Source organism: Hypanus sabinus, chromosome 2 (genome assembly GCF_030144855.1).
Source record: "Hypanus sabinus isolate sHypSab1 chromosome 2, sHypSab1.hap1, whole genome shotgun sequence".
Taxonomy (NCBI): Eukaryota; Metazoa; Chordata; class Chondrichthyes; order Myliobatiformes; family Dasyatidae; genus Hypanus; species Hypanus sabinus.
This window is the reverse complement of record NC_082707.1, coordinates 38,598,425-38,842,217: the sequence shown is the minus strand read 5'-3', so window position 1 is coordinate 38,842,217 and position 243,793 is coordinate 38,598,425. Positions and strand designations below refer to the sequence as shown.

General features: G+C 38.5%; 1 protein-coding gene and 2 long non-coding RNA genes across 3 annotated transcripts; all 3 read left to right on the top strand.

The window, feature by feature from the left end:
- Positions 1 to 3,193: 3,193 nt before the first annotated feature.
- Positions 3,194 to 193,686, top strand: LOC132403417 (mucin-3B-like). Its single transcript, XM_059986826.1, has 110 exons — positions 3,194 to 3,386; positions 6,120 to 6,287; positions 7,645 to 7,824; positions 10,635 to 10,841; positions 15,216 to 15,392; positions 16,740 to 16,943; positions 17,201 to 17,256; positions 17,396 to 17,570; positions 20,907 to 21,083; positions 27,546 to 27,722; positions 29,601 to 29,777; positions 31,685 to 31,843; positions 33,721 to 33,897; positions 41,322 to 41,498; positions 44,980 to 45,114; positions 49,490 to 49,556; positions 51,981 to 52,357; positions 54,066 to 54,242; positions 58,489 to 58,665; positions 60,559 to 60,735; positions 62,657 to 62,833; positions 65,565 to 65,741; positions 67,658 to 67,834; positions 70,947 to 71,123; positions 73,034 to 73,210; positions 75,135 to 75,311; positions 77,220 to 77,396; positions 79,307 to 79,483; positions 81,408 to 81,584; positions 83,495 to 83,671; positions 85,596 to 85,772; positions 87,681 to 87,857; positions 89,784 to 89,960; positions 91,885 to 92,061; positions 93,972 to 94,148; positions 96,059 to 96,235; positions 98,144 to 98,320; positions 100,231 to 100,407; positions 102,318 to 102,494; positions 104,403 to 104,579; positions 106,490 to 106,666; positions 108,575 to 108,751; positions 110,662 to 110,838; positions 113,584 to 113,760; positions 129,018 to 129,148; positions 129,929 to 130,006; positions 130,568 to 130,693; positions 131,207 to 131,332; positions 133,334 to 133,459; positions 147,847 to 147,972; positions 149,141 to 149,266; positions 150,709 to 150,834; positions 151,350 to 151,475; positions 151,988 to 152,113; positions 152,539 to 152,664; positions 153,182 to 153,307; positions 153,819 to 153,944; positions 154,460 to 154,585; positions 155,098 to 155,223; positions 155,649 to 155,774; positions 156,292 to 156,417; positions 156,929 to 157,054; positions 157,585 to 157,710; positions 158,227 to 158,352; positions 158,864 to 158,989; positions 159,519 to 159,644; positions 160,163 to 160,288; positions 160,800 to 160,925; positions 161,448 to 161,573; positions 162,091 to 162,216; positions 162,732 to 162,857; positions 163,380 to 163,505; positions 164,938 to 165,063; positions 165,579 to 165,704; positions 166,235 to 166,360; positions 166,878 to 167,003; positions 167,515 to 167,640; positions 168,170 to 168,295; positions 168,813 to 168,938; positions 169,454 to 169,579; positions 171,581 to 171,706; positions 172,229 to 172,354; positions 172,871 to 172,996; positions 174,157 to 174,282; positions 174,805 to 174,930; positions 175,447 to 175,572; positions 176,733 to 176,858; positions 177,376 to 177,501; positions 178,662 to 178,787; positions 179,317 to 179,442; positions 179,959 to 180,084; positions 180,602 to 180,727; positions 181,245 to 181,370; positions 181,899 to 182,024; positions 183,185 to 183,310; positions 183,840 to 183,965; positions 184,484 to 184,609; positions 185,128 to 185,253; positions 185,771 to 185,896; positions 186,414 to 186,539; positions 187,068 to 187,193; positions 187,713 to 187,838; positions 188,356 to 188,481; positions 188,999 to 189,124; positions 189,644 to 189,769; positions 190,927 to 191,052; positions 191,570 to 191,695; positions 192,213 to 192,338; positions 192,856 to 192,981; positions 193,507 to 193,686. Exons 1-110 carry the CDS (start codon positions 3,194 to 3,196, stop codon positions 193,684 to 193,686), a joined length of 16,089 nt encoding a protein of 5,362 aa, XP_059842809.1.
- Positions 193,687 to 202,334: 8,648 nt separating this feature from the next.
- On the top strand, positions 202,335 to 204,723 carry LOC132404598 (uncharacterized). Its single transcript, XR_009515594.1, has 3 exons — positions 202,335 to 202,448; positions 203,090 to 203,215; positions 204,682 to 204,723. It is a non-coding gene; the product is annotated as an uncharacterized LOC132404598 (long non-coding RNA).
- Positions 204,724 to 206,208: 1,485 nt separating this feature from the next.
- On the top strand, positions 206,209 to 216,365 carry LOC132404594 (uncharacterized). Its single transcript, XR_009515590.1, has 3 exons — positions 206,209 to 206,327; positions 213,879 to 214,008; positions 215,096 to 216,365. It is a non-coding gene; the product is annotated as an uncharacterized LOC132404594 (long non-coding RNA).
- Positions 216,366 to 243,793: the final 27,428 nt, after the last annotated feature.

The following is a 243,793-nucleotide window of genomic DNA, read 5'->3' as shown; positions in this document are numbered from 1 at the left end:
TGTGCTTCAGTTAGGGGTCAATTTTGATTTCTTCCTTTTAAAATTCTGCGAACTAAATGATCTCTTGCTGCATCATTAAACCCATCACTGAACTGATGATGCTCAGATAACTTCTTCAGTTCAGCCACGAATGTGGAAATGGACTCCTCTTCTTTTTGATTCTGCTTACAAAACCTAAAGCATTCTGCAACAATGTCTTTGGTTCTAAGTGTTCCTCTGTTGCTTTGACAATAACAGAAAAGCTCACTTCTGATGGTTTGGTTGGAGCAATCAAACTTCAAAGCAAACTGTATGCCTCTAAACCTAATGAAATGAGTGAAATTGGCACCAGCTATTCATTTGCTTCAAAGTGTTGTTGCAAGTACTCTTCAATCCTGCTTTTGCCAAAATACAGGCAGAAGCTGAACAAGAGGCAGCCATAGTTAAAACTGTCCACTGTTGGTCCAACCAATCTGTCTCCATGCTGCAAGACTGCTTCAATGACCTCGACTGGAATGTCTTCCATGATGAGGTTGTCTACAAGTTCACAGATGGAGTCACATGCTTTATCCAGAAGTGCATCAATGTTGTTCCCCAGAAGTTGGTCTTCCAGATTCAGAAACCTTAGAACAATAGTTTCATGCAACACAATGCTTACACTGCTGGCAATCAGCAGGAGCTCAAGAAAAGCAGCTACGATCGGCATAGTTTTCAGGCTGCGAAACAAAAATACAGGGACAAGTTTGAGTCAAGATTCACAACGAGTATCACACATGACTTGTTGCGACTTGCATACCATCACAGACTTCAAAGCCAAACATAGTGGTGCCACCAACATTGCAACCTCTCTCCCAGATGAGCTCAATCGCTTTTACACTTGATAACTCTGAGGAAAGCCTGTGCTACAACCTGCAACCTGGTCATCTCTGAGGCTGAGGTGTGCAGATGTTTCCAATGAGTGGACAGACACAAGGCTGCAGGACTGAATGCCCTCCCAGAGCGAGTCCTCAGGATGCGCTCAGCAGAACTGGCAGGCGTGTTTACAGACATTTTTTATCTCCCCCTCTCCCAGGGTAGAGTGCCCTCCTGCTCCAAATTATCCCTGAACCAAAAAGGCCGCAGTAACATGCCTGAATGACTGGTGTCCTGTTGCACTCACCTCAGTAATAAGCAAATGCTTTAAGAGGCTGGTCAAGGTCTACATCTGCAGCATGCTACCACTCAGACTGGACCCCCTACAATTCGCCTACTGACACAACCAATCAACAGGTGATGCAATAGTCACTGCTTTAGACACTTATGTGAGAATGCTGTTTTTGGACTACCATTCAGCATTCAACACCGTAATTCCCTCCAGGCTCAACAGGAAGCTCAGAGACCTTGGCCTTGACCCTGCCTTCAATTAGTTAACTAATATTCTGTCCATTCTAATAAATCACCCCCAACTCTATGCAGCCTTATCTAATGGAAAAATCTTTTAAGTGCCACCTTATTGAATGCCTTCTGGAAAACCAAGTAAATAATGTCCATCTGTTCCCCTCTATCCACTGCACTCATTATATCCTCGAAGAACTCCAGTAATTGTGTCAAACAGGACCTGACTTTGCTGAGCCCAAGTTGCATCTGCCTGATGAATCCATTTCTTTCCAAATAGCTGCTATTTCATTTTGAATGATAGCTTTAATTATTTTCCCAACTATAGATGTTAAACTAACTGGCCGAGAGTTAGCTGCCTTTTGCCTACATCCTTTTTTGAACAATGGCATGACATTTGCCATCTTCCAATCTGCTGGGACCTGCCCAGAGTCCAGTGAATTTTGGTAAATCATCACAAAAGCCTCTATTATAACTTCTGCCATTTCTTTTAGTACCCTGCGATGCATTCCATCAGGACCAGGGGACTTACCTATCTTCAGGCCCACGTGTTTGTTCAGCACTACCTTTTCAGTGATAGATATTGTATTGAGGTCCTAATTGTTGTGTTCTTTATTCGTACCGTGGGTTTCTAATAGCAAAACATATTCCGGAAGAATAGAACTAGAACTTTTATTTAACAGCAAACAGCAACCACGTTTTAACATACAAGCTTCTCGATCATTCTGTCATTTCTGCGCATGCTCCAAACTCTGTCCAATCACGTTCTTACATGTGACACATGATATCACCACATCTTCCTTTCCTTAAAAAGAAAAACAACTAGCAACATTAATCAAAACAAATGCATAATTTAACATGTCTCTATCAGTCTCTGGGGGTTTACGAACATGAGTAGACCTTCTAAGTGGTTCACACAGTTCTTGTGTTTCGTTGTTATTTTCATGTTTTGTCTGGTCTGCATCAGTTTATGGAAACTCTGAAGTTGGCTCTTTCTTGAGGTCTTTGCGAAGAAATCACAATTCATTCTTTAACTGTGTAATCTCTTTTTTACGCTGAGACTTCATCATTTCAATAAAACTTCTCAATTCCTTCACTTGTGCTTTCACTTCAATTGGATCCTGATTCTTGACACTCTTTGCCTTGAGATCAGCATTGTACTGTACTGGCAAGTTTGGTTTTGGTGACAATGCTTTGTCAGATGCTGGTAACAAAGGGATGGGTCTGGGAATTTTCTTTATGACTTCTTTTACTGTTGCTGCATTGGAATCAAATTCTGTTCTCTCTCTTTCTTTCATCAAGCCACTGTATTCTGAATCTGTCTCTCTATCCAGGACTCATACTCTTTTCAGCAAATTCAGTCTCTCACAGGCAGATAAACCCAGTATTGATTGTACACTTTTTGGCATTACTACAAATGAAAATATGTGCTCAATATTTTTGTGTGATACTTTGCCACACATGTTCCTTTAACTGGAATGTCTGCACATTAATACTGGAATAGTCCAGTCATTCTTACTTTGCTTGTTTTCACAAAGCACATCGATATAAAACTCCTCATGTTCATTTTCAAACACTGCACTGACTTGTTTTATTTTCTTTCTACTTCTGCAACAGTGTGAAAAATAATTACTCTTACTGCAGCAGTTGCACGTTTTCCCGTATACTGGACACATTTTTGGCTGATGTTGCCACCCACAGCGATCACAAAGTTTTTTTTCTTTTAGATGACATCTTGCTCTCTGTCAGTTTCGTTGTTGCTTCTTCATTTTTTCTAATAGGTTCGCACTTTACAGCATCTACGTAGCTCTCAATAAAAAGCTCTTTAGCCTGCGACGCCATGGTCTCCAAAGCTTTGCAGAGAATCAAAGCTTTTTCCAAATCTACGTCTGGTTTTCTCATTATCCAGAATGCTGCAAACAATTCTGTCTTTAATGAGAGAGTCCATCAGTTCTGCAAACTTGCATGTTTTGCTGCAGTTTCTCAATTCTGTAACAAATTGAACAATTGTTTCACCAGCTCTCTGCATACAGGTAAAGAATTGGTACCTCTCATAAGTCCAATTGTGTTTCAGTAAACAAAGTGCTTCAAACTTGTCGATTATCGCTTTTAGATTCAAATTATCTCCATTCTCAAAAGTAAAATGGTTGTATACCTCAAATACATTGTCCCCTATTATGTGGAGTAGAATAGCAGATATCATGTTTTCCATTTTATTTTCTGCTCCGATCACCGATAAATAAATTTCAAAACGCTGTTTGAATTTTCTCCAGTTTTCAGCTATGTTCCCAGTCAGCTGAAGTCTTTTCGGAGGTTGTAACCCTCCCATTTGTAAAGCTGTTAGCAAAAACTAAAAAAGTTCATGCTCTTTTTTTCGATTACCTTTACTTCTCCCATGTTTAGCGAATGTATTATTCTTCCAGACCGACTTCTGACACCATGTTGTGTTCTTTATACGTACTGTGGGTTTCTAATAATGAAACATATTCTGGAAGAATAGAAGTAGAACTTTTATTTAACAGCAAACAGCAACCACGTTTTAACATACAAGCCTCTCGATCATTCTGTCATTTCTGCGCATGCTCCGAACTCTGTACAATCACGTTCTTACACGTGACATGTGATATCACCACACTAATATTTTCTGCTGTACTGAAACTAAGACAGGAAATGTATTATTTACATTGCTACTCAACCAGCATTTGTTCAGGTGACCAGACAGTAAATGGTACAAGTCAAGATTCTTCATTTGAATTGAAGGGAGCTGAGGGGAGAAAGTCAATTCCTTTAGGTGCAGATTCAACATCCATCATATCTTCTGTCACCTTTCCTTTCTCATTCTTACCTCTATCACAGATCAATTCTAGCAACACTGATGATCCATTTGGAAGTAAAATTCTAGCTGGTAGACGACAACCTGACAAGAATAGACTAGAATCTAAACGAGAGAGCAATTGTAACTGCAATCGCAGACTGAACCAAAGTTGAGATGATGATTGAGCACTGAACCTGAGTTCAGACGCTCTTTGGCACAGATGAAAGAGTGGCTGAGAAGATGGTGCAGGGGGCAGTGTTTCAAGTTTTTGGATGATTGGAACATTTTTTGGGGGATGGGTTGCACCTGAATTGGAGGGGATCCAATACCCTCGGAGGGATGTTTGCCAATGCTATTGGGGAGGGTTTAAACTACATTTGTAGGGCAGTGGGAACCAAATTAAAGAGGCAGAGAGTGTGTCAGTTGGTGCAAAAGTAGAGACAGCTTGCAGGAAGTTTGTGACAAAGGATAGCAGATGATAGACCAAAGATGCAGTTGGTCAGCTGGTTTGAGATTTGTCTATTTTAATGCAAGAGGTGTCATATAAAAAGCATATGAACTTAGTAATTAATACAAGGATTAATACAATTAGGATTAATACAAGTTGTTGGAGAAGATCCTGAGAGGCAGGATTTATGTGCATTTGGAGAGAGACAATTTGATTAGGGATAGTCAGCAGAGCTTGGTCAAAGGCAGGTTGTTCCTTATGTATCTGACTGAATTCTTTGAGGATGTAACAAAACACATTGATGAAGTTAGAGCAGTGGATGTGGTGTATATGGTTTTCAGTTAAGGCATTTGATAGAGTTCCCTATGCAAAGTTCATTCAGAAAGTAAGGAGTCATGGGATCCAAGGGGACCTTGCTTTAGGATCCAGAATTGGCTTTCACACAGAGGCAAGGGGTGGTTGTAGATGGTTTGTATAATGCATAGAGTTCAGTGACCGGTGGTGTTCTGCAGGGATCGGTTCTGGGACCCCTCCTGTTTGTGATTTTTATAAATGATCTGGATGAAGAAGTAGCAGGGTGGGTTAGTAAGTTTGCTGACGACACAAATGTTGGGGTTGTTGTGGATAGTCTGGAGGGTTGTCAGAAGTTACAGTGGGATATCAATTGTATACAGCACTGGGCTGAGAAGTGGCAGATGAGTTCAACCCAGATAAATATGAAGTTGTTCATTTTGGTAGGTCAAATTTGAAGACACAATATAATATTAATGGTAAGACTGTTGGCATTATGGAAGATCAGAGCGATCTTAGCATCCATGCCCATAGGGCATTCAAAGCTGCTGCACAGGGTCAGTGTCGTTACAAAAGTGAATGGTGTGTTGACTGAACGACGTTTTCTCCTTGGAGCAACTGAGGATGAGAGGTTACCTGATAGATGTGTATAAGATGATGAGAGGTAGTGATTGTGTGGATAGCCAGAGGCTTTTCCCAAGGTTGAAATGGCAAACACGAGGGGGCATAGTTTTAAGGTGCTTGGAGGTAGATACAGAGGGGATATCAAGGGTAAATTATTCACACAGAGAGTGGTGTGTGTTTGAAATGCACTGCAAGAGAAGGTGGTAGAGTTGAATAAAGTAGGTTCTGTTAAGAGATTCTTAGATAGGTGGAGCTTAAAAAGAAGTGTTGTGCGATAGGGAAATTCTAAGCACTTTATAGAAAAGGCTGCATGGTTGGCACAACGTTGTGGGCTGAAAGGCATATGAAGTGCTGTATATTTCTATGTTATTTATACATCCAAATCTTGGCAGCTGATCATGGCCACTGAATAGCTTTGCAGGCTTGAATCCTTAAAGGGACCTCGCCAGTGATGGACACTCCGGAGAATCGGAACATCTAAAACCTGGAGTCCGGTGAGGTTGGATGCACACTGTAACAGCGTGAAGAAGCAACAATGGTATTTGTTTAATGATTTCTTAGACTTTAAGTGCCTCTGTTTGATTGCAGCTACAATAGGGCCTACTATAACTCCTCCTGCTACTACAACTTCATCAGCATTACCAACCACTTCAGAGACAACAACGCCAGCTTCAACAACACAGAACTTGACTACAGGTATAACAATTGAATCAAGTACACTGATAACAACTGCTCCAAGCTCCACACCAGAGCTCTGTAAGTATCCAAGGCTCTGCCCACAGCAATGTGCATTGTATTTCTCATTGTTCGGTAAACAAAGTGGGGTGAATCATTAGTAGAGTGGCAACACCTGGACTGAATGAAGGAGCAATAAAATCAGGAGTCATTAATGGAATCATTTAGCTCCACAGACAGAACACGTGGATAGAGATCTGAGAATGATTCATGTTTCTGAGACCTGTAGTCTGAGACAATCTTATAATTTCTGCAATTGCAGCGACTCCTGTACCAGAACTACACCCACTACACCCACCATTAACACTCCGGTACAGCATCTGCTCCAGTTATAACTACTGCTGTTGCAATTCCTGCTCTTTCAAACTCCATTCACCTCAGATTTAGAATCAGAATCAGGATTAATATTACTGGCAAACATAATTTGTTTTGGTGACCAGATAGTAAACAGTTTGGGTCAATATGCTTCATCTGAACTGAAAAGAGCTGAGTGGAGAAAGTCAGTTCCTCCAGTTGTTTGATGTCCGGCTTCAGATACATCAACCATCGTTTCTAGTGTCGACTTTCCTTTCTCATTATTACCTTCAATTGTAACACAGATCAATTCCAGCAGCAGTGATGATCCATTTTGAAGGCAAATTCTGACCAAAATCAATATGTGCAAACATCTGCTCCTTTTGTAAGTTCTGCTGATCCACTGTTTCCATTTTAATCAAACTATTTATGACCAGTACTGCTGCAAATTTTTCTGCTGATCTTCATCTGATGCAACTAATCGTTATACACCTGTTGCTGTTTCATCTGCACCATTTTCAGCTGCTCCTGTTGCTACATCCCTCACAGATAAAAAATGATACATTTCCCTTGGTGTAAACAATTTTGAATGAAATGGTGAAAAGTATTGACCTCAGAAAGCATTGCTTCCTGAAGAGTTCTATCATAAATATTTTTTTCCTACACATTGTGTGTATGTGTGATGAGAGGTATAGGTCAGGATGGGTCAGGACCCAGTGCTAAAGTATCCAAGAATAGAACCGATAGAAGATTTTGAGACAGAGTCAAGAACACTGTTCTGGAGTAGCTGGTAGACGAGAACCTGTCAAGAATAGTCTAGATTCCAATCGAGTGAGCAATGTAACTGCAATCGGAGAGTGAACCAAAGTTGAGACAATGACTGAGCACTGAACCTGAGTTCAGATGCTCTTTAAATATCCAAATCTTGGCAGCTGAACATCACCCTGATTGGCATAGTGGGCTTTAATATTTAGAGACTGCGCCAGCGATCTACACTCTGAAGAATATGAACATCTAAAACCAAAAGTCTATCAAGAACAGATGTGTACAGAATGATATCTTAGATGTTTGTGCTTGAATGCAGCAACAACAGGGCCTATTACAACTCCTGCTCCTTCTACTACAACTTCAACAGCATTACCAGCCACTTCAGAGCCAACAGGCACATCAACACCAGCCTCAACAACACAGAGCTCGACTACAGATCTAACAAGTGGATCAAGTACACTGATAACAACTGCTCCAAGCTCCACACCAGAGCTCTGTAAGTATCCAAGACTCTGCCCATGACAATGTGCATTGTATTTCTCATTGATCTGTAAAAAAAAGTAATAGATCAAGTTGATTGTATCTCATTTTGCCATTAGTAGAGTGGAAATACCTGGATTAAACAAACAATTAATAAGGTGAGGAGACACTGATGGGTTTGTTTAGCTGTGCAGACAGAACACATGGAAGGAGAATCACTGAATATTTCATGTCCTTAACCAGTAGTCTAAAACAACATTATAACTTCTGAAATTGCAGCAACTCGTGTACCAGAATTAGTTTCCATCACACCTACCATTAACACTCTGGTACAGCAACTGTTCATCTTAGACAAAGTAAATACTGCTGTTGCAATTCCCGCTGTTTCAAACTCCATTCACCTCAGATTTAGAATCAGAAGCAGAATCAGGCAAATTTCATGAAATTTATTGTTTTGTGCAGGTAGTTTTAAGACTCCCAGTGTTAACTGAGAAAAGTCTTTCTGTCGATAACTTCTATAATTCTCTTGCCTGTGTCATATGAGTGAAGTGGAAGAAATATTTTCAATTTACTATGACACCCCATTCCAAGTGTCGTGGTTTTTAAGGGAGCTACAACCATTTCTCCAACTGCATCTCCCCCAGAACGACCACAGCTATGAAATCAATTGGTTATTCTGCAACCATAAGTTAGTCAGAAACAGCATTTTGCAATTTGTGTTTTTGTCTATATTGAAGGTGAGACAGGGTATGCATTATTCACAGTGTCACTCAACCAATGCTTGTTCTAATGACCAGACAATAAACAGCACAGGTCAGGATGCTTCATCTGAGTTGAAAATAGCTGGGGGGAGAAAGTCAGTTCCTTCAGGTGTTTGATGTCTTGCTGCAGATTCCTCATTCATCATCTCTTGTGTCAACTTTCCTTTCTCAATGATACCTTAGACTGTAACACAAATAAGTCTAGCAGTACTGATGATCCATTTGGAAAGTAAATTCAACCAAATCAAAAATTATAATCATCTGCTCCTTTTGTAAATTCTGCTCATCCACTGTTCCCGTATTCACCAAACAATTTCCAACCAGGACTGCTCCAAGCGCGTCTGCTGATCTTTGCCGGAGACGACAAATTTTACACATCCTTTGCTGTTTCACCTGCTCCTATTGCTGCTACATCTCTCACAGATACAACTTATACATTTCTCTTTGCTTAAACAATCATGAATAAAAAGATGAAAAACATTGTTCCTTGCAAAGCTCAATTTCATATATTTTTGACCACACACTGTGTCTGTGTGTCCAGAGGAGGAGAGCAGGATGGTCAGGACCCAAGTGCTGGAAGAGTAGAATAGAACCATAGAGCTTTTTGAAACGGAATTGAGAACAGGATTCTGGAGCAGCTGAGCAACGAAACACTGAAATAACAAGGGTAGAATCCAAATGAGAGAGTAATTGTTACTGCAATTGCAAAGTTGAGCTGATGATTGAGCATGGAACCAGAGTTGATGTGCGTTTCACATACCCGAATCTTGGCAGCTAAATCATGCTGCTAATTAGAATAGTCGGCTAGAGTCTTTAAAGGGGCAGAATCAACAATCCACACTCTGGAGAATAAGAGCCTCTAAAACCTGGAGACTGGCATGGGGGTGTGTACCCAAACAGTGTATAGAAGTGTATTTGTTTAACGATTCTTAGATCCTAAGTGTCTGTGTTTGAATGCAGCTACAACAGGGCCTATTACAACTCCTCCTGCCACTACAACTTCAACAGCATTACCAAGCACCTCAGAGACAACAGGGACATTAACACCAGCCTCAACAACATAGCTTGACTATAGATCTAACAAGTGAATCGAATGCACTGATAACAAGGGCTCTGAGCTCCACACCAGTGCTCTAAATATCCAAGGCTTTGTCCATGGCAATGTGCATTGTACTTCTCATTGTTCTGCTAAAATAAAGTAACAGATTATGTGGATTGGACATCATGTCACTAGAAAGGTGGAAATAGCTGTAATGATTGTAACACAGTTCAGTTCTAGCAGAACTGATGATCTATTCGGAATGTAAATACTGACCTAAAATCGAATATTGCAACCATCTGCTGCTTTTGTAATTTCTGGTAATCCACTGTTCCATTTCTAACCATTCAATTTTCAGCCAGTACTGCTGCAAGCATATTTGCTGATCTTCGCCTGATACAAAGAATCGGTACACACTTACTGCTGTTTCATCTGCACCATTTTCAGCTGCTCCTGTTGCTGCTACATCCCTCACAGATACAACATATACATTTCCCTTGGAGTAAACAACTTTGAATGAAGTGATGAAAAGTATTGATGTCAGAAATCATTGCTTCCCAGAAAGTTCTATCATGTATTCCTTTCCTACACATTGTGTGCTTGTGTGATGAGAGGTGAAGGTCAGGATGGGTTAGGATCCAATCGCTAAAGTATCTAAGAATAGAACCAATAGAAGATTTTGTGACAGAGTCAAGAACAGTGTTCTGGTGTAGCTGGTAGACAAGAACCTGTCAGGAGTATTCTAAATTTCAATCGAGTGAGCAATGCAATTGCAATCGGAGAGTGAACCAAAGTTGAGACGACAACCGAACACCGAACCTGAGTTCAGATGCTCTTTAAATATCCAAATCTTGGCAGTTGAACATGACCCCGATTGGCATAGTGGGCTAGAATACTTAAAGGGACTGCAACAGTAATCCACACTCCAGAGGATCAGAACATCTAAAACCAGGAGTCTATCGAGGTCAGATGTGTACATAAACAGCATGAAGCAGAAACAATGGTAATTGTTTCATGATTTTTTAGATATTAAGTGTTTGTGCTTGAATGCAGCAACAACAGGGCCTATTACACTTCCTCCTCCTACTACTACAACTTCAACAGCATTACCAGCCACTTCAGAGACAACAAGCACGTCAACACCAGTCTCAACAACACAGAGCTTGACCACAGACCTAACAAGTGGATCAAGTACACTGATAACAACTGCTCCAAGCTCCACACCAGAGCTCTGTAAGTACCCGAGGCTCCGTCCACGACAATGTGCATTGTATTTCTCATTGATCTGTAAACAAAGTAACTAATCAAGTGGATCGAATCTCATGTCATTAGTAGAGTGGAAATACCTGGATTAAAGAAACAGTCAATAAGGTGAGGAGACACTGCTGGGTTTGTTTAGCTCCGCAGACAGAACACATGGATGGACAATCACTGAATATTTCATGTCCATGACCCATCGTCTGAAACAATGTTAGAACTTCTGCAATCACAGCAACTCCTGTACCAGAATTGGTCACCTACCATTAACACTCTGGTACAGCAACTGCTCCTGATATAAATACTTCTGTTTACAATTGCCACTGTTTCAAACTCCATTCACCTCAGATTTAGAATCAGAAGTAGAATCAGGTTTTATATCACTGGCATATCTCATGAAATTTATTGTTCTGTGGTGGCAGTTTTAAGCCTCATAGTGTTAACTGAGAAAAGCCTTTCTATCAATAACCTCTATTATTCTCTTGCCTGTGTCATAGAAACATAGAAAACCTACAACACAATACAGGTCCTTTGGCCCACAAGCTGTGTCAAATGTGTCCTTACCTGAGAAATTACTTAGGGTAATTCCTGTATACCCCCTATATTCTGAGCTCCATATACCTGTTCAAGAATCTCTTAAAAGTCCCTATCATATCTGGCTCCACCACCGTCGCCAGCAGCCCATTCGATGCACTCACCACTCTCTGCATAATTTAAAAAAAGTTACCCCTGATATTGCCTCTGTACCTACGAGGGGTGATTGATAAGTAGAAGGAGATGAGTGACTAAATTCAAACTTTTTGCATAATCACCTAAAGAGCTAAACTGCATGTGCATGTAATGAGAGCTGTATAACTCACCTCTTTCTACCTTAGGCCATGAACTTATCAATCACCCCCCCGCTGTGGACCACTTCTGGAGGTCCAAGACGTGACTTCTACAAAGAAGGGGTCCATTTTGCTCCATGACCGCTTGACTAAGTGTGTAAGTGTAGGAGGGGACGATGTTGAAAAATACATGTGCTAGGTTTTCTAAAATTGACTCCTTCTACCTTAGGCCACGAACTTATCAATCACCTCTTGTACTTCAAGCACGTTAAAACTGTGCCCTCTCATGTTAGCCATTTCAGCCCTGGGAAAAAGCCTCTGACTATCCACATGATCAATGCCTCTCATCATCTTATACACCTCTCTCAGATCACCTCTCATCCTCTGTTGCTCCAAGGAGAAAAGGCTATGTTCACTCAACCTGTTTTCATAAGGCATGCTCCCCAATCCAGGCAACATCCTTGTAAATCTCCTTTGCACCCTCTCTAAGGTTTCCACATCCTTCGTGTAGTGAGGTGACCAGAACTGAGCACAGTACTCCAAGTGGGGTATGACCAGGGTCTTATATAGCTGTAACATTTATCCTGGCTCCTAAACTCAATCCCACAATTGATGAAGGCCAATGCACCATATGCTTTCTTAACCCCAGAGTCAACCTGCACAGCAGCTTTGAGTGTCCTGTGGACTCGGTCCCAAAGATCCCTCTGATCCTCCACACTGCCAAGAGTCTTACCATTAATACTATATTGTGTCATCATATTTGACCTACCAAAATGAACCACCTCACATTTATCTGAGTTGAACTCCATCTGCCACTTCTCAGTCCAGTTTGGTATCCTATCAAAGTCCCACTGTAACTTCTGACAGCTCTCCACACTATCCACAGCACTTCCAGCCTTTGTGTCATCAGCAAATTTATTAACCCATCCCTCCAATTCTTCATCCAGGTCATTTAAAAAAATCATGAAGAGTAGGGGTCCCAAAACAGATCCCTAAGGCACACTAGTGGTGACCGACTTCCATGCAGAATATGACCCACCTACAACCACTCTTTGCCTTCTGTGGGCAAGCCAGTTCTGGATCCACAGAGGAAGGTCCCCTTGGATCTCATGCCCCCTTACTTTTTCAATAAGCCTTGCATGGGGTACCTTGTCAAATGCCTTACTGAAATCCACATACACTACATCTACGGGCTCTACCTTCATCGATGTGCTTAGTCACATCCTCAAAAAATTCAATCTGGCTCATAAGGCATGACCTGCCTTTCACAAAGCCATGCTGACTATTCCTAATCATATTATGCCTCTTCAAATGTTCATAAATCCTGCCTTTCAGGATCTTCTCCATCAACTTACCAACCACTGAACTAAGACTCACTGGTCTGTAAAATCCTGGGCTATCTCTACTCCCTTTCTTGAATAAGGGAGCAACATCCGCAACCCTCCAATCCTTTGGAACCTCTCCCGTCCCCATTGATGATGCAAAGATCATTGCCAGAGGCTCAGCAATCTCCTCCCTCGCTTCCCACAGTAGCCTGGGGTACATCTTGTCCCATCCCAGTGACTTATTGAACTTGATGCTTTCCAAAAGTTGCAGCACATCCTCTTTCTTAATATCTACATGCTCCAGATTTTTTGTCTGATGTAAGTCATCCCTACAATCTCCAAGTGTCATTTGAGTGAAGTGGAAGAAATCTTTTCAATTTATTGCAACACCCCATTCCAAGTGTCAAGGTTTTTAAGAGAGCTATAACCATTCCTCCAACTGCATCTCCCCAATGAATTACTGCAGCAATGAAATTCATTGGTGGTTCTGCAACCATAGAATTAGTCAGAAATGGCATTTTGCAATTGAGATTTTATTCTGTATTGAAAGCAAGACAGGATATGCATCATTCACATTGCCTCACAACCAATGTTTGTTCTGGTGACTAGACAGTAAACGATTCATCTGAGCTGAAAAGAGCTGGGGGGAGAAAGTCAGTTCCTTCAGGTGTTTGATGTCTTGCTGCAGATTCATCAACCATTGTCTATTGTGTCAATTTTCCTTTCTCAATGTTACCTTACAATGTTATCAATGTTAACATAGATAAGTCTAGCAGCACTGATGATCCAATTAGAAGGTAGATTCTGACCAAAGTCAAACTATACGATTATCTGATCCTTTTATAAATTCAGCTGATCCACTGCTAAAGATTGTGTGTGTGTGTGTGTGTGTGTGTGTGTGGCCTCTGTTGGTCATGGTTGACCATGGGTACTGTGCCTCTGGTAGTCACTGGAGTGTAGTCTCTCCAGTTCACAAGCCAGGGCAGAGTTGATATGGAGATCCGTCTGTTGCCCATGCAGTGGGACCCCCTCTCCGTGCTGACGACAGGTCCAAAGGAATGATGAAAGTCAATACAGTTTGCTGCCAGCAGCATCACAGGAGTTGCTATGCCGGTGCTGAGTACAGCAGTCAGCCGGCTTCGGGACACCGACTCCGGATTTCCCCTCAGGGGTTACTCCCAAAGCCTTTCTCATGAGCGGGTATAGCCGCAAGGCAGCAGAGGTTTGAAATCAGAGTTTTCCCTCTCCTAGGTTGCTTGAAATAATTTTCAACAAGTACTGCTCCAAGTGTGTCGAGCTAGGTGCACCTGATACAACTAACCTTTAAGTACCTATTGCTGTTTTATCTGCACCACTTTCAACTGCTCCTATTACAGCAACATCTCTCACAGACACAACTTGTATATTTCTCTTGGTGTAAACAATTTGAATAAAAAGATGAAAAGTATTGATCTCAGAAAGGTCTATCACCAATTCCTTGCCCACACATTGCTGAACCATCTTCATCTGATACAACTAATCGTTACACACCAATTGCAGTCTTTTCTGCACCACTTTCATCTGCTCTTATTACAGTGACATCTCTCATGGACGCAATGAGTATATTTCTCTTGGTGTAAACAATTTTGAATGAAAAGATAGAGAACATTGACCTCAGAAAGCATTGTTTCACCAGTTCCTTGCCCACACATTGTGTGCGTATGTTGAGAGACATAGGGCCGTATAGTCACAACACAAGTTGTGGATTATCCAAGATTAGAACAGAGAGAAAATATTGAGACTTGAGTCAAGAACAATATTCTCCACTCAGTCTCAAAATCTTCTCACAGTTCTACTCTTGTCAGGGTCTTGACTGGTGGGTAGGTGAGAACCTGACAAGAATAGGTAAGAATTCAATCGAGAGAGCAATCGTAACTGCAATCACAGACTGAGCCAAAGTTGCGTTGACGATTGACAACCGAATCTGAGTTCAGCTGATACTTACATATCCAAATCTTGGCAGCTAAACATGGCTGTCGATTACCCTTATGGGCATGAATCTTTAAACGGACCGTGTCAGTGATCCACACTCCGGAGAATGTGAACATATAAAACCCGAGTCTGGCGAGTTTAGATGTGTACCATAACAGCATGAAGAAGAAACAAATCGTATTTGTTTAATGATTTCTTAGGTCCAAAGTGTTTCTGTTTGATTGCAGCTACAACAGGGCCTATTACACCTCCTCCTGCTATCACAACTTCTACAACATTACCAACTATTTCAGAGACAACAACTACATCTACACCAGCCTCAGTAACACAGAGCTTGACTGCACAACTAACAAGTGAATCAACTACATTGCAAACAACTGTTACCAGCTTCACACTGGAGTTCTGTAAGTATCCAAGGCTCTGCCCATGGTGATGTCCATTGTATATATCCTTGTTCTGAAAACAAAGTAACTGATCAAGTGGATTGAATCTCATTATGTCATTCATAGGGTGAAAATACCTGCATTGAATAAAGGATCAGTAAGGTGAGGAGACACTGTTGGAATCATTTAGCTCCACAGACAGAACATGTGCAGAGAGAATCAGTGAATGATTCATGTTCCTGACCTGTAGTCTGAGGCAATGTTATAATTTCTGCAGTTGCAGCGACTCCTGTAGCAAAATTACTCTCCACTGTTCCTACTATTAACACTCTGGTACAGCAATTGTTCCTGTTATAAATACTGCTGCTTCAAACTCCATTCACCTCAGATTTAGAATCAGAATCAGGTTTAATATTACTGGCATACATCATTTTGGTTTTGGTGACCAGACAGTAAACATTTCGGGTCAATATGCTTCATCTGGACTGAAGAGAGCTGAGTGGAGAAAGTCAGTTCCTCCAGTTGTTTGATGTCCGGCTTCAGATACATCAACCATCGTTTCTAGTGTCGACTTTCCTTTCTCATTATTACCTTCAATTGTAACACAGATCAATTCCAGCAGCAGTGATGATCCATTCTGAAGGCAAATTCTGACCAAAATCAATATGTGCAAACATCTGCTCCTTTTGTAAGTTCTGCTGATCCACTGTTTCCATTGTAATCCAACTATTTTCAACCAGTACTGCTGCAAATTTTTCTGCTGATCTTCATCTGATGCAACTAATCGTTATACACCTGTTGCTGTTTCATCTGCACCATTTTCAGCGCTCCTTTTGCTGCTACATCCCTCACAGATACAACGTATACATTTCCCGTGGAGTAAGGAATTTTGATGAAAAGTATTGATCTCAGAAATCATTGTTTCCCAGAAAGTTCTATTACGTATTCCTTTCTGACATATTGTGTGTGTGTGATGAGAGGTATAGGTCAGGATGCGTCAGGACCCAGTGCTAAAGTATCAAAGAATAGAACTGATAGAACATTGTTCTGGAGTAGCTGGTAGACGAGAACCTGACAAGAATAGTCTAGATTCCAATCGAGTGAACAACGTAACTGCAAACAGAGAGTGAACCAAAGTTGAGCCAATGACAGAGCACCAAAACTGAGTTCAGATGCTCTTCAAGTATCCAAATCTTGGCAGCGAAACATGACCCCGATTAGCATAGTGCGCTAGAATACATTAGAGACTGCGCCAACGATCCACACTCCGGAGGATCAGAACTTCTAAAGCCGGGAGTCTGTCGGGGTCAGATGTGTACCGAAACAGCATGAAGAAGAAACAATGGTAATTGTTTCATGATTTTTTAGACGTTAAGTGTTTGTGCTTGAATGCAACAACAGGGCCTATTACACCTACTCCTCCTCCTACTACAACTTCAACAACATTACCAAGCACTTCAGAGCCAACAGGCACATCAACACCAGCCTCAAGAACACAGAGCCCGACTACAGATCTAACAAATGAATCAAGTACGTTGAAAACAACTGCTCCAAGCTCCACACCAGAGCTCTGTAAGTATCCAAGGCTCCGTCCATGACAATGTGCATTGTATTTCTCATTACTCTGTAAACAGTGTAACAGGTCAAGTGGATTGAAAATCAGTACATCCTCAGTTGAGTGGATAGGACCTACAGTGAATAAAAGATCATAAAGTTGAGGAGACACTGCTGGAATCGTTTAGCTCTGCAGACAGTACACATGCAGAGAGAATTAGTGAATGATTCCTGTCCTTGACATGTAGTCTGAGTAAATGTTATAATTTCTGCAGTTGCAGTGACTCCTTTACCAGAATTAGTCTCCACTACACCTACCATTAACACTCTGGTACAGCAACTGCTCCTGTTATAAATACTGCTGTTGCAATTCCTGCTGTTTCAAACTCCATTCACCTCCAATTTAGAATCAGAGGCAGAACCAGGACGTACTGATTATCAATGCACTTGACCTGTTACTTTGTTTACAGATCAATGAGAAATACAATGCACATTGTCGTGGACAGAGCCTTGGGTACTTACAGAGCTCTGGTGTGGAGCTTGGAGCAGTTGTTATCAGTGTACTTGATCCACTTGTTAGGTCTGTGGTCAAGCTCTGTGTTGTTGAGACTGGTGTAGATGTGCTTGTTGTCTCTGAAGTGCTTGGTAATGTTGTTGGAGTTGTGGTAGCAGGAGGAGTTGTAATAGGCTCTGTTGTAGCTGCAATCAAACACAGACACTTAATATCTAAAAAAATCATGTAACAATTACCATTGTTTCTGCTTCATGCTGTTTATGTACACGTCTGACCTCAATACACTCCCGGTTTTAGATATTCTGATCCTCTGGAGTGTGGATTACTGTTGCAGTCCCTTTAAGTATTCTAGCCCACTATGCCAATCGGGGTCATGTTCAACTGCCAAGATTTGGATATTTAAAGAGCAGCTGAACTCAGGTTTGGTGTTCGGTTGTCGTCTCAACTTTGGTTCACTCTCTGATTGCAGTTACGTTGCTCACTCGATTGGAATCTAGTCTATTCTTGACAGGTTCTCGTTTACCAGCTACTCCAGAACAGTGTTCTTGACTCTGTCTCAAAATCTTCTATCGGTTCTATTCTTGGATACTTTAACACTGGGTCCTGATCATCCTGACCAAACACCTTTCATCACACACGCACTCTATGTGCAGGAAATGAATACGTAATAGAACTTTCCGGGAAGCAATGATTTCTGAGGTCAATACTTTTCATCAAAATTCTTTACTCCAAGGGAAATGTATATGTTGTATCTGTGAGGGATGTAGCAGCAACAGGAATGGCTGAAAATGGTGCAGATGAAACAGCAACAGGTGTATAACAATTAGTTGCATCAGATGAAGATCAGCAGATAAACTTGCAGCAGTACTTATACATTTCCCTTGGTGTAAGTGCACTATCATTAAATGCTTGCCCATACACTTATGAGTGTGTGACGAGAGGCATAGGTCAGAAAGGTCAGGACCCAAGTGCTGGAGCATGGAAGAATAGACATGGAGACCTTTTCGAGACTGTTGAGAGCAGAGTCCTTGACGAGCTGCCAGACAAGAACCTGACCAGACTTAGAGATTTGCAAACGAGAGAGCAATCGTAAATGTAATTGCAGACTGAACCAATGTTTGATCTTTGATGATTGAGCAACAAACTTAAGTTCAGGTGATCTTTACATATCCAAATTTGGCCAAATAAGCATGGCTGCCAATTAGCATAGCGGTCCAGAATCTTTAAAGGGACAGAGTCAATGAACCAAAGTCTGGAGAGCAGGAATGTCTGAAACACAAATGTTGGCACAGTCTGGTGTGTATCATAATAGTGTGAAGAAGAAATAAAGCTATATGTTTGCAAATATCTTCAAACCTTAGAGTCTGTATTTCAATACAGTTACAACAGGACCTATTACAACTTCTCCTGCTACCATAACTTCAACAGTGTTACCAACCACTTCAGAGACAACAAGCACATCAACTCCAGCCTCAACAAAACAAAACTTAACTGTACAACTAACAAGTGAATCAAGTACACTGAGAACAACTGTTACCAGCTTCACACTGGAGCTCTGTAAGTATCCAAGGCTCTGCCCATGGCGATGTCCATTGTATTTCTCATTATTCTGTAAACGAAGTGACTAATCAAGTGGATCAAATCTCAGTTTGTCATTAGTGGAGTAGAAATAACTGCATTGAATGAAGGATCAGTAAGGTGAGGAGACAAAGATGGAATCATTTAGCTCTGCGGACAGAACACGTGGAGAGAGTCAGTGAATGATTCATGATCCTGACTGGTAGTCTGAGATGTTGTTATAATTACTGCTGTTGCAATAACTCCTGTACCAGAAATAGTATCCATTACACCTGCCATTAACACTCTGGTACAGCAACTGTTCCCGTTATAAATACTACTGTTGCAATTCTTGGTGTTTCAGACTTTTTTCACCTCAGATATAATATCAGAATCAGAATCAGGTTTAATATACTGGCATACATCATGAAATGTATTGCTTTTTTGGCAGTAGTTTGTTGCAATACAAATAATAATAAAAAAAGTTATGAATTAGAAAATATAAAAACATTAACTTAAATAGGAACTGCAAAAATACAAAAATGTCTAGTGAGTTAGTTTTGATTGGTTTATTGCCCATACAGAAATCTCAGGACAGAGTGGAAGAATCTGTTCCCCAAATAAAGAACTTCCTCCTGTTCAAAATAATACTGATGTAGAAACAAAATTCTCAAGTATTTTCACCTCTACTCATGTTCTCAAAGCCACTTCTGAAGCAAACCTCTTGTGTGTCCAAGTGTCAAGGTTTTTAGCGGAGCAATAATCACTGTGCCACCTGCATCACCTCCATGATTTACCACAGCTATGAAATCTATTGGTTGTTCGACAACCATGGAATTTATTCAGAATTGGCATTTTACAATTCTTGTTTTCTTCTGCATTGAATGCGAGGCAGGATATGTATTACTCATAGTGTCGGTCAAACAGCATTTGTTCTGGTGACCAGACAGTAAACAGTACAGCTTCATCTGAACTGAATGGAGATGAGGGGAAAACGTCAGTTCCTCCAGTAATTTGATGTCTTGCTGCAGATTCATCATCCATTGGGTGTTGTGTCACATTTGCTTTCTCATTGTCAACTTAGATTGCAACACAGATCAATTCTAGCAGCGCTGATGATCCATCTGGAAGGTAAATTCTGACCGAAATCACGAATGGTGATCATCTGATCCTGTTATAAATACATCTGATCCACTGCTACCAGTTTCTCAAAACAATTTTCGATCAGTACTGCTGCAGGTGTATTGGCTGATCTTTCTCTCATACAACTACTCGTTAAACACCTATTACTGTTTCATCTCCACCATTTCCAGCTGCTCCAATTACTGCTGCATCCCTCACAGGCACAACGTGTATATTTCTCTAGGGGAAAACAATTTGGAATAAAAAGATGGAAGTCATTGACATCAGAAAACATTGTTTGCTGGAATGTTATATCACCAAATCCTTGCCCACAAGAGGCATAGTGTCAAGAGGCATAGGTCTGGACAGTTGGGGCCCATGGGCTGGAAAATCCAAGTATGGAACCAAGGGATGATTTTGAGACTGAGTCAAGAAAAATGTTCTTGATTAGCTACCAGACGAGAACCTGATAAGACTTGGGGATTCTACAAAAGAGAGAGAGCAATCATAAATGCAATTGCAGACTGAACCAATTTTGAGATGATGATTGAGCTCCACACTTGAGTTCAGGGGTTATTTAAATATTCAAATCTAGGCAGCTGAATGTGGCTGCCAGTGAGCAGATCAGTCTAGAAACTTTAAAAGGACAGCATTGACAATCCAGAGAATTGGAACATCTAAAACCTAAAGGTTAGCCTGGTCGAGTGTGTACCATAACTGAGTGAAGAAGGAACACAGATATTTGTTTAATATTTTCTTCAATGCTAAGTGTCTGTGTTTGATTGCAGCTACAACAGAGCCTATTACAACTCCTCCTGCTACCACAACTCCAACAATATTACCAAGCACTTCAGAGACAACAAGCACATCTACACCAGTCTCAACAACACAGAGCTTGACCACAGACCTAACAAGTGGATCAAGTACACTGATAACAACTGCTCCAAGCTCCACACCAGAGCTCTGTAAGTATCCAAGGCTCTGTCCACGACAATGTGCATTGTATTTCTCATTGATCTGTAAACAAAGTAACAGATCATGTGGATCGAATCTCATCGAAGCTATGAGTCATTTTAAGTAATTATGAAATATTAAATTAAATAATACTGCAAAAAGAGAGATAAATGTCCAGTGAATTAGAGTTGGTTGGCTCATGGACCATTTAGAAATCTCAGGACAGAGTGGAAGAATCTGTTCCTCACATAAAGAACTTCCTCCTGCTGAAAATAATACTGATGTACAAACAAAATTCTCAAGTATTTTCACCTCAACTCTTGTTCTCAAAGCCACATCTGAAGCAAAGACTCTTGATTTTAGCCTCCAAGTGTCGAGGTTTTTTACGGAGCAACATTCATTATGCCACTTGCATCACCTCCATGATGTGCCACAGCTATGAAATCTATTGATTGTTCAACAACCATGGAATTTAGTCAGAATAAGCATTTTACAATTCTTGTAGTCTTCTGTGTTGAAGGTGAGGCAGGATATGTACTACTCACATTGTCCCTCAAACAGCATTTCTTCTTGTGTCCAGAGAGTAAACAGTGCATCTTCATCCAAACTGAATGGAGGTGTGGATAAAATGTCAGTTCCTCCAATAATTTGTTCTTTTCTTTCTAAATCTTTTTATTAGTATTAATAATATGGACAGAATACAAATGATATATTGATAAAGAAATTAACAACATAGACATTCCATTACATATGAAAAAAACATACATAAAAATTACAATATATATGAGTTTACCAAGACCTAAGCCATAAGATATATGTATGGACATAGTAAATCGAAATATTTCATAATGTATAATATAAAGAAAACCGAAAAGAAAAGAAAAAAAAACAAAAAAAATTATAATGCAAAACTAACTAATCTAATAACTATAACTAATAAGTAATAAAAAAAGAAACAAAAAAAAGAGAAGGAAAAAAAAGGGGGGCTGTTTATAATATCTCACAAAAATAAGTATTCATCAATGCCGTCACTTCTGGTCCTCTCAAAATACATAAGCTAAAAGCTGGGAAATCAAATGAACTTGGCACAGGGTCATATTACATCATATGAAAATGTTGAATAAGTGGTCTCCATAACTTTTCAAATTTAATAGAAGTCTCAAAAGACCCACTTCTAATTTTTTCTAAATTTAAACATAACATAGTTTGAGAGAACCAATTAAATACAGTGGGAGGATTAATTTCCTTCCAATTCAACAATATAGATCTTCTAGCCATCAGAGTTAGAAATGCAATCATTCGACGGGCAGAAGAAGATAAATGCAGTGAGTCTAACATTGGTAAACCAAAAATTACAGTAATAGGATGAGGTTGTAAATCGATATTCAAAACCGCAGAAATAATATCAAAAATATCTTTCCAATATTTCTCCAAAAATGAACACGACCAAAACATATGAGTTAAAGACGCAATTTCAGAATGACATCTATCACAAATAGGACTTATATGAGAGTAAAAATGAGCTAATTTATCCTTGGACATATGGGCCCTATGTACGACCTTAAATTGTATTAGTGAATGTTTGGCACATAATGATGATGTATTAACTAATTGAAGAATTCTATCCCAATTCTCACTAGAAATACTAAAACTAAGCTCTCTTTCCCAATCCTTTTTAGTCTTATAAAGAGGCTCTGAACGTATCTTCATAATTATATTATAAAGTTTTGAAATAAGCCCTTTTTGAAAAGGGTCAATTCAAATAAACTCTCCAAGGTATCTGAAGGCACAAAATTTGGAAACGTAGGGATTACAGAACTTAAAAAATGTCTAGTCTGTAAATATCTAAAAAAATGAAATCTCGGCAAGTTATATTTGTTGGATAATTGCTCAAAAGACATGAAACAATTATCTAAAAATAAATCAGAAAATCTTAGTAATCCCTTAGTTTTCCAAGCCGAATAAGCTTGATCTATAATGGAAGGGTGAAAAAAACAATTAGATACAATAGGACTATTTAAAACGAATTGAGTCAACCCAAAAAATCTCCGAAATTGAAACCATATACGCAAAGTATGTTTAACTATCGGGTTGTCAATTCGTTTCGGCAATTTAGAAAGAGCAAAAGGGAGAGAAGTCCCTAAAATAGACCCCAGAGCATAAGCTGATACCGATTTAGTTTCTAGACTCACCCAACAAGGGCCAAAAGATCCACCCCCATCTTTCAACCAACATAACAAATATCTAATATTAACTGCCCAATAGTAAAATCTGAAATTAGGTAATGCTAACCTGCCTTCCTTTTTTGTCTTCTGTAAATATGTTTTACCTAACCTGGGATTTTTATTCTGCCATATATATGAAGAAATTTTAGAGTCAACATTAGTAAAAAAAGATTTCGGGATAAAAATTGGTATCGCTTGAAAAATATATAAAAACTTAGGTAAAATAACCATCTTAATAGCATTAATCCTACCTATTAGGGATAAAGACAGAGGTGACCACCTAGTAAACAAACCTTTAATCTGATCAATTAAGGGTAAAAAATTAAATCTAAAAAAATCTTTATGGTTTTTTGTGATTTTGATCCCTAAATAAGTAAAAAAGTCATTAACTAATTTAAAAGGTAAATTTCCATAAATTGGGACCCATTTATTCAATGGAAACAATTCACTTTTATTAAGATTTAACCTATACCCAGAAAACTCACTAAATTGAGCCAATAATGATAAAACTGCTGGAATGGATTTCTCCGGGTTAGAAATGAATAGTAATAAATCATCTGCATACAAAGATAACTTATGAATATCTGTCCCACGATTAATACCCAAAATATCCTGTGATTGTCTGATGGCAATTGCCAAAGGTTCTAAGGCAATGTTAAATAGTAATAGACTAAGAGGACATCCCTGTCTAGTGCCCCAAAACAGGCAAAAAAAGGGAGATCTTTGATTATTGGTAAACACGGAGGCTACTGGAGTATGATAAATCAATTTAATCCATGATATAAATATCGGACTAAAATTAAACTTCTCCAACACATTAAATAAGTAAGGCCATTCAACTCTGTCAAATGCTTTCTCCGCATCTAATGAAATCACGCATTCTGAAGTATCATGTGAGGGAGTATAAACAATATTCAACAATCTCCTAATGTTAAAAAAAGAATAACGATTTTTAATAAAGCCAGTTTGATCATCTGAAATAATTTTGGGTAATACCTTCTCCAATCTAGATGCCAGTAACTTGGAAAAAATCTTGGAGTCTACATTCAATAAAGATATAGGTCTATAAGAAGCACAGTTAGTAGGGTCTTTATCTTTCTTCAATATTAAAGAAATGGAAGCTGTATAAAAAGATTGTGGCAAATTCCCTAATCTAATGGCTTCCTCAAAAACCTTACCTAACCAAGGGGAAAGAGTAGCGGAAAAAAATTTAAAAAATTCAACTGTATAACCATCTGGACCCGGTGCTTTCCCAGAATTCATTGAGGAAATAGCCCCTTTAATTTCTACATCCGTAATAGGAGTATCCAATATCAAAAGATCATCAGATGATAACCTTGGAAAATTCAATTTTCCAAGAAAATCAGACATGGTATTATAATCTTGAGGAAATTCAGATTGATACAGGGAGGTATAGAAATCTTGAAATGCCTTATTTATCTCATCATGATTAACTGTCAGATTCCCATTCTGCTGACCAATCTTAGTGATTTGACATTTAACCAAAGCATTCTTCAATTGACTAGCTAACAGTTTACCAGATTTATCACTATGTATATAAAAATCAGATTTAGTTTTCATTAATTGATTTTCAATCGAGGATGTAAGTAATAAACTATGTTCCATTTGAAGTTCAACCCTTTGTTTGTAAAGCTCCTTACTAGGAGCAATCGAATATTTCTTATCAATCTCTTTAATTTTATCAACCAATAAAAGAGTTTCCATCTTGATACGTTTCCTCAAACCAACAGAATAAGAAATAATCTGTCCACGTATATAAGCTTTAAAAGTGTCCCAAAGTGTTCCACAGGAAATATCATCTGTAGAATTAGTTGAGAAGAAAAAGTCGATCTGCTCCTCCATAAATTTTATAAACGCAGAGTCTTGCAACAAGGTAGAGTCAAATCGCCATTGTCTAGCATTAGAAGCTGTATCCGTAAATTTCATAGAAAGTAATAATGGAGCATGATCAGAGATAGCTATAATATCATATTTACAACTGATTACCAATGGAATAAAACAAGAGTCTACAAAAACATAATCAATTCTTGAATAAGAGTGATAAACATGTGAGAAAAAAGAAAATTCTTTATCATTAGGATACCGGAATCTCCAAATATCAAAAACTCCATTGTCAGTCAAAAAAGAGTTAATACAAGTGGCCGACTTATTAGGTAAAGTCTGAATAGATAAAGATTTATCCATCAGAGGATTTAAACAACAATTAAAGTCACCACCCATTATTAACTTATATTCGTTTAGATTGGGTAAAGAAGTAAATAAAGATTTAAAAAAGTCAGGACAATCCACATTTGGAGCATAAACATTAACCAAAGCAACCTTTTTATTACAAAGTAAACACATAATTAACAAAAATCTGCCATTCGGATCCGAAAAAATATCATGTTGAACAAATGAAATAGAGGAGTCAATAAAAATTGAAACTCCTTTTACTTCAGCATTCGAATTTGCGTGATTATGTTGACCCCGCCAAAATCTAAAAAAACGAAATTTGTCCTCCTTCCTCACATGAGTTTCTTGTACAAAAATGATATGAGCATTAAGTCTTTGGAATACTTTGAAAATCTTCTTTCGTTTAATTGGATGATTTAAACCATTAGTATTCCAAGACACAAAATTAATGGTCTGAGCCATAATTCTATAATCAACCCTTTGGTATAAAAAGGGTTAACCAACTTATAAACTCATGCACCCGGAAGAGGAACAAAAGTAGTGAGAAGATCCAGAAGTGACGACAACACAGACATATTTGAAGTTCAAAAACAGCCCAAATAAAAAAACTAACACAAACTGGTACAAAAAAAAAATAGAATTAGAAAACAGACCATCCCCCCACCCCCCGAGAAAAAGAGAAAAAGCCAAAATATGACTGAAAAAGAGAAAAAGTAAGACTAATCCTACCCCCATGTCAGCTGAAGAACACTCCATATAAAAAGGATATATATAAAAGAATCACCCCAACTTTAAAAATTAAAATCGCTCTAATAAAAACCATATTTCTAAGTATAGTTAGTTGTAAAAAGAATAAAAATATAATCACTAAAAAAAAACTTATAAATCGGGCTCTGGCCCAGACAAAACAAAAAATACTTAAGCTAAGATAAGCGATGCATTGTACGAAAGAAACACGAAAAATATAAACATAACGCCATCTTAAGCAAAACCAAAAATCTTTTCCAAAAAACCACCATCTTAATCAAGGAAAAATTCACCTTCAAAGAATTAAAAATATACCTTCGAAGGAACAAAGTTAATAGACAAATATGTAGTTAAATGATTAAAGTGTATAAGGCAAAACAATTAATATTACACAAACACAATTTCCTCCAATAATTTGATGTCTTCCTGCATATTCACCATTCATTTTGTGTTCTGTCACATTTACTTTCTCATTGTCACCTTAGATGGTAACACAAATCAGTTCTAGCAGCGCTGAAGATCTATTGGGAAGAAAGATGCTGTCCAAATTCACAATTAGCAATCATCTGATGCTTTCATAAATACATCTGATCCACTGCTACTGGTTTCTTGAAGCAATTTTCAACCAGTACTGCTGCAAGTATATCTTCTGATTTTCGTTTGATACAACTACTCATTACACACCTATTACTGTATCATCTTCAAATTTCCAGCTGCTCCAATGACTGCTAAATTCCTCACAGACGCAATGTGTATATTTCTCTATGGGTAAACAATTTTGAATAAAAAGATGAAAGTCAATGACAGCAGAAAACCTTGTTTGCTAGAATATGCTATCACCAATTCCTTGTGCACACCTTGTCCATGTGACGAGAGGCACATGTCTGAATGGTCAGGGCCCATGGCCTGGAAAATCCAAGTATAGAAACAAGAGACTTTTTTGAGACTGAGTCGAGAACAGTGTTCTGGATTAGCTACCTGATGTGAACCTGCCAAGACTTGGAGATTCTCGAAACGAGAGAGCAATTGTAAATGCAATTGCAGACTGAACCATTGTGGAGGTGATGATTGAGCACCGAACTTGGGTTATTTAAAATTTCAAATCTTGGCAGCTGAACGTGGCCACCAGTGAGTTGATCGGACAGGAAACTTTAAAAGGGCTGCGCCACCAAACCGCACTCCAGAGAATTGGAACATCTAAAATGTGAAAGCTCTCATGCTTGTCAGTGTACAGTAACTGCAGGAAGAAGGAACAAAGATACTTGTTTAATGATTTCTTCAAACCTAAGTGTCTGTGTTTGATTGCAGCTACAGCAGAGACTATTACAACTCCTCCTGCTACCACAACTCCAACAACATTACCAAGCACTTCAGAGACAACAAGCACATCTACACCAGTCTCAACAACACAGAGCTTGACCACAGACCTAACAAGTGGATCAAGTACACTGATAACAACTGCTCCAAGCTCCACACCAGAGCTCTGTAAGTACCCGAGGCTCCGTCCACGACAATGTGCATTGTATTTCTCATTGATCTGTAAACAAAGTAACTGAACAAGTGGATCGAATCTCATTTGGTTATTATGGGGTAGAAATACCTTCATTGAATATAGGGCCAAGAAGTTGAGAACACACTGATGGAATCATTTAGCTCTGCGGACAGAACACGTGCAGAGAAAATCAGTGAATGATTCATGTCCCTGACCTGTAGTCTGAGATACTGTTATAACTTCTGCTTGAAACAGAATTCATCTCTACTACACCTACCATTAGCAGTCCAGTAGAGCAACTGTTCCTGTTATAAAGCCTGCTGCTGGAATTCCTGCTGCTTGAAACTGCATTCAGCTCAGGTTTAGAAGCAGAAGCTGGAGTAGAATCAGGTTTAATATCCCTAATTTATGTTTTGAAATGTATTGATTTGGGATAGCTTTACTTTGCTATATTTAACAATAATAAAAAAGCTATGAGTCATTTTAAGTAATTATGAAATATTAAATTAAATAATACTGCAAAAAGAGAGATAAATGTCCAGTGAATTAGAGTTGGTTGGCTCATGGACCATTTAGAAATCTCAGGACGGAGTGGAAGAATCTGTTCCTCACATAAAGAACTTCCTCCTGCTGAAAATAATACTGATGTACAAACAAAATTCTCAAGTACTTTCACCTCTACTCTTGTTCTCAAAGCCACATCTGAAGCAAAGGCTCTTGTTTTTAGCCTCCAAGTGTCAAAGTTTTTTATGGAGCTACATTCATTATGCCACCAGCATCACCTCCATGAATTTCCACAGCTATGAAACCTTTTGGTTGTTCGACAACCATGGAATTTAGCCAGTATTGGCATTTTACAATTCTTGTCGTCTTCTGTATTCAATGCGAGGCAGGATATGTATTACTCGTAGTGTCGGTCAAACAGCATTTGTTCTGGTGACCAGACAGTAAACAGTACAGCTTCATCTGAACTGAATGGAGCTGAGCGGAAAATGTCAGTTCCTCCAGTAATTTGATGTCTTGCTGCAGATTCATCATCAATTGGGTGTTGTGTCACATTTGCCTTCTCATTGTGAACTTAGATTGTAGCACAGATCAGTTCTAGCAGCACTGACAATCCATCTGGAAGGTAAATTCTGACCAAAATCACGATTACCGGTTTCTCGAAACAATTTCCAATCAGTACTACTGCAATACTATCTGATGATCTTTGTCGGATACAATTACTCGTTACACACCTATTGCTGTTTCATCTGCACCATTTCCAGCTGCTCCAATTACTGCTAAATCCCTCACAGACACAACGTGTATATTTCTCCAGAGTTAAACAATTTTGAATAAAAAGATGAAAGTCAATGACACCAGAAAACCTTGTTTGCTAGAATGTTCTATCACCAATTCCTTGTGCACACCTCGTCCATGTGACGAGAGGCACATGTCTGAACGGTCAGGGCCCATAGCCTGGAAAATCCAAGTATAGAACCAAGAGACTTATTGGAGACTGAGTCGAGAACAGTGTTCTGGATTAGCTACCTGACGTGAACCTGCCAAGACTTGGAGATTCTCGAAACGAGAGAGCAATTGTAAATGCAATTGCAGACTGAACCATTGTGGAGGTGATGATTGAGCACCAAACTTGAGTTGAGGGGTTATTTAAAATTTCAAATCTTGGCAAATGAACGTGGCCACCAGTGAGTTGATCGGACAGGAAACTTTAAAAGGCCTGCGCCAGCAAACCGCACTCCAGAGAATTGGAACATCTAAAATGTGAAAGCTCTCATGCTTGTCAGTGTACAGTAACTGCAGGAAGAAGGAACAAAGATACTTGTTTAATATTTTCTTCAATCCGAAGTGTCTGTGTTTGATTGCAGCTACAACAGAGCCTATTACAACTCCTCCTGCTACCACAACTCCAACAACATTACCAAGCACTTCAGAGACAACAAGCACATCTACACCAGTCTCAACAACACAGAGCTTGACCACAGACCTAACAAGTGGATCAAGTACACTGATAACAACTGCTCCAAGCTCCACACCAGAGCTCTGTAAGTATCCAAGACTCTGTCCACGACAATGTGCATTGTATTTCTCATTGATCCGTAAACAAAGTAACTGATCATGTGGATCGAATCTCATTTGGTTATTATGGGGTAGAAATACCTTCATTGAATATAGGGCCAAGAAGTTAAGAACACACTGATGGAATCATTTAGCTCTGCGGACAGAACACGTGCAGAGAAAATCAGTGAATGATTCATGTCCCTGACCTGTAGTCTGAGATACTGTTATAACTTCTGCTTGAAACAGAATTCATCTCTACTACACCTACCATTAGCAGTCCAGTAGAGCAACTGTTCCTGTTATAAAGCCTGCTGCTGGAATTCCTGCTGCTTGAAACTGCATTCAGCTCAGGTTTAGAAGCAGAAGCTGGAGTAGAATCAGGTTTAATATCCCTAATTTATGTTTTGAAATTTATTGATTTGGGATAGCTTTACTTTGCTATATTTAACAATAATAAAAAAGCTATGAGTCATTTTAAGTAATTATGAAATATTAAATTAAATAATACCGCAAAAAGAGAGATAAATGTCCAGTGAATTAGAGTTGGTTGGCTCATGGACCATTTAGAAATCTCAGGATGGAGTGGAAGAATCTGTTCCTCACATAAAGAACCTCCTCCTGCTGAAAATAATACTGATGTACAAACAAAATTCTCAAGCATTTTCACCTCTACTCTTGTTCTCGAAGCCACGTCTGAAGCAAAGACTCTTGTTATTAGCCTCCAAGTGCCAAGGTTTTAAACAGAGCAACAACCATTATGTCACCTGCATCACCTCCATGATTTGCCACAGCTATGAAATCTATTGGTTGTTCAACAAGCATGAAATTTATTCAGAATAAGCATTTTACAATTCTTGCAGTTTTATGTGTTGAAAGTGAGGCAGGATATGTAATATTCACTTTGTCTGTCAAACACCACTTGTTCTGGTGTCCAGAAATAAACACTTCAGCTTCATCTGAACTGAATGGAAAATGACAGTACCTCCAGTAAATTGATGTCTTGCTGCAGATTCATCATCAATTGTATGTTGTATCACATTTCTTTTCTACTGACACCTGAGATTGTATCACAGATCAATTCCAGCAGCACTGATAATCCATTTGGAAGGTACATTCTGACCAAAATCACTATTAGCGATCATCTGATCCTTTCATAAATACATCTGATCCACTGCTACCGGTTTCTCGAAACAATTTTCAATCAGTACTACTGCAATAATATCTCTGATCTTCATCTGATATAACTACTCGTTACACACCTATTACAGTTTCATCTGCACCACTTCCAGCTGCTCCAATTACAGCGAAAACCCTCACAGACACAACGCGTATATTTCTCCAGAGTTAAACAATTTTGAATAAAAAGATGAAAGTCAATGACACCAGAAAACCTTGTTTGCTAGAATGTTCTATCACCAATTCCTTGAGCACACCTTGTCCATGTGACGAGAGGCCCATGTCTGAACGGTCAGGGCCCATGTCCTGGAAAATCCAGGTATAGAACCAAGAGACTTTTTTGAGACTGAGTCGAGAACAGTGTTCTGGATTAGCTACCTGACGTGAACATGCCAAGACTTGGAGATTCTCGAAATGAGAGAGCAATTGTAAATGCAATTGCAGACTGAACCATTGTGGGGGTGATGATTGAGCACCGAACTTGAGTTGAGGAGTTATTTAAATTTCAAATCTTGGCAGCTGAAAGTGGCCACCAGTGAGTTGATCGGACAGGAAACTTTAAAAGGGCTGTGCCAGCAAACCGCACTCCAGAGAATTGGAACATTTAAGATGTGAAAGCTCTCATGCTTGTCAGTGTACAGTAACTGCAGGAAGAAGGAACAAAGATACTTGTTTAATAATTTCTTCAAACCTAAGTGTCTCTGTTTGATTACAGCTACAGCAGAGACTACTACAACTCCAACAACATTACCAAGCACTTCAGAGACAACAAGCACATCCACACCAGTCTCAACAACACAGAGCTTGACCACAGACCTAACAAGTGGATCAAGTACACTGATAACAACTGCTCCAAGCTCCACACCAGAGCTCTGTAAGTACCCGAGGCTCCGTCCACGACAATGTGCATTGTATTTCTCATTGATCTGTAAACAAAGTAACTGAACAAGTCGATCGAATCTCATTTGGTTATTATGGGGTAGAAATACCTTCATTGAATATAGGGCCAAGAAGTTGAGAACACACTGATGGAATCATTTAGCTCTGCGGACAGAACACGTGCAGAGAAAATCAATGAATGATTCATGTCCCTGACCTGTAGTCTGAGATACTGTTATAACTTCTGCTTGAAACAGAATTCATCTCTACTACACCTACCATTAGCAGTCCAGTAGAGCAACTGTTCCTGTTATAAAGCCTGCTGCTGGAATTCCTGCTGCTTGAAACTGCATTCAGCTCAGGTTTAGAAGCAGAAGCTGGAGTAGAATCAGGTTTAATATCCCTAATTTATGTTTTGAAATTTATTGATTTGGGATAGCTTTACTTTGCTATATTTAACAATAATAAAAAAGCTATGAGTCATTTTAAGTAATTATGAAATATTAAATTAAATAATACCGCAAAAAGAGAGATAAATGTCCAGTGAATTAGAGTTGGTTGGCTCATGGACCATTTAGAAATCTCAGGACAGAGTGGAAGAATCAGTTCCTCACATAAAGAACTTCCTCCTGTTGAAAATAATACTGATGTACAAACAAAATTCTCAAGTATTTTCACCTCTACTCTTGTTCTCAAAGCCACATCTGAAGCAAAGACTCTTGTTTTTAGCCTCCAAGTGTCAAAGTTTTTTATGGAGCTACATTCATTATGCCACCAGCATCACCTCCATGAATTTCCACAGCTATGAAACCTTTTGGTTGTTCGACAACCATGGAATTTAGCCAGTATTGGCATTTTACAATTCTTGTCGTCTTCTGTATTCAATGCGAGGCAGGATATGTATTACTCGTAGTGTCGGTCAAACAGCATTTGTTCTGCTGACCAGACAGTAAACAGTACAGCTTCATCTGAACTGAATGGAGCTGAGTGGAAAATGTCAGTTCCTCCAGTAATTTGATGTCTTGCTGCAGATTCATCATCAATTGGGTGTTGTGTCACATTTGCCTTCTCATTGTGAACTTAGATTGTAGCACAGATCAGTTCTAGCAGCACTGACAATCCATCTGGAAGGTAAATTCTGACCAAAATCACGATTACCGGTTTCTCGAAACAATTTCCAATCAGTACTACTGCAATACTATCTGATGATCTTTGTCGGATACAATTACTCGTTACACACCTATTGCTGTTTCATCTGCACCATTTCCAGCTGCTCCAATTACTGCTAAATCCCTCACAGACACAACGTGTATATTTCTCCAGAGTTAAACAATTTTGAATAAAAAGATGAAAGTCAATGACACCAGAAAACCTTGTTTGCTAGAATGTTCTATCACCAATTCCTTGTGCACACCTCGTCCATGTGACGAGAGGCACATGTCTGAACGGTCAGGGCCCATGGCCTGGAAAATCCAAGTATAGAACCAAGAGACTTATTGGAGACTGAGTCGAGAACAGTGTTCTGGATTAGCTACCTGACGTGAACCTGCCAAGACTTGGAGATTCTCGAAACGAGAGAGCAATTGTAAATGCAATTGCAGACTGAACCATTGTGGAGGTGATGATTAAGCACCGGACTTGACCTGAGGGGTTATTTAAATTTCAAATCTTGGCAGCTGAAAGTGGCCACCAGTGAGTTGATCGGACAGGAAACTTTAAAAGGGCTGCGCCAGCAAACCGCACTCCAGAGAATTGGAACATCTAAAATGTGAAAGCTCTCATGCTTGTCAGTGTACAGTAACTGCGTGAAGAAGGAATACAGATATTTGTTTAATGATTTCTTCAATCCTAAGTGTCTGTGTTTGATTACAGCTACAGCAGAGACTATTACAACTCCTCCTGCTACCACAACTCCAACAACATTACCAAGCACTTCAGAAACAACAAGCACATCTGCACCAGTCTCAACAACACAGAGCTTGACCACAGACCTAACAAGTGGATCAAGTACACTGATAACAACTGCTCCAAGCTCCACACCAGAGCCCTGTAAGTATCCAAGGCTCTGCCCACGACAATGTGCATTGTATTTCTCATTGATCTGTAAACAAAGTAACAGATCATGTGGATCGAATCTCATTTTCTCCTTAGTGGCATAGAAATACTTGCAGTGAATAAAGGATCAATAAGGTGAGGAGTCACTGATGGAATCATTTATCTCTGCGGACAGAACACGTGCAGAGAGAATTAGTGACTGATTCATGTTCCTGACCTGTAGTCTGAGATTATGTTATAATTTCTGCCTGAAGCCGAGTGCATCTCCACTGCACCTACCATTAGAACTCTAGTACAGCAACTGTTCCTGTTATAAACCCTGCTGTTTCAAGCTCCATTCACCGCAAATTTAGAATCAGAAGCCGCAGTAGAATCAGGTTCAATATCACTAGAATATGTCTTGAATTTTATTATTTTGTGGTAGTGCTACATTGCAATATATAACAATAAAAAAACAATGAATTATGCTAAGTGATTATAAAACATTACATTTAAAAATACTGCAAAAAGTGAGCTAAATGTCCAGTGAATTAGAGTTGGTTGTCTTATTGTCCATTCAAATATCTCATGATGAAGTGGAAGAATCTGTTCCCCAAATAAATAAGTACCTCCTCTTGAAAATAACACAAAAAAATTTTTAAGTATTTTCACCTCTACTCTTGTTCTCAAAGCCACATCTGAAGCAAAGACTATTGTTTTTAGCCTCCAAGTGTCAAGGTTTTTAATGGAGTAAAAACCATTTTGCCACCTGCATCACTTCCATGAATTACCACAGCTATGAAATCAATCAGTTGTTTGACAACCATAGAATTTAGTCAGTAATGGCATTTTACAATTCTTGCTTTGTTCTATGCTGAATGCGAGGCAGGATATGTTCCGGAATTCGGAACAAGGAGACCGCAGGAATGCACCTAAGGATTTCCAGCGGGAAGACATTTTGAATTCTCGGGGGAAGAGAGAGACAAATTGCACAGGCACGTAATGTCAGCTAGTTGAATGCAAACAGTTTAAAAAGAAGGCAGTCATATCTAGCGGGTAGCGTTGGGAGCGGGCAGCGGAGTGAGAGGCAGCAGAGTGAAAGGGCTTTGGTTCCACGGGCTTCGGCGGTAACGGGACGAGGTGAGGCAGTTGTTGACTGCTAAAGGAGGTAGTATGTGTGTGAGGCCAGTTTTCTGTGATCAGTGTCAGATGTGTGAGGTCCTGGAGTCTCCCGGCATCCCGGACGGCCACATCTGTACCCGATGCATCGAGATGCAACTCTTAAGGGACTGTGTTAGGGAACTGGAGCTGCAGCTCGATGACCTTCGTCTGGTCAGGGAGAGTGAGGAGGTGATAGAGAGGAGTGACAAGGCAGGTGGTCACTCTGGGGCCACGGAGGACAGAGAAATGGGTCACCATCAGGAGAGGGAAGGGGAATAGTCAGGTACTAGAGAGTACCCCCGTGGCTGTACCCCTTGACAATAAGTACTCCTGTTTGAGTACTGTTGGGGGGGACATCCTGGGGGAAGCGACAGTGGCCGTGCCTCTGGCACAGAGTCTGGCCCTGTGACTCAGAAGGGTAGGGAAAGGAAGAGGAAGGCAGTAGTGATAGGGGACTCTATAGTCAGGGGTTCAGACAGGCAATTTTGTGGATGCAGGAAAGAAACTCAGATGGTAGTTTGTCTCCCAGGTGCCAGGGTCTGGGATGTTTCTGATCACGTCCAAGATATCCTGCAGTGGCAGGGAGAACAGACAGAGGTCGTGGTACATATTGGTACCAATGACATAGGTAGGAAAAGGGAAGAGGTCCTGAAAGAAGACTACAGGGAGTTAGGAAGGAAGTTGAAAAGCAGGACCTCAAAGGTAGTAATCTCGGGATTACTGCCTGTGCCACGTGACAGTGAGTATAGGAATAGAATGAGGTGGAGGATAAATGTGTGGCTGAGGGATTGGAGCAGGGGGCAGTGATTCAGATTTCTGGATCATTGGGACCTCTTTTGGGGTGGATGTGACCTGTACAAAAAGGACGGGTTGCACTTGAATCCCAGGGGGACCAATATTCTGGTGGACATGTTTGATAGAGCTGTTGGGGAGGGCTTAAACTAGTTTGGCAGGGGGGTGGGAATCAGAATGTGAGTTCAGGGATTAAGGTAAAAGGACAAGGGCGTGATACTAAGAGTTCTGAGTTGATGAGGAAGGACAGGCAGGGGACAGAACATAATTGTAGCCAGTTAAAGGGGTTGAAATGTGTCTATTTCAACGCTAGGAGTATTAGGAACAAGGAGGATGAACTTAGAGCATGGATTAGTACATGAAACTACGATGTTGTGGCTGTTACTGAAACTTGGTTGGAGGAAGGGCAGAATTGGATGATGCAGGTCCCAGGGTTCAGGTGTTTTAAAAGGAATAGGATGAGAGGTAGAAAAGTGGGGGGAGTGGCATTTCTGGTCAGGGATAGTATCACGGCTATAGAAAGGAGTGTCTGGGTGGAAATCAGAAGTAGGAAGAGATCAATCACTGTAGTAATCTATAGGCTCCCAAATAGCCCTCAGGACACTGAGGAGCAGATAAGCAGGCAGATTTTAGAATGGTACAGGAAATACAGGGCAGTAGCTATGGGTGATTTCAACTTCCCTCATATTGACTGGCACCTCCTGAGAGCAAGGGAGATAGATGGGGCTGAATTTGTCAGGTGTGTTCAAGAAGGATTCCTGACACAGTATGTGAACTGGCCAATGAGAGGAGAGGCTATACTGGATCTAGTTCTGGGTAATGAACCTGGCCAGGTGACAGACCTCTTGCCTCCCTTAGCTTCAGCATAGCTATGGAAAGAGATAAAATCAGATGAAATGGTAAAGTGCTTAACTGGGGAAGGGCTAACTTTGAAGGGATGAGGCAGGAACTGGTGAGAGTAAATTGGAAACAGATGTTCAAAGGGGAAAGCACAGAAGTAATGTGAAGGAAGTTTAGGGACCACTTGAGCTGGGTTCAGGATAGGTTTGTCTCACTGAGGCAAGGAAAAAATGGTAGGAAAAGGGAACCCTGGCTGACGATACATGTGAGGCAACTCGTCAAGAGGAAAAAGTAAGCATACTGTTAGATATAAGAAGCAGGAAGTAGGAGGGGCTCATGAGAAATATAGGGTAGCCAGGAAGGAGCTAAAGAAAGCTCGAAGGGGGCATGGGAAGGCCTTGGCATGTAGGATTAAGGAGAACCCCAAGATGTTCTATGTGTATGTGAAGAATAGGAGGATGATAAGAATGAAGGTGGGACTGCTAAAGGATAGAGGGCAACGTGTGCCTGGAGGCGGAGGAGGTTGGGAAGCTCCTAAATGAATACTTTGCTTCAGTATTCACAATTGAAAAGGATCTTGATCAGGATGAGGTTGAAGTCGAGTGGGCCTGTGTGCTGGACAATGTGGAGATTAAGGAAGAAGAAGTGCTGGATCTTCTTAAAAACATCAAGATTGATAAATCCCCAGGGCCGGATTTGATACACCGCAGGTTGTTGTGGGAATTGAGAGAAGAGATCTCAGGAGCATTAGCTATGATCTTTCAATCCTCTTTGGCTGCAGTGGAAGTGCCGGAGGACTGGAGAATGGCAAATGTAGTTCTCTTGTTTAAAAAAGGTAATAAGGAGAAACCTGGGACCTATAGACCAGTGAGTCTTATGTTGGCGGTATGCAACCTACTGGAAAGGATTCTTAAGAATAGGATCTACAAGCATTTGGAGAAGTACAGTCTATTCATGGAGAGTCAACATGGCTTTGTGAACAGAAGATCGTGGCTCACGAGTTTTTTGAAGAGGTAACAAAGGAAATTTATGAGGGTAGGGCAGTGAATGTGGTCTACATGGACTTTAGCAAAGCATTTGACAAGATCCTTCATGAGAGACTCATCCAGGAAGTCATGAGGCATGGGATAAGTGGAACCTTGGCTGTTTGGATAAAAAAATTGTCTTAAAGGAAGAAAGCAGAGGGTAGTTGTGGAAGGAAAGTATTCTGCCTGGAGGTCGGTGACTAGTGGAGTGCCGCAGGGATCTGTCCTGGGACCCCTGCTATTTGTTATTTATATAAATGTCCTGGATGTCGAAGGATGGGTGAATAAGTTTGCGGGTGACACAAAGATTAGAGGAGCTGCAGGTTGTCGAAGGTTACAAGAGGATATTGACAGGCTGTAGAGCTGGGTAGAAAAATGGCAGATGGATTTCAATCCAGACAAATGTGCGGTGATGCATTTTGGAAGGATAAACCAGAAGACTGAGTACAGGATTAATGGTCAGTTACTTAAGAGTGTGGATGAACAAAGGGACCTTGGGGTTCAAATCCATACATCCCTCAAGGTCACTGCACAGGTTGATAGGGTAGTTAAGAAGGTCTATAGGTTGCTAGGCTTCATTAACAGGGGGATTGAGTTCAAGAGTAGAGAGGTCATGTTGCAACTCTACAAATGTCTGGTGAGACCACACTTCAAGTATTGAGTTAAATTCTGGTCACCTCATTATAGGAAGGATGTGGAAGCTAAGGAGAGGGTGCAGAGGAGATTTACCAGGATGTTGCCTGAATTGGAGAACAAGTCATATGAAGCAAGTTAGCTGAGCTGGGACTTTTCTCTTTGGAGCGTAGGAGAATGAGAGGGGACTTGATAGAGGTCTACAAGATTACAAAAGGCATAGATAGGGTGGATAGTCAGTACCTGTTTCCCAGGGCACCAATAACAAACACCAGAGGGCATATGTACAAAATTAAGGGAGGGAAGTTTAGGGGAGACATCAAGGGTAAGTTTTTTTACACAGAGGGTTGTGAGTGCCTAAAATGTCTAGCCAGGGATGGTGATGGAGGCTAAAACATTAGGGGTATTTATAAGCCTCTTAGACAGGCACATAGATGAAAGAAAAATGGACGGTTATGGGATAGTGTGGGTTTAGTACTTTTTTAAGGATTATATGGGTCAGTACAACATGGAGGGCTGAAGGGCCTGTACTGTGCTGTAGTGTTCTATGGTTCTATGTATTATTCACATTGTCCCTCAAACAGCTTTTGTTCTGGTGACCAGACAGTAAACAGTACAGTTTCGTCTGGACTGAATTGAACTTAGGGGAAAATGTCAGTTCCTCCAGTAATTTGATGTCTTGCTGCAGATTCATCATCAATTGTATGTTGTATCACATTTCCTTTCTCATTGTCATCTTAGATTGTATCACAGATCAATTCTAGCAGCATTGATGATCCAGTTGAAAGGTAAATTCTGACCAAAATCATGATTAGCGATCATCTGATGCTATTATAAATATACCTGATCCACTACTACCAGTTTCTCAAAACAATTTTCAATCAGTACTACTGCAAGAATATCTGCTGATCTTTGTCTGATATTACTACTCGTTACACACCTATTGCTGTTTCATCTGCACCATTTCCAGCTGCTCCAATTACTGCTAAATCCCTCACAGGCACAACGTGTATATGTCTCCAGGGGTAAACAATTTTGAATAAAAGGATGAAAGTCATTGACATCAGTAAACATGGAATAAATGAACAATAAGGTGAGGAGACACTGATGGAATCATTTAGCTCTGTGGACAGGACACGTGCAGAGTGAATCAGTGATTGATCCATATTCCTTACTGTAGTCTGAGATAATGTTATAATTTCTGCCTGAAGCAGAATTCGTCTCCACTACACCTACCATTATCACTCCGGTACAGCGACTGTTCCTGTTATAAATACTGCTGCTGCAATTCCTGCTGTTTCAAACTCCATTCACCTCAGAGTTAGAATCAGAAGCAGGAGTAGAATCAGGTTCAATATCACTAAAATATGCCGTGAAGTTTATTGTTTTGTGGTAGCGCTACATTACAATATATAACAATATATAAAGCTATGAATTAATCTAAGTTATTATAAAACAATAAATTAAATGATACTGCATAAAGTGAACTAAATGTCCAGTGAATTAGAGTTGGTTGGCTCATCGTCCAATCAGAAATCTCATGATGGAGTGGAAGAATCTGTTCCTCAAATAAAGAACTGCCTCCTGTTGAAAATAATACTGATGTACAAAAAAATTCTCAAGTATTTTCACCTCTACTCTTGTTCTCAAAACCAGTTCTGAAGCAAAGACTCCTGTTTTTAGCCTCCTAGTGTCAAGGTTTTTAATGGACTAACAACCATTATGCCACCTGCATCACCTCCATGAATTACCACAGCTATGAAATCTATCAGTTGTTTGACAGCCATGCAATCTAGTTAGTAATGGCACAATTCATGTTTTCTTATATGCTGAATGCGAGGCAGGATATGTATTATTCATATTGTCCCTCAAACAGCATTTGGTCTGGTGACCAGACAGTAAACAGTACAGCTTCATCTGAACTGAATGGAGCCGAGTGGAAAATGTCAGTTCCTCCAGTAATTTGATGTCTTGCTGCAGATTCATCATCAATTGTATGTTGTGTCACATGATTGTCACCTTAGACTGTATCACAGATCAATTCTATCAGCACTAACAATGCATTTGTAAGGTAAATTCTGACCAAAATCACGACCAGCGATCATCTGATGGTATTATAAATACATCTGATCCACAGCTACCGGTTTCTCAAAACAATTTTCAATCAGTACTACTGCAATAATATCTGCTGATCTTCGTCTGATATAACTACTCATTACACACCTATTGCTGTTTCATCTGCACCATTTCCAGCTGCTTCAATTACAGCGAAAACCCTCACAGACACAACGTGTATATTTCTCCAGAGGTAAACAATTTTGAATAAGATGATGTAAGTCATTGATCTTAGAAAACATTGTTTGCTGGAATGTTTTTTCACCAATTCCTTGCCCACTCCTTGTGCCTATGTGATGAGAGGCAGATGTCCGGACAGTCAGGGCCCATGGGCTGGAAAATCCAAGTATGGAACCAAGAGTCGAATTCGAAACTGAGTCAGGTACAGTGTTCTTGATCAGCTGCGAGAAGAGAGCCTGACAAGCCTTGGAGTTTCTCCAAACGAGAGAGGAATCGTAAATGCAATTGCAGATTGAACCAATGTTGAGGTGATGATTGAGCACCAAACTTGAGTTCAGGGGTGATTTAAATATTGAAATCTAGGCAATGGAACATGGCCGCCAGTGATCAGAGCGGTCTCGAAACTTTAAAAGGACTGCGACAGTACTCCGTGCTCCAGAGAATTGGAACATCTAAAATACAAAGGCTAACATGCTTGTCAGTGTACAGTAACCACGTAAAGAAGGAACAAAGATACTTGGTTAATAATTTCTTCAAACCTAAGTTTGCGCCAGGAATCCATACTCCAGAGAATTGGTACATCTGAAGCCCAAAGGCTGGCACAGTTGAGTGTGCATCGTAACTGCATGAAGAAGGAACAGAGATAATTGTTTAATGATTTCTTCAATCCTAAGTGTCTGTGTTTGATTGCAGCTACAACAGAGCCTATTACAACTCCTCCTGCTACCACAACTCCAACAACGTTACCAAGCACTTCAGAGACAGCAAGCACATCTACACCAGTCTCAACAACACAGAGCTTGACCACAGACCTAACAAGTGGATCAAGTACACCGATAACAACTGCTCCAAGCTCCACACCAGAGCTCTGTAAGTATCCAAGACTCTGTCCACGACAATGTGCATTGTATTTCTCATTGATCTGTAAACAAAGTAACTGATCAAATGGATGGAATCTCATTTTCTCATTAGTGGGGTCAAAGTACCTGCATTGAATAAAGTATTAATAAGTTGAGGAGACACTGATGGAATCATTTAGCTCTGCAGACAGAACACATGCAGAGAGAATCAGTGATTGATCCATATTCCTTACTATAGTCTGAGATAATGTTATAATTTTTGCCTGAAGCAGAATTCGACTCCACTACACCTACCATTATCACTCCGGTACAGCAACTGGTCCTGTTATAAATACTGCTGCTGCAATTCCTGCTGTTTCAAACTCCATTCACCTCAGATTTTGAATCAGAAGCCGGAGTAGAATCAGGTTCAAAATCACTAAAATATGCCGTGAAATTTATTGTTTTGTGGTAGCGCTACATTGCAATGCATAGCAGTAAAAAAAAGCTATGAAATATGCTGTAATTATAAAACATTAAATTAAATGAAACTGCATAAAGTGAGCTAATTGTCCAGTGAATTAGAGTTGGATGGCTCATTGTCCATTCAGAAGTCTCATGATGAAGTGGAAGGATCTGTTCCCAAAATAAAGAAGTACCTCCTGTTGAAAATAATACTGATATACAAACAAAATTTTCAAGTATTTTCACCTTTACTCTTGTTCTCAAGACAACTTCTGAGGCAAAGACTCTTGTTTTTAGCCTCAAATTGTTAAGGTTTTTGATGGAATAACAACCATTATGCCACCTGCATCACCTCCATGAATTACCACAGCTATGATATCTATCAGTTGTTTGACAACCATGGAATTTAGCCAGTATTGGCATTTTACAATTCTTGTTGTCTTCTGTATTCAATGCGAGGCAGGATATGTACTACTCATAGTGTCGGTCAAACAGCATTTGTTCTGGTGACCAGACAGTAAACAGTACAGCATCATCTTAACTGAATGGAGCTGAGGGGAAAATGTCAGGGTCTTGACAGAGTATTCCCTCAGATCTTGAAGGAGACTAGTGTTTCAACTAGTGTTTGAAATTGCACGAGCCCTGGCAGAAATATTTAAAATGTTGATGTCCATGGGTCAGTTGCCGGAGGATTGGATTTGTTTCATTGTTTAAAAAAGGCTCAAAAATTAAGCCGGGAAATTATAGGCCGGTAAGTTTGACATCAGTAGTAGGTAAATTATTGGAAGGAATACTAAGAGATAGGATCTACAAGTATTCAGATAGACAGAGACTTATTAGAAAAACTCAACATGGCTTTGTGTGTGGTAGGTCATGTTTAACCAATCTATTAGAGATTTTTGAGAAAGTTACCAGGAAAGTGGATGAAGGGAAGGCATTAGATGTTGTATACATGGACTTCAGTAAGGCCTTTGACAAGGTCCTGTATGGGAGGTTAGTTAGGAAGATTCAGTTGCTAGTTGTACATGGAGAGGTAGTAAAATGGATTAGACATTAGCTCAATGGAAGAAGCCAGAGAATGGTAGTGGAGGATTGCTACTCTGAGTGGAGGCATGTGACTAGTGGTGTGCCACAGGGATCAGTGCTGGGTCCATTGTTATTTGTCATCTATATATATATCAATGATCTGGATGTTAATGTGGCAAATTGGATCAGCAAATTTGCTGATGATACAAAGATTGGAGGTGTAGTGGACAGTGAGGAAGGTTTTGAAAGCTTGCTGAGGGATTTAGACCAGTTGGAGGAATGGGCTGAAAAATGGCAGATGGAGTTTAATGTGTGTGAGGTATTGCACTTCGGAAGGTCAAACCAAGGTAGAACATACGAGGTAAATGATAGGACACTGAGGAGTGCAGTAGAACAGAGGGATCTGGGAGTACAGATACATAATTCCCTAAAAGTGGCGTCACAAGTAGATAGGTTCGTAAAGAGAGCTTTTGGTACATTTGCCTTTATAAATCAAAGTATTGAGTATAAGAGTTGGAATGTAATGGTGAGGTTGTATAAGACATTGGTGAGACCGAATTTGGAGTGTTGTGTACAGTTTTGGTCACCTAATTACAGGAAGGATATTAATAAGGTTGAAAGAGTGCAGAGAAGGTTTACAAGGACGTTGCCGGGACTTGAGAAACTGAGTTACAGAGAAAGGTTGAATAGGTTAGGACTTTATTCCCTGGAGCGTAGGAGAATGAGGGGTGATTTGATAGAGGTGTATAAAATTATGATGGGTATAGATAGTGAATGCAAGCAGGCTTTTTCCACTGAGGTTAGGGGAGAAAAAAAACAGAGGTCATGGGTTAAGGGTGAAGGTGGAAAAGTTTAAATGGAACATTGAGGGGTCTTCTTCACTCATAAAGTTGTGGGTGTGTGGAATGAGCTGCCAGATGAAGAGGTGAATGCGGGCTCACTTTTGACATTTAAGAAAAACTTGGACAGGTATATGGATGAGAGGGGTTTGGAGGGACATGGCCCAGGTGCAGGTCAGTGGGACTAGGCAGAAAAATGATTCGGCACAGCCAAGAAGGGCCAAAAGGCCTGTTATTGTGCTATAATGTTCTTTGGTTCTAGGAACAGTTCCTCCAGTAATTTGAAATCTTCCTGCAGATTCATCATCCATTGTGTGTTGCGTCACATTTCCATTCTCATTGTCACCTTAGATTGTATCACAGCTCAATTCTTTCAGCACTGACAATCCATTTGGAAGGCAAATTCTGACCAAAATCACGATTAGCAATCATCTGATGCTATTATAAATACATCTGATCCACTGCTACCAGTTTCTCAAAGCAATTTTCAATCAGTACTACTGCAAGAATATCTGCTGATCTTCGTCTGATACAACTACTCGTTACACACCTATTGCTGTTTCATCTGCACCATTTCCAGCTGCTCCAATTACAGCTAAATCCTTCACAGACACAATGTGTATATTTCTCCAGAGTTAAACAATTTTGAATAAAAGGATGAAAGTCATTGACATCAGAACACATTGTTTGCTGGAATGGTCTGTCAATTCCTTGCCCACACCTAGTGTCTATGCAATGAGAGGCATAATTCTGAACGGTCAGGGCCCTTGGGCTGGAAACTCCAAGTATGGAACCAAGAGACGATTTCAAGACAGAGTCAAGCACAGCGTTCTTGATCAGCTGCCAAATGAGAACCTGATGAGCCTTGGAGTTTCTCCAGATGAGAGCACAATCATAAATGCAATTGCAGATTGAACCAATGTTGAGGTGATGATTGTGCACCAAACTTGAGTTCAGGGGTGATTTTAATATTCAAATCTAGGCAGCTGAACATGGCCGTCAGATTGCAGAGCGATCTAGAAACTTTAAAAGGACTGTGCCAGTAATCTGCACTCCACAGCATTAGAACATCGAAAACATGAAGGCTAACACGGTCAAGTGTGTACAGTAACCGCAAGAAGAAGGTACAAAGATATTTGTTTAATGATTTCTTCAATCCGAAGTGTCTGTGTTTGATTGCAGCTACAACAGAGCCTATTACGACTCCTCCTGCTACCACAACTCCAACAACATTACCAAGCACTTCAGAGACAACAAGCACATCTACACCAGTCTCAACAACACAGAGCTTGACCACAGACCTAACAAGTGGATCAAGTACACTGATAACAACTGCTCCAAGCTCCACACCAGAGCTCTGTAAGTATCCAAGGCTCTGTCCACGACAATGTGCATTGTATTTCTAATTGATCTGTAAACAAAGTAACAGATCAAGGTGATCGGATCTCATTTTGTCATTAGTAGGGTAGAAATACCTGCACCGCATAAAGGATCATTAAGGTGAGGAGACACCGATGGAATCATTTATCTCCACAGACAGAACACATACAGAGAGAATTAGTGACTGATTCGTGTTCCTGACCTGTAGTCTGAGATAATGTTATAATTTCTGCCTGAAACAGAATTCATCTCCACTGCACCTACCATTATCACTCCAGTACAGCAACTGTTCCTGTTATAAATACTGCTGCTGCAATTCCTGCCATTTCTTTTTTTAGTAATTTATTTAAGTCCATCATCAAACAAACATTTCCATAAGATGTATTTCAGATATTGTATGTATACATACATGCCACAAGTCATACATGCCACAAATCTCCACATAATTTTTATCTGAGGTATACACTTATAGAAAAGAGAGGAAAGGAAGAATATGCAATAGGGGAAAACTATCTACAAGTAGGGAGTGATCTTTTTTTTCAAATGTATTCATTGATTCGTGAGAATAAAATCAGGTCTATGAGGTGTTATGTAATTAAACCATATTCCAAGTATGAATCAAATTGTTCCAATTTATGATTAACAGATGCTGTTATCTTCTCCATTTTGTAAATGTCCTTTGTAATTTTGATCTATGCATTTAAGGTTGGGCTGTCCTGTGATATACATTTCCTAGTAAGAGTCTTTTTACCAGCCACCAACAGTACATTCATTAAATACTTATCTCTTTTCAACCATTCTTGAGGTATATACACAAAATAAATGGTCTTACTTTCAAAGGGTATTTCACATTTAAATATGTCTTGTAGGGCATTGTGTATCCCACTCCAATAGTCTTTGATAACGGGGCGTTCCCAGAAAATATGATAATGGTTTGCATTTTGATTTCCACAATTTCTCCAGCAAACAGTGAGGTTACTATCATAATGGGATTTCTGAGAGGGTGTAATAAAATATATTATCAAGTTTTTCCATCCAAACTACCTCTATTTCTGTGAACTGGTACACTCCCATTGATACCTCCATATTATTGTCCATTCTTCCTCAGATATAATTATCCCTCCTTCCTTCTCCCATTTTGTTTTAATGTATGAAGTTGAATGTGTTTTAAGATTTGACAAACACTTATACATGCTAGAAATGATTCTACTACCATTATCTGAATTAAGTGCTTTTCTAAATAGCTCTTATCAAGCATGTACTTGCCTTGGTTACATTTTTAACCGTCCTATTAACATATTGTCACATCTTTAAATACCGATAAAAGTCTTGTTTTACTAGAAGTTTTTCTCTTTAGTCATTTCAAAACTGAACAACGTTCCTTTTTTCATTATATTGCAAGGAATTGTTATTCCTTTAGTGGTCCAGTCCTTAAAGCTAACATCCAGTTTATTCAGCGTAAAATCCAACTCATATGCACACCATTTAAGAATTGCAATATTTCCATCTAGTTTATATTATAATAGTTTTCCATATTTTAAGAGTTCATTTCACCCATGGGTTATCAATAATAGTTATGTACCTTTGGTCTAAATGACAACATTCCATTTTATCCTTGCCTTCTTTCGTTATAGCTGAGATCATCGCTTCCTTCCACCTGGGTGGCATTTGTGCCTTTTTTAGAGCCCAGTTCTGTGTGGGGAGTAAGACAGGGATTAACTCATTTTTAAATTCTTTGTACCAGTCTGCCGTGTACCCATCTGATTCTGGTGATTTGCTTAATTTAAGCCCACAAATTGCAGCTTTTTGTTCAACTTCAGCTATGTCAGCAGTCATCGTTCTATTTTGTTCTTCACTTAAAGTGGGTAACTCTAGAGAATTCAGAAAGGTGTCAGTTTGTGTTATGCTTCCCCCTGGAACTTTGGAATATAGAATTTTGTAAAACACTACAAATCTTCTTGAATTTCATTTAACTTATTCTTTTAATAATTTTTGTTCTTGGATTCCTAATTCTTTGAATTGTATTTTCTGCTATCTTTTTGTTTCAATTTCCATGCCAGTATTTTCATAGACTTAGACCCACTTTCATAATGTCTCTGTTTCAGAAACATTAAAATTTTCTTGATTTCTTGCATAGCCAAACTATTAATTCTATTCCTAATTTTTTAAATTTCCTCTAATGTATCCAGTGCCAAATTCAATTTGTGTTTTTTTTTCTAGTTCCTTCAGCCTCTAATGTTTTATTCCTCTTTTTTTTATATGAAGATATCGCTATAATGTTCCCTCTTAAAACAGCCTTCAGTGTATCCCAAAAAATGGGAGGTGAAACGTCTCCTTTATCATTGAATTCTAAGTTAAGACCAAATTCTCTTTTAATTTGTTCCATAAAATAGGGATCATTGAGTAAACTTGAAGTTAATTTCCAAATAGTATTCTTTGGTTGTAGGTCAAAATCAACAGATAAATATATAGGTGTATGGTCACTTACATCTATTGTCCCAATTCCACAGGTGTTTATTTTGTCTTTGTCTTTTCCAAATGTTATGAAATAGTCTATTCTTGTATATACAGAATGGGATGGGTCTCCCCATTTATCAGGAGACTTTCTGTTTCTGTTACCATAATATTAGTAATTTTCTGCAAGAAACTAATATCACTTCCTGGGGGTGTGTATATATTCAATAGAGTAACTGAATTTCCATCTATATTCCCTCTTACCAGAATATGTCTGCCCTCCTTATCTCCTATTTCGAATACTTTTTCAAAATTTAGCTTGCTTGAGATACGAAGAGCAACTCCTCTCCTATGTCCTGATTTATATGAGGAGAAAAACAAATTAGTGACACCCGTTCTCTTTAGTTTTCCATGCTCATTATCACTTAAGTGAATTTCCTGTAAATATACTACGTTTGTACATGGGCTTGTTCTTTTATCATTTTGGATAGGATTTAATAGACCATTGACATTAAAAGAAATGAATTTTACTTTGTCCTTAGCCATGTGTATTTATCTGTCAATATATCATTGAAATTAGCAAAATAAAGCTTTATCGATGTACTCCCTGAACAAAAAAGAACCATGAAACGCGAATAATACAAAAAGGCAACGATTGTCTGATTCCAAGGTTGAGGTCTCTAGTAGATGACCATAGGTTGAGCTAGAGGAAACGTCTAGCCATGGAGGATAGCCCCTCCTACCTCCTACTATTCCTCCCCCATTGCAGTATTCATAAAAGTAAGTGAACAAATCTATGTCCATTACACAGAAAAAAATTTCCCTATATATTCCTCCCACATATATATTCTCACTTAGGTGGGAAAAGGAGTGAGTGAATGAATAAAAAAGAATAGTTGCGTAATATAAAATCCACATTATAATAAGTATTTCTTGAGATAGGTATAATACTGTCTACTTTTGCTTCCGTTTAGCTTCTCAACACTTTTAATGTTAGTCAAACCTTATGACTCTTCTGGAGGGGGGGGTGAGGGCTGTCTTCGGAAAACTCACAGTCTCTTCCTGATATATTTCCCTCGCCTTCCTTTTGTCCCCTGCTTTCTCGTTTCTCTCACTATTTCCCAAGCAGAGTGGGATTACTGCTCAGCCAGGCTTTCCCTAGGTTTGACCAAGCCAACCGGCAACCCTCTGGCCTTCATGTCTGTAGTCGCCTCTTCCACTATCTGATATAGTTGTATCCCATCTTCATAAACACTCACAGTTTAGCAGGGTATGGAGTTTGAAATCTAACCCATCCTGGCTTTAATATTCACTTTACTTCAGAGTATTCTTTACATCTCTGCAGGAGCGCTGGTGGGTAATTTTGATCGAAATATATTAATTTGCCGTCTAAAAACACCTTACCCAAGGCCCTTCGTAGTATCTCTGCCTTGGTATTGTATCGAAGGAATCTAACTACTATTCAACGTGGCTTATCTTCACTGCCTCCAGTAGGCCACGGGTGATCGCATGATGTGTCCTCTCAATTTCAAGCTCCATTGTCGAAGAAATCTCCAGTGCGTACGGCAGCAACTTTTGTACAAATTCCATCATACAAAAATTCTCCACTCCTTCAGGAACATTGTATATCCTGTTATTTTTCCATTGTGATCTTCCCTCCTGGTCAAGCAGTTTACTTTCTTGTTGATTTAATATTTTTATTGTCTTATTAGCATCTGTTCCACATTTTGCACACCATCTTCCACATTCTCAATTTGTGTCTCTGCCAATGCTATTTTTTGATTGACATTGGCAAGCTCTGACTTGATATCATTTATTTGCTGTTTATGTCTGTTTGGAATCCTTGTATCTCTTCCAGAATTTTTATCGTATTTGCCACTTCGCCTGAACGAGTCCCATCACCAGCCTCGCTACCGTGCATTCGGGTAGGAAATCCGCACGATGCACCCCTCTCGTTCATAGGCTCCGCAGTGACGCTTTTTTTATCTCCATTCTTTTTCCCCATTCTTGACCCCCTTATCAATTCAGATATTGTCGAAAGATCTTATATTTGATGGATAAACAGGGCAAAATATGTGTTTTTCTGGATGAGCTATTGACTTAAGCTACCATTCTGGACGATGATGTCACTGGAATCCCCCAGTTCCTGCTGTTTCAAACTCCATTCCGCTCAGATTTAGAATCAAAAGCCACAGCAGAATGAGGTTCAATATCACTAAAATATGTCAGGAAATTTATTGTTTTGTGGTAGCGATACATTGCAATACATAACAATAATAAAAAAAGCTATGAATTAGGCTAAGTAATTTGAAAATATTAAATTAAATAATATTGCAAAAAGAGAGCCAAATGTCCAGTGAATTAGAGTTAGTTGGCTCATTGTCCATTCAGTAATCTCATGATGAAGTGGAAGAAGTATTTCATGAAATAAAGAACCTCCTCCTGTTGAAAACAATAATGATGTACAAACAAAATTCTCAAGTATTTTTAACTCTATTCTTGCTCTCAAAGCCACTTCCACCTCAAATTTTCTTATTTTTACCCTCCAAGTGTCATGGTTTTAATGGAACAACAACCATTATGGCATCTGCATCACTTCCATGAATTGCCACTGTTACGTATCCTGTAACTGGATAACTTACCAGCAAAGATAGAGAGGTCCGTTGAAGTCTGATGTCACTATTTTCAAACATTTTTATTTATAAAGGGGCACAAAAGTAAAGGTTAATACAAACATTCAGATAATGCACGTCACCAATATTCAATCTAAAGTGCGGGTATAGTAATAATCATCATTAAGAAGTAATCTCGGCTGTTGTCTAGGGGATAATATTTTTGTCCGTTGGAAATATAAAAGTCACTCAGAAGTCTGCAGACTTTAGCCTTTCGAGGAATCGTTGGGTTTCACGTGTTTTAGAGGGATCGGTGAAAACGAAAAGAAAACTTGCCCGGGTCTTTATGAAGCCACTCCGTTAAATCAGGGGAGTGTTGTTTTCCCCGTTGTTAGTTCGAAGTCCTTCTCGGTAGTACCAGCCACCCACTCCCCAGGCAAAGGGGTTAGGAGCACACGTGGCGTTGAGTGGCTTCCAGCTCTCCTGGGAGTGTTGAGCGAGCAAGTTCCTCTGGTGCATCGCTACGGTAACGCCTCCTGCAGTCTGCTTTTATCTTTACTTGCAGAGTTGTAGATGTCCATCAAAGTAGGGTGATGCAATCCCCACCCCCACATTGCCCGAGGGTGTCCATATCCCTGGTAGCTGTCACGTAGCAGGGACATGCACGTCACACAGGTGCCTCTAAGAACAATGGTCAAAACCGTTGCATTGTCTCTCACTTCCGAGACCCGAATTAATAGCGATCTTGCGATTCTCCAGAAGGAGGGGGCTGCTCCCGCTCCTTCGGCCCCTCAGAGCTGTGGTACCTTCATAACACCACAGATATGAAATCTATTAGTTGTTCGACAAACATGGAAACTAGTCAGTATTGGCATTTAACAATTTTTGTTTTCTTTTGAATTGAATGTGAGGCAGGATATGTATTATTCACCTAGTCCCTCAAACAGCATTTATTCTGATGACCAGAGAGTAAACAGTACATCTTCATCTGAACTGATTGGAGCTGAGGGGAAAACGTCAGTTCCACCAGTAATCTGATGTTTTGCTGCAGATTCATCATCCATCGTGTGGGCGTCACATTTCCATTGTCATTGTAACCTTAGATGGTAACACAGATCAAGTCTAGCAGCACAGATGATCCACTTGGAAGGTAAATTCTGATCAAAATAACAATTAGCGATCATCTGATGCTATCATAAATACATCTGATCCACTGCTACCGGTTTCTCGAAACTATTTTCAATCAGTACTACTGCAAGAATATCTGCTAATCTTCATCTGGTATAACTACTTGTTACACACATATTGCTGTAGCACCTGCACCATTTCCAGCAGCTCCAATTACTGCTAAATCCCTCACAGACACAACGTGTATATTTCTTCAGTTGTAAGCAATTTTGAATAAAAAGATGAAATTGACTGACATCAGAGAACATTGTTTGCTGGAATGTTCTATCACCAATTCCTTGGCCACACCTTGTCCCTGTGTGACAAGAGGCATAGGTCCAGATGGTCAGGGCCCATGAGCTGGAAGATCCAAGTATGGAACCAAGAGTCGAATTCGAGACTGAGTCAGGTACAGTGTTCTTGATCAGCTGCCAGTCGAGAACCTGACAAGACTTGGAGATTCTCCAGATGGGAGAGCAATCATAAATGCAAGTACTGACTGAACCAATGTTGAGCAGATGATTGAGCACCAAAGTTGAGTTGAGCAGTTATTTAAATATTCAAATCTAGGCAGCTGAACGTGGCCACCAGTGAGCAGAGCGGTCTAGAACCTTTAAAAGGACTGTGGCAGTACTCCATGCTCCAAAGAATTAGAACATCTGAAACCCAAAGGCTAGCATGGTCGAGTTTGTACCGTGACCGCATGAAGAAGGAACGAAGATATTTGTTTAATTATTTCTTCAATCCTATGTGCCTGTGTTTGATTGCAGCTACAACAGTTCCTATTACAACTCCTCCTGCTACCACAACTCCAACAACATTACCAAGCACTTCAGAGACAACAAGCACATCTACACCAGTCTCAACAACACAGAGCTTGACCACAGACCTAACAAGTGGATCAAGTACACTGATAACAACTGCTCCAAGCTCCACACCAGAGCTTTGTAAGTACCCGAGGCTCCGTCCACGACAATGTGCATTGTATTTCTGATTGATCTGTAAACAAAGTAACAGATCATGTGGATCGAATCTCATTTGGTTATTCTGGGATAGAAATACCTGAATTGAATATAGGGCCAAGGTGAGATCACACTGATGGAAACTTTTATCTCTGCGGACAGAACACGTGCAGAGAGAATCAGTGAATGATTCATGTCCCTGACCTGTATTCTGAGATAATGTTGCAATTTCTGCCTGAAGCAGAATTCATCTCTACTATACCTACCATTAACAGTCTAGTACAGCAACTGTTCCTGTTATAAATCCTGCTGCTGGAAACTCCATTCACCTCAGCTTTAGAATCAGAAGCCGGAGTAGAATCAAGTTTAGTATCACTCGAATATGTTGTGAAATTTATTGATCTGTGCTAGTGTTACTTTGCATTACATAACAATAATAAAAAAAATTATGAATTATGCTAAGCAATTATAAAATATTAAATAATACTGCAAAAACAGAGCTAAATGTCTAGTGAATTAGAGTCAGTTTGTTCATTGTGCACTCAGAAATCTCATGATGGAGTTGAGGAATCTATTCTTCAAATAACAATCTTCCAACTATTGAAAACTATACAGATGTACAAACAAAATTCTCAAGTATTTTCACCTCTACTCTTGCTCTCAAAGCCACGTCTGAAGCAAAGACGCTTGTTTTTAGCCTGCAAGTGTTAAAGTTTTTAATGGAGCAACAACCATTATGCCACCTACATCACCTCCATGATTTGCCATGATACTGTTGATCTATTGGGAAGAAAAATGCTGACCAAAATCACAATTAGCGATCATCTGATCCTTTCATAAATACATCTGATCCACTGCTACCGGTTTCTTGAAGCAATTTTCAACCAGTACTGCTGCAAGTATATCTTCTGATTTTCATCTGATAAAACTACTCATTACACACCTATTACTGTATCATCTGCACATTTCCAGCTGCTCCAATTACAGCTAAATCCCTCACAGACACAACGTGTATATTTCTCCAGGGGTAAACAATTTTGAATAGAATGATGAAAGTCATTGACATCAGAAAACCTTGTTTGGGCTGGAATGTTCTATCAACAATTCCTTGCTCACACCTTGTCCCTGTGTGACGAGAGGCATAGGTCCGGATGGTCGGGGCCCATGGCCTGGAAAATCCAAGCATAGAACCAAGAGACGATCTTGAGACTGAGTCAAGCACAGTGTTCTGGTTTAGCTACCTGATGAGAACCTGACAAGACTTGGAGAATCTCCAAATGAGAGAGCAATCGTAAATGCAATTGCAGACTGAACCAATGTTGAGCAGATGATTGAGCTCCACACTTGAGTTCAGGGGTTATTTAAATATTCAAATATTAAATATTCAAATCTATTTAAATATTATTTAAATATTATTTATATTTAATTATATTTAAATATTATTTAAATATTATTTATATTTAAATATTCAAATATTAAATATTCAAATCTAGGCAGCTGAACGTGGCCGCCAGTGAACAGAGCGGTCTAGAAACTTTAAAAGGACTGCACCAGCAATCCGTACTCCACAGCATTGGGACATCTAAAACATGAAGGCTAGCACGGTCGAGTGTGTACCGTAACCATGTGAAGAAGGAACGAAGATATTTGTGTAATAATTTCTTCAATCCTAAGTGTCTGTGTTTGATTGCAGCTACAACAGAGACTATTACGACTCCTCCTGCTACCACAACTCCAACAACATTACCAAGCACTTCAGAGACAACAAGCACATCTACACCAGTCTCAACAACACAGAACTTGACCACAGACCTAACAAGCGGATCAAGTACACTGATAACAACTGCTCCAAGCTCCACACCAGAGCTCTGTAAGTATCCAAGGCTCTGTCCACGACAATGTGCATTGTATTTCTCATTGATCTGTAAACAAAGTAACAGATCAAATAGATTGATCTCATATTCTCATTAGTGGTGTAGAATTATCTGCAGTGAAGAAAGGATCAATAAGTTGAAGAGACACTGCTGGAAGCATTTAGCTCTGCAGATATATCATGTGCAGAGATAATCAGTGAATGATTCATATTTCTGACTGGTAGTCTGATATAATGTTATAATTTCTGCCTGAAGAGTTGTAGAGTGCCTACGGGATGCATTCATGGAACAGCTTGTACGAGAGCCGACCAGGGACAAGGCTATTCTGGATTTAGTGTTGTGTAGTGAACAGGATTTGATTAGCGATCTTGAAGTAAAGGAGCCATTAGGAGGTAGTGACCATAATAAGTTTTTATCTGCAATTTGAGAAGGATAAGGGCAGGTCAGAGGTGTCAGTGTTGCAGTTGAACAAAGGAGACTATGGAGCCATGAGGGAGGAGCTGGCCAAAGTTAAATGGACGGATATCCTAGCAGAAAAGACAGTGGAACAGGAATGGCAGGTATTCTTGGGAATAATGTACAAGGTGCAAAATCAGTTCATCCCCCGGAGAAGGAAGGATTCTAAGGGGGGAAAGGGGCCACAGTGGTTGACAAAGGAAGTCAGAGATTGTGTAGCATTAAAAAAAAGAAGTATGACAGAGCTAAGGTGAGTGGGAAGACAGATGATTGGGAAATTTTTAAGGAACAACAGAACTTAACTAAAAAGGCAATACTGGGAGAAAAAAATGAGGTACGAAAGCAAGCTAGCCAGGAATATAAAGGAGGATAGCAAAAGCTTTTTTAGGTATGTGAAGAGAAAGAAGATAGTTAAGAACAATGTTGTGCCCTTGAAGAATGAATCGGGTGAAATTGTTATGGGAAACAGAGAAATGGCAGAAGAATTTAATAAGTACTTTAGATCTGTCTTCACTAGGGAAGACACAAGCAATCTCCCAGATGTATGGATGGATATAGGGTAACAGAGGAAATGAAACAGATTGACATTAGGAAGGAAACAGTGATGAGTGGACTGATGGGACTGAAGGCTAATAAATCCCCAGGTCCAGATGGTCTGCATCCTAGTGTACTAAAGGAGTTGGCTCTGGAAATTGCGGATGCATTGGTAATCATTTTCCAATGTTCCTTAGATTCAGGATCAGTTCCTGAGGATTGGAGAATGGCTAATGTTATCCCACTTTTTAAGAAAGGAGGGAGGGAGAAAACAGAGAACTATCGTCCTGTCAGCCTAACATCAGTAGTGGGAAAGATGATAGAGTCCATTATTAAAGATGAAATAGTCGCATATCTAGATAGCAGTGATAGGATTGGGCCGAGCCAGCATGGATTTACCAAGGGCAAATCATGCTCGACTAATCTATTGGGGTTTTTCGAGCATGTAACCAGGAAGTTAGACAAGAGTGATCTAGTGGATGTAGTGTACCTCGATTTTCAGAAGGCATTTGATAAGGTCCCACATAGGAAATTGGTGGGTAAAATCAGAGCTCATGGCATCGGGGGGAAGATATTGACATGGATAGAAAACTGGTTGGCAGATAGAAAGCAAAGGATAGCGGTGAAGGGCTGTTTCTCGGAATGGTAGGTGGTGACTAGTGGGGTGCCACCGGGCTCAGTATTGGGACCACAGCTGTTTATGATTTACATCAACGATTTAGATGAAGGCATTGAGAATAACATCAGCAAGTTTGCTGATGATACTAAGCTGGGTGGCAGTGTGACATGTGATGAGGATGTTAGGAGAATTCAGGGTGACTTGGATAGCCTGGGTGAGTGGGCAGATACTTGGCAGATGACGTTTAATGTGAGTAAGTGTGAGGTTATCCACTTTGGGAGTAAGAACAGGAAGGCAGATTATTATCTGAATGGTGTAGAGTTAGGTAAGGGAGAAATACAAACAGATCTAGGAGTCCTTGTTCATCAGTCACTGAAGGTGAATGAGCAAGTGCAGCAGGCAGTGAAGAAGGCTAATGGAATGTTGGCCTTTATTACAAAGGGAATTGAGTACAAGAGCAAGGAAATGCTTTTGCATTTGTACTGAGCCCTGGTAAGACCACACCTGGAGTATTGTGTACAGTTTTGGTCTCCAGGGTTAAGGAAGGACATCCTGGCTGTAGAGGAAGTGCAGTGTAGATTCACAAGGTTAATTCCTGGGATGTCCAGACTGTCTTACGCAGAGAGGTTAGAGAGAATGGGCTTGTACACGCTGGAATTAAGGAGATTGAAAGGGGATCTGATAGCAACATATAATATTATTAAGGGATTGGACAAGATAGAGGCAGGAAATACGTTCAAGATGCTGGGAGAGTCCAGTACCAGAGGGCATGGTTTAAGAATAAGGGGTAGGCATTTAGGACAGAGTTAAGGAAAAACCTTCTCTCACAGAGTTGTGGGGGTCTGGAATGCACTGCCTCGGAAGGCAGTGGAGGTCAATTCTCTGGATGCTTTCAAGAAGGAGCTAGATAGGTATCTTATGGATAGGGGAATCAAGAGATATGGAGACAAGGCAGGAACTGGGTATTGATAGTAGATGATCAGCCATGATCTCAGAATGGTGATGCAGGCTCAAAGGGCAGAATGGTCTACTTCTGCACCTATTGTCTACCATTATCACTCCAGTACAGCAACTGGTCCTGTTATAAATACCGCTGCTGCAATTCCTGCTGTTTCAAACTCCATTCACCTCAGATTTATAATCAGAAGCTGGAGCAGAATCAGGTTGAATATCACTAAAATATGTTGTGAAACGTATTGATATTGATGCATTTCAATATATAACAGTAATAAAAAAGCAATGACTTAGGCTAAGTAGTTATAAAATATTAAGTAAAATAATACTCCAAAAAAGAGCTAAATGTCTGGTGGATTAGAGTTAGTTTGTTCATTGTGCATTTCAAAATCTCATAATGGAGTGAAGGAATCTGTTCTTTAAATAACGATCTTCCAAATATTGAAAATATTACTAATGTACAAACAAAATTCTCAAGTATTTTCACCTCTACTCTTGTTCTCAAAGCCATGTCTGAAGCAAAGACTTGTTTTTAGCGTGCAAGTGTCAAGGATTTTAACAGAGCAACAACCATTATGCCACCTGCATCACCTCCATGATGTGCCACAGCTATGAAATCTATTGATTGTTCAACAACCATGGAATTTAGTCAGAATAAGCATTTTACAATTCTTGTAGTCTTCTGTGTTGAAGGTGAGGCAGGATGTGTATTATTCACCTTGTCCGTCAAACAGCATTTGTTCTGATGAACAGACATAAACAGTACAGCTTCATCTGAACTGAATTGAGCTGACAGGAAAATGTCAGTTCCTCCAGTAATTTGATGTCTTGCTGCAGATTTATCATGCATTGTGTGTTACGTCACATTTCCTTTCTCATTGTCACCTTAGATTGTAACACAGATCAATTCTGGCAGCACAGATGATCCAGCTGGAAGGCAAATTCTGACCAAATTCATGATTATCGATTCTAGAAAAAAATTTCTATCAGTACTGCTGCAAGAATATCGGCTAATCTTTGTCTGATACAACTACTCGTTACACACCTATTACTGTTTCATCTGCACCATTCCCAGCTGCTCCAATTACAGCGAAATCCCTCACAGACACAACGTGTATATTTCTTCAGTTGTAAACAATTTTGAATAAAAAGATGAAATTGACTGACATCAGAGAACATTGTTTGCTGGAATGTTCTTTCACCAATTCCTTGGCCACACCTTGTCCCTGTGTGACAAGAGGCATAGGTCCGGACGGTCAGGGCCCATGGCCTGGAAAATCCAAGCATAGAACCAAGAGACAATTTCGAGAATGAGTTAAAAACAGTGTTCTTGATCAGCTGCCAGATGAGAACCCGACAAGACTTGGAGATTCTCCAAATGAGAGAGCAATCATAAATGCAATTGCAGACAGAACAAATATTGAGCAGATGATTGAGCACAATACTTGAGTTAAGGAGGTATTTAAATATTCAAATATTGGCAGCTGAACATGGCCGCCAGTGAGCAGAATGGTCTAGAACCTGTGAAAGGAATGCGACAGTACTACGTGCTCCAGAGAATTGGAACATCTAAAATACAAAGGCTTACATGCTTGTCAATTTACAGTAACCGCGTAAAGAAGGAACAAAGATACTTACTTAATAATTTCTTCAAACTAAGTGTCTGTGTTTGATTGCAGCTACAACAGAGCCTATTACAACTCCTCCTGCTACCACAACTCCAACAACATTACCAAGCACTTCAGAGACAACAAGCACATCTGCACCAGTCTCAACAACACAGAGCTTGACCACAGACCTAACAAGTGGATCAGGTACACTGATAACAACTGCCCCAAGCTCCACACCAGAGCTCTGTAAGTATCCAAGGCTCAGTCCACGACAATGTGCATTGTATTTCTCATTGATCTGTAAACAAAGTAACAGATCAAGTGGATTGAATCTCATTTGGTAATTCTGGGATAGAAATACCTGCATTGAATTTAGGGCCAAGTAGGTGAGAACACACGGATGGAATCATTTAGCTCTGTGGACAGAACACATGCAGAGAGAATCAGTGAATGATTCATCTCCCTGACCTGTAGTCTGAGATAATGTTATAATTTCCGCCTGAAGCAGAATTCGTCTCCATTACACCTACCATTATCACTCCAGTAGAGCAACTGTTCCTGTTATAAAGCCTGCTGCTGGAATTCCTGCTGCTTGAAACTGCATTCAGCTCAGGTTTCGAATCAGAAGCTGGAGTAGAATCAGCTTTAGTATAACTAAAATATGTTGTGAAATTTATTGATTTGGGCCGGTTACTTTGCTATATTTAACAATAATAAAAAAGCTATGAATTATGTTAAGTAATTATGAAATATAAAAATAAATAATACTGCAAAAAGAGAGCTAAATGTCCAGAGAATTAGAGTTGGTTGGCTCATGGACCATTCAGAAATCGCAGGACGGAGTGGAAGAATCCGTACCTCACATAAAGAACTTCCTCCTGCTGAAAATAATACTGATGTACAAACATTTTCACCTCTACTCTTGTTCCCAAAGCCACGTCTGAAGCAAAGACTCTTGTTATTAGCCTCCAAGTGCCAAGGTTTTAAACAGAGCAACAACCATTATGTCACCTGCATCACCTCCATGATTTGCCACAGCTATGAAATCTATTGGTTGTTCAACAACCATGAAATTTATGCAGAATAAGCATTTTACAATTCTTGCAGTTTTATGTGTTGAAAGTGAGGCAGGATATGTAATATTCACTTTGTCTGTCAAACACCACTTGTTCTGGTGTCCAGAAATAAACACTTCAGCTTCATCTGAACTGAATGGAAAATGACAGTACCTCCAGTAAATTGATGTCTTGCTGCAGATTCATCATCAATTGTATGTTGTATCACATTTCATTTCTAGTGACACCTGAGATTGTATCACAGATCAATTCCAGCTGCACTGATAATCCATTTGGAAGGTACATTCTGACCAAAATCACTATTAGCGATCATCTGATCCTTTCATAAATACATCTGATCTACGGCTACCGGTTTCTCGAAACAATTTTCAATCAGTACTACTGCAATAATATCTGCTGATCTTCATCTGATATAACTACTCGTTACACACCTATTGCTGTTTCATCTGCACCATTTCCAGCTGCTCCAATTACAGTGAAATCCCTCACAGACACAACATGTATATTACTCCAGAGTTAAACAATTTTGAATAAAACGATGAAAGTCATTGACTTCAGAAAACCTTCTTTGCTAGAATGTTCTATCACCAATTCCTTGCCCACACCATGTCCATGTGACGAGAGGCACATGTCTGAACGGTCAGGGCCCATGGCCTGGAAAATCCAAGTTTAGAACCAAGAGACTTTTTTGAGACTTAGTCGAGAACAGTGTTCTGGATTAGCTACCTGACATGAACCTGCCAAGACTTGGAGATACTCGAAATGAGAGAGCAATTGTAAATGCAATTGCAGACTGAACCATTGTGGAGGTGATGATTAAGCATTGAACTTGAGTTGAGGGGTTATTTAAATTTCAAATCTTGGCAGCTGAAAGTGGCCACCAGTGAGTTGATCGGACAGTAAACTTTAAAAGGGCTGCGCCAGCAAACCGCACTCCAGAGAATTGGAACATCTAAAATGTGAAAGCTCTCATGCTTGTCAGTGTACAGTAACTGCAGGAAGAAGGAACAAAGATACTTGGTTAATAATTTCTTCAAACCTAAGTGTCTGTGTTTGATTGCAGCTATAACAGAGCCTATTACAACTCCTCCTGCTACCACAACTCCAACAACATTACCAAGCACTTCAGAGACAACAAGCACATCTACACCAGTCTCAACAACACAGAGCTTGACCACAGACCTAACAAGTGGATCAAGTACACTGATAACAACTGCTCCAAGCTCCACACCAGAGCTCTGTAAGTATCCAAGACTCTGTCCACGACAATGTGCATTGTATTTCTGATTGATCTATACAGAAAGTAACAGATCAAGTGGATCGAATCTCATTTTGTCATTAGTGGTGTAGAGGTAGCATCTTTGAATAAAGGTTTGGTAAGATTAGGAGACACTGATGGAATCATTTAGATCTGCGGACAGAAGACGTGCAGAGAGAATCAGTGAATGATTCATGTTCCTAACCAGTAGTTTGAGATTAAGTTAAAAATTCTGCCTGAAGCAGAATTCGTCTCCAATACACCTGCCCTTAACACTTCGGTACAACAATTGTTCCTGTTATAAATACTGCTGCTGGAATTCCTGCTATTACAAACTGCATAACCTCAGATTTAGAATCAGAAAACGCAGCATAAAGACTTTCAACATCACTGCAAGATGTTGTGAAATTTATTGTTTTGTGCTAGCGATATATTTCAATATATAACAACAATAATAAGACGCTATGAATTATGTGAAGTAATTAGAAAATGCTAAATTAAATAATGCTGATAAAGGAGAGCTAAATTTCTAGTTAATTAGAGGCGGTTGTCTCATCGTCCAATCAGAAATCTCATGATAGAGTGGAAGAAGAAGTTTCTGAAATAAAGAACTTCCTCCTGCTGAAAATAATACTGATGTACAAACAAAATTCTCAAGTATTTTCACCTCTACTCTTGTTCTCAAAGCCACATCTGAAGCAAAGACTCTTGTTTTTAGCCTCCAAGTGTCAAGGTTTTTTACGGAGCAACATTCGTTATGCCACCTGCATCACCTCCATGAATTTCCACAGCTATGAAACCTTTTGGTTGTTCGACAACCAAGGAACTTAGCCAGTATTGGCATTTTACAATTCTTGTCGCCTTCTGTATTCAATGCGAGGCAGGATATGTATTACTCGTAGTGTCGATCAAACAGCATTTGTTCTGGTGACCAGACAGTAAACAGTACAGCTTCATCTGAACTGAATGGAGCTGAGTGGAAAATGTCAGTTCCTCCAGTAATTTGATGTCTTGCTGCAGATTCATCATCAATTGTATGTTGTATCACATTTCTTTTCTAGTGACACCTGAGATTGTATCACAGATCAATTCTAGCAGCACTGATAATCCATTTGGAAGGTACATTCTGACCAAAATCATGATTAGTGATCATCTGATCCTTTCATAAATACATCTGATCCACTGCTACAGGTTTCTCGAAACTATGTTCAATCAGTACTACTGCAATAATATCTCTGATCTTCGTCTGATATAACTACTCGTTACACACCTATTGCTGTTTCATCTGCACCATTTCCAGCTGCTCCAATTACTGCTAAATCCCTCACAGACACAACGTGTATATTTCTCCAGAGTTAAACAATTTTGAATAAAAAGGTGAAAGTCATTGACATCAGAAAACTTTGTTTGCTAGAATGTTCTATCACCAATTCCTTGCCCACACCATGTCCATGTGACGAGAGGCACATGTCTGAACGGTCAGGGCCCATGGCCTGGAAAATCCAAGTTTAGAACCAAGAGACTTTTTTGAGATTGAGTCGAGAACAGTGTTCTGGATTACCTGCCTGATGAGAACCTGCCAAGACTTGGAGATTCTTGAAACGAGAGAGCAATTGTAAATGCAATTGCAGACTGAACCATTGTGGGGGTGATGATTGAGCACCGAACTTGAGTTGAGGGGTTATTTAAAATTTCAAATCTTGGCAGCTGAAAGTGGCCACCAGTGAGTTGATCGTACGGGAAACTTTAAAAGGGCTGCGCCAGCAAACCGCACTCCAGAGAAGTGGAACATATACAATGTGAAAGCTCTCTTGCTTGTCAGTGTACAGTAACTGCAGGAAGAAGGAACAAAGATACTTGGTTAATGATTTCTTCAAACCTAAGTGTCTGTGTTTGATTGCAGCTACAACAGAGCCTATTACAACTCCTCCTGCTACCACAACTCCACCAACATTACCAAGCACTTCAGAGACAACAAGCACATCTACACCAGTCTCAACAACACAGAGCTTGACCACAGACCTAACAAGTGGATCAAGTACACTGATAACAACTGCTCCAAGCTCCACACCAGAGCTCTGTAAGTATCCAAGACTCTGTCCACGACAATGTGCATTGTATTTCTCATTGATCTGTAAACAAAGTAACTGAACAAGTGGATCGAATCTCATTTGGTTATGATGGGGTAGAAATACCTCCATTGAATATAGGGCCAAGGAAGTTGAGAACACACTGATGGAATCATTTAGCTCTGCAGACAGAAGACGTTCAGAGAAAATCAGTGAATGATTCATGTCCCTGACCTGTAGTCTGAGTTACTGTTATAATTTCTGCTTGAAACAGAATTCATCTCAACTACACCTACCATTAGCAGTCCAGTAGAGCAACTGTTCCTGTTATAAAGCCTGCTGCTGGAATTCCTGCTGCTTGTGTTACGTATCCCGTAACTGGATAACTTACCAGCAAAGATAGAGAGGTCCGTTGAAGTCTGATGGCACTATTTTCAAACGGTTTTATTTATGAAGGGGCACAAAAGTAAGGTTAATACAAACATTCAGATAATGCACATCGTCAATACTCAATCTAAAGCGCGGGTATAGTAATAATCATCATTAAGAAATAATCTCGACTGTTGTCTAGGGGATAATATATTGTCCGTTGGAGATATAAAAGTCACTCAGAAGTCTGCAGGCTTCAGTCTTTTGGGGAATCGCTGGGTTTCACGTGTTTTAGAGAGATTGGTGAGGAAAGGAAAAAACTTGCCCGGGTCTTTATGAAGCAACTCCGTTGAATCAGGGAAGCGTTGGTTCCCCGTTGTTAGTTCAAAGTCCTTTTCGGTGTTATCAGCCACCCGCTCCCCAGGCAAAGGAGAGGCGGAACGCACGTGGCTTTGTATAGCTTCCCGCTAGTATGGGAGCGCTGAGCGATGGTGTCCTTCTGGTGTGTCGCTGGGGTACTGCCTCCTGCCGTCCCCTTTTATCTTGACTTGCAGAGTTGTAGATGTCCATCAAAGTAGGGTGATGCAATCCCCACCCCCACATTGCCCGAGGGTGTCCATATCCGTGGTGGCTGTCACGTAGCAGGGACGTGTCTCTAAGAACAATGGCCAAAACCGTTGCATTGTCTCTGTATTCCTGGGTCCGAGACCCAAATTAATAGTGATCTTGCGATTCTCCGGAAGGAGGGGGCTGCTCCCGCCACTTCGGCCCCTCAGAGCTGTGGTACATTCATAACACTTGAAACTCCTTTCACCTCAGTATAGAAGCAGAAGCTGGAGTAGAATCAGGTTTAATGTCACTAATATATGTTTTGAAATTTATTGATTTGGGCTAGCATTACCTTGCTATATTTAACAATAATAAAAAAGCTATGAATCATTTTAAGTAATTATGAAATATTAAATTAAATAATACTGCAAAAAGAGAACTAAATGTCCATTGAATTAGAGTTGGTTGTCTCATGGACCATTTAGAAATCTCAGGACAGAGTGGAAGAATCTGTTCCTCACATAAAGAACTTCCTCCTGCTGAAAATAATACTGATGTACAAACAAAATTCTCAAGTATTTTCACCTCTGCTCTTGTTCTCAAACCCTCATCTGAAGCAAAGACTCTTGTATTTAGCCTGCAAGTGTCAAGGTTTTTAACAGAGCAACATCCATTATGCCACTTGCATCACCTCCATGATGTGCCACAGCTATGAAATCTATTGATTGTTCAACAACCATGGAATTTAGTCAGAATAAGCATTTTACAATTCTTGTAGTCTTCTGTGTTGAAGGTGAGGCAGGATATGTACTACTCACATTGTCCCTCAAACAGCATTTCTTCTTGTGTCCAGAGAGTAAACAGTGCATCTTCATCCAAACTGAATGGAGGTGTGGATAAAATGTCAGTTCCTCCAATAATTTGATGTTTTCTTGCATATTCACCATTCATTTTGTGTTGTGTCACATTTACTTTCTCATTGTCACCTTAGATGGTAACACAAATCAGTTCTAGCAGCGCTGAAGATCTATTGGGAAGAAAAATGCTGTCCAAATTCACAATTAGCAATCATCTGATCCTTTCATAAATACATCTGATCCACTGCTACTGGTTTCTTGAAGCAATTTTCAACCAGTACTGCTGCAAGTATATCTTCTGATTTTCGTTTGATACAACTACTCATTACACACCTATTACTGTATCATCTGCACATTTCCAGCTGCTCCAATGACTGCTAAATTCCTCACAGACGCAATGTGTATATTTCTTTATGGGTAAACAATTTTGAATAGAAAGATGAAAGTCATTGACATCAGAAAACCTTGTTTGCTGGAATGTTCTATCAGCAATTCCTTGCCCACACCTTGTCCCTGTGTGACGAGAGGCACAGGTCCGAATGGTCAGGGCCCATGGCCTGGAAAATCCAAGTATAGGACCAAGAGACTTTTTTGAGACTGTGTCAAGAACAGTGTTCTGGATTACCTGCCTGATGAGAACCTGCCAAGACTTGGAGATTCTCAAAAAGAGACAGCCATTTTAAATGCAATTGCAGACTGAACAAATATTGAGCAGATGATTGAGCACCAAATTTGAGTTGAGGGGTGATTTAAGTATTGAAATCTAGAAAGCTGAACGTGGCCACCAGTGTGCAGAGCAGTCTAGAAACTTTAAATGGTCTGCGCCAGCAATCCGTACTCCACAGCGTTGGAACATATAAAACATGAAGGCTAGCACGGTCGAGTGTATAACATAACCGTGTGAAAAATGAACAAAGATATTTGTTTAATATTTTCTTCAATCCGAAGTGTCTGTGTTTGATTGCAGCTACAACAGAGCCTATTACAACTCCTCCTGCTACCACAACTCCAACAACATTACCAAGCACTTCAGAGACAACAAGCACATCTGCACCAGTCTCAACAACACAGAGCTTGACCACAGACCTAACAAGTGGATCAAGTACACTGATAACAACTGCTCCAAGCTCCACACCAGAGCTCTGTAAGTATCCAAGACTCTGTCCACGACAATGTGCATTGTATTTCTCATTGATCTGTAAACAAAGTAACTGATCATGTGGATCGAACCTCATTTTGTCACTAGTGGGGTAGAGGTAGCATCTTTGAATATAGGTTTAGTAAGGTTAGGAGACACTGATGGAATCATTTAGATCTGCGGACAGAAGACGTGCAGAGAGAATCAGTGAATGATTCATGTTCCTAACCTGTAGTCTGAGATTAAGTTAAAATTTCTGCCTGAAGCAGAATTCGTCTTCACTACACCTGCCCTTAACACTTTCAGTACAGCATCTGTTCCTTTTATAAATACTGCTGCTGGAGTTCCTGCTGTTACAAACTGCATAACCTCAGATCTAGAATCAGAATCCGGAGCATAAAGACTTTCAACATCACTACAATATGTTGTGAAATTTATTGATTCGTGCTAGCGATATATCTCAATATATAACAACAATAATAAGATGCTCTGAATTATGTGAAGCAATTAGAAAATACTAAATTAATGCTGATAAAAGAGAGCTAAATGTCTAGTCAATTAGAGGCTGTTTTCTCATCGTCCAATCAGAAATCTCATGATAGAGTGGAAGAAGCAGTTTCTCAAATAAAGAACCTCCTCCTGCTGAACATAATACTGATGTACAAACAAAATTCTCAAGCATTTTCACCTCTACTCTTGTTCTCGAAGCCACGTCTGAAGCAAAGACTCTTGTTATTAGCCTCCAAGTGTCAAGGTTTTTTACGGAGCAACATTCATTATGCCACCTGCATCACCTCCATGAATTTCCACAGCTATGAAACCTTTTGGTTGTTCGACAACCAAGGAACTTAGCCAGTATTGGCATTTTACAATTCTTGTCGCCTTCTGTATTCAATGCGAGGCAGGATATGTATTACTCGTAGTGTCGATCAAACAGCATTTGTTCTGGTGACCAGACAGTAAACAGTACAGCTTCATCTGAACTGAATGGAGCTGAGTGGAAAATGTCAGTTCCTCCAGTAATTTGATGTCTTGCTGCAGATTCATCATCAATTGTATGTTGTATCACATTTCTTTTCTAGTGACACCTGAGATTGTATCACAGATCAATTCTCGCAGCACTGATAATCCATTTGGAAGGTACAATCTGACCAAAATCATGATTAGTGATCATCTGATCCTTTCATAAATACATCTGATCCACTGCTACCGGATTCTCGAAACTATTTTCAATCAGTACTACTGCAATAATATCTCTGATCTTCGTCTGATATAACTACTCGTTACACACCTATTGCTGTTTCATCTGCACCATCCAGCTGCTCCAATTACTGCTAAATCCCTCACAGACACAACGTGTATATTTCTCCAGAGTTAAACAATTTTGAATAAAAAGGTGAAAGTCATTGACATCAGAAAACTTTGTTTGCTAGAATGTTCTATCACCAATTCCTTGCCCACACCATGTCCATGTGACGAGAGGCACATGTCTGAACGGTCAGAGCCCATAGACTGGAAAATCCAAGTTTAGAACCAAGAGACTTTTTTGAGACTGAGTCGAGAACAGTGTTCTGGATTAGCTACCTGATGTGAACCTGCCAAGACTTGGAGATTCTCGAAACGAGAGAGCAATTGTAAATGCAATTGCAGACTGAACCATTGTGGGGGTGATGATTGAGCACCGAACTTGAGTTGAGGGGTTATTTAAAATTTCAAATCTTGGCAGCTGAACGTGGCCACCAGTGAGTTGATCGGACAGGAAACTTTAAAAGGGCTGCGCCAGCAAACCGCACTCCAGAGAATTGGAACATCTAAGATGTGAAAGCTCTCATGCTTGTCAGTGTACAGTAACTGCAGGAAGAAGGAACAAAGATATTTGGTTAATAATTTCTTCAAACCTAAGTGTCTGTGTTTGATTGCAGCTACAACAGAGCCTATTACAACTCCTCCTGCTACCACAACTCCAACAACATTACCAAGCACTTCAGAGACAACAAGCACATCTACACCAGTCTCAACAACACAGAGCTTGACCACAGACCTAACAAGTGGATCAAGTACACTGATAACAACTGCTCCAAGCTCCACACCAGAGCTCTGTAAGTATCCAAGGCTCTGTCCACGACAATGTGCATTGTATTTCTGATTGATCTATACAGAAAGTAACAGATCAAGTGGCTCGAATCTCATTTGGTTATTATGGGGTAGAAATACCTCCATTGAATATAGGGCCAAGAAGTTGAGAACAGACTGATGGAATCATTTAGCTCTGCGGACAGCACACGTGCAGAGAAAATCAGTGAATGATTCATGTCCCTGACCTGTAGTCTGAGATACTGTTATAACTTCTGCTTGAAACAGAATTCATCTCTACTACACCTACCATTAGCAGTCCAGTAGAGCAACTGTTCCTGTTATAAAGCCTGCTGCTGGAATTCCTGCTGCTTGTGTTACGTATCCCGTAACTGGATAACTTACCAGCAAAGAAAGAGAGGTCCGTTGAAGTCTGATGGCACAATTTTCAAACGTTTTTATTTATAAAGGGGCAAAAAAGTAAGGTTAATACAAACATTCAGATAATGCATGTCATCAATACTCAATCTAAAGCGCCGGTATAGTAATAATCATCATTAAGAAATAATCTCGACTGTTGTCTAGGGGATAATATATTGTCCGTTGGAGATATAAAAGTCACTCAGAAGTCTGCAGGCTTCTGCCTTCTGGGAACCGCTGGGTTTCACGTGTTTTAGAGAGATTGGTGAGGAAAGGAAAAAACTTGCCCGGGTCTTTATGAAGCAACTCCGTTGAATCAGGGGAGCATTGGTTCCCCGTTGTTAGTTCAAAGTCCTTTTCGGTGTTATCAGCCACCCGCTCCCCAGGCAAAGGAGAGGCGGAACGCACGTGGCTTTGTATAGCTTCCCGCTAGTATGGGAGCGCTGAGCGATGGTGTCCTTCTGGTGTGTCGCTGGGGTACCGCCTCCTGCAGTCCCCTTTTATCTTGACTTGCAGAGTTGTAGATGTCCATCAAAGTAGGGTGATGCAATCCCCACCCCCACATTGCCCGAGGGTGTCCATATCCGTGGTGGCTGTCACGTAGCAGGGACGTGCACTTCACACAGGTGTCTCTAAGAACAATGGCCAATACCGTTGCATTGTCTCTGTTTTCCTGGGTCCGAGACCCAAATTAATAGTGATCTTGCGATTCTCCGGAAGGAGGGGGCTGCTCCCGCCCCTTCGGCCCCTCAGAGCTGTGGTACATTCATAACACTTGAAGCTCCTTTCACCTCAGTATAGAAGCAGAAGCTGGAGTAGAATCAGGTTTAATGTCACTAATATATGTATTGATATTTATTGATTTGGGCTAGCATTACTTTGCTCTATTTAACAATAATAAAAAAGCTATGAATCATTTTAAGTAATGATGAAATATTAAATTAAATAATACTGTAAAAAGAGAACTAAATGTCCATTGAATTAGAGTTGGTTGTCTCATGGACCATTTAGAAATCTCAGGACAGAGTGGAAGAATCTGTTCCTCACATAAAGAACTTCCTCCTGCTGAAAATAATACTGATGTACAAACAAAATTCTCAAGTATTTTCACCTCTACTCTTGTTCTCAAAGCCACATCTGAAGCAAAGACTCTTGTATTTAGCCTGCAAGTGTCAAGGTTTTTAACAGAGCAACATCCATTATGCCACTTGCATCACATCCATGATGTTTTGTGCTAGCGATATATTTCAATATATAACAACAATAATAAGACGCTATGAATTATGTGCAGTAATTAGAAAATGCTAAATTAAATAATGCTGATAAAGGAGAGCTAAATTTCTAGTTAATTAGAGGCGGTTGTCTCATCGTCCAATCAGAAATCTCATGATAGAGTGGAAGAAGAAGTTTCTGAAATAAAGAACTTCCTCCTGCTGAAAATAATACTGCTGTACAAACAAAATTCTCAAGTATTTTCACCTCTACTCTTGTTCTCAAAGACACATCTGAAGCAAAGACTCTTGTATTTAGCGTGCAAGTGTCAAGGTTTTTAACAGAGCAACAACCATTATGCCACTTGCATCACCTCCATGATGTGCCACAGCTATGAAATCTATTGATTGTTCAACAACCATGGAATTTAGTCAGAATAAGCATTTTACAATTCTTGTAGTCTTCTGTGTTGAAGGTGAGGCAGGATATGTACTACTCACAATGTCCCTCAAACAGCATTTCTTCTTGTGTCCAGAGAGTAAACAGTGCATCTTCATCCAAACTGAATGGAGGTGTGGATAAAATGTCAGTTCCTCCAATAATTTGATGTCTTCCTGCATATTCACCATTCATTTTGTGTTGTGTCACATTTACTTTCTCATTGTCACCTTAGATGGTAACACAAATCAGTTCTAGCAGCGCTGAAGATCTATTGGGAAGAAAACTGCTGTCCAAATTCACAATTAGCAATCATCTGATGCTTTCATAAATACATCTGATCCACTGCTACTGGTTTCTTGAAGCAATTTTCAACCAGTACTGCTGCAAGTATATCTTCTGATTTTCGTTTGATACAACTACTCATTACACACCTATTACTGTATCATCTGCACATATCCAGCTGCTCCAATTACTGCTAGATTCCTCACAGACGCAATGTGTATATTTCTCTATGGGTAAACAATTTTGAATAGAAAGATGAAAGTCATTGACATCAGAAAACCTTGTTTGCTGGAATGTTCTATCAGCAATTCCTTGCCCACACCTTGTCCCTGTGTGACGAGAGGCACAGGTCCGAATGGTCAGGGCCCATGGCCTGGAAAATCCAAGTATAGGACCAAGAGACTTTTTTGAGACTGTGTCAAGAACAGTGTTCTGGATTACCTGCCTGATGAGAACCTGCCAAGACTTGGAGATTCTCGAAAAGAGACAGCCATTTTAAATGCAATTGCAGACTGAACAAATATTGAGCAGATGATTGAGCACCAAATTTGAGTTGAGGGGTGATTTAAGTATTGAAATCTAGAAAGCTGAACGTGGCCACCAGTGTGCAGAGCAGTCTAGAAACTTTAAATGGTCTGCGCCAGCAATCCGTACTCCACAGCGTTGGAACATCTAAAACATGAAGGCTAGCATGGTCGAGTGTGTAACATAACCGTGTGAAAAATGAACAAAGATATTTGTTTAATACTTTCTTCAATCCGAAGTGTCTGTGTTTGATTGCAGCTACAACAGAGCCTATTACAACTCCTCCTGCTACCACAACTCCAACAACGTTACCAAGCACTTCAGAGACAACAAGCGCATCTACACCAGTCTCAACAACACAGAGCTTGACCACAGACCTAACAAGTGGATCAAGTACACTGATAACAACTGCTCCAAGCTCCACACCAGAGCTCTGTAAGTATCCAAGGCTCTGTCCACGACAATGTGCATTGTATTTCTCATTGATCTATACAGAAGGTAAAAGATCAAGTGGATTGAATCTCATTTTGTCAATAGTGGGGTAGAGGTAGCATCTTTGAATATAGGTTTAGTAAGATTAGGAGACACTGATGGAATCATTTAGATCTGCGGACAGAAGACGTGCAGAGAGAATCAGTGAATGATTCATGTTCCTAACCTGTAGTCTGAGATTAAGTTAAAATTTCTGCCTGAAGCAGAATTCGTCTCCACTACACCTGCCCTTAACGCTTTGGTACAGCATCTGTTCCTTTTAAAAAATACTGCTGCTGGAATTCCTGCTGTTACAAACTGCATAACCTCAGATCTAGAATCAGAATCCGGAGCATAAAGACTTTCAACATCACTACAATATGTTGTGAAATTTATTGATTTGTGCTAGCGATATATCTCAATATATAACAACAATAATAAGATGCTTTGAATTATGTGAAGCAATTAGAAAATACTAAATTAATGCTGATAAAAGAGAGCTAAATGTCTAGTCAATTAGAAGCGGTTGTCTCATCGTCCAATCAGAAATCTCATGATAGAGTGGAAGAAGCAGTTTCTCAAATAAAGAACCTCCTCCTGCTGAACATAATACTGATGTACAAACAAAATTCTCAAGCATTTTCACCTCTACTCTTGTTCTCGAAGCCACGTCTGAAGCAAAGACTCTTGTTATTAGCCTCCAAGTGCCAAGGTTTTAAACAGAGCAACAACCATTATGTCACCTGCATCACCTCCATGATTTGCCACAGCTATGAAATCTATTGGTTGTTCAACAAGCATGAAATTTATTCAGAATAAGCATTTTACAATTCTTGCAGTTTTATGTGTTGAAAGTGAGGCAGGATATGTAATATTCACTTTGTCTGTCAAACAGCATTTGTTCTGGTGTCCAGAAATAAACACTTCAGCTTCATCTGAACTGAATGGAAAATGACAGTACCTCCAGTAAATTGATGTCTTGCTGCAGATTCATCATCAATTGTATGTTGTATCACATTTCATTTCTAGTGACACCTGAGATTGTATCACAGATCAATTCCAGCAGCACTGATAATCCATTTGGAAGGTACATTCTGACCAAAATCACTATTAGCGATCATCTGATCCTTTCATAAATACATCTGATCTACGGCTACCGGTTTCTCGAAACAATTTTCAATCAGTACTACTGCAATAATATCTGCTGATCTTCATCTGATATAACTACTCGTTACACACCTATTACAGTTTCATCTGCACCATTTCCAGCTGCTCCAATTACAGCGAAAACCCTCACAGACACAACATGTATATTACTCCAGAGTTAAACAATTTTGAATAAAAAGATGAAAGTCATTGACTTCAGAAAACCTTCTTTGCTAGAATGTTCTATCACCAATTCCTTGCCCACACCTTGTCCCTGTGTGACGAGAGGCACATGTCTGAACGGTCAGGGCCCATGGTCTGGAAAATCCAAGTATAGGACCAAGAGACTTTTTTGAGACTGTGTCAAGAACAGTGTTCTGGATTACCTGCCTGATGAGTACCTGCCAAGACTTGGAGATTCTCGAAAAGAGACAGCCATTTTAAATGCAATTGCAGACTGAACAAATATTGAGCAGATGATTGAGCACCAAATTTGAGTTGAGGGGTGATTTAAGTATTGAAATCTAGAAAGCTGAACGTGGCCACCAGTGTGCAGAGCAGTCTAGAAACTTTAAATGGTCTGCGCCAGCAATCCGTACTCCACAGCGTTGGAACATCTAAAACATGAAGGCTAGCATGGTCGAGTGTGTAACATAACCGTGTGAAAAATGAACAAAGATATTTGTTTAATACTTTCTTCAATCCGAAGTGTCTGTGTTTGATTGCAGCTACAACAGAGTCTATTACAACTCCTCCTGCTACCACAACTCCAACAACGTTACCAAGCACTTCAGAGACAACAAGCGCATCTACACCAGTCTCAACAATACAGAGCTTGACCACAGACCTAACAAGTGGATCAAGTACACTGATAACAACTGCTCCAAGCTCCACACCAGAGCTCTGTAAGTATCCAAGGCTCTGTCCACGACAATGTGCATTGTATTTCTCATTGATCTATACAGAAAGTAACAGATCAAGTGGATCGAATCTCATTTTGTCATTAGTGGTGTAGAGGTAGCATCTTTGAATAAAGGTTTGGTAAGATTAGGAGACACTGATGGAATCATTTAGATCTGCGGACAGAAGACGTGCAGAGAGAATCAGTGAGTGATTCATGTTCCTAACCAGTAGTTTGAGATTAAGTTAAAAATTCTGCCTGAAGCAGAATTCGTCTCCAATACACCTGCCCTTAACACTTCGGTACAGCAATTGTTCCTGTTATAAATACTGCTGCTGGAATTCCTGCTGTTACAAACTGCATAACCTCAGATTTAGAATCAGAAAACGCAGCATAAAGACTTTCAACATCACTGCAATATGTTGTGAAATTTATTGTTTTGTGCTAGCGATATATTTCAATCTATAACAACAATAATAAGACGCTATGAATTATGTGCAGTAATTAGAAAATGCTAAATTAAATAATGCTGATAAAGGAGAGCTAAATTTCTAGTTAATTAGAGGCGGTTGTCTCATCGTCCAATCAGAAATCTCATGATAGAGTGGAAGAAGAAGTTTCTGAAATAAAGAACTTCCTCCTGCTGAAAATAATACTGATGTACAAACAAAATTCTCAAGTATTTTCACCTCTACTCTTGTTCTCAAAGACACATCTGAAGCAAAGACTCTTGTATTTAGCGTGCAAGTGTCAAGGTTTTTAACAGAGCAACAACCATTATGCCACTTGCATCACCTCCATGATGTGCCACAGCTATGAAATCTATTGATTGTTCAACAACCATGGAATTTAGTCAGAATAAGCATTTTACAATTCTTGTAGTCTTCTGTGTTGAAGGTGAGGCAGGATATGTACTACTCACAATGTCCCTCAAACAGCATTTCTTCTTGTGTCCAGAGAGTAAACAGTGCATCTTCATCCAAACTGAATGGAGGTGTGGATAAAATGTCAGTTCCTCCAATAATTTGATGTCTTCCTGCATGTTCACCATTCATTTTGTGTTGTGTCACATTTACTTTCTCATTGTCACCTTAGATGGTAACACAAATCAGTTCTAGCAGCGCTGAAGATCTATTGGGAAGAAAACTGCTGTCCAAATTCACAATTAGCAATCATCTGATGCTTTCATAAATACATCTGATCCACTGCTACTGGTTTCTTGAAGCAATTTTCAACCAGTACTGCTGCAAGTATATCTTCTGATTTTCGTTTGATACAACTACTCATTACACACCTATTACTGTATCATCTGCACATTTCCAGCTGCTCCAATTACTGCTAGATTCCTCACAGACGCAATGTGTATATTTCTCTATGGGTAAACAATTTTGAATAGAAAGATGAAAGTCATTGACATCAGAAAACCTTGTTTGCTGGAATGTTCTATCACCAATTCCTTGCCCACACCTTGTCCCTGTGTGACGAGAGGCACATGTCTGAACGGTCAGGGCCCATGGCCTGGAAAATCCAAGTATAGGACCAAGAGACTTTTTTGAGACTGTGTCAAGAACAGTGTTCTGGATTACCTGCCTGATGAGAACCTGCCAAGACTTGGAGATTCTCGAAAAGAGACAGCCATTTTAAATGCAATTGCAGACTGAACAAATATTGAGCAGATGATTGAGCACCAAATTTGAGTTGAGGGGTGATTTAAGTATTGAAATCTAGAAAGCTGAACGTGGCCACCAGTGTGCAGAGCAGTCTAGAAACTTTAAATGGTCTGCGCCAGCAATCCGTACTCCACAGCGTTGGAACATCTAAAACATGAAGGCTAGCACGGTCGAGTGTGTAACATAACCGTGTGAAAAATGAACAAAGATATTTGTTTAATACTTTCTTCAATCCGAAGTGTCTGTGTTTGATTGCAGCTACAACAGAGCCTATTACAACTCCTCCTGCTACCACAACTCCAACAACGTTACCAAGCACTTCAGAGACAACAAGCGCATCTACACCAGTCTCAACAACACAGAGCTTGACCACAGACCTAACAAGTGGATCAAGTACACTGATAACAACTGCTCCAAGCTCCACACCAGAGCTCTGTAAGTATCCAAGGCTCTGTCCACGACAATGTGCATTGTATTTCTCATTGATCTATACAGAAGGTAAAAGATCAAGTGGATTGAATCTCATTTTGTCAATAGTGGGGTAGAGGTAGCATCTTTGAATATAGGTTTAGTAAGGTTAGGAGACACTGATGGAATCATTTAGATCTGCGGACAGAAGACGTGCAGAGAGAATCAGTGAATGATTCATGTTCCTAACCTGTAGTCTGAGATTAAGTTAAAATTTCTGCCTGAAGCAGAATTCGTCTCCACTACACCTGCCCTTAACGCTTTGGTACAGCATCTGTTCCTTTTAAAAAATACTGCTGCTGGAATTCCTGCTGTTACAAACTGCATAACCTCAGATCTAGAATCAGAATCCGGAGCATAAAGACTTTCAACATCACTACAATATGTTGTGAAATTTATTGATTTGTGCTAGCGATATATCTCAATATATAACAACAATAATAAGATGCTTTGAATTATGTGAAGCAATTAGAAAATACTAAATTAATGCTGATAAAAGAGAGCTAAATGTCTAGTCAATTAGAAGCGGTTGTCTCATCGTCCAATCAGAAATCTCATGATAGAGTGGAAGAAGCAGTTTCTCAAATAAAGAACCTCCTCCTGCTGAACATAATACTGATGTACAAACAAAATTCCCAAGCATTTTCACCTCTACTCTTGTTCTCGAAGCCACGTCTGAAGCAAAGACTCTTGTTATTAGCCTCCAAGTGCCAAGGTTTTAAACAGAGCAACAACCATTATGTCACCTGCATCACCTCCATGATTTGCCACAGCTATGAAATCTATTGGTTGTTCAACAAGCATGAAATTTATTCAGAATAAGCATTTTACAATTCTTGCAGTTTTATGTGTTGAAAGTGAGGCAGGATATGTAATATTCACTTTGTCTGTCAAACAGCATTTGTTCTGGTGTCCAGAAATAAACACTTCAGCTTCATCTGAACTGAATGGAAAATGACAGTACCTCCAGTAAATTGATGTCTTGCTGCAGATTCATCATCAATTGTATGTTGTATCACATTTCATTTCTAGTGACACCTGAGATTGTATCACAGATCAATTCCAGCAGCACTGATAATCCATTTGGAAGGTACATTCTGACCAAAATCACTATTAGCGATCATCTGATCCTTTCATAAATACATCTGATCTACGGCTACCGGTTTCTCGAAACAATTTTCAATCAGTACTACTGCAATAATATCTGCTGATCTTCATCTGATATAACTACTCGTTACACACCTATTACAGTTTCATCTGCACCACTTCCAGCTGCTCCAATTACAGCGAAAACCCTCACAGACACAACATGTATATTACTCCAGAGTTAAACAATTTTGAATAAAAAGATGAAAGTCATTGACTTCAGAAAACCTTCTTTGCTAGAATGTTCTATCACCAATTCCTTGCCCACACCATGTCCATGTGACGAGAGGCACATGTCTGAACGGTCAGGGCCCATGGCCTGGAAAATCCAAGTATAGGACCAAGAGACTTTTTTGAGACTGTGTCAAGAACAGTGTTCTGGATTACCTGCCTGATGAGAACCTGCCAAGACTTGGAGATTCTCGAAAAGAGACAGCCATTTTAAATGCAATTGCAGACTGAACAAATATTGAGCAGATGATTGAGCACCAAATTTGAGTTGAGGGGTGATTTAAGTATTGAAATCTAGAAAGCTGAACGTGGCCACCAGTGTGCAGAGCAGTCTAGAAACTTTAAATGGTCTGCGCCAGCAATCCGTACTCCACAGCGTTGGAACATCTAAAACATGAAGGCTAGCATGGTCGAGTGTGTAACATAACCGTGTGAAAAATGAACAAAGATATTTGTTTAATACTTTCTTCAATCCGAAGTGTCTGTGTTTGATTGCAGCTACAACAGAGCCTATTACAACTCCTCCTGCTACCACAACTCCAACAACGTTACCAAGCACTTCAGAGACAACAAGCGCATCTACACCAGTCTCAACAACACAGAGCTTGACCACAGACCTAACAAGTGGATCAAGTACACTGATAACAACTGCTCCAAGCTCCACACCAGAGCTCTGTAAGTATCCAAGGCTCTGTCCACGACAATGTGCATTGTATTTCTCATTGATCTATACAGAAAGTAAAAGATCAAGTGGATTGAATCTCATTTTGTCAATAGTGGGGTAGAGGTAGCATCTTTGAATATAGGTTTAGTAAGGTTAGGAGACACTGATGGAATCATTTAGATCTGCGGACAGAAGACGTGCAGAGAGAATCAGTGAATGATTCATGTTCCTAACCTGTAGTCTGAGATTAAGTTAAAATTTCTGCCTGAAGCAGAATTCGTCTCCACTACACCTGCCCTTAACGCTTTGGTACAGCATCTGTTCCTTTTAAAAAATACGGCTGCTGGAATTCCTGCTGTTACAAACTGCATAACCTCAGATCTAGAATCAGAATCCGGAGCATAAAGACTTTCAACATCAGTACAATATGTTGTGAAATTTATTGATTTGTGCTAGCGATATATCTCAATATATAACAACAATAATAAGATGCTTTGAATTATGTGAAGCAATTAGAAAATACTAAATTAATGCTGATAAAAGAGAGCTAAATGTCTAGTCAATTAGAAGCGGTTGTCTCATCGTCCAATCAGAAATCTCATGATAGAGTGGAAGAAGCAGTTTCTCAAATAAAGAACCTCCTCCTGCTGAACATAATACTGATGTACAAACAAAATTCTCAAGCATTTTCACCTCTACTCTTGTTCTCGAAGCCACGTCTGAAGCAAAGACTCTTGTTATTAGCCTCCAAGTGCCAAGGTTTTAAACAGAGCAACAACCATTATGTCACCTGCATCACCTCCATGATTTGCCACAGCTATGAAATCTATTGGTTTTTCAACAACCATGAAATTTATTCAGAATAAGCATTTTACAATTCTTGCAGTTTTATGTGTTGAAAGTGAGGCAGGATATGTAATATTCACTTTGTCTGTCAAACTGCATTTGTTCTGGTGTCCAGAAATAAACACTTCAGCTTCATCTGAACTGAATGGAAAATGACAGTACCTCCAGTAAATTAATGTCTTGCTGCAGATTCATCATCAATTGTATGTTGTATCACATTTCATTTCTAGTGACACCTGAGATTGTATCACAGATCAATTCCAGCAGCACTGATAATCCATTTGGAAGGTACATTCTGACCAAAATCACTATTAGCGATCATCTGATCCTTTCATAAATACATCTGATCTACGGCTACCGGTTTCTCGAAACAATTTTCAATCAGTACTACTGCAATAATATCTGCTGATCTTCATCTGATATAACTACTCGTTACACACCTATTACAGTTTCATCTGCACCATTTCCAGCTGCTCCAATTACAGCGAAATCCCTCACAGACACAACATGTATATTACTCCAGAGTTAAACAATTTTGAATAAAAAGATGAAAGTCATTGACTTCAGAAAACCTTCTTTGCTAGAATGTTCTATCACCAATTCCTTGCCCACACCTTGTCCCTGTGTGACGAGAGGCACATGTCTGAACGGTCAGGGCCCATGGTCTGGAAAATCCAAGTATAGGACCAAGAGACTTTTTTGAGACTGTGTCAAGAACAGTGTTCTGGATTACCTGCCTGATGAGAACCTGCCAAGACTTGGAGATTCTCGAAAAGAGACAGCCATTTTAAATGCAATTGCAGACTGAACAAATATTGAGCAGATGATTGAGCACCAAATTTGAGTTGAGGGGTGATTTAAGTATTGAAATCTAGAAAGCTGAACGTGGCCACCAGTGTGCAGAGCAGTCTAGAAACTTTAAATGGTCTGCGCCAGCAATCCGTACTCCACAGCGTTGGAACATCTAAAACATGAAGGCTAGCATGGTCGAGTGTGTAACATAACCGTGTGAAAAATGAACAAAGATATTTGTTTAATACTTTCTTCAATCCGAAGTGTCTGTGTTTGATTGCAGCTACAACAGAGCCTATTACAACTCCTCCTGCTACCACAACTCCAACAACGTTACCAAGCACTTCAGAGACAACAAGCGCATCTACACCAGTCTCAACAATACAGAGCTTGACCACAGACCTAACAAGTGGATCAAGTACACTGATAACAACTGCTCCAAGCTCCACACCAGAGCTCTGTAAGTATCCAAGGCTCTGTCCACGACAATGTGCATTGTATTTCTCATTGATCTATACAGAAAGTAACAGATCAAGTGGATCGAATCTCATTTTGTCATTAGTGGTGTAGAGGTAGCATCTTTGAATAAAGGTTTGGTAAGATTAGGAGACACTGATGGAATCATTTAGATCTGCGGACAGAAGACGTGCAGAGAGAATCAGTGAGTGATTCATGTTCCTAACCAGTAGTTTGAGATTAAGTTAAAAATTCTGCCTGAAGCAGAATTCGTCTCCAATACACCTGCCCTTAACACTTCGGTACAGCAATTGTTCCTGTTATAAATACTGCTGCTGGAATTCCTGCTGTTACAAACTGCATAACCTCAGATTTAGAATCAGAAAACGCAGCATAAAGACTTTCAACATCACTGCAATATGTTGTGAAATTTATTGTTTTGTGCTAGCGATATATTTCAATCTATAACAACAATAATAAGACGCTATGAATTATGTGCAGTAATTAGAAAATGCTAAATTAAATAATGCTGATAAAGGAGAGCTAAATTTCTAGTTAATTAGAGGCGGTTGTCTCATCGTCCAATCAGAAATCTCATGATAGAGTGGAAGAAGAAGTTTCTGAAATAAAGAACTTCCTCCTGCTGAAAATAATACTGATGTACAAACAAAATTCTCAAGTATTTTCACCTCTACTCTTGTTCTCAAAGACACATCTGAAGCAAAGACTCTTGTATTTAGCGTGCAAGTGTCAAGGTTTTTAACAGAGCAACAACCATTATGCCACTTGCATCACCTCCATGATGTGCCACAGCTATGAAATCTATTGATTGTTCAACAACCATGGAATTTAGTCAGAATAAGCATTTTACAATTCTTGTAGTCTTCTGTGTTGAAGGTGAGGCAGGATATGTACTACTCACAATGTCCCTCAAACAGCATTTCTTCTTGTGTCCAGAGAGTAAACAGTGCATCTTCATCCAAACTGAATGGAGGTGTGGATAAAATGTCAGTTCCTCCAATAATTTGATGTCTTCCTGCATGTTCACCATTCATTTTGTGTTGTGTCACATTTACTTTCTCATTGTCACCTTAGATGGTAACACAAATCAGTTCTAGCAGCGCTGAAGATCTATTGGGAAGAAAACTGCTGTCCAAATTCACAATTAGCAATCATCTGATGCTTTCATAAATACATCTGATCCACTGCTACTGGTTTCTTGAAGCAATTTTCAACCAGTACTGCTGCAAGTATATCTTCTGATTTTCGTTTGATACAACTACTCATTACACACCTATTACTGTATCATCTGCACATTTCCAGCTGCTCCAATTACTGCTAGATTCCTCACAGACGCAATGTGTATATTTCTCTATGGGTAAACAATTTTGAATAGAAAGATGAAAGTCATTGACATCAGAAAACCTTGTTTGCTGGAATGTTCTATCACCAATTCCTTGCCCACACCTTGTCCCTGTGTGACGAGAGGCACATGTCTGAACGGTCAGGGCCCATGGCCTGGAAAATCCAAGTATAGGACCAAGAGACTTTTTTGAGACTGTGTCAAGAACAGTGTTCTGGATTACCTGCCTGATGAGAACCTGCCAAGACTTGGAGATTCTCGAAAAGAGACAGCCATTTTAAATGCAATTGCAGACTGAACAAATATTGAGCAGATGATTGAGCACCAAATTTGAGTTGAGGGGTGATTTAAGTATTGAAATCTAGAAAGCTGAACGTGGCCACCAGTGTGCAGAGCAGTCTAGAAACTTTAAATGGTCTGCGCCAGCAATCCGTACTCCACAGCGTTGGAACATCTAAAACATGAAGGCTAGCACGGTCGAGTGTGTAACATAACCGTGTGAAAAATGAACAAAGATATTTGTTTAATACTTTCTTCAATCCGAAGTGTCTGTGTTTGATTGCAGCTACAACAGAGCCTATTACAACTCCTCCTGCTACCACAACTCCAACAACGTTACCAAGCACTTCAGAGACAACAAGCGCATCTACACCAGTCTCAACAACACAGAGCTTGACCACAGACCTAACAAGTGGATCAAGTACACTGATAACAACTGCTCCAAGCTCCACACCAGAGCTCTGTAAGTATCCAAGGCTCTGTCCACGACAATGTGCATTGTATTTCTCATTGATCTATACAGAAGGTAAAAGATCAAGTGGATTGAATCTCATTTTGTCAATAGTGGGGTAGAGGTAGCATCTTTGAATATAGGTTTAGTAAGGTTAGGAGACACTGATGGAATCATTTAGATCTGCGGACAGAAGACGTGCAGAGAGAATCAGTGAATGATTCATGTTCCTAACCTGTAGTCTGAGATTAAGTTAAAATTTCTGCCTGAAGCAGAATTCGTCTCCACTACACCTGCCCTTAACGCTTTGGTACAGCATCTGTTCCTTTTAAAAAATACTGCTGCTGGAATTCCTGCTGTTACAAACTGCATAACCTCAGATCTAGAATCAGAATCCGGAGCATAAAGACTTTCAACATCACTACAATATGTTGTGAAATTTATTGATTTGTGCTAGCGATATATCTCAATATATAACAACAATAATAAGATGCTTTGAATTATGTGAAGCAATTAGAAAATACTAAATTAATGCTGATAAAAGAGAGCTAAATGTCTAGTCAATTAGAAGCGGTTGTCTCATCGTCCAATCAGAAATCTCATGATAGAGTGGAAGAAGCAGTTTCTCAAATAAAGAACCTCCTCCTGCTGAACATAATACTGATGTACAAACAAAATTCTCAAGCATTTTCACCTCTACTCTTGTTCTCGAAGCCACGTCTGAAGCAAAGACTCTTGTTATTAGCCTCCAAGTGCCAAGGTTTTAAACAGAGCAACAACCATTATGTCACCTGCATCACCTCCATGATTTGCCACAGCTATGAAATCTATTGGTTTTTCAACAACCATGAAATTTATTCAGAATAAGCATTTTACAATTCTTGCAGTTTTATGTGTTGAAAGTGAGGCAGGATATGTAATATTCACTTTGTCTGTCAAACTGCATTTGTTCTGGTGTCCAGAAATAAACACTTCAGCTTCATCTGAACTGAATGGAAAATGACAGTACCTCCAGTAAATTAATGTCTTGCTGCAGATTCATCATCAATTGTATGTTGTATCACATTTCATTTCTAGTGACACCTGAGATTGTATCACAGATCAATTCCAGCAGCACTGATAATCCATTTGGAAGGTACATTCTGACCAAAATCACTATTAGCGATCATCTGATCCTTTCATAAATACATCTGATCTACGGCTACCGGTTTCTCGAAACAATTTTCAATCAGTACTACTGCAATAATATCTGCTGATCTTCATCTGATATAACTACTCGTTACACACCTATTACAGTTTCATCTGCACCATTTCCAGCTGCTCCAATTACAGCGAAATCCCTCACAGACACAACATGTATATTACTCCAGAGTTAAACAATTTTGAATAAAAAGATGAAAGTCATTGACTTCAGAAAACCTTCTTTGCTAGAATGTTCTATCACCAATTCCTTGCCCACACCTTGTCCCTGTGTGACGAGAGGCACATGTCTGAACGGTCAGGGCCCATGGTCTGGAAAATCCAAGTATAGGACCAAGAGACTTTTTTGAGACTGTGTCAAGAACAGTGTTCTGGATTACCTGCCTGATGAGAACCTGCCAAGACTTGGAGATTCTCGAAAAGAGACAGCCATTTTAAATGCAATTGCAGACTGAACAAATATTGAGCAGATGATTGAGCACCAAATTTGAGTTGAGGGGTGATTTAAGTATTGAAATCTAGAAAGCTGAACGTGGCCACCAGTGTGCAGAGCAGTCTAGAAACTTTAAATGGTCTGCGCCAGCAATCCGTACTCCACAGCGTTGGAACATCTAAAACATGAAGGCTAGCATGGTCGAGTGTGTAACATAACCGTGTGAAAAATGAACAAAGATATTTGTTTAATACTTTCTTCAATCCGAAGTGTCTGTGTTTGATTGCAGCTACAACAGAGCCTATTACAACTCCTCCTGCTACCACAACTCCAACAACGTTACCAAGCACTTCAGAGACAACAAGCGCATCTACACCAGTCTCAACAATACAGAGCTTGACCACAGACCTAACAAGTGGATCAAGTACACTGATAACAACTGCTCCAAGCTCCACACCAGAGCTCTGTAAGTATCCAAGGCTCTGTCCACGACAATGTGCATTGTATTTCTCATTGATCTATACAGAAAGTAACAGATCAAGTGGATCGAATCTCATTTTGTCATTAGTGGTGTAGAGGTAGCATCTTTGAATAAAGGTTTGGTAAGATTAGGAGACACTGATGGAATCATTTAGATCTGCGGACAGAAGACGTGCAGAGAGAATCAGTGAGTGATTCATGTTCCTAACCAGTAGTTTGAGATTAAGTTAAAAATTCTGCCTGAAGCAGAATTCGTCTCCAATACACCTGCCCTTAACACTTCGGTACAGCAATTGTTCCTGTTATAAATACTGCTGCTGGAATTCCTGCTGTTACAAACTGCATAACCTCAGATTTAGAATCAGAAAACGCAGCATAAAGACTTTCAACATCACTGCAATATGTTGTGAAAATTATTGTTTTGTGCTAGCGATATATTTCAATCTATAACAACAATAATAAGACGCTATGAATTATGTGCAGTAATTAGAAAATGCTAAATTAAATAATGCTGATAAAGGAGAGCTAAATTTCTAGTTAATTAGAGGCGGTTGTCTCATCGTCCAATCAGAAATCTCATGATAGAGTGGAAGAAGAAGTTTCTGAAATAAAGAACTTCCTCCTGCTGAAAATAATACTGATGTACAAACAAAATTCTCAAGTATTTTCACCTCCTCTCTTGTTCTCAAAGACACATCTGAAGCAAAGACTCTTGTATTTAGCGTGCAAGTGTCAAGGTTTTTAACAGAGCAACAACCATTATGCCACTTGCATCACCTCCATGATGTACCACAGCTATGTAATCTATTGATTGTTCAACAACCATGGAATTTAGTCAGAATAAGCATTTTACAATTCTTGTAGTCTTCTGTGTTGAAGGTGAGGCAGGATATGTACTACTCACAATGTCCCTCAAACAGCATTTCTTCTTGTGTCCAGAGAGTAAACAGTGCATCTTCATCCAAACTGAATGGAGGTGTGGATAAAATGTCAGTTCCTCCAATAATTTGACGTTTTCTTGCATATTCACCATTCATTTTGTGTTGTGTCACATTTACTTTCTCATTGTCACCTTAGATGGTAACACAAATCAGTTCTAGCAGCGCTGAAGATCTATTGGGAAGAAAAATGCTGTCCAAATTCACAATTAGCAATCATCTGATGCTTTCATAAATACATCTGATCCACTGCTACTGGTTTCTTGAAGCAATTTTCAACCAGTACTGCTGCAAGTATATCTTCTGATTTTCATTTGATACAACTACTCATTACACACCTATTACTGTATCATCTGCACATTTCCAGCTGCTCCAATTACTGCTAAATTCCTCACAGACGCAATGTGTGTATTTCTCTATGGGTAAACAATTTTGAATAGAAAGATGAAAGTCATTGACATCAGAAAACCTTGTTTGCTGGAATGTTCTATCAGCAATTCCTTGCCCACACCTTGTCCCTGTGTGACGAGAGGCACATGTCTGAACGGTCAGGGCCCATGGCCTGGAAAATCCAAGTATAGGACCAAGAGACTTTTTTGAGACTGTGTCAAGAACAGTGTTCTGGATTACCTGCCTGATGAGAACCTGCCAAGACTTGGAGATTCTCGAAAAGAGACAGCCATTTTAAATGCAATTGCAGACTGAACAACTATTGAGCAGATGATTGAGCACCAAATTTGAGTTGAGGGGTGATTTAAGTATTGAAATCTAGAAAGCTGAACGTGGGCACCAGTGTGCAGAGCAGTCTAGAAACTTTAAATGGTCTGCGCCAGCAATCCGTACTCCACAGCATTGGAACATATAAAACATGAAGGCTAGCATGGTCGAGTGTGTAACATAACCGTGTGAAAAATGAACAAAGATATTTGTTTAATACTTTCTTCAATCCGAAGTGTCTGTGTTTGATTGCAGCTACAACAGAGCCTATTACAACTCCTCCTGCTACCACAACTCCAACAACGTTACCAAGCACTTCAGAGACAACAAGCACATCTACACCAGTCTCAACAACACAGAGCTTGACCACAGACCTAACAAGTGGATCAAGTACACTGATAACAACTGCTCCAAGCTCCACACCAGAGCTCTGTAAGTATCCAAGGCTCTGTCCACGACAATGTGCATTGTATTTCTCATTGATCTATACAGAAAGTAACAGATCAAGTGGATCGAATCTCATTTTGTCATTAGTGGTGTAGAGGTAGCATCTTTGAATAAAGGTTTGGTAAGATTAGGAGACACTGATGGAATCATTTAGATCTGCGGACAGAAGACGTGCAGAGAGAATCAGTGAATGATTCATGTTCCTAACCTGTAGTCTGAGATTAAGTTAAAATTTCTGCCTGAAGCAGAATTCGTCTCCACTACACCTGCCCTTAACGCTTTGGTACAGCATCTGTTCCTTTTAAAAAATACGGCTGCTGGAATTCCTGCTGTTACAAACTGCATAACCTCAGATCTAGAATCAGAATCCGGAGCATAAAGACTTTCAACATCACTACAATATGTTGTGAAATTTATTGATTTGTGCTAGCGATATATCTCAATATATAACAACAATAATAAGATGCTTTGAATTATGTGAAGCAATTAGAAAATACTAAATTAATGCTGATAAAAGAGAGCTAAATGTCTAGTCAATTAGAAGCGGTTGTCTCATCGTCCAATCAGAAATCTCATGATAGAGTGGAAGAAGCAGTTTCTCAAATAAAGAACCTCCTCCTGCTGAACATAATACTGATGTACAAACAAAATTCTCAAGCATTTTCACCTCTACTCTTGTTCTCGAAGCCACGTCTGAAGCAAAGACTCTTGTTATTAGCCTCCAAGTGCCAAGGTTTTAAACAGAGCAACAACCATTATGTCACCTGCATCACCTCCATGATTTGCCACAGCTATGAAATCTATTGGTTGTTCAACAACCATGAAATTTATTCAGAATAAGCATTTTACAATTCTTGCAGTTTTATGTGTTGAAAGTGAGGCAGGATATGTAATATTCACTTTGTCTGTCAAACTGCATTTGTTCTGGTGTCCAGAAATAAACACTTCAGCTTCATCTGAACTGAATGGAAATTGACAGTACCTCCAGTAAATTGATGTCTTGCTGCAGATTCATCATCAATTGTATGTTGTATCACATTTCATTTCTAGTGACACCTGAGATTGTATCACAGATCAATTCCAGCAGCACTGATAATCCATTTGGAAGGTACATTCTGACCAAAATCACTATTAGCGATCATCTGATCCTTTCATAAATACATCTGATCTACGGCTACCGGTTTCTCGAAACAATTTTCAATCAGTACTACTGCAATAATATCTGCTGATCTTCATCTGATATAACTACTCGTTACACACCTATTACAGTTTCATCTGCACCATTTCCAGCTGCTCCAATTACAGCGAAATCCCTCACAGACACAACATGTATATTACTCCAGAGTTAAACAATTTTGAATAAAAAGATGAAAGTCATTGACTTCAGAAAACCTTCTTTGCTAGGATGTTCTATCACCAATTCCTTGCCCACACCATGTCCATGTGACGAGAGGCACATGTCTGAACGGTCAGGGCCCATGGCCTGGAAAATCCAAGTATAGGACCAAGAGACTTTTTTGAGACTGTGTCAAGAACAGTGTTCTGGATTACCTGCCTGATGAGAACCTGCCAAGACTTGGAGATTCTCGAAAAGAGACAGCCATTTTAAATGCAATTGCAGACTGAACAAATATTGAGCAGATGATTGAGCACCAAATTTGAGTTGAGGGGTGATTTAAGTATTGAAATCTAGAAAGCTGAACGTGGCCACCAGTGTGCAGAGCAGTCTAGAAACTTTAAATGGTCTGCGCCAGCAATCCGTACTCCACAGCGTTGGAACATCTAAAACATGAAGGCTAGCATGGTCGAGTGTGTAACATAACCGTGTGAAAAATGAACAAAGATATTTGTTTAATACTTTCTTCAATCCGAAGTGTCTGTGTTTGATTGCAGCTACAACAGAGCCTATTACAACTCCTCCTGCTACCACAACTCCAACAACGTTACCAAGCACTTCAGAGACAACAAGCGCATCTACACCAGTCTCAACAATACAGAGCTTGACCACAGACCTAACAAGTGGATCAAGTACACTGATAACAACTGCTCCAAGCTCCACACCAGAGCTCTGTAAGTATCCACGACTCTGTCCACGACAATGTGCATTGTATTTCTCATTGATCTATACAGAAAGTAACAGATCAAGTGGATCGAATCTCATTTTGTCATTAGTGGTGTAGAGGTAGCATCTTTGAATAAAGGTTTGGTAAGATTAGGAGACACTAATGGAATCATTTAGATCTGCGGACAGAAGACGTGCAGAGAGAATCAGTGAGTGATTCATGTTCCTAACCAGTAGTTTGAGATTAAGTTAAAAATTCTGCCTGAAGCAGAATTCGTCTCCAATACACCTGCCCTTAACACTTCGGTACAGCAATTGTTCCTGTTATAAATACTGCTGCTGGAATTCCTGCTGTTACAAACTGCATAACCTCAGATTTAGAATCAGAAAACGCAGCATAAAGACTTTCAACATCACTGCAATATGTTGTGAAATTTATTGTTTTGTGCTAGCGATATATTTCAATATATAACAACAATAATAAGACGCTATGAATTATGTGCAGTAATTAGAAAATGCTAAATTAAATAATGCTGATAAAGGAGAGCTAAATTTCTAGTTAATTAGAGGCGGTTGTCTCATCGTCCAATCAGAAATCTCATGATAGAGTGGAAGAAGAAGTTTCTGAAATAAAGAACTTCCTCCTGCTGAAAATAATACTGATGTACAAACAAAATTCTCAAGTATTTTCACCTCCTCTCTTGTTCTCAAGCAAAGACATCTGAAGCAAAGACTCTTGTATTTAGCGTGCAAGTGTCAAGGTTTTTAACAGAGCAACAACCATTATGCCACTTGCATCACCTCCATGATGTGCCACAGCTATGAAATCTATTGATTGTTCAACAACCATGGAATTTAGTCAGAATAAGCATTTTACAATTCTTGTAGTCTTCTGTGTTGAAGGTGAGGCAGGATATGTACTACTCACAATGTCCCTCAAACAGCATTTCTTCTTGTGTCCAGAGAGTAAACAGTGCATCTTCATCCAAACTGAATGGAGGTGTGGATAAAATGTCAGTTCCTCCAATAATTTGATGTCTTCCTGCATATTCACCATTCATTTTGTGTTGTGTCACATTTACTTTCTCATTGTCACCTTAGATGGTAACACAAATCAGTTCTAGCAGCGCTGAAGATCTATTGGGAAGAAAACTGCTGTCCAAATTCACAATTAGCAATCATCTGATGCTTTCATAAATACATCTGATCCACTGCTACTGGTTTCTTGAAGCAATTTTCAACCAGTACTGCTGCAAGTATATCTTCTGATTTTCGTTTGATACAACTACTCATTACACACCTATTACTGTATCATCTGCACATTTCCAGCTGCTCCAATTACTGCTAGATTCCTCACAGACGCAATGTGTATATTTCTCTATGGGTAATCAATTTTGAATAGAAAGATGAAAGTCATTGACATCAGAAAAACTTGTTTGCTGGAATGTTCTATCACCAATTCCTTGCCCACACCTTGTCCCTGTGTGACGAGAGGCACATGTCTGAACGGTCAGGGCCCATGGCCTGGAAAATCCAAGTATAGAACCAAGAGACTTTTTTGAGACTGTGTCAAGAACAGTGTTCTGGATTACCTGCCTGATGAGAACCTGCCAAGACTTGGAGATTCTCGAAAAGAGACAGCCATTTTAAATGCAATTGCAGACTGAACAAATATTGAGCAGATGATTGAGCACCAAATTTGAGTTGAGGGGTGATTTAAGTATTGAAATCTAGAAAGCTGAACGTGGCCACCAGTGTGCAGAGCAGTCTAGAAACTTTAAATGGTCTGCGCCAGCAATCCGTACTCCACAGCGTTGGAACATCTAAAACATGAAGGCTAGCATGGTCGAGTGTGTAACATAACCGTGTGAAAAATGAACAAAGATATTTGTTTAATACTTTCTTCAATCCGAAGTGTCTGTGTTTGATTGCAGCTACAACAGAGCCTATTACAACTCCTCCTGCTACCACAACTCCAACAACGTTACCAAGCACTTCAGAGACAACAAGCGCATCTACACCAGTCTCAACAATACAGAGCTTGACCACAGACCTAACAAGTGGATCAAGTACACTGATAACAACTGCTCCAAGCTCCACACCAGAGCTCTGTAAGTATCCAAGGCTCTGTCCACGACAATGTGCATTGTATTTCTCATTGATCTATACAGAAAGTAACAGATCAAGTGGATCGAATCTCATTTTGTCATTAGTGGTGTAGAGGTAGCATCTTTGAATAAAGGTTTGGTAAGATTAGGAGACACTGATGGAATCATTTAGATCTGCGGACAGAAGACGTGCAGAGAGAATCAGTGAGTGATTCATGTTCCTAACCAGTAGTTTGAGATTAAGTTAAAAATTCTGCCTGAAGCAGAATTCGTCTCCAATACACCTGCCCTTAACACTTCGGTACAGCAATTGTTCCTGTTATAAATACTGCTGCTGGAATTCCTGCTGTTACAAACTGCATAACCTCAGATTTAGAATCAGAAAACGCAGCATAAAGACTTTCAACATCACTGCAATATGTTGTGAAAATTATTGTTTTGTGCTAGCGATATATTTCAATCTATAACAACAATAATAAGACGCTATGAATTATGTGCAGTAATTAGAAAATGCTAAATTAAATAATGCTGATAAAGGAGAGCTAAATTTCTAGTTAATTAGAGGCGGTTGTCTCATCGTCCAATCAGAAATCTCATGATAGAGTGGAAGAAGAAGTTTCTGAAATAAAGAACTTCCTCCTGCTGAAAATAATACTGATGTACAAACAAAATTCTCAAGTATTTTCACCTCCTCTCTTGTTCTCAAAGACACATCTGAAGCAAAGACTCTTGTATTTAGCGTGCAAGTGTCAAGGTTTTTAACAGAGCAACAACCATTATGCCACTTGCATCACCTCCATGATGTACCACAGCTATGTAATCTATTGATTGTTCAACAACCATGGAATTTAGTCAGAATAAGCATTTTACAATTCTTGTAGTCTTCTGTGTTGAAGGTGAGGCAGGATATGTACTACTCACAATGTCCCTCAAACAGCATTTCTTCTTGTGTCCAGAGAGTAAACAGTGCATCTTCATCCAAACTGAATGGAGCTGTGGATAAAATGTCAGTTCCTCCAATAATTTGACGTTTTCTTGCATATTCACCATTCATTTTGTGTTGTGTCACATTTACTTTCTCATTGTCACCTTAGATGGTAACACAAATCAGTTCTAGCAGCGCTGAAGATCTATTGGGAAGAAAAATGCTGTCCAAATTCACAATTAGCAATCATCTGATGCTTTCATAAATACATCTGATCCACTGCTACTGGTTTCTTGAAGCAATTTTCAACCAGTACTGCTGCAAGTATATCTTCTGATTTTCATTTGATACAACTACTCATTACACACCTATTACTGTATCATCTGCACATTTCCAGCTGCTCCAATTACTGCTAAATTCCTCACAGACGCAATGTGTGTATTTCTCTATGGGTAAACAATTTTGAATAAAAAGATGAAAGTCATTGACTTCAGAAAACCTTCTTTGCTAGAATGTTCTATCACCAATTCCTTGCCCACACCTTGTCCCTGTGTGACGAGAGGCACATGTCTGAACGGTCAGGGCCCATGGTCTGGAAAATCCAAGTATAGGACCAAGAGACTTTTTTGAGACTGTGTCAAGAACAGTGTTCTGGATTACCTGCCTGATGAGAACCTGCCAAGACTTGGAGATTCTCGAAAAGAGACAGCCATTTTAAATGCAATTGCAGACTGAACAACTATTGAGCAGATGATTGAGCACCAAATTTGAGCTGAGGGGTGATTTAAGTATTGAAATCTAGAAAGCTGAACGTGGCCACCAGTGTGCAGAGCAGTCTAGAAACTTTAAATGGTCTGCGCCAGCAATCCGTACTCCACAGCGTTGGAACATCTAAAACATGAAGGCTAGCATGGTCGAGTGTGTAACATAACCGTGTGAAAAATGAACAAAGATATTTGTTTAATACTTTCTTCAATCCGAAGTGTCTGTGTTTGATTGCAGCTACAACAGAGCCTATTACAACTCCTCCTGCTACCACAACTCCAACAACGTTACCAAGCACTTCAGAGACAACAAGCGCATCTACACCAGTCTCAACAACACAGAGCTTGACCACAGACCTAACAAGTGGATCAAGTACACTGATAACAACTGCTCCAAGCTCCACACCAGAGCTCTGTAAGTATCCAAGGCTCTGTCCACGACAATGTGCATTGTATTTCTCATTGATCTATACAGAAGGTAAAAGATCAAGTGGATTGAATCTCATTTTGTCAATAGTGGGGTAGAGGTAGCATCTTTGAATATAGGTTTAGTAAGGTTAGGAGACACTGATGGAATCATTTAGATCTGCGGACAGAAGACGTGCAGAGAGAATCAGTGAATGATTCATGTTCCTAACCTGTAGTCTGAGATTAAGTTAAAATTTCTGCCTGAAGCAGAATTCGTCTCCACTACACCTGCCCTTAACGCTTTGGTACAGCATCTGTTCCTTTTAAAAAATACTGCTGCTGGAATTCCTGCTGTTACAAACTGCATAACCTCAGATCTAGAATCAGAATCCGGAGCATAAAGACTTTCAACATCACTACAATATGTTGTGAAATTTATTGATTTGTGCTAGCGATATATCTCAATATATAACAACAATAATAAGATGCTTTGAATTATGTGAAGCAATTAGAAAATACTAAATTAATGCTGATAAAAGAGAGCTAAATGTCTAGTCAATTAGAAGTGGTTGTCTCATCGTCCAATCAGAAATCTCATGATAGAGTGGAAGAAGCAGTTTCTCAAATAAAGAACCTCCTCCTGCTGAACATAATACTGATGTACAAACAAAATTCTCAAGTATTTTCACCTCTACTCTTGTTCTCGAAGCCACGTCTGAAGCAAAGACTCTTGTTATTAGCCTCCAAGTGCCAAGGTTTTAAACAGAGCAACAACCATTATGTCACCTGCATCACCTCCATGATTTGCCACAGCTATGAAATCTATTGGTTGTTCAACAAGCATGAAATTTATTCAGAATAAGCATTTTACAATTCTTGCAGTTTTATGTGTTGAAAGTGAGGCAGGATATGTAATATTCACTTTGTCTGTCAAACAGCATTTGTTCTGGTGTCCAGAAATAAACACTTCAGCTTCATCTGAACTGAATGGAAAATGACAGTACCTCCAGTAAATTGATGTCTTGCTGCAGATTCATCATCAATTGTATGTTGTATCACATTTCATTTCTAGTGACACCTGAGATTGTATCACAGATCAATTCCAGCAGCACTGATAATCCATTTGGAAGGTACATTCTGACCAAAATCACTATTAGCGATCATCTGATCCTTTCATAAATACATCTGATCTACGGCTACCGGTTTCTCGAAACAATTTTCAATCAGTACTACTGCAATAATATCTGCTGATCTTCATCTGATATAACTACTCGTTACACAACTATTACAGTTTCATCTGCACCACTTCCAGCTGCTCCAATTACAGCGAGAACCCTCACAGACACAACATGTATATTACTCCAGAGTTAAACAATTTTGAATAAAAAGATGAAAGTCATTGACTTCAGAAAACCTTCTTTGCTAGAATGTTCTATCACCAATTCCTTGCCCACACCTTGTCCCTGTGTGACGAGAGGCACATGTCTGAACGGTCAGGGCCAATGGCCTGGAAAATCCAAGTATAGGACCAAGAGACTTTTTTGAGACTGTGTCAAGAACAGTGTTCTGGATTACCTGCCTGATGAGTACCTGCCAAGACTTGGAGATTCTCGAAAAGAGACAGCCATTTTAAATGCAATTGCAGACTGAACAAATATTGAGCAGATGATTGAGCACCAAATTTGAGTTGAGGGGTGATTTAAGTATTGAAATCTAGAAAGCTGAACGTGGCCACCAGTGTGCAGAGCAGTCTAGAAACTTTAAATGGTCTGCGCCAACAATCCGTACTCCACAGCGTTGGAACATCTAAAACATGAAGGCTAGCATGGTCGAGTGTGTAACATAACCGTGTGAAAAATGAACAAAGATATTTGTTTAATACTTTCTTCAATCCGAAGTGTCTGTGTTTGATTGCAGCTACAACAGAGCCTATTACAACTCCTCCTGCTACCACAACTCCAACAACGTTACCAAGCACTTCAGAGACAACAAGCGCATCTACACCAGTCTCAACAACACAGAGCTTGACCACAGACCTAACAAGTGGATCAAGTACACTGATAACAACTGCTCCAAGCTCCACACCAGAGCTCTGTAAGTATCCAAGGCTCTGTCCACGACAATGTGCATTGTATTTCTCATTGATCTATACAGAAAGTAAAAGATCAAGTGGATTGAATCTCATTTTGTCAATAGTGGGGTAGAGGTAGCATCTTTGAATATAGGTTTAGTAAGGTTAGGAGACACTGATGGAATCATTTAGATCTGCGGACAGAAGACGTGCAGAGAGAATCAGTGAATGATTCATGTTCCTAACCTGTAGTCTGAGATTAAGTTAAAATTTCTGCCTGAAGCAGAATTCGTCTCCACTACACCTGCCCTTAACGCTTTGGTACAGCATCTGTTCCTTTTAAAAAATACTGCTGCTGGAATTCCTGCTGTTACAAACTGCATAACCTCAGATCTAGAATCAGAATCCGGAGCATAAAGACTTTCAACATCACTACAATATGTTGTGAAATTTATTGATTTGTGCTAGCGATATATCTCAATATATAACAACAATAATAAGATGCTTTGAATTATGTGAAGCAATTAGAAAATACTAAATTAATGCTGATAAAAGAGAGCTAAATGTCTAGTCAATTAGAAGCGGTTGTCTCATCGTCCAATCAGAAATCTCATGATAGAGTGGAAGAAGCAGTTTCTCAAATAAAGAACCTCCTCCTGCTGAACATAATACTGATGTACAAACAAAATTCTCAAGCATTTTCACCTCTACTCTTGTTCTCGAAGCCACGTCTGAAGCAAAGACTCTTGTTATTAGCCTCCAAGTGCCAAGGTTTTAAACAGAGCAACAACCATTATGTCACCTGCATCACCTCCATGATTTGCCACAGCTATGAAATCTATTGGTTGTTCAACAAGCATGAAATTTATTCAGAATAAGCATTTTACAATTCTTGCAGTTTTATGTGTTGAAAGTGAGGCAGGATATGTAATATTCACTTTGTCTGTCAAACAGCATTTGTTCTGGTGTCCAGAAATAAACACTTCAGCTTCATCTGAACTGAATGGAAAATGACAGTACCTCCAGTAAATTGATGTCTTGCTGCAGATTCATCATCAATTGTATGTTGTATCACATTTCATTTCTAGTGACACCTGAGATTGTATCACAGATCAATTCCAGCAGCACTGATAATCCATTTGGAAGGTACATTCTGACCAAAATCACTATTAGCGATCATCTGATCCTTTCATAAATACATCTGATCTACGGCTACCGGTTTCTCGAAACAATTTTCAATCAGTACTACTGCAATAATATCTGCTGATCTTCATCTGATATAACTACTCGTTACACAACTATTACAGTTTCATCTGCACCACTTCCAGCTGCTCCAATTACAGCGAAAACCCTCACAGACACAACATGTATATTACTCCAGAGTTAAACAATTTTGAATAAAAAGATGAAAGTCATTGACTTCAGAAAACCTTCTTTGCTAGAATGTTCTATCACCAATTCCTTGCCCACACCTTGTCCCTGTGTGACGAGAGGCACATGTCTGAACGGTCAGGGCCCATGGCCTGGAAAATCCAAGTATAGGACCAAGAGACTTTTTTGAGACTGTGTCAAGAACAGTGTTCTGGATTACCTGCCTGATGAGTACCTGCCAAGACTTGGAGATTCTCGAAAAGAGACAGCCATTTTAAATGCAATTGCAGACTGAACAAATATTGAGCAGATGATTGAGCACCAAATTTGAGTTGAGGGGTGATTTAAGTATTGAAATCTAGAAAGCTGAACGTGGCCACCAGTGTGCAGAGCAGTCTAGAAACTTTAAATGGTCTGCGCCAGCAATCCGTACTCCACAGCGTTGGAACATCTAAAACATGAAGGCTAGCATGGTCGAGTGTGTAACATAACCGTGTGAAAAATGAACAAAGATATTTGTTTAATACTTTCTTCAATCCGAAGTGTCTGTGTTTGATTGCAGCTACAACAGAGCCTATCACAACTCCTCCTGCTACCACAACTCCAACAACGTTACCAAGCACTTCAGAGACAACAAGCGCATCTACACCAGTCTCAACAACACAGAGCTTGACCACAGACCTAACAAGTGGATCAAGTACACTGATAACAACTGCTCCAAGCTCCACACCAGAGCTCTGTAAGTATCCAAGGCTCTGTCCACGACAATGTGCATTGTATTTCTCATTGATCTATACAGAAAGTAAAAGATCAAGTGGATTGAATCTCATTTTGTCAATAGTGGGGTAGAGGTAGCATCTTTGAATATAGGTTTAGTAAGGTTAGGAGACACTGATGGAATCATTTAGATCTGCGGACAGAAGACGTGCAGAGAGAATCAGTGAATGATTCATGTTCCTAACCTGTAGTCTGAGATTAAGTTAAAATTTCTGCCTGAAGCAGAATTCGTCTCCACTACACCTGCCCTTAACGCTTTGGTACAGCATCTGTTCCTTTTAAAAAATACTGCTGCTGGAATTCCTGCTGTTACAAACTGCATAACCTCAGATCTAGAATCAGAATCCGGAGCATAAAGACTTTCAACATCACTACAATATGTTGTGAAATTTATTGATTTGTGCTAGCGATATATCTCAATATATAACAACAATAATAAGATGCTTTGAATTATGTGAAGCAATTAGAAAATACTAAATTAATGCTGATAAAAGAGAGCTAAATGTCTAGTCAATTAGAAGCGGTTGTCTCATCGTCCAATCAGAAATCTCATGATAGAGTGGAAGAAGCAGTTTCTCAAATAAAGAACCTCCTCCTGCTGAAAATAATACTGATGTACAAACAAAATTCTCAAGCATTTTCACCTCTACTCTTGTTCTCGAAGCCACGTCTGAAGCAAAGACTCTTGTTATTAGCCTCCAAGTGCCAAGGTTTTAAACAGAGCAACAACCATTATGTCACCTGCATCACCTCCATGATTTGCCACAGCTATGAAATCTATTGGTTGTTCAACAAGCATGAAATTTATTCAGAATAAGCATTTTACAATTCTTGCAGTTTTATGTGTTGAAAGTGAGGCAGGATATGTAATATTCACTTTGTCTGTCAAACAGCATTTGTTCTGGTGTCCAGAAATAAACACTTCAGCTTCATCTGAACTGAATGGAAAATGACAGTACCTCCAGTAAATTGATGTCTTGCTGCAGATTCATCATCAATTGTATGTTGTATCACATTTCATTTCTAGTGACACCTGAGATTGTATCACAGATCAATTCCAGCAGCACTGATAATCCATTTGGAAGGTACATTCTGACCAAAATCACTATTAGCGATCATCTGATCCTTTCATAAATACATCTGATCTACGGCTACCGGTTTCTCGAAACAATTTTCAATCAGTACTACTGCAATAATATCTGCTGATCTTCATCTGATATAACTACTCGTTACACACCTATTACAGTTTCATCTGCACCATTTCCAGCTGCTCCAATTACAGCGAAATCCCTCACAGACACAACATGTATATTACTCCAGAGTTAAACAATTTTGAATAAAAAGATGAAAGTCATTGACTTCAGAAAACCTTCTTTGCTAGGATGTTCTATCACCAATTCCTTGCCCACACCATGTCCATGTGACGAGAGGCACATGTCTGAACGGTCAGGGCCCATGGCCTGGAAAATCCAAGTATAGGACCAAGAGACTTTTTTGAGACTGTGTCAAGAACAGTGTTCTGGATTACCTGCCTGATGAGAACCTGCCAAGACTTGGAGATTCTCGAAAAGAGACAGCCATTTTAAATGCAATTGCAGACTGAACAACTATTGAGCAGATGATTGAGCACCAAATTTGAGTTGAGGGGTGATTTAAGTATTGAAATCTAGAAAGCTGAACGTGGGCACCAGTGTGCAGAGCAGTCTAGAAACTTTAAATGGTCTGCGCCAGCAATCCGTACTCCACAGCGTTGGAACATCTAAAACATGAAGGCTAGCATGGTCGAGTGTGTAACATAACCGTGTGAAAAATGAACAAAGATATTTGTTTAATACTTTCTTCAATCCAAAGTGTCTGTGTTTGATTGCAGCTACAACAGAGCCTATTACAACTCCTCCTGCTACCACAACTCCAACAACGTTACCAAGCACTTCAGAGACAACAAGCGCATCTACACCAGTCTCAACAACACAGAGCTTGACCACAGACCTAACAAGTGGATCAAGTACACTGATAACAACTGCTCCAAGCTCCACACCAGAGCTCTGTAAGTATCCAAGGCTCTGTCCACGACAATGTGCATTGTATTTCTCATTGATCTATACAGAAAGTAAAAGATCAAGTGGATTGAATCTCATTTTGTCAATAGTGGGGTAGAGGTAGCATCTTTGAATATAGGTTTAGTAAGGTTAGGAGACACTGATGGAATCATTTAGATCTGCGGACAGAAGACGTGCAGAGAGAATCAGTGAATGATTCATGTTCCTAACCTGTAGTCTGAGATTAAGTTAAAATTTCTGCCTGAAGCAGAATTCGTCTCCACTACACCTGCCCTTAACGCTTTGGTACAGCATCTGTTCCTTTTAAAAAATACTGCTGCTGGAATTCCTGCTGTTACAAACTGCATAACCTCAGATCTAGAATCAGAATCCGGAGCATAAAGACTTTCAACATCACTACAATATGTTGTGAAATTTATTGATTTGTGCTAGCGATATATCTCAATATATAACAACAATAATAAGATGCTTTGAATTATGTGAAGCAATTAGAAAATACTAAATTAATGCTGATAAAAGAGAGCTAAATGTCTAGTCAATTAGAAGCGGTTGTCTCATCGTCCAATCAGAAATCTCATGATAGAGTGGAAGAAGCAGTTTCTCAAATAAAGAACCTCCTCCTGCTGAACATAATACTGATGTACAAACAAAATTCTCAAGCATTTTCACCTCTACTCTTGTTCTCGAAGCCACGTCTGAAGCAAAGACTCTTGTTATTAGCCTCCAAGTGCCAAGGTTTTAAACAGAGCAACAACCATTATGTCACCTGCATCACCTCCATGATTTGCCACAGCTATGAAATCTATTGGTTGTTCAACAAGCATGAAATTTATTCAGAATAAGCATTTTACAATTCTTGCAGTTTTATGTGTTGAAAGTGAGGCAGGATATGTAATATTCACTTTGTCTGTCAAACAGCATTTGTTCTGGTGTCCAGAAATAAACACTTCAGCTTCATCTGAACTGAATGGAAAATGACAGTACCTCCAGTAAATTGATGTCTTGCTGCAGATTCATCATCAATTGTATGTTGTATCACATTTCATTTCTAGTGACACCTGAGATTGTATCACAGATCAATTCCAGCAGCACTGATAATCCATTTGGAAGGTACATTCTGACCAAAATCACTATTAGCGATCATCTGATCCTTTCATAAATACATCTGATCTACGGCTACCGGTTTCTCGAAACAATTTTCAATCAGTACTACTGCAATAATATCTGCTGATCTTCATCTGATATAACTACTCGTTACACAACTATTACAGTTTCATCTGCACCACTTCCAGCTGCTCCAATTACAGCGAGAACCCTCACAGACACAACATGTATATTACTCCAGAGTTAAACAATTTTGAATAAAAAGATGAAAGTCATTGACTTCAGAAAACCTTCTTTGCTAGAATGTTCTATCACCAATTCCTTGCCCACACCTTGTCCCTGTGTGACGAGAGGCACATGTCTGAACGGTCAGGGCCAATGGCCTGGAAAATCCAAGTATAGGACCAAGAGACTTTTTTGAGACTGTGTCAAGAACAGTGTTCTGGATTACCTGCCTGATGAGTACCTGCCAAGACTTGGAGATTCTCGAAAAGAGACAGCCATTTTAAATGCAATTGCAGACTGAACAAATATTGAGCAGATGATTGAGCACCAAATTTGAGTTGAGGGGTGATTTAAGTATTGAAATCTAGAAAGCTGAACGTGGCCACCAGTGTGCAGAGCAGTCTAGAAACTTTAAATGGTCTGCGCCAGCAATCCGTACTCCACAGCGTTGGAACATCTAAAACATGAAGGCTAGCATGGTCGAGTGTGTAACATAACCGTGTGAAAAATGAACAAAGATATTTGTTTAATACTTTCTTCAATCCGAAGTGTCTGTGTTTGATTGCAGCTACAACAGAGCCTATTACAACTCCTCCTGCTACCACAACTCCAACAACGTTACCAAGCACTTCAGAGACAACAAGCGCATCTACACCAGTCTCAACAACACAGAGCTTGACCACAGACCTAACAAGTGGATCAAGTACACTGATAACAACTGCTCCAAGCTCCACACCAGAGCTCTGTAAGTATCCAAGGCTCTGTCCACGACAATGTGCATTGTATTTCTCATTGATCTATACAGAAAGTAAAAGATCAAGTGGATTGAATCTCATTTTGTCAATAGTGGGGTAGAGGTAGCATCTTTGAATATAGGTTTAGTAAGGTTAGGAGACACTGATGGAATCATTTAGATCTGCGGACAGAAGACGTGCAGAGAGAATCAGTGAATGATTCATGTTCCTAACCTGTAGTCTGAGATTAAGTTAAAATTTCTGCCTGAAGCAGAATTCGTCTCCACTACACCTGCCCTTAACGCTTTGGTACAGCATCTGTTCCTTTTAAAAAATACTGCTGCTGGAATTCCTGCTGTTACAAACTGCATAACCTCAGATCTAGAATCAGAATCCGGAGCATAAAGACTTTCAACATCACTACAATATGTTGTGAAATTTATTGATTTGTGCTAGCGATATATCTCAATATATAACAACAATAATAAGATGCTTTGAATTATGTGAAGCAATTAGAAAATACTAAATTAATGCTGATAAAAGAGAGCTAAATGTCTAGTCAATTAGAAGCGGTTGTCTCATCGTCCAATCAGAAATCTCATGATAGAGTGGAAGAAGCAGTTTCTCAAATAAAGAACCTCCTCCTGCTGAACATAATACTGATGTACAAACAAAATTCTCAAGCATTTTCACCTCTACTCTTGTTCTCGAAGCCCCGTCTGAAGCAAAGACTCTTGTTATTAGCCTCCAAGTGCCAAGGTTTTAAACAGAGCAACAACCATTATGTCACCTGCATCACCTCCATGATTTGCCACAGCTATGAAATCTATTGGTTGTTCAACAAGCATGAAATTTATTCAGAATAAGCATTTTACAATTCTTGCAGTTTTATGTGTTGAAAGTGAGGCAGGATATGTAATATTCACTTTGTCTGTCAAACAGCATTTGTTCTGGTGTCCAGAAATAAACACTTCAGCTTCATCTGAACTGAATGGAAAATGACAGTACCTCCAGTAAATTGATGTCTTGCTGCAGATTCATCATCAATTGTATGTTGTATCACATTTCATTTCTAGTGACACCTGAGATTGTATCACAGATCAATTCCAGCAGCACTGATAATCCATTTGGAAGGTACATTCTGACCAAAATCACTATTAGCGATCATCTGATCCTTTCATAAATACATCTGATCTACGGCTACCGGTTTCTCGAAACAATTTTCAATCAGTACTACTGCAATAATATCTGCTGATCTTCATCTGATATAACTACTCGTTACACAACTATTACAGTTTCATCTGCACCACTTCCAGCTGCTCCAATTACAGCGAAAACCCTCACAGACACAACATGTATATTACTCCAGAGTTAAACAATTTTGAATAAAAAGATGAAAGTCATTGACTTCAGAAAACCTTCTTTGCTAGAATGTTCTATCACCAATTCCTTGCCCACACCTTGTCCCTGTGTGACGAGAGGCACATGTCTGAACGGTCAGGGCCCATGGCCTGGAAAATCCAAGTATAGGACCAAGAGACTTTTTTGAGACTGTGTCAAGAACAGTGTTCTGGATTACCTGCCTGATGAGTACCTGCCAAGACTTGGAGATTCTCGAAAAGAGACAGCCATTTTAAATGCAATTGCAGACTGAACAAATATTGAGCAGATGATTGAGCACCAAATTTGAGTTGAGGGGTGATTTAAGTATTGAAATCTAGAAAGCTGAACGTGGCCACCAGTGTGCAGAGCAGTCTAGAAACTTTAAATGGTCTGCGCCAGCAATCCGTACTCCACAGCGTTGGAACATCTAAAACATGAAGGCTAGCATGGTCGAGTGTGTAACATAACCGTGTGAAAAATGAACAAAGATATTTGTTTAATACTTTCTTCAATCCGAAGTGTCTGTGTTTGATTGCAGCTACAACAGAGCCTATCACAACTCCTCCTGCTACCACAACTCCAACAACGTTACCAAGCACTTCAGAGACAACAAGCGCATCTACACCAGTCTCAACAACACAGAGCTTGACCACAGACCTAACAAGTGGATCAAGTACACTGATAACAACTGCTCCAAGCTCCACACCAGAGCTCTGTAAGTATCCAAGGCTCTGTCCACGACAATGTGCATTGTATTTCTCATTGATCTATACAGAAAGTAAAAGATCAAGTGGATTGAATCTCATTTTGTCAATAGTGGGGTAGAGGTAGCATCTTTGAATATAGGTTTAGTAAGGTTAGGAGACACTGATGGAATCATTTAGATCTGCGGACAGAAGACGTGCAGAGAGAATCAGTGAATGATTCATGTTCCTAACCTGTAGTCTGAGATTAAGTTAAAATTTCTGCCTGAAGCAGAATTCGTCTCCACTACACCTGCCCTTAACGCTTTGGTACAGCATCTGTTCCTTTTAAAAAATACTGCTGCTGGAATTCCTGCTGTTACAAACTGCATAACCTCAGATCTAGAATCAGAATCCGGAGCATAAAGACTTTCAACATCACTACAATATGTTGTGAAATTTATTGATTTGTGCTAGCGATATATCTCAATATATAACAACAATAATAAGATGCTTTGAATTATGTGAAGCAATTAGAAAATACTAAATTAATGCTGATAAAAGAGAGCTAAATGTCTAGTCAATTAGAAGCGGTTGTCTCATCGTCCAATCAGAAATCTCATGATAGAGTGGAAGAAGCAGTTTCTCAAATAAAGAACCTCCTCCTGCTGAAAATAATACTGATGTACAAACAAAATTCTCAAGCATTTTCACCTCTACTCTTGTTCTCGAAGCCACGTCTGAAGCAAAGACTCTTGTTATTAGCCTCCAAGTGCCAAGGTTTTAAACAGAGCAACAACCATTATGTCACCTGCATCACCTCCATGATTTGCCACAGCTATGAAATCTATTGGTTGTTCAACAAGCATGAAATTTATTCAGAATAAGCATTTTACAATTCTTGCAGTTTTATGTGTTGAAAGTGAGGCAGGATATGTAATATTCACTTTGTCTGTCAAACAGCATTTGTTCTGGTGTCCAGAAATAAACACTTCAGCTTCATCTGAACTGAATGGAAAATGACAGTACCTCCAGTAAATTGATGTCTTGCTGCAGATTCATCATCAATTGTATGTTGTATCACATTTCATTTCTAGTGACACCTGAGATTGTATCACAGATCAATTCCAGCAGCACTGATAATCCATTTGGAAGGTACATTCTGACCAAAATCACTATTAGCGATCATCTGATCCTTTCATAAATACATCTGATCTACGGCTACCGGTTTCTCGAAACAATTTTCAATCAGTACTACTGCAATAATATCTGCTGATCTTCATCTGATATAACTACTCGTTACACACCTATTACAGTTTCATCTGCACCATTTCCAGCTGCTCCAATTACAGCGAAATCCCTCACAGACACAACATGTATATTACTCCAGAGTTAAACAATTTTGAATAAAAAGATGAAAGTCATTGACTTCAGAAAACCTTCTTTGCTAGGATGTTCTATCACCAATTCCTTGCCCACACCATGTCCATGTGACGAGAGGCACATGTCTGAACGGTCAGGGCCCATGGCCTGGAAAATCCAAGTATAGGACCAAGAGACTTTTTTGAGACTGTGTCAAGAACAGTGTTCTGGATTACCTGCCTGATGAGAACCTGCCAAGACTTGGAGATTCTCGAAAAGAGACAGCCATTTTAAATGCAATTGCAGACTGAACAACTATTGAGCAGATGATTGAGCACCAAATTTGAGTTGAGGGGTGATTTAAGTATTGAAATCTAGAAAGCTGAACGTGGGCACCAGTGTGCAGAGCAGTCTAGAAACTTTAAATGGTCTGCGCCAGCAATCCGTACTCCACAGCGTTGGAACATCTAAAACATGAAGGCTAGCATGGTCGAGTGTGTAACATAACCGTGTGAAAAATGAACAAAGATATTTGTTTAATACTTTCTTCAATCCAAAGTGTCTGTGTTTGATTGCAGCTACAACAGAGCCTATTACAACTCCTCCTGCTACCACAACTCCAACAACGTTACCAAGCACTTCAGAGACAACAAGCGCATCTACACCAGTCTCAACAACACAGAGCTTGACCACAGACCTAACAAGTGGATCAAGTACACTGATAACAACTGCTCCAAGCTCCACACCAGAGCTCTGTAAGTATCCAAGGCTCTGTCCACGACAATGTGCATTGTATTTCTCATTGATCTATACAGAAAGTAAAAGATCAAGTGGATTGAATCTCATTTTGTCAATAGTGGGGTAGAGGTAGCATCTTTGAATATAGGTTTAGTAAGGTTAGGAGACACTGATGGAATCATTTAGATCTGCGGACAGAAGACGTGCAGAGAGAATCAGTGAATGATTCATGTTCCTAACCTGTAGTCTGAGATTAAGTTAAAATTTCTGCCTGAAGCAGAATTCGTCTCCACTACACCTGCCCTTAACGCTTTGGTACAGCATCTGTTCCTTTTAAAAAATACTGCTGCTGGAATTCCTGCTGTTACAAACTGCATAACCTCAGATCTAGAATCAGAATCTGGAGCATAAAGACTTTCAACATCACTACAATATGTTGTGAAATTTATTGATTTGTGCTAGCGATATATCTCAATATATAACAACAATAATAAGATGCTTTGAATTATGTGAAGCAATTAGAAAATACTAAATTAATGCTGATAAAAGAGAGCTAAATGTCTAGTCAATTAGAAGCGGTTGTCTCATCGTCCAATCAGAAATCTCATGATAGAGTGGAAGAAGCAGTTTCTCAAATAAAGAACCTCCTCCTGCTGAACATAATACTGATGTACAAACAAAATTCTCAAGCATTTTCACCTCTACTCTTGTTCTCGAAGCCACGTCTGAAGCAAAGACTCTTGTTATTAGCCTCCAAGTGCCAAGGTTTTAAACAGAGCAACAACCATTATGTCACCTGCATCACCTCCATGATTTGCCACAGCTATGAAATCTATTGGTTGTTCAACAAGCATGAAATTTATTCAGAATAAGCATTTTACAATTCTTGCAGTTTTATGTGTTGAAAGTGAGGCAGGATATGTAATATTCACTTTGTCTGTCAAACAGCATTTGTTCTGGTGTCCAGAAATAAACACTTCAGCTTCATCTGAACTGAATGGAAAATGACAGTACCTCCAGTAAATTGATGTCTTGCTGCAGATTCATCATCAATTGTATGTTGTATCACATTTCATTTCTAGTGACACCTGAGATTGTATCACAGATCAATTCCAGCAGCACTGATAATCCATTTGGAAGGTACATTCTGACCAAAATCACTATTAGCGATCATCTGATCCTTTCATAAATACATCTGATCTACGGCTACCGGTTTCTCGAAACAATTTTCAATCAGTACTACTGCAATAATATCTGCTGATCTTCATCTGATATAACTACTCGTTACACAACTATTACAGTTTCATCTGCACCACTTCCAGCTGCTCCAATTACAGCGAAAACCCTCACAGACACAACATGTATATTACTCCAGAGTTAAACAATTTTGAATAAAAAGATGAAAGTCATTGACTTCAGAAAACCTTCTTTGCTAGAATGTTCTATCACCAATTCCTTGCCCACACCTTGTCCCTGTGTGACGAGAGGCACATGTCTGAACGGTCAGGGCCCATGGCCTGGAAAATCCAAGTATAGGACCAAGAGACTTTTTTGAGACTGTGTCAAGAACAGTGTTCTGGATTACCTGCCTGATGAGTACCTGCCAAGACTTGGAGATTCTCGAAAAGAGACAGCCATTTTAAATGCAATTGCAGACTGAACAAATATTGAGCAGATGATTGAGCACCAAATTTGAGTTGAGGGGTGATTTAAGTATTGAAATCTAGAAAGCTGAACGTGGCCACCAGTGTGCAGAGCAGTCTAGAAACTTTAAATGGTCTGCGCCAGCAATCCGTACTCCACAGCGTTGGAACATCTAAAACATGAAGGCTAGCATGGTCGAGTGTGTAACATAACCGTGTGAAAAATGAACAAAGATATTTGTTTAATACTTTCTTCAATCCGAAGTGTCTGTGTTTGATTGCAGCTACAACAGAGCCTATCACAACTCCTCCTGCTACCACAACTCCAACAACGTTACCAAGCACTTCAGAGACAACAAGCGCATCTACACCAGTCTCAACAACACAGAGCTTGACCACAGACCTAACAAGTGGATCAAGTACACTGATAACAACTGCTCCAAGCTCCACACCAGAGCTCTGTAAGTATCCAAGGCTCTGTCCACGACAATGTGCATTGTATTTCTCATTGATCTATACAGAAAGTAAAAGATCAAGTGGATTGAATCTCATTTTGTCAATAGTGGGGTAGAGGTAGCATCTTTGAATATAGGTTTAGTAAGGTTAGGAGACACTGATGGAATCATTTAGATCTGCGGACAGAAGACGTGCAGAGAGAATCAGTGAATGATTCATGTTCCTAACCTGTAGTCTGAGATTAAGTTAAAATTTCTGCCTGAAGCAGAATTCGTCTCCACTACACCTGCCCTTAACGCTTTGGTACAGCATCTGTTCCTTTTAAAAAATACTGCTGCTGGAATTCCTGCTGTTACAAACTGCATAACCTCAGATCTAGAATCAGAATCCGGAGCATAAAGACTTTCAACATCACTACAATATGTTGTGAAATTTATTGATTTGTGCTAGCGATATATCTCAATATATAACAACAATAATAAGATGCTTTGAATTATGTGAAGCAATTAGAAAATACTAAATTAATGCTGATAAAAGAGAGCTAAATGTCTAGTCAATTAGAAGCGGTTGTCTCATCGTCCAATCAGAAATCTCATGATAGAGTGGAAGAAGCAGTTTCTCAAATAAAGAACCTCCTCCTGCTGAAAATAATACTGATGTACAAACAAAATTCTCAAGCATTTTCACCTCTACTCTTGTTCTCGAAGCCACGTCTGAAGCAAAGACTCTTGTTATTAGCCTCCAAGTGCCAAGGTTTTAAACAGAGCAACAACCATTATGTCACCTGCATCACCTCCATGATTTGCCACAGCTATGAAATCTATTGGTTGTTCAACAAGCATGAAATTTATTCAGAATAAGCATTTTACAATTCTTGCAGTTTTATGTGTTGAAAGTGAGGCAGGATATGTAATATTCACTTTGTCTGTCAAACAGCATTTGTTCTGGTGTCCAGAAATAAACACTTCAGCTTCATCTGAACTGAATGGAAAATGACAGTACCTCCAGTAAATTGATGTCTTGCTGCAGATTCATCATCAATTGTATGTTGTATCACATTTCATTTCTAGTGACACCTGAGATTGTATCACAGATCAATTCCAGCAGCACTGATAATCCATTTGGAAGGTACATTCTGACCAAAATCACTATTAGCGATCATCTGATCCTTTCATAAATACATCTGATCTACGGCTACCGGTTTCTCGAAACAATTTTCAATCAGTACTACTGCAATAATATCTGCTGATCTTCATCTGATATAACTACTCGTTACACACCTATTACAGTTTCATCTGCACCATTTCCAGCTGCTCCAATTACAGCGAAATCCCTCACAGACACAACATGTATATTACTCCAGAGTTAAACAATTTTGAATAAAAAGATGAAAGTCATTGACTTCAGAAAACCTTCTTTGCTAGGATGTTCTATCACCAATTCCTCGCCCACACCATGTCCATGTGACGAGAGGCACATGTCTGAACGGTCAGGGCCCATGGCCTGGAAAATCCAAGTATAGGACCAAGAGACTTTTTTGAGACTGTGTCAAGAACAGTGTTCTGGATTACCTGCCTGATGAGAACCTGCCAAGACTTGGAGATTCTCGAAAAGAGACAGCCATTTTAAATGCAATTGCAGACTGAACAACTATTGAGCAGATGATTGAGCACCAAATTTGAGTTGAGGGGTGATTTAAGTATTGAAATCTAGAAAGCTGAACGTGGGCACCAGTGTGCAGAGCAGTCTAGAAACTTTAAATGGTCTGCGCCAGCAATCCGTACTCCACAGCGTTGGAACATCTAAAACATGAAGGCTAGCATGGTCGAGTGTGTAACATAACCGTGTGAAAAATGAACAAAGATATTTGTTTAATACTTTCTTCAATCCAAAGTGTCTGTGTTTGATTGCAGCTACAACAGAGCCTATCACAACTCCTCCTGCTACCACAACTCCAACAACGTTACCAAGCACTTCAGAGACAACAAGCGCATCTACACCAGTCTCAACAACACAGAGCTTGACCACAGACCTAACAAGTGGATCAAGTACACTGATAACAACTGCTCCAAGCTCCACACCAGAGCTCTGTAAGTATCCAAGGCTCTGTCCACGACAATGTGCATTGTATTTCTCATTGATCTATACAGAAAGTAAAAGATCAAGTGGATTGAATCTCATTTTGTCAATAGTGGGGTAGAGGTAGCATCTTTGAATATAGGTTTAGTAAGGTTAGGAGACACTGATGGAATCATTTAGATCTGCGGACAGAAGACGTGCAGAGAGAATCAGTGAATGATTCATGTTCCTAACCTGTAGTCTGAGATTAAGTTAAAATTTCTGCCTGAAGCAGAATTCGTCTCCACTACACCTGCCCTTAACGCTTTGGTACAGCATCTGTTCCTTTTAAAAAATACTGCTGCTGGAATTCCTGCTGTTACAAACTGCATAACCTCAGATCTAGAATCAGAATCCGGAGCATAAAGACTTTCAACATCACTACAATATGTTGTGAAATTTATTGATTTGTGCTAGCGATATATCTCAATATATAACAACAATAATAAGATGCTTTGAATTATGTGAAGCAATTAGAAAATACTAAATTAATGCTGATAAAAGAGAGCTAAATGTCTAGTCAATTAGAAGCGGTTGTCTCATCGTCCAATCAGAAATCTCATGATAGAGTGGAAGAAGCAGTTTCTCAAATAAAGAACCTCCTCCTGCTGAAAATAATACTGATGTACAAACAAAATTCTCAAGCATTTTCACCTCTACTCTTGTTCTCGAAGCCCCGTCTGAAGCAAAGACTCTTGTTATTAGCCTCCAAGTGCCAAGGTTTTAAACAGAGCAACAACCATTATGTCACCTGCATCACCTCCATGATTTGCCACAGCTATGAAATCTATTGGTTGTTCAACAAGCATGAAATTTATTCAGAATAAGCATTTTACAATTCTTGCAGTTTTATGTGTTGAAAGTGAGGCAGGATATGTAATATTCACTTTGTCTGTCAAACAGCATTTGTTCTGGTGTCCAGAAATAAACACTTCAGCTTCATCTGAACTGAATGGAAAATGACAGTACCTCCAGTAAATTGATGTCTTGCTGCAGATTCATCATCAATTGTATGTTGTATCACATTTCATTTCTAGTGACACCTGAGATTGTATCACAGATCAATTCCAGCAGCACTGATAATCCATTTGGAAGGTACATTCTGACCAAAATCACTATTAGCGATCATCTGATCCTTTCATAAATACATCTGATCTACGGCTACCGGTTTCTCGAAACAATTTTCAATCAGTACTACTGCAATAATATCTGCTGATCTTCATCTGATATAACTACTCGTTACACACCTATTACAGTTTCATCTGCACCATTTCCAGCTGCTCCAATTACAGCGAAATCCCTCACAGACACAACATGTATATTACTCCAGAGTTAAACAATTTTGAATAAAAAGATGAAAGTCATTGACTTCAGAAAACCTTCTTTGCTAGGATGTTCTATCACCAATTCCTTGCCCACACCTTGTCCCTGTGTGACGAGAGGCACATGTCTGAACGGTCAGGGCCCATGGTCTGGAAAATCCAAGTATAGGACCAAGAGACTTTTTTGAGACTGTGTCAAGAACAGTGTTCTGGATTACCTGCCTGATGAGAACCTGCCAAGACTTGGAGATTCTCGAAAAGAGACAGCCATTTTAAATGCAATTGCAGACTGAACAACTATTGAGCAGATGATTGAGCACCAAATTTGAGTTGAGGGGTGATTTAAGTATTGAAATCTAGAAAGCTGAACGTGGGCACCAGTGTGCAGAGCAGTCTAGAAACTTTAAATGGTCTGCGCCAGCAATCCGTACTCCACAGCGTTGGAACATCTAAAACATGAAGGCTAGCATGGTCGAGTGTGTAACATAACCGTGTGAAAAATGAACAAAGATATTTGTTTAATACTTTCTTCAATCCAAAGTGTCTGTGTTTGATTGCAGCTACAACAGAGCCTATTACAACTCCTCCTGCTACCACAACTCCAACAACGTTACCAAGCACTTCAGAGACAACAAGCGCATCTACACCAGTCTCAACAACACAGAGCTTGACCACAGACCTAACAAGTGGATCAAGTACACTGATAACAACTGCTCCAAGCTCCACACCAGAGCTCTGTAAGTACCCGAGGCTCTGTCCACGACAATGTGCATTGTATTTCTGATTGATCTGTAAACAAAGTAACTGAACAAGTGGATCGAATCTCATTTGGTTATTTTGGGGTAGAAATACCTCCATTGAATATTGGGCCAAGAAGTTGAGAACACACTGATGGAATCATTTAGCTCTGCGGACAGAAGACGTTCAGAGAAAATCAGTGAATGATTCATGTCCCTGACCTGCAGTCTGAGATACTGTTATAACTTCTGCTTGAAGCAGAATTCATCTCTACTACACCTACCATTAGCAGTCCCGTAGAGCAACTGTTCCTGTTATAAAGCCTGCTGCTGGAATTCCTGCTGCTTGTGTTACGTATCCCGTAACTGGATAACTTACCAGCAGAGATAGAGAGGTCCGTTGAAGTCTGATGGCACTATTTTCAAACGTTTTTATTTATAAAGGGCCACAAAAGTAAGGTTAATACAAACATTCAGATAATGCATGTCGTCAATACTCAATCTAAAGCACGGGTATCGTAATAAGCATCCTTAAGAAATAATCTCGACTGTTGTCTAGGGGATAATATATTGTCCGTTGGAGATATAAAAGTCACTCAGAAGTCTGCAGGCTTCAGCCTTTTGGGAATCGCTGGGTTTCACGTGTTTTAGAGAGATTGGTGAGGAAAGGAAAAAACTTGCCCGGGTCTTTATGAAGCAACTCCGTTGAATCAGGGGAGTGTTAGTTCCCCGTTGTTAGTTCAAAGTCCTTTTCGGTGTTATCAGCCACCCGCTCCCCAGGCAAAGGAGAGGCGGAACGCACGTGGCTTTGTATAGCTTCCCGCTAGTATGGGAGCGCTGAGCGATGGTGTCCTTCTGGTATGTCGCTGGGGTACCGCTTCCTGCATTCCCCTCTTATCTTGACTTGCAGAGTTGTAGATGTCCATCAAAGTAGGGTGATGCAATCCCCACCCCCACATTGCCCGAGGGTGTCCATATCCGTGGTGGCTGTCATGTAGCAGGGACGTGCACTTCACACAGGTGTCTCTAAGAACAATGGCCAAAACCGTTGCATTGTCTCTGTTTTCCTGGGTCGGAGACCCAAATTAATAGTGATCTTGCGATTCTCCGGAAGGAGGGGGCTGTTCCCGCCCCTTCGGCCCCTCAGAGCTGTGGTACATTCATAACACTTGAAACTCCTTTCACCTCAGGTATAGAAGCAGAAGCTGGAGTAGAATCAGGTTTAATGTCACTAATATATGTTTTGATATTTATTGATTTGGGCTAGCATTACTTTGCTATATTTAACAATAATAAAAAAGCTATGAATCATTTTAAGTAATTATGAAATATTAAATTAAATAATACTGCAAAAATAGACCTAAATGTCCATTGAATTAGAGTTGGTTGTCTCATGGACCATTTAGAAATCTCAGGACAGAGTGGAAGAATCTGTTCCTCACATAAAGAACTTCCTCCTGCTGAAAATAATACTGATGTACAAACAAAATTCTCAAGTATTTTCACCTCTGCTCTTGTTCTCAAACCCTCATCTGAAGCAAAGACTCTTGTATTTAGCCTGCAAATGTCAAGGTTTTTAACAGAGCAACATCCATTATGCCACTTGCATCACCTCCATGATGTGCCACAGCTATGAAATCTATTGATTGTTCAACAACCATGGAATTTAGTCAGAATAAGCATTTTACAATTCTTGTAGTCTTCTGTGTTGAAGGTGAGGCAGGATATGTACTACTCACATTGTCCCTCAAACAGCATTTCTTCTTGTGTCCAGAGAGTAAACAGTGCATCTTCATCCAAACTGAATGGAGCTGTGGATAAAATGTCAGTTCCTCCAATAATTTGACGTTTTCCTGCATATTCACCATTCATTTTGTGTTGTGTCACATTTACTTTCTCATTGATACCTTAGATGGTAACACAAATCAGTTCTAGCAGCGCTGAAGATCTATTGGGAAGAAAAATGCTGTCCAAATTCACAATTAGCAATCATCTGATCCTTTCATAAATACATCTGATCCACTGCTACTGGTTTCTTGAAGCAATTTTCAACCAGTACTGCTGCAAGTATATCTTCTGATTTTCGTTTGATACAACTACTCATTACACACCTATTACTGTATCATCTTCAAATTTCCAGCTGCTCCAATGACTGCTAAGTTCCTCACAGACGCAATGTGTATATTTCTCTATGGGCAAACAATTTTGAATAGAAAGATGAAAGTCATTGACATCAGAAAACCTTCTTTGCTAGAATGTTCTATCACCAATTCCTTGCCCACACCTTGTCCCTGTGTGACGAGAGGCACATGTCTGAACGGTCAGGGCCCATGGCCTGGAAAATCCAAGTATAGGACCAAGAGACTTTTTTGAGACTGTGTCAAGAACAGTGTTCTGGATTACCTGCCTGATGAGAACCTGCCAAGACTTGGAGATTCTCGAAAAGAGACAGCCATTTTAAATGCAATTGCAGACTGAACAAATATTGAGCAGATGATTGAGCACCAAATTTGAGTTGAGGGGTGATTTAAGTATTGAAATCTAGAAAGCTGAACGTGGCCACCAGTGTGCAGAGCAGTCTAGAAACTTTAAATGGTCTGCGCCAGCAATCCGTACTCCACAGCGTTGGAACATCTAAAACATGAAGGCTAGCACGGTCGAGTGTGTAACATAACCGTGTGAAAAATGAACAAAGATATTTGTTTAATATTTTCTTCAATCCGAAGTGTCTGTGTTTGATTGCAGCTACAACAGAGCCTATTACAACTCCTCCTGCTACCACAACTCCAACAACATTACCAAGCACTTCAGAGACAACAAGCATATCTACACCAGTCTCAACAACACAGAGCTTGACCACAGACCTAACAAGTGGATCAAGTACACTGATAACAACTGCCCCAAGCTCCACACCAGATATCTGTAAGTATCCAAGGCTCTGTCCGCGACAATGTGCATTGTATTTCTGATTGATCTGTAAACAAAGTAACAGATCATGTGGATCGAATCTCATTTGGCTATTATGGGGTAGAAATACCTCCATTGAATATAGGGCCAAGAAGGTGAGAACACACTGATGGAATCATTTAGCTCTGCGGACAGAACACGTGCAGAGAAAATCAGTGAATGATTCATATTCCTGACCTGTAGTCTGAGATAATGTTATAATTTCTGCCTGAAGCAGAATTCTTCTCCACTACACCTACCATTATCACTCCAGTACAGCAACTGGTCCTGTTATAAATACTGCTGCTGCAATTCCTGCTGTTTCAACCTCCATTCACTTCAGATTTAGAATCAGAAGCAGGGCAGAATCAGGTTCAAATATCACTGAAATATGTTGTGAAATTTGTTGATATGCAGCAGCAGTACATTTCAATTTATAACAGAAATATAAAAGCAATGACTTATGCTATGTTATTATAAAATATTAAGTCAAATAATACTGCAAAAAAAGAGTTAAATGTCTAGTGAATTAGAGTTGGTTTGCTCAATATCCATTCAGAAATCTTATGATGTAGTGAAAGAATCTGTTCCTCAAATAAAGAATTTCTTTCTGTTGGAAATACTACTGATTTATCAACAAAATACTCAAGTATTTTCACTTCCATTTTTGTTCTCAAAGCCACGCCTGAAGCAAGTGCTCTTGATTTTAGCCTCCAAGTGTAAAGGTTTTTACGGGAGCAACAACCATTTTTCTACCTGCATCACCTCCATGAATTTCCACAGCTAAGAAATCTATTGGTCGTTTGACAACCATGGAATTTAGTCAGTAATGGCATTTTGAAATTCTTGTTTTCTTCTTTATTGAATGCGAGGCAGGATATGTATTATTCACATTGTCCGTCAAACACCATTTGTTTTTTTTTTAAGAATCTTCTTATTGGTACATAATCTTCTACAGCTAAGAAATGATGCAAAACTTCAACAGATTAATATGTATCCAATTAATAAAGCGGGAGAAAAAAAGCTGATCATAAAATATAAAAATGGAAAAAAATATATACATATATATATATAATTATGTATAGGCAAAAGAAAGGAAAAAAGAACCCTGTTAACTAGGAAAAAAACCCCCACTAACTACAAAAAAAAAGAAAAAAAAACATTAGTAATCAACCCCCCTGGAGCAATACGTTTGACCATCATCTAAATATTTCAAAAAAGAGTCATCAACAGCCATTTCTACTTATAAAAAAATAAAATTGGAAGGAAACCATATAGCGCAATTCAAATTAAATGATACTAATTTGGCAAAAGAACTCCATCTTCTTTCAAATTCGAATCGAGGATCAAAAGTTCTACTTCTATTTTTTTCCCAAACTAAGACATACCATTATTTGAGAAAACTATTCAATTAATGTAGGGGAAGAGATGTCTTTCCATTTTAATAAAATAGCCCTTCTTGCCAGTAGTGTAACAAATGCAATTACATGTTGATCTGAAGATGAAATACCCTGAATATGATGCGGCACCATTCCAAATAGAACAGTCAATCTATTAGGTTTTAGATTAGTTTTCAGAGCTTTAGAAATTGTAGAAAATAAAGATTTCAAAAATTATTTTAATGAAGAACATGACCAGAACATATGTGACAAAGTAGCTATTTCAGTTTTACATCTATCACAGTAGTTGCCTAACTAGGAAATATTTTAGATAGTCTCTCCTTTGTTAAATAATAAAATTGTGAACAATTTTAAATTGAATTAAACAATGATTGGCACATACAGAGGAAGAATTTACGTTTTTCAAAACTCAAAGCCAATCTTCATTAACAAAGGTCATATTAAGTTCTCTCTCCCAATCTTGTTTAATCTTTAGTGATAGGTTCTCTTTTTGTAACAAAAATAAATTATAAATTCTGCTAATGGAACCTTTCACTAAGGGATTCAATTTCAAAATGGTATCCAACAAATCAGATTGTTGTAAATATGGAAACTTAGGTAAATATTTTTGTAAAAAATGTCTAACCTGAAAATATTGCGAAAAATGTGTATGAGCGAGAGAATATTTGTTAATTAACTCTTCAAAGGTCATGGATCGACCATCACAAAATAGATCTATAAAAGAATGGATCCCTTTATTTTTCCATAGGAGAATAGGAGTTGTTGAAGGTTTAAATGAAAAGTTTTGATATAAAAAACCAGACGATGTAAATTGTTTAACATTTTAAAAATTACAAAACTGAACCCAAATCCATAAGGATTGTTTAATAACTGGGTAAAGATTTAAATTTGGAATTTTAGAAAGCTGTAAAGGTAATGGAGCTCCTAAAATTGAAGTTAAATGAAATTGTTTAACAGCTTTTAATTCCAACTCTACCCCTAATGGTTTTTGGTTCTTATCGAGCCAATATAACCAAAAACATAATTGTCTGATGTTCTCAGCCCAATAATACAGTCTTAAATTAGGAAGTGCAAGTCCACCATCTTTTTTTAGATTTTTGTAAATGATACTTATTAATTCTTGGTCTCTTATTGTTCCAGATAAAGGAAAAAATAAGAGAGTCAATTTGATCAAAATTTTTTTAGTTACAAAGATAGGTATATTTTGGAAAATATATAAATATCTAGGTAAAGTCATCATTTTCACAGCATGAATACAACCTATTAAAGAGAGAGTAAGTGGATACCATCTAGAAGATAGTTGTTTCATGGAGTCCATTAAAAGAACTATATTAGCTTTATAAAGATCTTTATATTTTTTAGTAATTATAATACCCAAGTATCTAAATGTATTAACAATTATAAAAGGAATATCATTGTATATACTAACAGGATCATTTAATGGAAACAATTCCCTTTTATTCAAGTTAAGTATATATCTTGATTCCTCAAGATTTGAAATAAAAACCAAAAGATCATCTGCATAAAGAGCAATCTTATGTATGGTTCCATTCATAGAGATACCTTGAATATTTTTAGCTTCACGTAGTGTTATAGCTAAAGGCTCCAATACAAGATTAAATAATAAAGGGCTTAATGGACATCGCTGTCTAGTACCACGAGAAAGTAAGAAAAAAGACCTGCAGTTATTAGTAATGACCATGGCAATAGGATTCTTATAAGTCATTTGAATCCATCTATTGAAATTATTACCAAAACCAAATTTTTCTAATAACCATATAACATATAACCATATAACAATCACAGCACAGAAACAAGCCATCGTGGCCCTCCTAGTCCGTGCTGAACTCTTAATCTCACCTAGTCCCACCTACCCGCACTCAGCCCATAACCCTCCACTCCTTTCCTGTCCATATACCTATCCAATTTTACCTTAAATGACACAACTGAACTGGCCTCTACTACTTCTACAGGAAGCTCATTCCACACAGCTATCACTCTCTGAGTAAAGAAATACCCCCTCGTGTTTCCCTTAAACTTCTGCCCCCTAACTCTCAAATCATGTCCTCTCGTTTGAATCTCCCCTACTCTCAATGGAAACAGCCTATTCACGTCAACTCTATCTATCCCTCTCAAAATTTTAAATACTTCGATCAAATCCCCCCTCAACCTTCTACGCTCCAATGAATAGAGACCTAACTTGTTCAACCTTTCTCTGTAACTTAAGTGCTGAAACCCAGGTAACATCCTAGTAAATCGTCTCTGCACTCTCTCTAATTTATTGATAACTTTCCTATAATTCGGTGACCAGAACTGCACACAATATTCCAAATTTGGCCTTACCAATGCCTTGTACAATTTTAACATTACATCCCAACTTCTGTACTCAATGCTTTGATTTATAAAGGCCAACATTCCAAAAGCCTTCTTCACCACCCTATCTACATGATACTCCACCTTCAGGGAACTATGCACTGTTATTTCTAGATCTCTCTGTTCCTCTGCATTCCTCAATGCCCTACCATTTACCCTGTATGTTCTATTTGGATTATTCCTGCCAAAATGTAGAACCTCACACTTCTCAGCATTAAACTCCATCTGCCAACGTTCAGCCCATTCTTCTAACCGGCATAACTCTCCCTGCAAGCTTTGAAAACCCACCTCATTATCCACAACACCACCTACCTTAGTATCATCGGCATACTTATTAATCCAATTTACCACCCCATCATCCAGATCATTTATGTATATTACAAACAACATTGGGCCCAAAACAGATCCCTGAGGCACCCCGCTAGTCACCGGCCTCCATCCCGATAAACAATTATCCACCACTACTCTCTGGCATCTCCCATCTAGCCACAGTTGAATCCATTTTATTACTCCAGCATTAATACCTAATGACTGAACCTTCTTAACTAACCTTCCACATGGAACTTTGTCAAAGGCTTTGCTGAAGTCCATATAGACTACATCCACTGCCTTACCCTCATCAACATTCCTCGTAACTTCTTCAAAAAATTCAATAAGGTTTGTCAAGCATAACCTTCCATGCACAAATTCATGCTGGCTACTCCTAATCAGATCCTGTCTCTCCAGACAATTATTAATACTATCTCTAAGAATACTTTCCATTAATTTACCCACCACTGATGTCAAACTGACAGGTCTATAATTGCTAGGCTTACTTCTAGAACCCTTTTTAAACAATGGAACCACATGAGCAATACGCCAATCCTCCGGCACAATCCCCATTTCTAATGACATCTTAAAGATCTCCGTCAGAGCTCCTGCTATTTCTACACAAACTTCCCTCAAGGTCCTGGGGAATATCCTGTCAGGATCCGGAGATTTATCCACTTTTAAATTTCTTAAAAGCGCCAGTACTTCCACCTCTTTAATTGTCATAGGTTCCATAACTTCCTTACTTGTTTCCCACACCTTACTCAATTCAATATCCTTCTCCTTAATGAATACCGAAGAGAAGAAATCGTTCAAAATCTCTCCCATCTCCTTCGGCTCCACACATAGCTGACCACTCTGATTCTCTAAGGGGCCAATTTTATCCCTCACTATCCTCTTGCTTTTAATATAACTGTAGAAACCTTTAGGATTTACTATCACCTTATTTGCCAAACCAACCTCGTATCTTCTTTTAGCTTTTCTAATCTCTTTCTTAAGATTCCTTTTACATTCTTTATATTCCTTGAGCAATTCCTTTACTCCATGCTGCCTATATCTATTGTAGACATCCCTCTTTTTCCGAACCAAATTTCTAATATCCCTTGAAAACCATGGTGCTTTCAAACCTTTAACCTTTCCTTTCAACTTAACAGGAACATAAAGATTCTGTACCCTCATAATTTCACCCTTAAATGACCTCCATTTCTCTATTACATCCTTCCCATAAAACAACTTGACCCAATCCACTCTCGCTAAATCCCTTCGCATCTCCTCAAAGTTAGCCTTTCTCCAATCAAAAATCTCAACTCTCGGTCCTGTCCTGTCCTTCTCCATAATTATATTGACGCTAATGCTATTGTGATCACTGGACCCGAAGTGCTCCCCAACACATACATCTGTCAGCTGACCTATCGCATTCCCTAACAGGAGATCCAACACTGCCCCATCTCTAGTCAGTACTTCTATGTATTGTTGCAAAAAACTATCCTGCACACATTTCACAAACTCTAAACCATCCAGCCCTTTTACAGAATGAGCTTCCCAGTCTACGTGTGGAAAATTAAAATCTCCCACAATCACCACCTTGTGTTTACTACAAATATCTGCTATCTCCTTACACATTTGCTCTTCCAACTCACGCTCCCCATTAGGTGGCCTATAATACACTCCTATCAGTGTTACTACACCTTTCCCATTCCTCAACTCCACCCAAATAGCCTCCCTAGAGGAGCTCTCTAATCTGTCCTTCCAAAGCACCGCCATAAGATTTTCTCGGACAAGCAATGCAACACCTCCTCCTCTGGCCCCTCCTATTCTATCACACCTGAACCAACTAAATCCAGGAATATTTAGTTGCCAATCACATCCTTCCTGCAACCATGTTTCACTAATAGCTACAACATCATAATTCCAGGTATCAATCCACGCTTTAAGCTCATCCACCTTTCTTACAATGCTCCTAGCATTAAAATAGATACATTTAAGATACTCTCCACCTCCTCCTCTCTTTTCATCCCTAACAATGCATTCAAATTTATTATCCTTTTCTTTCTTCTCCCCTACATCTTCGGGCTGAGCGCATCCATTCTCCATCACCTGCCTTTCCTCCCTCACACACTGTCTCTTTACTTGCTCTACTGGTGAACTAACCTCCTCTCCCATAGTTTCCTCAAATTGATTCCCACCCCCCCCATTTAACTAGTTTAAAGTCCGCCCTGTAGCCCTAGCAAACCTCCCCGCTAGGATATTGGTCCCCCCAGGATTCAAGTGTAACCCGTCCTTCTTGAACAGGTCACACCTGCCCCAGAAGAGGTCCCAATGATCCAGAAACTTGAATCCCTGCCCCTTGCTCCAATCCCACAGCCACGCATTCATCCTCCACCTAATTCCATTTCTACTCTCACTGTCGCGTGGCACAGGCAGTAATCCCGAGATTACTACCTTTGCGGTCCTTCTTCTTAACTGCCTTCCTAACTCCCTATACTCTCGTTTCAGGACCTCTTCCCCTTTCCTACCTATGTCATTGGTATCTACATGTACCACGACCTCTGGCTCCTCACCCTCCTACTTCAGGATATCTTGGACACGATCAGAAATGTCCTGAACCCTGGCACCAGGGAGGCAAATTACCATCCGGGACTCCCAATCACCTCCACAGAACCGCCTGTCTGAACCCCTGACTATCAAGTCCCCTATTACTATGGTCCTCTTTCTTCTATCCCTACCCTTCTGAGCTACAGGGCCGTCCTCTGTGCCGGAGACCCGGCCACTGTCACTTCCACCAGGAAGGCTGTCCCCCCCCAACGGTACTCAAACATGATTACTTATTGTCAAGGGGTACAGCCACTAGGGTACTCTCTAGTACCTGCCTCTTCCCCTTCCTGACCGTGACCCACCTATCTGCCTCCCTTGGCCCCGGAGTGACCACCTGCCTGTAACTCCTCTAAATCACCTCCTCACTCTCCCTGACCAGGTGAAGGTCATCGAGCTGCAGCTCCAGTTCCCTAACTCGGACCTTCAGGAGCTGCAGTTTGGCGCACCTGGCGCAGATGTGGACGTCAGGGAGGCTCGGAGACTCCAGGACCTCCCACATCCGACACCAAGAACAACAAGCTGCCCTCACACTCATACTTCCCGAATAACTGAACAACAACAAGAACTAAAAGATAAGCCTACTGTGCCCTCTTCCGCCTAGGCCCCCTGAGCCCAAGCCTACACTCTGCTCCCGGTGCACTCCACTGCCCGCAAATGAAGCTGCCCGCTTCTTAATGCTGCGTTCTTTTTATATCTTCCCACCTTCCCAGGCTTCTTCACGGGCCTGCACAGTCCCGCTGCTCAGAACTCCGATCTGAGAAGCAATTGGACAATTTGAAAATGGCCGCCACTGCACTTCCTCTCAAGGCCTCGCTGTCCTCTTCCAAAAGAGAACTACCTCACTTAGTCTCTCCTTTTTATCTAATACTTTAAACAAATATGGCCACTCAACTCTGTCAAATGCCTTTTCTGTATCGAGAGAGATAACACATTGAGGTTGCTTAGATAATGATGAATAATGTTCATTAATCTCCGAACATTAGAGAAAGAGTAACGGCCTTTAATAAAGCCTATTTGATCCATAGAAATGATTTTAGTTATAATATTTTCCAAGCAATTAGCCTTTATTTAAGAGAGAAATTTTTGTATCCACATTTAGTAGCAAAATAGGTCAATAGGATGAACATTCAACAGGATCTTTATCTTTTTTAAGAATTAAGGAAATGGATGCTTCATAAAAAGAAGAGGTTAAATTACCCTTCTCAAAGGATTCATGAAATATTTTCAAAAGATATGCAGAAAGTAATCTTTCAAATTTTTTTGTAAAATCCCACTGAATAACCATCAAGTCCAGGAGCTTTACCTGACTGCATTGATAAAATAGCTTTTTGAATTTCATGCTCGGCAATTGGAGCATCAGACATCTGTTGTTCTTCAACAGAAATTTGTGGAAATTTAATCTTATTTAAAAAGCCTTCATTTTAGAGGAATCTGCAGGAAATTGAGATCTATAAAGATCAGAATAAAAATCTTGAAGAGTATTATTAATGTCCTCATGGTTACTTGCTATATCACCATTATTTGGCAATCCAGAATCCTGAGATTCAGAAAGCTGAAGAGACTGCGGATCGAATTTCACAAAATTCTGAAGGGCATGGATGGGACAGACCGAGAAGCATTCTCCTTAGCAGAGATGTTATTAATCAAAAGGCAAAGAGTTTTTGAATAGGGAATATATTGCCTGAGAGGCTACTGTAGACAGGTACTCTTACTGATATGGTCCGGTCCGGAGCCCACATTCTGGTTCCTGATCCGGTCCGCGGACTCTGGACTCTGGGTCTTGTAGCCATCCCTTGTTTCGCCCTTGAGCCCAATTAGTCACCTGAGGATCATCTTGGCTTAAGGAGACGCACCTGATACCCATCGGCTGATGGTGTATATATAGGGCTCTGGGACTGAGCATAGTTGGGGTTGTCCTGCCTATCCTGTTCCTCTAGTTGCCCTGGCTTGGAGTTCCCCTGGTTAAAGATGAGTTCTTTGAGTAAGTCTGGCAGTCACCCTGGACCTAATTCCCTTCCTTTCACTTGCCTCCGTTGGGCAGGCTGGCTGGACTGCTGTTGCCTGGCGCGGGAACTCTGCCCCTTTCCATTCCTTGCTGCTGACGGGTTGTGCCCTGCAACCTACCCAGGTGCCCTGTGACCTGCATAGGCCCCTGTGTTCCTGCCCGAGAGGTCTGGGCCCTGCCCAGGAGTTATGTGGCCCACCCAGTGAACTCCAAGATCCTGCCTGAACTCTGTGACCCTCTCTGAACCCCAGAATCACCTTGAACGCCACGGTCTCCACATCTTGTCCGTTGTTCCCGTCCTGCCCCTAGTACTTTAGTGTCTGTGTCAAGAATTTGGGTCTAGTCTCACATCCCCTTATGACATTTACAACATTCAGCAAGCTTTTAGATTAGCACTTGAATCTTTGTGGCAGAAAAGAATGCAAGTTGAATGCTGGAAAATGGGATTAGTATTTGATGGTTGCATTCACCTGTTGAAGTGGACTGGAAGAACTGTTTTTATGCTGCATGACTTTAAAACTCACTTTTTTGGTTCTATTTTATCAGTGGTCAGCTCTCTTTTCTCTAGGCCTTCAAAAGGAAAGAGGAAAATTGATAGAAGAGTCTCTGACAAAGCTATAAACAGTTTATAATGTGTCTCTAACTCTACCCTACCCTGCCCCAATCTCCATCTGCCCCATTTTCTTTTTGCTCCTTTATTTCTAGCTATCAACCACCAGCTGCTTCACTCTCAAACTCTGACCCTCCCCCACCTGACTCCATCTGCCCAAAAACTCCCTCCTTACCTGGATCCACTGTTACGTATCCTGTAACTGGATAACTTACCAGCAAAGATAGAGAGGTCCGTTGAAGTCTGATGTCACTATTTTCAAACGTTTTTATTTATAAAGGGGCACAAAAGTAAGGTTAATACAAACATTCAGATAATGCACATCATCAATACTCAATCTAAAGTGCGGGTATAGTAATAATCATCATTAAGAAGTAATCTTGACTGTTGTCTAGGGGATAATATTTTGTCCGTTGGAGATATAAAAGTCACTCAGAAGTCTGCAGGCTTCAGCCTTTCGAGGAATCGCTGGGTTTCACGTGTTTTAGAGGGATCGGTGAAAAATGAAAAAAACTTGCCTGGGTCTTTATGAAGCCACTCCGTAAAATCAGGGGAACGTTGTTTCCCCGTTGTTAGTTCGAAGTCCTTCTCAGTATTATCAGCCACCCGCTCCCTAGGCCAAAGGAGTTAGGAGCGCACATGGCATTGAGTGGCTTCCAGCTAAGGGAGCACTGAGCGAGGGTGTCCTTCTGGTGCATCGCTGGGGTACTGCCTCCTGCCGTCCCCTTTTATCTTGACTTGCAGAGTTGTAGATGTCCATCAAAGTAGGGTGATACAATCCCCACCCCCACATTGCCCAAGGGTGTCCATATCCATGGTAGCTGTCACGTAGCAGGGACATGCACGTCACACAGGTGCCTCTAAGAACAATGGCCAAAACCGTTGCATTGTCTCTCACTTCCTGGGTCCGAGACCCGAATTAATAGCGATCTTGCGATTCTCTGGAAGGAGGGGGCTGCTCCCGCCCCTTCGGCCCCTCAGAGCTGTGGTACATTCATAACACCACCTATTGTCTTCCAGCCTCCGTGGTGTATGACAAGGGAAGAACAAAGTTTCCAGATACACTAAACATTTCAAAACAAGAGTCACTCTAGCATTACTCCCCAACTCTTTCTCTGCAACATCACCATCTGCATTAGTGCTACCTTCTACATCTGCATGGAAACTGAGAACTTCATCAACTTCACAACTAGGTACCCTACCCTCAAAATTAGTTGGATCAGATGGAAGGGGAAGTAATTGAACATCACTCATGCTCAGTCTGACTTGGATGAAGACCAACAAGGGTATTCTTTGGAGAAAGAGATTGAGAAGGCCAAAGGTTAGATCAGCTAAAATTGTCTCTCAGTGGAAGAGCTCAGAAAGGCTGAAATGGAGATGTACCTCTGGACTGTGTCTCTTCAGTGAACCTGCGTTTACTCATGTAGGAGTGAACTATTTTGCACTTTTTGAGGTGAAGAGCAGGAGTACAGTGAAGGAGGTCTATTGAACTGAAAATCCTAAATAAAATAATGGATTCAGCCCAGTACATCTTCAGTAAAGCCCTTCCACCCTTTGACTACATCCACATGAAACACTGTTATAGGAAAGCAACATCTATCACCAGATATTACACAGGTAATGCTCTTTTCACGCTGCTGCTGTCAGGTAGAAGGTACAAGAGTCTCACGACTTGCACCACCAAGTTCAAGAACAGTTACTACTCCTCAACCATCAAGTTCTTGAATAAAAAGGGGTAACTACACTCAACTTCTCACTTTCAAAGACTCTTTATCTCATTATCTTATGCTCTTGTTATTTATTGCTATTTATTTATATTTTCATTTGCACAGTTTGCTGTCTTTTGCACTCTGGTTGATCTTTCATTGATGCTATTATAGTTATTATTCAATAAATTTCCTGAGTATGTCCACAAGAAAATGAATCTCAGGGCTGTATATGGAGACATATATGTACTTTGATAATAAACTTTACTTTGAACTTTGAAAGGTATGGGGTCATATTTACCTGTCTATCTATACCAGATGTTCACATTAAAGTGGCATCTTATTTAGTTACAGTTCCCTTGGTCAATGCACTTTGATGTTTTCTAGCAAGACAAGGACAGATTTGTGAACTGCAGTCTGATAATGCAACAAACATTGTAGGAGATGAGCATAAGTGCAAGAAACCATTGAAAGGTGGAGTCCTTCATGGATTGGAGATGTATATCTTCAAAAAGGAACTAAGTGGAATTTTAACCCCTCCTCCCCGGCTGGTTCATGTCATGGATGAACATGGGAAAGATTGATCAGATCCGTGTAAAAGGTTCTCAGTTCCACCCAGAAAGTACAGAATCTTGACGAAAAGTGTTTCCACAAGTCCTTTGTAGAGGCTATTATCAATGGGTGTACAGTTACTAAAGCATCTTCCAATCCCATTGATTCAGAAGCACTAAAACCCAACCATCTTTTGCATCTGAAGTCCTCACCAGCCTTACCACCAGGGGAGCATCAAAAGGAAGACATTTACGCTCACTGTAGATGGAAGCAGGTCCACTACATGTCAAAAATCATTTTGGAACTACTGAGTATTCACCATAGTTATAGAAATGTCAGAAATGGTTGGGTGTAAAACGCAATTTCCTTCAGGAGACATTGTTCATGACACAGCACCTCAAAACTCATGGATTGTGGGAAGAATCATTTTTTCCAGACAGAAGAGGATTTGTGTGGTAAGTGTTCATCAAGACCAAGACCAGCTGGCTGGAGAGCTCTGTAACCAAGATCTTTCTACGGCAGGAGGCAGAGGAGCTCCAGCTCTAGAAGTTTCATGACTTTGACTGGTCTTACTGACTTGATAGATTGGTGGTAAAGATCACTCTGTACTGGGAAAAGTGCTGGTAACCTTTGGACTAAATGAACCTTATATGACTTTACTGGAAGAAGAAAGAAGAAATGGGATATTTGCATAAATGTTAAGATGTTTATCCTTCAAAATTTCCTGTCCCCTAGTTTAGTAGTATGATAATTTTTGTTCACTGCTTAAGTACCCTAACTTCACTAATTGGAATGCTAATTTAGTACAATAGCTAATTATGTTTAGTATGTTGTTTGATGAAACAATCTTGTTCATTTAACTCAAAAAGAAAAGAAAATCCACAAATGCTGGAAATCCAAACAACATACACAAAATGCTGGAAGAACTCAGCAGGCTGGGTACCAAATTCCAGTAATGACCCCCCCCCCCACCATCTCACCACTCCTCATCCCCCTTTCCTTCTCTCACCTTGTCTCCTTGCCTACCCTTTGTCTCCCATGGTGCTTCTCCCCCTTTTTCTTTTTTTCATGGCCTGCTGTTCTCTCCTACCAGATTCCCCCTTTTTCAGCCCTGTATCTTTTTCACCAATTAATTTCCCAGCTCTTTACTTCACCCCTCCTCCTCACAGTTTCACCTATCACTTTGTGTTTCTCTTTCCCCTCCCCCCACCTTTTAACTCCACCTTCTTGTCCTGCTGTAGGGTTTCAGGCCAAAATACAACGCCAACAATAGATGCTGGCTGGACTGTTGAGTTTCTGCAGCATTTTAAGTGCGTTGCTCGTCCAGTTAAATGATTCATTATGGGTTATATGTAAAAGTACATCAATAGCATATGTTACCGCACCATCACAACATACGTGCGTGTCTCACTTAAAGTAAAAATGAACGCCATACACATTTATCCTGGTCTCCCTGAGCTTTTCTTGTAATTATTTTTCTGTTTTGGAATTAGGAAATGTAACAGTGGCAAAAGGAAGTTTTAGACAAACCTAAGATGACCGACTAGCTGTTGAAGTGCCGCAAGACATTGCAGTAAAATAAAATGCACAGTGTGAAACAGTCGAGTTAAAAACAATGCAGCACATGCTTGTTTGAGAAGGGGTAGAGACAGTCAAGTTAAAAAAAAAGACAGAAACCAGACAAACCTTATGAGTTCATAAAACTGAACATCTGGTGATAACTATCATAAATAAAAAAGCAGAAAAAGTTGACTACTTCGAAAAAATAGACATCCTATTGCACAACAGGATAACTGGATTTTGTATATTGAGTGAATTGAGCAGTATTTTAAAGCAAAGGAAAGAGCCAATGAGAACCAAGTGCCAGTTTTGCTGAGTGTAATAGGTGGAAGAATATACCATTTGTTGAGAAATTTAATTGCTTGAATCAAACCAGCCAAAATGAGTTTTGCTGATATCTGAAAGTAATGTGGGAATACTTAGAACCAAAACTATTGCTAATTGCAGAATATTTCAGATTTCATAAGCAGTGTCAAAAGGAAAGGGAATCTATTTCCGCATATATGGCTGAATTGAAGAGATTGTCTGATTGTCAGTTCAGAATCAGGTTTGTTATCACCGGCATGCACTGTGAAATTTGTTAACATAGCTGCAGCTGTTCAATGCAATACATAATATAGAAGAAAAAAATTAAAAATGCAATTATAAGTAAGTTAATTACAGCATATTTATATTAAATAGATTATAAATCGTGCAAAAACAGAAATAATAGTATTAAAATATTGAGCTAGTGTTCATGGGTTCAATGTCCGTTTAGGAATCAGATGGCAGAGGGGAACCAGCTCTTCCTGAATTGCCTTCAGGCTTTTGGACTTCCTACCTGATGGTGACAATAAGAAAAAGGGCAAGCTCTGAGTTCTGGGGGTCCTTAATAATGGACACTTCAGTGGTGGGCTTAATGATGCACTGAGAAGACATTTGGTTTTTGGATTTCTGACAAAAAAGCATTCTAAAACAGCGCTAACTGAAGTATCTTACATTTAAAAGAGCAGTTGAAATGGCTGTCTGAATGGAAACAGCAGATCGATGCACAATTGAATTGCAGTCAGGAATGAAAGTGAGCCTGAAAATAATTACATCATTGAAACAGAAACATGCCTGGCTGAACAAATAGTGTTACTGTTGAGGAGGGGCTTACATACAGCAGGACAATGCATGTTTAAAGACTAAACTTGCAAAAATGCATCAAAGTAGGGCTCATACAAAGAAAATGGTGGGCAGACAAAAATAAATGGACTATGCAAGGAAGAGAAAAAAATTAAAAAGTCAAGTTGCAGTTTTGAAAAGAGCACTAAACTGTCTGCTGTTGATAAAAAAAAATCAGCTAATGATGAGAAAGGCAGATACACTGATTGTCCTGCGTCCCTAATGTCACATCAGAAATGTGTATTTGATGATATTAAAAAATAATGTTTAACTTGGTAAAGACAAAAGACACCTTACCAATTTGATAACAGTGACTGAAACTCTGTCTTTCTTTTCCTGTAGACATTGATGAATGTGCAACCAACACATCAAACTGTCAGCAAATCTGCAACAACACAATCGGAAGCTTTGTGTGTGATTGTAATCCAGGCTTCAGCATCAACATCACTAATACTTCTCTTTGTGATGGTGGGTTGTGTTCCAGATATATTGTCTTTTCATATTTATTAAATGGTATTTAAATTTGATGTTCTCACATGCTCATCAGTGAGTATTGGTTATATAAATATTGGATGATAAATGATACCATTTGTATCTCTGCTACTACAGTGTAGCAATAATATTATCTCAGAAAAATGATAGAAAAATCAAGCTGAAATGCTATATCGCATGGTAGTTATCCAACAATTACTCCATGTTACCATGAGAAATTTACATAATATAACTACAGTTTATAATAATTGCACTATTTGAACAAAGAATAGAAAACTTCAAGACAATATGATGTCATTTATTGAAATTGTAAAATGTGTCATACTCGCTCTTATTTGGTTAATTTTGTAATGACAGAAAAATATATACGTGCCAAAACTCCATACAGCGTGTTCCCACTGTTGAAAACATTCTGAAATCCCTTGTAGATCAAAGGCAAACGTTTCAACTATATAGGTGATATCATTTTCTTCTTTCACTTCCAGACATCGATGAATGTGCAACCAACACATCAAACTGTCAGCAAACCTGCAACAACACAATCGGAAGCTTTGTGTGCAGTTGTAATCGAGGCTTCAGCATCAACGTCACTGATAATTCACTTTGTGATGGTGAGGTATTATCCAATGATATATTTTCAGAGATTTTGGGAAAAATAATTAATGTGGCAGGCCAGGATGTCTTTTATACTGTAACGGATGTTCCCCTGAAAGGAATGTACTCCTACTTTGCTTGACTATGCATTGGTTATTTTATGCATTGCCAAATAAATATAGAAAGGCAACAATATTCAGTACCGCGGGACTGAAAGGACTCATCAGGAACTCAGACGTAGAAAGAGACGAGGATTCAGCTGGCAAAGACAAATGATATTGTTCTTACGTGATATTAACCTTACAGTTGAAAGAGCAGCTGAAATTACTGTATCAATGGAAACAGCAGACCGACATGAAAGTAAGTTGCAGGCAGGATTGAAAGTGAGTGTAAACAGAATTGCATTGTCAAAAAGAGAAACCTGCCTGGCCGAATAAATAGTGTCACTGTTGAGACATGAACCAGATCATTGAATGGTGAAACTTGCAAACGTTCCAGCATCTTAGAGAGCATGCAATGAGATTGTTGGGCAGACAGAAATAAATGGACTGTGCAGGAATGAGAGAACAAATTAAAAAGTCAAGATGCAGTTTTGAATGGAGCGCTAATCTGCCTGCTGTTGACGATGAAGAATCAGGTAACATTGAGAAAGGCAGATATACTGATTGTCCTGTGTCCATAATGTCACATCAGACACTGGTATTTGATGCTATTAAGAAATAATGTTTCACATGGCAAAAACAAAAGAGACATTAGAGTATTTGATACAATTGATTGAAATTTGTTTCTTCTTTTACTGTAGACATCGATGAATGTGCAACCAACACATCTGACTGTCAGCAAACCTGCAACAACACAATCGGAAGCTTCGTGTGTGATTGTAATCTAGGCTTCAGCATCAGCATCACTAATACTTCTCTTTGTGATGGTGGGTTGTGTTCCAAATATATATTTTTTTCAGATTTCCTATATGGTATTTAAATTGGCTGTTCTGACTTGCTGATGACTAAATATTGCCTATATTAATATTGGATGATAAAGGATATTAATATCTCTACTACTACAATGTAGGCATAATTTTACCTCAGAAGTAATGATAGAAAAATCAATTTCAAAAGCTCTCTTAGCGTGGTTATTCTACAAATAGTACACAACACCATGTGAAGTTTACAGAATGCACCTTCACTTTATAATAATTGTATTATTTGAAATGCTGCTGCTTCTTCAAAAGTTTGTAAACTAGAGTAAAGTTTGATGTTCATTATAGTGAAGTGTGCCACAGGCACTGATTGGCAATGTTTATAATGACAGGGAAATATTTCTGAGTAGCTATATTCCACACTTTGTATTACTACTGTACTGTCTTTCCTGAAATTCTTGGTCAGAGTATCAGCTAATGCTAAGCATGCGCTTGATATGACATCTTCTCTTTTCCCTGCAGACATCGACGAATGTGCAACCAACACATCAAACTGTCAACAAATCTGCAACAACACAATCGGAAGCTTTGTGTGCAGTTGTAATCCAGGCTACAGCATCAATGTCAACAATACTTCACTTTGTGATGGTGGGTTGTGTTCCAAACGTTTTTTTTTTCAGATTTATTAAATGGTACTTAAATTTGCTGTTCTGACATACTCACGTGTGAACATTGGTTATATAAATATTGGACAGTATAGGATATCATTTTGTATCTCTCCTACTACTGTGTAGCAGTAATTTTGTTGTCAGAATTCATGACATAAAAATCAACTTGAAATGCTAATTCGTATGGTGTTTATTCTACAATTACTCCATGCTACCATGTGAGATTTACATAATATACATACCTGCAGTTCATAATAATTGCACAATGTCAAGAATTGAAAATATCAAGAAAATACGATGCCATTTATCGACATTTTAAAGTTCGTCATACTCGTTGTTATTTGATTAGTTTTGTAATGACAGAAAAATATATAGGAGTGCTATAACTCCATACAGCGTGTTCCCACTGTCAAGAACTTTCTGAAATCTCTCGTACATCAAAGGTAGATGTTTCACATATATACTATATATCATTTTCTTTTTTTCCTTCCAGACATCGATGAATGTGCAACCAACACATCAAACTGTCAGCAAATTTGCAACAACACAATCGGAAGCTTTGTGTGTGATTGTAATCCAGGCTTCAGCATCAACATCACTAATACTTCTCTTTGTGATGGTGGGATGTGTTCCAAATATATATTTTTTTCAGATTTCCTATATGGTATTTAAATTGGCTGTTCTGACTTGCTGATGACTAAATATTGCTTATATTAATATTGGATGATAAAGGATATTAGTATCTCTACTAATACAATGTAGGCATAATTTTACCTCAGAAGTAATGATAGAAAAATCAATTTCAAATGCTCTCTCTTATCGTGGTTATTCTACAAATAGTACACAACATCATGTGAAGTTTACAGAATGCACCTTCACTTTATAATAATTGTATTATTTGAAATGCTGCCGCTTCTTCAAAAGTTTGTAAACTGGAGTAAAGTTTGATGTTCATTATAGTGAAGTGTGCCACAGGCACTGATTGGCAATGTTTATAATGACAGGGAAATATTTCTGAGTAGCTATATTCCACACTTTGTATTACTACTGTACTGTCTTTCCTGAAATTCTTGGTCAGAGTATCAGCTAATGCTAAGCATGCGCTTGACATGACATCTTCTCTTTTCCCTGCAGACATCGACGAATGTGCAACCAACACATCAAACTGTCAACAAATCTGCAACAACACAATCGGAAGCTTTGTGTGTGGTTGTAATCCAGGTTTCAGCATCAATGTCAACAATACTTTACTTTGTGATGGTGGGTTGTGTTCCAAAAATTTTTTTCTTCAGATTTATTAAATGATATTTAAATTTGCTGTTCTGATATGCTCATGAGTGAACCTTGGTTATATAAATATTGGACAATATAGGATATCATTTTGTATCTCTGCTGCTACAGTGTAGCAGTAATTTTGTTGTCAGAATTCATGACATAAAAATCAACTTGAAATGACAATTCGTATGGTATTTATTCTACAATTACTCCATGCTACCATGTGAGATTTACATAATATACATACCTGCAGTTTATTATAATTGCACAATTTCAACAAAGAATTAAAAATATCAAGAAAATACGATGCCATTTATCGACATTTTAAAGTGCGTCATACTCGCTGTTATTTGGTTAGTTTTGTAATGACAGAAAAATATATAGGAGTGCTATAACACCATACAGCATGCTCCCACTGTGGAGAACTTTCTGAAATCTCACGTACATCAAAGGCAGATGTTTCATATATATTGTTACTTATCCCGAAACTGGATAACTTACCAGCAAAGATAGAGAGGTCCATTGAAGTCTGATGTCACTATTTTCAAACATTTTTATTTATAAAGGGGCACAAAAGTAAGGTTAATACAAACATTCAGATAATGCACGTCGTCAATACTCAATCTAAAGCGCGCGTATAGTAATAATCATCATTAAGCAGTGAGCTCTACGGCTGTCTAGGGGTTAATATATTGTCCGTTGGAAATATAAAGTCACTGAGAAGTCTGCAGGCTTCAGCCCTTTGGGAATCGCTGGGTTTCACGTGGGGCGACCGAGAGAGAGAGAGATTGGGGAGAAGAGGAAAAACTTGCCGGGTCTTTGATGAAGCTTCCGTGAAATCGGGGGAGCGTTGGTTCCCTCTCCCTGATGTTAGTTAAAAGCGGTTTTCCGTGATTCCAGCCACAAATTCCAATCTCGGAATCTATCGCTTGTGGCTTCCTTCAGAATGGCTTCCCGCTACTGCGGGACACTCTCGTGTCTTCTTGGTGCGTCTGAGGGGCTGTCCCTCTGAGACTCTCCTTTATACTTCCTCACGGGGTCGCAGGTGTCAATCAGGTTGGGATGATGCAGTCTCTCTCTCAACCAGCCCACCTTGCCTGAGGGCTTTTCACGTGGTCTCCATGAGACAATAGTCACTGTCGCCTTATTTTGCATCCCGAGTGCAACGTGCTCTTCGGCACATTTCTCTCTCTCCCACCTCCTGAGTCTATTCAGCACGTCTCCCCTCTCTCTTCCTGGGTCTACTGACCCCCCCCCCCCTCAACGGGTGCTCTTGCGATTCTCACAAAGGAGGGGGCTGGGATCATAACAATATAATATATATATCATTTTCTTTTCATTCCAGACATCGATGAATGTGCAACCAACACATCAAACTGTCAGCAAACCTGCAACAACACAATCGGAAGCTTTGTGTGTGATTGCAATACAGGTTTCAGCATCAACGTCACCGATAATTCACTTTGTGACGGTAATAAATTTTCCTGATAACTATTTTCTCAAGATCTTTGAAATTATTTTGGAAGTGTCATCTCTGTACACGTCCTGAAATGAATTTTGTTCACATTAGTATTGGATGAAAAGGAAATCATTTAAACCAACAAAACCTGCCTTTCAATTTGTGATGGTAGGAATTCACAAATACTATGTTAATGAGTTTGACAATTGCCTCCAGTTCAAGATGAATATTTCCTTGAAAGAAAACAAACTTCAGTCATCTTGTTAACTGGAATTGAATCTCCATTCATTATCTCAGAGCCGTCACTGCAGAGATTTTCTACAGTAGAACGGCTATTAAAAGTTAGTGTTCAAAGATATTTTCTGTAGAATGATCCAGCAGCAAAAAATTTAGATGTGAATCTGCGAATACCAATTGATGAACTTCCATTTCAATATTCCTTCAATTGTAGCAAAGCTGGTTTATACTTGAATGTTCTGTCATGGCAATGATCGGCTTAGCCATGGGTATCATAAACGATGGTGGTTATTCTATGCATTGCCAAATAAATATAGAAAGGCAACAATATTCAGTACCGTGGGACTGTAAGGACTTGTTAGGAGCTCAGACGTAGAAAGAGATGAGGATTCAGCTGGCAAAGGAAAATGATATTGTCCTTACGTGATATTAACCTTACAATTGAAAGAGCAGCTGAAATTACTGTATCGATGGAAACAGCAGACCGACATGAAAGTAAGTTGCAGTCAGGATTGAAAGTGAGTGTAAACAGAATTGCATTGTCTGTTACGTATCCCGTAACTGGATCACTTACCGGCAAAGATAGAGAGGTCCGTTAAAGTCTGATGTCACTATTTTCAAATGGTTTTATTTATAAAGGGGCACAAAAGTAAGGTTAATACAAACATTCAGATAATGCACGTCATCAATACTCAATCTAAAGTGCGGGTATCGTAATAAGCATCCTTAAGAAATAATCTCGACTGTTGTCTAGGGGATAATATATTCTTTCTTTCTCAATCTTTTTATTATTAAGGATATTTATTATAATAAGGACAAAATACAAATGATATATTAATAAAAAAGAAATTATAAACATACAAATTCCATTACAGATGAAAAAAGACATAAACAATAGTTACAGTATAAATGGGTTTACCAAGACATAAACCATACAGTATATGTATGAACATGGTAAGTCTAAATATTTCATAATATAAGATATAAAAAAAAACAGAAAAAAGAAAATAATATAATGCAAAATTAGCTAATCTACTAATCTAATGACTAATAAAGAAGAAAAAAGAAGCAAAAAAAAAGAAGAAAAAAAAGAAAAAAAGAAACATTGGGAAAAGAAAAAAAAGGAAAAAAAAAGGGCTGTTTATAATATCTGACAAGAATAAATAATCATCAATGCCGTCACTTCCGGTCCTCTCAACATACATAAGCTAAAAGCTGGAAAGTCAAATGAACTTGGCACAGGGTCATATTACATCATATGAAAATGTTGAATAAATGGTCTCCATAACTTTTCAAATTTAACAGAAGTATCAAAAACACCACTTCTAATTTTTTCTAAATTTAAACATAACATAGTTTGAGAGAACCAATTAAATACTGTGGGAGGGTTAATTTCCTTCCAATTCAACAATATAGATCTTCTAGCCATCAGAGTAAGAAATGCAATCATTCGACGGGCGGTAGAAGATAAATGCAGTGAGTCCATCATTGGTAAACCAAAAATTGCAGTAATAGGATGAGGTTGTAAATCAATATTCAAAACTGCAGAAATAATATCAAAAATATCTTTCCAATATTTTTTCAAAAACAAACATGACCAAAACATGAGTTAAAGACGCGATTTCAGATTGACATCTATCACAGATAGGTTTTATATAAGAGTAAAAATGAGCTAATTTACCCTTGGACATATGTGCCCTATGTACGACCTTAAATTGTATTAATGAATGTTTGGCACATATCGATGATGTATTAACTAATTGAAGAATGCTATCCCAATTCTCACTATGAATAATAAGGTTAAACTCTCTTTCCCAATACTTTTTGGTCTTGTAAAGGGGCTCTGAACGTATCTTCATAATTATATTATAAAGTTTTGAAATAAGCCCTTTTTGAAAAGGGTCTAATTCAAGCAAACTCTCCAAAATATCTAAAGGCACAAAATTTGGAAATGTAGGGAGTACAGTACTTAAAAAATGTCTAATCTGTAAATATCTAAAAAAATGAAATCTAGGCAAGTTATATTTGTTGGATAATTGCTCAAAAGACATAAAACATTTGTCCAAAAATAAATCAGAAAATCTTAGCAATCCCTTAGTTTTCCAAGCCAAATAAGCTTGATCTATAATGGAAGGGTGGAAAAAGCAATTAAATACAATAGGACTATTTAAAACGAATTGAGTCAACCCGAAAAATTTCCGAAATTGAAACCATATACGTAAAATATGTTTAACTATCGGGTTGTCAATTCGTTTCGGCAATTGAGAGAGAGCAAAAGGGAGAGAAGTCCCTAAAATAGAACCCAGAGCATAACCTGATACAGATTTAATTTCTAAACTCACCCAATGAGGGCTGAAAGATCCACCCCAATCTTTCAACCAACATGACAAATATCTAATATTAACTGCCCAATAATAAAATCTGAAATTAGGAAATGCTAACCCGCCCTCCTTCTTTGTCTTCTGTAAATATATTTTACCTAACCTGGGATTTTTATTCTGCCATATATATGAGGAAATTTTTGAATCAACATTAGTAAAAAAAGATTTCATAATAAAAATTGGTTCCGCTTGAAAAATATATAAAAACTTAGGTAAAATAACCATCTTAATAGCATTAATCCTACCTATTAGAGATAAAGATAATGGTGACCACTTAGTAAACAAGCCTTTAATCTGATCAATTAAGGGTAAAAAATTAAACCTAAACAAATCTTTATGGTTTTTTGTGATTTTGATCCCTAAATAAATAAAAGAATCATTAACTAATTTAAAAGGTAAATTTCCATATATTGGGACCTGTCTATTCAAAGGAAACAATTCACTTTTATTGAGATTTAATTTATACCCAGAAAACTCACTAAATTTAGCCAACAATGATAAAACTGCTGGAATAGATTTCTCAGAGTTAGAAATGAATAGTAATAAATCATCTGCATACAAAGATAACTTATGAATGTCTGTCCCACGATTAATACCCAAAATATCCTGTGATTGTCTGATGGCAATTGCTAAAGGTTCTAAGGCAATGTTAAATAGTAATGGACTAAGAGGACATCCTTGTCTAGTGCCCCGAAATAGGCAAAAAAAGGGAGATCTTTGATTATTGGTAAACACTGAGGCTACTGGAGTGTGATAAATCAATTTAACCCAAGATATAAATATCGGACTAAAATTAAACTTCTCCAACACATTAAATAAGTAAGGCCATTCAACTCTATCAAATGCTTTCTCCGCATCTAATGAAATCACGCATTCTGAAATGTCATGGGAGGGAGTATAAACAATATTCAGTAATCTCCTAGTTGAAAAAAGAATAGCGATTTTTAATAAAACCGGTTTGATCTTCTGAAATAATTTTGGGTAATACCTTCTCCAATCTAGATGCCAGTAACTTTGAAAAAATCTTGGAGTCTATATTCAATAAAGATATTGGTCTATAGGATGCACAATCAGTAGAGTCTTTATCTTTCTTCAATATTAGAGAAATGGAAGCTCTATAAAAAGATTGTGGCAAATTCCCCAATCTAATTGCTTCCTCAAAAACATTACATAACCAAGGGGAAAGAGTCGCGGAAAAATTTTTTAAAAATTCTACTGTATAACCATCTGGACCCGGTGCTTTCCCAGAATTCATTGAGGAAATAGCCCCTTTAATTTCTACATCTGTAATAGGAGTATCCAATATTGAAAGAGCATCAGATGATAATCTTGGGAAATTTAATTTCCCAAGAAAATCACACATGGTATTACGATCCTGAGGGAATTCAGATTGATACAGGGAGGCATAGAAGTCTTGAAATGCCTTATTTATCTCATCATGATTAACTGTAAAATTCCCATTCTGCTGACGAATCTTAGTGATTTGACGTTTAACCAAAGCATTCTTCAATTGACTAGCTAACAGTTTACCAGATTTATCACTATGGATATAAAAATCAGATCTGGTTTTCATTAATTGATTTTCAATCGAGGATGTAAGTAATAAACTATGTTCCATTTGAAGTTCAACCCTTTGTTTGTAAAGCTCCTTACTAGGAGTAATCGAATATTTCTTATCAATCTCTTTAATTTTATTGACCAATAAAAGAGTTTCCTTCTTAGTACGTTTTCTCAAACCAACGGAGTAAGAGATAATCTGTCCACGTATATACGCTTTAAAAGTGTCCCAAAGTGTTCCGCAGGAGATATCATCTGTGGAATTAGTTGAAAAGAAGAAATCGATCTGCTCCTTCATAAATTTAATAAAGTCCGAGTCCTGCAACAAGGTAGAGTCAAATCGCCATTGTCTGGCATTAGAAACTGTATCCGTAAATTTCATAGAAAGTATTAATGGAGCATGGTCAGAGATAGCTATAATATCATAATTACAACCAATTACTGATGGAATAAAACAAGAGTCTACAAAAAAATAATCAATTCTCGAATAAGAGTGATAGACATGTGAGAAAAAAGAAAACTCTTTGTCGTTAGGATGCCGAAATCTCCAAACATCAAAAACTCCATTATCAGTCAAAAAAGAGTTAATACAAATGGCCGACTTATTAGGTAAAGTCCGAATAGATAACGATTTATCCATTAAAGGATTTAAACAACAATTAAAGTCACCACCCATTATTAACTTATATTCATTTAAATTGGGTAAAGAAGTAAATAAGGACTTAAAAAAGTCAGGACAATCCACATTTGGAGCATAAACATTAACCAAAGCAACCTTTTTATTACAAAGTAAACCCGTAATTAACAAAAATCTACCATTCAGATCTGAAAAGATATCATGTTGAACAAATGGAATAGAGGAGTCAATAAAAATTGAAACTCCTTTTACTTTAGCATTCAAATTTGTATGATAGAGTTGAACCTAAAAAATCAAGATTTGTCCTCCTTCCTCACATGAGTTTCTTGTACAAAAATGATATGAGCATTAAGTCTTTGGAATACTTTGAAAATCTTCTTTCGTTTAATTGGATGATTTAAACCATTAGTATTCCAAGACACAAAATTAATGGTCTGAACCATAATTCTAAAATCAACCCTTTGGTATAGAAAGGGTTAACCAACTTGTAAACTCATGCACCCGGAAGAGGAACAAAAGTAAAGAGAGGACCCGGAAGTGACGACAACACAGACATATTTGAAGTTCAAAAACAGCCCAAATGAAAAAACTAACACAAACTGATGAAAAAAAATAAAATTAGAAAACAGACGATCCCCCCACCCCCCCAGAAAAAGAGAAAAAGCCAAAATATGGCTTGAAAAAGGAAAAAATGAGACTAATTCTAACCCTATGTCAGCGAAAGACCACTCCGTATATAAAGGATATATATAAAAAACCACCCCAACTTTAAAAATTAAAATCGCTATACTAAAAACCATATTTCTAAATATAGTTAGTTGTAAAAAATAAGAATATAGTCACTAAAAACTTATAAATCGGGCTCTAGCCCAAACAAAACAAAAAATATTTAAGCTATGATAAGCGATGCATTGTAGGAAGAAGACGAAAGAAAAAAAAAATAACGCCATCTTAAACAGAAGCAAAAATCTTTTTCAAAAAACCACCATCTTAATCAAAAAGAATTCACCTTCAAAGGGTTAAAAATATACCTTCGAAGGAACAAAGTTAATAGACAAGAATATAGTATAATGGTTAAAGTGAATAAGACAAAGCAATTGATATGACATAAACACACTTAAACTTAAGTATAAAGTATAGGATAAACCTACACCAATAACCAGAGGTTAATTCTGGTTTAAGAAATCGAGAACCATCTTACACGATCAGAATTGTTCATTTATTAGAGACTGGTGTCTGTAGCAGTAGGGAAGTTCTTCTCCAGATAACTTCTTGCTTCTGAAGTTGAAAGAAAAACCTGACGAGAGATTCGAAGCTTCGCAGGGTATAGGAGCGCAGGTTTCGATTTTTCTCATAACATTCAGCCATCAACGGTTTGAAAAGAAGCCTTTTTTTTAAAAAGATCCGGACTAAAGTCTTCAACCAAATGGAAGTAGTATTCTTGAAATTTAACCAATCCTGCCCGACGAGCTGCATGAATAAGTTGTTCCTTGTTGTGTACATAATGAAACCGGACAATTACAACCGAAGGTTTATCTGTAGCACTCGATGATCGACGCTGAATTCTATGAGCTCGATCCAATAAAGGAGGGTTGTTTGGGAAAATCGACGGGAACGCTTCTTTTAATAGTTGAGCAAAATATTTCGAAGGGTCATCTTTTCTATGCCGTCTGGAAGACCAAGTATACGTAGGTTCTGTCTTCTGGACCGATTCTCAAAATCGTCACTCTTGGCTTTAAGTGCTTCCATCAGTTTAATCGTTGAAATTAAATCCTGTTGCAGTTTTTCAATAGTCAAATCTCGTTTCCGAGCACCTTCTTGCAGAGATACGATAAGAGCTTGCTGCTGGTTAATTACTGAATCCGTCTTAACCATGTAATCTTGAAAAGCCTTTATATCTTTTTTAAAAAATTGTTGTAGTTCATCAAATTTTTTGTCCAAAACCTCCATAAACAATTCATAAGTTAATTGAGTGTGTTGTGGCAGAGCCTGCTTCTTTCCGTTACCGTTCGGATTGCGTCCAGGTTCCCATCCTTTAGACCTGAGAGACATTTTTGTTTGCATATCTTCAAAAATTCACGACAAACTCTTATCAGTAAGTTAAAAAAAATAACAAAGGAACTTTCGGTATAGGTAAAAATAAGCTGAATAAGGGTGATCAAAGGTTAAAAAAAAAGTAAAGGCTGTAGAGCGAATCCAAAACAGTACTCAATCCATGAGCGTTTCCCACGGTCTTCCTAGGGGATAATATTTTGTCCATTGGAAATATAAAAGTCACTCAGAAGTCTGCAGGCTTCAGCCTTTTGGGAATCGCTGGGTTTCACGTGTTGCGACAGAGAGAGAGAGATTGGTGAGAAAAGGAAGACTTGCCCGGGTCTTTATGAAGCAACTCCGTTGAATCAGGGGAGCGTTGGTTCCCCGTTGTTAGGTCGAAGTCCTTTTCGGTGTTATCAGCCACCCGCTCCCCAGGAAAAGGAGAAACGGAACGCACGTGGCTTTCTTCAAAATGGCTTCCCACTAGCACGGGATCCCTATCGTGTCTTCTTGGTGCGTCTGAAGGGGCTGTCCCCCCCAGACCCTCCTTTATACTTCCGCACGGGGTCGCTGGTCTCAATCAGGTTGGGATGATGCAATCTCTCTCTCAACCAGCCCACCTTGCCCGAGGGCTTTTCACGTGGTCTCCATGAGACAATAGTCACTGTCGCCTTATTTTGCATCCCGGTGGAACGCGGTATTCAGCACGTCTCTCTCTCTCCCACTTCCTGGGTCTACTGACACCCCCTCAACTAGTGCTCTTGCGATTCTCACAAAGGAGGGGGCTGGGATCATAACACCTCCCCTCTTAAAAACGTTTTTACCAGCGGTTAAAACGGAGTGGTACACAGTCTTACAGGATTTTTGAATCTAACACAATACACAAGCTTTTCTTTTCACAGAGTACTACCGTTATATATTGAAGTCAGTATCTAAACAGTTAACGATTACAGTGTCCCTTTCTTTAATATCTTAACATCGCGTACCGTACTAAAGTCTTGTAGCATCAGACTTCAATTCAATAACCACCTATTTATTTTTCTTCAGCAACAAAACTAAGGAGGTGTGATCTTAGCTTAGGTGCATCTACAAAAGTTTATGCGAATACTAATCATTTCGGTCGTTTTACTTAACCGGCAGGTCTCCAAAGGGGCTGTCTTTATTATTCACAGGCCTTGGCGAAACCTGTTCAACCTGCTTGGCTGTTTAAAAATGGCATCCCCATTAACCGTCATCTCTTTTTCGGCGAGCCCCCCCGTGGGGAACTTGAGTAATTTGGCGTGGTGAACTCCCACCCGCCTCGGTCATCGGGATTATTTTATCAACACCATGCCCCAAACTTAGACCATTTCCACCCAATTCTTTAATCTTACCCAGGTGGCTGGCCCTTTTGTCAGTACCCTTCAGGCTATTGGTTTTTAATTCGAACTCTTTGTTCAAGTAGCATTTCGAATGCGGCCTCTTCATACCCCATCCTGGCACAACAATAGAGTGGGGGCCCCGCTATCTCCCGGCTCACTCTGTGAGTGATCTGCCAGGTTTAAGATTTCTTACTTCGATTTGGGAACTACAGACTTTCCGTTTCCTTCAATAATAATCCTCATCCCCCCATTCTTAAATTCGGCATTAACTTTGAACCCACCTTTGAGTACAAACACCGGGGAATTCACACTTCCCCCGGTTACCAAGGTTAACCCTTTTTCCACTGAACCAAGTCTATCTGACCCACAAGGACAGCCGCCCCGGTCCACTGAATCAGATACCTTAGACTTCTTCTGAGCTCCGTTACCAGGTTCAGCACCTCGTGCATCCCCATCTCGGACACACTCAAAAGGAACATTGGCCTCTTCCAGGCTTTCAACACCCGTGCCTTTTTCAAATTCTAACTTCTCCCGATCCTCCCAGTTACTCTCTGGGCAGCTCCCACCCGGGGAAGGCGCAACCCTGCGAGCTGAAACAACCTCCTGGGCCTTTTCAGCAGACTTCCTCAAGGCAAGGATACCTGTTCCCTCTAGGACTGCCCTCATCTCATTATCGGGAACACCTTTAGAACTCTCAACTTCTTCAAACAATTCTGCCAAACCAGATAGATCATCCATGTCCAACTCTGGACTATTTAACAGCTTTATCTGTTTCTCATCTTTATTTCCTACCTCCAGGACATTTTTCTTCGCTAAGGGCAGATCTACCTCCTCTCCCTTACCCCCTTTCACTTTACTACTCTTCGTCTTACCACCCCTTGAACCCCTGTGGCACAGGGTCGGTAAAGACGTCTCGGCCAAATCAAAACTGGCCGATTTTAAACTGCTCCCGTTCTCAGCTGCCGCTCTCGACAGGCTGCGAGTGACCGCGCAGGCGGTATAGATCTTAGGATCTGAGGGAGTGGCCTCAACCCTCGCAGGCTGGGTGGTCAGCTTCACGGCTGCACCCCACATCTTCCCACCCGCTAGGTCGTTCCCTAGAAGGACATCCACGCCTTCCCCTGGCAACTCCGGCAGGACCCCCAGCTCCACTGGTCCCGACACCAACTCACAATCTAGAAGGACCCTATGCAAGGGTACCACTTCGGTCCATTTTCCTATGCCTCTCAGGGCTACCTCTCCTGTCGGAGGTCCGAATTTTAACACCTTTAGGCTAATCAATGATAGCTCCGCCCCCGTGTCTCTCCAAATCCGTACTGGAATTGGTGGGTCCCCCTCCCTCAAAGACACGTTGCTGTGTGACAGATAAATCTCAGACCCCTCGCGCACTCTGCTTACCCGGCACCCTCTTGCCGATTCTCTGACTACCACTGCACGCCCGATAGGGACAGCTGCTGTCCCTTTCTCTGGCTCCTTTCTCGGAGCAAAGCACCGAGATGCAATATGTCCTCCCCTTCCACAATTAAAACAGGTCAAGCCCGGAAATCTCTGGCTGTCTTGCCCTTCCCCCTCAACCTTACCACTAGCTCCCGGCGGGACCTCTGCCTCACTCGGCGGACTTCCTCGATCGTTCCCACGGTCTCTCTGGAAACTTTTATTCGAGGAAACCTTTGCCTTGTGAGTTAGGGCATATTCATCTGTGAACCTAGCAAATTCTGAGATGGACCGAGTTGGCCTTTCATTCAAATACATCCGGATCTCCTCCGGAACACAACCTTTAAATTCCTCAATCAACAGTAACACTCTGAGACGCCCATAATCCTCGTCCACCCTTTCCGCGGTGCACCAGTGGTCCAAGAGCACCCCCTTCTCATGGGCTAGCTCTGTATACGTTTGATTCCATCCTTTCCTTAAATTTCTAAACTTTTGTCTATAGGCCTCAGGTACCAATTCGTAAGTCCGGAGAATGGCCTCCTTTACGTCAGCATAATTCTCCGCTTCTCCCTCCTTCAGGGACAACGCTGCATATGCCCTTAACACACTTTGTAATAACGCCACCCACTGCTCTTTTGGCCACTTCTGATTTACTGCCACCTTTTCAAAAAGCAAGAAATAACTATCAACATCTGTCTCCTCGAACGGAGGTACCAATCTCAACTCCCTACTAACATTAAACCGCTCCGCTCGGTCTAACCCTTGATCTCTTTGCTCGTTCCTTACCTTCTCCATCTCCCAGTCATGTTTCCTCTGTTTCTCTTACTCCTCATACTCTCTCTGCTTTTCCTTCTCTTTCACGGCTGCTTCTAGCTCCTTTAGCTGAATTTCATGCTGTCTTTGCCTCTCAGCTTGGTCCTGCTCCTTTTTCACCTCTAACCCCTTTAGTTGGAGCTCATGGTCCCGTGTCGCCTCTAGCTCCTTTAGGTGGAACGCCTGCTCCCTTTCTCTCTCAGCCCTTTCTTTCTCTCTCTCAGCCGCTTCCAGCTCTTTTAATTTAATTTCATGTTCCAACCTTAATTTCTCCACCTCTAACTGAACCGTCCCACTTGATGGTACCTTTTCAGGGATATCTCCCAATACCTCAGCTTCAAACACATTCCTCCCAATGTAATACTGAGTTATGGCCCTTCGCACCTCCCGCTTTTTCATGGACGACCTCACTTCTGCGAGGTTCAACACCTTCACCAAATTTAACAAGTCTGATTTGGTGGCCGCCTCTAGTCTAGTCTCACAGTCGGGTTTTTCATAAATTCACCCACGTCCATCTTTGCTGGTTTCCCGTCTGGCTACCCGCGTAACCAGATTCAAGTTTTAGACTTACAAGCCAGATTCACTGGCCTCCCAATTTGGTGTCAAATCCCGAGACGAGAAACCCAAGTTGTTACGTATCCCGTAACTGGATCACTTACCAGCAAAGATAGAGAGGTCCGTTAAAGTCTGATGGCACTATTTTCAAACGTTTTTATTTATAAAGGGGCACAAAAGTAAGGTTAATACAAACATTCAGATAAAGCACGTCGTCAATACTGTTACGGAATCCCGTAATTGGAGAACTTACCAGCAAAGATAGAGAGGTCCGTTGAAGTCTGATGTCACTATTTTCAAAACGTTTTTATTTAAAAAGGGGCACAAAAGTAAGGTTAATGCAAACATTCAGATAATGTACATCAGCAATACGCAATCTAAAGCGCGGGTATAGTCATAATCATCATTAAGAAGTAATCTCGGCTGTTGTCTAGGGGATAATATTTTTTTGTCCATTGGAAAATATAAAAAGTCATTCAGAAATCTGCAGGCCTCAGCCTTTTGAAAATCGCTGGGTTTCACGTGGGGCGACCGAGAGAGAGAGAGATTGGGGAGAAGAGAAAGAACTTGCCGAGTCTTGATGAGGCTTCCGTGAAATCGGGGGAGCGTTGGTTCCCTCTCCCTGATGTTAGTTAAAAGCGTTTTTCTGTGATTCCAGCCACAAATTCCAATCCCGGAATCTAACGCATGTGGCTTCTTTCAGAATGGCTTCCCGCTGCTGCGGGAACACTCTCTCGTGTCTTCTTGGTGCGTCTGAGGGGCTGTCCCCCTGAGACTCTCATTTATACTTCCTCACGGGGTCGCAGGTGTCAATCAGGTTGGGATGATGCACGCTCTCTCTCTCAACCAGCCCACCTTGCCCAAGGGCTTTTCACGTGGTCTCCATGAGACAATAGTCGCTGTCGTCTTATTCTGCATCCCGGGTGGGACGTGCAATTTGGCACATTTCTCTCTCTCTCTCTCTCCTACTGGGTCTACTGACGCCCCCCTCGACGGATGCTCTTGCGATTCTCACAAAGGAGGGGGCTGGGATCATAACAATACTCAATCTAAAGCGCGGGTATAGTAATAATCCTCATTAAGAAATAAGTTCTACTGTTGTCTAGGGAATAATATTTTGTCCGTTCGAAATATAAAAGTCACTCAGAAGTCTGCAGACTTCAGCCTTTTGGGAATCGCTGGGTTTCACGTGTTGCGACAGAGAGAGAGAGATTGGTGAGAAAAGGAAGACTTGCCCGGGTCTTTATGAAGCAACTCCGTTGAATCAGGGGAACGTTGGTTCCCCATTGTTAGTTCGAAGTCCTTTTCGGTGCTATCAACCACCCGCTCCCCAGGCAAAGGAGAAACGGAATGCACGTGGCTTTCTTCAAAATGGCTTCCTGCTAGCACGGGATCGCTATCGTGTCTTCTTGGTGCGTCTGAAGGGGCTGTCGCCCCCCCCAGACCCTCCTTTATACTTCCGCACGGGGTCGCAGGTCTCAATCAGGTTGGGATGCTGCAATCTCTCTCTCAACCAGCCCACTTTGCCCGAGGGCTTTTCACGTGGTCTCCATGAGACAATAGTCAATGTCACCATATTTTGGAACGCGGTATTCGGCACGTCTCTCTCTCTCTCACTTCCTGGGTCTACTAACCCCCCCTCAACTAGTGCTCTTGCGATTCTCACAAAGGAGGGTGCTGGGATCATAACATTGTCCAAAAGAGAAACCTGCCTGGCCGAATAAATAGTGTCACTGTTGAGACATGGGCTTACATAAACCAGATCATTGAATGGTGAAACTTGCAAACGTTGCAGCATCTTAGGGAGCATGCAATGAGATCGTTGGGCAGACAGAAATAAATGGACGGTTCAGGAACGAGAGAACAAATTAAAAAGTCAAGTTGCAGTTTTGAATGGAACGCTAATCTGCCTGCTGTTGACGATGAAAAATCAGGTAACATTGAGAAAGGCAGATATACTGATTGTCCTGTGTCCATAATGTCACATCAGACACAGGTATTTGATGCTATTAAGAAATAATGTTTCACATGGCAAAAACATAAGAGACATTAGTGTATTTGATACAATTGATTGAAGTTTGGTTCTTCTTTTTCTGTAGACATTGATGAATGTGCAACCAACACATCAAACTGTCAGCAAATCTGCAACAACACAATCGGAAGCTTTGTGTGTGATTGTAATCCAGGCTTCAGCATAAACATCACTAATACTTCTCTTTGTGATGGTGGGTTGTGTTCCAAATGTATATTTTTTTCAGATTTCCTATATGGTATTTAAATTGGCTGTTCTGACTTGCTGATGACTAAATATTGCTTATATTAACATTGGATGAAAAAGGATATTAGTATCTCTACTACTACAATGTAGGCATAATTTTACCTCAGAAGTAATGATAGAAAAATCAATTTCAAATGCTCTCTCTTATCGTGGTGATTCTACAATTAGTACACGACACCATGTGAAGTTTACATAATATACCTTCACTTTATAATAATTGTATTATTTGAAATTATGCCGCTTTATCAAAAGTTTGTAAACTGGAGTAAAGTTTGATTCTGATGTTCATTATAGTGAAGTATGCCACAGACACTGATTTGGCAATGTTTATAATGACAGGGAAATATTTCTGAGTAGCTATTCTCCACACTTAGTATTACTACTGTACTGTCTTTCCTGAAATTCTTGGTCAGAGTATCAGCTAATGCTATGTATGCGCTTGATATGACATCTTCTCTTTTCCCTGCAGACATCGACGAATGTGCAACCAACACATCAAACTGTCAACAAATCTGCAACAACACAATCGGAAGCTTTGTGTGTGTTTGCAATCCAGGTTTCAGCATCAATGTCAACAATACTTTACTTTGTGATGGTGGGTTGTGTTCCAAACGTTTTTTTTTCAGATTTATTAAATGGTATTTAAATTTGCTGTTCTGACATGCTCATGAGTGAACATTGGTTATATAAATATTGGACAATAATGGATATCATTTTGTATCTCTGCTACTACAGTGTAGCAGTAATTTTGTTGTCAGAATTCATGACATAAAAATCAACTTGAAATGCTAAATCGTATGCTGTTTATTCTACAATTTCTCCATGCTACCATGTGAGATTTACATAATATACATCCCTGCAGTTTATAATAATTGCACAATTTCAACAAAGAATTGCAAATATCAAGAAGATACAATGCCATTTATCGATGTTTTAAAGTGCGTCATACTCGCTGTTATTTGGTTAGTTTTGTAATGATCAGAAAAATATATAGGAGTGCTATAACACCATCCAGCGTGTTCCCACTGTCGAGAACTTTCTGAAATCTCTCGTACATCAAAGGCAGGTGTTTCACATATATACTATACATCATTTTCTTCTTTTCCTTCCAGACATTGACGAATGTGCAACCAACACATCAAACTGTCAGCAATCCTGCAACAACACAATCGGAAGCTTTGTGTGCGGTTGCAATCCAGGCTTCAGCCTCAACGTCACCGATAATTCCCTTTGTGATGGTAATAAATTTTCCTGATAACTATTTTCTCAAGATCTTTGAAATTATATTGAAAGTGTCATCTCTTACACTTTCTAAAATGAAATTGTTCACATTAGTATTGGATGAAAAAAGAAATCATTTGTACCAACACAACCTGCCTTTCAATTTGTGATGGTAGGAATTCACAAATACAATGTTACTGAGTTTGACAATTGCCTCCAGTTCAAGCTGATTATTTCCTTGAAAGAAAACAAAATTCAGTCATCTTGATAACTGGAATTGAATCTCTATACATTATCTCCGAGCCGTCACTGCAGTGATTTTCTACAGTAGGACGGCTATTAAAAGTTAGTGTTTAAAGATATTTTCCGTAGAGTGATCTAGCAGCAAAAAATTTAGATGTGAATCTGAGAATACCAATTGATGAACTTCCATTTCAATTGTAGAAAAAGCTGGTTCATACTTGAATGTCCTGTCATGGCAATGATTGGCTTAGCCATGGGTATCGTAAACGATGGTGGTTATTATATGCAATGCCAAATAAATTTAGAAAGGAAACAATATTCAGTACTGAATATTGTGGGACTGAAAGGACTCATCAGGAACTCAGACGTAGAAAGAGACGAGGATTCAGCTGGCAAAGACAAATGATATTGTCCTTACGTGATATTAACCTTACAGTTGAAAGAGCAGCTGAAATTACTGTATCAATGGAAACAGCAGACCGACATGAAAGTAAGTTGCAGGCAGGATTGAAAGTGAGTGTAAACAGAATTGCATTGTCAAAAAGAGAAACCTGTCTGGCCGAATAAATAGTGTCACTGTTGAGACATTGGCTCACATAAACCAGATCATTGAATGGTGAAACTTGCAAACGTTGCAGCATCTTAGGGAGCATGCAATGAGATCATTGGGCAGTCAGAAATAAATGGACGGTTCAGGAACGAGAGAACAAATTAAAAAGTCAAGTTGCAGTTTTCAATGGAGCACTAATCTGCCTGCTGTTGACGATGAAAAATCAGGTAACATTGAGAAAGGCAGATATACTGATTGTCCTGTGTCCATAATGTCACATCAGACACTGGTATTTGATGCTATTAAGAAATAATGTTTCACATGGCAAAAACAAAAGAGACATTAGAGTATTTGATACAATTGATTGAAATTTGTTTCTTCTTTTACTGTAGACATTGATGAATGTGCAACCAACACATCAGACTGTCAGCAAATCTGCAACAACACAATCGGAAGCTTTGTGTGCCGTTGTAATCCAGGTTTCAGCATCAATGTCAACAATACTTCACTTTGTGATGGTGGGTTGTGTTCCAAAAGTTTTTTTTTCCAGATTTATTAATTGGTATTTAAATTTGCTGTTCTGACATACTCACGAGTGAACATTGGTTATATAAATTTTGGGCAATAATGGATATCATTTTGTATCTCTGCTACTACAGTGTAGCCGTAATTTTGTTGTCAGAATTCATGACATAAAAATCAACTTGAAATGCTAAATCTTATGGTGTTTATTCTACGATTACTCCATGCTGCCATGTGAGATTTACATAATATACATACCTGCAGTTTATAATAATTGCACAATTTCAACAAAGAATTGAAAATATCAAGAAAATACATAAATTACCTAAATCTAATCTTTTTAGAAATTTACAAATTAGAAATTTTTAATATAAAGTTTTACCGTCCTTTCCCAATTCAACTTTGATAGACTTTTCAGACATGATTTTTACCCTGAATCCTTGTCAGAAAGGATTAGTGGCTTTTATTTATAATAGGATTATGAAGATACAACCAGAAATATCAGGTAGAATTAAACAAGAGTGGGAAAAAGAACTTCAATATAATATATCAACAGAAAAATGGGAAAAAATTTTACAAATGGTTAATTCTTCTTCTATATGTGCTAAACATGCTTTAATACAATTTAAGGTCGTACATAGAGCTCATATGTCTAAAGATAAGCTTGCTCGATTCTATTCTCATATTAACCCTCAATGTGACAGATGTCATTCAGATGTGGCCTCATTGACCCACATGTTTTGGTCATGTTCCACTTTACATAACTATTGGAATGACATATTTGCTACCATTTCCTCAATTTGGAATATTGATTTACAACCTCATTTTATTACTGCAATTTTTGGTATACCAAATGAGGATGGTAGTCGACTTTCCCCTTCAATTAGACGAATGATCGCCTTTGTAACATTAATGGCCAGAAGGTCTATATTACAAAATTGAAAGAAGTAAATCCTCCTACCACATTTCAGTGGTTTTCTCAAACTATCTCTTGTCTGAGTTTAGAAAAAATTGGAAGTACTATTTTCGATTCATCAATTAATTTTGAAGAAACTTGGGGACCGTTCATTCGACACTTTCATTTGAATTAATTTGGCCTCTTCCAGACATTTTCTTTTTTTATTCTTGTTCTGGTATGGAGTTCCGGAGTTTTTGACACTATCATACTCATATAAACTGGTATTATTGCCCATGTTAGTTTAGGGAAAAAAAAGGAAAAAAAGAAAAAAAAAAGAAAATACGATGCCATTTATCGACATTGTAAAATGCGACATACAGGCTGTTATTTGGTTAGTTTTGTAATGACAGAAAAATATATAAGAGTGCTATAACACCATACAGTGTGTTCCCACTGTTGAGAACTTTCTGAAAGCTCTCGCACATCAAAGGTAGATGTTTCACATGTATACTATATATCATTAACTTCTTTTCCTTCCAGACATCGATGAATGTGCAACCAACACATCAAACTGTCAGCAAATTTGCAACAACACAATTGGAAGCTTTGTGTGTGATTGTAATCCAGGCTTCAGCATCAACATCACTAATACTTCTCTTTGTGATGGTGGGTTGTGTTCCAAATGTATATATTTTTTTCAGATTTCCTATATGGTATTTAAATTGGCTGTTCTGACTTGCTCATGACTAAATATTGCTTATATTAATATTAGAATGGTAAAGGATATTAGATATCAATGTAGGCATAATTTTACCTCTGAGGTAATGATAGAAAAATCAATTTCAAATGCTCTCTCTTATCGTGGTTATTCTACAATTAGTACACAACACCATGTGAAGTTTACATAATATACCTTCACTTTATAATAATTGTATTATTTGAAATGCTGCCACTTCTTCAAAAGTTTGTAAACTGGAGTAAAGTTTGATGCTGATGTTCATTATAGTGAAGTATGCCACAGACACTGATTTGGCAATGTTTATAATGACAGGGAAATATTTCTGAATATCTCTACACCACACTTTGTATTACTGCTGTACTGTCTTTCCTGAAATTCTTGGTCAGAGTATCAGTTAATGCTAAGCATGCGCTTGACATGACATCTTCTCTTTTCCCTGCAGACATCGATGAATGTGCAACCAACACATCAAACTGTCAACAAATCTGCAACAACACAATCGGAAGCTTTGTGTGCGGTTGCAATCCAGGTTTCAGCATCAATGTCAACAATACATCACTTTGTGATGGTGGGTTGTGTTCCAAACGTATTTTTTCAGATTTATTAAATGGTATTTAAATTTGCTGTTCTGACATGCTCATGAGTGAACATTGGTTATATAAATATTGGACAATATAGGATATCATTTTGTATCTCTGCTACTACAGAGCAATAATTTTGTTGTCAGAATTCATGACATAAAAATCAACTTCAAATGCTAAATCGTATGGTGTATATTCTACAACTACTCCACGCTACCATGTGAGATTTACATAATATACATACCTGCAGTTTATAATAATTGCACAATTTCAACAAAGAATTGCAAATATCAAGAAAATACGATGCCATTTATTGATATTGTAAAGTGCATCATATACGCCGTGATTTGGTTAGTTTTGTAATGACAGAAAAATATATAGGAGTGCTATATCACCATTCAACGTGTTCCCACTGTCCAGAACCTTCTGAAATCTCTCGTACATCAAAGCCAGATGTTTCACATATATACTATATATCATTTTCTTCTTTTACTTCCAGACATCGATGAATGTGCAACCAACACATCAAACTGTCAGCAAACCTGCAACAACACAATCGGAAGCTTTGTGTGTGATTGTAATCCAGGCTTCAGCATCAGCATCACTAATACTTCTCTTTGTGATGGTGGGTTGTGTTCCAAATGTATATTTTTTTTAAGATTTCCTATATGGTATTTAAATTTGCTGTCCTGACTTGCTGATGACTAAATATTGCTTATATTAATATTGGATGATAAAGGATATCAGTATCTATACTAATACAATGTAGGCATAATTTTACCTCAGAAGTAACAATAGCAAAATCAATTTCAAATGCTCTCTCTTATCGTGGTTATTCTACAATTAGTAAAGTTTGATGCTGATGTTCATTATAGTGAAGTATGCCACAGACACTGATTTGGCAATGTTTATAATGACAGGGAAATATTTCTGAGTATCTCTACTCTACACTTTGTATTACTGCTGTACTGTCGTTCCTGAAATTCTTTGTCAGAGTATCAGCTAACGCTAAGCATGTGCTTGATATGACAAATTCTGTTTTCCCTGCAGACATTGACGAATGTGCAACCAACACATCAAGCTGTCAACAAATCTGCAACAACACAATCGGAAGCTTTGTGTGCGGTTGCAATCCAGGTTTCAGCATCAATGTCAACAATACTTCACTTTGTGATGGTGGGTTGTGTTGCAAATGTATTTTTTTTTTCAGATTTCCTATATGGTATTTAAATTGGCAGTTCTGACTTGCTGATGACTAAATATTGCTTATATTAATATTGGATGGTAATGGACATTAGTATCTCTACTAATACAATGTAGGCACAATTTTACCTCAGAAGTAATGATAGCAAAATCAATTTCAAAAGCTCTCTCTTATTGTGGTTATTCTACAATTAGTACACGACACCATGTGAAGTTTACAGAATGCACCTTCTCTTTATAATAATTCTATAATTTGAAATTCTCACGCTTCTTCAAAATTTTGTAAACTGGAGTAAAGTGTGATATTCATTATAGTGAAGTGTGCCACAGGCACTGATTTGGCAATGTTTATAATGACAGGGAAATATTTCTGAGTATCTCTACTCTACACTTTGTATTACTACTGTACTGTCTTTCCTGAAATTCTTGGTCAGAGTATCAGCTAATGCTAAGCATGCGCTTGATATGACATCTTCTCTTTTCCCTACAGACATCGACGAATGTGCAACCAACACATCAAGCTGTCAACAAATCTGCAACAACACAATCGGAAGCTTTGTGTGCGGTTGCAATCCAGGTTTCAGCATCAATGTCAACAATACTTCACTTTGTGATGGTGGGTTGTGTTCCAAAAGTTTTTTTTTTCAGATTTATTAATTGGTATTTAAATTTGCTGTTCTGACATACTCACGAGTGAACATTGGTTATATAAATTTTGGGCAATAATGGATATCATTTTGTATCTCTGCTACTACAGTGTAGCAGTAATTTTGTTGTCAGAATTCATGACATAAAAATCAACTTGAAATGCTAATTCGTATGGTGTTTATTCTACAATTAGTCCATGATACCATGTGAAATTTACATAATATACATACCTGCAGTTTATTATAATTGCACAATTTCAACAAAGAATTGAAAATATCAAGAAAATACGATCCCATTTATCGACGTTTTAAAGTGTGTCATACTCGCTGTTATTTGGTTAGTTTTGTAATGACAGAAAAATATATAGGAGTGCTATAACACCATCCAGCGTGTTCCCACTGTCGAGAACTTTCTGAAATCTCTCGTACATCAAAATTAGATGTTTCACATGTATACTATCTATCATTTTCTTCTTCCAGACATCGATGAATGTGCAACCAACACATCAAACTGTCAGCAAATTTGCAACAACACAATTGGAAGCTTTGTGTGTGATTGTAATCCAGGCTTCAGCATCAACATCACTAATACTTCTCTTTGTGATGGTGGGTTGTGTTCCAAATGTATATATTTTTTTCAGATTTCCTATATGGTATTTAAATTGGCTGTTCTGACTTGCTCATGACTAAATATTGCTTATATTAATATTAGAATGGTAAAGGATATTAGATATCAATGTAGGCATAATTTTACCTCTGAGGTAATGATAGAAAAATCAATTTCAAATGCTCTCTCTTATCGTGGTTATTCTACAATTAGTACACAACACCATGTGAAGTTTACATAATATACCTTCACTTTATAATAATTGTATTATTTGAAATGCTGCCACTTCTTCAAAAGTTTGTAAACTGGAGTAAAGTTTGATGCTGATGTTCATTATAGTGAAGTGTGCCACAGACACTGATTTGGCAATGTTTATAATGACAGGGAAATATTTCTGAGTATCTCTACTCTACACTTTGTATTACTGCTGTACTGTCTTTCCTGAAATTCTTGGTCAGAGTATCAGTTAATGCTAAGCATGCGCTTGACATGACATCTTCTCTTTTCCCTGCAGACATCGATGAATGTGCAACCAACACATCAAACTGTCAACAAATCTGCAACAACACAATCGGAAGCTTTGTGTGCGGTTGCAATCCAGGTTTCAGCATCAATGTCAACAATACATCACTTTGTGATGGTGGGTTGTGTTCCAAACGTATTTTTTCAGATTTATTAAATGGTATTTAAATTTGCTGTTCTGACATGCTCATGAGTGAACATTGGTTATATAAATATTGGACAATATAGGATATCATTTTGTATCTCTGCTACTACAGAGCAATAATTTTGTTGTCAGAATTCATGACATAAAAATCAACTTCAAATGCTAAATCGTATGGTGTATATTCTACAACTACTCCACGCTACCATGTGAGATTTACATAATATACATACCTGCAGTTTATAATAATTGCACAATTTCAACAAAGAATTGCAAATATCAAGAAAATACGATGCCATTTATTGATATTGTAAAGTGCATCATATACGCCGTGATTTGGTTAGTTTTGTAATGACAGAAAAATATATAGGAGTGCTATATCACCATTCAACGTGTTCCCACTGTCCAGAACCTTCTGAAATCTCTCGTACATCAAAGCCAGATGTTTCACATATATACTATATATCATTTTCTTCTTTTACTTCCAGACATCGATGAATGTGCAACCAACACATCAAACTGTCAGCAAACCTGCAACAACACAATCGGAAGCTTTGTGTGTGATTGTAATCCAGGCTTCAGCATCAACATCACTAATACTTCTCTTTGTGATGGTGGGTTGTGTTCCAAATGTATATTTTTTTTCAGATTTCCTATATGGTATTTAAATTTGCTGTCCTGACTTGCTGATGACTAAATATTGCTTATATTAATATTGGATGATAAAGGATATCAGTATCTATACTAATACAATGTAGGCATAATTTTACCTCAGAAGTAACAATAGCAAAATCAATTTCAAATGCTCTCTCTTATCGTGGTTATTCTACAATTAGTAAAGTTTGATGCTGATGTTCATTATAGTGAAGTATGCCACAGACACTGATTTGGCAATGTTTATAATGACAGGGAAATATTTCTGAGTATCTCTACTCTACACTTTGTATTACTGCTGTACTGTCGTTCCTGAAATTCTTTGTCAGAGTATCAGCTAACGCTAAGCATGTGCTTGATATGACATCTTCTCTGTTCCCTGCAGACATCGATGAATGTGCAACCAACACATCAAACTGTCAACAAATCTGCAACAACACAATCGGAAGCTTTGTGTGCGGTTGCAATCCAGGTTTCAGCATCAATGTCAACAATACTTCACTTTGTGATGGTGGGTTGTGTTGCAAATGTATTTTTTTTTTCAGATTTCCTATATGGTATTTAAATTGGCAGTTCTGACTTGCTGATGACTAAATATTGCTTATATTAATATTGGATGGTAATGGACATTAGTATCTCTACTAATACAATGTAGGCACAATTTTACCTCAGAAGTAATGATAGCAAAATCAATTTCAAAAGCTCTCTCTTATTGTGGTTATTCTACAATTAGTACACGACACCATGTGAAGTTTACAGAATGCACCTTCTCTTTATAATAATTCTATAATTTGAAATTCTCACGCTTCTTCAAAATTTTGTAAACTGGAGTAAAGTGTGATATTCATTATAGTGAAGTGTGCCACAGGCACTGATTTGGCAATGTTTATGATGACAGGGAAATATTTCTGAGTATCTCTACTCTACACTTTGTATTACTACTGTACTGTCTTTCCTGAAATTCTTGGTCAGAGTATCAGCTAATGCTAAGCATGCGCTTGATATGACATCTTCTCTTTTCCCTACAGACATCGACGAATGTGCAACCAACACATCAAGCTGTCAACAAATCTGCAACAACACAATCGGAAGCTTTGTGTGCGGTTGCAATCCAGGTTTCAGCATCAATGTCAACAATACTTCACTTTGTGATGGTGGGTTGTGTTCCAAAAGTTTTTTTTTTCAGATTTATTAATTGGTATTTAAATTTGCTGTTCTGACATACTCACGAGTGAACATTGGTTATATAAATTTTGGGCAATAATGGATATCATTTTGTATCTCTGCTACTACAGTGTAGCAGTAATTTTGTTGTCAGAATTCATGACATAAAAATCAACTTGAAATGCTAATTCGTATGGTGTTTATTCTACAATTAGTCCATGATACCATGTGAAATTTACATAATATACATACCTGCAGTTTATTATAATTGCACAATTTCAACAAAGAATTGAAAATATCAAGAAAATACGATGCCATTTATCGACGTTTTAAAGTGTGTCATACTCGCTGTTATTTGGTTAGTTTTGTAATGACAGAAAAATATATAGGAGTGCTATAACACCATCCAGCGTGTTCCCACTGTCGAGAACTTTCTGAAATCTCTCGTACATCAAAATTAGATGTTTCACATGTATACTATCTATCATTTTCTTCTTCCAGACATCGATGAATGTGCAACCAACACATCAAACTGTCAGCAAATTTGCAACAACACAATTGGAAGCTTTGTGTGTGATTGTAATCCAGGCTTCAGCATCAACATCACTAATACTTCTCTTTGTGATGGTGGGTTGTGTTCCAAATGTATATATTTTTTTCAGATTTCCTATATGGTATTTAAATTGGCTGTTCTGACTTGCTGATGACTAAATATTGCTTATATTAATATTGGATGTTAAAGGATATTAGTATATCTACTAATACAATGTAGGCATAATTTTACCTCAGATGTAATGATAGAAAAATCAATTTCAAATGCTCTCTCTTATCGTGGTTATTCTACAATAGTACACGACACCATGTGAAGTTTATAGAATGCACCTTCACTTTATAATAATTGTATTATTTGAAATGCGGCCGCTTCTTCAAAAGTTTGTAAACTGGAGTAAAGTTTGATACTTAAGTTTGATGTTCATTATAGTGAAGTATGCCACAGACACTGATTTGGCAATGTTTATAATGACAGGGAAATATTTCTGAGTATCTCTACTCTACACTTTGTATTACTACTGTACTGTCGTTCCTGAAATTCTTTGTCAGAGTATCAGCTAACGCTAAGCATGTGCTTGATATGACAAATTCTGTTTTCCCTGCAGACATTGACAAATGTGCAACCAACACATCAAGCTGTCAACAAATCTGCAACAACACAATCGGAAGCTTTGTGTGCGGTTGCAATCCAGGTTTCAGCATCAATGTCAACAATACTTCACTTTGTGATGGTGGGTTGTGTTGCAAATGTACTTTTTTTTCAGATTTCCTATATGGTATTTAAATTGGCAGTTCTGACTTGCTGATGACTAAATATTGCTTATATTAATATTGGATGGTAAAGGACATTAGTATCTCTACTAATACAATGTAGGCACAATTTTACCTCAGAAGTAATGATAGCAAAATCAATTTCAAAAGCTCTCTCTTATTGTGGTTATTCTACAATTAGTACACGACACCATGTGAAGTTTACAGAATGCACCTTCTCTTTATAATAATTCTATAATTTGAAATTCTCACGCTTCTTCAAAATTTTGTAAACTGGAGTAAAGTGTGATGTTCATTATAGTGAAGTGTGCCACAGGCACTGATTTGGCAATGTTTATAATGACAGGGAAATATTTCTGAGTATCTCTACTCTACACTTTGTATTACTACTGTACTGTCTTTCCTGAAATTCTTGGTCAGAGTATCAGCTAATGCTAAGCATGCGCTTGATATGACATCTTCTCTTTTCCCTACAGACATCGACGAATGTGCAACCAACACATCAAGCTGTCAACAAATCTGCAACAACACAGTCGGAAGCTTTGTGTGCGGTTGCAATCCAGGTTTCAGCATCAATGTCAACAATACTTCACTTTGTGATGGTGGGTTGTGTTCCAAAAGTTTTTTTTTTCAGATTTATTAATTGGTATTTAAATTTGCTGTTCTGACATACTCACGAGTGAACATTGGTTATATAAATTTTGGGCAATAATGGATATCATTTTGTATCTCTGCTACTACAGTGTAGCAGTAATTTTGTTGTCAGAATTCATGACATAAAAATCAACTTGAAATGCTAATTCGTATGGTGTTTATTCTACAATTAGTCCATGATACCATGTGAAATTTACATAATATACATACCTGCAGTTTATTATAATTGCACAATTTCAACAAAGAATTGAAAATATCAAGAAAATACGATGCCATTTATCGACGTTTTAAAGTGTGTCATACTCGCTGTTATTTGGTTAGTTTTGTAATGACAGAAAAATATATAGGAGTGCTATAACACCATCCAGCGTGTTCCCACTGTCGAGAACTTTCTGAAATCTCTCGTACATCAAAATTAGATGTTTCACATGTATACTATCTATCATTTTCTTCTTCCAGACATCGATGAATGTGCAACCAACACATCAAACTGTCAGCAAATTTGCAACAACACAATTGGAAGCTTTGTGTGTGATTGTAATCCAGGCTTCAGCATCAACATCACTAATACTTCTCTTTGTGATGGTGGGTTGTGTTCCAAATGTATATTTTTTTTCAGATTTCCTATATGGTATTTAAATTGGCTGTTCTGACTTGCTGATGACTAAATATTGCTTATATTAATATTGGATGTTAAAGGATATTAGTATATCTACTAATACAATGTAGGCATAATTTTACCTCAGATGTAATGATAGAAAAATCAATTTCAAATGCTCTCTCTTATCGTGGTTATTCTACAATAGTACACGACACCATGTGAAGTTTATAGAATGCACCTTCACTTTATAAAAATTGTATTATTTGAAATGCGGCCGCTTCTTCAAAAGTTTGTAAACTGGAGTAAAGTTTGATACTTAAGTTTGATGTTCATTATAGTGAAGTATGCCACAGACACTGATTTGGCAATGTTTATAATGACAGGGAAATATTTCTGAGTATCTCTACTCTACACTTTGTATTACTACTGTACTGTCGTTCCTGAAATTCTTTGTCAGAGTATCAGCTAACGCTAAGCATGTGCTTGATATGACAAATTCTGTTTTCCCTGCAGACATTGACGAATGTGCAACCTACACATCAAGCTGTCAACAAATCTGCAACAACACAATCGGAAGCTTTGTGTGCGGTTGCAATCCAGGTTTCAGCATCAATGTCAACAATACTTCACTTTGTGATGGTGGGTTGTGTTGCAAATGTATTTTTTTTTTTCAGATTTCCTATATGGTATTTAAATTGGCTGTTCTGACTTGCTCATGACTAAATATTGCTTATATTAATATTGGATGGTAAAGGACATTAGTATCTCTACTAATACAATGTAGGCACAATTTTACCTCAGAAGTAATGATAGCAAAATCAATTTCAAAAGCTCTCTCTTATTGTGGTTATTCTACAATTAGTACACGACACCATGTGAAGTTTACAGAATGCACCTTCTCTTTATAATAATTCTATAATTTGAAATTCTCACGCTTCTTCAAAATTTTGTAAACTGGAGTAAAGTGTGATGTTCATTATAGTGAAGTGTGCCACAGGCACTGATTTGGCAATGTTTATAATGACAGGGAAATATTTCTGAGTATCTCTACTCTACACTTTGTATTACTACTGTACTGTCTTTCCTGAAATTCTTGGTCAGAGTATCAGCTAATGCTAAGCATGCGCTTGATATGACATCTTCTCTTTTCCCTACAGACATCGACGAATGTGCAACCAACACATCAAGCTGTCAACAAATCTGTAACAACACAATCGGAAGCTTTGTGTGCGGTTGCAATCCAGGTTTCAGCATCAATGTCAACAATACTTCACTTTGTGATGGTGGGTTGTGTTCCAAAAGTTTTTTTTTTCAGATTTATTAATTGGTATTTAAATTTGCTGTTCTGACATACTCACGAGTGAACATTGGTTATATAAATTTTGGGCAATAATGGATATCATTTTGTATCTCTGCTACTACAGTGTAGCAGTAATTTTGTTGTCAGAATTCATGACATAAAAATCAACTTGAAATGCTAATTCGTATGGTGTTTATTCTACAATTAGTCCATGATACCATGTGAAATTTACATAATATACATACCTGCAGTTTATTATAATTGCACAATTTCAACAAAGAATTGAAAATATCAAGAAAATACGATGCCATTTATCGACGTTTTAAAGTGTGTCATACTCGCTGTTATTTGGTTAGTTTTGTAATGACAGAAAAATATATAGGAGTGCTATAACACCATCCAGCGTGTTCCCACTGTCGAGAACTTTCTGAAATCTCTCGTACATCAAAATTAGATGTTTCACATGTATACTATCTATCATTTTCTTCTTCCAGACATCGATGAATGTGCAACCAACACATCAAACTGTCAGCAAATTTGCAACAACACAATTGGAAGCTTTGTGTGTGATTGTAATCCAGGCTTCAGCATCAACATCACTAATACTTCTCTTTGTGATGGTGGGTTGTGTTCCAAATGTATATATTTTTTTCAGATTTCCTATATGGTATTTAAATTGGCTGTTCTGACTTGCTCATGACTAAATATTGCTTATATTAATATTAGAATGGTAAAGGATATTAGATATCAATGTAGGCATAATTTTACCTCTGAGGTAATGATAGAAAAATCAATTTCAAATGCTCTCTCTTATCGTGGTTATTCTACAATTAGTACACAACACCATGTGAAGTTTACATAATATACCTTCACTTTATAATAATTGTATTATTTGAAATGCTGCCACTTCTTCAAAAGTTTGTAAACTGGAGTAAAGTTTGATACTTAAGTTTGATGTTCATTATAGTGAAGTATGCCACAGACACTGATTTGGCAATGTTTATAATGACAGGGAAATATTTCTGAGTATCTCTACTCTACACTTTGTATTACTACTGTACTGTCGTTCCTGAAATTCTTTGTCAGAGTATCAGCTAACGCTAAGCATGTGCTTGATATGACAAATTCTGTTTTCCCTGCAGACATTGACGAATGTGCAACCTACACATCAAGCTGTCAACAAATCTGCAACAACACAATCGGAAGCTTTGTGTGCGGTTGCAATCCAGGTTTCAGCATCAATGTCAACAATACTTCACTTTGTGATGGTGGGTTGTGTTGCAAATGTATTTTTTTTTTCAGATTTCCTATATGGTATTTAAATTGGCTGTTCTGACTTGCTGATGACTAAATATTGCTTATATTAATATTGGATGGTAAAGGACATTAGTATCTCTACTAATACAATGTAGGCACAATTTTACCTCAGAAGTAATGATAGCAAAATCAATTTCAAAAGCTCTCTCTTATTGTGGTTATTCTACAATTAGTACACGACACCATGTGAAGTTTACAGAATGCACCTTCTCTTTATAATAATTCTATAATTTGAAATTCTCACGCTTCTTCAAAATTTTGTAAACTGGAGTAAAGTGTGATGTTCATTATAGTGAAGTGTGCCACAGGCACTGATTTGGCAATGTTTATAATGACAGGGAAATATTTCTGAGTATCTCTACTCTACACTTTGTATTACTACTGTACTGTCTTTCCTGAAATTCTTGGTCAGAGTATCAGCTAATGCTAAGCATGCGCTTGATATGACATCTTCTCTTTTCCCTACAGACATCGACGAATGTGCAACCAACACATCAAGCTGTCAACAAATCTGCAACAACACAATCGGAAGCTTTGTGTGCGGTTGCAATCCAGGTTTCAGCATCAATGTCAACAATACTTCACTTTGTGATGGTGGGTTGTGTTCCAAACGTATTTTTTCAGATTTATTAAATGGTATTTAAATTTGCTGTTCTGACATGCTCATGAGTGAACATTGGTTATATAAATATTGGACAATATAGGATATCATTTTGTATCTCTGCTACTACAGTGCAGCAATAATTTTGTTGTCAGAATTCATGACATAAAAATCAACTTCAAATGCTAAATCGTATGGTGTATATTCTACAACTACTCCACGCTACCATGTGAGATTTACATAATATACATACCTGCAGTTTATAATAATTTCACAATTTCAACAAAGAATTGCAAATATCAAGAAAATATGATGCCATTTATTGATATTGTAAAGTGCATCATATACGCCGTGATTTGGTTAGTTTTGTAATGACAGAAAAATATATAGGAGTGCTATATCACCATACAACGTGTTCCCACTGTCCAGAACCTTCTGAAATCTCTCGTACATCAAAGCCATATGTTTCACATATATACTATATATCATTTTCTTCTTTTACTTCCAGACATTGATGAATGTGCAACCAACACATCAAACTGTCAGCAAACCTGCAACAACACAATCGGAAGCTTTGTGTGTGATTGTAATCCAGGCTTCAGCATCAACATCACTAATACTTCTCTTTGTGATGGTGGGTTGTGTTCCAAATGTATATTTTTTTTCAGATTTCCTATATGGTATTTAAATTGGCTGTTCTGACTTGCTGATGACTAAATATTGCTTATATTAATATTGGATGATAAAGGATATTAGTATCTATACTAATACAATGTAGGCATAATTTTACCTCAGATGTAATGATAGAAAAATCAATTTCAAATGCTCTCTCTTATCGTGGTTATTCTACAATAGTACACGACACCATGTGAAGTTTATAGAATTCACCTTCACTTTATAATAATTGTATTATTTGAAATTGTGCCGCTTCTTCAAAAGTTTGTAAACAGGTGTAAAGTTTGATTCTGTTGTTCATTATAGTGAAGTATGCCACAGACACTGATTTGGCAATGTTTATAATGACTGGGAAATATTTCTGAGTAGCTATACTCCACACTTTGTATTACTACTGTACTGTCTTTTCCGAAATTCTTGGTCAGAGTATCAGCTAATGCTAAGCATGCGCTTGATATGACATCTTCTCGTTTCCCTGCAGACTTCGATGAATGTGCAACCAACACATCAAACTGTCAACAAATCTGCAACAACACAATCGGAAGCTTTGTGTGCGGTTGCAATCCAGGTTTCAGCATCAATGTCAACAATACATCACTTTGTGATGGTGGGTTGTGTTCCAAACGTTTTTTTTTCAGATTTATTAAATGGTACATAAATTTGCTGTTCTGACATACTCACGAGTGAACATTGGTTATATAAATATTGGACAATAATGGAAATCATTTTGTATCTCTGCTACTACAGTGTAGCAGTAATTTTGTTGTCAGAATTCATGACATAAAAATCAACTTGAAATGCTAATTCGTATGGTGTTTATTCTACAATTACTCCATGCTGCCATGTGAGATTTACATAATATACATACCTGCAGTTTATAATAATTGCACAATTTCAACAAAGAATTGAAAATATCAAGAAAATACATAAATTACCTAAATCTAATCTTTTTAGATATTTACAAATTAGAAATTTTTAATATAAAGTTTTACTGTCCTTTCCCAATTCAACTTTGATAGACTTTTCAGACATGATTTTTACCCTGAATCCTTGTCAGAAAGGATTAGTGGCTTTTATTTATAATAGGATTACGAAGATACAACCAGAAATATCAGGTAGAATTAAACAGGAGTGGGAAAAAGAACTTCAAAATAATATATCAACAGAAAAATGGGAAAAAATTTTACAAATGGTTAATTCTTCTTCTGTATGTGCTAAACATGCTTTAATACAATTTAAGGTCGTACATAGAGCTCATATGTCTAAAGATAAGCTTGCTCGATTCTATTCTCATATTAACCCTCAATGTGACAGATGTCATTCAGATGTGGCCTCATTGACCCACATGTTTTGGTCATGTTCCACTTTACATAACTATTGGAATGACATATTTGCTACAATTTCCTCAATTTGGAATATTGATTTACAACCTCATTTTATTACTGCAATTTTTGGTATACCAAATGAGGATGGTAGTCGACTTTCCCCTTCAATTAGATGAATGATCGCCTTTGTAACATTAATGGCCAGAAGGTCTATATTACAAAAATGGAAAGAAGTAAATCCTCCAACCACATTTCAGTGGTTTTCTCAAACTATCTCTTGTCTGAGTTTAGAAAAAATTAGAAGTACTATTTTCGATTCATCAATTAATTTTGAAGAAACTTGGGGACCGTTCATTCGACACTTTCATTTGAATTAATTTGGCCTCTTCCAGACATTTTCTTTTTTTATTCTTGTTCTGGTATGGAGTTCCGGAGTTTTTGACACTATCATACTCATATAAACTGGTATTATTGCCCATGTTAGTTTAGGGAAAAAAAGAAAAAAAAAAGAAAATACGATGCCATTTATCGACATTGTAAAATGCGACATACAGGCTGTTATTTGGTTAGTTTTGTAATGACAGAAAAATATATAAGAGTGCTATAACACCATACAGTGTGTTCCCACTGTTGAGAACTTTCTGAAAGCTCTCGCACATCAAAGGTAGATGTTTCACATGTATACTATATATCATTAACTTCTTTTCCTTCCAGACATCGATGAATGTGCAACCAACACATCAAACTGTCAACAAATCTGCAACAACACAATCGGAAGCTTTGTGTGCGGTTGTAATCAAGGTTTCAGCATCAAATTCAACAATACTTCACTTTGTGATGGTGGGTTGTGTTCCAAAAGTTTTTTTTTCAGATTTATTAAATGGTATATAAATTTGCTGTTCTGACATACTCACGAGTGAACATTGGTTATATAAATATTGGACAATAATGGAAATCATGTTGTATCTCTGCTCTGCAGTGTAACAGTAATTTTGTTGTCAGAATTCATGACATAAAAATCAACTTGAAATGCTAATTCGTATGGTGTTTATTCTACAATTACTCCATGCGACCATGTGAGATTTACATAATATACATACCTGCAGTTTATAATAATTGCACAATTTCAACAAAGAATTGAAAATATCAAGAAAATACGATGCCATTTATTGACATTTTAAAGTGCTTCATACTCGCTGTTATTTGGTTAGTTTTGTAACGACAGAATAATATATAGGAGTGCTATATCACCATCCAGCGTGTTCCCACTGTCCAGCACCTTCTGAAATCTCTCGTACATCAAAGGTAGATGTTTCACATATATACTATATATCATTTTCTTCTTTTACTTCCAGACATCGATGAATGTGCAACCAACACATCAAACTGTCAGCAAACCTGCAACAACACAATCGGAAGCTTTGTATGTGATTGTAATCCAGGCTTCAGCATCAACATCACTAATACTTCTCTTTGTGATGGTGGGTTGTGGTCCAAATGTATATTTTTTTTAAGATTTCCTATACGGTATTTAAATTGGCTGTTCTGACTTGCTGATGACTAAATATTGCTTATATTAATATTGGATGTTAAAGGATATTAGTATATCTACTAATACAATGTAGGCATAATTTTACCTCAGAAGTAATGAGAGAAAAATCAATTTCAAATGCTCTCTCTTATCGTGGTTATTCTACAATAGTACACGACACCATGTGAAGTTTATAGAATGCACCTTCACTTTATAATAATTGTATTATTTGAAATGCTGCCGCTTCTTCAAAAGTTTGTAAACTGGAGTAAAGTTTGATACTTAAGTTTGATGTTCATTTATAGTGAAGTATGCCACAGACACTGATTTGGCAATGTTTATAATGACAGGGAAATATTTCTGAGTATCTCTACTCTACACTTTGTATTACTACTGTACTGTCGTTCCTGAAATTCTTTGTCAGAGTATCAGCTAACGCTAAGCATGTGCTTGATATGACAAATTCTGTTTTCCCTGCAGACATTGACGAATGTGCAACCAACACATCAAGCTGTCAACAAATCTGCAACAACACAATCGGAAGCTTTGTGTGCGGTTGCAATGCAGGTTTCAGCATCAATGTCAACAATACTTCACTTTGTGATGGTGGGTTGTGTTGCAAATGTATTTTTTTTATCAGATTTCCTATATGGTATTTAAATTGGCAGTTCTGACTTGCTGATGACTAAATATTGCTTATATTAATATTGGATGGTAACGGACATTAGTATCTCTACTAATACAATGTAGGCACAATTTTACCTCAGAAGTAATGATAGCAAAATCAATTTCAAAAGCTCTCTCTTATTGTGGTTATTCTACAATTAGTACACGACACCATGTGAAGTTTACAGAATGCACCTTCTCTTTATAATAATTCTATAATTTGAAATTCTCACGCTTCTTCAAAATTTTGTAAACTGGAGTAAAGTGTGATGTTCATTATAGTGAAGTGTGCCACAGGCACTGATTTGGCAATGTTTATAATGACAGGGAAATATTTCTGAGTATCTCTACTCTACACTTTGTATTACTACTGTACTGTCTTTCCTGAAATTCTTGGTCAGAGTATCAGCTAATGTTAAGCATGCGCTTGATATGACATCTTCTCTTTTCCCTACAGACATCGACGAATGTGCAACCAACACATCAAGCTGTCAACAAATCTGCAACAACACAATCGGAAGCTTTGTGTGCGGTTGCAATCCAGGTTTCAGCATCAATGTCAACAATACTTCACTTTGTGATGGTGGGTTGTGTTCCAAAAGTTTTTTTTTTCAGATTTATTAATTGGTATTTAAATTTGCTGTTCTGACATACTCACGAGTGAACATTGGTTATATAAATTTTGGGCAATAATGGATATCATTTTGTATCTCTGCTACTACAGTGTAGCAGTAATTTTGTTGTCAGAATTCATGACATAAAAATCAACTTGAAATGCTAATTCGTATGGTGTTTATTCTACAATTAGTCCATGATACCATGTGAAATTTACATAATATACATACCTGCAGTTTATTATAATTGCACAATTTCAACAAAGAATTGAAAATATCAAGAAAATACGATGCCATTTATCGACGTTTTAAAGTGTGTCATACTCGCTGTTATTTGGTTAGTTTTGTAATGACAGAAAAATATATAGGAGTGCTATAACACCATCCAGCGTGTTCCCACTGTCGAGAACTTTCTGAAGTCTCTCGTACATCAAAGCTAGATGTTTCACATGTATACTATCTATCATTTTCTTCTTCTAGACATCGATGAATGTGCAACCAACACATCAAACTGTCAGCAAACCTGCAACAACACAATCGGAAGCTTCGTATGTGATTGTAATCCAGGCTTCAGCATCAACATCACTAATACTTCTCTTTGTGATGGTGGGTTGTGTTCCAAATGTATATTTTTTTTCAGATTTCCTATACGGTATTTAAATTGGCTGTTCTGACTTGCTGATGACTAAATATTGCTTATATTAATATTGGATGTTAAAGGATATTAGTATATCTACTAATACAATGTAGGCATAATTTTACCTCAGATGTAATGATAGAAAAATCAATTTCAAATGCTCTCTCTTATCGTGGTTATTCTACAATAGTACACGACACCATGTGAAGTTTATAGAATGCACCTTCACTTTATAATAATTGTATTATTTGAAATGCTGCCGCTTCTTCAAAAGTTTGTAAACTGGAGTAAAGTTTGATACTTAAGTTTGATGTTCATTATAGTGAAGTATGCCACAGACACTGATTTGGCAATGTTTATAATGACAGGGAAATATTTCTGAGTATCTCTACTCTACACTTTGTATTACTACTGTACTGTCGTTCCTGAAATTCTTTGTCAGAGTATCAGCTAACGCTAAGCATGTGCTTGATATGACAAATTCTGTTTTCCCTGCAGACATTGACGAATGTGCAACCAACACATCAAGCTGTCTACAAATCTGCAACAACACAATCGGAAGCTTTGTGTGCGGTTGCAATCCAGGTTTCAGCATCAATGTCAACAATACTTCACTTTGTGATGGTGGGTTGTGTTGCAAATGTATTTTTTTTATCAGATTTCCTATATGGTATTTAAATTGGCAGTTCTGACTTGCTCATGACTAAATATTGCTTATATTAATATTGGATGGTAAAGGACATTAGTATCTCTACTAATACAATGTAGGCACAATTTTACCTCAGAAGTAATGATAGCAAAATCAATTTCAAAAGCTCTCTCTTATTGTGGTTATTCTACAATTAGTACACGACACCATGTGAAGTTTACAGAATGCACCTTCTCTTTATAATAATTCTATAATTTGAAATTCTCACGCTTCTTCAAAATTTTGTAAACTGGAGTAAAGTGTGATGTTCATTATAGTGAAGTGTGCCACAGGCACTGATTTGGCAATGTTTATAATGACAGGGAAATATTTCTGAGTATCTCTACTCTACACTTTGTATTACTACTGTACTGTCTTTCCTGAAATTCTTGGTCAGAGTATCAGCTAATGCTAAGCATGCGCTTGATATGACATCTTCTCTTTTCCCTACAGACATCGACGAATGTGCAACCAACACATCAAGCTGTCAACAAATCTGCAACAACACAATCGGAAGCTTTGTGTGCGGTTGCAATCCAGGTTTCAGCATCAATGTCAACAATACTTCACTTTGTGATGGTGGGTTGTGTTCCAAACGTATTTTTTCAGATTTATTAAATGGTATTTAAATTTGCTGTTCTGACATGCTCATGAGTGAACATTGGTTATATAAATATTGGACAATATAGGATATCATTTTGTATCTCTGCTACTACAGTGCAGCAATAATTTTGTTGTCAGAATTCATGACATAAAAATCAACTTCAAATGCTAAATCGTATGGTGTATATTCTACAACTACTCCACGCTACCATGTGAGATTTACATAATATACATACCTGCAGTTTATAATAATTGCACAATTTCAACAAAGAATTGCAAATATCAAGAAAATATGATGCCATTTATTGATATTGTAAAGTGCATCATATACGCCGTGATTTGGTTAGTTTTGTAATGACAGAAAAATATATAGGAGTGCTATATCACCATACAACGTGTTCCCACTGTCCAGAACCTTCTGAAATCTCTCGTACATCAAAGCCATATGTTTCACATATATACTATATATCATTTTCTTCTTTTACTTCCAGACATCGATGAATGTGCAACCAACACATCAAACTGTCAGCAAACCTGCAACAACACAAGCGGAAGCTTTGTATGTGATTGTAATCCAGGCTTCAGCATCAACATCACTAATACTTCTCTTTGTGATGGTGGGTTGTGTTCCAAACAATTTTTTCTTCAGAGATATTAAATGGTATTTAAATTTACTGTTCTGATATGCTCATGAGTGAACATTGGTTATATAAATATTGGACAGAATAGTATATCATTTTGTATCTCTCCTACAACTGTGTAGCAGTAATTTTGTTGTCAGAATTCATGACATAAAAATCAACTTGAAATGCTAATTCGTATGGTGTTTATTCTACAATTACTCCATGCTACCATGTGATATTTATATAATATATATCCCTGCAGTTTATAATAATTGCACAATTTCAACAAAGAATTGAAAATATGAAGAAAATACGATGCCATTTATCGACATTTTAAAGTGCGTCATACTCGCTGCAATTTGGTTAGTTTTGTAATGACAGAAAAATATATAGGAGTGCTATAACTCCATACAGCATGCTCCCACTGTGGAGAACTTTCTGAAATCTCTCGTACATCAAAGGCAGATGTTTCATATATATTGTTACTTATCCCGAAACTGGATAACTTACCAGCAAAGATAGAGAGGTCCGTTGAAGTGTGATGTCACTATTTTCAAACGTTTTTATTTATAAAGGGGCACAAAAGTAAGGTTAATACAAACATTCAGATAATGCACGTCGTCAATTCTCAATCTAAAGCGCGCGTATAGTAATAATCATCATTAAGCAGTGAGCTCTACGGCTGTCTAGGGGTCAATATATTGTCTGTTGGAAATATAAAGTCACTGAGAAGTCTGCAGGCTTCAGCCCTTTGGGAATCGCTGGGTTTCTCGTGGGGCGACAGAGAGAGAGATTGGGGAGAAGAGGAGAAACTTGCCGGGTCTTTGATGAAGCTTCCGTGAAATCGGGGGAGCGTTGGTTCCCTCTCCCCGATGTTAGTTAAAAGCAGTTTTCCGTGATTCCAACCACAAATTCCAATCCCGGAATCTAACGCACGTGGCTTCCTTCAGAATGGCTTCCCGCTGCTGCGGGATCACTCTCGTGTCTTCTTGGTGCGTCTGAAGGGTTTGTCCCCCTGAGACTCTCCTTTATACTTCCTCACGGGGTCGCAGGTGTCAATCAGGTTGGGATGATGCAATCTCTCAACCAGCCCACCTTGCCCGAGGGCTTTTCACGTGGTCTCCATGAGACAATAGTCACTGTCGCCTTATTTTACATCCCGAGTGGAACGTGCTCTTCGGCACATTTCTCTCTCTCCCACCTCCTGAGTCTGTTCAGCACGTCTCCCTCTCTATCTCTTCCTGGGCCTACAGACCCACCCCCCCCTCAAAAGGTGCTCTTGCGCTTCTCACAAAGGAGGGGGCTGGGATCATAACAATATAATATATATATCATTTTCTTCTTTTCCTTCCAACATCGATGAATGTGCAACCAACACATCAAACTGTCAGCAAATCTGCAACAACACAATCGGAAGCTTTGTGTGCGGTTGCAATCCAGGTTTCAGCATCAACGTCAACAATACTTCTCTTTGTGATGGTGGGATGTGTTGCAAATGTATTTTTCTTTCAGATTTCCTATATGGTATTTAAATTGGCAGTTCTGACTTGCTGATGACTAAATATTGCTTATATTAATATTGGATGATAAAGGATATTAGTATCTCTACTAATACAATGTAGGCACAATTTTACCTCAGAAGTAATGATAGCAAAATCAATTTGAAAAGCTCTCTCTTATCGTGGTTATTCTACAATTAGTACACGACACCATGTGAAGTTTACAGAATGCAACTTCTCTTTATAATAATTCTATAATTTGAAATTCTCAGGCTTCTTCAAAATTTTGTAAACTGGAGTAAAGTGTGATGTTCATTATAGTGAAGTGTGCCACAGGCACTGATTTGGCAATGTTTATAATGACAGGGAAATATTTCTGAGTAGCTATACTCCACACTTCGTATTACTACTGTACTGTCATTCCCGAAATTCTTGGTCAGAGTATCAGCTAATGCTAAGCATGCGCTTGATATGACATCTTCTCGTTTCCCTGCAGACATCGATGAATGTGCAACCAACACATCAAACTGTCAGCAAACCTGCAACAACACAATCGGAAGCTTTGTGTGTGATTGTAATCCAGGCTTCAGCATCAACATCACTAATACTTCTCTTTGTGATGGTGGGTTGTGTTCCAAATGTATATTTTTTTTCAGATTTCCTATACGGTATTTAAATTGGCTGTTCTGACATGCTGATGACTAAATATTGCTTATATTAATATTGGATGATAAAGGATATTAGTATATCTACTAATACAATGTAGGCATAATTTTACCTCAGATGTAATGATAGAAAAATCAATTTCAAATGCTCTCTCTTATCGTGGTTATTCTACAATAGTACACGACACCATGTGAAGTTTATAGAATGCACCTTCACTTTATAATAATTGTATTATTTGAAATGCTGCCACTTCTTCAAAAGTTTGTAAACAGGTGTAAAGTTTGATTCTGTTGTTCATTATAGTGAAGTATGCCACAGACACTGATTTGGCAATGTTTATAATGACTGGGAAATATTTCTGAGTATCTCTACTCTACACTTTGCATTACTAATGTACTGTCGTTCCTGAAATTCTTTGTCAGAGTATCAGCTAACGGTAAGCATGTGCTTGATATGACAAATTCTGTTTTCCCTGCAGACATTGACGAATGTGCAACCAACACATCAAGCTGTCAACAAATCTGCAACAACACAATCGGAAGCTTTGTGTGCGTTTGCAATCCAGGTTTCAGCATCAATGTCAACAATACTTCACTTTGTGATGGTGGGTTGTCTTGCAAATGTATTTTTTTTTCAGATTTCCTATATGGTATTTAAATTGGCAGTTCTGACTTGCTGATGACTAAATATTGCTTATATTAATATTGGATGGTAAAGGACATTAGTATCTCTACTAATACAATGTAGGCACAATTTTACCTCAGAAGTAATGATAGCAAAATCAATTTCAAAAGCTCTCTCTTATTGTGGTTATTCTACAATTAGTACACGACACCATGTGAAGTTTACAGAATGCACCTTCTCTTTATAATAATTCTATAATTTGAAATTCTCACGCTTCTTCAAAATTTTGTAAACTGGAGTAAAGTGTGATGTTCATTCTAGTGAAGTGTGCCACAGGCACTGATTTGGCAATGTTTATAATGACAGGGAAATATTTCTGAGTATCTCTACTCTACACTTTGTATTACTACTGTACTGTCTTTCCTGAAATTCTTGGTCAGAGTATCAGCTAATGCTAAGCATGCGCTTGATATGACATCTTCTCTTTTCCCTGCAGACATTGACGAATGTGCAACCAACACATCAAACTGCCAACAAATCTGCAACAACACAATCGGAAGCTTCGTGTGTGATTGTAATCCAGGCTTCAGCATCAATTTCAACAATACTTCTCTTTGTGATGGTGGGTTGTGTTCCAAACAAATTTTTCTTCAGAGATATTAAATGGTATATAAATTTGCTGTTCTGACATACTCACGAGTGAACATTGGTTATATAAATATTGGACAATAATGGAAATCATTTTGTATCTCTGCTACTGCAGTGTAGCAGTAATTTTGTTGTCAGAATTCATGACATAAAAATCAACTTGAAATGCTAATTCGTATGGTGTTTATTCTACAATTACTCCATGCTACCATGTGAGATTTACATAATATACATACCTGCAGTTTATAATAATTGCACAATTTCAACAAAGAATTGAAAATATCAAGAAAATACGATGCCATTTATTGACATTTTAAAGTGTGTCATTCTGGCTGTTATTTGGTTAGTTTTGTAATGACAGAAAAATATATAGGAGTGCTATAACACCATACAGCGTGGTCCCACTGTCCAGAACCTTTTGAAATCTCTCGTACATCAAAGCCAGATGTTTCACATATATACTATATATCATTTTCTTCTTTGACTTCCAGACATCGATGAATGTGCAACCAACACATCAAACTGTCAGCAAACCTGCAACAACACAATCGGAAGCTTTGTGTGTGATTGTAATCCAGGCTTCAGCATCAATGTCAACAATACTTCACTATGTGATGGTGGGTTGTGTTCCAAACGCTTTTTTTTTCAGATTTATTAAATTGTATATAAATTTGCTGTTCTGACATACTCACGAGTGAACATTGGTTATATAAATATTGGACAATAATGGAAATCATTTTGTATATCTGCTACTGCAGTGTAGCAGTAATTTTGTTGTCAGAATTCATGACATAAAAATCAACTTGAAATGCTAATTCGTATAGTGTTTATTCTACAATTACTCCATGCTACCATGTGAGATTTACATAATATACATACCTGCAGTTTATAATAATTGCACAATTTCAACAAAGAATTGAAAATATCAAGAAAATACGATGCCATTTATTGACATTTTAAAGTGCTTCATACTCGCTGTTATTTGGTTAGTTTTGTAATGACAGAAAAATATATCGGAGTGCTATATCACCATACAACGTGTTCCCACTGTCCAGAACCTTCTGAAATCTCTCGTACATCAAAGGTAGATGTTTCACATATATACTATATATCATTTTCTTCTTTTACATCCAGACATCGATGAATGTGCAACCAACACATCAAACTGTCAGCAAACCTGCAACAACACAATCGGAAGCTTTGTGTGTGATTGTAATCCAGGCTTCAGCATCAACATCACTAATACTTCTCTTTGTGATGGTGGGTTGTGTTCCAAATGTATATTTTTTTTCAGATTTCCTATACGGTATTTAAATTGGCTGTTCTGACTTGCTGATGACTAAATATTGCTTATATTAATATTGGATGATAAAGGATATTAGTATATCTACTAATACAATGTAGGCATAATTTTACCTCAGATGTAATGATAGAAAAATCAATTTCAAATGCTCTCTCTTATCGTGGTTATTCTACAATAGTACACGACACCATGTGAAGTTTATAGAATGCACCTTCACTTTATAATAATTGTATTATTTGAAATGCTGCCGCTTCTTTAAAAGTTTGTAAACAGGTGTAAAGTTTGATTCTGTTGTTCATTATAGTGAAGTATGCCACAGACACTGATTTGGCAATGTTTATAATGACTGGGAAATATTTCTGAGTATCTCTACTCTACACTTTGCATTACTAATGTACTGTCGTTCCTGAAATTCTTTGTCAGAGTATCAGCTAACGGTAAGCATGTGCTTGATATGACAAATTCTGTTTTCCCTGCAGACATTGACGAATGTGCAACCAACACATCAAGCTGTCAACAAATCTGCAACAACACAATCGGAAGCTTTGTGTGCGTTTGCAATCCAGGTTTCAGCATCAATGTCAACAATACTTCACTTTGTGATGGTGGGTTGTCTTGCAAATGTATTTTTTTTTCAGATTTCCTATATGGTATTTAAATTGGCAGTTCTGACTTGCTGATGACTAAATATTGCTTATATTAATATTGGATGGTAAAGGACATTAGTATCTCTACTAATACAATGTAGGCACAATTTTACCTCAGAAGTAATGATAGCAAAATCAATTTCAAAAGCTCTCTCTTATTGTGGTTATTCTACAATTAGTACACGACACCATGTGAAGTTTACAGAATGCACCTTCTCTTTATAATAATTCTATAATTTGAAATTCTCACGCTTCTTCAAAATTTTGTAAACTGGAGTAAAGTGTGATGTTCATTCTAGTGAAGTGTGCCACAGGCACTGATTTGGCAATGTTTATAATGACAGGGAAATATTTCTGAGTATCTCTACTCTACACTTTGTATTACTACTGTACTGTCTTTCCTGAAATTCTTGGTCAGAGTATCAGCTAATGCTAAGCATGCGCTTGATATGACATCTTCTCTTTTCCCTGCAGACATTGACGAATGTGCAACCAACACATCAAACTGCCAACAAATCTGCAACAACACAATCGGAAGCTTCGTGTGTGATTGTAATCCAGGCTTCAGCATCAATTTCAACAATACTTCTCTTTGTGATGGTGGGTTGTGTTCCAAACAAATTTTTCTTCAGAGATATTAAATGGTATATAAATTTGCTGTTCTGACATACTCACGAGTGAACATTGGTTATATAAATATTGGACAATAATGGAAATCATTTTGTATCTCTGCTACTGCAGTGTAGCAGTAATTTTGTTGTCAGAATTCATGACATAAAAATCAACTTGAAATGCTAATTCGTATGGTGTTTATTCTACAATTACTCCATGCTACCATGTGAGATTTACATAATATACATACCTGCAGTTTATAATAATTGCACAATTTCAACAAAGAATTGAAAATATCAAGAAAATACGATGCCATTTATTGACATTTTAAAGTGCGTCATTCTGGCTGTTATTTGGTTAGTTTTGTAATGACAGAAAAATATATAGGAGTGCTATAACACCATACAGCGTGTTCCCACTGTCCAGAACCTTTTGAAATCTCTCGTACATCAAAGCCAGATGTTTCACATATATACTATATATCATTTTCTTCTTTGACTTCCAGACATCGATGAATGTGCAACCAACACATCAAACTGTCAGCAAACCTGCAACAACACAATCGGAAGCTTTGTGTGTGATTGTAATCCAGGCTTCAGCATCAATGTCAACAATACTTCACTATGTGATGGTGGGTTGTGTTCCAAACGCTTTTTTTTTCAGATTTATTAAATTGTATATAAATTTGCTGTTCTGACATACTCACGAGTGAACATTGGTTATATAAATATTGGACAATAATGGAAATCATTTTGTATATCTGCTACTGCAGTGTAGCAGTAATTTTGTTGTCAGAATTCATGACATAAAAATCAACTTGAAATGCTAATTCGTATGGTGTTTATTCTACAATTACTCCATGCTACCATGTGAGATTTACATAATATACATACCTGCAGTTTATAATAATTGCACAATTTCAACAAAGAATTGAAAATATCAAGAAAATACGATGCCATTTATTGACATTTTAAAGTGCTTCATACTCGCTGTTATTTGGTTAGTTTTGTAATGACAGAAAAATATATCGGAGTGCTATATCACCATACAACGTGTTCCCACTGTCCAGAACCTTCTGAAATCTCTCGTACATCAAAGGTAGATGTTTCACATATATACTATATATCATTTTCTTCTTTTACATCCAGACATCGATGAATGTGCAACCAACACATCAAACTGTCAGCAAACCTGCAACAACACAATCGGAAGCTTTGTGTGTGATTGTAATCCAGGCTTCAGCATCAACATCACTAATACTTCTCTTTGTGATGGTGGGTTGTGTTCCAAATGTATATTTTTTTTCAGATTTCCTATACGGTATTTAAATTGGCTGTTCTGACTTGCTGATGACTAAAAATTGCTTATATTAATATTGGATGATAAAGGATATTAGTATATCTACTAATACAATGTAGGCATAATTTTACCTCAGATGTAATGATAGAAAAATCAATTTCAAATGCTCTCTCTTATCGTGGTTATTCTACAATTAGTACACGACACCATGTGAAGTTTACAGAATGCACCTTCTCTTTATAATAATTCTATAATTTGAAATTCTCACGCTTCTTCAAAATTTTGTAAACTGGAGTAAAGTGTGATGTTCATTCTAGTGAAGTGTGCCACAGGCACTGATTTGGCAATGTTTATAATGACAGGGAAATATTTCTGAGTATCTCTACTCTACACTTTGTATTACTACTGTACTGTCTTTCCTGAAATTCTTGGTCAGAGTATCAGCTAATGCTAAGCATGCGCTTGATATGACATCTTCTCTTTTCCCTGCAGACATTGACGAATGTGCAACCAACACATCAAACTGCCAACAAATCTGCAACAACACAATCGGAAGCTTCGTGTGTGATTGTAATCCAGGCTTCAGCATCAATTTCAACAATACTTCTCTTTGTGATGGTGGGTTGTGTTCCAAACAAATTTTTCTTCAGAGATATTAAATGGTATATAAATTTGCTGTTCTGACATACTCACGAGTGAACATTGGTTATATAAATATTGGACAATAATGGAAATCATTTTGTATCTCTGCTACTGCAGTGTAGCAGTAATTTTGTTGTCAGAATTCATGACATAAAAATCAACTTGAAATGCTAATTCGTATGGTGTTTATTCTACAATTACTCCATGCTACCATGTGAGATTTACATAATATACATACCTGCAGTTTATAATAATTGCACAATTTCAACAAAGAATTGAAAATATCAAGAAAATACGATGCCATTTATTGACATTTTAAAGTGCGTCATTCTGGCTGTTATTTGGTTAGTTTTGTAATGACAGAAAAATATATAGGAGTGCTATAACACCATACAGCGTGTTCCCACTGTCCAGAACCTTTTGAAATCTCTCGTACATCAAAGCCAGATGTTTCACATATATACTATATATCATTTTCTTCTTTGACTTCCAGACATCGATGAATGTGCAACCAACACATCAAACTGTCAGCAAACCTGCAACAACACAATCGGAAGCTTTGTGTGTGATTGTAATCCAGGCTTCAGCATCAATGTCAACAATACTTCACTATGTGATGGTGGGTTGTGTTCCAAACGCTTTTTTTTTCAGATTTATTAAATTGTATATAAATTTGCTGTTCTGACATACTCACGAGTGAACATTGGTTATATAAATATTGGACAATAATGGAAATCATTTTGTATATCTGCTACTGCAGTGTAGCAGTAATTTTGTTGTCAGAATTCATGACATAAAAATCAACTTGAAATGCTAATTCGTATGGTGTTTATTCTACAATTACTCCATGCTACCATGTGAGATTTACATAATATACATACCTGCAGTTTATAATAATTGCACAATTTCAACAAAGAATTGAAAATATCAAGAAAATACGATGCCATTTATTGACATTTTAAAGTGCTTCATACTCGCTGTTATTTGGTTAGTTTTGTAATGACAGAAAAATATATCGGAGTGCTATATCACCATACAACGTGTTCCCACTGTCCAGAACCTTCTGAAATCTCTCGTACATCAAAGGTAGATGTTTCACATATATACTATATATCATTTTCTTCTTTTACATCCAGACATCGATGAATGTGCAACCAACACATCAAACTGTCAGCAAACCTGCAACAACACAATCGGAAGCTTTGTGTGTGATTGTAATCCAGGCTTCAGCATCAACATCACTAATACTTCTCTTTGTGAGGGTGGGTTGTGTTCCAAATGTATATTTTTTTTCAGATTTCCTATACGGTATTTAAATTGGCTGTTCTGACTTGCTGATGACTAAAAATTGCTTATATTAATATTGGATGATAAAGGATATTAGTATATCTACTAATACAATGTAGGCATAATTTTACCTCAGATGTAATGATAGAAAAATCAATTTCAAATGCTCTCTCTTATCGTGGTTATTCTACAATAGTACACGACACCATGTGAAGTTTATAGAATGCACCTTCACTTTATAATAATTGTATTATTTGAAATGCTGCCGCTTCTTCAAAAGTTTGTAAACTGGAGTAAAGTTTGATACTTAAGTTTGATGTTCATTATAGTGAAGTATGCCACAGACACTGATTTGGCAATGTTTATAATGACAGGGAAATATTTCTGAGTATCTCTACTCTACACTTTGTATTACTACTGTACTGTCGTTCCTGAAATTCTTTGTCAGAGTATCAGCTAACGCTAAGCATGTGCTTGATATGACAAATTCTGTTTTCCCTGCAGACATTGACGAATGTGCAACCAACACATCAAACTGTCAACAAATCTGCAACAACACAATCGGAAGCTTTGTGTGCGGTTGCAATGCAGGTTTCAGCATCAATGTCAACAATACTTCACTTTGTGATGGTGGGTTGTCTTGCAAATGTATTTTTTTTCAGATTTCCTATATGGTATTTAAATTGGCAGTTCTGACTAGCTGATGACTAAATATTGCTTATATTAATATTGGATGGTAAAGGACATTAGTATCTCTACTAATACAATGTAGGCACAATTTTACCTCAGAAGTAATGATAGCAAAATCAATTTCAAAAGCTCTCTCTTATTGTGGTTATTCTACAATTAGTACACGACACCATGTGAAGTTTACAGAATGCACCTTCTCCTTATAATAATTCTATAATTTGACATTCTCACGCTTCTTCAAAATTTTGTAAACTGGAGTAAAGTGTGATGTTCATTATAGTGAAGTGTGCCACAGGCACTGATTTGGCAATGTTTATAATGACAGGGAAATATTTCTGAGTAGCTATACTTCCACACTTTGTATTACTACTGTATTTTCTTTTCCGAAATTCTTTGTCAGAGTATCAGCGAATGCTAAGCATGCGCTTGATATGACATCTTCTCTTTTCCCTACAGACATCGATGAATGTGCAACCAACACATCAAACTGTCAACAAATCTGCAACAACACAATCGGAAGCTTTGTGTGCGGTTGCAATCCAGGTTTCAGCATCAATGTCAACAATACTTCACTTTGTGATGGTGGGTTGTGTTCCAAACGTTTCTTTTTTCAGATTTATTAAATGGTATATAAATTTGCTGTTCTGACGTACTCACGAGTGAACATCGGTTATATAAATATTGGACAATAATGGAAATCATTTTGTATCTCTGCTACTGCAGTGTAGCAGTAATTTTGTTGTCAGAATTCATGACATAAAAATCAACTTGAAATGCTAATTCGTATGGTGTTTATTCTACAATTACTCCATGCTACCATGTGAGATTTACATAATATACATACCTGCAGTATATAATAATTGCACAATTTCAACAAAGGATTGAAAATATCAAGAAAATACGATGCCATTTATTGACATTTTAAAGTGCGTCATTCTGGCTGTTATTTGGTTAGTTTTGTAATGACAGAAAAATATATAGGAGTGCTATAACACCATACAGCGTGTTCCCACTGTCCAGAACCTTTTGAAATCTCTCGTACATCAAAGCCAGATGTTTCACATATATACTATATATCATTTTCTTCTTTGACTTCCAGACATCGATGAATGTGCAACCAACACATCAAACTGTCAACAAACCTGCAACAACACAATCGGAAGCTTTGTGTGTGATTGTAATCCAGGCTTCAGCATCAATGTCAACAATACTTCACTATGTGATGGTGGGTTGTGTTCCAAACGCTTTTTTTTTCAGATTTATTAAATTGTATATAAATTTGCTGTTCTGACATACTCACGAGTGAACATTGGTTATATAAATATTGGACAATAATGGAAATCATTTTGTATCTCTGCTACTGCAGTGTAGCAGTAATTTTGTTGTCAGAATTCATGACATAAAAATCAACTTGAAATGCTAATTCGTATGGTGTTTATTCTACAATTACTCCATGCTACCATGTGAGATTTACATAATATACATACCTGCAGTATATAATAATTGCACAATTTCAACAAAGGATTGAAAATATCAAGAAAATACGATGCCATTTATTGACATTTTAAAGTGCTTCATACTCGCTGTTATTTGGTTAGTTTTGTAATGACAGAAAAATATATAGGAGTGCTATATCACCATACAACGTGTTCCCACTGTCCAGCACCTTCTGAAATCTCTCGTACATCGAAGGTAGATGTTTCACATATATACTATATATCATTTTCTTCTTTTACATCCAGACATCGATGAATGTGCAACCAACACATCAAACTGTCAGCAAACCTGCAACAACACAATCGGAAGCTTTGTGTGTGATTGTAATCCAGGCTTCAACATCAACATCACTAATACTTCTCTTTGTGATGGTGGGTTGTGTTCCAAATGTATATTTTTTTTCAGATTTCCTATATGGTATTTAAATTGGCTGTTCTGACTTGCTGATGACTAAAAATTGCTTATATTAATATTGGAAGATAAAGGATATTAGTATATCTACTAATACAATGTAGGCATAATTTTACCTCAGATGTAATGATAGAAAAATCAATTTCAAATGCTCTCTCTTATCGTGGTTATTCTACAATAGTACACGACACCATGTGAAGTTATAGAATGCACCTTCACTTTATAATAATTGTATTATTTGAAATGCTGCCGCTTCTTCAAAAGTTTGTAAACTGGAGTAAAGTTTGATACTTAAGTTTGATGTTCATTATAGTGAAGTATGCCACAGACACTGATTTGGCAATGTTTATAATGACAGGGAAATATTTCTGAGTATCTCTACTCTACACTTTGTATTACTACTGTACTGTCGTTCCTGAAATTCTTTGTCAGAGTATCAGCTAACGCTAAGCATGTGCTTGATATGACAAATTCTGTTTTCCCTACAGACATTGACGAATGTGCAACCAACACATCAAACTGTCAACAAATCTGCAACAACACAATCGGAAGCTTTGTGTGCGGTTGCAATCCTGGCTTCAGCATCAATGTCAACAATACTTCACTTTGTGATGGTGGGTTGTGTTGCAAATGTATTTGTTTTTTTTCAGATTTCCTATATCGTATTTAAATTGGCAGTTCTGACTTGCTGATGACTAAATATTGCTTATATTAATATTGGATGGTAAAGGACATTAGTATCTCTACTAATACAATGTAGGCACAATTTTACCTCAGAAGTAATGATAGCAAAATCAATTTCAAAAGCTCTATCTTATTGTGGTTACTCTACAATTAGTACACGACACCATGTGAAGTTTGCAGAATGCACCTTCTCTTTATAATAATTCTATAATTTGAAATTCTCACGCTTCTTCAAAATTTTATAATCTGGAGTAAAGTGTGATGTTCATTATAGTGAAGTGTGCCACAGGCACTGATTTGGCAATGTTTATAATGACAGGGAAATATTTCTGAGTAGCTATACTCCACACTTTGTATTACTACTGTATTGTCTTTTCCGAAATTCTTGGTCAGAGTATCAGCTAATGCTAAGCATGCGCTTGATATGACATCTTCTCGTTTCCCTGCAGACATCGATGAATGTGCAACCAACACATCAAACTGTCAACAAATCTGCAACAACACAATCGGAAGCTTTGTGTGCGGTTGTAATCCAGGTTTCAGCATCAATGTCAACAATACTTCACTTTGTGATGGTGGGTTGTGTTCCAAACGTTTTTTTTTCAGATTTATTAAATGGTACATAAATTTGCTGTTCTGACATACTCACGAGTGAACATTGGTTATATAAATATTGGACAATAATGGAAATCATTTTGTATCTCTGCTACTGCAGTGTAGCAGTAATTTTGTTGTCAGAATTCATGACATAAAAATCAACTTGAAATGCTAATTCGTATGGTGTTTATTCTACAATTACTAATGCTACCATGTGAGATTTACATAATATACATACCTGCAGTTTATAATAATTGCACAACTTCAACAAAGGATTGAAAATATCAAGAAAATACGATGCCATTTATTGACATTTTAAAGTGCTTCATACTCGCTGTTATTTGGTTAGTTTTGTAATGACAGAAAAATATATAGGAGTGCAATATCACCATACAACGTGTTCCCACTATCCAGAACCTTCTGAAATCTCTCGTACATCAAAGGTAGATGTTTCACATATATACTATATATCATTTTCTTCTTTTACATCCAGACATCGATGAATGTGCAACCAACACATCAAACTGTCAGCAAACCTGCAACAACACAATCGGAAGCTTTGTGTGTGATTGTAATCCAGGCTTCAGCATCAACATCACTAATACTTCTCTTTGTGATGGTGGGTTGTGCTCCAAATGTATATTTTTTTTCAGATTTCCTATATGGTATTTAAATTGGCTGTTCTGACTTGCTGATGACTAAATATTGCTTATATTAATATTGGATGATAAAGGATATTAGTATATCTACTAATACAATGTAGGCATAATTTTACCTCAGACGTAATGATAGAAAAATCAATTTCAAATGCTCTCTCTTATCGTGGTTATTCTACAATAGTACACGACACCATGTGAAGTTTATAGAATGCACCTTCACTTTATAATAATTGTATTATTTGAAATGCTGCCGCTTCTTCAAAAGTTTGTAAACTGGAGTAAAGTTTGATACTTAAGTTTGATGTTCATTATAGTGAAGTATGCCACAGACACTGATTTGGCAATGTTTATAATGACAGGGAAATATTTCTGAGTATCTCTACTCTACACTTTGTATTACTACTGTACTGCCGTTCCTGAAATTCTTTGTCAGAGTATCAGCTAATGCTAAGCATGCGCTTGATATGACATCTTCTCGTTTCCCTGCAGACATCGATGAATGTGCAACCAACACATCAAGCTGTCAACAAATCTGCAACAACACAATCGGAAGCTTTGTGTGCAGTTGCAATCCAGGTTTCAGCATCAATGTCAACAATACTTCACTTTGTGATGGTGGGTTGTGTTCCAAACGTTTTTTTTTTTCAGATTTATTAAATGGTACATAAATTTGCTGTTCTGACATACTCACGAGTGAACATTGGTTATAAAAATATTGGACAATAATGGAAATCATTTTGTATCTCTGCTACTGCAGTGTAGCAGTAATTTTGTTGTCAGAATTCATGACATAAAAATCAACTTGAAATGCTAATTCGTATGGTGTTTATTCTACAATTACTCCATGCTACCATGTGAGATTTACATAATATACATACCTGCAGTTTATAATAATTGCACAATTTCAACAAAGAATTGAAAATATCAAGTAAATACGATGCCATTTATTGACATTTTAAAGTGCGTCATTCTGGCTGTTATTTGGTTAGTTTTGTAATGACAGAAAAACATATAGGAGCGCTATATCACCATTCAGCGTGTTCCCACTGTCCAGAACCTTTTGAAATCTCTCGTACATCAAAGCCAGATGTTTCACATATATACTATATATCATTTTCTTCTTTGACTTCCAGACATCGATGAATGTGCAACCAACACATCAAACTGTCAACAAATCTGCAACAACACAATCGGAAGCTTTGTGTGCGGTTGTAATCCAGGCTTCAGCATCAATGTCAACAATACTTCACTTTGTGATGGTGGGTTGTGTTGCAAATGTATTTTTTTTTTCAGATTTCCTATATGGTATTTAAATTGGCAGTTCTGACTTGCTGATGACTAAATATTGCTTATATTAATATTGGATGGTAAAGGACATTAGTATCTCTACTAATACAATGTAGGCGCAATTTTACCTCAGAAGTAATGATAGCAAAATCAATTTCAAAAGCTCTCTCTTATTGTGGTTATTCTACAATTAGTACACGACACCATGTGAAGTTTACAGAATGCACCTTCTCCTTATAATAATTCTATAATTTGACATTCTCACGCTTCTTCAAAATTTTGTAAACTGGAGTAAAGTGTGATGTTCATTATAGTGAAGTGTGCCACAGGCACTGATTTGGCAATGTTTATAATGACAGGGAAATATTTCTGAGTAGCTATAGTTCCACACTTTGTATTACTACTGTATTGTCTTTTCCGAAATTCTTTGTCAGAGTATCAGCTAATGCTAAGAATGCGCTTGATATGACATCTTCTCTTTTCCCTTCAGACATCGATGAATGTGCAACCAACACATCAAACTGTCAACAAATCTGCAACAACACAATCGGAAGCTTTGTGTGCGGTTGCAATCCAGGTTTCAGCATCAATGTCAACAATACTTCACTTTGTGATGGTGGGTTGTGTTCCAAACGTTTTTTTTTTCAGATTTATTAAATGGTATATAAATTTGCTGTTCTGACGTACTCACGAGTGAACATCGGTTATATAAATATTGGACAATAATGGAAATCATTTTGTATCTCTGCTACTGCAGTGTAGCAGTAATTTTGTTGTCAGAATTCATGACATAAAAATCAACTTGAAATGCTAATTCGTATGGTGTTTATTCTACAATTACTCCATGCTACCATGTGAGATTTACATAATATACATACCTGCAGTATATAATAATTGCACAATTTCAACAAAGGATTGAAAATATCAAGAAAATACGATGCCATTTATTGACATTTTAAAGTGCGTCATTCTGGCTGTTATTTGGTTAGTTTTGTAATGACAGAAAAATATATAGGAGTGCTATAACACCATACAGCGTGTTCCCACTGTCCAGAACCTTTTGAAATCTCTCGTACATCAAAGCCAGATGTTTCACATATATACTATATATCATTTTCTTCTTTGACTTCCAGACATCGATGAATGTGCAACCAACACATCAAACTGTCAACAAACCTGCAACAACACAATCGGAAGCTTTGTGTGTGATTGTAATCCAGGCTTCAGCATCAATGTCAACAATACTTCACTATGTGATGGTGGGTTGTGTTCCAAACGCTTTTTTTTTCAGATTTATTAAATTGTATATAAATTTGCTGTTCTGACATACTCACGAGTGAACATTGGTTATATAAATATTGGACAATAATGGAAATCATTTTGTATCTCTGCTACTGCAGTGTAGCAGTAATTTTGTTGTCAGAATTCATGACATAAAAATCAACTTGAAATGCTAATTCGTATGGTGTTTATTCTACAATTACTCCATGCTACCATGTGAGATTTACATAATATACATACCTGCAGTATATAATAATTGCACAATTTCAACAAAGGATTGAAAATATCAAGAAAATACGATGCCATTTATTGACATTTTAAAGTGCTTCATACTCGCTGTTATTTGGTTAGTTTTGTAATGACAGAAAAATATATAGGAGTGCTATATCACCATACAACGTGTTCCCACTGTCCAGCACCTTCTGAAATCTCTCGTACATCGAAGGTAGATGTTTCACATATATACTATATATCATTTTCTTCTTTTACATCCAGACATCGATGAATGTGCAACCAACACATCAAACTGTCAGCAAACCTGCAACAACACAATCGGAAGCTTTGTGTGTGATTGTAATCCAGGCTTCAACATCAACATCACTAATACTTCTCTTTGTGATGGTGGGTTGTGTTCCAAATGTATATTTTTTTTCAGATTTCCTATATGGTATTTAAATTGGCTGTTCTGACTTGCTGATGACTAAAAATTGCTTATATTAATATTGGAAGATAAAGGATATTAGTATATCTACTAATACAATGTAGGCATAATTTTACCTCAGATGTAATGATAGAAAAATCAATTTCAAATGCTCTCTCTTATCGTGGTTATTCTACAATAGTACACGACACCATGTGAAGTTATAGAATGCACCTTCACTTTATAATAATTGTATTATTTGAAATGCTGCCGCTTCTTCAAAAGTTTGTAAACTGGAGTAAAGTTTGATACTTAAGTTTGATGTTCATTATAGTGAAGTATGCCACAGACACTGATTTGGCAATGTTTATAATGACAGGGAAATATTTCTGAGTATCTCTACTCTACACTTTGTATTACTACTGTACTGTCGTTCCTGAAATTCTTTGTCAGAGTATCAGCTAACGCTAAGCATGTGCTTGATATGACAAATTCTGTTTTCCCTACAGACATTGACGAATGTGCAACCAACACATCAAACTGTCAACAAATCTGCAACAACACAATCGGAAGCTTTGTGTGCGGTTGCAATCCTGGCTTCAGCATCAATGTCAACAATACTTCACTTTGTGATGGTGGGTTGTGTTGCAAATGTATTTGTTTTTTTTCAGATTTCCTATATCGTATTTAAATTGGCAGTTCTGACTTGCTGATGACTAAATATTGCTTATATTAATATTGGATGGTAAAGGACATTAGTATCTCTACTAATACAATGTAGGCACAATTTTACCTCAGAAGTAATGATAGCAAAATCAATTTCAAAAGCTCTCTCTTATTGTGGTTACTCTACAATTAGTACACGACACCATGTGAAGTTTGCAGAATGCACCTTCTCTTTATAATAATTCTATAATTTGAAATTCTCACGCTTCTTCAAAATTTTATAATCTGGAGTAAAGTGTGATGTTCATTATAGTGAAGTGTGCCACAGGCACTGATTTGGCAATGTTTATAATGACAGGGAAATATTTCTGAGTAGCTATACTCCACACTTTGTATTACTACTGTATTGTCTTTTCCGAAATTCTTGGTCAGAGTATCAGCTAATGCTAAGCATGCGCTTGATATGACATCTTCTCGTTTCCCTGCAGACATCGATGAATGTGCAACCAACACATCAAACTGTCAACAAACCTGCAACAACACAATCGGAAGCTTTGTGTGTGATTGTAATCCAGGCTTCAGCATCAATGTCAACAATACTTCACTATGTGATGGTGGGTTGTGTTCCAAACGCTTTTTTTTTCAGATTTATTAAATTGTATATAAATTTGCTGTTCTGACATACTCACGAGTGAACATTGGTTATATAAATATTGGACAATAATGGAAATCATTTTGTATCTCTGCTACTGCAGTGTAGCAGTAATTTTGTTGTCAGAATTCATGACATAAAAATCAACTTGAAATGCTAATTCGTATGGTGTTTATTCTACAATTACTCCATGCTACCATGTGAGATTTACATAATATACATACCTGCAGTTTATAATAATTGCACAATTTCAACAAAGAATTGAAAATATCAAGTAAATACGATGCCATTTATTGACATTTTAAAGTGCGTCATTCTGGCTGTTATTTGGTTAGTTTTGTAATGACAGAAAAACATATAGGAGTGCTATATCACCATTCAGCGTGTTCCCACTGTCCAGAACCTTTTGAAATCTCTCGTACATCAGAGCCAGATGTTTCACATATATACTATATATCATTTTCTTCTTTGACTTCCAGACATCGATGAATGTGCAACCAACACATCAAACTGTCAACAAATCTGCAACAACACAATCGGAAGCTTTGTGTGCGGTTGTAATCCAGGCTTCAGCATCAATGTCAACAATACTTCACTTTGTGATGGTGGGTTGTGTTGCAAATGTATTTTTTTTTTCAGATTTCCTATATGGTATTTAAATTGGCAGTTCTGACTTGCTGATGACTAAATATTGCTTATATTAATATTGGATGGTAAAGGACATTAGTATCTCTACTAATACAATGTAGGCGCAATTTTACCTCAGAAGTAATGATAGCAAAATCAATTTCAAAAGCTCTCTCTTATTGTGGTTATTCTACAATTAGTACACGACACCATGTGAAGTTTACAGAATGCACCTTCTCCTTATAATAATTCTATAATTTGACATTCTCACGCTTCTTCAAAATTTTGTAAACTGGAGTAAAGTGTGATGTTCATTATAGTGAAGTGTGCCACAGGCACTGATTTGGCAATGTTTATAATGACAGGGAAATATTTCTGAGTATCTCTACTCTACACTTTGTATTACTACTGTACTGTCGTTCCTGAAATTCTTTGTCAGAGTATCAGCTAACGCTAAGCATGTGCTTGATATGACAAATTCTGTTTTCCCTACAGACATTGACGAATGTGCAACCAACACATCAAACTGTCAACAAATCTGCAACAACACAATCGGAAGCTTTGTGTGCGGTTGCAATCCTGGCTTCAGCATCAATGTCAACAATACTTCACTTTGTGATGGTGGGTTGTGTTGCAAATGTATTTGTTTTTTTTCAGATTTCCTATATCGTATTTAAATTGGCAGTTCTGACTTGCTGATGACTAAATATTGCTTATATTAATATTGGATGGTAAAGGACATTAGTATCTCTACTAATACAATGTAGGCACAATTTTACCTCAGAAGTAATGATAGCAAAATCAATTTCAAAAGCTCTCTCTTATTGTGGTTACTCTACAATTAGTACACGACACCATGTGAAGTTTGCAGAATGCACCTTCTCTTTATAATAATTCTATAATTTGAAATTCTCACGCTTCTTCAAAATTTTATAATCTGGAGTAAAGTGTGATGTTCATTATAGTGAAGTGTGCCACAGGCACTGATTTGGCAATGTTTATAATGACAGGGAAATATTTCTGAGTAGCTATACTCCACACTTTGTATTACTACTGTATTGTCTTTTCCGAAATTCTTGGTCAGAGTATCAGCTAATGCTAAGCATGCGCTTGATATGACATCTTCTCGTTTCCCTGCAGACATCGATGAATGTGCAACCAACACATCAAACTGTCAACAAATCTGCAACAACACAATCGGAAGCTTTGTGTGCGGTTGTAATCCAGGTTTCAGCATCAATGTCAACAATACTTCACTTTGTGATGGTGGGTTGTGTTCCAAACGTTTTTTTTTCAGATTTATTAAATGGTACATAAATTTGCTGTTCTGACATACTCACGAGTGAACATTGGTTATATAAATATTGGACAATAATGGAAATCATTTTGTATCTCTGCTACTGCAGTGTAGCAGTAATTTTGTTGTCAGAATTCATGACATAAAAATCAACTTGAAATGCTAATTCGTATGGTGTTTATTCTACAATTACTAATGCTACCATGTGAGATTTACATAATATACATACCTGCAGTTTATAATAATTGCACAATTTCAACAAAGGATTGAAAATATCAAGAAAATACGATGCCATTTATTGACATTTTAAAGTGCTTCATACTCGCTGTTATTTGGTTAGTTTTGTAATGACAGAAAAATATATAGGAGTGCAATATCACCATACAACGTGTTCCCACTGTCCAGAACCTTCTGAAATCTCTCGTACATCAAAGGTAGATGTTTCACATATATACTATATATCATTTTCTTCTTTTACATCCAGACATCGATGAATGTGCAACCAACACATCAAACTGTCAGCAAACCTGCAACAACACAATCGGAAGCTTTGTGTGTGATTGTAATCCAGGCTTCAGCATCAACATCACTAATACTTCTCTTTGTGATGGTGGGATGTGTTCCAAATGTATATTTTTTTTCAGATTTCCTATATGGTATTTAAATTGGCTGTTCTGACTTGCTGATGACTAAAAATTGCTTATATTAATATTGGAAGATAAAGGATATTAGTATATCTACTAATACAATGTAGGCATAATTTTACCTCAGACGTAATGATAGAAAAATCAATTTCAAATGCTCTCTCTTATCGTGGTTATTCTACAATAGTACACGACACCATGTGAAGTTTATAGAATGCACCTTCACTTTATAATAATTGTATTATTTGAAATGCTGCTGCTTCTTCAAAAGTTTGTAAACTGGAGTAAAGTTTGATGTTCATTATAGTGAAGTATGCCACAGACACTGATTTGGCAATGTTTATAATAACAGGGAAATATTTCTGAGTATCTCTACTCTACACTTTGTATTACTACTGTACTGCCGTTCCTGAAATTCTTTGTCAGAGTATCAGCTAATGCTAAGCATGCGCTTGATATGACATCTTCTCGTTTCCCTGCAGACATCGATGAATGTGCAACCAACACATCAAGCTGTCAACAAATCTGCAACAACACAATCGGAAGCTTTGTGTGCAGTTGCAATCCAGGTTTCAGCATCAATGTCAACAATACTTCACTTTGTGATGGTGGGTTGTGTCCCAAACGTTTTTTTTTTCAGATTTATTAAATGGTACATAAATTTGCTGTTCTGACATACTCACGAGTGAACATTGGTTATAAAAATATTGGACAATAATGGAAATCATTTTGTATCTCTGCTACTGCAGTGTAGCAGTAATTTTGTTGTCAGAATTCATGACATAAAAATCAACTTGAAATGCTAATTTGTATGGTGTTTATTCTACAATTACTCCATGCTACCATGTGAGATTTACATAATATACATACCTGCAGTTTATAATAATTGCACAATTTCAACAAAGAATTGAAAATATCAAGTAAATACGATGCCATTTATTGACATTTTAAAGTGCGTCATTCTGGCTGTTATTTGGTTAGTTTTGTAATGACAGAAAAACATATAGGAGTGCTATATCACCATTCAGCGTGTTCCCACTGTCCAGAACCTTTTGAAATCTCTCGTACATCAAAGCCAGATGTTTCACATATATACTATATATCATTTTCTTCTTTGACTTCCAGACATCGATGAATGTGCAACCAACACATCAAACTGTCAACAAATCTGCAACAACACAATCGGAAGCTTTGTGTGCGGTTGTAATCCAGGCTTCAGCATCAATGTCAACAATACTTCACTTTGTGATGGTGGGTTGTGTTGCAAATGTATTTTTTTTTTCAGATTTCCTATATGGTATTTAAATTGGCAGTTCTGACTTGCTGATGACTAAATATTGCTTATATTAATATTGGATGGTAAAGGACATTAGTATCTCTACTAATACAATGTAGGCGCAATTTTACCTCAGAAGTAATGATAGCAAAATCAATTTCAAAAGCTCTCTCTTATTGTGGTTATTCTACAATTAGTACACGACACCATGTGAAGTTTACAGAATGCACCTTCTCTTTATAATAATTCTATAATTTGAAATTCTCACGCTTCTTCAAAATTTTGTAAACTGGAGTAAAGTGTGATGTTCATTCTAGTGAAGTGTGCCACAGGCACTGATTTGGCAATGTTTATAATGACAGGGAAATATTTCTGAGTATCTCTACTCTACACTTTGTATTACTACTGTACTGTCTTTCCTGAAATTCTTGGTCAGAGTATCAGCTAATGCTAAGCATGCGCTTGATATGACATCTTCTCTTTTCCCTGCAGACATTGACGAATGTGCAACCAACACATCAAACTGCCAACAAATCTGCAACAACACAATCGGAAGCTTCGTGTGTGATTGTAATCCAGGCTTCAGCATCAATTTCAACAATACTTCTCTTTGTGATGGTGGGTTGTGTTCCAAACAAATTTTTCTTCAGAGATATTAAATGGTATATAAATTTGCTGTTCTGACATACTCACGAGTGAACATTGGTTATATAAATATTGGACAATAATGGAAATCATTTTGTATCTCTGCTACTGCAGTGTAGCAGTAATTTTGTTGTCAGAATTCATGACATAAAAATCAACTTGAAATGCTAATTCGTATGGTGTTTATTCTACAATTACTCCATGCTACCATGTGAGATTTACATAATATACATACCTGCAGTTTATAATAATTGCACAATTTCAACAAAGGATTGAAAATATCAAGTAAATACGATGCCATTTATTGACATTTTAAAGTGCTTCATACTCGCTGTTATTTGGTTAGTTTTGTAATGACAGAAAAATATATAGGAGTGCTATATCACCATACAACGTGTCCCCACTGTCCAGAACCTTCTGAAATCTCTTGTACATCAAAGCCAGATGTTTCACATATATACTATATATCATTTTCTTCTTTTACTTCCAGACATCGATGAATGTGCAACCAACACATCAAACTGTCAGCAAACCTGCAACAACACAATCGGAAGCTTTGTGTGCGGTTGCAATCCAGGCTTCAGCATCAACATCACTAATACTTCTCTTTGTGATGGTGGGTTGTGTTGCAAATGTATTTTTTTTTTCAGATTTCCTATATGGTATTTAAATTGGCTGTTCTGACTTGCTGATAAATATTGCTTATATTAATATTGGATGATAAAGGATATTAGTATATCTACTAATACAATGTAGGCATAATTTTACCTCAGAAGTAATGATAGAAAAATCAATTTCAAATGCTCTCTCTTATCGTGGTTATTCTACAATAGTACACGACACCATGTGAAGTTTATAGAATGCACCTTCACTTTATAATAATTGTATTATTTGAAATGCTGCCGCTTCTTCAAAAGTTTGTAAACTGGAGTAAAGTTTGATACTTAAGTTTGATGTTCATTATAGTGAAGTATGCCACAGACACTGATTTGGCAATGTTTATAATGACAGGGAAATATTTCTGAGTATCTCAACTCTACACTTTGTATTACTACTGTACTGTCGTTCCTGAAATTCTTTGTCAGAGTATCAGCTAACGCTAAGCATGTGCTTGATATGACAAATTCTGTTTTCCCTGCAGACATTGACGAATGTGCAACCAACACATCAAGCTGTCAACAAATCTGCAACAACACAATCGGAAGCTTTGTGTGCGGTTGCAATCCAGGTTTCAGCATCAATGTCAACAATACTTCACTTTGTGATGGTGGGTTGTGTTGCAAATGTATTTTTTTTATCAGATTTCCTATATGGTATTTAAATTGGCAGTTCTGACTTGCTGATGACTAAATATTGCTTATATTAATATTGGATGTTAAAGGACATTAGTATCTCTACTAATACAATGTAGGCACAATTTTACCTCAGAAGTAATGATAGCAAAATCAATTTCAAAAGCTCTCTCTTATTGTGGTTATTCTACAATTAGTACACGACACCATGTGAAGTTTACAGAATGCACCTTCTCTTTATAATAATTCTATAATTTGAAATTCTCACACTTCTTCAAAATTTTATAATCTGGAGTAAAGTGTGATGTTCATTATAGTGAAGTGTGCCACAGACACTGATTTGGCAATGTTTATAATGACAGGGAAATATTTCTGAGTAGCTATACTCCACACTTTGTATTACTACTGTACTGTCTTTTCCGAAATTCTTGGTCAGAGTATCAGCTAATGCTAAGCATGCGCTTGATATGACATCTTCTCGTTTCCCTGCAGACATCGATGAATGTGCAACCAACACATCAAACTGTCAACAAATCTGCAACAACACAATCGGAAGCTTTGTGTGCGGTTGTAATCCAGGTTTCAGCATCAATGTCAACAATACTTCACTTTGTGATGGTGGGTTGTTTTCCAAACGTTTTTTTTTTCAGATTTATTAAATGGTATATAAATTTGCTGTTCTGACATACTCACGAGTGAACATTGGTTATATAAATATTGGACAATAATGGAAATCATTTTGTATCTCTGCTACTGCAGTGTAGCAGTAATTTTGTTGTCAGAATTCATGATATAAAAATCAACTTGAAATGCTAATTCGTATGGTGTTTATTCTACAATTACTCCATGCTACCATGTGAGATTTACATAATATACATACCTGCAGTTTATAATAATTGCACAATTTCAACAAAGAATTGAAAATATCAAGAAAATACGATGCCATTTATTGACATTTTAAAGTGCTTTATACTCGCTGTTATTTGGTTAGTTTTGTAATGACAGAAAAATATATAGGAGTGCTATAACACCATACCGCGTGTTCCCACTTTCGAGAACTTTCTGAAATCTCTCGTACATCAAAGGCAGATGTTTCATATATATACTATATATCATTTTCTTCTTTTCCTTCCAGACATTGATGAATGTGCAACCAACACATCAAACTGTCAGCAAATCTGCAACAACACAATCGGAAGCTTCGTGTGTGATTGCAATACAGGTTTCAGCATCAACATCACCGATAATTCCCTTTGTGATGGTAATAAATTTTCCTGATAACTATTTTCTCAAGATCCTTGAAATTATATTGAAAGTGTCATCTCTTACACGTTCTGAAATGAAATTTGTTCACATTACTATTGGATGAAAAAAGAAATCATTTGTACCAACACAACCTGCCTTTCAATTTGTGATGGTAGGAATTCACAAATACTATGTTACTGAGTTTGACAATTGCCTCCAGTTCAAGATGATTATTTCCTTGAAAGAAAACAAACTTCAGTCATCTTGATAACTGGAATTGAATCTCCATTCATTATCTCAAAGCCGTCACTGCAGAGATTTTCTACAGTAGAACGGCTATTAAAAGTTAGTGTTTAACGATATTTTCCATAGAGTGATCTAGCAGCATAAAGATTAGATGTGAATCTGCGAATACCAATTGATGAACTTCCATTTCAATTGTAGTAAATGCTGATTTATACTTGAATGTTCTGTCATGGCAATGATCGGCTTAGCCATGGGTATCATAAACGATGGTGGTTATTTTATGCATTGCAAAATAAATATAGAAAGGCAACAATATTCAGTACCGTGGGACTGTAAGGACTCGTCAGGAACTCAGACGTAGAAAGAGACGAGGATTCAGCTGGCAAAGAAAAATGATATTGTCCTTATTTGATATTAACCTTACAGTTGAAAGAGCAGCTGAAATTACTGTATCGATGGAAACAGCAGACCCTAATGAAAGTAAGTTGCAGGCAGGATTGAAAGTGAGTGTAAACAGAATTGCATTGTCAAAAAGAGAAACCTGCCTGGCCGAATAAATAGTGTCACTGTTGAGACATTGGCTTACATAAACCAGATCATTGAATGGTGAAACTTGCAAACGTTGCAGCATCTTAGGGAGCATGCAATGAGATCGTTGGGCAGACAGAAATAAATGGACGTTGCAGGAATGAGCAAACAAATTAAAAAGTCAAGTTGCAGTTTTGAATGGAGCGCTAATCTGCCTGTTGTTGATGATGCAAAATCAGGTAACATTGAGAAAGGCAGATATACTGATTGTCCTGTGTCCATAATGTCACATCAGACACTGGTATTTGATGCTATTAAGAAATAATGTTTCACATGGCAAAAACAAAAGAGACATTAGAGTATTTGAGACAATTGATTGAAATTTGGTTCTTCTTTTCCTGTAGACATTGATGAATGTGCAACCAACACATCAGACTGTCAGCAAATCTGCAACAACACAATCGGAAGCTTCGTGTGTGATTGTAATCCAGGCTTCAGCATCAACATCACTAATACTTCTCTTTGTGATGGTGGGATGTGTTCCAAATGTATATTTTTTTTCAGATTTCCTATATGGTATTTAAATTGGCTGTTCTGACTTGCTAATGACTAAATATTGCTTATATTAATATTGGATGATAAAGGATATTAGTATCTCTACTAATACAATGTAGGCATAATGTTACCTCAGAAGTAATGATAGAAAAATCAATTTCAAAAGCTCTCTCTTATCGTGGTTATTCTACAATTAGTACACGACACCATGTGAAGTTTACATAATATACCTTCACTTTATAATAATTGTATTATTTGAAATGCTGCCGCTTCTTCAAAAGTTTGTAAACTGGAGTAAAGTTTGATACTTAAGTTTGATGTTCATTATAGTGAAGTGTGCCACAGACACTGATTTGGCAATGTTTATAACGACAGGGAAATATTTCTGAGTAGCTCTACTCCACACTTCGTATTACTACTGTACTGTCTTTCCTGAAATTCTTGGTCAGAGCTTCAGCTAATGCTAAGCATACGCTTGATATGACATCTTCTGTTTTCCCTGCAGACATTGACGAATGTGCAACCAACACATCAAACTGTCAACAAATCTGCAACAACACAATTGGAAGCTTCGTCTGCGGTTGTAATCCAGGCTTCAGCATCAACATCAACAATAGTTTGCTTTGCAATGGTGAGATATTTTTCTGATAACAATTTTCTCAGATTTTTGAAATAATATTGGAAGTGTCATATCTTGAATATTCTGAAATTAATTTTATTTACATTAGTATTGGATGAAAAATAAAATCATTTATACCAATGCAACCTGCTGTTTGACTTGTGATAGTAGGAATTCGCAGTGACAATTCCCTCCAATACTTGATGACTATTTCACTGAAAGGAAATAAAGTTCCGTTGTCTTGAAAATAAATGGAATAGAATGTCCATTCACTCTCTCAAAGCTGTTGTTGTAAAGATTTTCTGAAGTAGAAGTGCTATTAAAAGTTAGTGATCAAAGATATTTTCTTCACAATGATCTAGCAGCAAAATGTTTACATGTGAATCTGTGAATACCAATTGATGAACTTGCATTTTAAATATTCCTTCACATGTACCAAAGCTGGTTTATTAGTTGTATGTTCAGTCATGTTAATGATCAGCTTAGCTAATCGTTTCATGAATGCTTGTGGTTATTTTATGCATTGTCAAAAAAGTAAAGAGTAACATCTATATTCATTACTGTGGGTCGATAAGGACATGTCAGAAACTCAAATGTACTAAGAGACAAGAAATCAACTGTCAATGACAGAAATTTTTTGTCTTCAGATGGCATTTAAAAGAGCAGTTGAATTTGCTGTGTCAATGGATACAGCAGACCGACATACAATTGAGTTGCATTCAGGAATGAAAGTGAGCATGAACAGAATTGCATCGTTCATATTGAAATCTGCGTGGACGAACAAATTGTATCATTGTTGAGGCAGGTGTTTACATATATCAGGTCAATGAAAAAATTGCAAATACTGCAGCAAAGTAGGGCACATACAAAGAGAATGTTGGGCAGACAGTAATGATTGTGCAGGGAAGAGAGAAAAAATTAAAAAGTTTTGTAAAGAGCACTAATCTGCCTGCTGTTGATAAAAAATCAGTTAATATTGAGAAAGGCAGATTAACTGATTGTCCTGCATCCGTAATGTCACATCAGAAACTTGATGATATTAAGAAATAATGTTTCACTTGGCAAAGACAAAAGACACATTAGTGATTTGATAAAAGTGATTGAAATTTGGTCCTTCTTTTACTGCAGACATCGACGAATGTGCAACCAACACATCAAACTGTCAGCAAATCTGCAACAACGCAATCGGAAGCTTCACATGCAGTTGTAATCCAGGCTTCAGCATCAATGTGAACAATACTTCACTTTGTGATGGTGGGGATGATTTCCAAACACATATTTTCTCAGATATGTGTAATAATATTTATTGTGTTATTCTGTCTGACATTTTAAACTGATGAGCTCCAGAAATAAAGCTTAGTTACCTTATCATTGGATGACACTGACATGTGGTATTACAGAGGAGAAAATAAACAGATACATTTGCCACAATATTAATTACAAAATTAAGGCAAAATGCTGCATTTTAGGGTCATTATTCTGTAGTTTTTTTTAACATGTCACTCTCTGAAATTTAAATAATATGTTCAGTTTTTAAGCATTCCACCATTTCACTAAAGTGTTTGTAAACTTGAATCAACTTTGATGTCAGTCATTAATATTGTGAAGACCAGTCCTTCCTGCAGTGTACTGCAGGTCAAAGACAAAAGTGTAGAAAATGTGGGATATGTCATTCACTTATTTTCCTATAGATAGTGATGAATGTACAAGCAACACATCAGACTGTCAACAAGTCTGCACCAACACTTTTGGAAGCTCCTTGTGTAGTTGTGATTCAGACTTCAGCATCAGCATCTCCAATGTTTAGCTTTATGATGGTGCAATGTTTTTCAAAGGAATATTTTCTCAGATTTGTTTAATGATATGTGAAGTAACCATTCTGACATGCTCAGAAATAAATTTTGGTCACATTAATACTGGACAAGAAACAGGATATCATTTGTGGTACTACAGTGTTGTACCAATGTAACCAAACCTTCAGTTTATGATGGTAGGAACTTGCAAATGTAACGCTTCTCAGTTTGGAAATTTCTGCCATCTCCAGTTGATTGTGCCCAGTAAATCAGCTGTTGTTCAGTCACCTTGATAATGAATGGAAAAGAAAATTGATTCATTATGTCAGAGTCATCATCCCAGAGGTTTTCTTTTAGAGTAGAGCAGAAGGAATATTAATTGTTGGGGATCAGGTCTATTATCAGAAGGAAGACAAATTTATACTATTTTTATGTGAATCTGTAAACTCCAAAACTTGAACTTCCACTTTTCACTATTGTTTCAATTGTTCCAATGGTGATTTAAAACTTGAATTTCCTTTCATAGTAATAATCAACATGGCCAAAAGATTCATGCACACTATTGGTTATGGCATGCTAAGTCAAATAAATACTTTTAGATGGGCAGGTGTAATTATTGTATTGTGTCTATAAGTTCATATTGGGAGCTCAATAGTTCTTGATGATATTAAGAAGCAGAGTTTTACTTGGCAAAGGCAACAGACAAAATTGATTTAAGAAGAAATTGAGATGTCATTGCTTTTATGCTATAGACATTGATGAATGTGCAACCAACATACCAATCTGTCAGCAAGTCTGCAACAACACAATTGGAAGCTTCGTGTGTCATTGTAATCCAGGTTTCAGCATCAACATCACTAATACTTCTCTTTGTGATGGTGTAATCTGTTCCAAATGTATTTTTTTTCAGATTTCCTAAATGGTATTTAAATTGGCTGTTCTGACATGCTCATGAGTAAATATTGGTTATATTAATATGAGACCATAAGATACAGGAAAGAAATAGGCCATTCAGCCCATCAAGTCTGCACCACCATTTAATCCTGAGCTGATCCAATTCTTCCAGCTAACCCCACTCCACTGCCTTCACCCCATACCCTTTGATGCCCTGGTTAATTAAGAACCTATCTATCTCTGCCTTAAATGCACCCAATGACTTGGCCTCCACAGCCGCTCATGGCAACAAATTCCATAGATTTACCACCATCTGACTAAAATAATTTCACTGCATCTCTGATCTAAATAGATGTCCTTCAATCCTGAAGTCATGCCCTCTTGTCCTGGACTCCCCTAACTATGGGAAATAACTTTGCCATATCTGTTCAGGACTTTAAACATTCAGAATGTTACTTTGAGATCATCTCTCATTTTCCTGAACTCCAGGAAATACAGCCAAAGAGCTGCCAGATGTTCCTCATACAGTAGCCCTTTCATTCCTGGAATCATTCTTCTGAGTCTTCTCTGAAACCTCTCCAATATCAGTATATCCTTTGTAAAATAAGGAGCACAAAACTGCACACAATACTCTAAGTGCAGTCTCACAAGTGCCTTATAGAGCCTCAATATTGCATGTCTGCTCTTATATTCTATACCTCTGGAAATGAATGCCAAGTTTGCATTTGCATTCTTCACCACTGACTGAACCTAGAGCTGAGCCTTTAGGGTATCCTGCACAAGGACTCCCACGTCCCTATACATCTCTGCATTTTGAATTCACTCCCATCCAAATAATGGTCTGCCCGTTTATTTCTTCCACCAAAGTGCATGACCATACATTTTCCAACATTGTATTTCATTTGCCACTTCTTTGTCCATTCCCCTGAGCTATCTATGTCTCTCTGTAGGCTCTCTGTTTCCTCTACACTACCCTTCTGCCACCTGTTTTTGTATCATTGGCAAATTTAGACACAAATCCCTTAATACCTTAGTCCAAATTATTGACATATATCGTAAAAAGCAGCGGTCCCAACACCGACCCCTGTGGAACTCCATTGGTAACTGGCAGCCAGCCAGAATAGGATCCCTTTATTCCGACTCTCTGTTTTCTGTCGATCAGCCAATGCTCCACCCACGCTAGTAACTTCCTTGTAATTCCATGGGGTTTTATCTTGCTAAGCAGACTCATGTGCAGCAACTTGTTAAAGGCCTTCTGAAAATCCAAGTTCACATATCTGCTGCATCTCCTTTGTCTATCCTGTTTGTAATTTTCTCAATAAATCGCAGTAGGTTAGTCAGGCAGGATTTTCCTTTCAGGAAACAATTCTGGCTTTGGCCTTTCTTGTCATGTGCCTCCAGGTATGCCATAATCCTATCTCTAACTATCAATTCCAACAAGTTTCCAACCATTGATGTCAGGGTAACAGATCTATAGTTTCCTTTTTGCTGCCTCCTACCCTTCTTAAATAACGGAGTAACATTTGCAATTTTCCAGTCTTCTGGTACAATGCCAGAACCTATCGATTCTTGAAAGATCATCGTTAATGCCTCCGCAATCTCTCTAGCTATTTCTTTCAGAACCCAAGGGTCCAAGAGATCTATACACCATCAGACCATTAAGCTTCCTGAGCACCTTTTCAGTCATAATTTTCACTGCAGATATTTACCCTGACACTTCCTTTCACAATTTATCTTTTCATTCCTAATGACCTTCTTAGTATCCTTCTGCAAGATTTTAAAAGCTTCCCAATCCTCTATCTTCCCACTAGTTTTGCCTTCCTTGTATGCCCTCTCTTTTGCTTTTATTTTGGTTTTGACTGCACTTGTCAGCCACGGTAGTGTCCTTCGTCCATTCAAAAATTACTTCTTATTTGGAATATATATGTCTTGCACTTCCCTCATTTTTTTGTAGAAACTCCAGGCATTGCTGCTGTGCTGTCCTTCCTGCTAGTGTCCCTTTCTAGTCAACTTTGGCCAGTCCCCCTCTCATGCCATTGTAATTTCCTTTATTCCACTGAAATAATGACACATTAGAATTTAGTTTCCCCTTCTCAAATTTCAATGTGAATGCGATCTTATTGTGATCACTGTTCCCTCAGGGTTTCTTAATCTTAAAATCTCTTATCACCACCAGATCATTGCACAGCACCAATCCAGTGCAGCCGATCCCCTAGCAGGCTCACCAACAAGCTGTTCTAAAAAGCCGTCCCTTAGACATTCTACAAATTCTCTCACTTGATGTCCAGTACTGGCCTGGTTTTCCCAATCCACTTCCACGTTAAAATCCCCAACGATTATCATGACATTGTCCTTCTGACACATCTTTTCTATCTCCTGCTAGTCGATAATATCAGATGATAAATGATATAATTTGTATCTCTGCTACTACAGTACAGTAATAAATTTACCTTGGAATTAATGATAGAAAAATCAAGTTGAAATGCTGCATGTTATGGTGGTTATTTTACAATTACTTCACATTACCACGTAAAATTTACATAATATACCAGCAGTTTATAATAATTGCACTATTTCAAACAAGATTTGTAAACTTGAAGAAAATTTGATGCCATTTATCAATATTCTAAAGTGTGTCACACTCACTCTTATTTGGTTAATCTTGTAAAGACAGAAAAGTAAATATAAGTGCCAAAACTCATGTTTCCACTGTTGAGAACTTTCTGAAACCTCTTGTAGATTAAAGGCAAATGTAGGATATATCATTTTCTTCTTTTACTTCCAGACATCGATGAATGTGCAACCAACACATCAAACTGTCAACAAATCTGCAACAACACAATCGGAAGCTTCACGTGCAGTTGTAATCCAGGTTTCCGCATCAACGTCACCAATAATTCACTTTGTGATGGTGAGGTATTATCTAATGATATATTTTCTGAGATTTTGGGAATAATAATTAATGTGGCAGTCCAGACTGTCTTTTATTACTGATGTTCTCCTGAAAGGAATGTACTACTGCAGTGTTTCACCATGCATTGTGCTGACACTGCAGAGTGTATCCTGCAATCTTCAGCATCATCCTGTCCAATAATTCTCTTTGTGACTTTGGGAAGTTTTACAAAGTTTTCTCAGACCTCAGAAATAATATTTAGAGTGGCATCCCTGAAGTGCAAATAAATAAATTTTGATCACGTTAATATTGACTGGAAGAGGATATCATTTGTTTCTCCGTGGCTCTACTGCGTAGAACTAAGGCAATCATGCTTTTGATTTGTGATAGTAGGAATTTGCAAACACAACGATTCTCAGTTTACAGTTCCTTCACTCTGCAGATTATTGACCCCCATAACTCAAAAGAACTTCCGGCACCTTGAGAATAACTGGAAAGGAACATGTGTTGTCACAGTATTGATCTTTCTACAATGCAGGGTCACATTAGAAACTCAAAAGTTCTTGTCCATATTAAGAAACAGTGTATCAGTTGTTAATGCAAATTACATAAATGTGATTTGATGAAAGTGATTGAGATTTGGTCCTTTTTTGCTGCAGACATCGATGAATGTGCAAGCAACACATCAAACTGTCAGCAGATCTGCAACAACACAATCGGAAGCTTCTTGTGCAGTTGTAATCCAGGATTCAGCATCAATGTGAACAATACTTCACTATGTGAAGGTGAGACATTTTACAAACATATATTTTCTCAGACACTGGAAATGATATTTAATGGGTTAGACTTTAATGCCTTTTTAAACTGATGTGCTCCAGAAATGGAATTTAGTCACCTTAATATTGGATGAATAAAAAACTTTAAGACCATAAGATACAGGTGCAGAGTGAGGCGATATGGCCTATCGTGTCTGCTCCACCTTCTCATCAGCTTTCCCTTAAGCCCCAGTCTCAGCCTTTTCTCCATATCCCTTTATGCCCTGACCAATCAATAATCTATGAACCACCGCCTTAAATATGCATAAAGTTTTGGCCTCCACAGCTACCTCTGGCACAGAATTCCACAGGTTGTCCGCTCTCTGGCTGAAGAAATTCCATCTCACCTCCATTCTAAAAGGATGCGCCTCTATTCTGAGATTGTATCCTCTGGTCTTAGACTCTTGACCCACAGGAATCATCGTCTCCACACCCACTCTATCAATGCCTTTCACCATTCGTTAGGTTTCAGTAAGGTCTCCCTTCATTCTTCTGAATTCCAGTAAATACAGGCGCAGAGCCATTAAACACTCTTCACATGACAAGCCAATCAATCGTGGAATAATTTTAGTGTGTCTCCTTTTTGAGCCCTCTCCGGTTTCAGCACATCCTTCCGAAGATAAGAGACCAAAGCTGCTCACAGTACTCCAAGTGTGGCCTCACCAGGCTTTATAAAGCCTCAGCATTACATCCTTGTTTTTATATTCTAGTCCTCTTGAAATGAATGCTAACATTGCATTTGCCTTCCTCACCACAGAATCAACCTGCAAAATAACCTTTTGGGAATCCTGCACAAGGACTCAGAAGTCAAATTGCACCTCAGTTTTTTTTTATTATTTTCGCTCCATTTAGAAAATAATCAACCTTTTCAATGCTTCTACCATTGACTGTCTGAAACTGACTTCCACCTGCCATTTCTTTGCCCATTCTCCTAATTTGTCTAAGACCTTCTGTAGCATCTTTACATCCACAAAACTATGTAACCCTCCAGCTATCTTCATATTGCCTGCAATCTTTGCAACAACCATCAATTCCATCACCCAAATCATTGACACATGAAAATGATATGATTTGCTTCTGTGTTACTATACCGTGATGGTAAATTCACCACAGAATAATTTATGAATAATCTAAGTAAAATGCTGTATCTTTTGATATTTATTCTAAAATGTCTATACATTGTCCTATAAATTTTTAAAAATATACCGACCATAGTAATGCTGTCAATTTCACAAAAATCTGTAAACCAGAGTAACTTTGATGCTGATCATCACAGATACTCAGTTGCAATGTTGAAAATGACAGGAAAATAACTTTGGGAGGTTCAACTCCATACTCTGTGTTATCCACTGTACAAACCTTCTTGATTTTCTTGGACAGAGACTTAGCTAATGCTAAGCATGCACTTGATATGACATCTTCTCTTTTCCCTGCAGACATCGACGAATGTGCAACCAACACATCAAACTGTCAACAAATCTGCAACAACACAATCGGAAGCTTTGTGTGCAGTTGTAATCGAGGCTTCAGCATCAATGTGAACAATACTTTGCTCTGTGATGGTGGGATGTTTTCCAAACATATACTTTCTCAGATATTCAGAATGATATTTCATGTATTGGACTTTAATGCTTTTTTAAACTGATGTGTTCCAGAAATGGATTTTAGTCATCTTAATATTGGATGAAAAATGATATCATTTGCTTCTCTGCTACTACAATGTAGTGGTTAATTCACCACAGAGTTCTTTAAAAAAGTCAAAGTACAATGCTGTGTCTTTTAATAGTCGTTTTGCAATATCTACATGATGTTTAGTGAATTTTAAAGATAATGCCCACCGTAATAATGTTGTCAAATCTCCAAAACGTTGAGAAACTGAGTAAATATTGATGCTGATCACCAATATTGTGAAGAATGTCACAGACACTCAGTCGCAATGTTTATAATGACAGGGAAATATTTTTGAGTGGCTCAACTCCATACTATGTGTAACTACTGTGCAGTCCTTTCTGAATCTCTTGGACACAGTATTAGCTAATGCTAAGCATGTGCTTGATATGACATCTTCTCTTTTCCCTCCAGACATCGATGAATGTGCAACCAACACATCAAACTGTCAACAAATCTGCAACAACACAATCGGAAGCTTTGTGTGCGGTTGTAATCCAGGCTTCAGCATCAACATCTCCAATAATTTGTTTTGTGATGGTGAGATATTATCCAATGATATATTGTCAGAGATTTTGGGAATAATAATTATTGTGGCAGTTCAAACTGCCTTTCCTAAATGATGTCCTCCTGAAAGAAATGTACTACTACTATGCTTCACCATGCATTGTGGTGACACTGTAGAGTGTATCCTGGAGTGAAATGTGAACCCCTCCTTTCCACCCAGGCATTGATGAATGTGTAACCTACACATCAAGCTGTCAGCTCATTTGCAACAGCATGATCGGAAATTTCATTTTCAGTTCTCATCCCGGATTCAGCAGCATCCTGTCCAATAAATCTCTTGGTGATGATGCAATGTTTTCCAGGAGAATTTTTTTTTCATATTTCAGAAATGGTATCTAAAGTGGCATGAACAGAAATAAATTTTGGTTAAATTCATATAAACTGAAAGAGGATATCATTTGTTTCTCTATGGTTCTACTCTGAAGGACCCAGGTAAACAAGCTTTCGAGTTCTGATGTAAGGTATTTGAAACACACAGATTCTTACTCTCTACAGATTATTGTACCCCATAATTCAAAAGAACTTCCGTCACCTTGATAATGACTAGAAAGGAACATCCATTCACTCTCTGGGTTGTCACAATATTGATCTTTCTGCAATACAAGGTCTCATCTGACACCCAATAGTACTGGACCATGTTAAGAAACAGAGTATCATTTATTAATGCAAATTACATAAATGTGATTTGATAAATGTGAGATTTGGTCCTTTTTTGCTGCAGACATCGATGAATGTGCAACCAACACATCAAGCTGTCAGCAAATCTGCAACAACACAATTGGAAGCTTTGTGTGCGGTTGTAATCCAGGATTCAGTGTCAACGTGAATAACAGTCTTCTTTGCAACGGTAGGGTATTTTCCAAATTTACATTTTTCCAATTTTTGCAATGATATTTAAAGTTTCATTTCGGACATGTTCTGAAATAAATTTTGTGCATGTTAGTATCGGATGAAAAATAAAATTATTTGTACCACCGCAACCTGCCTTTCAATTTGTAATGGTACGAATTCGCAAATACAATGTTATTGAGTTTGACAATTCCCTTCACTTCTAGATGATTATTTCATTGAAAGGGAACACATTTCAGTCATCTTGATAACTGGAATAGAATGTCCGTTCATTATCTCAGAGCTGTCACTGTAGAAATTTTCTACAGTAGAAGGGCTATTAAAAGTTAGTGTTCAAAGGTATTTTCTGTAGGACAACCGAGCAGTAAAATATTTAGATGTGAAAACCAAAGCTGGTTTATTACATGAATGTTCTGTCATGACAATGACCAGCTGGGCTATGGGTTTCATGAATGCTCGTGGTTATTTTATGCATTGTTAAAAAATAGAGAAAGACAACTATATCCATTACTGTGGGTCTGAAAGGGCTTGTGAGGAACTGAAATGTGCGAAGAGACAAGGATTCAGCTGGCAACAGACAAATGGAAAAATGCGTTTGAGAAGTTGTTTCTAGTATGGCTGAAAAGAGCTGGCTGTCCACTTTTCAACACATGAAGCTCCAACTGCAGTGTTTGGCCTTGTTAACATCACATTCACTTTTAGTTTACCTTTGGAAGATACTTTTTCACCGTTGTGGGACTTTAGCATTACTAAAGTTTTTTGTAATTATAGCTTAGAATACAGTCAGTTGTAGTCAGCTTCTGAAATTATAGACAAAGCTGAACCTGTATGTAGCACCCTTTTTCAGTTTTAAAGCAGGCACATCTATTGTGATCCGTTTGATTTTGCAGCCCGCTTCAGTAATGCTCACCTTGGCTTGACTCTCTGTTTTTGGAATCAACCATGACTGTCTGCATCATGGAAGCATTTGCCACATTGACAACAGATGGCAGAATATAGTACATACTAATGGTAAGACTCTTGGCAGTGTGGATCTTGAGGTCCGAGACCATAGGACACTCAAAGCAGCTGCACAGGTTGACTCTGTAGTTAAGAAGACATACGATGCATTGGCCATCATCAATCGCGAGACTGAGTTTAGGAGCCGAGAGGTAATATTACAGCTATGTAAGACCCTGGTCAGACACCACTTGGAGTACTGTGCTCAGCTCTAATCACCTCATACAGGAATGATGTGGAAACTATAGAAAGGGTGTAGAGGAGATTTACAAGGATGTTGCCTGGATTGGGGAGCATGCCTTATGAGAATAGGTTGAGTGAACTCAACCTTTCTCCTTGAAGTGACAGAGGATGAGAGGTGACCTGATAGAGGTGTACAAGATGATGTGAGGCGTTGATCATGTAGATAGTCAGAGGCTTTTTCCCAGGGCTGAAACGGCAACCAGGAGAGGTCGGGGTAAGTCCAACCTGTGGCCATCAAACTTTATAACTCCTCCCTCAGAGTGTCAGACACCCTGAGCCAATAGGCTGGTCCTGGACTTATTTCCACTTGGCATGATTAACTTATTTTTATTTAATTATTTATGGTTCTATATTGCTATATTTCTTCACTATTCTTGGTTGGTGCAGCTGTAACAAAACCCAATTTCCCTCAGGATCAATAAAGTATGTTTGTCTGTCTGTCTGCCTGACAAATCTGTTGGAATTCCTGGAGAAATAACAGGTAGAATAGGCAAAGGAGAGTCAGTGGATGTTGTTTACTCGGAGTTTTGGGTCTAAGACCAGAGGGGATGGCCTCAGAATAGAGGAGCATCCTTCTAGAGATAAGGAGCAACTTCTTTAGCCAGAGAGTGGTGAGTCTGGAATTCTTTGCCACAAGCAGCTATGGAGGCCAAGTCTTTATGCATGTTTAAGGCAGAGGTTGATAGATTATTTATTGGTCAGGGCATAAAAGGGTATGGGAAGAAGGCAGGAGATTGTGGTTGAGAGGAAAACTGGATCAGCCATGACAAAATGGTGAGGCAGACTCGATAGGTCGAGTGGCCTAATTCTGCTCCTATATCTTATGGTCTTATGGTTCTGTTTTTGAAAGCCTTTGAAAAAGTACCACACATAAGGCTGCTAAACAAGATAAGAGCCCTTGGTACTGTAGGAAAGATACTAGTATGGATAGATTGGCTGACAGACAGGAGGCAAAGAGTGGGAATAAATGGGGCCTTTTCTGGTTGGTTACCGTTCACTAATGGCATTTCACAGGGGTCGCTTCATTTTATATTATATATCAATAATTTGGATGATGGAATTGCTGGCTTTGTGGCCAAGTTTACGGATGATACAAAGATAGGTGGAGGGGCGGGTTGTGTTCAGGAAACAGGGATTCTGCAGAAGGTCATTGACAGATTAGAAGAATGGACAAAGAAGTGGCAGATGGAATATAATGTTGGGATGTGTATGTTCATGCACTTTGGAAATAGGAATAAAGGGGTAGACCATTTTCTAAATGGGGGGAAAGTTCAAAAATCTGAGGTGCAAAAAGACTTTGTGCAGGATTCCTTAAAGTTTGACTTGCAGGTTGAGTCAGTGGTAAGAAAGGCAAATGTAATGTTAGCATTCATTTCAAGAGGACTTTTAGACAGAGAGTGGTGAATCTGTGGAATTCATTGCCAATGGCAGCTGTGGAGGCTCCACCTTCATGTACAGTATACTTAAGGCCAGGGTTGTTAGATTTTTGATTGTTCAGGGCATGAAGGTATATGGGGAGAAGGCAGGAGAATGGGAATGAGAAGAAAATTGATCAGCCATTATGAAATGGAAGAGTAGGCTTGATGGGCCACATGGCCTAATTCTGCTCCTATATCTTATGAACTTATAGGACTAGACTATAAGAAGAAAAGAGGTAACACTGAGGCTTTGTAAGGCATTGGCCAGACTGCACTTGGAGAACTGTAAGCAGTTTTGGTCCCCTTTTCTAAGAAAAGATGTACTAATACTGGAGAGGGTCCAGAGGAAGTTCAAGAGAATGATTTGAGAATGCAAGGGTTAATGTATGAAGAGCACTTAATGGCTCTAGGCCTGTACTCATGGAAGGTTAGAAGAATGAGAGGGATTTCAATGAAATCTATTGAATATTATAAGGTCCAGATAGAGTGAAAGTGCAGAATGTGTTTCCTGTAGTGGCTGAGTCTAGAACTAGAGGACACAGCCTCAGAATAGAGGGACATCCCACTAGAACAGAGATAATGAGGATTTTTTTTTAATCTGAGGGTAGTGACTCTGTGGAATTCATTATCACAGATGGTTGTAGATGCTAAGTTATTGGCTATACTTAAAGCAGAGATTGATAGGTTCCTGGTTAGTAAGGCCATCAAAGGTTATAGGGAGAAGGCTGGAGAATGGAGTTGAGAGGGATAAATCAAGCATGATAGAATGGCGAAGCAGACTCGATGGACCAAATGGCCTTATTCTGCTATGTCTTTTTGTCTTATGGTCTTCATTCTTTACTAACAGAGCTACCTCACCCTCTCTGCCTGCCTGCCTGTCGTTTTGATACAATGCGTATATCCTTGGCTGTTTATATCCCAACTCTGATATTCTCCCAGCCACCACTCATCCATGCCCAGAACATCATACTTGCCAATCTCTAACTCTGCTACATTTACCTTATTCCATATACTGTGTGCATTCAAATATAATTTCTTCAGTCCTGTATTCATCACCTTTTTCAATATTTATCTTTTTCTAAAATGCATTTACTTGTATACCAACTGCCCTATCCTCTGCCTTATCACTCTAGTCCTATCCCCCTGTCAAATTATTTTAAGTCCTACTCTGTAGCTCTAGCAAACCTGCTGACAAGGATATTGGTCCCCTTCAAGTTCAGGTGTAACAGATTCTTTTTATCCAGGTCATACCTTCCCCAGAAGAGATCCCAATGATCTGGAAATCCAAAACCCTGCTCACATTCCTCAGTTGCGCATTCATCTGCCATATTGTCCTATTCTTACCCTCACTGGTGTGTGGCACAGGCAGCAGTCCAGAGATTGTTACACTTGTGGCCCTGCTTTTCAAAGCTTCCAAGGTTTATTTATTATCAAAGTATGTACACAGTATACAACTCTGAAATTCTTCTTCTCCAGATAGCCATGAAACCAAGAAAAACCATGGAAGTCAGTTCATGAACAGCAAACCCACTCCACCCCCCACACAAAAAGAATGGCAACACAATTATCAACCCCCAAATGCTCCTCCCCTGCATGAAACACAACAAGATCTTTGGCCCTTAGACCCACTCCCCCTCCCTGCACAAAACACCACGAGATCATAGCCCCCAAATTTCCCTCCCCCATACAAAAAACAAGAAAGAATCGGCAAAAACACAGAATATAAGAAAAACTTTAACGATTGAAAAGAAGTTCATAGTCCAAAGTCCGAATCCTTATCCACAGGCACAAGAAAACATTGGTAACATACTATGGATGCAGTGTTCAGCTTTCGACCTAATTCCCTATATTCTATCTTCAGGACCTCATCCCTTTTCCTACCTATGTCATTGCTACTAATATGTACTACAACTTCTGGCTGCACACCTCCCCCCCCTTAAAAATACTGTGAATCCAATCCGAAACTTCTCTGATGGTGGCACCTGGGAGGCAACATAGCATCTGGGTGTCTCTTTCACGTTTACAGAATCTCCTGCCTGCTCCTCTAACTACAGAATCTCCTATCGGCACTGCACAGCTCTTCTTCCCTCCTTCCCTTCCGAGTCAGAGAGCCAGGGACTTAGTTGCTGCAGCTTCTCCTGCTAGTTTATCCCACCATGCCCACCCCCAATAGTATCGAAGGCAGTATATTTTTTATTGAGTGTGTTACGTATCCCGTAACTGGATAACTTACCAGCAACGACAGAGAGGTCCGTTGAAGTCTGATGTCACTATTTTCAAACGTTTTTATTTATAAAGGGACACAAAAGTAGGGTTAATACATACATTCAGATAGTGCACATCGTCAACACTCAATCTAAAGCGTGGGTATAGTAATAATCATCATTAAGAAGTGAGCTCTACGGCTGTCTAGGGGTTAATAGATTGTCCGTTGGAAATATAAAAGTCACTCAGAAGTCTGCAGGCCTCAGCCCCTTGGAAAATCGCTGGGTTTCACGTGGGGCAACCAAGAGAGAGAGAGATTGGGGGAGAAGAGAAAGAACTTGCCGAGTCTCGATGAAGCTTCCGTGAAATCGGGGGAGCGTTGGTTCCCTCTCCCCGATGTTAGTTAAAAGCAGTTTTCTGTGATTCCAGCCACAAATTCCAATCCCGGAATCTAAAGCACGTGGCTTCCTTCAGAATGGCTTCCCGCTGCTGCAGGATCACTCTCGTGTCTTCTTGGTGCATCTGAAGGGTTTGTCCCCCTGAGACTCTCCTTTATACTTCCTCACGGGGTCGCAGGTGTCAATCAGGTTGGGATGATGCACGCTCTCTCTCTCAACCAGCCCACCTTGCCTGAGGGCTTTTCACGTGGTCTCCATGAGACAATAGTTGCTGTTGTCTTATTCTGCATCCCGGGTGGAACGTGCAATTCGGCACATTTCTCTCTCTCTCTCCTACTGGGTCTACTGACCCCCCCCCCCCCCCAACGGGTGATTGTCATTTGCGATTCTCACAAAGGAGGGGGCTGGAATCATAACAAGTGTAAGAGCCACAGGGGTATTCTGTATGGGCTGCCTATTTTCATTTCCTCTCCTTACAGTCACACAGCTATCTACATCCTGCAACTTAGAAGTGACTACCTCCCTGTAGCTACTGTCTATCGCCTCCTCATTTTCCCGTATGAGCCAAAGGACATCAAGCTGCAGCTCCAGTTCCTTAACACAGTCTCTAAGGAGGTGAAGCGCAATGCACTTCATGCAGATGTAATTATCAGGGAGTTTGGAGGTCTCTTGCAAATTTCCCACATCTCAGACAAGGAACATACTACTGTGCAAACATGAGGAAATCTGCAGGTGCTGGAAATTCAAACAACAGCACACAGAAAATGCTGGTAGAACACAGCAGGCCAGGCAGCATCTATAGGAGAAGCATTGTCGATGTTTCGAGCTGAGACCCTTCGTCCTGACAAGCATTTTGAACACACTACTGTTTCTGGATCCGTTCTCTGCGCACTAGCTATGTAATAACAGAAAAGCAACTTAGTAGAAACTTTCTTACTTATTTTATTGGAACCTCTAACTATGTTTATCCAAGCCTGTTCTTGTCTAAGCAGGACCACTCCAACAATGGCTGCTCCACCTCCTTTCTTTTTACTGGCCCCACTGACTGGAACCCACCAAAGTACAACATGACCACAATCTGCATAGTGCGTACAAACTCTGTTTTAAGGTCTCCAAGAGCACCCACAGACAATGAATAGAAAACATTACGATATCTTAAATATTCTTTAGGAAGGGCGCTAAGCACTATCTGGATGCAAACAAAATCAAATCAGGGGTCATCCATACTGTCAGTACAATACGGAGAGCAAGCTGTTGCTCATGCAATAGGCTACAACTGTCCATATAGCTGATGAATCCAAAGGAATAGCAGAGACTATTACATTTTGGCACCAGTAGCACCAAACGTCTAACGTAGGACTGCCTCGGAGACTCAATCTTCAGATTTTTCCTCGTGGTTTTCTCCCGAAGCCTTCCCCATGAGTGGGTATAGCCACAAGGCAGTGAAGGTTTGAGATCAGAATTGTCCTTCTCCTAGGCGAGCTGCTAAGCCCCACCTACACAATGTGACTGCTTTTAAGGCATCAATAACCTACCTTTGCTCCTTCTTCAGTCAGTAGAAACAGTTCCATCAGGCTTAGTAGGTACGCCACCCATGAAGGCCAGGAACAAGACTTGGTTGTCAGAGGCAATTTGAGATGCACACCATGTGGAACATTTAATAAATAGAGGAAGATTATCCCCACCACAGTCCACTCTTCTTCCCCAGCTATGGCAACCACAAGGAACCAGAAATCAAATCAGCAAAACTGGAAATAAATTGAAAAATTAAATAAACTGTTATATTCTCATCAAAGGAAGTATTCAACATAATGAAGGGTTTCAAAGGTAAAAGATTATGCCATAAAGTAGTGAGAGGAGAACAAATTTCAATGTATCATTTATGATCTAGAATGTGGTGTGTTGGCAGTAAATTCAATGTAATTTATATTAGCAATTAGATAAGTACTTACTCTAGGAGCTTAATAGAGCTAGGTGGAAAGTTGGACCAATGGGACTAATTGGAATGTACAAACAGTACCTTTAAAGACCAGAAACTGTTGCTCAAATGATGTGTGTGTGTGTGTGTGTGTGTGTGTGTGTGTGTGTGTGTGTGTGTTACTTTAATCTATAACCTTAGGAAGTGTTATATACATTTCCAGACTACTATCATGCCCATTTGCAGTGTTTGCCCATTTTGTCTAAATATATGCTATTTTCCATCATGCGAACACTAGAACATTTAAGAAACGTCCTACCTGCAGTGGACTTCAACCTTTAGTCAATTCTTCTTTACATTATGTGCAGCACAACGTAAAGTTATCCTGAGATATACAGTCGCAAGTGAGGATCTGAACTTGGCTCTTCAACAAGTAAGAGAGAAGATTATTGAAAAGCTTCAACTTCACGCTCTTGGGATTCTTCAGATACATAAAAGGTATATTCTGTAAAATAATGAACTAATGTGTAAATACATGGTATAAATTGGCATTTTTACAATTTAACAGTTGTGTGGCTGTAAAAATGAATGCTTATTCCTTAAATCTGGTTCTAGATTCAGGGAGTGAATGGGATGAATTATGATCTTCACATTATCAATGTTTTTGTTTAGTAAGGATAATGATTTGGATGTCAGATCTGACATTTATTTAAATATAATTTGATATCAATTATCACAGAAACATTGAATTAGCACAGAAAATTCTCCTAAGATGGAGATATCACGGCTGCTGATTATCAATGCAATACAGTATTAGAACCCAATGTGTCCTAAATTGAGGCATATTTTATATGAATATGCTGTAGTGATACTTCATGACTCAATTAGTCTGAATCAATATATTTCCATTTACTAGATCCTGCTTCTCTGAACTCAGATAAAATGATTTTTCCACAATTGTAAAGACAACCCAAGCAGGCCCAAATATTGGAGTATTGTGATCAGTTTTGGACCTTATTCCTAAGAAAGAATTGCTGGCATTGGAGGGTGTCCGGAGGAGATTCAGCAGAATTATCCTAGTAATGAAAAGGTTAATGTACGAGGACTCAATAGAGTTTAGAAAAATGAGCCGTGGTGGGGGGGGGGGGGGAGGGATTTCTCATAGAAATCTACTATTGAAAGGCCTAGAAAGAGTGGATGTTCAGAATGTTTCCTATAGTGGGGGGGAGTGTAGGACCACAGGACACAGACCCAGAATGAAAGAACACCTCTTTAGAACAGAGATGAGGGGGAATTTCATTAGCCTGAAGGTGGTGAATCTGTGGAATTCATTGCCACAGATGGCTGTGGAAGCCAAGTCATTGGGTATATTTAAAATAGAGGTTGATAGCTTCTTGTCTAGTAAGGGGTGTCAAAGGCTACAGAAGGCAGCTGAATGGGGTTGAGAGGGATAATAAGTCAGCCATGATGAAATGGCAGAGCAGATTTGACAGGCTGAAAGGCCTAATTCTGCTTCTGAGTCTTAGGGCCTTATAAGAGCTAAGTATGCCCTATGCTAATACTATAATATTGATTTTATTTTCAGCGAGGAATCATAAACAGAAGAAGCATGGAACAGAGAAAGAGTTTCATCTTAGTGAAATTTCTAATGCATAATATAATGATTGATACCTCAAGCTGAATGATAGTGTATAATATTCATTATTCTAAAATAAAATAATTTAACAGTGTTTATTTGAATCCTGTTCATATTAGTGCCTATGCTTGTATTCTTTTTTTCCTATTATATGTGTAGCAATTGTGCCATAATAGATGGGCTGATGTTTCCATCTTATATGCAACTGATTAAATTGTTAAATAATTTATTTAACTAAACTTAGAGCTGAAATATTTGAAGGCTGCTCAAAAATGTTTCAGCACAGGTACCCAGAAAGACAAGGACAACCTATAATTGCAATTAAATTTAAATGGTTCCTCATAAATGCAACTTACCTGGCATTTGCATTTATGCCTGGACTTAATAAATTTTTCTGGGATTAAACAATACAAATCTAAAGAATTATTACTTTATTCAGCAATATCAAGAAATATTTAAAGAATTCTTCTGGAGATTTCATCGATCCTGCTGGAGTTGAAGCATTTTAAATTTCAAGGTCTAACTAAAAGCTTCTAGGCAAATTGTACCTTGAAAGTTATTTCCCATAAAATTGTCATACCCATTCATAAAGGCAACAATTCCAATTATTGGATTGCATTTGATTCATTGCATTGAAATATTTCTTTGAAATCATACTCCCAGTTTTAAGTTCATACAGTATATTGTATATGCACAGTAATTGTATGATTCACTTCTCTGTAATGCCAAGCTCTGTGCCGTGAGTACTGCTGGAACATGATCATGTAATAGATAAAAAATAAATTATTGTGACTTAGTAGAATAATAAATGGAACATTTTGTACTAGCAAAAATGGAGTGGATAGTATATAGCGGATATTACATTTTCTATGCTTAAAGGTTCTAAAGAAAAATTGTGAATGATTGTTACAATATTTTTGGATGCAATACCTAAACTAATTATAGCTGATGGTGCCCTAAATGAAAACAAAACAGGTTTATTTGCTTCAATATCAACATTCTTCTGTATCATGATTTACAAAAGTATTTCACTTCTCTAGAATTCAATGAGCATGCTTCAGATATATGGAAGACAGTGTCAATGTTAATACATGGATTGGAGTGGCAGCACAGGGCAGATAAATCAGAAAAAAAATCAATTACATGATTAATTTTGTATTGACCACAGTAAATAACAATGGTACAATACTGATGGTTTTCAAAGATTTCTATTTTTGCTTCTCTTACACACTGTTATGTAAAAAATATTTAAAATTATGACTGTATTACAAGATAAATTAAAATTGTAATAAAGATTTTAAAAAGTACTTGTGCACTTAAATAAAGTTGTGTAATTTTGTTCCGTGCTTCATTGCACAACTTGTTTATCTTTATAACTGGTAGTACCTGTTCTGTCCTCATACCTGATTCTGATTCTTCCACTCTTTTCTCATCTTTTGCTCACTTTTATTTCTCATTTCTCTCGCCTTTGCTTTCTTTTTCTCTCCATTTCAATTTCTGCCTCTGTTGCTGGTTCTAAGTCTGTTCACTTTTCTAGGAGATATGGTTGACAGGAGATGGTGTGACAAAAAAAAATGAAACTGTGATTGCTACACACTACGTTAAGAATATATCTGCTTCTCTAATATCCTTCATAAGGACTTCAGATACCTTTATTTGGATATACCAACATGTAACATCGGAAATACATTGATGTGATTGATTCTAAATTGTCTGAGCAATCCATTCACTTGTGCCAGATTGATATGTACAAATACAATAAGAATAAAACAGGATAGACCATCCAACATGGGCTAAAGCACAAAATTCAGATACAGCAAGGCCCCACAGTTCAGAAATATGTATAAATTAGGTGAACACAAAGTACACTGCAGATGCTGCATCAAATCAAGACGTATAAACAAGCTGGATGAACTCAGCAGGTCGGGCAGCATCCGTTGAAGGGAGCAGTCAATGTTTCGGATTGAGACCCTTTGTCAGGACTAAAGAAGGGGGACAGGGGCCCTATAAAGAAAGTGGGGGGAGGGTGGAAAACCAATCAGTGGAAAGATTAAGGGGTGGGGGAGGGGAAGCAGGGAGGGTATAGGCAGGAGAGGTGAAGAAGGAATCTAAGGGGAAAGCACTATGGGTAGTAGAAGAAGGCAGAGTCATGAGAGGTGATAGGCAGCTAGAAGAGGAGACAGAGTGAAGGTGGGATGAGGAAAAGGAGAGGGAGGGAATTACCGGAAGTTGGAGAATTCGATGTTCATACCAAGGGGCTGGAGACTACCCAGACGGTGGGTGAAATGCCAGGAAGACTAGTTGGGTAAAATAATGTGCTGGACTTGGTGTTTATATTCTCTTTTTCCAGCAGGAAAGATCAATCAGAAATGGATTTATTGGAGATTTATTCATAGGAGATAGCGGACTTGGAGAACTTAGCAGAGGAGATTTACAAAGATGTTGCCTGGTTTAGGGAGCATGCCTTATGAGAATAGGTTAAGTGAACTTGACGTTTTCTCCTTGGAGTGGCAGAGGTTGAGAGGTGACCTGATAGAGGTGTATCAGATGTTGAGAGGCATTGATCCTGTGGATAATCAGAGGCTTTTTCCCAGGGCTGAAATAACTAACATGAGACGGCACAGTTTTAAGGTGCTTGGAAGTAAGTTCAGAGGAGATGTCAGGGGTAAGTTCTTTACGCAAAGAGTGGTGAGTGCATGGAATGGGCTGCTGGTGATGGTGGTGGAGGCAGATACAATAGTGTCTTTTAAGAAACTCTTGGATAGGTACCTGGAGCTTAGAAAAATAGAGGGCTATGGGTAACGCTAGGCAATCTCTAAAGTAAGTACATGTTCGGCACAGCATTGTGGGCCGAAAGGCCTGTATTGTGTTGTAGGTTTTCTATCTTCTGTGTTGATCCATTCACCACAAGTTGTACAGAATCCAATTTTTATCATTAATTTTTTTTAGGCTGCGAACATCATTGGCAAGACCAGCATTTATTGCCCATCCTTAATTACTTTTTTGATTCTGCAGTCCTCCTGGTGAACATGCACTGTCAATGCTGTCAGACAGAGAACTCCAGGATTTTGATGCAGCAGCAAAGATGGAATATTGGGAGATTGCTAATTTAGATGGTCCCCAACTTGGAGGGGAAATTGCAGGTAGTGTTTTAAAATGACTAAGACCTCTGGATGTTTCATGAGTTCTGTTTGGTTTGGGTCTAACAGCAATGTTATAATTTTGTAGATGGCACACACAGCAGTCAGGGTGTGCCAGTTGGGACAGAAAGTTGGTCACATGAGTGTAATTGGGCAGCACAAGCTCATGGGCTGTAAGTGTCTGTTACCGTGCTGTATCTCTAAAAATTATCCCCTGAGCTGCTGCAAATTACTCCATTCTTCTGCATCTGGGTTAAGAAGAAATAGTCCACATTGATGTGAAAATGTGTATTCAACATTTAGGCGATGTAGTCCAATGTCACTTCCTGTGTAACTTTTGCACAGCAATTAGGATGATGTAAAGACATTTGCATGGTCTGAAGTGTGTGTGTACTTTATTCCATCTTTGTAAACCAAGGGCTGCATCTTCAGTGTAACAAGAGCTGCTGTTGAAGACATTTAGGGGTGGCATGGTCACATAGTGGTTAGTGTAACGCTATTACAGAGAGAGTGACCTGGGTTCAATTCCCACTGCTGTCTGTAAGAATTTTCATCATTCTCCCTGTGATCACATGGGATTCCTTCAGGCGCTCCAGTTTCCTCCCACATCCCTGATGCACTATCAATAACTCTCAGAGATGTGAGGCAAGAGATAGGCTTTTATTAGCTGGAAGAAAGCACCGTCAGCAGCAAGAGACCATCACACAACATCCTGGAGACTGAGGGAGGAGCAGTGCCTCCAATCGCCTTTACACAGGGGTCTGTGGGAGGAGCCACAGGAGCAGTCAACGGTGGGGTGGGGGGGGGGGAGTGTGTCCAGACAGGTATAGGTAGTTCACCACAATCCCGAAGCCTTATTGGTTAGTAGGTTAATTGGTCACGTGATGTAATTGGGTGATGCATGTTCGTTTGGCTGAATGGCATGTCGCCATATTGTATCTCCAAATAAATTAAAATATATAAATGCTAACATTGGCTCAGCTGTGGATAAGAGAAGTTAGTGATACAACAGCAAGCTGCATGTTTGACCGTAAACATTTTGTGTAATTTCCTTGCAAAAATTATTATGCTCAAAACTTTTTCAATTTGTAATTAACCTCTATCACTTGGTGTCAGTGTTCTGGAAGTATAAGCCATCAGATATTTGATAATCGAAGGAAATACACAAAGGATAACTGATCTAACTCTGTATGGAGCAATATCACAAGAAGGTGTCCAAGGCTTCTCTCGGCCGGTCACTTGCTGTTGCCTGCAATGATGAAGTGTTTCTTCATGCTGCGGAGAGCAATTTTACATAGTGGCAGTAGCACAGCTGACAATTTGGTGATAAGATCCAACAAACCTTAGAACTCCATGAGCTTTGACATGTTGGTTCAAAGTTCAAAGTCAGAGTCAGGTTTAACATTACTGGCATATATCATGAAATTTGTTGCTTTTCAGCAACAGTGCATAGGAAAACAAAATAGTGAGTTAGGGTTCATGGGTTCATTGTCCATTTAGCACTCTAATGATGGAGGGGAAGAAGTGGTTCCTGAAATATTGAGTGCATGTCTTCAGGCTCCTGTGCCTCCTCCTTGATGGTACCATGTCCTGGGTGGTGGGGTCCTTAATAATAGATGCTGCCTTTTTGAGGCATTGCCTTTTAAAGGTGTCCTTGATGCATGGGAGGCTAGTGCCCGTGATGGACCTGGCTGATTTACAACTTTCTCCAGCTTTTTCGGATCCTGTGCAGTGGCCCCTGTATTCCAGATGGCGATGCAACCAGTTAGAATGCTCCCCATGGAACATGAGTAGAAATTAGTGAGAGTTTTTGGTGACATAGCAAATCTCCTCAAACACCTAATAAAATATAGCCATGGCCATGCCTTCGATGTCATTGCATTAATGTACTGAAGCCAGGATAGATCTTCAGAGATGTTGACACCCAGGACTTCGACCCACTCACTCTTTCCATTGTTGATCCCACGATGAGCACAGGTGTGTGTTTCCTCAACAGTCTCTTCCTAAAGTCTACAATCAATTCCTTGGTCTTATTGACATTGGTTGTTGCAACACCACTCAATCAGCTAATCCATCTCACTCTTGTACACCTCCCTGTCAACATTTGGGATTCTGCCAACAATGGTTGTGTTTATAAATGGTGTTGAGCTGTGCCATTGCGTGTAGAAAAAGTAGAATGGTGGACTAAACACGCATCCTTGAGGTGCACCAGTGTTGATTGTCAGTGAGGAGATGTTACTCTGATCTGTACTGATTGCAGTCTCCCACTGAGGAAGATAACAAGTCAGTTGCATGGGGAATTACAGAGGCCCTGGCTTTGGAGCTTGTTTGGTCAGAACTGAGAGTATAATTATGTTGAGCATTGAGATGTATTCAATAAAAAAACAGCCTGATATAGATATTACTATTGTTCAGTTCATTCAAAGGATGGCTTTTGACAAGAGAGCCAGTGAGATTGCATCTGTTGTGGGTCTATTGTGGTAATAGGCAAATTGCAGCAGGTCCAGATACTTGCTTAGGCAGGAGCTGATTCTGGCCACAATCAACTTCTCAAAGAACATTATCACAATAGATGTAAGTGCAACTGGGCGATAGTCTTTGAGAGAGCTCACCCTCCTTGGTCTCTGGTATGATTATTGCCCTTCAGATCCCACAGTTCAAGGTAAATTTATGATCTAAGTATATAGGTATGTGTCACCACATATCATAGAAGTTTCATGTAGGCATTCACATTGGAACAAGGACATATGATATAATTAAAACTACATACAAAGACTGGCAAACAGCCAATGTGCAAGAGAAGACGCAATGCAAATTAAATAAATAAACAAACAAACAAACAAACAAATAAATAAATAAGTAAATGGATAGATAGATAAAGCTGAGAGCATGAGTTGTAGAGTCCTTGAAATTGAATCCATAGGTTGTGGAATCATTTCAGTTGGTGCTGGCATATTTGCAAAAACAGCCACTTCCTCTGAGTTGGCTGCAGGCCTGTGCTGGTTCAATAGCTCAGGTATTCTATTGATTTTCACAGGTATTGGCACTTTGCTAGCTTTACATTATCTCTTATCGCTGCAATCTGGACATGACCTGTCCAGGAATGTCAGTTATTTGTTTTAAAAACCTAAACCAGTAATTAACAACATACTCCCACTCCTGAAATATCCAGAAATTATGATGTTACAGCTCCCTAACATGGAAACAGACCTTTCAGCCTAACTCATTTATGTTGGCTAATGTGTCTATGTACACTCCTATCCATGTATCCATACAAACACACCTTTTGAAATGCTGTGATTGCACCTACCTCCCCCACCTCCATACATCCACCACCCTCTGTAAGAAAAATAAGATGCCTCTTAGCTCTCCTTTCAATTGTGGAAGTGTCAGGTCAGGTTGGGAAGTTGCTGGTGCTGTTGAAACTCCATCAGTTATGCATGCAGCCTTTGTACATGCTGCTAGTGAGGAAAATGCCTAACTCTGCATCCACCTCCAGCTGCTGGTATGTGAAGGGAGGATCAATATAATTTACTGAAGAGCTCTTCACATGCCAACGTAACAAGTAACTTATCTGTACTGGGGAATGGATATGTTTCAGATATTGTTCAGTTTACTTTGGTCTTTTCCAACCAATTTTGGCCTTATTATACAAAGCTGTCCCCCTTCTTTATCACTAGGGACATGCTCCAACAGCTGTCTCCACACTACACTCTCAGTCTCTTGTCTACAGGCCTTCTGTTAAGAGGTGAGCAAGTGAGTATGCAAGGGACATGTCTTAAGCAGTCAATCAATTCACCAGCCAACCAATTTGCTTTTCATATTTTGTTTCACAAAAATAGACTTCATATTTCTTGTTTCCCTCAGCCAAGAACTCTTCTAAGTTGCACATCTTCTAAGTTGTCCCAGTATTTCCAGAGCACAAGACACTTCTCCTATTCCTTTGTGATCCTACTCTGCAGGGCATGTAGTTTTGACAGCCTCTATCCTGGTGCAGCTAGTATCTGTGCTAATATCAAAACAGTGCTGTTATTGTAGCTGAGGAAAGACCTATGTCTATCACTTCCAAAAACTGAGGTCAATCCAGTAATGATTCTTTTGAAATTGTACTGTATTATTTTCTTAATTCAACATACAATATGTCCTTTTCATTCTTGGCCTACTAATTCAAGCTGAAAAAGTCAACCATGTTTAGCTAATGAGGGAAGGGGAAGAATCAGGTACTAGGGAGTACCCCAGTGGCTGTACCCCTTGACAATAAGTACTCCTGTTTGAGTACTGTTGGGGGGATGTGGCCTACCTGGGGGAAGCAACAGTGGCCATGCCTCTGGCACAGAGTCCAGCCCTGTAGCTCGGAAGGGTAGGGAAAGGAAGAGGAAGGCAGTAGTCATAGGGGACTTGATAGTTAGGGGGTCAGATAGGCGATTCTGTGGACACAGTCAGGAGACCCAGATTGTAGTTTGCCTCCCTAGTGCCAGGGTCTGGGATGTTTCTGATCGCGTCCAAGATATCCCAGTGGGAGAGTGAGGAGCCAAAGGTCGGGGTACATATAGGTACCAATGACATAGGTAGGAAAGGGGAACAGGTCCTGAAAGGAGAATATAGGGAGTTAGGAAGGGAGTTGAGAAGAAGGACCACAAAGGTACTAATCTCAGGATTACTGCCTGTGCCATGTGACAGTGAGAGTAGAAATGGAATGAGGTGGAAGATAAATGTGTGGCTGAGGGATTGGAGCAAAGGGCAGGGATTCAAGTTTCTGGATCATTGGGACCTCTTTTGGGGCAGGTGTGACCTGTACAAAAAGGACGGGTTACACTTGAATCCTAGGGGGACCAATATCCTGGTGGGGAGATTTGCTAAGGCTACTGGGTAGACTTTAAACTAGAATGATTGAGAGGTGGGAATCAAATTGAAGAGGTTAGGAGAGAGGAGGTTAGTTCACAAATAGAGAAAGCTTGTAGACAGTGTGTGAGGGAGGATAGGCAGGTGATAGAGAAGGGGAGTGCTCAGACCGAAGATGTAGGGGAGAAGGAGGAAAAATATAGTAAAGTTGTTTGCACTGTTAGGGATAAACAGAGAGTAAGAAGTGGGGTATTTCTTAAATGCATTTATTTTAATGCTAGGAGCATTGTAAGAAAGTTGGATGAGCTTAGAGCATGGATTGATACCTGGAAATATGATGTTGTAGCTATTAGCAAAACATGGTTGCAGGAGAGGTGTGATTGGCAACTAATTATTCCTGGATTTTTGCTTCAGGTGTAATAGAATCAGAGGGGCAAGAGGAGGAGGTGTTGTGTTGCTTGTCAGAGATAATATTACAGTGGTGCTTTGGCAGGATAGGTTAGAGGGCTCGTATAGGGAGACTATTTGGGTGGAATTGAGGAATGGAAAAGGTGTAGTAACACTTATAGGGGTGTATTATAGACCACCTAATGGGGAGCGAGAATTGGAGGAGCAAATTTGTAAGGAGATAGCAGATATTTGTAGTAAGCACAAGGTAGTGATTGTGGGAGATTTTAATTTTCCACACACAGACTGGAAAGCCCATTCTGTAAAAGGGCTGGATGGTTCGGTGTTTGTAAAATGTGTGCAGGATAGTTTTTTGCAGCAATACATAGAGGTACCAACTAGGGAAGGGGCAGTGTTGGATCTCCTGTTAGGGAATGAGATAGGTCAGGTGACGGAGGTATGTGTTGGGGAGCACTTTGGGTCCAGTGATCACAATACCATTAGTTTCAATCTGTGTAGTATAGGCCTCCGTTAGTCTCAATAGACCATGGATTTGCACCTTGGAAAGTTTCCAGTGCGCAAGCCTGGGCAAGGTTTTTTTAATGGAAGACCAGCAGTTGCCATGCTGCAGGTCTCTCCATGCCACTGATGCTGTCCAAGGGAAGGGCATTAGGACCCATACAGCTTGGCACCAGTGTCGTCGCAGAGCAATGTGTGGTTAAATGCCTTGCTCAAGGACACACACGCAAGCCTCAGCCAGGGCTCCAACTAGCAACCTGTAGTAGACGAACGCCTTAACCTCTTGGCCACACGCCAACACATTAGTTTCAATATAATTATAGAGAAGGATAAGTCTGGACCTAGGGTTGAGATTTTTGATTGGAGAAAGGCTAACTTTGAGGAAATGCGAAAGGATTTAGAAGGAGTGGATTGGGACAATTTGTTTTATTGGAAGGATGTAATAGAGAAATGGAGGTCATTTAAAGGTGAAATTTTGAGGGTGCAGAATCTTTATGTTCCTGTTAGGTTGAAAGGAAAGGTTAAAAGTTTGAGAGAGCCATGGTTTTCAAGGGATATTGGAAGCTTAGTTCAGAAAAAGAGAGAGATCTACAATAAATATAGGCAGCATGGAGTAAATGAGGTGCCTGAGGAATATAAAGAATGTAAAAAGAATATTAAGAAAGAAATTAGAAAAGCTAAAAAAAATATATGAGGTTGCTTTGGCAAGTAAGGTGAAAATAAATCCAAAGGGTTTCTACAGTTATTTTAATAGAAAAAGGATAGTGAGGGATAAAATTGGTCCCTTAGAGAATCAGAGTGGACAGCTATGTGTGGAGCCAAAAGAGATGGGGGAGATTTTGAATAATTTCTTTCCTTTGGCATTCACTAATGAGAAGGATATTGAATTGTGTAAGGTAAGGGAAACAAGTAGAGTAGTTATGGAAACTATGATGATTAAAGAAGAGGAAGTACTGGCACTTTTAAAGAATATAAAAGTGTATGTCTCCGGATCCTGGCAGGATATTCCCTTGGACCTTGAGGGAAGTTAGTGTAGAGATAGCAGGGGCTCTGACCAGAAATATGTCAAATGTCATTAAAAACAGGGATGGTGCCGGAGAATTGGCATATTGCTCATGTGGTTCCATTGTTTAAAAAGAGTTCTAAGAGTAAACCTAGCAATTATCGGCTTGTAAATTTGAGGTCAGTGGTGGGTAAATTAATGGGAAGTATTCTTAGAATGGTATATATAATTATCTAGATAGACCAGGTCTGATTAGGAACAATCAACATGGATTTGTGCGTAGAAGGTCATGGTTGACAAATCTTAGTGAATTTTTTGAAGAGGTTACTAGAAAGTTGACAAGGGTAAGGCAGTGGATGGTGTCTATATGGACTTCAGTAAGGTCTTTGACAAGGTTCCACATGGAAGGTTATTTAGGAAAGTTCAATTGTTAGGTATTAATATTGAAGTAGTAAAATGGATTCAACAGTGGCTAGATGGGAGATGCCAGAGAGTAGTGGTGGATAATTGTTTATTGGGTTGGAGGCCGGTGACTAGTGGTGTGCCTCAGGGATCTGTACTGGGTCCAATGTTGTTTGTCATATACATTGATGATCTGGATGATGGGGTGGTTAATTGGATTAGTTAGTATGCTGATGATACTAAGATAGGTGGCGTTGTGGATAATGAAGTAAGTTTTCAAAGCTTTCAGAGAGATTTAGGCCAGTTAGAAGAGTGGACTGAACGATGGCAGATGGAGTTTAATGCTGATAAGTGTGAGGTGCCACATTCTGGTAGGACATACATGGTAAGTGGTAGGACATTGAGGAATGCCGTAGAATAGAGTGATCCAGGAATAATGGTGAATAGTTCCCTGAAGGTGGAATCTCATGTGGATAGGGTGGTGAAGAAAGCTTTTGGTATGCTGGCTTTTATAAATCAGAGCATTGAGTATAGGAGTTGCGATGTAATATTAAAATTGTACAAGATACTGGTGAAGCCAAATTTGGAGTATTGTGTACAGTTCTGATCACTGAATTATAGGAAAGATGTCAACAAACTAGAGAGAGTACAGAGGAGATTTACTAGAATGTTACCTGGGTTTCAGCACCTAAGTTACAGAGAAAGTTTGAACAAGTTAGGTCTTTATTCTCTGGAGTGTAGAAGCTTGAGGGGGTACTTGATAGAGGTATTTAAAATAAAGACGGTGATAGAGTTGATGGGGATAGGCTTTTTCCATTGAGAGTAGGGGAGATTCAAGCAAGAGGACATGAGTTGAGAGTTAGGGGGCAAAAGTTTAAGGGTAACACGAGAGGGATTTCTTTACTCAGAGAGTGGTAGCTGTGTGGAACAAGCTTCCAGTAGAAGTGGTAGAGGCAGGTTCGTTATTGTCATTTAAAAAGAAAATGGATAGGTATATGGACAGGAAAGGAATGGAGGGTTATGGGCTGAGTGCAGGTCAGTGGAACTAGATGAGAGTAAGCATTTGGAACGGAATAGATGGGCCGAGATGGCGTGTTTCCATGGTGTAATTGTTATTGTTTATAATGGTTGATGCGATCAACCTTATACCTGCTTGTACTATCAGTTTCATTTCTCAGCATGGTTCCTAATTTTGGTTTCTATTCTAACTATTAATATTTGTTACACCAAATCTTCAAACAAAATAAATCTTCTGCAAATATCTGTAAAAATTTATTACTCATTCACAGGATCATTTATTGCCACCCCTTAATTTCTTTTTATTTGGTATTTTCATGATTTTGACCCAATGAAGAAATGATAATGTACAGGAAAACTCCATTAATCCACCTCCTTCGAGAGTTTGTTGGAACTTAACAGATGTTAGGAACGATCAGAAACTATAACATTTACTTTTATTTCATAAGGTGATGCACAGTAACATTTCAATGAACCCAGTAAGCTAAAGAGAGCAAGGTCAGCAAAAACAATTAAGTTTGAAGTCAGTGCAGCTGACAAGACCATGTGAGGTTAAAGGAAGTGTAGGATCCAGGAATCCACTGTGTGTGTGGGAGTGAGGGAACCACAAATCTGGAGTGTAGGAAGAAAGCCTGGGGTCCTGGTGATTGGAGGAGAATGCAGGGACCTGGGCCACAGTAAGTAGATCAAAAGCTGGGAAATGGGGTCTGGCAGTGAAAATTTCAAACTCCAGCACTGGGATCTTGGGAAGGTCAGATGAAAGATTGTCATAGTTTTGCTCTGGTTCCAATTCAGAATGGCAAGTAACATGAAGAAATAAAGGTTCTAAAGGTGCACCCATTAACTTTGCTTCACTGAGTGGAGATGGGCACAGATATCCTAGGTGCTGCTGGAAAATCCTGGGTGAGATGCTGCAGTCCATTTTTGTTCACATTTCTCTACCACTGGCTAGGTGGGAGACAGGACTACTACTTTTTTAAGGACTAATAAATGAAGCCAAACAGAGTACAATTAAAAGGGAAAGTTCCATTCTGATATTATTAAGGGTGGAGTTCTTCTATTGGGAAACTGAAGTTGGCACAGCCTCTGTCTAGGTCACGAGGAATTCCAATGGAAAGGACTGGAAGTGTAATCATTGATAACTGATATGTGTGACCATCTTCTTTAGTGCTTAATATGAACGTGTCTTCCCCTTGATTCCCATTAACTTCAGTTTTTAGTTTCTGCAACTATTGAGAATGGAGATGTTCATGAAAAGTTTTCCGAAGTTCAAAGTAAATTTTTTATCGAAGTACACATGTCACTATAGACAACCCTGAGATTGATTTACTTGCGGGTATACTTAACATATCCATAATAGAATAATAACCATAATAAAATCAACTAAAGACCACATCAAGTTGTGCATTCACAAGTATGCAAAAGACAACCAATTGCAAATACAAAAAGAAAAATAATGACGATAATAATAATAATAATAATAATAATAATAATAATAAAATAAAGAATAAATATTGGGAATATGAGAATCAAAGCCCTTGAAAGTGAGTCCATAGGTTGTGGGAATATTTCATTGTTGGAACAAGTGCCTTAACCTGGTGGTATGAGTCCTGAAGCTCCTGTACCTTTTTCCTGATGGACACCTGAAGATGGGTGCTGCTTTTCTGTGACAACACTTCGTGTAGTTCTGCTCAATGTTGAGGAGAGCTTTACCATGATGGACTGGGCCTTGTCCATTACGTTTTGTAGGATTTGTGTTTTCATATCAGGCTGTGATGCAATCAGTCAATATCCTCTCCACCACACAGCTAGAGAAGCTAGAGGTCATACGAAATCTGTACAAACTCCTAAGGAAGCAGTGGACCAGTTGTTCTGGTAGGCAAATGGAAGTGGATCCACGTTGCTTCTCTGGCAAGTGTTGATATGTTTCATCACCAACCTCTCAAAATACTTTAACATTGTGGATTTAAGTGCTACGGGACAATAATCATTGAGGCAGGCTACCGTGTTCTTCTTAGGCACCAGTATAATTAAAGCCTGCTTGCAGCAGGGGTACCTCAGACTACCAAAGCGAGAAGTTAAAGATCTCAGTGAAAACTCCATCCGAACAGTTGATCAGCACAGGTCTTTACTGCTTGGTGAGGTACCCGTCTGGCCGGATGCTTTTTGTGTGTTCACCCTCCTGAAGGCTGCTTGCACATTGGCCCCAGAAACTGAAATCTCAAGATCTTAGGGGCTGCAGTGTCTGCAATGGTTCCATGTTTTGATGCCCAAAGGGAGCATAGCAGGCATTGAGCTCATCTGGAAGTGAAGCCTGTTGTTGCCTAGGTCGCTTTATCTTATTTTATAAGAGGTGGTAGCATTCACAACTCTCAAGCATCCTTTGTTGATCCAGGTTAGTCTGGAAATGGCACTTTGCCCATGAATTTGCAAAGTGGCAATTTGCATATCTGAAAGTGTATGGTTTCTATGGCACAAGAAGATCTCAAGATAATGTCAACTACATTGTCACGGCACAAATGTTGCTTTCTTATTAAACAAGTCAGACTGGTTCTGTATGTTGCTTTCCTATTAAGCAAGTCAGACTGGTTCTGTAACTGACATGCTATCTCTAAATGGAATACTTTCCAAAAAATAGACACAGGCCTGTTTCTAACCTCTGCAGGAAAGCAAAAAAAAGTAGACAGCATTAAAAATTCTTTGGCCACTAAAAATAAATGTGCCAGCTTACGGTTGTATACCCATTAAGTACAAATGATTTTTGAATTGTGACACTGACTGATTGGTTGGTTGGATCAAAATAATGTTTTGTTATGATTGAATAGTGCATGTGATTAAGGGTCCCATTTCTGACAGGTCAAAACGTAACATTAAATACTGAAGATTGGCCAAGAAAATGTCCATTCATTATGTGTAAGCTTAGAACCGTTGGATGTAGATTACATGTCTTTATGTGTAGAGTATAGTAATCACAAAATGAGCTCCACTTCATGGAACTCTTTATCTGAGTAATTTCCTTACTTTTGACATTTTTGGCCAGGGATAGTTTATGCTTATTCATTATTCATTTCCATAGATACTGCTTAATCTGTTGAATTCCTCCAACATTTTGAATGTGTGCTGCTTTGCATTTCCAGCATCTACAGTCTTATGATTTCTAACTGTGGGTGATTGGAGGGAAGGTTCCACAACATTGTTGTTTCATTAGGGTTCATGATTAGCCATGTGAGGATTGCAGAACTTTGATCTAGCTTCCTGTAATTACCTATCTTTGTCTTCTGCATACTGCTGTCAATATGTAGCGTATATGTTTTTATGTCATAAAAGACTTGGTTTGCTCTTTTAATACTCCTTCTGAGATGTACTTGCCATTTGGTTTTACATCAATGGCAAATTTTAGAGCACATTAGGTCAGGTCACAGGCAATAGCCTAATGATTCTCCTCTGGAGCTTCGCCAGTGCCTTGACAATTTACCAATACTTTCAAATGCAATAATATTAGTGACTGATACAATGTCAAGGATAAGTTCAAGTCACTTTTTGCCTGAGTTGTTTAAACTGCTACATGGAGTTATTCTGCTAAGAGGAAGAACTGGATAGGTGAGGTTTCTTCTTCTTGGCACAGGGAAGGCTGAGAGGAGACCCTGCTGAGATACACAAAATTATGAGAGACATAGTAGAATGGATAGTGAGAAACTTCCTCTTGTATAAGTATCGATAACCTGATGGCATATGTTAAGGTAAGGGGTAGAAGATTTAGAGAGAATCTGAGTATGAATTGTTTGAGCTGGAGAATGGTTCATTCTGAAACATGCTGCCTGATGAACAGGTAGAGAAAGGTAATCTTACAACAGTTAAGAAATATTTCAATTAACAAATAAAAGCTATGACACAATTGGCCAATTTGTTTGCTGCTACATGTACCAAAGGACAATGAAGACTTGTCAGTAATGCTGTTTGTGCAGAGCAATCCATTGCAACAGTGCATTGATGTAGTACAAGGTAAAAACAATAACAGAATGCAGAATTGTCACAGAGAAACATAGAAAATAGGTGCAGGAGTAGGCCATTCGGCCCTTCGAGCCTGCACTGCCATTCAGTATGATCATGGCTGATCATCCAACTCAGAACCCTGAACCTGCTTTCTCTCTATACCCCCTGATCCCTTTAGCCACAAGGGCCATATCTAACTTCCTCTTAAATATAGCCAATGAACTGGCCTCAACTGTTTCCTGTGGCAGAGAATTCCACAGATTCACCACTCTCTGTGTGAAGAAGTTTTTCCTCATCTTGGTCCTAAAAGGCTTCCCCTTTATCCTTAAACTGTGACCCCTCATTCTGGACTTCCCCAGCATCGGAAACAATCTTTCTGCATCTAGCCTGTCCAATCCCTTTAGAATTTTATACATTTCAATAAGATCCCCCATCAATCTTCTAAATTCTAGTGAGTATAAGCCTAGTCGATCCAGTCTTTCTTCATATGAAAGTCCTGCCATCCCAGGAATCAATCTGGTGAACCTTCTTTGTACTCCCTCTATGGTAAGAATGTCTTCCCTCAGATTACGGGACCAAAACTGCACACAATACTCTAGGTGCGGTCTCACCAAGACCTTGTACAACTGCAGAAGAACCTCCCTGTACTCAAATCCTTTTGCTATGAATGCCAACATACCATTTGCCTTTTTCACCGCCTGCTGTACCTGCATGCCCACCATCAATGACTGGTGTACAATGACACCCAGGTCTCGTTGCACCTCCCCTTTTCCTTATCGGTCACTGTTCAGATAATAATCTATTTTCCTGTTCTTGCAACCAAAGTGGATAACCTCACATTTATCCACATTAAATTGCATCTGCCATGAATTTGCCCACTCACCTAACCTATCCAAGTCACCCTGCATCCTCTTAGCATCCTCCTCACAGCTAACACCGCCGCCCAGCTTCATGTCATGCGCAAACTTGGAGATGCTGCATTTAATTCCCTCGTCTAAATCATTAATATATATTGTAAACAACTGGGGTCCCAGCACTGAGCCTTGCGGTACCCCACTAGTCACTGCTAGAAATTGCAGTGCAGGTAGACAGTAAAGTGCAAGGTCATTACAAGGAAGATTGTGAAGTCTACAGTCCATCTTTTCATATTAGAAAACTGTTTGATAGTCTCAGAATAGTGGATTAGAGGCTGCCCTTGAGCTTCTGGCAAATGCTTTCAGGCTTTTGTATCTTCTGCCTGATGGGAGGGATGAGGAGAATGAATTATCCAGGGTGTGTGGGGTCTTTGATTATGTTGGCTTCTTCACTGAGGGGGTGAGTCTGTAGACAGGGTCTGGGTGAGAAGTGCTGTGTCAAACCAACCAGCTGCAGCTTCTTGAGGTTACAGGTAGAACAGTTGCCATGTACAGCCATGATGCACCCAGATAGGATACTTTCTGTGGTGCATCAATTAAACACTGGTGAGGGTCAAAGGGGAAATGGCAAATTTCTTCAGCCTCATGAGGTAATAGAAGTACTGATGACCATCCTTGGATATGGTGTCTACGTGACTGGATTTGGACAGGATATTGGCAATGTTCAGTCCAAGGATCTTGAAACTCTCTGTCCTCTTGACTGCAGTACTGTTGATATAAATAGAGCATGTGCACGACATATTGCACTTCTTGAAGTCAATGATGAGCTTTATTGTTTTTATGACATGGGACTATAGATCACTGTATTGCTAAAACAGACCCTTCAACCTATCTAGCCTGTGTTAGCTTGGACTTTTTTGTCCCAAATAGCTGCTTCCAGACCAATGCTTTCCATATCTTTCTCATCTTTGGATCTATCTAAGCTTCCCTTAAATGTTCCAATTGAACTTGGATCTACCCCTTCCATTGGAAGCTCATTCCACGCTTGCACCACTCTCTAAGCAAAGAGGTTTACCCCTCAGCTTTCTCTGAAAAAGTATTTCACCTTTCCCCATAAACCCATGACCCCTTGTTTTAGTCTCACTAAACCTGAGGGGGAAAAGCTTACAAGCATTCAACTTATCTATACCCTTCATAATTCTGTATACATGTATAAGATCTCCCCTCATTCTCCTGCACTCCAGGGAATAAAATCCTAACCTATTCAACTTCTCCACACAACTTCTGCCCTTGAGTTCCAGCAACGTGCTTGTAAGTTTTCTCTGCACTATTTCAAGCTTATTGATGGAAATCCTGTTGTCATGACAACCATGTCACGAGGCTATCTATCTTCTTCCTGTACTCTGATTAATTGCTATCCGAGATACATCCATTATTGTGGTGTCATTCAGCAAACTTGCAGATGGAGCTAGAGCAGAATTTGGCCTCAGAGTCCTGAGTAAATAGGGAGTAAATAGAAAGGGGGAATAGGGACACAGTTGGTGGAGCAACGCAGTTGAGAAAGAAACTATTTCTGTGCTGTATAGTTCACTAGGACAGCTGATTTGCATGTTGTTCCTGAAATTAATTGCTTGGTGCCAACATTTGACTCCCTTAAAGAGGCATTAACTTATTTAAAAAATATTTGCCTCTCCACTGAAATAATGAATTTCAGATAGATATATTGAGCATCTACATTTGTAGCTATAAAATACTCTAATTTTGATATGTGAAGATCCATGTTTGAACAATGTTGTCAGGGAGCCTAATGAACGGTTTTGGTCTGAAACACTGATGCATTCTTTTCCATAGATGTTGCCTGACTTGCTGAGTTCCTTCAGCATTTTGTGAATGTTGCTCTGGATTTCCAGCATCTGCAGAATCCCTTATGCTCTGAGAGATTTGCTGTGTGCTGAGATAATACAGAAAAAAAAATTCTGCTGTTCAGGGGAAAACATACAACAGCAAAAAAATATCAAATAAGCCGCTAGATCTCCAGAAGAACTTCCTTTTTCACCAGCTGAGAATCCAAATAGGCTTATTTAATACTACATTAATCAATATAATATTAATATTTTTATCCTAAATAATCAGGTAGTTTTATACTGCTCCCAGAAAAATGTATTTATTTATTGAGATACCATGTGAAGGAGGCCCTTCCAGCCCTTCGAACCACGGTGCCCAGAAATCCCCCAATTTAATGCTAGCCTCATCACGCGACAATTTACAATGTCCAATTAGCTTGCCAACCGATACGTCTTTGGACTGTGAGTGGAAACCGGAGCACCTGCAGCAAACCCATGTGGTCACAGGGTGACCGTACAGGCTCCTTACAGACAGTGGTGGGAATTGAACCCAGGTCGCCGGTACTATAAAGGATTGTGCTAACCACTACACTACCGTGGCGCCCCAAAAAAGGAAGAATTGCTTGATGCGCATTTACTCTGACCCTTAACATTGCCACTGAATTAGAATGAGGTTTTCAGTAGTTTAATAGTCATAATAGTTGACATTTTTCAGGATTTATTTATTTAGCTGTATCCTTGTGGGATTTAACGACTACTAATTCAGTCTGGATCTGGACTACTGATTCAGTACTTCAGTGGAGACCCAAGGAGAAACTACTGACGCTGTACTTCAATGTACAGGTCACTTGTTAACCTGTATCTAAAGTTCAGGGCTCAAAATTAAAACGCTTGTTGATATTACCACAAATGCTGGAGTCTGTGTGTGGTGAAATGCTTTCCACTTGCCTGAATGACTGCAACTTCAATAACACTTCAGACATTTGAAACCATTCAGGACAAAGCAACTTGCTTTATTGTTGCCCTCTACAAATTGCATTGCAGTTAATTGCCTGTTCCCCATCAGTATTCTATGACCAATAAACATATGGCTTCTGTGCTCATGTGAACACAACCACCTGCATGATGCCTTACAAGCCTGATTGAATTTTTTGAGGATGTGAGTAAACACATTGATGAAGGTAGAGCAGTAGATGTAGTGTATATGGATTTCAGCAAGGCATTTGATAAGGTACCCCATGCAAGGCTTATTGGGAAAGTAAGGAGGCATGGGATCCAAGGGGACATTGCTTTATGGATGCAGAACTGGCTTGCCCTGAAAAGGCAAAGAGTGGTTGTAGACGGGTCATGTTCTGCATGGAGATTGATCACCAGTCGTGTGCCTCAGGGATCTGTTCTGGGACTCTTACTCTTCGTGATTTTTATAAATGACCTGGATGAGGAAGTGGAGGGATAGGTTAGTAAATTTGCTGATGACACAAAGGTTGGGGGTGTTGTGGTTAGTGTGGAAGGCTGTCAGAGGTTACAATGGGACATTGAGAGGATGCAAAACTGGGCTGAGAAGTGGAAGTTGGAGTTCAACACAGAAAATTGTGAAGTGGTTATTTTTTGTAGGTCATATATGATGGCAGAATATAGTATTAATGGTAAGGTTGTTGTCACTGTGAAGGATCAGAGGGACCTTGGGGTCCGAGTCCATAGGACACTCAAAGTTGCTGTGCAGGTTGACTCTGTGGTTGAGAAGATATATGGTGCACTGGCCATCATCAATTGTGGGATTGAGTTTAAGAGCCAAGAAGTAATGTTGCAGCTATATAGGACCCTGGTCAGACCCCACTTGGAGTATTGTGCTCAGTTCTAGTTGCCTCACTACAGGAAAGGCGTGGAAACCATAGAAGGGGTGCAAAGGAGATTTACAAGGATGTGGCCTGGACTGGGGAGTATGCCTTATGAGAATAGGTTGAGTGAACTCAGCCTTTTCTCCTTGGAGCTACAGAGGATGAGAGGTGACCTGATAGAGGTTCAGTGAAACATGAGGAGGACAGTAATAGAATTTATGACAGCATGGTGGAATGGGCATATAATCAACCATCAGGTGAAATGTAATATTGAGAAACTTCATTTTAAGAGGCAGAATAAGAAGAGACAATTGAAGCATGAAGGAAACAATAACAAAGAGACCTGATGGTAAATGAACATAGTTGCTGATGTCATCAGAGCAGATTGAGGAAATGATTAAAAAAAGGTCTGGGGGATTTTTAAACACTTCCTCATTGCAGATTTGATTTTAAGATTTTAGAGAAATTTGAATACTACATGATGGGAGCTTGTGTGTTAATGAGACTAGACAGAATAATAGTCCTGCACATACTACGGACCGAAGGGTCTGTTTCTGCACTATAGTGCTCAATGACTCTAATAAGCTGACAATAAATGACTACCAAAATCTGATTTAGACTCACCTTTAGTAATGAGTCAATTTCAAGTAATACTGTTTAGTAAAGATGGGATGCATTGGAGAATGTGTTAAAAGGATTTACTGAAACAATTCCAGGGATGAGGGACTTTAATTAACAGGAAAAGCTACCCAGACCTTTGGAACAGTCAGTACACCTGGAAAAGAGATCATGAAGGATCACATGACAGTATTTAAAGTCATGAAAGCTATGCTAAGGAAAGTGTTCCAATTGATGAACAGGGTAAACAATAAAGTTTTTGTAACACTATATGTCTTTAGGTTGTGGAATGCACTGTCAGTGTTAGTACAAAAGTCTGATTCAATTATTGCATTGAAATGGAAATTGGATTATCTACAAGGAAAGAAATTGCGGGGCTGTGAAAAAGGACAGGGGAGGAGAGCTTGCTAGAATTAAGGGCTGTATTGTTTCCTTCCATTCCATAGCCATTCTGTGATTGCTACCCTTATATTAGTATTAGGTGGCTTCACCTCCTCCTATTAGCCCTTTCTAAATGTCAAGGAACTTTCAAAGTCACAAATTAGTAATATGTAATTATATCGAGATTCTAATCAAAATTCAGACTTCAAATCTTAAAAGCATATTCCATAACTTCAGCTAAAAATAGCATTTAGTTTTAGAATACGATGCGCCCATACTGATATTTTGATGAACCTTCAAAATAGGAATTACATACAACATGTTGCTTAAATTTTTGTAATATTTTTCTGTTGCCAGTAAAATACATTCACATGATGGTAAAAAAAAACACAACTCACAATTATGTCATGGAATTCCATGATCATATTTTCAGTTTCTATTATTTGAATATAAGGTAAACATTCTTTTCAAACTTTGGTTTAATTCTTAGAAAATGTGGGCACATTGAATTGGGCTGAAACTGCTACAAACATGATAGGTTGGATTAAAGACTTTTGGCAGAGCTTCCGTCAAAAACCCACTCTTTGCTTAGCAGAAACTCACTACAAAAAAGGGAGGGATGCTTAGTGTAAGGGATGGGAAGAGAGGCTCTGCTTCTTATTACTAAAAAAGAGGCGCCGATCAAAAGTAAAGTGATAAGCTTAATTAAAAACAACTGTTCATTCTCAAATGATTTTTTGAGTAATTTAGAATGCTTTTTATCTAGGCTATTTACAGAATAGTTCAGAATCAGAATCAGAATCAGGTTTATTGTCATTTAGAAAACAAAAATGCAATGCAGTTAAAAAATGAGATAACCATCCTTCAGACCGTTTCACCATCATATGTTGTGAAATTTATAAATAAATATTAGAAGAAAACTAAATTACTGTGTGTGTGTGTGCATGTGTGTGTGTGTGTGTGTGTGTGTGTGTGTGTGTGTGTGTGTGTGTGTGTGTGTGTCTATATATATATATATATATATAAAATTAAGTTACAATAAGTAGTAGATAGATAGATAGGCATCCGTTAGTCTCGCAAGACCATGGATTTGGAAGTTTTCGCAGGCCTTCCAAATTGCCCTTCCAGCAGTTGCCCAAGCTGCAAGCCTTCCCCTCTCCACACCACCGATGTTGTCCAAGGGAAGGGCACTAGGACCCAAGCAGCTTGGCACTGGTGTCATCGCAGGGCAATGTGTGGTTAAGCACAGCTCAAGGACACAACACGTTGCCTTAGCTGAGGCTCGAACCGGTGACCTTCAGATCACTAGACTGATGCCTTATTCACTAGGCCATGCGCCAACACTACAATAAACAGTGCAAGAACAGGAATTAATAAAAAAAAATAGTGAGGTAGTGTTAAGGGATTCAGTATCCATTTAGAAATTGGATGGCAGAGGGAAAGAAGCTTGCTTGTATTCACCTCCTGAAATAGGATATGGGCAAAACACCAAACCTTGCAGATGGAGCACAATTAACAGAAGCTGTTCCTCCAGATGTAAATCGCAGAGTTGAGGCTCATCCAGCCTACAACAATTTCTGCAGGATACAGAAAGTATTCTGGAGCTTTGACCTGGCACAAGTTATGCATCAACAACTCTGAGCTGTGCTTCCATATTAGATTATCTCACAAAGCAGATTACATGTCAGATTAAATCTCCTCACTCAGTAACACCTGAGGTTTTCATAATCGTTAGAAGCAGTACTCTGTAGAAAGGACTCAATACTGTTTGTATTAGCAGAATGTTCCTGTATTTATTCTATGGCTGATGTTGATTGACTGTGTTTTTTTTTGTGCTGCAGTTTGGTTGTTGCTGTGGTGTACACTGAGATGTAATTTGTAATATGTTGCTTTGGTCTGCACAATGTTAAAGGTTTGTTTTGACCCTATCACTCTGTGGAAATCTTAGAGACATGTAAGGCAAACAAGATCCTAACAAGTGAGCATAGAATAAAGAACTGAGCTCTGACACCTGTCGATATGAAATATAAAGATTGATCAAAACATAAGTTCAACCTGCAATTTGAGAGAGAGAAGTTAAAGTCAAATATATCGGTAATACAGTGGAGTAAAAGGGAATGACAGCGGCATGGGAGAGAAGCTGGCCAAAGTTGACTGGAAGGGGACACTAACAGGGATGATAGCACAGCAATACAAAAAGAGTGGGATGGATACATTGCAAAGAAGGAGTGATCTAAAGGCAGGATGTCAAAACCACGGCTGACAAGGGAAGTCTAAGCCAACATAAATGCAAAGGAGAGGGCATGCAAATGAGGAGATCTAAAATTAGAAAGGAATTAGAGGATTGGTAAGCTTTAAAATACCAATAAAGGGCAACAAAAAAACCATATAGAGGGAAAAGATGAAATATGAAGGTAAGCCAGCCAAAAAATATCATAGAGGATGCCAAAAGCTTTTAAAGATTTATCAAGAGTAAAAGGGAGGTGAGAGTAGATATCAGACCACTAGAAACTAATGCTGGAGAGGTAGTAATGGGGGAGATGGAAATGGCGGACAAACTTAATAGGTATTTTGTATCTGTCTTTTCTACGGAAGACAGTAGCAAAATGCCGGAAGTTTGAGAGTGTCAGAGGGCAGAAATGACTGAAGTTGGTATTTAAGAGAAGGTGCTTAGAATGCTGAAAGGTCTGCAGGTACATAAGTTACATTGGGCCAGATGGACTACACCCCAGGGTTTGGAAAGATGTAGCTGATGAGATTGTGGAAGCATTTAAAATGGTCTTTCAAGAATCACTAGATTCTAACATAGTTCCAGAGGACTAGAAAATTGCAAATGTCACTCCGTTCTTCAAGAAGAGTGGGAGGCAGAAGAAAGGAAACTGTAGGCCATTCAGCCTGACCTCAGTGTTTAGGAAGATGCATGAGTCAATTGTTAAGGATGAGGTTTTAGAACACTTAGAGGCACAGAGTAAAATAAGCCAAAGTGATTATGGATTCCTCAAGGAAAAATCTTGCCTGACAAATTTGTGGAATTCTTTGGAACTAACAGCAAGATTGTTGGAATCAAATTTGTCAGCATTCTTTAGAAATAACAAGCATGATTGATAAAGAAAAATCAGTCAGTGGGTTTTCAGAAAGGCTTTAACAAAGTGCTGTATAAGAGGCCGCGTAGCAAAATAAATAGAGAGGAAAGATACTAGCATGAATAGAGCATTGGCTGATTGACAGGAAGCAAAAAGTGGGAATTAAAGGAGCCTTTTCTGATTGGCTGTTGCTGACTAGTGCTGTTCTGCAGTGAGTACTTTGTACATTATATGTCGATGATTTGGATAATGAAATTGATGTCTTTGTGGCGAAGTTTGCAGATGATACGAAGATAGGAATAGAGGGAGGTAGTCTTGAGGAAGCAGAAAGACTGGATAAAGACAGACTGATTAGGAGAAAGGGCAAATAAGTGGCAAATTAAAAAAATAGAAGGAATAAAAGCATAGACTACTTTCTAAGCAGGGAGAAAATTCAAAAATCTGAGGTGCAAGGGGACTTGGAAGTCCTCATGCATGATTCTCTAAATTTTAACTTGTAGGTTGAAATGGTAGCGAGGAAGACAAATGCAATGTTAGCATTTATTTCTGGAGGATTACAATATAAAAACAAAGATGTAATGTTGTGGCTTTATAAGGCACTGAGGAGGCGTCATTTGGGGTATTGTGAGCAGTTTTGGGTCCCTAATTTAATGGCTTCTCTGTAATGTTTACTGCTGAGGTAACGGTTTCTCTGTAAAAGCAATGTTTGGGTCATGGCTGGAGATAACAGGACTGTGGTATGCATGTTAACCAATCAGAGATTGTTACTTTGTCTTGTATATCTGGAAGGATGTTTCTTTCGTGGTCTATTGTCAAGGAGAGATGAAGAGGGAAGACACGTGTGGAGAGTCACTGGACAGACTGGACTGGGATCTGAGGGTCCGAGGGTCGGCAACACTCTGAGGAGACCCATGGTGGAAGAAGGACTGCTGAGTGAGCTTTTGACTTGAATTGGGCCCTTTTAAAATTTTCATTACTAACCCTATATTCAGATGAGGATTCATAAAGTTCTATCATTTAATTGCATATGGTGTACTGTCTGATATTTTGCGTTGTGGATTATTAACTGGGGGAACATTACACAGCACCCACACAAACGTGATTTCCCAGTTTGGTGGAGCTGAATGCTGTTTCCCCTGGTCGATTTCATACTAGTCGAACACCAGCTGGGTGAGCCTGAGGGATACACTTATCTAAGAAAGGATGTGCTGAAGTTGGAGAGGGTTCAAGAATTATTCCAGGAATAAAAGACTGATCATGGGAGGCTCATTTGATGGCTCTGGGCCCATACTCATTGGAATTTAGAAGAATGAGGGTAGATCTCATTGAAACCTATTGAATGTTGAAAGGCTGAGACAAACTGGATGTGGATGTGTTTACTATGATGCAATTAGCACCAGAGGCACAACCATTTAGAATGGAGATGGCGAGGATTTTCTTTAGCTGGAGGGTGATGTGTCTTTGGAATTTGTTGCCAGATCTTTGGGTCATTTGAGCAAAAAGAATTTCACAGGTTTATTATTATGTAATAAAATTGGTGCTGAGCAAGGCAGAAATATTGGTCTTTCCACTGAAAGCTTTGCCTTCTTTTGAGAGAAGGGAGTGTTTTTGTGGTGTGTTGGGGGGGGGGGGGAATTTGCAAACTTATAGCCTTGGTAGGCTGAGCAACAGCAAATTGCATGTGATGAAGCAATTAAGTTCTGAGGCCAGAATTGGAGGAATTATCAGGTTCAGAGCTGGAGGAAATTATAGAGATCAGGACAGCTGAGCCATGACAGAGGAAAAAGAAATTAAAAACAGGGGTATAAGCTTTAAAATTGATTAAGTGAGACCAAGCAAAGAGCAATTGGATTTGATGTGTGCAGGACATAGGCAACAAAATCTTACATGACTGAATATTCAGAGAACAGAACAGGGGAAGCCAGGCAGGAATGCAGTGGCATATTCTAACATGGAGGTAAAGGAATGATCATGAATGACAGTTTCAGCAGCAGACGGGATGAAGCAAAACCAGTGTTAGGCTGTTGAAAAGGAATTTCACAGTTGCAATTGGTAACTTGGGTGTTGGTCTTGTTATTAAAACCTGAGATCTGTGAAATCATTTTGACTTAATTCCTGAAACAGAACTTTTTTGTTACTATAGCTTTTTTCGAGATGCCAGAGATTCTTCTTTACTTTCTCTAGCTTAGAATAGGTTAAATGTTTATACATAATACTCTTATCTGACAGTGACAGTGGTTATAGTCGTAAAGCAGAACAGGTCTTTTTACATTCCATACAATGTCATATTCTCGATACTTACAATTTAATTTGAGTCATATTTATCAGAAGTGAGATTATCATGATCAGAATATTTTGAAATACCTGTAAAATTGTATTTTCTCTTTGTTTAAATATTCATTTAAATGTGTTTTTATGAAAATCAGAAGAATGCAGATGGTAGCGATCTGAGTTAAAGTATACTGGAAACAATCAGCAGATAAAGCAACCTAGAGACACAAAGCTAAAAGTTTCAGGTCAAAGATCCTTTGTGAAGGAGAACAAACAAGTTAGTGTAAAGTTATAGGGAAGGTGAGGGAGAAGGTGAGGGAGAAAAGAGGGAATTTGAATTTGAATTGCATTGCATTGACTTTATTTCTTACATCCTTCACATACATGAGGAGTAAAATTCTTTACGTTATGTCGCTGTCTACATGTGCAATGTGCAATCACAGTAATTTCTAAAATTTATAATAAATAGAACAGTCAATGTAATACAGATTACACTCAAATCAGCATGAGTTCATCAGCCTGATGGCCTGGTGGAAGAAGCTGACCCGGAGCCTGTTGGTCCTCACTTTTTTGCTGTGGTCCCGCTTCCCGGATGTAACAGCTGGAATAGATTGTGATTGAGATGGCCTGGATCCCCAATGATCCTACACACCTTTTTACACACCTGTCCTTGTAAATGTCCTGAATCACGGGAAGTTCACAACGACAGATGCGCTGGGCTATCTAGACCACTCTCTGCGATAAAGGGAGGTACAGTTCCCATACCAGGTAGTGATGCAGCCAGTCAGGATGCTCTTAACTGTGCCCCTGAAGGTGAAGAAAAATCCAGGAGTAAGCTATAAATGAGGTTGTCAGGTCATTAGTTTACTGAAGATTGTTAACAAGGGGGAACATGATGCTCTGTTCTTAAACAACGTTTGGGGACTGAGAACACAGGAAAAAGAATGTAAGAGACGAACATGTCAGTCAATCTAATGGAGAGAGAAAATCTATACCAATATCACAGGGGGAAGACCTGACTAACCAGTACAGACAAAAAACAAACTTGTAGAATTCAGTATTGGGAAGATGTAAGATAAGGTGCTGTTTTTCAACCTTACACTGTAATAATGAGGAAGGCTACTGACACTTAGGTCAGACTGGATTGGAAGAGAGAGTTAAAGTAAGAGAGTGAGAAACTCAAGGTAATCTCTGTGAACTGAGCATAGATCATTTACAGACAGGTTAGCCAAGCTGTATTCGGTTTCTTCAACGTAGCAGTAGAGACATTGTCAACGCTGGAAGCAATGTACCAGACTGAAAGAAGTGCAAGTAGTTTGCTGCTTTAATTGAATGTTGTTTGAGCTCTTAGACAGTGGAAGCAAAGAAAGGATGCGTATTGCATTAATTGTGGTTGATGGGTAATTGCCAATCAGAAGGGGAGTGGTTGATGGAAGAAAATCAAAGCACATCCAAGATGCTGCAAAGAGTATGGAGTCTTCAAAATGCTGAAAGGGAATGGAGCTAGTTCTGATATCTCATGGAAGGTGACAACGTTCAGAAAGGATGATTTACTGAATGTGGAGGACCCTGGGGGAGTATAAAACAGACTTTGCTCTGCCCAGTTCGAGAGGGAATAAAAGCAGGAATGTAAGAAATAGATCCAATACATTCAAGGCCATAACTACTATGAAAGAAGAAGGAGAAATTAATTTCAGAGGTTGCAAAGTTTCATAATTGAAACAAATGTGACAGCAGGTCAGATAACATTTCTGGGAAGGGAAGAAAAGATAATGCTTCAGGATAATTACTTTACAGAAGGTATGAAAGAAGATTATAAATTTGCTTTGTGTGTGGTTATTTAACTGACATGCTTTCAGGATAAGTGATTATAAAACTGGTTCTGTGAGTAAAGACCTATTGTTTCTCTTGTCAGTTTGAAAATCATACTTGAGTGTATTTTAAATGCTACTGTACATTATAGTAAATACAACCTGGGATAGCTTTACACTTGCAGAGCGTTTTTGGTTCCAGCAAGAATCCATCCAGAAAGTCAGAGTTCAAAGTTCTTAAATCTTTACAATTTCACCCAAATTTGTGTCCCCTTCATTTATAAAAGCACCGTGCTAGTTTGCTTTTTCCTGAGTTGTGCAAAAGAAATCCTGAAAAAGGAAGATCCTAGATTAGTAGAGAATGGTTTACCTCATATACCAGATGGAAGTGGTAGGGCGTTTAGCAATGTGTCCTGGAGGGATTAATGTTAGTACAGTTAGTGTCTGTCTGTATTTATAACTTGAGGAAATGAATGAATATTCACAAAAGGAAAAATTTGCTCCAATTTTGACAAAAATATTATACCCTGATTTGGATGCATTTGACTTGCTTTTGTTAGATGCTGCATAATGCGTCAACACTGTAGGTGCAATAAGATTAATGACAAAGGTAAGTAGATTGTAGTGTCTTCTGAATTAAAATA

What these genes read in the sequence shown, in the direction of transcription:
- LOC132403417 (XM_059986826.1), top strand. Translation starts at nt 3,194, where the DNA reads ATGGTCTCCAAAGCTTTGCAGAGAATCAAAGCTTTTTCCAAATCTACG. An exon ending in AAGCTCCACACCAGAGCTCT is followed by an intron (nt 98,321 to 100,230) that starts GTAAGTATCCAA and finishes GTTTGATTGCAG; the next exon opens with CTACAACAGAGCCTATTACA. An exon ending in TAATACTTCTCTTTGTGATG is followed by an intron (nt 167,641 to 168,169) that starts GTGGGTTGTGTT and finishes TTTTCCCTGCAG; the next exon opens with ACATTGACGAATGTGCAACC.